Source organism: Gopherus evgoodei, chromosome 3, assembly GCF_007399415.2.
Source record: "Gopherus evgoodei ecotype Sinaloan lineage chromosome 3, rGopEvg1_v1.p, whole genome shotgun sequence".
In the NCBI taxonomy this organism is placed as follows: domain Eukaryota; kingdom Metazoa; phylum Chordata; order Testudines; family Testudinidae; genus Gopherus; species Gopherus evgoodei.
Window position 1 is genome coordinate 96,458,918 of NC_044324.1, and position 288,358 is coordinate 96,747,275.

Here is a 288,358-nt window from a genome sequence, read left to right on the forward strand (position 1 = left end):
ATGGTGTTGCAAGCACTGGTGGGTCCTTGGGGGCACTTTACCAACGTCGGGGTGGGATGATCAGGAAGGTGCATGAGGCTTGAATCTTTAAGAACACAGATCTGTTCAGAAAGCTGCAAGCAGGGACTTTTTTCCAGAATACAAAATAACCATTGGCAATGCTGAAATGCCAATAGTGATCCTGGGAGACCCGGGCTACCCCTTCTTCCCATGACTCATGAAGCTGTACACTGGACACCAGGACAGCAGCAAGGAATAGTTCAACAGTATGCTCAGCAAGTTTAGAATGGTAGTTAAATGGCCTTTGGTTGTTTAAAGTGTTGCTGGTGCAATTTGCTCACTAGTTTAGACCTCAATGAAAGCAATATCCCCACTGTTATCACTGCCTGCTGTGTGATCCATGATGTCTGTGAGGGAAAGAGTGAGATGTTTCCAAAGGGAGGAGCACGGAGGTGGATAGTCTACAGTAACTCCTCGCTTAACATTGTAGTTATATTCCTGAAAAATGTGACTTTAAGAGAAACCATGTTAAGTGAATCCAATTTCCCCTTAAGAATTAATGTAAATGGGGGGGTTAGGTTTCAGGGAAATTCTTTTGTACGCAACAATGATGCTTGTGAAGCTTGGCTGAGGTGGTGAAGTCAGAGGGTAGAAGAGGGTGGGATATTTCCCAGGGAATGCCTTATTGCTAAATGATAAACTAGCACTGGGCTGAGACCTTAAGGGTTAACACATTGTTAATGTCGCCTCACACTCTACAAGGCAGTGCGAATGGAGGGAGGGGAGACAGCATGGCAGACAGAGACACACACCCTGTGTGTGGGAGAGAGAGCTGCGCATTGCCTCTTTAAGTACACTGACCCCACTCTCAGTATATTGCCTTTAAAAAAATCAGGAAGTTGAGACAGCAGTTGTGGCGAGCAAGCTCTCTACGTTCTGAGCCCTGTCCTGTCCCCACCCTGCTTTCTATGGAGAAGGGGTAATTGGGAGGCAGGAGTAGGGGGAGGAAGACACCCTGACATTAGCCTTCCTCTTCCTACCTTCCCTGCACAGCAAGCAGGAGGTTCCCAGGATCAGCTCCAAGGCAAAGGGCAGGACCAGCACGTGGTAGTGATGCGGCGGGGGACAGCTGAACTGCCGACAATTGATAGCCTGCTGGGCGGCTGCTGCACAGGGAACTTAGGGGAGTAGGGAGCTGATGGGAGGCTGCTGATCCACCCTGGTTCCAAGCCCCAACCAGCTACCTGCAACAGGCTGCTCTTCCTGCAAGCAGTGGACAAAACAGGCAGCTGCCAAATGATGTTAGAAGGGAGCATTGCACAACTTTTAACGAGCGTGTTCCCTAATTGATAAGCAATGTGACAATGAAACAACGTTAACCGGGGCAACTTTAAGTGAGAAGTTACTGTATCTGCTAATTTTGAGAAGCCAAATACAAGCGCTATTAGAAGAGCTCAGCATGGAGCACTGTGTCTCAGAGAGGCTTTGAAAACCCAATTTAGTAATGACCCACAGTAATGTGCGCTGCTTCCTGATTTGTGCCTCCCCATACTCTGAACCTTACTGTACCTGCTGGGTTTCTGTCTCCAACCAATCACCTCACTTTCCCTGTTACTCTCCTTCCCACTCCTTTCCCCGTGGTGTGAAATAATAAAGATTATTTCATTCTCAGGACATGGATTTTTATTGCACAAACATATTGGAAGTGAAAGATCAGGAAAATAATGTAACCTTGGACAGTCATTAGAATAAAATCTGGAGGGAAAAACACAGCGATCTTGTCTTTTAAATATAGTGGCCTTGCGTGTCAAAGATCATCGTATGTGCACCTTTTGTTGTTAGTATCTTCCCCTGGGGTTGAGTGGAAGGGATATAGCTCCTCCCCTGCCTCCTACAACATATGGGTGAAGGGGAAGGAGAATACAGTGATGTTGGAATGCCATTCTGCAGGGGCTACAGAGGGAGTCAAGCCTCAAGTTGTTTCTTCTGAAAGTCAGCCAGATGCCTCAATATATCTGTTTGTTCCTTCAGAATCCCCAGCGTCTCCTGTTTCCTGCCACACTCATGCTCCTGGGCTGCTCTTCTGCTCACAATGTCCATATCCAGTTTTTCGCAGAGAATCCTCCATGCTCTCTGCTCGATGTCTATTGCCCCAGAGGCATTCATAATCTCATTAAACTTGTCATGACATGTTCTCTTTCACCTTCTTCTAATCTGGGACTGCATCTCTGCTGGTGTGGAGGATAAGCTGTAAGACATGGAAAGCACAAAGCAATCCTTGCCATTGCATACCAAGGATCTAGTGCACAGTTGATATATAAAAATCACTCCCCTCTTTCCACTGAAGTACAAGGCAGAACGTTTTCATTTACACAAGGTATTAATTAAACTACTTTGCTGTACCAGGTATGGTGAATATGGCCCAGGGACATAGGCACTGGACTGTCTGCAGCATTGGGTGGGCAACTCATGGTGGGAGCACAGGTGGACAGGGGGCCAGTGACACTTGCCCTTGTAACAAGGACATCATGTGGTGATCAAGGGCCACTGTTGACCCTTCAAAACTGTAAGCCTTTGCAGAGGTGGCACAGGGGTGGCTTGTGGCGGCAAGAATTTACAACCAAATTTCCCTTCCCCCAACCCATCCTTCCCCCATTCCATTGCTGCTAGCCATAGCCCAAGGCTTGCAGCTTCTAAGCCCAATGCTGATTCCTGCCATCCAAACCACCGGCATGTCTAGGAAACTGTGAAGGAGCGGTAAAGCACAATGAGGGTAGGATCACATGCACTATTGTTTGCAGTCTGAGCAATCGAAATGAAAACTGCCACCATCTCCTCTAGGTGTCCCTAACTGATATCACTCTCCTGAGGGTAACGAGGAGGCCAGGGAACAGATACTGCAAGTGTCTGGATACAGACTAGGTCCTGATGCTGCTGTGCTCTGTGCTGTGATGATGCCAGAAGAATTAACACAGGAGTGGCTTGGGAAGGTGGCTTGCTGGAAGAAATAAGGTAGCCCTCCCCAGAAACCTTTTGCAATGGATTGCAGATTACCTCCAGGGAAGTTTCCTGGAGATCTCTATGGAGAATTCCTTGTACATCCCTCTGTACATAAACACAAACTGTACATAAACATCCCTCTTCCAGGCTGGTGCGGCCACTGGGAAGCAGCCACTGTACCTCATCCTTTAAAAAAAAATTAAACTTGGAGTGTAAAAACATGTGACTCCAAACTATTAATTGGAATTGCATGCTCACCAGAGGTGCCTTCTTTGGCATCATGCTTGGCCCCAATGCTGTTCTGCAACTGGCTGGACTGCTCTGGGGTCTCAAACAGCTCCTGGCTCTCTGGGAGAATGGATCTCCCACTCGCCTGTCTCCCATTCTCATCTTCCTCATCCTCATGCAAGACCTAGTCCTCAGTGTTGCCCAAGGTAGCCTGGGACTCTGACTCCTCATAGCTATCCACGGTGCTCTTGGAGGTTGTTGTGGGGTCGCTGCTGAGAATTGCCTTTAGCTCATTATAGAAGTGGCGTGTCTGTGGTACAGAACCAGAATGACTGTTCACTTCCCTTGTCTTCTGATATGCCTGTCAAAACTCTTTTGTTTTCACGCAGCGCTAGGGCATGTCCTTGGTGTAGCCCTGGTCCCGTATGTCCCATGTGATTTTTTCGTAAATGTCTATGTTTCTATGGCTGCACCGACTCTTGTCCCCACAGACCAATGAGATTGACCACTTCCTGCGTACTCCAAGCTGGAATGCATTTGTGATGTTGAGTTGCCTTGATCAGCTGTGCTGGCAAGCTCTCCATGCTGAACAAACAGGAAATGGGAATTCAAAAGCTCCCAGTGCTTTAACAGTGGAGGGGCTGTTTCCCGTGTATCTTGCTGCTGAGCAGTGGAGTTGAAAATGTTCACAAGAGTGGTCACAGCAGAGCATTGTGGGACACCTCCTGGAGACCAGTAAAGTCAATATAAGCAATGTACTGTCTACACTGCCTGTTCGTTGACCTAACAACATCGATTTAACTGCTGTGCCTCTTGAGGAGGAGTAATTAAGCTGACATGGTAGGAGAGAAACTCTAGTGGGCTGGACATGGTAGTGTAGACACAGACATTATTAAGTTGACATAAGATATCTTATATCAACCTAACTGTGTGAGACCAAGCCTCAGGCACACAGGAAATTTTAACAATGAAAATGTAGGCACTGAGTGAGTTTAAGCTCCTACAGGGTTAGGCAGCAAGCTGATAGTTTTGTGAATCACAATGGAGTCTAAAAATAGGATGTAGGCACCTAAGACTGAGTAACTTTGTGGATCTGGGCCAGTATGATTAATTTTTCCCTCTTTTCTGACCCTTGGCAGGGCTATCCTTACATGAAGGTTCTTAAAATTTCCCTCCTTCAAACACGCTTTTTCAGGGAAGCCTTCAGTGATGATGGATAGAATTTTCAAAAGCATCTAAATGATTTAGGAGCTGAAGTCTCAGTGACTTTCAATGAGACTTACGTGCTTTTGAAAATCACACCTTATGTGATTTAGGTACCTAGGTTCCATTGAAAGTCAGAGACGTAGACTCCTAAATCATCTAGAAGCTTTTGAAAATTGAAAATCAGTGAGAATAAGCTGCCTGCCTAACTCACTTAAGAATTTCAGAAAATTCTGTCCTTAGACTCTTAAAATGCATAGGTGCTTTAAAAAAAAAGTTACCCAGTCTCTACTAGCATTATCATACAGTGTATTGTGTATTGTTTGCATCCAAATTAGACTATGAGTTCTTTCAGGCAGGGACCTTGCCTTGTTAAATACATGTACCATACCAAGCAAGTTGTCAGTACTGAACAAATAAGTGGTAAAAATTATTAGTAACAGCGAAAGAGGGATGAAACCTAAGTGTCCAAAATACAGGTGATCTGCATTCTACTCCCAGGGCCTCTTCTAATGTGGGAGATTGTGTATCATTTCTGTTCTCACAACTGTTCTTCTCAGACATCCATATCTTGCTTCTTTTAATTTGTAGTGGATGGCTCAGTAGCTAATACACTAAATGCAAGGCTGAATATAGATCACTTCCACCTACAGCAGCCACCCCTTTGAATAGAAATCCTCTTTCTCATTATATCCCAAAACATGGCCCTAGCAAGCTTTTGAAATTTTAGCCCCTTATGTGACTGCTAAAACCTTTGAAAATGAAGCATGTTTTTCCAAATATGCATTGCACATAAACCATCATTAATAAAAGTGCTGTAATAGGCCATATTAGAAAACTTACCTGCAACTTACAGTGCTTCAGATCTACTCCTTATTAACTACTCATTTTATTTTGATAGGCACATCAAAAGTGTGTGTGTGTGTGTGTGTGTGTGTGTGTGTGTGTGTGTGTGTGTGTGTGTGTGATGTTCGTGTGTTGCATTGTATTTTATATTCTGTGTACACACATGTATTTAATGCATTTCAAGGAAAGCTTTGTACATACACAAAATACTGGCATGTGTGTTGATATATATGTATAGATACCCACATACAAGCACATATATGTGATGTATGTATAGATGAGTGTGTATATAAATATGTATAATATATATGTATTATAAATAGGCAATACATATATACACATGCTATTTAGAGAAAGATTTTCACATATGTCTGACTATTTTTAACTAGCTCTTTGTCATGGGTTACATCACAAACAAATGTGAACACACTTATTCAGCAAAAAACCCTCTGTGTTTTCTCTAAAAGCTGCCATCTTTTTTTCTCTTCAGACCTTCTGATCTCCCTTGGGAAGGCTTTATGCATGTTCAGTATGCTCGCACAACTATTCCTACCAGTGCTGTTACCATAGAAACCAACTGATTTTCCCTCCCTTCCCCTGGCAGGGTTTGGACCTGCCAGATTGCTTTCCTGCAAGTAGTAATAGTCTTTCAATATTTAGACAGATCTTTTTAAAAAGGCTTTAACCCCGCTGTTTACATTTTCAAGATACAGTATTTTATTATAGGCTACTATTTTTTCAGGTACTAATGACAACCAATTGATTCACGCACTTAAAGGAGCCAAACAATTCTTCTTTGTGCAGCATTTAGTCTGCGACATTTAACAGGGGCTATGCCAGTACTTGTTAATCATAGGCTTCAAATAATATTGTGAATTAAGGTGTTAGGTTTAATGGGCTGTGGCTCTGCATTTTTATTTCTTTAATATTCCTTTTTAAAACATTGCCTTGATATTCATAGAAATGGGTTTGATTGTGGATAATTACAAACAGAAAAATGTAATTAATTGCTATATAATTTGCAAGTTACTGATTAAAATCATTTGTAGTGCTCAGATTAACAACTTCCACCCATAAATGTTTCAGTATTTTGACTCTACTACATAGTATATTGATTTTTTAAATGAATCCACACACATTTATTTTTATAAATGTATTTGTTAAATTCTATCTGAGGTGAGTAATTTATTTCAGTTAACAGGATGTGGAGAATATAATTTATCACTAAACCATCTAATATATTTTTAATATCCTGGGACCAAAACAAAGTACTCAAATACCTCTAGGACATGTGTACAGTACAATAAAGATATAGCATATCACATTCTTCTTGGTCACTGATTGCACTTTTTGTTCATTCATAAATGTAGGGGGTGTATTCATATTCATGTGCTCTCCATTTTCCCTTCACTTCTAAAACAACCTATCTCTTTTGGCTGCAAATATCTCATATATAGATATATACAATACATGGAATAGAAAGGATTAATGTGATTCAAATGTGCATTTTCATCTTACTGAAGAGTCAACACTTGCCTTGCAATCCCTTACACGAAAAAAATCATATGTAAAATAATTGTGAGGCACTGCCCTGTTGTGCTGATGTTACTGTTATCACTGCTTTAGCCATTCAGATAAACAAATTATAATAATCATACAAAATGAAAAATGAACCACAAGTGCATTTCAAATGCATATTTTCTTAGGAAACAGAAGAGGGAGCAGTTCTTCATTCTCATTGTGGCAGTCAGAATGTTTTTCATTTTCCCACTTTCTATGCCACTCTTTCCAAATTCAAACCTCCTTTATCATAATCCAGTCACTGCTGAGTTTTTTGATTGGGAGCACTGAAGGGAGCCAGGGACCACCCACTTGGTACTGGTGGAACAAAGGTGAAATTCTTTCTGTGTTGCCACTTTCCCTAAGGATATAGTTAAATATCAGGACCTTTTGTTCTCTACTGTATATTTTTATTTGTAACAATGGGGTTTTTTTTAACTCGCTTCATCACTTTACAAAGAAGCAGCAGCATTGTGTAGTCAACTGGAGTGAATGTGTACACTCGCCAGGCCTTGTTTTGTGAGATTTTGCCCCACTGTTGTTCCCACTCAGAGCTGAGCAGAAACCACTCACATCTGAATAACTGGGCCCTTTCTGCCTGTTGTAATCCTGGATTGTTACAGTCTAGAGGCCAGCCATGCTGTCACCATCACAAATTGATTTAACCATCAATTGCAGCTGTCATTAAAGCTGCTAGAAGTCCCAGCCAAGCTGCTGAATTGCTGCTGAATGTGAAATGAGTCTCTAAGTCCGTTTCCCACCATCTCATATCAAAGCCTATTGTGTGCCTCCAAAGTAAGGGGTCGGAGGTTCGCCTGGAGTTCAACAATAGGCTCAGTCAAAAGATAGAGCCCCATTTGCTCTGGCATTCCCAATTACAGTTTTCTTTCCATACCTTATTGTGCAGTATTTGCATCCAACTAATACACTGAATTATTGACATACCCCAATGTCAGTGGTGCTACTGAAAGATTTATCCCCCAAATATATGCAATCCTAAGCATTATGGCTCCCTGTAATGGCAACAGAATGATTCCCTAGTTTTCCTCTATTGGTAGTGCTATAGATGTGAATCTGTTTCTGGAAGTCCTTGTCCTTCAAATGCATTGTTCCCTGCACTTGCCTTGTTACACAATTATGTACAGCATTTGCATCTACTAGTCTGTTGTTTGGTCTCTATAAATACAGAAAACACACTTGTGCTTTTCCCCTCACTGCATCTGCACAGTGATATTTCCTACCTTCATTTTCTGTTAACAAGATGTGTACACTATGCTCTGCAGGATGAAACTGCATCCTTTCCATTAGTGGGAGGCATTTATATGCTGAGCACACACAAGCTGTTTTCATTTACACCTGCTGCTCTCTCACAAGGTGCAAGAGGCACCGAGACACCGATAACAAAAAAAGAAATTGAGGTAAAATATTGTAGTGGTGGTTTTATGCACACAAAATACAGGAGGAATCATGCAGAGCAAACACACACACAAAGCCTGTAAAAAAAAAAAGAAGGGAAAAAAAGATTCAGTGGATAGGTCATAGGTCCAGATCATTCAGATGTATTAATAATGAAGTGGTAGACAGTTCCAGGTCTGTGTTTCCCTAGACTACATTTACTAGAGACTGAGTGTCTCCATTAGATCTATATGGAAATGCTGTTAGGGAAAAGGACTAACTGTTACAGTTGGCCTATGGTTCCCAGTGACCCCAAAGGAGCTCATCAGATTCTTGGTTCTGAAAGATCTATTGTTCTACAAACAAAAATATGTGAAAGTTCCTTTAGCTAAAGGTCTGACCCTGCATTGCTTATGTATTGTGCTTTAGTTGAACTTCTGCATCCCTCTGACCTCTTGACATTTTTTCATTACCACTGTAAATTTAATGGTGATCTTTTTCCACATGAAAAATAATTCTTCTGCTGGTTTAACTTTTTGGCATGCATGTTCCAAATGCAGCATATGAAAAGTCCATCAACACACACTAACACTTATTCAGATTCAGGAAGAGTTGAACGGAATGTGAAGCTCAATTAAATATAGTCTATTAGCCTGTTGGATGGCACTGGAATGAATGTGTAAAAATATATAAAAAAGATGACTCAGTGCCCCAATATCCCAGCTGGAGGAATTATTGCCATTATTCTTAATTCTTATACTAAGATGTTTTACAGGCCAATATAAAGACATCGGTGAAGTTACCCCATGTTTACAGCAGTGTAAGTGAGAGCAGAATTTTGTCCAAGGTCCTTGCCTTGAAGTGCTCATCTTCTTCACATGGCAGAAGCTGTTGGCAGAGAGACAGAGCTGAGACATGGGGAAGGTGGGCCTCAGAATGAAATGGTGCGCCAAGCATCTTTCAGTTTTTGCTTTGCAAAATCATCTGGGCAAAACCAGGCAGTAGAGTGAACAAGTTAGGGCAGCTGAAATTTTCATGAAAATCCTACAATAATGAGAAAAACTTTCCTTGAGAGGAAACCACATTTAAATAAATAAAACATTAAAGACACTTTAAGGAATGTCCTTTATAATTCACCTCCAATCTCCACTACTCTGCCCCGTAAATAGTTACCCTTCGAATTGCAGGATCATGTACTACTCTCCCTACTTTCCATATACATCTATAAAAGCAGCAAAGAGTCCTGTGGCACCTCATAGACTAACAGACGTATTGGAACATGAGCTTTCGTGGGTGAATACTCACTTCATCAGATGCATGTAATGGAAATTTCCAGAGGCAGGTATAAATATGCAAGCAAGAATCAGGCTAGAGATAAAGAAGTTAGTTCAATCAGGGAGGATGAGGCCCTCTTCTAGCAGCTGAGGTGTGAACACCAAGGGAGGAGAAACTGCTTTTGTAGTTGGCTAGCCATTCACAGTCTTTGTTTAATCCTGAGCTGATGGTGTCAAATTTGCAGATGAACTGAAGCTCAGCAGTTTCTCTTTGAAGTCTGGTCTTGAAGTTTTTTTTGCTGCAGAACGGCTACCTTTAAATCTGCTATTGTGTGTCCAGGGAGATTGAAGTGTTCTCCTACAGGTTTTTGTATATTGCCATTCCTAATATCTGATTTGTGTTCATTTATCCTTTTCCGTAGGAACTATCCAGTTTTGCCGATGTACATAGCAGAGGGGCATTGCCGGCATATGATGGTGTATATTACTTTGGTGAATGTGCAGGTGAATGGACCAGTGATGGTGTGACTGATCTGGTTAGGTCCTGTGATGGTGTCACTGGTGTAGATATGCGGGCAGAGTTGGCATCGAGGTTTGTTGCATGGATTGGTTCCTGAGTGAGAGTTACTATGGTGCAGTATGTAGTTACTGGTGAGAATATGCTTCAGGTTGGTGGGTTGTCTGTGGGTGAAGACTGGCCTGCCACTCAAGGCCTATGAAAGTGAGGGATCATTGTCCAGGATGGGTTTTAGATCCCTGATGATGGTCACGTTAACACCACCCTATACTGAAAACCCACCGACCGCTATGCCTACCTTCATGCCTCCAGCTTCCATTCTGTACACACCACATGATCCATTGTTGGCAGCCAAGCACTGAGGTACAACCACATCTGCTCCAACCCCTCAGACAGAGACCAACACCTACAAAATCTTCACCAAGCATTCTCAAAACTACAATACCCAAACGATTAAATAAGGAAACAGACCAACAGAGCCAGATATGTATCCATCTTACTGTAAAACAAGCCCAAGAAACCAACAGAACTCCACTGGCCATCACATACAGTCCCCAGCTAAAACCTCTCCAACGCATCATCAGGGATCTACAACCCATCCTGGACAATGATCCCACACTTTCACAGGCCTTGGGTGGCGGGCCAGTCCTCACCCACAGACAACTCGCCAGCCTGAAGCATATTCTCACCAGTCCCTACGACTCTTTGCTGCTTTTTAACAGCATATTAATAAATAATCTGGAAAAAGGGGTAAACAGTGAGGTTGCAAAATTTGCAGATGATACAAAACTACTCAAGATAGTTAAGTCCCTAGCAGACGGCAAAGAACTACAAAAAGATCTCATAAAACTGGGTGACTGGATAACAAAATGGCAGATGAAATTTAATCTTGATAAATGCAAAGTAATGCACATTGGACAACATAATCCCAAGTATACATATAAAGTGATTGGGTCTAAATTAGCTGTTGCCACTCAAGAACGATCTTGGAGTCATTATTGATAGTTCTTTGAAAACATCCACTCAATATGCAGTGGCAGTCAAAAAAGTGAACAGAATGTTGAGAATCATTAAGAAAGGGATAGATAATAAGATAATATATTGCCTCTATATAAATCCAAGGTACACCCACATGTTAAATACTGCCTGCAGATGTGGTCATCCCATCTCAAAAAAGATATATTAGAATTGGAAAAGGTTCAGAAAATGTTCAGAAAAGGGCAACAAAAATGATTAGGGATATGGAATGGCTGCCAAATGAGGAGAGATTAATAAGACTGGGACTTTTCAGCTTGGAAAAGAGACAACTATGGATGGAAGATATGATAGAGGTTTATAAAATCATGACTGTTGTTGAGAAAGTAAAAAAAGAAGTGTAGAGGGGTGGTCACCTACCTGTGCCCTGAAAGGGCTTGAAGCCAGCCCTCTGAGCTAAAGGATCGCTGATTGGTGAAGCAGCCGCAGCTGGGCCGTGCCCCATTCAGACTGCAGCTGGCCCTATAAAAGCCAGTGAAGCCAGGAGCTGAGAGGAATCTCTCTCTAGCTTGCGGAGGGAGAAGGGCCTGGCTGCTGGGGAGCTGAACAGATTACCTAAAGTGGAGCAGGGCTGGGGGAAGGCTAGAGGAGGTGGGGGAGCTCCAGTCTGGAAGCCCCACAGGCTGCAGGCCTTGTTAAAGGCTGGAAAGGGTACTGGGTTGCAGAGGGGCAACCTAAGGGTAGGCAGAGGCAGCAGGTCCAAAACCTCTTGCCGGTGATGAGTGGCATTTACACTGCAGTCTGCCCCAGTGAATGGGGGCTAGATTGAGACTAGTAGTAGCCATAATCTGAGGTGAGGTGAAGATAGAGGGTGGGATTTCCTGGGGGAGGAGAGACTCAGATCTGTGAGGGTACTGCCAGGGGGCAGCCCCCCAGCTGAAAGGAGCACTGGGGTCCAGGAGGGACTTGGGCCCAACAGGACAGCAACCTGCAGAGGGCACTCCAGAGGCTGAAAACACTAATTCTCTGGATGACCAGCAAGAGGTACCACAGCATTGAGTACTGCCCTTTGACATGGTTACAGGAAGTGTTATTTACTCCTTCTCATAATACAAGAACTAGGGGTCAACAAATGAAATGAATAGGCAGCAGGTTTAAAGCAAACAAAAGGAAGTATTTTTTTCACACAATGCACAGTCAACCTGTGGAACTTCTTGCCAGAGGATGTTGTGAAGGCCAGGACTATAACAGGGTTCAGAAAAGAACTAGCTAAGTCCATGGAGGATAGGGCCATCAATGGCTGTTAGCCACGATGGGCAGGGATGGTGTCTCTAGCCTCTGTTTGCCAGAAACTGGGAATGGGTGACAGGAGATAGATCACTTGATGATTACCTGTTTTGTTCATTCCCTATGAGTCACCTGGCATTGGCCATGGTCGGAAGACAGGATACCGGGCTAGATGGACCTTTGGTCTGACCCAGTATGGCCTTTCTTATATTCTTATGGGTTATCCTATGAGGTGCTGAACATTTTTGCCTCCCATTGAAGAAAATGACCTTGATCCTGCAAAGATTTACACACAAAATTAATGTTTGCAGGATCTAGGCAATGGGAGGTAAAGGCAGTCAGGTCCAGATCTTCAAAGAGATTTAACAATGGATGTTAGCTGTCTAAATCTGGGCCTCAGTGCTTGCAGGACTGGGTCTTATAGGAGCTTTGTGTTAGCAATGCAAACTTTGTTTGCACAATTATAGTATTGCAGGTAAGTATAAACCAAAATTAAGATGCACAAAAAAGGAAAGCTTCCTTCACAAAAATGGTAACAAAATGTTATTTGAATACAAAGGGAACCAAGAAGATGTATTTATAATTAATTAAAGGTAGAAACATTGAATTGTCAGTATTCTATAACAGAAAATTTCTGTATGGTGATTTTTATTATGAGACACAAAACAGGTAATTCAAATGTGCAGTACAGTGTTCTCTTCAGTTGAGATTTGGATTAGTTATATTTTTGTACTAAACTGCTTGTGACCAGCACCCACATTAAAGTCTAGGGCTCCCAGTTAATTGCATTAAAGTATATATCGGTACTATTTCTGTAATACCCAAATATAATGCAAACAATTTAATAATACACTCCTGTTAAACAGCAGATATATTTTAATAATCTATATTACAGTAGAGAAGGATGTGTGAGCTAGATGGAATAAGAATAAGAACTGATCCAACCCTTTTTTGAGGTTTGAAAAATATTGATTAGCTTTAGCTGCCATTTTCACATGATTATGATTTTGAAATACTGCAGGAAAGCTAGCCTTAAGGTATTTCTAAGGCAGCACTTAAGCAAAAAGCATGGCACCAGAAATGTCACAAGAAAACCTGATCTTGTGAGATTTCTTGATTTTAAGAGGTTAAAATAAGCATTGAAACTTTTTGAAATTAATTCTAAATGAAGCAAATCTCTCAGCCATTTGAGATTCATGCCGGCAAATAAGGCACTACAAATGGCAATTACAGCCCCAGATTTTCATGGGCCGCCATGTGGTTCTGAACTTGAGTGTTAACTAGAGCTGCATAAAATATTTGTGGTAATTTTTTTGTTGTTTTAGCTTGCCTGTTTGAGTTTCCTGATGAAATTGGAGACATTTTGATAGTATTCCGTATATTTTATGCAATTGCTATTGTTGTGGCTAAAAGGGTTGAAAAACTTGATTAGAAAATGTTCATGTTATTTTTTTCTCATTTTGGGTTTGGCTGTCAGTGGTCACATAAAATGTATGTTCTTTCTTATTGATCCTTGGTTGGCTGAACATAATCCCTGTGGCTGGAGTAGTGTGGGGGCAGGATTGCGGAAGCTATTTTGACTCATTTTCTCTGTGGGAGTGGCTGTATAGTGTGTGCTTTCTCCCAGACAATCAGAAAAGATACAAACCCACTTCAGCTGAGTGCCCTGGAATTTCCTAGCAGCTGGGCCTTTGCACATGGAATTATGGGACACGTGTTTGCTCCATGACCTTGTCAGTTAATGGCAACAGAAAGAAATGTCTCTGTGCTGCCCATGCTGCACTGAATCTCTGGGAGACCTGCTTGTGCCACCACAGCTACACTTAAAAGATCATCCAGGAGCAGAATTCTCCCTCAACTATGACTGGATATATGTAATTGCCATTGAAGTCAGGGGTTTTGAGAGGATAGTTGCCCTGCTGGGGCACAATCTTTCAAGGTTCACCCATACCTATATTTATGTGCAGTTCTCTTTTGGTGATGCTGACTTATGATGTGCTTTTTCAGCTAGTTTTGCTATTATTCAAAGAGAAAAGGAGATGATTATTCCAGTTTTCAATTAAAAAATGAATTAAGAAATTTTTTTGCCACTACAAACATAAGTGGCTGTTTGGGGTATTCCAGCTGCCCACTGCCTTTGCATATGCTAATACATTGCATTCAGTGCAGTAGATCGCTGTCCATGACTATAGGCCAGGTTTAGTAAGGCTTTGGCTACACATTTACTATGTTAAGAAAGCATCTTAGCTGTGGACCAGGCTGCAGCATTTGTCTAACTCTGCTGCTACTATCTGTGCCTGACCTAATTATTTTGTTACCCATCCCTTCCTTCTCACTATTCGTGTAAAGTGTACAGGTTATATGATTCAGTAATGTCTATGACAGCCTCACAGGAAACATGTTGGATTATCTGCTGTCTTACCAAAATATATTTATAAATAAGAATAATCACAACAGCTGAGCTGCATACTTACTTCCTTTACTCTGATAAGCAGAATTCCCTGGGTATAGCTTCAAATGCTCTTCCTCACGTGGCTCTCCAAGCCCTGAGAAAGCAGAAGAGGGAATCATGTGCTCCCCCTTACTTTTATTGAAAGTTAGGGACTCAAAACAACCTCCTGGTTTCAGTTTGCAACATATTTTGTGCAGAGAGTGCTTGAACTACAGACAGCAAATCTTGTACTTGTTAATGCTTTTTTGTGTAAAGGTTTTTCTTATAAGAGATCTTATACAAAGCTCACTGAAAGTAATAATGTGATTTTCTGTATCTTAGGGGAACACTCTGAACCCCCATGTTCATCCCTATAATATGATTGTGTGGTATCCAATGCAAAGTTTGTCATGTCAGGTGTCTTAAGAAGGCTCATGATGCACTGAGCATTATTGTTATAGTAATGTGTTAGGTTGTAATTTCATGTATATAATTATGAGGCTGAAAATGTGTCCTCATGATATGAAACAAGCCCAGGCAAAACTCTCCAAGAGCAGAGGGCCAGTTCACACCTCATCAGAGCTTGTATGGGACAAACCCACTCTGACCTCACAGGAACAAAGAACACTGACCTAGACAGCAACAAAGGATCTGTTAGACTCTTGAGTAAGTCACCCCCCTTCCTTTGGACAGTTTGGGACTGCAATGAGGTAATGCTCACCTGACTCTGAAGGGAGGGGTAAAGCCAAGATGTTATACCAATATAATAAAAACCAGCAGGATCTTATTAAGAGGGATAAGACAAAGATGCCACATTTATTGTAAATATAATAATAAAGCAAAAGATAAAAGCAAACAATGTTGTTTTACTACTTATTCCTATCACTACTTATTATATATATATATTCATTCACACAATCATTCGTTCAGGTTCTGTATAGGTGTTATAGTTACCAGCCTAGATGTTGCTCATGCCAAGTTACTGGCCAGGTATCTTGGTCATGAGGATGGAGCCGAGTCTGTGTCAGATGCACTTGAAGCTCCTGGAGGTTGGCAGCAGAACCAGAGACTCAAAGTCCTCAGTTTTTAGAGTCCATTTTTATAGGAATTAATTCCTATGTTAGTCTATGGGAACGGTTTCATCCTGCTGTTGTTGGCTCAATTAGCAGATGGCACATTTCTGGTGGCACATTCCTTCCAGGTGTTTGGGGTGGATCCCTTGAGCTCATCAGGCAGGCAGGACTAACTGTTAAGGCCAAAAAGTGTCAAATAGGCCAAAACAGAGTGACTTACCTGGGACACCAGGTGGGTCGAGGAACCATAAACCCCCTACAGGCCAAAGTGGATGCTATCCAAAAGTGGCCTGTCCCAAAGTCCAAGAAACAGGTCCAATCCTTCTTAGGCTTGGCTGGGTATTACAGGCGATTTGTACCACACTACAGCCAAATCGCTGCCCTACTGACCGATCTGACCAAAAAGACCCGGCCGAATGCAGTTAACTGGACTAATGAATGTCAAAAGGCCTTTATCCAACTTAAGGCAACGCTCATGTCTGAGCCTGTGCTAAGGGCCCCGGACTTTGACAAACTATTCCCAGTAACCACCGATGCATCTGAGAGTGGTATAGGAGCAGTGCTCATGCAGGAAGGACCGGATCACAACTTCCATCCTGTCGTGTTTCTCAGCAAAAAACTGTCTGAGAGGGAAAGGCACTGGTCAGTCAGTGAAAAGGAATGCTACACCATTGTGTACGCCCTGGAAAAGCTACTCCCATACGTTTGGGGACGGCGGTTCCAGCTACAAACCGATCATGCTGCTCTAAAGTGGCTTCATAGTGCCAAAGGAAACAACAAAAAACTGCTTCGATGGAGTTTAGCTTTCCAAGATTTTGATTTTGAAATTCAACATATTTCAGGAGCTTCTAACAAAGTAGCTGATGCACTCTCTTGTGAAAGTTTCCCAGAATCCACTAGTTAAAATTTGTCCTTGAAATGTAGAAAGTCTTGTAGTTTACATACTTAGTAGTATATGTAAAGGTGCATGTGTTGTATTAATCTGTTTATTCTAAAGTTCTAGGAAGAAATCACCTCCAATGAGGTCCCCCACTGTCTGCGATTTGGGGGGCGTCATAAACAGATAGTTAAGGGTTAATGTCTCTTTTACCTGTAAAGGTTTAACAAACAGGGGACCAAACACCTGACCAGAGGACCGATCAGGAGACAAGATACTTTCAAATCTCGGTGGAGGGAAGCCTTTGTTTGTGTTTTTTGGGTTTGGCTTTGTTCTCTCTGGGTTCTGAGAGTAACCACACGTACCTACAGGCTCTCTAATCTTCTGTTCAAATTTAGTAAGTACAAAAGGTAGAAAGGCAGTTTAGTCTTTTTGATTGTTTTTCCTTTATTTGCAAATGTGTATCTGGCTGGTAGAGTTTTATTGTGTATTTGGCTGGAAGTATTTTAAATTGTATTTTGCTGGGGGGGGGGAAAGATTTTTTCTCCAGTTTCTATAAGCTGACAGACCCTGTAATATTCCATCTTGAATTTACAGTGATTTTCTTTATTCTTTTTTTCTTTTATTAAAAGTTTTGCTTTTAAGACCTGTCTGATTTTTCCCCTTGTTGAGGCTCAAGGGAATTGAGTCTGTACTTAACAGGGAAGGAGAACGGAGGGGGAGAGAAAGAGGGGGGGAACCCACCTGATTTCTCTGTGTTGTGATTCAAGAAATTTGAATCACGGTGATCTCCTAGTGTACCCAGGGCGGGAAAGATCTGGGAGGAAGAAAGGAGAAGGGGAAATCCCTTTGTTTAGATTCACGGAGCTTGAATCTGTATATCTCTCCAGGAGCCCAGGGAGGGAACACCTGGAGGGGAGGAGAAGAGGAGGGAAATGGTTTATTCCTCTTTGTTGTAAGACTCAAGGAATTTGGGTCTTGGGGTCCCCAGGGAAGGTTTTGGGGGGATCAGAGTGTATCAGGCACTGGAATTCCTGATTGATGGCAGCTTATCAGATCTAAGCAGGTAATTAAGCTTAGAGGAATTCATGCTAGTACCCCAACTTTTGGACTCTAAGGTTCAGATTGGGAAAGATACTATGACAATCCCAGTTTACCCTCCGGGGGTTGTCTGGTGGTCCACTTGACACATTTTTCAGCCGATGGATCCTTTCCAGCCTGGCACCTCCCTAACATCAAACATTCATCAACATACATTCTATATCTTAACCATATTTTAATTTACTGTCTCCACCACTTTTAGGGTATGTGTGTGTTAATTCCTATGAGATTCCTGGCCCTGTAATCACAGAGGGTGGGAGTCTGTTTGTTTACATTGTATCAATTACAGGTTAACGCTAGCATAGTGTTTACTTCAAGAACAAAGTTAATTAACTTGTTTGTAAGTTTTACATAGTAATAGAGTATCTTTCACAGGACAGATACAATCAGTGTTTTCTGCAGACAGGAGCTTACAAGTTTTAACATAAGAACTTAAAAGATTTTTGTACTTGGTGAACTTGGGGGGTCACTGTCGCTTGGGGGAATCACTGTTAGTACCTTCTTTAATATCCCTACAAAGAGGGAAGAAAGAACATGCTAAAAGAGAGATACATTTGCCATGCTCTTCCTCACTCTTCCTCCACCTTGTAGTGAGGCAGCCTGGCTCCCAGCAGCCCTGGAGAGGGATGAGCCCCTCTGGATGCCAAAGTGGGTGGAGCCACTGGAGCCTGCACCTGCCCCCCAGAGGTCAAAGCGCAGGACAGGAAGTACAAAAGCCCAACCCCAGGGCTCAGAAGCTCGCTGGCTGACAGAGAGGCCAGATGCTCATGGCCTAGCTCCAGCTGGGGAGACTCCTGCAGCCTGTGACTGACCTGAGGACTGGCCATACCAGTCAAGGCCAGATGCCGACCAGACGCCAGAGAAGTGGTAAGCCTACCTGTGAGAAGCGACCCAGAGGAGTTGCCAGGCCTACTGCTCACTAAGTACTCTGAGGAGCCCATGGTGCTTGATGCCATGGAAGATGCCAGCCAGATGCAGGTACTGCTAGAGGGGGAGGTAGGAAGTAGCCCGGGGGCAGCTGACCCAAGCCTGGCTGCAGCACACCCAGAACTGATGTCACTGTGTTGCGGCCAGGATCCCCACTGACACAGCAACAGGACGCCGGGTGCTGTTTGGGCCCTGGGATGGGATGTAGAGGAGTGGGTGGGCCTGCATCCTCCCTGCCACCCCACTCGGGTGGCAGTCTCCTTCTTGCTCCAGATGCTCAGGACTAGGAGCCTGGGTTTTATTCCTGAACTATTTTCTCAGCCCTTGCCTGAGGGCCTGAGCCCTTGGCTGTTTCCTCCCCCACCAGGCTAATTCCCCAATGCACCGGACCTAAATAGTGAGGTGGCCTGGCTCCCAGCTGCCCGGAGAGGAGCAAACCCCAACTGAATCCCTCTACATACCTTCATCTACAGACATCATCACCAAGCGACTGAAATGCTGATCAAAGGGGAGAGCATGGCTGAAGGGCAACCAGCCAGCCTGTGGTGAGAAGCATCTAAGTTTGTAAGGGCACTGAAAGTGTTAAGATAAGCTTAAAATGTGTTTTGCTTTTATTTCGCTTGACCAAATCTGACTTCTTGTGCTTTGACTTATAATCACATAAAATCTATCTTTTGTAGTTAATAACTTTGTTCTACCTGAAGCAATGTGTTTCGTTTGAAGCGTGTCAGACTCTCCTTGGGATAGCAAGCCTGGTGCATATTGATTTCTTACTTAAATTGACGAACTCATATAAGCTTGCAGTGTCTAGCGGGCATAACTGGATACTGCAAGAGGGAGGTTCCCAGAGTTGTGCCTGGGACTGGAGATATTGGCTAGTATCATCTGGTTGTACAATTCAAGCAGCTTACATGCCAGAGGCTGTGTGTGAAGAGCCCAGACATGGGGGTTCTCACAGCAGACAAGGGTAAGGCTGGTTCCCAGAGTCAAGGATTTGAGTGACCTAGCAGAGCACCAGTCCAGATAACACCAGGGGAATGTCACAATGGTGCAGTGAGCATTGATATCAATTGCCTTTGGATCAGGGCCTATGTAATTTATAATATATCAGCCACCACTAGTGCTCAGATTCAGTAAGGAGCACTATATGTTGTCAAGGAAATACTGGAGTCATGTAATACTTTTTTATTATTCTTTTTATTAAAAAGCATAAAACAAGTGAAATGGTGTAACTAGGGCACGGGAAACACATTGCATGGTTGGCTGTAAAAGTAGGTTGCCCAGGGACAGCAAATGAGATTATTTGTGTTCACTTTTGCTCTGCTACCACCTTCCTGTGCCCGTTTGCAGAAAACATTAGGCTTTAATAACTGAATATCGTCTTGAATTAAAATATCAGACTCACCTTGTTGCTGGATATGCGACTTGACTATGGATAGCTCAAACACTGCTGTGATCCCCATCAGTCTGTGCTACCTGTTAACTGAGACTCAGTGCTTGAGTTCAACATTTAACTAGTGGAGGAGGTGCCATCTATTTCAATTTGAAAAGCCATTTATTCACTTTCAATGGAACTTGTGCTCCTAAGTCACTTGGGTGCTTCTGGAAAAATGAATCACACCCTGTGTCTTCACCTATGTTTGGAAAGCATCTAGCTCTGTATGGAACACATGTAATAATAAAATACGATTGTAGTAATAAAAATAGTCCAGGTAGAATAAACTAGAGTGATGGGCATGAATTCAAGTGTGAATTACTTTCCTGACATCAGTGGATTTAGACATGAGATGAGTTTAGCCCAGGGTGTTTGTTTACATTACCAAAACAGGAGAGGAAAATGGAAATGTTATGTGCACACAATGAACTACTGAAAGATTAATCAAAATGTAAAAACAAAGTTCGACCTGGTAACATTGAACATAAACTGAAATATACCATAGCTGTACTGAGCTGCACTAGAACACCCAGATCTAAATGGGAAGACCAATATTCTTCATGGCTGTTCCGGATCCAGTCTACAATTCAGAAAGCTAAGATCCTATTAATGAAGATTCCAAGACATCATCTCAGTTCCTAGCATGCCAAAGCAAGGGTATAAGAATCAGAATTTTCAGGCTCCTGCTGTTGTTAGACTTTACATCTATGGTTCAACTGTCTTCTTACTCTAGATCTGACCCAAATGTATCTTCCTGCTGGAGCTGCATTTCTTAGACTTCATGTCGTGAGGGGAAACAGAGGTAAGCAGGAATGAAGCCCTAAAATGACCACTACCAAACTGTCTCAGTCCTAGATGGAATCTTCTCTATCTCAGATAATTTTCCCTTGATTGTTTGTTCTGTCCCTATCTTCCCTGAAGCTTCCCAAGGATTAATTTGGACTGTAAATAATTACAAGAGCATACCTGGAAGTAGCCAGGTATGCGGCTGTGCAATATTACAATAAGGCAAAATCTTCCCTGGATACTTAAGGGAAGAGGTAGCTCAAGACCATCATGTTCCCAGAGCTCTAATCTAAGGGCCTTAAAACCAGAACCATTGAACACATCATGGGATTGCTATACACTATCAGCATTTTTCTCTAAGAGTTCTTGCTTTATCCCAGCAACAGGTTACATGAGCCAATATAACATTATATTGCCCATAACTCTATATTTTCATAATATACAATCAATTGTCATCTTGTAATCATACAAGTAAATAAAAATCGTGTTGTATAATTTTACAATTGGATTCACTCTGTTCCCCCTGCCCGCCGGAGGAGGTGCTACAGTAAAAATATTCCAGAAAACACAATAGATAATTAAGAATCCTAATTTCGTTTCATTTTGGGCCTAGGCCTGGAGTCTTCATTTAGGAAAAATTCATGTTGATATCAATGAGGGCTGCAAGATCAGACTGATATTTTTGTAGGCGTTATTTATTTATTTTGTAGTTGTTATATGCCTGTTTAGCATATAAGTAAAGTGTTACCTCTGTTCCCCTAAAAACCAGCCCAGAGTCACACTTGTATTAGTTTTATTACAATGTTCCTGTTAGGTCAGATAGAAAAGAGATGGAGCTTATTCATACACGCACACATTCACTGCATTCATACCCTCATGCATCCACACACTAACATAGGCGGAGAGTTACCGGAGACAGCATGGAGGCCGAGAAGCTGAAGTGTGGTAGATCTGGTATGTCTGCCTGCGGTCGTGAATACAGGCTGCTGAGTAGGTCAAGAAGCAGAGGTTTGTGTGCATGTCTTCTTCCTCTTATTTTGGAACTGGGCAGGTCCTGTCACGTACACTGAGTTTCTTTTCTGTGTCTGTCACCAAGAAGCATTCCCAGACCAGTTCCTTTCATGCATACCAGGTTCTTCTTTTCTTTTCAGCACTTCATGACTACCTTCTCAGGGCAGATTATATCAGACACACCTGTCTCCTGTCTCCGGGTTCCTCTCTCCTTGCAGTTCCTCTCCGCCCAGTCCCACATACACTTCCATGTTCACACTCCCTCATTCACGCTCTCTCTGCGGGATGGGATATTACAAGGCTTGGAAGTTCATACAAGTGATAACTTGAAAAGGTTACAGAGCTTGCAAAGGTTACAAAACTTTAAAGGCTATGCTAACAATCACTGAATTTACAAAGTCTGCAAAAAGGTTGCAGAACTTGATACAAGTTACAGATCTTACAATCGCATTTGAGCGGACGCTTTACATAACATAAAGTACAAATGGGCCAGAGCCACAAAATCTGAATCCAGCTCCAAATCAAACCAAAATTCAGGTTGCTTGGATTTAATGTTAGGTTAATTTTGTATGAAAAGAGAAAATAATGCAGCCTAAGAAGAATGTAGTATTTCAGAGGTACTCAACACACACACAACTTCTTTATGTAGAATTGTGGGTACTCGGCACTTCTGAAAAATCTATTTTATATTCTAAGTTGCCCCCCCCCCCAAAAAAACCTAAAACAAAAAAACAAACCAGTGCCCATTTTTGAAAATGTGTGGAACCACAAGCTACATTTAAGGTAATTTCATTTTTAGACAACACTGTCCTTAATTTTATCTTGGAAACACCACTGGCTTGTGCTTTATAATCTATAACAGGCTGAAAAACTACTCAGCCAGCTCTAGTGAAAATGATAAAAGTGACCATTTCAATATGGCTGATAGCGTTTTCTGGCTACTGTGATTTAAGTTGTTTACACTGGCATTGTGGTTTCCAAACAGGTGCAGAACTCATCAGGGAGGAGGTTTTTCTTTTTCTTCTCCCTCTTCCCCACAGCCCCAAGATTGGGTAGATAGAATTCAAGGGCACTTCTATGAGTACCGGAGGTACAAGTGTTTCCAAGAGGTGATTGAGGCATATGATAAAAGTTTGTATTCATTTCCCATTCATAAAAATTGTATGCTATGATTTCATAAATTCTTCTGTTGGCTGACAAAAGATGACTAATCATAATGATGAAGGCTGGTGAGACATTTGTTCCAGATAAGTGTTTCACATATTTAATGGGCCTGATCTTGCAAGGTCCTGAGTACCACTAAATTCTGTGGGAGCTGATGACCTGCTCCCCCCTTGCTGAATCAGGCAACGTTGTCTCATTGTCATCTTTTGTTACTTATGGCCCAATCCTACAAAGACTCCTGTATGGGCTTAACTTGACTACAAGTGCGTAAATCTTGGCAGGATTTGAGCCTTAGATTGTAAACTCTTCAGGGCACGCATCACACTCCCAGGGAGCTACGGCTTCTACTGCTGAAATACAAATAATAAAAAACAAGAAAAATACAGCAATTTCCACAGTTCTTCCCATTAGCGTATATGATGAAGAGGTTGCAGGTTCTGTTTAATATCTGCAGAAGTGAAGGAAGGCATAATGATGGTGTTACTCGCCTTTCTAAGTTTTGCTGAAGGACAGTTTTCTTTCAGGCTCTGCCAGCATATAGTACAACAAACATAATTCACTTCCTTGTGGAATAAGAGAAGTGTGCTATACCTCCATGGGCAGTTTTTAACTAATGTCTTCTGTAAAGTTTTTTTTTTTTAATTGGGGAATAGCTTAATGTCCATCTACTTTAGGTGTTTTAAAATTTTGTAGAAGAAATAGCATGTTGGGTTATAACTGAAGAGGAAGAAGACTCCCTTAGTGTACTTTCTTTACTAATGTTATATGCAAAGAAATGGTTGATTGGCAGCACTGTCAAGTGGTCAGGCCACTGGATTAAGAGTTTATCCTGGTTCCACTGATGACCTTGTCACTTCACTACTCATTGTGCCTCTGTTTTCCCTCCCGTCCTTTGCTTGATTTGTGTATTTAGACCCAGTTCTCTAGGGCAGGAACTATCTATTACTCTAGGGGCTGGAAGGATGACCTAGTGTATAGAGTACTGCCCTGAGACTCAAGACTAGTTTCAGTTTCTGGCTCAGCCACAGACCTGGGCAAATCACTTAATCCAACTTTTTTCTCTGTTCTCCAGCTGTAAAATAAGAATAATTGTTCTCTCTCTTACAAGGTTATTGGGAAGATAAAATCCATTCATGATTTGAGAAGTGCTAGCTAGCATGAATAATCTGTGTTTGTCAACTCTGCTTCAAGGAAACCGTCAAACACCAGGGGAACTCCAGGGGGTAGAGCATTCCACTCACTCCATGGCCGTATATGGAGATAATCCTTCACTTACCTATCTACACTTTTCTTTATAGAAGAGGACAGCCCCATCCATGACACTGACCTTACTGCCCTTCACACCTACACAATTGTCCAGTGGGATTCTTGAAACCACAGTTGGAGGAATGTTACTGCTGGAGCAGGGGGATATCTTGCACCATACCCACCAGCAAAAAAACCTGAATACCTTTTATTAAGTTGTATTTATAAATGCCTTAGGCTGCAATAAATATGCAGAGTTCTCGCTATGCTAAGAACCCCTTTTTTAAAGTGAGTTAGTAGGACAATTGTGAGCCTGGGAAACACTTTTATTTCTTTGCATCTCATAAGAATGTAGATTCTGGGGAGGTGAACTTTTAGAAATATATACTTGTATGTTCGTTTTGCATAGAATTAGAGGAACACACTGAAAAAAATTAAATTATCTTTGATTCCTAACACTCTTATTAATCTAATTTCTTGGGTCAAGGTTCCATTGATTGAAATCTATTAATTGTACAGCAGAATCCTTGTACAAATAGCCGTCAAACTGGGAATATCACCCTACATGATACACAGTACACAGTCATCAGGATTCATTCATTTCAGCCCCGTCATTCATGCTGATACAATATTTAATTGATTGCTAGATAGAAACCTGTACATGAACACAAAAGGCTTGCCGGGGTTGAGAATAAAGCCATGCTTATTTTCTAAGGCCATGGCTACACTTGCAGATGAAGAGTGCATTGACTTAAATCAGCCTTTGTAGAGCACAGTAGGGAAAGCGCTGCAGTCTGCCCACATTGACAGCTGCAAGTGCACTGGTGTGGCCACATTTGCAGCACTTGCAGCAGCATTGGGAGCAGTGCATTATGGGCAGCTAACCCACAGAGCACCTCTTCCCATTCTGACGCTGTGGCTTGTGGGTCCTGTCCCAGTGCCCTGTGATGCATCAGTTCGCATCCCAGCAATCCCTCTGCTTCTGTCCACATTTGGCGCCAACGTTTTTTGTGCTGTGTGCTATGTCTTCCCTTTCAGTCTGCAGGAATGGAGCCTGAACTGCTGAGGAATATGCTGATGACTCTGGTCAGCACATCACATTTGGCAGTCGACTTACTCCTTAAGATCCAAACTGACAGTGAGGACTCGAGTAATGCATACAACATGAGATTGCTTGTGGCATTCACAGACATGCTTACTACTGTGTAACACCGTTTTTGGATTTAGGAAACTAACACTGAGTGGTGGGATCACATCGTCCTGCAAATCTGGGATGATGATCAGTGGCTGCAGAACTTTCGGATGAGAAAAGCCACTTTCATGGGACTGTGTGATGAGCTTGCCCCCACCCAGGGCAGTCCTTAGGATTTATGGGGCCCTACACAGTATTATTAAACTGGTGCCCCTATGCCGGATGGCAGCCCAAGCTCATAGCCTGATGGGGGAGGGGGAGGAGGGACTTGACAGCAAAGGATAATGAGATGCCCGGCCTGCCTCATGGTGGCGGAGAGTCACAGTTCCCCGCAGAGACTTCCATGCCCTCTCCCTCATGCAGAATGGACATGAAGAAAGTACCTAATTAAAAGCACTAAAATTTGGGAATAAAAAATGTCAGTCACAGGTTTTTTGATATGCCCTGAAGTTTGTCAGAGATTTATTTGCAAAAACTTCATAGTAAGGGTGAGTCAGCTGTCCTGCTGAATACAACATTACATATAATGGAATACATGATGCAGCTCTTCTCTGTTTTACATTTTCTTAATCAGTATTTCTAAACTGAATTTATATTTTAAATGTACTCAAATCTTAAGCCAGCATTCCAGATTACTACATATTTAACTCACTGAAACAAAGACATTCTTTTAAATTAATCAGAGAGGTTTAGTGTGTTCAGAACAATGTTCATTGCTTTTAGAAAAAGGGAACAGTAATTTACTTTGTGTGATCTCCATAACAAGAGACATGGTTATGAAATTTCACCAACTTTAAAAAAATATGTTTCCAAAGATTTTAGGTATAACAAGGATTTTGTCTTACTAAGGTACTGATTTTGCTGGAGGGTTCTTTTAAAACTAGTTCGTCGGATAGTCAGAAGTAAAGAAAGGGAAACTCTTTGTCCAGCTATCTGGAAGGGAAGGACTGTTGTCCCTTTAAGGGCTCTCTTCAGTAGGGAGTGGGGGAAGAGGTGGTGAAGGGATGGACAGAAAGGACACAGGAAGACTTGGAAGCACTTTTTTTTAAACTATAGTAATTAAAATGTGTATTTTAGATAAGGGAGGTCTTTTGAAGGATTTATTTAAAAAACTGTATGTCTGAAGATCCACACATTTAAGGCTAAAGATGATTGTGCATCTAAAACGCTATGCAAGCATTTTTTAGAAATGTGATTTTATAATCTTCACCAGCTCACTAATGAAATATTTTTAAAGCAAATTTTAAACTAAGGTCCTGTAGACTGACATGTTCTGTGTAAATATTACATTAATGCACAATTGTTTTTGTCAGTAAAATCAGAAACTGACAGTATAAAAATTTATTTGGGCATAAGCTTTCATGGACATCTGATGAAATGGGTTCTAGTCCACAAAAGCTTATGCCCAAATAATTTGTTAGTCTTTGAGGTGACACAAGGACTCGTCCTTGTTTTTGCTGATTGAGGGTATGGCTACATTTAGAATTTCAAAGCGCTGCCCCGGCAGCGCTTTGAAGTGTGAATGTAGTCAGAGCGGCAGTGCTGGGAGAGAGCTCTCCCAGCGCTGCATGTAAACCACATCACTTACGGGTGTAGTGTGCAGCGCTGGGAGCCGTGCTCCCAGCGCTGCTGCCCTGATTACACTGATGCTTTACAGCGCTGTATCTTGCAGCACTCAGGGGTGTGTTTTTTCACACCCCAGTTGCAGCGCTGTAAAGTGTGAGTGTAGCCAAGGTCACAGACTAACAGGACTACCACTCTGAAACCTGTCAGTATATACCCTGAGGTTGGCAAATGCCTGTTAAATGGCTTTATTACCCCTTGAATGTCTCTTTATCAGTTTCAATGTTGTGCTAATAGGTCTGGCAGCTGGAGGTTTTTTCACTTTTAACTACTAGATTCCCTCCCAAGGAAGACTCACCAGGCTAGAGCAGCCATCTGTGGGAGCCTGCAGGAAGGGTCAGAACAGGGATAGGAAAACTAGAGGGTGGACACTAAGACCCAGTGGTGCCCCAAATTTTCAGGTGCCCTACGCAGCTGCCTATGTTGCCTATGCCTAAGGACGGCCCTGCCCCCACCCTGCGGTGCCAGGAAACAAGATTGAGAGCTGCCCTGATGGTGGAGAAGCAGGTGGCTATTGCAATCTGGAAGCTGGCAACTCCAGAGAGCTACCGATTGGTTGCTAATCAGTTTGGAGTGGGAAAGTCTACCGTTGGACTCGTGTTGATGCAAATTTGCAGGGCCATTAATCGCATCCTGCTCAGAAGAGCTGTGACTCTGGATAATGTGCATTACATTGTGGCTGGCTTTGCACAAATGGGTTTCCCTAACTGTGGAGGGGAGATAGATGGGATGCATATTCCAATTCTGGTACCAGCCCACCTAGCCTCCGAGTACTTTAATCAGAAGAGGTATTTCTCTATGGTTCTCCAGGCACTTGTGGATCACCAGGGGCATTTCATTGACATTAATGCAGGCTGGCCAGGAAAGGTGCATGACATACGCATCTTTCGGAACACTGGCCTGTTCAGGAAGCTGCAAGCCGGGACTCTTTTCCCTGGACCAGAAGATCACCATAGGTGAAGTCAAAATGCCCATCGTGATCTGTGGAGACCCTGCTTACCCTTTAATACCGTGGCTCATGAAACCCTACAGAGGGAGCCTTGACAGCAGCAAGGAGCAGTTCAACAACAGGTTGACCGGGGCAGAATGACTGTTGAGTGTGCTTTTGGCCATTTATAGGGCTGCTGGCGTTCTCTGTATGGGAAGCTGGACCTGGCCTATGACAGCATCCCCATGGTTATATCTGCTTGCTGTACCCTCCATAACATTTGTGAAGGGAAGGTAAAAGCTTCATTCAGGCATAGACCTTGGAGGTTCAACACCTGGAGGCTGAATTTGCACAGTCAGAGAGCAGGGCTATTAGAGGGGCCCAGCATGGGGATGCAAGGATTAGTGATGCCTTGAGGGAGTAATTTGAGGCTGAAAGCCACCGGTAATGTCTGGTGCCCTGCACGGGAGTCAGTGGTTCCAAAGTTAGTAGGAATCTGTGGTTGCTACGCTGACTTGCAGTGCCTGTTGCTTTCCTGGGCTAAGGTATCTTTTACTTTTTGCAATAAGAAAGCGTGTTTTTAAAGCCAAAAATCCATGTATTTAAAAGAAAATTCATTTATTGAAAAGATACACAACTGGTTGGGAAACAGAAAGGTCAAGGGAGTGGGGTGGTGATGTGTACAATCACAGATTTGTGTTTGTCCGGTTATCACACTCAGCCTTCCGGTCTGGAGTGCTGTGCAATGAGTGCTGCACTTCAGGCTAGCTGTACTGCATGGTGATGGGGGCTGAGTGCAGTGGGTAAGGGTTGTAGTTTTCAGGGCTGGGTGGCGAAGCTACAGGTGTTGGAGGCAACTGGTGGCGGTAAGAACCCAGATGTTGGGGAAAGTGGGGTGGAGGTGACATGGCGGCACAAGGGAAAGAGTTTTGGGACATGGGATGCGGGTGGGGAGGGGCTGCTGTGAGGTGAATTTGTGCTCCACCTGCATGACTATGAGACCCTGGATCAAGTTCACTTGGTGTTCCATGATGCTTATCAGCCGATCCATACATTGCTGCCGGAGCACCATTCTTTTGTGCCAGCGATCTGCATTCTGCTGGTGGATCTTCCTTTCACTGTCCCTCCACTCCTGCACTTTTAGATTCTCGTTAAGTTACTGCTGCATTACTTCATGCAGCATGTCCTCTTTGCTTCTACATGGCCTCTTCCTGATTCTTTGCAGTCTCTCAGCTGGTGATAACATGGATGGCTGAGATCTCAAGGCTGCATCTGTAAAGGCAAAATGCAACACTTAACAGAGGCAGCATTGTTCACACCAGACAGAGCAATGATTCCCCCCATGCTTAAGGAGGGCAAGCACAGTGTACACAATAGTATAATTTGCCCATCCCAAAGCGAGGGCACATAACCCATGGGAGCCCCAAAATGGTGAGTAAGCACAGGGGCAAAGGGGACTGATTGTTTCTGTGCCTTGGGGACAGCCAACAGCTGCAGGGGACCCCTATATTGAACATTGTCCCCACATTTTCCACAGGAGTTCATCCTGGAAGATATCTCACTGCTGGGAAGCAATGGAGGGTCTTCTCCCACAATGCGGCTTCTGTCCTGGCCCATTTGCAGCTTGCTTGTGTGCAGCAATGGTCCCCCCGCCCCTCATGGCACAGTGGCACGAACATGTTATCCTGACTGGGACAAGGACCACAGTGGCTCTCCCAAGAAACCTGCACAAGTGCATTGCCCAAGTTCTGGCTGAGACCTTTGAAGAGATCACTGAGGCCGACTACCGCTATGTGAGAGAGCACATCAACACCCTATTCCGCATCTAGGCATGCATGCAGTCCTAACCCTCCTGGCCCCAAGAGCCCGCACTGAATAACTTCCTTCCCAAAATAAAAGCCACTTCCTGGGAGCCTCCTCTGGTGTTTATCCTTCCTCAACTACTGGCCACTGCAATTGGCTACCTTCCTCCTGGCTTGAGAACAGCTCCTGGCTGCATGCATCTTAGGATTCCGGGGGTCTCCCTCCTCCTCAGCATCCTCGCTCCTGCTTTGCTCGTGCCTTGTTGAACTGGGCTTTGAAGTGTCCATGGTGATACTCAGAGTGGAGGTGGGGTGGCCCCCAAGTATTGCGTTCAGCTCTTTGTAGAAACGGCAGGTTGCGGGGGGCAGCACCGGAGCGGAGCGGCTGTTTGCCTCGCGGACTTTGTTGTAGGCATTCCGCAGATCCTTCACTTTAACCCTGCACTACAGTGCATCCCAGTCATGGCCCCTGTCCATCATGTCCCTTGATATCTGCCCAAAGGTATCGTAATTCCTATGGCAGGAGCGCAGCTGGGACTGGACAGCTTCCTCCCCCGCAAACACTGATGAGGTCCAGCACATCACCATTGCTCCATACTGGGGTTTGCCTGGTGTGTGGAGGCATGGTCACCTGGAAAGATGTGCTGAGAGTGCTCCACGCCTGGCTGAGCAAGCAGGAAGGGGATTTTCAAAATTCTCAGAGAATTTAAAGGGAGGGTTGGTCACCTGAGGGCAGGGCAATAGATTTCAAACTGGTGCCCAGAGTGGCTAGAACAGGCCTTGTGGGACATTTCTGGAGGCCGATCACATTAACAGACCAGGGTGCCGCGGCACTCCAGTGGGAGCACATCAAATGTTATTCTGCTCGCCGAGACGGAGTACCAGGAGCGCTCTAGCTGAAGAGTCAGAGCCCTCTATGTGCCTTGCCAGTTTGGATGTGTCATGAGTTAGAGCATACTGGGCTGCTTTAATACGCTCTAACTCGCAAGTGTAGCCATGCCCTAAGATAGTAAACTGGGCTCTCTGAAGTGTAAGTAATCAAATTACAGAAGCCAGTACCATACATGTACAATTATGCATTTTTAATGCCATCTCTGAAGAAAGTAAGTGTGTGTGTGTTAATCCAGCTTCTGCAAACCACCTGCAATGGCAACTTCTTCTGCAGGCTGAATGGCACTGAGGTTACTATGGCAACTGAAAAAAGGAATAAACCAAATGAAGAAGCTGAATGTTTAAACTCTGCTAGTATCAGGGACTAGAAAAGAGCCCTCATTTATATGCTGGTGAATAAGCCAACTAAGTGATGTTTCCTGAAAAATTTCTGACTCCTTCAGACTGCAAATTCATTTGGAGGTTTTTTTATGAGCACAAAACTCAAATGTCCCATACCTGGTTTTCTATATAAGTTTGAGGTGGAAAAGATAAGAGAGAGGGGAACTACCGCAATGTACAATTAATTGAATCATATGTTCCAAAGAGAAAAATAGATTTTGATTGGTTTGCTAAAGCATGAGAGACTAGGTTGGAAAGTTTTCTTGCATTTGTGACTCAAAATACATTGAGACAAGGGAACATCTGCCACACTGAGTGGCACATTCCTAAATAAAGAGTTTAAGACAGAAATCTAACTAAAAAGGAAGCTAGTGTTATAATCCCACTGATTTTACAATAAAATGCAATATAGAGGACTATTTTAGCAAACACATATGGCATATAGGTTTGTAAGATCTTAGGGGGTGGGAATTGACTTTTCATTACATTCATTATGTACAATGATGTACTATGATCCTGAAAGGGCCTTCTAAGTGCTACTGTGATTAGGGTTGCCAACCCTCCAGGATGGACCTAGAGTTTCCCGGAATTGGCATTGATCTCCTGGTGACTATTGAAAGCAATTCGGGAGATTTTAATAGGATATTTTAAGAAAATGACATTACATCATGTTGGGAAAAAAATCTCCTGGAATAGCTTCGGTCAGAGTTGACAGCCCTAATCTGTGACAGAAATAACTAATATGTAAAATACACTGAAATGAACACATATTGCAAAAGACTCTTTAGAGATCCTGAAGACCTCTTTCTGCAGTGAACTTGAGATTTATCTTCTTGTTATAAGGAAAATATCCTAATTCTAGTGGTTATTAAGTGATTTCTGAAAAACCGCCTCTCTTCCCATGTGATACTGCAGTGATGAGGATCAGCTGATGTGCTCAAACTTACAGTTCCCTCGTTTAACAGTGCTGCTTAAGGGCTTTTCTCAGTGACAGGTCCTTGGCTCTGAAACAGACTTCTTCCCTTAGTGTGACAGAGTCAGGCTATATTTATTCCATTAGCATGTGCTTCAAGGCCTGGCTCATGTGATGTTAACTCAGTTTTATCACGTCTCATGATATTTGGTATTTTTCTTTAAGTCCTCGCTCCTGGAATCATGAGATTGTGTGAGCAGCTCAGCTTTCATTTTCAAGAAGAGTAATTTTATAACATTCATAGTTCAAAAATATCATAGAATCTCAGGCTTGGAAGGGACCTCAGGTCATCCAGTCCAATCTGCTGCTCAAAGCAGGACCAATCCCCAGCTATTTTTTTTACACTAGCTTCCTAAATAGCCTTCCCAAGGATTGGGCTCACAATGCTGGCCTTAAGCAGGCCAATGCTCAAACCACAGAGCTATCCCTCCCCCTGCTAATGTTAAAGGCTGAAAACCCAAAAGCCCAATGGCAAGAAGCCAACATTTTGAAATTGCATGATTTTGGGCCCGATTATGATCATTTTGAATACTTGAGACTGGCAATCCTGCAGCAGTTTTACCATGCTTGGATGAAATTAATACTTAGGAGAGTGTATATGCAAAGAACATTGTAAATTGGTCGAGCCAGTATAGCTTTTCCAGATTTTTTTTTTGCAGAAGTTCGGGGGATTGTAAAGTATTTCTGGTTTTGTTTCTTTTTAAACAAATCTATAGAGTCCTTTGAACAGATGCATTTTACAGATCAAGATAACTAACTATTATATTGTGGAATTTGAACTGTAGTGGTTTATTTGCAAATCTACATCCTCTTCCAGAAACATAAATGCTCTCATAGATGTCAGCAAAAAGCAAATGGCATCTCAAAAGGCATTTAAAAAACTCCCTCTTGCCAGAACCATTTCATACTCTCACTTCCCTGACTGCAGAGGGGCTGCAGGCAGGGATAGATCTTCCAGTGCACATCCTGCAAATTTTTACATACATGCTAAACTCTGCATACTATGAGTAGTCCCACTGGCACTACAATTCACAGTGCATAAAATTAAGCATGTGCATAAATCTTTGCAGGATTGAGCTTGTAGTCACTATATTTTTCCTTCTAAAAACAATAAAAAAAATTGAACTGTGAGTAACAGCTAAAAATGTCAGCCATCCATAGCAGCAAGAAATTGCCAAAAAAGTTCTAGCCTTATCAGTTAATTATGTCTTTGAGTTTGTAACAATTGTGTTGCCAACAAAATATTTTTCCTCCTACCTCCTTCCTTCCACCCTATGACTGGGGAGGGGGTGCTAATGGGCCACTTCACCTTGACTGGAGCTTTGAAATACTTGAGAGACAAGGTGGGGGAAGTAATATTAATATTGTTGGTGAGAGAGACAAGCTTTCGAGCTAAGCAGAGCTCTTCTTCAGGTCTAGGAAAGGTACTAAGAATACCACAGTTAAGTTCAACATTGGACAGATCCTTTAGCCTAAGCAGTTAGCACATATTCTAAGTGACCATTCAAGGTGAAGTAGCCTATAAACGCAGCTATAGTCATAGGAAAAGATTTGGGGGAGGGGGATGTTACTGGGTTACAGATTGTTGTAACAAGCTATAAATCCGGTATCTTTAGGCTAAACAATCTGTCCCACCTTGTATTTAGCTGTGTGACACAGGGTGCTCTACTCACTGATGGAATGCCTCCTTCTGGCTGCATCTGGGATTATGCCCCTTCCTGCTGTGTCACTCTGTCACTTTCAGTCTTGCTCTCAGGACTCAGCACCTCTGGCTATGTGGCTTGACCCTCTGGCCAGGTCACTGTAGTTCCCCCTTCTGGGGGATCACGAGCATTAAAGTCTCTCTGGATCCACTGTTACAGGCTGTTTCTCTTTCACTGCCCCCTTAATGGTGCCACGGGTTAGTGGCTAGAAGGGCAACCCAGATCCAGCATCTACACTGCGTTCCAGCCTAGGGACCCTACAACAAGCAGTCGAGATCTGCACAGTCCTAAATCTTACTGCTATATTGCCCATGCTTCTTCCTACCTTGCTTTTTCTCACCCCAACAGTGACTGCCGTTTCTCTCTCTGCAGCCCCCTTCTACTCAGTTACTGGGCTTTCTACATACCCCTCCTGTTCCTGTCCAGCTGAGGGCCATCTCTAGTTAGTCCTTGCTCCCTGGCTCCTCCTTCTCCAAGTGCAGCCTAGGTGGTTAACTGGGCCACCTAGCCACTTTACCCCTTCAGGCCTTGTGTGGAATGGACACCCCATCACTCAGTGACACTTTGAATATGTTTCCCAGGCCTGAAGAAGAACTCTGTGTAGGCTCAAAAGCTGGTCTCTGTCAGCAGCAGAAGTTGGTCTAAGAAAAGATATTACCTCACCCACCTTCTCTCTCTAATATACAAAAAAGAGCAGGTGACTGTTTATATTGGCCTTTACATATTATGCTTAGTTTCTCTTTTGTGAAGTACTTGAGGTACATGCAGCCATATCACCAAGCCTTTCCTTTCAGGGGGGGGCTATTTTTAAATTCACTTATATGAGCAAAGTTTTAGGTTTAGGTGAGTATGTATTAGAATCATAGAATATCAGGTTGGAAGGGACTTCGGAAGGTCATCTAGTCCAACCCCCTTCTCAAAGCAGGACCAATTCCCAACTAAATCATCCCAGCCAGGGTTTTGTCAGGCCTGATTTTAAAAATCTCTAAGGAAGGAGATTCCACCACCTCCCTAGGTAACCCATTCCAGTGCTTCACCACCCTCCTAGTGAAAAAGTTTTTCCTAATATCTTACCTAAACCTCCCCCATTGCAACTTGAGACCATTGCTCCTTGTTCTGTCATTTGGTACCACCAAGAACAGTCTAGATCCATCCTCTTTGGAACCCCCTTTCAGATAGTTGAAAGCAATTCTCAAATCCCCCCTCATTCTTCTCTTCTACAGACTAAATAATCCCAGTTCCCTCAGCCTCTCCTCATAAGTCATGTGCTACAGCCCCCTAATCATTTTTTTTGCCCTCCACTGACTCTTTCCAATTTTTCCACATCCTTCTTGTAGTATGGGGTGCAAAACTAGACACAGTACTCCAGATGAGTCCTCACCAATGCTGAATAGAGGGGAATGATCACATCCCTCGATCTGCTGGCAATGCTCCTACTTATACAACTCAAAATGCTGTTAGCCTTCTTGGCAACAAGGGCACATTGACTCATATCCAGCTTCCTGTCCACCGTAACTCCTAGGTCATTTTCTGAAGAACTGTTGCCTAGCCACTCAGTCCCTAGTCTGTAGCAGTGCATGGGATTCTTCCATTCTAAGTGCAGGACTCTGCATTTGTCCTAGTTGAACCTCATCACAGGTATTCTGCATGCATTGTCTGTGTATCAGAAATGGTTAAATGTTATTAATCAAATAATATATTTGACAAATAACTGTAACAACAATCAATCATGGTATTATTTGACCAGCTCTTCTCTCCATCTGTCTGAGAATATTATGCAAATATTGATTGATTCAGTGGGTGATATCAGTAAAATATTTTCCCAAGAGAAAAGCTAGTCCCTGAGATTGTGGTACCCAAAACAATCACAGAAAGAAAGCCTTCCTCTCCAATTGCATTCCCGGACAATACAATTTCCTACTATAGCTATTAAAGCTGATTTGTAGGGTTAGCTTCATTTTTCCAAATATCTCTAATCCTATTTTTAATAATTGAAATTTCTTTTAAAATGTAATCAGCATTTTAGAATGTTGGAGTTTATATTCTCTGTCCTGCTTCTCCATGCTATTGCCTCCAAAATGTGGTGTTATAAGCTTATTCTGCTGGGACTAGTAATGTGTCAAACCTCTGAGCAGTTTCAAACAGCTACTTATTTTTTTTTAAACAGGTCCGAAATATTTTCTTCTTTTCCCATATGTATGTGATTTTTCCCTCCCAAAGCTGCACTGGCCTGAGGACTAGAAGAGGAATACACATGCTAGGTTTTAGGTTTGCTATCTTATGAGGCAAAAGTGCAGGAAATGGGAGATTTATACTATCAAAATGGGAGGTAACTTCTAAAGCGATACACAACTCATACTTCTAGATCTAGGAGAAGGGTTCGTCCTGAGATATCAGACATTAAAACCACAGGACAATTAAGTACAGAAAAGAGGGCTGAGCAAATAGTGGATTTTTGGATTTACTGGCAATTCCACTAAAATTCAAATAATAAAAAAAAAATGTCCAGACAATTCAGCAAAATCAACACAAGTTTGGAAATTTTTCAGAATAACCAGATCTGCATTATCATCTGCTTATAACTGGACCAGATTATGGTGGTTTTTCACATGGATGACAAAGGTCACTCCTTTGCCAAATTTCAAGTCCCTGCTCCAAAGCATGGAACTTCTCCGTGCTAGAACTTCTCACTGAAAAGGTTGCACTTTTTTTTTAAATGTGTAAAACAATTTATTTTCCCTTAAACTCCTTCTCAGAAGTCACTGAACCATTTTTATTGAAATTTTCCAAATAAAGTCAGCTTGTGGCAGACAACCAGCTTGGAAAATTTTAGCCTAAATGGTTGAAGTTTGGCAAGTCACAAGCAACTGAAACCAGTGTCTTATAATGGAAAGCATCAGGCAACCTTTACCATAGGCAGAGCCTTCAATTAATACAGATACACTGTGTACAGTACCAACATAATCCCTTTGACACAGTATTTATATTATCTGAATAAAAACAGGAAAATATGAATGTGACATAAAAGTAAAAATGGCAAAGGAACAGGAGCAACGCGTCCCACAACCACACTCTGATATGTGGAAATACAGTTCTCAGGGAATAATTGTATTATGGATTCTTGAAATACTTAAGCCAACCTAACTGCCAGAGTTTCCACCCTTTCTCTTGCATTAGTATTTGCTGAATGAGACTATAGGAGCAGGGATCAGTTTCTAGGAGTCTAAGTAGGTATGGCTAACTTCATGAACAGGGAGCAGATTAGCCAAGAAAATAAAATGTCTAGAAGTACAATTAGACATACTCCTTGTCCAGTGTTTTGTATCACTAGCAGAGTATTTCAGCAATATTAGTGTGCTTTTCTAGCCAGCAAACTGCTAAAAATATCAAGATCACCATGTGAAATTGGATTTCACACATCTGTCCCATTTCTCTTTTTGGTGTGTGGAGGATACTGTCACCTAGTTGTTAAAATTACAAATACAATATGCATCTCTAATAATATTCAAAGGCCTTATTCATCCCTGGTATAACTTCACTCAAGTCGTGGAACTTACATCAAGGATGAATTTGACCCTATATAGTCAATTAATTTCAGTCCTAAGTATTCCTCACGTTGCTTTAACAAAGTCTGACTTGCACTTGTTAAACCCATTGCAAATCCAATAGCATATCTGAAATTGCAAGTATTTTTAAAAATATGTAATGGAATCATGTTTTTATACCCTGATTTCATAGTGTGATGACTGAGCATTAAAATATATTCCTGCTTAAGTTAAAGATGAGTTTCTGAGATGGAGCACTTCTGTTTGTCGTAAGAAGGTGATAGAAGTTTTCCAACCACATATAATCCTGTTATGGAGTTAGCCCACAAATACCTGCAAAGAGTTTTGTGTTTTACTGTGCTGGGTGTGCTCTTTACATGTAAATACCAAGAATGGTTTTCCAGGTCACAGTCATATCAGAGCAGGTGATACAGCTCTGGGAACAAACTGAAAAGCTTGAGAATACAAATGGGTGCAATGAGACACTTTTAATATCCTCTGCAAGACAGAATAGTAGCAGGCTTTTCACACTTTTGGGCCTCCAGTACTCATGTTAGGTGAAGACTATACTTAATGGTGAATATATATTCTCCTTGGAATACTAGCTTCTAAAGATCTCAAACTGCCAGACAACAAGTATGGAAGTGGCTGTTAAAATGCTGATAGTCATTCTGCTAGTATCTGATACAGAGTTAGATTAGCTTCCATCTTTTTCTATTTTGCCAGTTTAGATATTCTCTTACTGTGTGTTTGTAAAGCACCTAATGGGGCCCTGATATTAACTGTGTCCACGAACTATAAACACAATTAAATAATAATCTAGGCTTACCACTACTCTATGGCTTTGTATACATTTGCTATTATTATATATACTGTCACTCTTACTTAGTTTCAAATTTGTTATTGAAATAAATAACTATGTACTTAATGTAATATTTTCAATAAATTGATGATAAAGATGTAAAAATGAATGCTGTATATATAAACATATATATACACACACATATCTATATAAACACACACAGTATATGAGAAAATAAGCTATTTTTAAAAATATGTGCGCATTTTGCCCTGTATTGGGCTACACTCGGGAGAACTTCACTACATCTAGCAAGTGTTTGTCCTTTGGAAACCTGAAATAAGCGAAACTCTTTCTTTAGAAGTGGGTAATTAAGTACCTCAGAACCTGTCACCACCTTCTATTGGGTGTCAGATATTTTCATCTGATTTCATTTGAAGCAGCATTTCCTGTTGTGTAAAAAACTGTTCTTTGCCGCTCTTTATACCGACTAGATTATACAGCTGCCTCCTCCCTATCTTGTAATTAATGATGAGACAATCAATACAATCACCTATTAATTCCTTTATGTATAAGCTTCATGTGTTACTGCAGAGAACTGCTAAAATAAAATGTCTGGGAATTAGTTTTAAAGTAACTACACTGGGAAGGAGCTGCCTTGAAAATCAATAGTACTACAGATACGCTGATTTTAAAAAATGTCTCAGGAGTGAGATACAAAGCTAATTTGTCCTAATGAACTACAAAAAGTCATTAGGCAACTGCATATCTCTTACTGGCTTCAAATATATGAGCAGTGGAACTCCCCGATTTTGCTGCCAGTTCTCTTGAACCACAAAAAATTAAAAGGAGTGGAGAAAAATGTGTTGTTATAACAATGTTCCTAGTAGATATACTATCAACAGGATGCAGTGCCAACAATTTAGAAGTGTAATCTTCTACCCTTTCTGCCCCTGTGCGGCAAGAATGCTGGTCTCTCCCAGACTCTTTCCAGATACTCATTACAACACAAGGAGCACTCTATAAGAATTCATTGTACTTTAATGAGCATCACAACCCTCCTGCAGAGAAAATGTATCCGATGTGGCTGTGGGAAGACTACGGATGTCACTGTGTCCTTGACTTTGTGCTGGGTGCACAGAATGGCGTTGGAACTCTGTTACAGTGTAAACGGATAGCTGTTTAATAGTGGTTATGACATGGGTTCCTGAACATCCAAAATATATGCTGTTTTGTAAGATTAGTGAAAGAATCATATCTGAGAATTTCTTTAGATGCTTGTTCTACAGAGTATCGTTTTAGCAACTAATGGGGCAGAAGGAACAAATGAATTCTCCATGTGAAGATATTGGGTCAGATTTTCAGCTGTGCTGCATTTACACCCAATGCATTAGGGTATGTCTACACTTGCAGAGTTTTTGCACTGTAAGTTTTACCAGTGACAGGGAACCAGTGAAAGTAAAGCACTGGTTTGTGTACTCAATTCCTCAGGCATTAGAGAGTGCTTACATTAGTAGCACTTCCATCCCTCATGAGAGCAGTGCTCTCGGGCAGCTATTCTACAGTGCAGCTCTCTCCAGTTTGATGATGAGTCTTGTGGGATGAGGGGGGAGGGTAATTAGTGGGGCATCCTGGGTCCTTGCACAGCCTCCTCTCCCCAAATACTGATAAGGTCCAGGAGCTCAGCATTCTTCCAAGCAGGGGATTGTTTGGTCTGTGGAACAGGCATTGTCACCTGCCCAGATGATAAGTGAGCACTTACCAAGAAAACAGGAAGGGGAGTTTCAAAGGTTCAGGGCTTTGCAGGGGGAGGGGTGAATGTCTGTTTACTTGGCATCAGAGCTGCAGAGCTGATTGCCAGAGTGGTCACCTAGGCACCGTGGGATATCCTCTGGAGGCTAAAAGCTGTGTAAACAGGAAGAATGTGTCTTCATCTGTACATCACCGCAAAAAGCATCACCAGTAAGAGCTGTACCCTCTTATGGAGGTGGTTTTCTTTTTGCGGTGAAACTTTTGAGTTTCATTTCAAAAAGTCATTGGCAAGTGTAGACACTCCCATGTTTTTTTGTGCAAAAAAGGGACTTTTCCCGCTTTATATGGCAAGTGTAGACATGCCCTTAGAGTACAGTGTGCGTGGATAAGGGGTGGGGCAGAGGACGATGATAGGAAGGTGGCTGTAAGCCTCCCTTCCACTGCCCTGATTCTGGGCCTCTTGGGGCAAAAATAGACCCCAAAATAAATTAGAGCAGTGTAATGACTGCTCTAAATTATGCAATCCCATATGGACTGCTGCACTGGCCAACAACTCACACATTCCTTTTCTCAGGTGAAGTCAAGTCTTACCCAGGAAAACAAAACAAAAAGCCAGTATTCACTTTCTCATAACTTTTGTTCTTTGAGATATGTTGCATATCTCCATTTTACTGTAGGTGCGTGCATTCCATGCAGAAGTGCTGGACAGTTTTCCCAAGTGCCCTATAAGCAACCTGAGTTCCTTGTGCTCCGAGCTGAGGGTATAAAAGGTGGAGCCACCCAGATCTTTCTTCAGTTTCTTCAAGCTGCAATCCAGATGATAGACAGTGATACTTTGGAAAGGTCATGTAATTTGTAATGGACATGTGCAACTCATCTCAAAAAACAGTTACAAGAAGATGGGTAAGTGCTTTCTTCCAGTGATTGCATGTATCCATCACATTGTAGATGGCTGTTTACAATGGAGATAGGACTAGGAGTCTCAAAGGAAGAAAGACTGCAGGACTGCTTTCCCCACATTCACATCTTCCCTTGAAGCAGTAGTGATTGCATAATGTCTGGACAACATATGGACCAAGGACCATGTTGCTGTCTTGCACATGTCCACAATAGGGACATTTCGCACAAGTGCCAGGGAGGCCGAATGTGGTCTAGTTGAATGCACTGACAGCTTCTCAAGAAGCATGTTACATGCTCTGCTGCCAAGGGTAACAGCGCAGCTGGTAATCCATTTAGAGATGGTGTGCTGTAAGAGAATGACCTCTCACTGGTTCTGCAGTTTAAAATATATGTCTTATTTCCCATCTAGGTTCACCTTCCAGTGACTGGATCATGTTATTCCTTTCTCTGCTGACAGAAGAGCCCGTTATTTTGGTCATTGTCTAACCTGCTCTTAAAAATCTCCAAACACTTGTCAGGGATGGTCTAGATAATACTTAGTCCTGCCATGAGTGCAGGGGACTGGACTAGAGGACCTCTCAAAGTCCCTTCCAGTCCTATGATTCTGTGATTCTGTCTGCTGTCATAACTGATGAGGTAGTCATTCTCAAAGGTGTCAGTGTGGACACCAGAGTCAAGGGCAGGGAGAGCCACTGTGAGCTGATACAGTGGCATGGCAAACCAATTGGCACACTCTCCCCTTGATACCAGAGTGGCCTTCATCTTTGGTCAGATTCTTAGGCTTTGGATGACAAGAGTTGTCTGATCTCTTAAGCTTCCTAGAGGATGGCCCCAGTGATGGGGATCTTCCTTGGTCTCTCTGTCTGGCAAGGCTGTGGGAGCACTTGTAGTGGTTGATGAGCTTCCATGAGCTGACCAAGTTGATTCTGAGAGTACATCTAAAGTGCTTTTCTCTTTGTTTCCTCATTCTGGATTTGAAGCCCTGACAGACTGGACATCTGTCTCTAACGTGACTCTCACCAAAGCACTTCAAACCGCAATAGTGTGGGTCACTAACAGGCATTGGCGTAAGCCAGAGGACATTGTCATAGGTTCCCTTGGTACTAGGTGAAGGCTAGACAGGCCTGCTAGATCTGAAAGAAAATAAAATATGATAAAAAATTAAATCAATAAAGAGAACGGAAAAACAACCAAAGGACGTAATGACAAGTACCATTAGTTAAATTAACTATCAACTCTTTTGTTCACAGAAGAACATTGCTTTAAAGTGCAGAAGCACTGACCACAGATGGTAAGAAGGAAATAAAGGATGGACTGGGTGGCTCCACTCTTTATATACTTGACTTGGAGCACAAGGAGTCAGGGCACATGTATGGCCAACCTTATTGGTACCACTAAAAATTCTGGCTCTGCTGCATGGGATGTGCACACACCTACAGTATAATGGACATATGAAATCGCTCCAAGTTCTTGCTCTGACAGCCTTCTTTCTCACTGCTTTCCTTTGTCACCTATTGGCTTAAATAGCCTTTAATAGGGTCTGCTGGCCTGCAACCAGGCAATCAAAGCAAAGCTTCCAAATCCATATTTAGACTAATACATTCTAGAGCCAGAATCGTAGCTGTGGGTGCCCAACACCTGCGGAAGTGAGACCACTCCTATTTAGAAGCTTTAGCTGGATGCCTAAATTATTTTGATGCCAGGTAGCTGTGTCCCTTCAATACAAAGGTTACTGGAGCTCAAACGTAGTGAATGCATATACATTGTTAAAATGATTTGGGAATAAATATGTATTATGGCTATAAAATATTAGCTAAATCTACTTGAGATACAGTGAATCAGGGGGCTACTTGATTTGGACTGTGGAACTTCCAGCTGTGGTGGTTGTTACCAAGATACTAACTTCCCTTTGAGAGGCTAAGTCTGAACTTCCCCAATAGTTACATTTAGGCAAAAAACCAAATCTAAACTAAAACCTTATAACAAACAACGTAGTGCAGCTTCAATGGTAATAGGGTTGTAAGGCCAGCTTGTCAGGTCTATTTATTGTCCAGGAACTCTGAGCACTCGGAGAGGGTTCTGAACAGCTGTCAGAGATACCATTAGCTCCCTAGATCTAAGCCCTAACATTGTGCCCCCCCCAGCCAGCCCTCACCCTTCTGAAAGAAAAGCCTTTATAATGGTAACATTCTGCCTCCTGGTGCCTGCATTTAGCCCTTTCCTTACTGCTTGGGTGCATAGGTATCCATACACCACAACAGGTGTATGTATAGACCTTTAACTTAATCTGAGGAAGTAATAGTTGATGTTTTTTAGGGATATTGATCTCAGATCTTCTACTCACAGTTCCATCATCTGACCACTAGTCAGCATGGGATGAGTACATTGTTAAATTTGATTTAATCTAGAATAATTGGTGGATTTGTTTATCAGTGTATTTTAAAAAGAGCATTCAATGGGTATTACCAGACAGTAAGAAAAATCCAAGTACATCTGAAAAAAGGATTTTAGGACTTCACCCCACAGCAGGAAAAAAAAAATATATCCTATTTCCCTCCTCCACCCATGCACAGAGTAACACACAACCCAACTCCAGTCACACTCAAAGCACTAACCTGTAGTGAAAATATGGTGATGAAGAAATCTAACTGCATGAAATAGAATGTTCCACCTTGTTGAAGCACATAATAAGTAAAGTTTCAATGACAGCTAGAATAATGGGAAGATTTGTGAGAGTATGAGACAGACAGACAAGAGAAGCTTATGCTGTTCTGGCCTGCACTCTTTGAACTATGGCAGTATGTCTATATCCCCTTCTGTACTCCTCAGATGTGCTAGGAAAATATCTTCAGGTGGATAGTAAATAATCACAGTAACAAAAAATTGTGAATATTCATTCAAATTCAAGTATATTTCAATTTGTCAACACTTCCATTGCATTACCAACTAATAATCATGCTTGCAAGTTTTACTAGTCTGAATACTTGTGAAAACCAGTCTGAGTATTTGCTGAAAACAAATATCAAATTGTGTCTTCACAGCATGTGCTTTGTTTAGTTATGAAAGTCATGTGACAGTGTAGTCTAGACAGGGAATCAGGCAACCTGGATTCTGCCACTGACCTGCTGAGTGACCTCAGGCAAGTCATTTCATTTCCCTAAACCTGTTTCCCCACACAGCCTTTGCCTGATTTATCTATGTCAATTGTAAACTCTGAGGTAGGGACTGCCTCACACTATATGTCTGTATAGTAAGGCCCCAGTCTCAGTGGTATTGGAATACACATATTAAATAAGTAATAGAAGAATCATCCAGTCAGGGAAGAGAAGCACTATTCTATGATTTACAGAATTAACTAGCAGGATAAAAATTGACTGAGTAAACAATTCCCACTCCAATCTAAAAAGAGGGGTATTGTTGAAATAGCCCTAACAAGAGATGTGACTGCAGCATTAAGTGAAATATTTGACAAAGCACAATTTGTTAGGGCAACATTATATTATTCTCCATTTTAAAGACCTGTATAAACCATCAAAGGCAGATAACACTTGTACCTAATAGAATTTGTATAATAAAATGTCTACTGTAGTGCTTATATTCAGACAGTAATTAAGAAGTAAAATGTAAAGTTTCAAAATGCATGCAGAGAAAATCTGTTATCTGTATTACTACGTAACAGTAACAATGACCACTATTGAGTGTTTGTTTATCAGTAGCTGAGACACCATGGAAAACAATTTAAATCCCAGTATTAAACTACGACAATCAAGATGGAAAGTAATGAGATGAAATAATTGAAGAAAAATAGCCACTGCTGGGAAGTTGTCTCACTTAGCAAAATAGTCTGACATTTTCAAATGAGTACTTAAAGCCAGGCATCTACATCCATTTTTAGGTATTTAAATAAAAGTTGAGCACTTACAGCTTTTATTGCTTATCATAATAAAAATTGTAACTGGTCTTTTAGCAATCCTCTATAACCTACATTCAAATTTCAGGCTTCTCCTAGGCTGAATTCCCAAACTGAATAATTCCTGAGAAAAGCCTGGGCCTTATAGCTCCTGATCTCCACTCCTAATAGGTTTTTGCCAATCCACCCCTTCCACCTGACTCACAAGATTTAAACCAACTAATCTATTTAACCCTTTCACATATGAGCTTTTTGAGCCCCCACACTCTGTGATAGACCATGACATCACACTGATTTTTATTTATAAAATAATAACATTAAGAAGATTTGGAGGGATTGCATGAACTTGTGTAATACCAACCTCATTTTCCTTCTCCTTCCACTCCTTTTGTTTCTCTCACATATTTGTGAATTTTCGCCAGTTACATTGTATGGAAGAGGGCGTGTCTCTTGTGTTTGTATAGCCCCTAAACAATGGGCCCTTTAGGAGCTACAGAAGTATAGTTTAACAATGGTAAAATAATAATTTGTACTCTGATTTTTGATACTGATTTCAGAGAAATCCTTTGGCATTTGTACTCATCCAAGTCCATGATGTGATATGTGGTAGTTTCACATCCTTCATCCTTGCTTGAAGGGTCATTATATTTGCATATATATTTTTCACAGCAGTTATTGTTTTGAACTCTATCATTTTGCCAGAAAGAAAGAGAACAAGCAGGTACACTAATTACTTTCATGTTCTTCAGGGACAATTGCATCATTTTGTTGTCAGAGCAATTGCTTATGTGAAAATTAATTTCACCAAATCAAACATCATCTATAGCATCCAATGTTTTCTACAACCTTTTCACCTGCACATGTACAAATGCTTTAGTTACTCCTTCCTTCAGTAACTAACTTTGTCTTTATATAGTTTTGGTATATATTACAGTAGTTGGTGGCCAATTATACCTAACTACATATATATATAAAATGCACTACATTTTCAAGAAGGTAGCAGTCCTAGGAAAATTGGTACGACGGCCAGCAAGAATACAAATATATATTCATTACAGAAATGTCTTAATACATCAATGTATTAGTATGAGTATCAATAAGCCACATTACTGGAAGTGAATGTTGTCACTGTAGAATGCTGAACAGAAGACAAGAGCAGCTAGAAAGTAAGTTTTTAACTGCTCATTAAAGGTTGAGTGTGCATCTGTTTTGCTTTATAAAGTCTTTGTAAGGAGAACTGAAAAGGACCAGCATATGAACATTATAAAGCAGAAGGAGGGTTGGGAATAATTTTATCTGGCCCAGTTACCTAATTAGCCATTTTACCCACTAACAACTCATCAAAGTCTCAGCTGTTAAGAAAGTACTTAATGTGAATGTGTCAGTTGCTACTGCTACTGTCATTGCTAATTCATACAACAGGGCTTATACTCTGCATGAAAGTGTTCTGGCTACAGCCCCTGTTCTTACGCTATTCCCAAGTGCTAGGGTTTGACATTAGTTGAAATAGCTCATCTAAACCTATTCTTACTATCCATTTTAGCTTTTAGAAAATTTCAGTCATGTTCCTTCTTGATTATATTTTCTCCAGTGAATGAAATCTTTAGTTTTCTGGCCATTATAATCTATTATACAACTATTAGAATTCTCATTCCTCTTGGTCAGCCCCATTTTATTGATTTTGTTTCTTTTGCATTGTCTGGTATCCAAAACATGATAGTCCAGTGATAGCCTCAACTTCCTACTAATTCTAACAAACAATATTTGAATAATTTCTTCAGCATTGTGTTCAGCTACCCAAGTGTCACATCTTTCTCCAGGATGCCCATGGAGGGCATGTTCCTATCATTTTAGTAGGTTCCATTGATATTGTAATTAAGGGGTGTCTGTGACTTTTGCAATCAAGTTTGGAGACAGAGTTTTGTTCCCTTAGACCAGACATGAAGAAAGATAAGTACTGCCAGTGTAGTCTAGCACTGAGCTTTCACCGTGGGGGTGGTATGATCAATGCACTATATAATGGGCTCTCTGCAGGAGTGAGAAGAGTTTTTAACACCCTAACCAGGATGAGCAACTGATTGGTGAGTAAACCAAGGGGGAGGGTTCAAATATCATGTGTGAGAAGGTGTTGTTTTAGTTTCTTAGGGCCTCCCTTGAAATTATCCTGGTTGACTGCACTGAAGAGCATTTGCTTCTCTTTCACCTTAGGTGTCATTTGTGAAATGCCAGCTCTGTGACTCTACTAGGATTCATATGCTCCATGGTTCTTTCAAGGAACATGTCCCACATGAACGCCTAGGCATGGGTGGATGAAACTGCTGGTCTGTTCTGAACCAGCTTGTTCTAGTTCTGATCTGAATGTTCTACTAGTCCAGAGTAGCAGATGTTTGAGGGAGTTGCATTGTAAGACAAAGCCATTTTGAGAGGATTATACATGTTTGACCATTTGGAAAATTTATGCAGGAATTCTTCAGGCTGCCGATAGTGCTGATATTAGTCAAAGGAGTTTGTTTGGGTTGTCTTTAACCTCTGCATTTCTATCATTTCTGATGAAATAACCAAAGGTCCCAGAGAGATTGCACAGTGATGAAAACACCTTTACCTTATCTTCAAGCTGAGCTGGAAAGTAAAAAGGGTTGTGAAAGTGAGATTGATTTATTTTATTTCTATAGATTTATAAAAGAGGGCCACAGTTCAAGAAATGTCCATCCTATGCTCTGGACACCATTACAATAGTTCAAATTACTAGTCAGTACCTGAGCAATGAGCTGCTCATCCTGACATCAAGTTCACGCTCTTCCTCCCCCCCTCCAATCTCATGTGGAAAATGGATTTGAATTTGTGTCTCCCACTTTGTAGGAGAGTGACCTAGCCACTGGGATATGTGCCATGTATGTCTCCTCCCACCCCGTTGAAGCAGCTCCACTGTGTAAAAACAAAGAATTATTAGATCAAGGACTTGAACTTTAGTCTCTCACATCCCAGGTGAGTACCTAGACAACTTTTCTCACATGCTTTTCCTGTCTTAATGTCTACTAATGGGCATCATGAATGACACATTTCAAAATCATGGAATTTGCTGCAGAATTGAAATCCTGGTTCCTTCACAGCTCTACAGCTTGATCTGATTTGTTATTGTCGTAGCAGATCCTGTTGATGCAATGGTCAAATCCAAGTTGTCTGTAGCTGTCTTTTGCTAGCATAGAATCATATCAATCTCAGATAAGGATGTCATCACATATTTGGGATTTCAATGTCCTGCAACTTACCCAGCTGTTTTATTTCAGGAAGCACAATGTGCCCATGGATTCCCAGCGCATGTGAGATTTGAATAGCTCTCAGTGTTGCTGAGCATGACTGCCAGATTATAACTCATTTCTGAAATGGTTCTGACTTGTCCTATATGAAAATTGAGAAGTGTTCTCTGTCGACTTTACATACATGGCCCCTGTTACCCATATCCTTTCTTGCCTATCTAAAACCAAACAGTACCACTCACTAGTGATCTTTCTTTACTAAAGTTCCTCTTTTAATCATGGCTTCATGATTAACCTCTGCATTGATATCATTTCCTAATAGCAGGTGCAGTCATACTAGCCCTCATTCCTCAAAATAACCAATGAACCAACCTTTTGCCCAGTACCTTCTTTTCTAGACTTTGTGTGCTGAGATTAGTCAGGAAACCATAGCAAAATGCCTGATACTATTGTATGTTTAGATAAGAGAGGGACAGATTTTGTCCCCAAAATCCATATGTGGTTTAGACCACAGTTGTGGAAAGTAGATCAGCCACCTTTGCAGCAGCATTACCTCCATCCCAGAACCGTACAGAAAACTCTATATAGGTTGGGATTGGGCAGACAATGGATGAGTAGACATTTTCTGAAGGCCCAGATTCACAAAAGGATTTAGGCATGGCGATGCCCAGTCCCCCAGTGCAATCTACAAACCCTGCATTAGGCATGAAGGCTCCCTGCACAATATATGGGGAGAGCTAGGTGCCTGAGAATGGGACCCACAAAAGTCAGCATGCTAACTGTGATGTAGCCTACACTAACCTCTAGCACAGTGGCTCCCAAACTGGGGTTTGTGAACCCTTGGGGGTTCACGAAATGGTGCAGGGGGTCCTCAGGGAAAAATTCCCTAATGGCAGACAGAGTTGTCCCTAGGTACCCCGGGCAGCATGGGGCAAGCAACCCGGAGCCTCTGGACTTCCAAGAGGTAAGCAGATCAAAGCTAGTGTATCTATCACGCTGAAGAGATTTAAACTTCTCTGCTTGATGATGAGAAGGGATTGGAACATGGGTTTCCTGTCTCTCATTGCATCTTCCTGATGCAGTAACGTAGGGGATACTCTGAAAGACAATCCTCAGAATTTTCCTGCCCCTCAAGCCCCTCTTGTGAGTTTTACTATAAGGAGGGGACGACGCTGTCCAGACATAATATTCTTGATACATATTGAATATTTGGTCATTATTCAACATCAACAAAAAGAGCCTGTGGCTGTTTGATTGAGGTCACTGCAGCTCAGCTCTATAATGAGGAAATCTATAGAAAACTGGAAACAGTACCCCAGAATTAGCTTGCAACTAATATCATCTGTGATCTTCATATTACAGCTTAATTATGAATGTCATTAACAAATACAAAGTTGCTAGCCACAAAGCACACATTATCTATATGTGTTTTAAGTCAATCCGCTGCTCGAAGTCATTTCCTCTGGGCATCAGACAGATATTTGGCCTCTAGAGAGATCCCTAGGTTCTGATTTCTGTATCCTCAAATGTCAAACTTTACAATATGGATTCAAGTCCTATTTATTCTCTTTGGTAGCAGTTATTTTGTTATTTTGTCAACTCATTTCTGGGACCTGGTTCACCTGTTCACGTAAGGCTGAATATAATGCTCTAAGGGATTCCATACAGCCTTAAAGTTGGCTCAGCTATCCACTGGAGGACACCCCAGCACAGGGGATCCTTAGGTGACATGGAGCTGCTCCTGAGGAATATCTGTGCTCCAGCAATTCCCGACTGTTGTAACAGTCACAGGGGTGGGTCGCATAGCGAGCTGGCACAAATTAGAGCAACACTTAGACTGTTCTAGTTTGCCTTGAGGACTTAACTGGCACCCAGGTTCAGGAGAGTGCAAAGGTGGCTTTGAATCCTTCATCCTGAGTAGTGCTGAACACTCCTTGGAGGCATCTCATTGCTTTGTTTGGGTTGCTTGTTTGAAGCCAAAGAAACAAAAGGAAAAATAATATGTCTTATCTTGACCTGTATAGATAATGTACACATTGCATCCGACAAAGTGGGTGTTCACCAACGAAAGCTCATGCTCCAAAACTTCTGTTAGTCTATAAGGTGCCACAGGACTCCTTGCTGCCCTTATTGAGATATTTGTTAGTTAACAAGATTATTGTAGAATACTGCATGTTATTAGAGAAACATCTATTTGTCTGCACACCTAGTTGTACTTTAATACTTGAAGAGCCACTTCATTATCAAACAGTGGCTTACAAAGTCATAAACAATTACGCATAGTTAGAAGGAGTATTTCTTAGCAATTTACGGACTACATTCATCATAACTACTAAAGGTTACATTCTGAGCACTATTATTTAATGCTCAATGAAAGAGCTGATATTTTCCATCTATCATCAGTTTTCATGGGTCGAGTTACATCAATAACACTGCTTCTCCAATGTGCCTGTGTGTGTAAAATCAGGGTACGTCCAGACTACCCGCTGTATTGGCGGGTAGCGATCGATTTATCGGGGATCGATATATCGCGTCTCAGCTAGATGTGATATATCGATCCCTGAACGCCCTCCCCATCAACTCCGGAACTCCACCGGAACGAGCGGCAGTAGCGGAGCCGGCAGGGGTGCCACGGCCATCGATCCCACACTGTGAGGACGGGAGGTAAGTAGGAATAAGATACTTCAACTTCAGCTACGGTATTCCCGTAGCTGAAGTTGCATATCTTACATTGACACTCCCTCACCCCCAGTGTAGACCAGGCCTTAGTGTCATTCAGAACTCTGCATTTCTTATGCTGCCACAACTGCTGATGTTGCAGTGTCTCCTACTCTAAATACAGATAGGTATTGCAATTTGCTATAGGTATATGGGATGGTGGATTTCATTAATGGTGCCCACTAGATATATGTCTCTGTAGCCTATATCTTTGTCATTATATTAAATTACTTTCTCCCTTCTACATGGCAATTGTTATCTGGCTGTTGTGCAGTGTCTTAGTCAAACCTGAGAAGGGAGGCACATATGAAGACTCACATGTCACCTGAGTCTCAAGGCAAGTATCATTATTATACACACTGATTTTTGTTTATTTAGGTCTGTGATGGTCCTTGGTTGGTAAGGTAGTCTTAGGCCCAGGAATTACAGGAAGCTTGTTGATAGGGCCACCAGGCTCTGACCCAGGCCCCTTCAAGGGCTACCAGTTACACTGGTCTACAATTTTTGAGAAGTCGTCTGCTTCAGAGATAAAATGTGATATTTATTATGTATTTTGATGTATTTTGATGTGCTGAATTCAAATATGACAATTAAAACAACTGATTGGCTACTGTTTCTAAGATATTTAAGTTTTTACATTTTATGTCTATGTATATTGTGTAGATAATAGAGTTTTAATCATAAATTGTAAACCTAGGTCTTTTCATGTGTTTGTGGTTGCTTTACAAGATATTTCACCTGTCCTGTGTATGTAACACTTTAAAAATCAGCAAAAGGGTTATATAAATAAAATTTATTATGAAACAAAAGGCAAAAATCTATTATGTACATAATTTAGTCCTATTCAGTTTCTACTCGGCGCTTCTTGGCTTGTCTCTTGTATTCATTAAATGGAGCATCTCTTGTCACTGTCCATAGACTTTAGTGTCAGAAGGGACCAATGTGATCATCTAGTCTAACCTCCTGCACAAAGCAGGCCACAGAACCCTACCCATCCACTTCTATAACAAACCCCTAACTTATGTCTGAGTTATTGAAGTCTTCAAATTGTGGTTTGAAGACCTCAAGCTGCAGAGAATCCACCAGCAAGTGACCCATGCCCCACGCTGCAGAGGAAGGCGAAAAACCTCCAGGGCCTCTGCCAATCTGCCCTGGAGGAAAATTCCTTCCCGACCCCAAATAATAGTCTGCAAGCATTGATGGGCTCCATTTGCCCTGATAGCCTGCCAGGAGATTCCACTGCTGTAGTCTGGAGCCCAACAGCTCTGCCTTACTCTTGGGTAGTTCCAAATCCCTGACAAGGTCATTCAGTTCACCTTGTGTTATGAGGTGTGGTTTAGAGGAGAAGGATGGGAGAAAATGTGGGTCCTGTGACATTGATGGTTCAGGACCAGAAATTTCATCCTATTCCTCTTCCTCGTCTGACTCAAGTACTGGGCGTATAGCTGCTGGAATATGTGGATAATGCACAGTCCACTTTTTCTTCTTTGACACACCTTTCCCAACTGGAGGCACTATGCAGAAGTAACAATTGCTGTTATAATCTGTTGGCTCTCTTCAAATCATTGGCACTGCAAAAGGCATAGATTTCCTTTTCCTGTTCAACCACTGGCGAAGATTTGTTGCACAAGTGTTGCAGCATATGTGTGGGGCCCACCTCTTGTCCTGATCTCCAATTTTGCAGCCAAAAGAAAGGTGATAGGCTTTCTTAACCATAGTGGTTATACTGCGCTTTTGTGATGCAAAAGTCACTTCACCACAAACATAGCAGAAGTTATCTGCACTCTTCACACAAGTATGAGGCATCTCTGCTCACTTTGGCTAAACAGAAATGTGTCCCTTTGCAAAATCAAACACTGACAAATAAGAGAGCACGACACTGTATGATTTCTAGAGCTGATATAGGGCAATTTGTTCAGCAGAGTGATGTAAGCTTCGTTATGATTGCATCATCCATGACTTCTAGGAATAACATGATGCAATTCATATTATGTATGACACAATACCAACTTCAGATTGCATCATTCATTGTTTTGCCTAAAAAGCAAGTACTCTCCAAAACCAGTCATAGATTTATTCATAGATCCAGTCAAAGATGTATTTTAGTCATTTCTGATTTAAATTGAGATCCCTTCCCTTTATAACTCACTTATCCTCCGCCATTCCCAAGTCAAGGGTCATATATACTGACCCAATAGCATATCTTGAAAACTAGAGCCAATCAACAATTTTAAGCATCATTTTCATTCTCAGTGACCCAGAATTAGTAAAATTGGACTACAATTATTTCAGAAGCATTTTGGCTGTAGAGCAGTGTTATCAGACAGTCAGGGGCTGCTTAACACTGCCCTTCCTGGGTCACTGCCTATCACTCCCTAAGATTGTCCCAAGCTTGCTATCTGGTCTAGGCAGTGTGAAGGGTGTCTGCAGATCACAAGGCACCTGGTGGCTGTGTGTAGCATGGTAGTGCTCTTCCTCCCTTGGGTGGCAATTACCGCCTTCTGTGGTATAGGCCACCCTCCTAGGGCTTTCCCCTGATGGGGTAGTCCAATCAAAGAAAAGGGGAATTAACAAAACTTGGAGTTCATAGGAGAGGGAGAGGGGAATGCTTCCCTCTCAGACTGTTTCTGTGGCAGGTCCTCCTTTCCCTCAGGGAAGGACCAATGGGCAGTTGTTGTGGGGAGAGATTCTGCCTTTTTTCAGCTCTCTTTTGCTGGAGCTGCAGGTCTGCTCTTTCCCCTGCTCTGCCACCAGGTATGCTGCTCCCCTGCCTTTTAACTCTTCCTCCAGATGGAACATTTCCTATAGGTGTAGCAGGGCGGGGCTGGCTGAACCCAGAGCAGTTCCTTAATCCATGGTTGTTCAGTGCAGGGTGTGCATATAGTTTCAGAAGGCTACATAATACTTCAGGGTCAGATTCTGCAAAGTCTTTGTGTATGGTCTACTCTTAGAGCTGGGAGAGCAATTCCCAGACCCAGGCAATATTCTAGCATGCTACAAACCGAATGTACCTATGGCAACATGAGCTATTCTGTAGACTAGCCAACCCAAGTATGTATCTCAGAGATCTTATGCATGTGCTGGTGGCGACTATCCCATCCTGCACCTTGTGCTGCCGCAGCTATGGTCTGTTTTTAGGGCACTGGTTCAATGAGAACTAATGTGAGTATGTTTCCCCAAGATGGGAAAAGTTTGAAATTTCTCCCGTGAGAGGAACTACTACACTTGAATGACTATGGATTACAACCATCAACATGGCTTGATAGGATCTGACCTTGGGTTTTAGATAAGGTATTTTTTGAATTATAGGAGTGCATCAAAAACCATCCTATAAGAAGCACAGACTCATGCACTAAATCATTTTTTCTTTATGCAAATTAAATACTAAACATGAAAAAGGTCTATCGTGCGATGGCATGCAACCCCGTATCTGTGTTGTAGCTGTGATTTGTCACTTCTTGTTATAAATATTGCTATCTGTTTAATATACGAAAGGCCACTAGAAATCTGCAGGAAATCTCACCAAATGCTTCCTCTTCCACCCTGATTTCTGCAGAAATGTTTGGAAAATTTGTAGAATTTTTAAAAGTTCACTCAAACACATATTAAGGCACTAATAAGTTGGAGCCAAATCCTGAGCGACTTACTCACTTTTTACTTAGCTAAACTTTCAGTATCTGCACAGTTTCAGTTCCAATGATAGTAGCATCAGTGAAGGCTAGGGCTTAGGTAGCTCTGACTCTCTATTATCCCTATGTTTTCTGCATAACAATATTTAAAATCTGCTGCCTTATGTCTGTGATATTTTCTCCTATGTGAAACAAACTCTTTAATTCAACCATATTAGAACAATATTTCTGCTACAATAAGCAGTAAAACAATTAACAACATCAACCTTAAACTGTCATCATGTGGCTTCAGAATTAAATACGCACTTAAGATGAATGGAGAAGTTCAGTCCTCAGAGAGCTATTGTTTCTATCTGCTGTCAGACTCAGAAATGCAAAAGATGCTGGAGAAGAGTGGACTCACCGCTGGCTGGGTGTGGCATAGCAGTTCTTTCCTCTCTAGCTCTTCCTTCTGACAGTAGCTCCAGTCCTGCTGTGGTCTGCCTATTGTCACAATGTGGCCCTCAACCCAGATTACATATTAGCTCCACCCTTCTGGGGTAACAGAAATAATAATAATAGTCCCAATCCTTACCTCTGGTCTTTGGCCTAACCTCGCAACCCCATGGTCCTCACATCCTTCTCTCAGGGTTTTAAATCATCCATATATCTTAATGTCAGGGGGCTTCACACTGGTAGGACAACCTAGGACCAGCCTCTACACTGGGATCCAATCCACAGACCCTAGCATGAGCAGCTTTTGAGGCTGCCTCCCTGGACTTGTATCATTAGCCTTTCTTCAGGCCTTTTCCCCAGCCCCTTCCTATGCCCTTTTTAAATGATCAGTGCCTTCTAGGATTTCTCCCCATTCCCAGATGTCCAGATCCTGTCTTTGTGTCAGGGTCAGTCACCTGACCTTATGCCCATACCGTGTCTTCCAGGTATTCTCTCCCTGTGGACTTCCTCCTCACACTACAGGAATCTTCCTGTTCCTCACAGGTATCTCCACTTTTTACTACCAAGAGAACACCTCTAGAGTTCTTCCCTCTATCCCTGCAGCACCTCAAACTTCAGTCCAAGCACCCCTTAAGGTTTACCATCACTATCTTTTGGGCTTTGCTTCCTCCTGGCTCAGGACTCTCTGGTACTGTCTTCTGGCCTCCACGGCATCTCTTCTCCTTTAGCCCATGAGAAGAAAATTCTAGCTATTGAGGAGAAAAATGTCTTCTATGTCTCCTCCCTGGCTTATTTTTACCACTGCCCTGTGCTTATTTCTTTATGAAGTCCCAGCTCCTTGCCATCTGGGTTTGATTACCAGTTATGACTAACATGCTTTCAGGGGTCACCCAGTGGCCTAACTGGCTTTGGCTCCTATTAACCCATCGTTAACCAATGTGGGGCTTATATATCTCATCAACAAATGCCAAAATGGATGGTTCTGCAAAGAAAAGTCATATCAACATTTTAGAATGTTTGAGTTAGGGTTCGGTTCAAATTTTGGGCTGAGGCTCAGTTTGGTTCTTAAATGATTTAAAACGGTTCACCCGTCTCTACTAAGAAGGCAACTGAGGGATCACAATTACATTATCACAATATTGTGAAAAAAAATTATTAGTCAGATCCCAAAAATCATGAGATTGGGTTCAAAATCATGAGGTTTTAAAAACAATAAATTTGGAGGTCTTTGTATTTGCCTTCTGGTTTTTGAAACTTTGAGAGTTTTTGATCTAAAACTTTTATTTGAAAACAAGAGGGCTAGAAACTCATCAAAAAAAGAGAAAGAAAGAAAGCAGACATTCTCATGTAATCACGTTTCCAGGAACCGAGGGTTTAAAAAAGTACCAAATATCACAATAGTCATGACAATATTGCAAGAGTTAGTAATGCTGTGATAAAAACAAAGCAGTTAAAACTCTCTCTCTGTCTTCTTTGAGGGCCTGCATTAGGTTTTGTAGAACTTCTTCTATTTCCCTACTCAAAGATGACTGGGTATTCCATGTCCTGTAGTTGCACCACCAGTGTTCTTATTGACTGAAAGATTTAGTATATGTGTAGAGGGACCCTGAATGTACCTGGTAACTGCACTGGTAGTCTAGATCTAATACCTTTATTGTCTTGCCTTAAAAAGTAAAGTAACAAAGGAAATTAATGTGCCAGAGAATGTAATTTCCAAAAGTAATCAAATACTTTAAACATTGAGATTAATCATGTAAATAAGGGCAGCAGTGTTGAAAGGAAAAGAAGGACAAACATTATGACACATGCTAATGGTAAAATTGAAGCCAGTTGAGGTGACACCAGAGGTTTAGTAAGAAAAAAAATTGTTCAATGCCAGCCAATGAATCTTCTTTATTATTACAATAATTGGTGTCCACACATCTGAGAGAACAGAAACACGCACAGTAAAAAGCATCTCATAAACACTGAGCGTTCCCAGATGTTACCCTTTGAAGTTTGCTTCCAAAGTTCTGTGCAAAGTAGCCAAATATGTTGCAGCTAATTACGTCAATGTTCTCTTCTCATAGGGGATGACTTGCAACATCACTGCACGCAGGCGATAGTTTTAAAAAACAGTTTGTGACAGAATGGCATTTCTGTATTGAATATGTGCACAAGACAAATGGTAAATAAATGCAGTTTGTGTTCGGGTTTTGTGGCTTTCATATCACAAGACAGGACCACTGAATGGGCAAGAGGGGTGGAGGGTGAACTTCACCCCTTTGTTGAAAACAAGTGAAATTATATAATTTAAAATGCATGTGGCAATTAAGGGTCTAGAATGGATAAGATCATGCCCATAGTAAGGGATGGTGCACTGGTGTACACTACACCCCCAAGAGCATCTCAGAAAAAAAATGTCCCTATTCCTCTCCTTAGTCCAAGAGGTAATAATTCTCTACTGTCTTGTAACAGCAGCACATTATTAGTACCCTTTGTAATGGCTCAGCTGCTATAGGTGACACACTGAGAGCAGAGCCACGGTCCTGCCCATTTTCTGCCACTAACTATCCATCTGCTCTGATGGCCATGACAGCGTCCACTTACCCCTTTATTCCTCTGCAAAGTTATTTGGTCAAAGTCACAACTAAGCCCTGTATGGAAAATGAACAGATTAACGACATGTTTAGTCATGATTTATCACAAAGAATTATTAAACACAAAAGTATCTGTCTAGAGACAAAACTATAGGTTGGTAGGGATATGGGAACTATGCAAATAGTCTCTGTGTGAAGAGTAACTGAAATATATGGGAAGAAACAGGAGGGTTCCAATTCAGCAACACATTTAAGTCCATCCCTAATCAGCAATGTATTTAAGCACATGCTTAACTTTACTCTAAGTCCCATTGAAATCAACATATTACTTAAATTAAGCATGTGCATAAATGCTTTGCCGATTTTGGATGGACTTCAAAATTGGGGGTCTGGATGAATGCAGCTCTATTGTCCTTAATGATGATATAATGAGGTGTGTTTGCGTCTCTCTTCTTCTCCTTCTCTTGACCTTTCAGCTCATTCATTGCAAGGAAGCATTAATTTGGATGGCTTTCTTTGCTTCTGGAGTTATGTTGAAGAAGTCCACTCAGTAAAAGTACAGACTGCTGTGTAACAAAGTGACCTCTGACAGGACACAACTGAGAGTATCAATTCAGGACAAATTACTTAGAGCAGGGCAGTCACAGCCCAAGGCTAAGGGTCCTTTACATTTAAGGCACTCCAAACCAGCCAAACAGAGAGGACTTCGGTTTTACCCCACTGGCTAACCAGGAGTCATACAAGCAATTCCCTCAGATACTCCAGTTCCCTTGTATCACCACCAGCGCCACTCCTTATGGGGATGAATGGTTATGAAAACCAATATCCCAGTAAAAGAAAAAAGTTCTCTTGATCCCAAAGGACCAAGCCCCAGACCCAGGTCAACATACCAGTTAGTTCTTACCCAGAAATCACGCTGTGCCAATCTTTTAGAATCTAAAATCTAAAGGTTTATTTATAAAAAGAAAGAAATATAGATGAGAGTTAAAATTGGTTAAATTGAATCAATTACAAACAGTAATGGCAAAGTTCTTGGTTCAGGCTTGTAGCAGTGATGGAATAAACTGCAGGTTCAAATCAAGTCTCTGAAGTACATCCACAGCTTGGATGGATCATTCAGTCCTTTGTTCAGAGCTTCAGTTTGTAGCAACTTTCCTCCAGAAGTAAGAAGCAGGACTGAAGACAAAATGGACAGGTTTCCAGGACTTTTTATATTCTCTGCCATGTGGAAGGACCCTTTGTTCTTACTGTGGACAATCACAGCAACAAGGTGGAGTTCGGAGTCACATGGGCAAGTCACATGCCCATGCATGACTCAGTTCTTTACAGATAGAGCAGCCATTGCTTACATGCTACCTTGAACATCCCCATGGAGGCTCTTCATATATGGATTGGAGTCTCCCAAGGTCCATTGTCAGTTAAATTTTTCTTGATTGGGCACTTAATCTGAAGAGTCCCTTCTCAATAAGCTGGCCAAATGCTTCACTGGTGCTACTTGGAATCAAACACATTGAGATACAAGTACACAGTCAATATTCATAACAAATACAAAAATGATACACACATACAGACAACATAATCATAACCAGCTAATTACAATCTTTTCATAGACACCTTCTTGACCTCCTTTGTACAAGATTTGGTGCCACTATGGGACTTTGGTTGCAACAATGATCTATACGGTCACAGTTCATGTCAATAACGTCACATGCTGCTTACCCAGGTTCGAGGCTTGAACGAAGGGCCAAATTTAGGTGCCTAAATATGCAGGTCAGTTCCTAGTGGAGTTTTCAATAGAAATTAGATTGAAATCAAAAGAAATTAGGTGCCTAGGCGCTTTTGAACATCTCTCTGGGGGCCTAAATACCTTTTAAAATTTGGCCTGAAGCACCATCTTACATGACATTAGAGAGATTCATTGGATGAGATTGTTAACTATGTTTGAGAGATCATCAAAGTAAGAGGCAGATGTATTCCAGAATCTAAAACTGAGTTAAAACTAAAAGAATGTATCCTGGGGAAGAACCTAGAGAGTAATGAGAGACGAAAGGAAGAAAATGCCTTTGCTAAAGTTAATCTTAAACACCAAATGTTGACAGTGCTCTGGAATACACACACACACAGAGAATTATGAATGCTGGTGCCTATTAAATAATATTTACCAAAAAAGTAGAGCTGTCTGAACTACTCATTGCAAATAAATTATCCGAGGATATTTCTTTCCGTTGGTGCAGCATTCACATACCAAGCCTCATTCTTATAAATATATTTCTTATTTCCAAGTGCTCATCAAATAATTTTTATGAAAATATTTCAGCCTAGTGGTTTTCATGATCTCTTCACTTTTGGCTGTTTTGCTATTTATTAATCACGTTGTATGATTTGTCATGTAAATCACATGGTACTATTTCTGCGTACTACTGATGGGGTGGTGGAAAAATCATAGTAAAAAACACAGAGGGAAATTCATTCCTGGGTAGAAAACTGCACATGAGCTCAGCTATGCATTACAAGTCCAAGTCTAAAGTGGGAAAATGGAAAAAAGGGAACATTATTAAGTAGTGCTTAAGTGATAGATAAGTCATATGCAGGCTCTCTGCACAGGAGTGAATGTAACCATTCCCCAGACATTTGTGTGAACAAAAATCCATTTATGTGAATGATCAGAAATAGGCCTTACCTCTGAAATTTAGATTCAGAGCCAGATCTCGATGCAGATTTGAGCTTCCCTAAAGTATGATGCAGTTCAGATTTGACATTCTGGGTCAGGCCATCTCTGTTGTTGGTTGTTCTAGAGATATAAATGCAGCATTGTCAACTTTTGTGATTTGTCTGTGAGTTTTGTAATATTTGTTGTTTTTCTTAAAGCCCTGGCTCCTGAAGTGTTGTGATTACGTGAACATCTCAGCTTTCGGGTTTCCTGTGTTTTAAAAAAAGTAAGATTCTAGCCCTCATCATTGTGAAGAAAAGCTTCAGAATGTAAACCCTAAAGGCTCCAAGAGCAGAGAGCAAATAATGAGAGCTCAGAATGTGCTATTTTTGTATAATCTCCTGGTTTTTTGGTGACTTGCCTCATGATTTTTGAATACTTGGGGTTGGCAATATTGGCAGAGCTCTTGAGACCTTGAAGACGATGAGCACCTCTTGGGAGTGCTGACCATCATCATCTGCCACTGAAGTCTGTAGAACTTGTGGGTATTTGGCGCCTTAGGAGATGCACTAAGCATCTTACAGGATCAGATTCAGAGAATCTAGTACAGCACTATACTCATATTCTGAACCTCATTTATCTCAGACTTTATCTAGAACAGGCTCATGTCTTGTGGCTTCATTACGCTGAATATCTGAAACCTCAGTCATTCAAACCCATCCAGTTCTTTGATGATCACTATGGAAATCAATGGCCCCATTTTTTCCTAAACCATGAGAAAAGTATGAGTTTAAAATGCGTGTGGGGGTGGGAAGGGTTATGGTTGGTGCAGGGAGGTAGGGGGTAGAAGACTATATTAACTTTAGATCATGCACAATACAATGTAGCCTCTTTTATTTGGCATACCAGGAAAGCATAATTTTTTTGGAGTGGAAGAGGGTAATTGTACTCAGACTGAGTAGTACCTTAACCCCCTTCACCTTGATCAAGCATTCAGCTATGTACTAATAGCCACAGACCTGCACTGGGAGTGCAAACAGAATCTATTGTATAATCCATATTACATAAATCCATACATAATCCCTCAGGTGTAATATATGTGCATTCACCAAGGAAAACCACATACAAAAATGGTATTGAAATGAGATGGGGTAAATTAAAACTGCCTGTGGAATAGCATCAGATTATATCCCAGCAAAGCAGTCTTATTTTATCCTGAGTCAGATGGTTAAAAAAAGGAGCAGTTATCCCAGTATGCTGGGAGGGACATCACATGGAACATATGCTGATTCTAACTTCTGAGATGCATACATGTTGTAAAAGGTGACTTTTGCATAAGTGAGGCCTAAGACTAGAAATACAAGGATATTTCAGGACAGCCTTCAAATTCAATTGCAGTGCTGTTTGGGAACACTTATACAGTGGTTTGTCTATAGGAAAATCAGGCTCTCTCCATTGTTTCTATTCCCTCGCTTTCATGAGCAGCATGATGATCTAAATTCATTCAATTCTTAGGAGAAGGAGAAGGACTGTGTCTTTATTTGCTGTCTTAACTCCAAGACCCAAGCTCAATCCAGTAGATTACTAATAAAATACTTTTCTATATTGTTATTTGTTAAGGCTCAGTACTTAGTACAGCTCTCTAGCAGTACAGCCATCCCGAGTTTTGAAATAAACTAATGTTATGGCTAAGGAGTGGTGTCACACTTTGTAATCACATTGCTAGTCTCCAGTGGTGTGAATGCGTGCAGACATTCTTGGACAGTGGAGGGAGGCATCCTATCAGCTGATCAAAGGCACAGTTGCAGCCAGCACTCCTGGAGTTCTCACACAAACAGATAACTCTTTGTGAGCATAGACAGGGGGTGCTTTACAGAGCTCTGTGAGCCCCTGGGATCATGAAGTGCCACTCCTTTGTAGTCAAGTCCATTTGCTCCTGGGACAGCCCTGTCTCCAAGCTGGGGCAGAAAGGGTGATTGCACCATACTGTGTGTGGTGAGTGGAAAATCAATTCTGGGCTTGTTTACATGGCGCAACAAAGTGTTGTACAGGGGTGTGATTTGTAAAGTGCTCTAACTTGCTGCACTCTAACTGCCCTTTGTAGACCTTGCTGGCGCATTCTAAAGATACCTGTTTCACATTAATATAGTCCACTATGTTAACACAAACTAGTTATCTTTTAGAGTGGGATGCAAACTAGGTATCTTTCCGTTCATACTAGCAGGTCTACACAGGATAGTTAAAGCCCAACACATTAGAGTGCTCTACAAATCACCTCTCTAGAGCATTTTGCTGAACCCTATAGACAATCCTTTATTATGCCTAAACAGCAGTGAAATGGTTAACATGTGTGTGAAAGATTCTTTCCCTGTATTGGCTGTCTGTGCAGCTACTTCCCCATCTCCTGAGGGCTCTCCTAATAAATGGCAGCAACTGTTACATAGCTGATTATTTAAATCTTTCAGCATCTCATTACCCACCTTTTCATTTTAACTGCAGAACTTATTTCCAATAACGTAATTCTTCTATTAATGAAATCTACCATTATCACACTATAAAAACTGAACACATACAATTATGTCTCTTTCACTGCAACAGATGCAGTCATTTGACAAAAAAATTACAGGGAATGATGTGAGTTTCAATTATAAAAGCATTTCCCTAAAAATAGAATTTGTGGCTAAATGCAGCTCAGTTAGTGATATGAAATGAACTGGATTTAGAAAAAAAAATCCTTTCTTTGACACATTATTTTTCTGACATTCAAATCTGGCTCCAGACAGTGTCTCATGCAATATGTGTAAGTCCTCTGTTTCATATACGTCTTCATTCTTTTGATCACTAGAATAGATACATTCACTGTACATGGTGTACCCATATACAGCATTCACCAGCCTTCTTTTTTAACCTGCTCTGCTATTACCTTTCTCTAAACAATGTGCACAGAAAACTGAAATAAAACCATAAAAAGTTAATTAAAATAGATCTGTAAATCTACATGTATTTTCAGTATAAATATTGATTTTAAGATATTGCTAGCATTTATTAAGTAATCCAATGTGCCTTATACTCTTGAGTTTACATGGGGCTGGGATAGACCCTCACTCTTCCACCAGTGTCTTAATAAGGTCCCTGAATACCTCCTGGAGCTGCCAGGAACACAGGGGAATTTCTCAGCCTTTGAGGGAGTGCAGCATATGCTCCTCTCATTGCTGGCTGACCAGCTCTTCTGGCTAGTGCAGGGGTAAGTATGGTCCTACCGTCTGCCTACTCCTCTTGGGGTTATGGCATTCTATGATCTTTCAGTGCCTGAGGTGCTTAGAAGATGCTACTTTATTCTGTGTCTGCTTCCAAAAGTCAATAACAGCTTCACAGCCTCTGCCCACACTCTGTCTGGGAAGCTCAGCCCTTAAAGGCACAGTCTCCAATACCACAGGAGTGGCTAGCACAGCTAGCCAGGTGCAGACCTGGCACTCAAGGGATTATAAACATTGTAACAGTAGCTAGTCCCCCGCAAGGCTCACAAAGCCTGCACTCTTTGTGCCTTGCTACCCATATGTGCTTGTGGAGGGTTCAGCTGCAGTCTGGCCCTCAGCCTCAACTGTGTGTATCAGACTTCAACCCCTACAATGAAGCTAATAGGGATTTCTATTCAATCCAACATAAAACTTCTGCTTAATTTCATGTTGTTTGTCCTACTTATATCCCCTTCCATCACCCTTTACAATTCCTTCTCCCGTCACAATACTTAGGAACATACTCTGTTCTCGGTTTCAATCTGTACAAAGTTCTATCTGCCATCAGTTCTTCTCATGGAACTCCACTGAAAAATGCAACGAAGAGCAGACTTTGGCCCTAAGTACCAATTGTGAATAAACACAGAAATCAGCCTGTCAAAACTCCAGAGTTTATCCATATTCCATGAAATCATCTCACTTTGACCATGAAGGAATGAGAAAAGAAAATGTAAATGCAAAGATCTGCCTCCCCTGAAAAGAACAGTTGGTTATTTCTGGTAATAACAACAAGAACAACAACAATAATCTAAAACCACTGTTTGAATATTATTATAGTTCATAGACTAATTTCGGATTCTCTATTTTAGTAAACTAAAAAGAAGAGTTACAATAGGATGGGACCAATGTGTCTAAAGGTTATTTTGAAACATTGGACCAATTAGGAAGAATCTCACAACCTTTTCTCACTTGATTTTTGGCTTTGTGAGAATGAAAGTTCTCATTGTTTAATTCTTGAACTAGTTTACATTCAATGAAAAGTTAATAGACAAAAAAGATATATCTTGAAAAAAGCAACTTAACTTTTTAGTTTCCATTTCTTATAAATGATTGTCTCACCTCCTGAGTATTATTGAATAAATTATCTCATATATTTACTACTCCACATTCTACTTGCAAAGAATCCAAATACTCAGGGTCTATGTGACCAGATTGAATTTCACACTGACATTTTTTTCTTTGTTATTTATGCTGTGTGATTTGGCACTTAAGTCACATGGAATTGTTTCTGCTTCCTGATTGGATGACTGACACGTTTTAAAAAGGTTACAAGATGATGAGTAGCAAACAGTAAACAAAACAAACAAACAACAAAATAATGAATAGCCTTCTTCATTTGTGAGTATGGACAAATGTAAAAAGAGCACTCATTCCACAACATTTGTGTGAAGAAAACTATATTCACATTATTATTGCAAACAGCAAAGAGAAAAGGGACAGTATCGTGGAATGTTCATTAAAACTTTCCCCCCTAGTCTCATTGGGCCAAATTTTGCTCTCAGTAGCTCCAGAGGGCACAATTTGGCAATTGTTCTTGAATTTAAAAATAGAGGATAAATCTAAAAGCCAGGACAAATATGTCCCTGCTTGCAGGTATATGGGATCTTGGGGAGCAATTACCACACAGGTGGGGTGCCAATTAATTTCTTTATTAAAGGGAAAAGGAAGTGGTGGGAATTTAACAATGAAATGCGATGGGGTGGGGTGTATAAGGTGTTTACAATAGATAATGATGGGGGGGTTCTTCTTTTTGAACAGTGTAGGGAGTTTTAACAGTGAGGTACAGTAAGTGGGGTTCAGCACAATGGGATACAGTACAGACAATAAGCAACTTAACTTTATATAGGAACAACTCTAGATCCAGTGTAGAATGCAAAACGTACCCAAAAGAAAATGCAAAATAAAATGGTAGCTTCTATATAAAAATGGTATACAAAGTATATTAGAGAAATGGAGGCAACTAATGGGGTGTTATAACCAAAAGTAAAATGTGAGTCACAGTGCAATAATACAATATGGGTGATAAGTGAAATTATGCAATGTAGAAAATTACTGACTTAATTTGTGAGGCTGTGATAGCAGGAGTGTACCTAAAAGCTGGGTCAAGAAACAGGAGGAGGGAGGGGAGTGAGTGATTAGTGGTTTCTGACAAGCGGAGAGTGCAGCTGCAAGCAGTGAGAGACTCTGAAGCCCAGAGCAGCAGTCTTCAGGAGCCTGCGGGCTGGAGGTATGGAAGACAGGAGCAGCTGGAGTGCACTTAAGAGGAGTCTGGGAGCAGCAAGAGGGGAGGGCGCTGAACGTGTAAGCGATGGGAAGGCACGTGGAGAATAGGGGAGACAGCTGAGGGAAGAAACAGGCTGCAACAGCGGAGAGCACTTCAGGGAAGTTGCAGAGCAGCGGGGTGAAGACAAACGGAGCAGTGTGATGGTGATCTTTGGTAGGGGAGGGGCAGCGGAGGAGCAGGGGCACGAACACAGGGGATACAGGAAGAGGCAGCAGAGAGGCGTAAAGAAGGGCTAGAGGGACACCCCCCCAAAAAAAGGAAAGAAGCAGCAAAGGGTTTGGGAATTTACACAAGGGGGGGAAGCAGCAAGGGGTTACAACAGGGAGACACTGAGAAGTACACAGAGGGGGAGATTGGAGTGGGGGAAAAACAGACACGGGAAAGTTCAGGGAGAGATTAGGACAGCGGGAAGATGAATTCAAGCAGTAAAAACCTTATCTATCCTCAAACTTATATAAATTACAAGCAGCTTATACAAAGTAATAAAACAGGTACAGAATACAACCAGGCAATGGCTTTTTTAAATCTATCTTAATCAACGACTAGGCAAAACAACAAATATCACAATTCTAAGCAAACTATAACAAGCAACTATACAGAGCAACAAAACAGCAAACTATAACAAGGCAGGTGAAACTTATAAGCTCTACAATCTTAGCAAACTATGATTTATTAAACTAAAAAGCAAAACCTACGGTGCACCTTATGCTATGGGGAAGTTACAGAGGGCAGAGTGGTATGTGCCCAGGATACAGCTCCCAAGGCAGCCCCCAAGGAAGCCAAGGGATGGTGGCTGCAGCAGTGGATACAGCTGAAAGCAGGGGGCAGAGCTTAGCAGCCGGCACAAGCTTATTTTTAGCAGCAAAGCACCGCCGAGTTTGAGAGGTTTTAAGACACAGACCAAGGTTTAGCTTGAGTCTGTGTGCTGGGGAAACAGAGCCAGCAGCTAAAGTAATAAAATAAAAGTATGGAAAGATTCACAGAGGGATTCTTACCAGTCCCCAAGGCAGCAGCAAAGGCAGAAGCAGCAGCAACATCAGAAGAAGCAAGGAGGGCTCGGTAGGGTCTCGATAATCAGGAGATCTCTCAGGCAGCAATTCGTTCTTCATGGTTTTTTTTTTTAAAAACTGGGAGTACACTCAAAAATAAAACGAGAGCGGAGAAAGGACCCCCCAAAACCCGTGGCTGATCAGACCAGGCAGCAGTGCAGGAACCTTTCTGATGTTTGTTTCAAAAATGTCTGTTTTTAAAGGCAAATTTAGGCAGTTTCCCGCCAGTAATCCTGATAGGCTCCCTCTGTCACAGGGGAGGAGGCACAGGGAAAAACCTGCAAGTGAGCACAGAGACATGCCTGGGCAGAGTCCTGTGCAATAGGTGACTCAAAAGCACATGAGGCCTATGACTCATGCCCAGGATCTTAAAAACACAATAGGTCTTGCAGCTCTGGACATTGCCTGCCCTACACCAAGCCCAGGTTCAACAAGGTGATAACAGGACTAACCCTTTGAACAGGGCAGTGGTCCCACTTAGCACGCAGCACAAGTGGCCATCCCTTTGAGAAGGGCAATGGCTCTTGGTAAACAACTTAAGGGGCCCTCCCTTTGAGAAGGGCAGTGGCCCTGGTAAACAACTTAACAGCCAGGGAGGGGTGGCCACAGAAGGAGAACAAAAACAAAATGGAGTATGAGGACAGCTGTAAGAAACAAAATGGAGTAGGGGGATAGCTGTAACAGACAAAATAAAGTAAAAAGAGAAAACAGAATTGTGGTCAGACACTATGGTAATGGGTACGACAGCTAGCTAGCTAGCTATATCAGAGCAAGGTAGCAGCACTGGTGTATTTCCCCAATAACTTAATTGAAAAAAATAAAAAGACTCGTTGCAATGTTCCCCAATTTCTAGCACTTACAGCCTCTGAAAATACTTCTTTAGCTATCATCAAAGTTGTTCTTTCCATACTTCCAGCTTACTGGACATCAGGAAGTTTTAGAAAACTTACACAAAATCTTGGTCTCACTAAGGTTAGAATAACTTCAGATAAACATCCAGACTTCTGGATGCTTGTTCAAATCACTGAACCTTTTGAAGTTCTCACATTGCTAATTACCAATGATGTCATAGCTCTTCCAATGGCAGAATAAATCCAAATAGTCTCCAGAAACAATAGCAGAAACCTTATTTCAGCTGCAATCCTGAAGGAAAGGGAACTCTCCTAAAGAATAGTGAAAGCTAGGAATATTCCCTTGTGATCCAGTCTTATACATGGATTTTAAACAATTTTAAATGCTATGCTTGGTCGACAATTGCCAATGAAACCATATTTAAATCTTGTTTAAAAATGGATCCATTAACACAGGTTTATCATCAGTGGAGAAAGGTACATCTGCAGGACAGTGAAAGAAATGTTTTAAGGATCTGCCAAAATCTTAGTCTGATGCTAGACTACATGAAAGAAATAAACTTAAGAAAAAAGACTGATGTTAACGGTAAACAAATTAGCATTGCAATTTGCAAGGAAAAACCTGAATTTCTTCCAGTCCCACATACTTTTGATCTGTGTGGATGTGAGCACAATTGGTTTGATTCCCCTCTAACTTACAAGTAGATTGGTGACTATTTAAGCTAATGGAGTTGTGTCAGTAGAAAACCAGTGCAAATGAAACGAGAATCAGTCTTTCTGGGGGCATAAGTACCAGAAGGGAATCACTTTCATCCTGCTGAAATTCAGTTATAATGTAATTGGTCCAGATTCTGGGATCTTGTAAATATTGGTGTAAGTTACCTGGAAGGCCAACATCTGATCTCAGTTACACTCATGTAACTCCATTGATATGAGTGTTAAATTTACCCCACTGTTATATGAACTATAATGAAAGTTTCAGATTGTGTCACTGAAGTGCACTGGACCAACTGGTGAGGGTGAATCTATACTTGCAATGCAGTTCTTTTGTGAAAAAAACATTCATTCTAAGAGCTCTGGGCCAGATTCTCTTCTGGTAGAAATGATAATAGCAAAAACTGATTTACAGTAGAATCTCAGAATTATGAACACCTCAGAAATGGAGGTTGTTCATAACTCTGAAATGTTCTTAACTCTGAACAAAATGTTATGTTTGTTTTTTTCAAAAATTTACGACTGAACATTCACTTAATACATCTTTGAAACTTTATTATGGAGAAGAAAAATGCTGCTTTTAACCATCTTAAATAAAACAAGCACAGAACGTTTCCTTAACCTGTCAAATCTTTTTTATAAGTATCCCCTTTATTTTGTAGTAGTTTATGTTTAACACAGTACTGTAGTATATTTGCTTTTTTTGTCTTTAATTTTGCCTGATTGGTAAGTTCCAGTTCCAAATTAGGTGTATGGGTGAGCGGTCAGTTCCTAACTTTGGTGTTCATAACTCTGAAGTTCTACTGTACATCAGCAGCCAATTTTCACCCATCATGAACTCTGTAAAACCAGTGTAAATTAGGAGTAACTTCAATGACTTCTGTGCCATTACTCCAGATTTACTTCAGCATAATTGTAAACAGCTTTGGTTCATAATGCTGACTGTTCTTAGAGAAATCTTCTTTTGTTATTTGCACAACTGCCTACTAGATATATATTGTTTCAAGTATAATGTGCTGGGTAATAGTGTGATAAGACTATATTTCTGGAACTAACCCCGCTCTTTATTAAGAATAGGTGCTGTTCTACCTTTGGGCAAATTAGGCAGCTGCCTAGGGCAGCAGGGGTGGCTGGGCCAAATCTGAGTGGTACTGTAACACTGTACAGCATGTTGCAATGCCACTCATTCAAATTTGGCCTGACCATCGCTTCATCTTGATGGAGGACAGATGGTCCAATCCTGAATGAATGGCTCTCTGACTTGTTGCTTGCTCCCCCTTTCTACCATAACCACCGAGCTATCAGAAAGCACATGGTGTGCCCTGCCCCACCACCCAAAAGTCCAGTGTTCTCCCCTCCCCTGGTTAAGAAACTCTTTTCTGGGTGTGGAAGGGGGCCACTGAAGTTTAGCCTAGGGCAGCATATTGTCTTGAGCATCCTCTGATTAAAAGAACTGTTTACAGAAGTGCTGCAAATACAGCTACCACTCTAGCCATGACCATATAGATTTACTTCCTGGTGTCTCCTCCAAACCCTTCACTCCTTCAACTGTGCTCCTTCCTCCAAATTCCTGGCCAGTTGCTACATGCCTTTTGTCTGTTCAGCAATGCTAAAGGAGTTCAGCAAAGAAATACCAGTAGTTAAAGCAGGGAAAAGATGCGAAAATAATTTTACATTTTGCATTCATTTTAGAAAATGAAAACATTCTTGCAGTATCCAAAACTTTCAATATTTACATATTAGTTTCCATAAAATTATAAAGGGGAGTCAAAGAAGCCATTGTTAATGTCTAAAGGCTGATTTTTGAAAAAGTCTCATTTTTTATAGGTTCCATTGATAGTTTAGTTGACAAATTCTCCTCTCTAGGCAGGACATGATTTCTCTGTGGTTTGAATTGGATAATCCACCATGCATGGATCTACCCACACGTGTTTGTAACATGGGGGGTGGTCACAGAATCTTAGGGTTGGAAGGAACCTCAAGAGGTCATCTAGTCCAACCCCTTGCTCAAAGCAGGACTAATCCCCAGACATATTTTTGCCCCAGATCCCTAAATGGCCCCCTCAAGGATTTAACTTACAGCTCTGTATTTAGCAGGCCAATGCTCAAACCACCGAGCTAGCCTGAGGTCCATTATCCAGCCAGGAGGAGTGATGGCTGCTGAAATGCACATTGCTCTGATCAACTCTATTTCTAGAGAATACTAAGAAAAAAGACTAGAGCTAGAGCCTATACTAACTACTGCATAAACTTGCCTTTTATGGTGGCCAACTCCCCTTCTTTCCTTTTTTTCTTTTACAGTGTGTTTCTAATAGTGCACACTTTGTGTTCCTAAAAACTGTATGGGTGACTATGATACGATAAAGTTGTTGTAACGATTGTTTACGGGCAAGTTCTGCTCCCTGTACTAAATCCAAGCAGTGCTTAAAATTCCTCACAGTAACCTCCACACAGGCTGAGGAGCGGCAACAGTAGGGCTCTGCAGTTGCTGCTACAGCCTAAGGACATATTAGTGTCTGCTCACTTGCACTCCTCCTACATTATGATGAGGAATGGCAAGTGGATCAGCATAGTCATGGATCCACTGGCTCCAAACCCAACCGACCCTTCCACCACAGCGGTGCATAGGAGTCCCTGGCAACCTTTCAGAAGAGGTGTGCCGAGTCTTCATTTATTCACTCTAATTTAAGGTTTCACGTGCCAGTAATACATTTTAACGTTTTTAGAAGGGGTCTTTCTATAAGTCTATAATATATACCTAACCTATTTTTGTATGTAAAGTAAATAAGGTTTTTAAAGTGTTTATGAAGCTTCATTTAAAATTAAATTAAAATGCAGAGCCCCCCAGACTGACCAGTGTGAGTGCAACTGAAAATCAGCTCGCATGCCACCTTTGGCATGTGTGACATAGGTTGCCTACCCCTGCCTTAGAGCATTGCACATGAGGAGGTGGCAGCATTTACTCCTATGTTCATAGCAGGCAAACATGAGGCTGTTGTGGTTGGGCATACCCCAAGCTGCCCAAGTACTTTCTGAACCACTAGAAGAGTTTGGCACATGCCTAGTGAAGGGATATGGTCACAGAGAAGAGGACTCCAAAATAGAATTAATCATCTGCCACTGGTGAGAGCCAGAAAGTGTGTTATCCTTCCACCCTCTATTGTGTTTTAACTGGGTTTGAGGTTTTCTTTCTATTGTTTTAGATAAATAGAAAAACAGGCTGGTAAAGTAACTAGCAACTCCAATTAGTTCCTTGCATTATAATTGCCGCTAATATCATGAAAAAATAAATGGTTTGATGGTTCACATGTATTGTAATTAAATTGGGTATGTGGGCGACATCAGGTTGTGAAGAAGTCTCCAGCAGTTACCATAGAAACAGAATCTCCGTGCGTAGCCCTGTGGAGTGGTGTGATGTTGAGTAGGGAGTTCTAACATTTAATTTTTAAATTTAACTGCAAAGATAACCTGGAGGAAACAGCAAAACTATCAGTTCAGTGTTAAATCCATCCTGGGCTTTGGCTTTTCTGTACAGATTATCACACTAGCTTCTCTTCTGCCTTGGAAATTTGATACATGAGCTGGCAGCTGGCATACAACATCTTGTGAGCACTCAGCCTTCCATGTTCTAAGGCTTATAGTAAAAAATAATTTTATAGTTGAGAAATATAATTATAAACCACTTCATAGATGCTAGAGATAAAGCAGTGAGATTCCCTTGCAATAATAATTTTGCTTTGCACATTTTGACATGGGCTTGTTACCACATAAAACAAATGCTTAATATGTTAGTAACCCTGAGTCTCTATTAATTAGCAATAAAATACAATATAGCCATTGGTATAAAACAGTTCTGAAAAGCAATGTTAAGAAATATGTAATGTGAATGACAATGACTCTCTGAGCAACTGGGAGCTACTTTTTTTCATTGCCAGGGTAGCATCATTAAAATAAATACTCAATCGGAACAATTGGTTTTCTAAAATTCTTATGTACAACCCAGTTTGCAAAATCATGAAAAAATCATGATCTTTCTGAACAGGCAAGTAAATTAGTAATAATTTGCAACCCTCCCTGCCAGCAGTGAATTTTTATTATATCACAAAGGGAACTGAAAAATTATCCCAGTAATCCTTACCTGAACTCAAAAATCCCCAGTAAGCACAAAATAAACATCATCACGATGACTTTTTTCTCCTGAGTTCTGCTAGCAAGCCTATGTTCCATTAGTCACATTAATATTGGATTGGGTTAACGGTAGGTCAGATCATGAGAGAATTATAGCATATGGCATTCACATGTTCAACAATTTCCAAATCAATTTTTTAAAAAAAAAATTATATCCTGTGTTCGTCAAAAACCCATGCCAGGAACCTGCAGCTCTTACTCATTTGAGTAAAGGCTACTGGAGTCATCAATATTTGACTGTGGCTAGAACTTGAATGTAATTCTGCAGTGTATTCTGGGTAAAGGGCAGCATGCAGTTGTGCTAACCCAAAAACAAAGCAAGGACTTAATTTTGATTGTTACCACAGACTGTGATTGCAGCTCATCTAGACATACCCTAGATAGCTTTAATCTATCTAGTTAAGGTACCACACGGTGAATTGGTGGCAACCTGGGCTTCTGCATGCTGTAATTACCCTGGGTTCTCAATGGGCTTCTATAGCTTGTGCTGAAGCCCATGCTGCCATGGCTTCATTGCTTTCAATACCCGAACTAGCTAGGTTCAGCTAGCTGGGGTACATCTACCTGAGCTGTAATCAGACCCCATGATTACATTGTAGACATAACTCTGAGGGAGAGTCCTGATTTCCCCCTTGCTCCATGTGGGAAGTAAGCAGTCCCAACCTTTGCTGGCACCCCTTCACTTGTCCACACAAGAACTCCAAGGGGACTTGGAGTTCAGCATACTGTAATATGAAATTTTATCAATAGTGGGGCTATCAGTGTGAACGTACCATAGGGTTCTAAGTGCATAAAGTTGATTGTGGCAGCCAAACTCCTTATGGAAAATAAAGCTGGTGTGTCATAGTACAACAGGAACTATTCATACAATCATAGAATCATAAGATTGGAAGGGACCTCGAGCGGTCATCTAGTCCAGTCACCTGCACTCATGACAGCACTAAGTATTATCCAGACCAACCCTGACAGGCATTTATCAAAACTTATCTTAAAAATCTCCAGTGATGGAGATTCCATAACATCCCTAGGCAATTAGTTCCAGTGCTTAACCACTCTGACAGTTAGGAAGTTTTTCCTAATGTCCAGCCTAAACCACCCTGCTGCAATTTAAGCACATTGCTTCTTGTCCTATCCTCAGAGGTTAAGAACAACATTTTTTTCTCCCTCCTCCTTGTAACACCCTTTTATGTACTTGAAAACTGTTATGTCCCCTCTCAGTCTTCTCTTCTCCAGACTAAACAAACCATTTTTTTCAATCTTCCCTCATAGGTCATGTTTTCTAGACCTTTAATCATTTTTATTGCTCTTCTCTGGATTTTCTCAATTTTTCCACATCTTTCCTGAAATGTGGCACCCAAAACTGGACACAGTACTCCAGTTGAGGCCTAATCAGCGTGAAGTAGAGCAGAATTACTTCTTGTGTCTTGTTTACAACACTCCTGCTAATACATCCCAGAATGATGTTTGCTTTTTTTTGCAACAGTGTTACACTGTTGGTTAAGGTCTCAAGAAACAGAGATGCCTGCCTGCAAATCTTAACTCACAGAGGTAGTGCTTCCATTCGTAGTGCCAGTGGAGTGAACAGGACTATGCATATGAGTAAAGATTTGCAAAACTGGTCCATTAGTAATTGAATGACTCCCACCTCTCAGAGTCACATGTATTTTTTTAGTGAAAAGTTCCATAAGTTCCATAACAGAACAAATCATGTCAAACCAATCTGATAGCTTTCTTTGATAGGATATCGAGTCTTGTGGATAAGGGAGAAATGGTGGAAGTGGTATATGTAGACTTTAGTAAGGCATTTGACACAGTCTCGCATGATATTCTTATCAATAAACTAGGCAAATACAACTTATATGGGGCTACTATTAGGTGGGTGCATAACTGGCTGGATAACCATACTCAGAGAGTAGTTATTAATGGTTCCCAATCCTGCTAGAAAGCTATAACAAGGGGTTCCACAGGGGTCTGTTTTGGGACTGGCTCTGATCAATATCTTCATCAATGACTTAAAAAGTACGCTTATTAAGTTTGCAGATGATACCAAACTGGGAGGGATTGCAACTGCTTTGGAGGATAGGGTCATAATTCATATGATCTGGACAAATTGGAGAAATGGTCTGAGGTAAACAGGATGAAGTTTAATAAAGACAAATGCAAAGTGCTCCACTTAGGATCAATCAGTTTCACACATACAGAATGGGAAGATTCTGTCTCGGAATGAGTATGGCAGAAAGGGATCTAGGGGTTATAGTGGACCACAAGCTAAATATGAGTCAACAGTGTGATGCTGTTGCAAAAAAAGCAAACATGATTCTGGGATGCATTAACAGGTGTGTTGTGAGCAAGACACGAGAAGTCATTCTTCTGCTCTACTCTGCGCTGGTTAGGCCTCATCTGGAATATTGTGTCCAGTTCTGGGCACCGCATTTCAAGAAAGATGTGGAGAAACTGGAGAGGGTCCAGAGAAGAGCAACAAGAATGATTAAAGGTCTTGAGAACATGACCTACGAAGGAAGGCTGAAAGAACTGGGTTTGTTTAGTTTGGAAAAGAGAAGACTGAGAAGGGACATGATAGCAATTTTCAGGTATCTAAAAGGGTGTCATAAGGAGGAGGGAGAAAACTTGTTCATCTTAGCCTCTAAGGATAGAACAAGAAGCAATGGGCTTAAACTGCAGCAAGGGAGGTTTAAGTTGGACATTAGGAAAAACGTTCTTAACTGTCAGGGTGGTTAAACACTGGAATAAGCTGCCTAGGGAGGTTGTGGAATCTCCATTTCTGGAGCTATTTAAGAGTAGGTGTAGAGGAGCAGACTCACCCCTGCGACGCCTCCTCTTGGTGACTCCTGGGAATTAGCTCTTTTTCCAGCCAGGAGCACCCTCTGCAGACCGGTGATCCGCCTGTCCTCTGGCCCCCTGTCCCTCCCTGGACCCCGGTGCCTCTTTTAACTGGGGTGCTGCCCCCTGGCAGTAGCCCACCAAACTGGGTCTCCCCTCCCTGGGACACTTCCCAACCTACTATCCCCACTTTGCCTCAGTTTTGGCTACTGCCCAGTCTCCATCTAAACCCCCCCCCTTCAATGGGGCAGACTGCAGTATCAGCCACTCATCACAGGCAAACGGGTTTGGACCTGCTGCCTTTGCCTACCCCTTAGGCTGCCCTCTGCAACCCCTAGTACCCCTTGGTCTTCTGCTAGGCCGCAGCCTGGGGCTTTCCAGGCTGGAGGTTCCCAGCTCCTCTGCCTTTCCCCAGCCTTGCCCCACTTAAGTACTCTGTCTCTAGCTCCCTCATCCAGGCCCTTCTCCCTCTACAGGCAGAGGGAGACTGAGATTTCTGAGCTCCTGGCTCACAGCCTCTTTATACAGGCCAGCTGAGTCTGTTTGAGGCATGGCCACAGCTGCAGCTGTTTCCCCGCTCAGCCTAGGCTTTCCTTCCCAGGCTCAGACCTCTCCCAGAACTGGCTTGAACCCCTTCAGAGCAGGATCAGGGTAATCACCCTGCTACAGTAGGTTAGATAAATGTCTATCAGGGATGGTCTAGACAGTATTTGGTCCTGCCATGAGGGCAGGGGACTGGACTCGATGACCTCTTGAGATTCCTTCCAGCCCTAGAATCTATGAATCTATAAATGCCAATAGTTATTCCTGAAATCCCATCTGTAGTAGGCATATAACATTTTTGTCCAGGCCTCTATTTGATTTTTCAACAATTGCCTATTCAACTTTAAGACATATGCCCACCAACAATCCATGTAGAAATCAAACCACTCGTGTTGACTTGCACACCTCAGCTCATACATAATCATTCCCTCCCTTAGAAATCACAGAGGGTATGTCTACACTACGGGATTATTACGATTTTACAGAAACCGTTTTTTAAAAACAGTTTGTATAAAGTCAAGTGCACGTGGCCACACTAAGCACATTCATTCAGCAGTGTGCGTCCATGTACTGACGCTAGTGTTGATTTCCGGAGCGTTGCACTGTGGGTAGCTATCCCATAGCTCCCGCAGTCTACCCCTCCCCTTGGAATTCTGGGTTGAGATCCCAGTGCCTGATGGGGCAAAAAACATTGTCGCAGGTGGTTCTGGGTACAGCCTCACCCCTCCCTCTGTGAAAGCAGCAGACAATCGTTTCGTGCCTTTTTCCTGGGTGAACTGTGCAGACGCCATAGCACAGCAAGCATGGACCCTGCTCAGATCAAGACCGCAATCGTGGACTTTGTAAACACCTCGTGCATTCTCGTGCAGTCTATGCTGAACCATGACCTGCAAAACCAGGTGAGGAGGAGGCAGCTACGGCAGCACAGTGACAAGAGTGATGAGGACCTGGACACAGAATTCTTTCAAACCGTGGGCCCCTGCGCTTTGGAGATCTTGCTGGTAATGGGGCAGGTTGTAGCCTTGAATGCCGATTTTGGGCCCGGGAAACAAGCACAGACTGGTGGGACCACATAGTTTTGCAGGTTTGGGATGATTCCCAGTGACTGCTAAATTTTCGCATGCGTAAGGGCACTTTCATGGAACTTTGTGACTTGCTTTCCCCTGCCCTGAAAAGCCAGAATACCAAGATGAGAGCAGCCTTCACAATTGAGAAGCGAGTGGCAATAGCCCTCTGGAAGCTTGCAATGCCAGTCGGGAATCAATTTGGAGTGGGAAAATCTACTGTGGGGGCTGCTGTGATGCAAGTAGCCAAAGCAATCATTAAGCTGCTGCTACGAAAGGTAGTGACTCTGGGAAATGTGCAGGTCATAGTGGATGGCTTTGCTGCAATGGGATTCCCTAACTGTGGTGGGGTGATAAATGGAACCCATATCCCTATCTTGGCACTGGAGCTCCAGGGCACCCAGTACATAAACAGCAAGGGATACTTTTCAATGATGCTGCAAGCACTGATGGATCACAAGAGACGTTTCACCAACATCCACATGGAATGGCCGGGATGGGTTCATGACGCTCGCATCTTCAGGAACACTACTCTGTTTAAATGGCTCCAGTAAGGGAATTACTTCCCAGACCAGAAAATAACAGTTGGGGATGTTGAAATGCCTGTAGTTATCCTGGGTGACCCAGCCTACCCCTTGATGCCATGGCTCATGAAGCCATACACAGGCAGCCTGGACAGTAGCCAGGAATTGTTCAACTACAGGCTGAGGAAGTGCAGAATGGTGGTAGAATGTGCATTTGGCTGTTTAAAGGTGTGCTGGTGCACATTACTGACTCGCTCAGACCTCAGTCAAACCAATGTCCCCTTTGTTATTGCTGCTTGCTTTGTGCTCCACAATCTCTGTGAGAGTAAGGGGGAGACCTTTATGGCAGGGTGGGAGGCTGAGGCAAATTATGCGCAGCCAGACACCAGGGTGATTAGAAGAGCACACCAGGAAGCGGTGCACATCAGAAAAGCTTTGAAAATGAGTTTCATGACGGGCCAGAGTACTGTCTGACTGCTTTGTTTGTTTCCCCTTGATGAACCCCCACCCTTGATTGACTTATTCCCTGTAAGCAACCCACTTTCCCGCTTTGATTACAGCTTGCTTAAGGAAATAAAGTCACTATCGTTTAAAAATCATGTATTCTTTATTAATTCATTATAAAAAGAGGGAGAGAACTGACAAGGTAACCCAGGTCTGGTTTGGGAGGAGGATAGGAGGGAAGGAAAAGGCCACTAAAAAAATTTCAAAGTAATGACAGCCTTTTGATTGGGCTGTCCACAGGGGTGGAGTGGGCGGGTGCAGGGAGTCTTCCCCCATGCATTCTTACACGTCTGGGTGAGGAGGGTATGGAACATGGTGAGGGGTGAGGGTGGTTACACAGAGGCTGCAGCAGCACTCTGTGATCCTGCTGCTGTTCCTGAAGCTCCACCAGACGCCGGAGCATGTCAGTTTGATCACGTAGCAGCCCCAGCGTTGCATCCCACCACCGCTGATCTTCCTGCTTACACCTCTGATCTTCCTGCAGCTACCTCTCATCTCGAGCGTCCCTCCTGTCTGCACGTTGGTCCCTCCTGTCCTCATGTTCACTGGCATCTTCCCTGTAATTTGATACCACGTCCTTCCACTCATTCAGATAAGCTCTTTCATTGCTGGTCACTTCCATGATTTCCGAGAACATTTCATCTCGAGTCTTTTTTTTCCCGTCGCCTTATCTGAGATAGCCTTCGGGATGGAATAGGGAGGCTTGAAAAATTTGCAGCTGCATGAGGGAGGGAAAAAAGGGAGAGAAGTATTTAAAAAGATACATTTTACAGAACAATGCTTATACTCTTTCACAGTGAACAACACTATTCACCTTACATAGCACATGTGATTTCACTACAAGGTCGCATTTTGCATCTTAATATTGAGTGCCTGCGGCTCTGCTGTTAGAGATCTCACAGATGCAGGTCCGGGCAGCAGAATTCAGCTTGCATGCGTCCATGGTAAGCCATTGTCTTTCGGCTTCTGCAGCCTTCATATATCCAGCGCCCTCCTTTCCCAAATACCAAGCAAATCCCATTCAGTGCTGCTTCTTTCCTGTTAACATGCAGCAGCAGAAACCACCCCACCATCCAATTCTCTGGGATGATCGCTTTACCCCTCCCCCCACTGCGTGGCTGGTATCATAGAAGATCACTGCTAGCCAAACGTGAAATAGCTCAGTACCAATCACCCCCCCACTCCTCCTGCTTGGCTATCAGCAAGGAAGATTTCTTTTAAGCAACAGGCAAACAGCCTAGTAGGAATGGCCATCTCTGTCCCCTTAATTAAATTCCTGAATTTCAACTAGGTTACCATGAATGATATCACTCTTCTGAGGATAAAACAGCGAGATAAAGAACGGATGTTGGTTGAATGCCAGCAATCACCGGGACCATACACAGGCTTTGTCATGCAATGATATCAGATTACTTGCTACATGCATGGCGTGGTCAAGTGTCGTACCATGGAGGACGGAATAAGGCTGCTCTGCCCAGAAGCCTTCTGCAAAGACTTTTGGAGTACCTCCAAGAAAGCTTCATGGAGATGTCCCTGGAGGATTTCCGCTCCATCCCCAGACATGTTAACAGACTTTTCCAATAACTGTACTGGTCATGAATGCATCCCAAGTCTTCAGGGCAAATTAATCATTAAAAAACGCTTGCTTTTAAACCATGTTTTATATTTATAAAGGTACACTCACCAGAGGTCACTTCCATGGCTTCATTGTCTGGGATAGTGGCTTGGAAGGGCTGGGAGGGTAATTCAGTCAGGGTGAGAAAAAGCTCCTGGCTGGGAGAACGGAGTGTTGTGTGCTCTCTGCAAGCTTGTCCTCCTCTTCCTCCTCCTCAAATTCCCTGTTCACAGAATCCTCAGCCATGGCTGAGATTACCACCCCCACCTCGGAATCCATGGACAGGGGTGGGGTACTGGTGGCGTACCCCCCTAGAATTGCATGCAGCTCAGCATAGAAGCGGCATGTTTTTGGCCCTGCCCCGGACCTTCTGCTTGCTTCTTTGGTTTTCTGGTAGGCTTGTCTGAGCTCCTTAACTTTCACACGGCACTGCACTGAGTCCCTAGTGTGGCCTCTCTGTATCATGGCCTTGGAAATTTTTTCAAATGTTTTTTCATTTCGTCTTTTGGAATGGAGTTCTGTTAGCACGGAATCCTCTCCCTATATAGTGATCAGATCCAGTACCTCCCGAGCGGTCCATGCTGGAGCTCTTTTTCAATTCTCAGGAGACTGCATTATTACCTGTGTTGATGAGCTTTGCGTGGTCACCTGTGCTGGTGAGCTCTCCAAGCTGGCCAAACAGGAAATGAAATTCAAAAGTTCGCGGGGCTTTTCCTGTCTACCTGGCCAGTGCATCCGAGTTCAGATGGCTTTCCAGAGCAGTCACAATGGTGCACTATGGGATACCGCCCGGAGTCCAATACCGTTGATTTGCGGCCACACTAACCCTAATCCGACATGGCAACACTGATTTCAGTGCTACTCCTCTCGTCAGGGAGTACAGAAACCGGTTTAAAGAGCCCTTTATATCGATATTAAGGGCCTCGTTGTGTGGATGGGTGCAGGGTTAAATCGGTTTAACGCTGCTAAATTTGGTTTAAATGCGTAGTGTAGACCAGGCCAGAGAAAACAGCAACCTGCCACACTCACTGCAGTCATTTAGCAGCAACCTGGTTTTATGCATGTATCACTATCCAAGTTTCCATTTTTCCCTAGAGAATAGGATAAATATAATATTTAGCATGGAAACGTTTCATTTTCAAAGCACTTTACAAACATTAACTCATTAATTATTTCTTAGAACCTCAAAAACCTGAATTAAAACGCTCCTGGATTTTGGTATGGTAGATATTATTATCTTCAGCTTTTTAATTAAGTAAAACCAAAACAGAGGTAATCATGATAAGTGGCTTCCCTTGGGCCAAAGGAACTGATCCTGAGAAATACTGAGCACCCACAGGTTCCACTAACTTCAGAAGGAATGGGGGTGCTCAGGAACTGTGAGGATCTCTGAAGATCAGACCCATGGAGAGAATTAGAGTCAGGGCTCAGGAATTCCTGGTGCCCAGTTTGGCATATGCAGCATTAGTTCATACAGTTAGATATTAAAGAGAGAGGTTTGATTAAAATTTCTAGAAAGCAAGCAAGTGCTTATATAAGAAAGTTATTATATTTTCACAGTTCCCTCCATCTCCCAATTATTAGACCAGCTTTTGGATTGGTCATGATTTTGGCAAATAAACATTCCACAATCTCATTCATTCCCTCCCCCCGCCACCCTCATTTTTCAACTATATCTAATATTAAATAAAATTGGTGTTGTAAGAAAGTGGAGTTTGATTCACTCTGGTATAGACATCAGAAGCATCCACAAAGCTCAGGTTTGGATTCCAAACCAAACCAAAATACAGGAGTGTTTTAATTAAGGTTTTTTATTTGAGCCACCTCTAATTTTGCTGAATTATAATTGCATCCTTGTGTCTTTTTTTCAAGCTGAGAATAAAATTTATGGTTTGTATTTTTTGAAATAATACTGCTTTGTCAGAGTCTTTCATTGCAACCAACCAGCCTACTTCTCTCACAGGTATCACATTGGGTTATTTGCCCTATAATTTAATTAGCAGTGGTCAAAAGAAATTACTCTAGCTCTGACAGAATACCAATTGCACATCATTTAAAATGCTCATTTTCCAAAGCTCTCTTCCCTGTAAAATGTATAACTTTCATTCCAATTAGGATTGGGTGAACCAGGTCAGAAGAAATGAGATCTAGCATGAACCTTTTGAAACTGGCGATATTTTGCACACTCCATTACAGGTTTCAGTTGATCTCCCACTTCTTTCTCCCAGATATGGAAACAGCAGCTGGCCTATCCTTTACAAATTAGGGCCAATCCAGCTCCCATTAAACTCCTTGAAAGTCTTTTAGCTGACTTTTATGGGAACTGGATCAGGCTTCCAGTGCAGCCAGAAGTTTGAAATGTATACTGGAGTGCTTCAGGCCAGGGCAGCCTCTCCAGGGTACAAGTTTAATGAATCAGCTGGTCCAGCAGAGTCTGTTGGGGCCATGGAGGCCCACACAGTAGATTTGCCAAGAGTAGCAAGTCAGGGGAGGAGAGAAGAGTACCATATGGGAAAATATTTATTGCCAGATTCATATGATGGTGGCAGGACAGTAGAGCCAAGAATAATTTAGGAGAGCAAAAGGCTGCACTGAGGCAGGGGAAAGATCAAGTTGGCTTGGCTGGAAAAATAAGAAGAAAATTACCGAAATGGCCTGATCCAAACCCCTTTGAAAATCAGTGGACAGACTCCAAGTGGGCCTTGGATCAGGCCCACTATACAAAACGTGGGAAGGAGAACTAAGAACTTTCGTAAGTATTCTTGTAGCCGTGTTGGTCCCAGGATATTAGAGAGACAAGTTGGTCCAATAAAAGATATTACCTCACTCACTTTGTCTCTCTAAAATCTCAGCTTTTGTCAGTTTAGTCAAAGTAATTCTCCTGGGCTTCACCCATCAGGGATTTCTTTGAATAACAGTGAACATTTAAGATACAGAGGTTATGTAGAATTGTAAAGTGGCATAATACAGTGTAACAAATTTTAGGAGGTGAATATGTCATTAATTTAATTTTCCTAAGTCTTTCCAAAGGTTGTAAGAAAATTTTTCATTTGAAGAAAATTTAATTGTGCTACCTATTGCTGCTAGAATTGTATTTAATAGCAGATAGAAATGTTGAATCTTCTTTGGAGACTCTGGAAGAACTAATGGGGCCTCCCAATCAAGTCTGCAATAATACAATTATATCCAATTTATAAGCAATCCAAGGGAAAAAAATCCTAAATCTCAGTTCTTGGGCAAAGAACAAAGAACCTTGTCTTTGTAATGTATCAGTAATCCCTATTATGTGCTACAGTAATTTGAAATGTCATCGTTGTATGAATGACTTCATTTACATCCAAGAGCTCATCTATATTTATCATTCAAAACAAGTGAAAAACAAATTTTGTACACTTTAGATGGCTCTGTATTTCATCACCCTCTGCTGTATCTGATTCTACAGTCTTTAATCAAAAGCTTGAATCTGTATGTACAGTCACTTTCATATGTTTCAATCTACAGTGTTCCTTCTTTAAAGCCACCTTACTGTACATAAAGGCATGCCTGCTTCTGATCCCTGTCCCATTAGAATGATGGACATTGTTTTCTATGTACTATATGAATTGAAAATGTGTCCTTGAAGAACCCATGCTCAAGCTGTGTATCATCCTTTTTTTCATTCTTCCTGTTAAATTTCACTTGATGAGAACAGAAATAGTACGTTTTCAATATTACTTGGCTCAAACATATTTGAATTAAGACAGGTACCCCAAAGGTAGATATATTTTCAATCATCTTCACCACAGAACATCATTAAATACTTTATGACTAGTTTAATTTGCTTCTATCTAATAGATTAAAACATCTGCTGGAATTTATTATTACTGTAAAAATATATCTAAGTCTTACTGAGTTGACTGACCCTCACTGTCAGATGCTTAAAGACATTGTTTCACTCCAGTGAGCTTTTGCAAAGCTCATGTGAATTCAATTAAGGTAGTTTAGTATTTATTAGTCCAGTTATTCACATAAATAATGGTATCATAGCAATAACAGAGTAGTGAATAGGAGAGTTATGATAACCATGGAACTTCCATCATAATCTCCTGTTTTCAGAAATGCATAGCTATAATTGAGGAAACCTACAAAATGTGTTCTGCTATTATTCGTTCTGATTTTTAAATGAACTCACTTTGACTCTGCTCACAATCTATTTGTGTTTTCTTTCCAATAATGTTCTAGCAAATGCGTTCACTTGCAGAAACATTAATTGAAATGGTGATTTTAAAGTAAATATTAAAGAACATTCATGGAAAGAAAATTTTGAATTCCAAACTCAAATATTCAGACCAGATGTGATTTTAAGAGTTAAGATCGACAGGAAACAAGCATACAACGTGGCCTATGTACCCTTCCAACAGGTTTTAATACAACATTTGATACAAAATTTAAAATAGTTACAATTAATTGCTTACAAAGAAGCTACAGGCAAAGAATTATTTGCAAAATCTATTCAGCAAAAGATTAAGAAAAATAAGTATGTTTAAGAAAATCATGATTGCTTCGTGGACAATTCACAGATGAAAGAAGATGTGAAGTCACTGATGAATGTTTGATTAGGAATTTCTCACAGATTAGGCTTGACATTTTTCTGCTTGGTCTCCGCCCACAGGTAAATTTTTTGGAAAATCAGAGCAAGACCCAGGAAAAGTAAAAAAAAAAAATTATAGACCCCCATTCTTTCTTAAACAGCAATCTGCAAATTTCTAGGAACACTATTTTTCAAAACCTTTCATGAAAATTTGGTATGCATTTTCTCAGTGCATAAAAGACACAATGGCCCATGCAAAACAATAAGGATAAAGTACAGCGATTCAAAGGAAAGAAGAAACATGGAAATAAGCAATAATGCCTAAAGGGACCATGCGTAGATAGTAGACTACTAACTAGATATGAGTTTGAAATACAACATGACAGCAAAAAGACAATTCAGTTTTGTATCATATCAGAGTATTCATGTCATGAATATCATATGATTGCAGAAATAACACTTGTAATATTATTGGTTCCATGCATGTCATTACTAAATTAAAAAATATTAAGAAAATAGAAGGAGTCCATGGAAAAATGACAAAAAGGATTAGGAGAAATGAAAGAGTGAATTGGGACTAAAAATATAAAATACTCGAAGAAAAGCTATATAAGCTATATTAAGCACACACAAATCCCAATGAAGATGTGGTTTCTCAACACTTTTGAAGTCAGGTCACTTTTATTTAGAAACATAGGTGTAGATTTAGGATGCAGCTATTTTTGGATAGCCAGGCTTGAAAATTTGGTCTATGGTACTTTGAGAATTTGCTAGTTGTATAATGAGTTTGGCCACTTAAATCATATGTTGTTGATCTGCTCTCAAATGGGATGACTTCTAAAGCCACTAAGAGCTATCAAGATGGCCATGCAAATACTTCCTTTGCAAATACTCATGTAAGTATTTATTTGCACAAGTATTTCAAACACTTTGTTTTAGGCCCAAGTATTCTTGTGAACACTAACTCTTGGACTTGAAAAACGGAAGAATAGAATATGGCTTAATTTGTGCCAATTGGTTATCAACTCTGGAAGGAGTCTGGATCTATAGTAGTCAACCCCTTTGATCCAATTCCCAATGAATTATATTAGCCCCAAGGTCTGACTGACATTTCTAACTACCTAAAATAAACTACTACATTTATGACAGACTGTATATCTTGAGTGTAGATAAAAAATCTTGCACATGTTCTCATTTTGTGCCTATATACATCTACAACTTGAAAGGCACTGTAAAACCATTAACTATGGTAGGGCAGTGTTCTATAATCCTAGTTAATAACAGTCACTTGTTTAGTTTTAAGGCTATTTTGCAACAATCTTGATTGAAACCTGTTACAAACCCAAGACACATACACTAACTCTGACAATCTTTAAAACACATACACAAGCATGTCCACTTCCTTGCTAATTAGGTCCCTAGTTTCAGCAAGTGGTCAATTGATTGATTTGGGGCATCACCCAAGAGAAAATCTCTGTGTTACTTATCACCAGATCTTTGCTCAGCTGTCAACTTTCAGGCCTGTTATTGTTGACAGCAGGAGCTGATGCTGCAAACACAGGTGGCACAAAGGATGATCATGACTATAATTTTTTCCCCTAGTGGGCTAGCAGGCAACCCAAATTGCTGCACAATAGAAAGAAACAGTGAAAGGTGCCTTCTGAGGTAGGTACTTAATGTCACTGGTAGGACTCCAGATGGCTGGCTCAGGACATCAGTCTTCAGTCCTCTGGGTGTCTTCAGCTTTGATGAAGTGATGTATTGAAGGAAATAGGACATTTTATCCCTTTTCTGCTAGGTGGTCAAACTTTTGCTTCTTTTTTGAGGTACTGGTACGGCCCAATCAGATGGTCACCCATACTTCTTCTGAAAAGTCAAAAAGTTCAACCAAAAGAAGAGTCATCCTCTCTCACCATCCAATCAGGGAATGAGACATCAGCTTTTGAGTTCTTGAATCTGGGACTAGAATTTTCCATTGTGCAACACATCTTGTCATACCAACTTGTGTAAGACAAGTTAGAACATAGCTGTTGGTACAACCATCTTGAGGCATACCTTGGACAATGGTTGGTTTGCTCTGGTTAGCAACTTACTGTCACAAGTTGCTTTCCGTGGGTCCCTTTGCAGTGCACTTCTTAGCTATCTTTGCAGTTATGCTTGTTCATATTTCAGTTTCTCCATCAATGCTCTGCTAGCTGCTGAAATGTCTAGTTGAAAGTTCATATAATTTATATAAAGGGCCTCCATATTCCTTGATGCTCTTTAAACTAATTTTAACAGTCCACTATACATTGCAAAGTCACTTCAAGAACTATTGTTCTCTAGCAAGTTGAAACAGCCGCATAAATCTACCATTTCTGTTCTCCTTGTTTTAACAACAATGTCAGGACCTTGGTATGTATGGCTGAGCTGAGTCTGTGCATTATTAATCAAACAGTTACATTGCTGATTATTCCACACTGTGGTTGAGTGGCCTTATAAACACACGATGAGATTTCAATTTGTTTTATCTGCTGCCTCTTTCAGCACAGGTGTATTTCATTAACTTGATAGCATAAACATTCTTGATTCCAAACATTAGTCTTACTTTATCACTGAACTAAAAGAAATCAATAGAAATTCAATCCCTTTCTTTCCTAACAGGATTGCCTATGAGGTAAGCCTTGTCATTAAAGTTTAAACTATTTTGACCAAAGCTGTATCACTTAAAGTTGACTTCCCTTTTATATACACTTTAATTATAATATTAGGTTCCTTAAGTCCCCCATTTTACTGCTGTATCTGGCACATCATATAATATCAATATTTGATATTAATTTAATATTAATTTTAATTCATTTACTTATTCACAGGGGAAAAAAGCTGCACCTGCAGGAACTCTGAGCATCTGCAGATTATAGAAGAAATATAGCTGTTAGATCATAGGTTTTGTATTTCTTAGGCCTCTGTTCTATCTTTTGTAAAAGGTTGAACAATTCTTAAACAGTAAAAACTCATAACTTGGGTCCTTATTTACTACAACTCCCTCCCAAGGAGCACACACTCCATTTTGATCTTTTCAGAATGCTCCAGGAAAGAGTCTTTATTCACAACTTCACCTTCAAGGCCCTCTGTTATGATAAATTAAACACTTCAGAGAACAGATCTTCTCTAGCTTTTCCCCCCTGAGATTTGACAGCCTCCATGTGGCGATAACTCCCCACTTTGCACAGTTACAGGTTCTAAGGGAAATCAGAAAAAACACAAGTACTTGTTATTCCACTCCTCCCAGTCTCCATGCCAACAATGATAAAATGTATCTTCTCCCACAATTGTGGAGTGTCATTCTCATCTCTTCCCACTCTGAAGGTAACACATCCCTTCAACATGGTAACACATTTTATAACTTAATTTTCCATACTATAGGGCCTCTGTAGCTTTATGTATGCTTGACATTTTTGTAAATGTAGTTTGGGAGCTGTAGGTTGAGAGGTTCAAGTCTCTTTTCTTTTCAGGGTGGCTGGCTGGGATGGAGTGGGAAGAGGTGGGGACAGGTTAATAATTGTGTGTGTACTTCTGCAAGCTGTCCTAGAATTGAAGGATAAAATCTTAGGCGAATCACTAGAAGACAGAGAAAGTTCCTGTTCAAAAAGGCAATTGGCAAACTGGGGAGATACACATGCCATTACCCCAGCTGGTGAACAAGTGAAAGGCAAACACTTGTTATATGGAGAGCATTGAGAGAGCTGCTTTGCCATTCAATCTTTGTGTCTAAATTGAGCAGTATCTTTGCTTTCAGTTCTACAGGTCAGCATAAAGTATACTGCAGCATTAATAGGATTCTGTATCCAAATACATTATAGGTATTTTGAAATGTCTCTGTTGCCTGAGTTGGGTTATTTACCTCATGAACACTAAACTCCTGTAAAAGCTGAGTGTGCTAATGAAACTGTGAGCCAAGTACCATTTCCAATGATTTTGTAATCTTTCTGTTTCAGCGACTACAACAAAGGTGACTTACATGTGATCCATTTCATTTTTACGGGACATCCTGACATCCCAGTGCTGACAGCCTGAGCAAAGAGTGTGGAGGGTGGGGAAATTTCATTGTAGTTCATAGTGGGAGAGAGAGCAAGCAGGAAGCAGCTCGATATGGAGGGGTGCTCAGATGCAGAAAGAGTAGCAGGTGGTTGTGGGATTTAATACTGCAGAGATATAAAAATATAATGCTGAAAGTCTCTGGTCCAGATGCCACATGCAGCATGCCGCATGGGAGGCACAGTTAAATGCTGAGCAGGTGGAGAGAGATTGCTAGGCTCCACATGTCACTGGACAACCTGTTTTAGGGGGGGAAAGTAGTTTAAATCACCCTATGCAGTTGTATTGTAATATGGAACATAATACTTACAGGCAACGATCCCCTTCGAAGCAGTTTCAGCCAGGGTGCTGGGTGTGCTCTCTTCCACAGTGTTTTCTGTATAGCTGTTTGGACAGGGTTCTTCTGTGTCTCATTAAACAGTTCTTGGCTGCCCTGGTAAATCTCCTCCTGGTTGGACCCCATGGCATGCATGGAGTCAGGGGAGCAATCAGTGAGTAGTTTCCTGGGTGTTTGCCATACTCTCTGCAGCCCTGTCCACTACAGCAACTTTGGAGTCAATGGTGGCATCACTTGCTCAAATGTGGTCCAGTTCCACATAAATAAATATTTGCTGCACCAGGAAGCTAGAGATTGACTCTATAGAACAATGTGGGAGACCCAAATTAAAGTCCCTGCTCCACTGACTAAATAGGTTATACAAAGTGGAACAGCTTCAACAGGAGAGACAGAGAGCCCCACACAGACTTTCCCATAAGCCAGAGGTTAGGGAATTCCTGTGGGAGACCTAAGTTACTATTCCACATCTGACAAAAGAGGGATTTGAATCTGGGTCTCCCACATGTTGGATGAGTGCCCTAACGTCTGGGCTGTTGGATATAAGGAGGCCACCACCTCCTCAGTTTTTCAGGGAAAAACACTGACCTGACTTTGATGCCCATCTCCAGATGCACTCAGCTAAGAATCCTGCCCAGAGTTAGCACCTAATTCCCTTTGTGGGACAGGGCTTAGGCTACACCCCTCTCCTCAGCATTTCCTTATGGCTAGATTAGGTGGCTCCTTGCTCAGTGTGCTGGCATCTTTGGATCCCTCTTTTAGGAGCCTATTTTTTCCTGACATGGAGTCATGAATTCCCCTTGATGGCAAGGCACCTAGAAGTTAGGCACAGCAGCACTCAGCCTAAGTCCCGCTTGTAAATCTAAGCAGAAGTAACTGTAGTTACTGAGGAAACACCTCTAAAACCACCTCAGACATAAGGGCTGTAAGGCTGAATATTAGCTTTCCATCCTCCCTCTTTAATGTACACAGTAGAGTGCTCAGAAAGCTAGTGAGGCAGTGATGGTGCTTAGCTCTACCTTGCCATCTCCTCAAATTGTTGACATTTTTGTGGGGGTTTTGACCAGCTATACAACTGGTCAAAATATTTTGACAATAAAAAATTAGGATGAATTTTCAGATTGGAAATAACAGTAGAAAAGGTTTTAAAAAAATCTCCTAGAACATTTTTTAATCATCTTTAGTTGTTGTTATTACTGTTTGGATTGTGGCAACTTCTCAAACCCCTCAACAACCATTGTGCTAAAGATGGTACAAACCTACAATAGAAGGGTAGTCCCTTCCCCAAAGAGCCTACAGTCTGGATATACAAGGAGAGACCATATGTTGGTGGCTACAACTAACAGCGATGAAAGCTTCAGGTAACAGTCAAATGATTAGGATTCATGAGATAACTAGCAGTCAGAGCACATCACCTGTCTCACCATTGTTGAGGGGTTAGTAGCTATGACAAGTTATGGGGCTGAGATTTTGTAGTTTATTTGTTGCCTAAATAGTTCTTGAGGCTACTTCTCCAGCATGGACACAACTGAATGTAAAATAGTAAATGGAACAGAGCTAATATGCCTCATCATAAATGTTGCTGACACGAGCATTTAATATGCAACAAAAGTGTGTGGTAATGACATTATAATGAGTAACAGGAGAAATCGGTTCATGCTGTCAAAGGTGTTCTAGATGCCAGTTGACTGTAGCAGCTTAGTCATTGCTTCCAGTTGATCTCTTTAGAGCAGGCATTTTGCATCGCTACATGTAACCCTTCAGAAATGTTCAACGTCAGTGATTTTTCTGGTTGGTAACTGAATGGGTTATCGCTGCTGTTCACTATCTTACTATGACTTCATATGAGCTGGAAACAAAATCAGCGAAGAAAACCAGGATAATGATGATAACAGATGGCACAGAGAGAACAATAGCTCTGCGCTGTAGCTAGCACAACACTCAGAACACTTACCCTACTCATTTTTTTGTCATAATAGGTAAATTGGAAGAGTAGCTAAAATTAATCGTTGGTTAAAATACATAAATAAAAGAATCACAGTGTGTCACCATTGTGAAATTTAACATTGTGACATCAACGAGCAGTTACAGGTAGTATGACTGCAGAAGTATTTGGGTAAAATAATATAGTCCAGTGATATATTGCATTGTTTTCTCAGCTGGGGTGATATGGCATATGATTTTGCTTATATGGCAATTTGACCAGATGTGACCACATTACTAAGCACAGATGTGGTTATGTTATCTCACAATAACAATGAAGATAACATGTTATTCATCATCTTTTTTATATAACCCATATAGATATGTCTGCATAGTGCATTTATGATATATGTCCTTATGTAGTTTTTATGTGACAAAACACAGTCTGGACCTACATAATTTTCGGCAGTATAATCACCAGTCAGCATTCCAAAATGAATGCCAGAAGGCCATCAAATAACTCAGCCAAGCTTGCCATCCATCTGCCCACTCACAGTCAGCAGAGTAGGCAGATTTTATCTTTATTCATTACAATGTTCTGTAAAAATAAAAGTCTTGTGTTTTAGTTTTTGTAAGTAATGCTAGTGCAGATTTTTTGTGTTGATTTCTTCCTATAGTAACATTATGTCCGATTCCAACCAGTAAAAATAAAAACAACAATAAAAATAATTTTTTATAAATATATTTTTGCATTAAATTTTCCTCTAAATAATGGCAACAGTGTACCCAGTGGTAATATATAAAATGTAGCATTTTTTCATCAAGTGTTACAAAAAATCTTGGCTCAAATGCTTTGTTGATAGCATTGTTTTGCCAGCATTAAAAATAGTAAAGCTGTAGAAGAATCATTTTCCGATACGAAGAATTTTCAGTTTGTTAGCAGTCCAGTACAACTAACCACCAACTGATGATTCAAGGATTGGCACTTGTAAGAAAAGGAAATTGGAAATGCTGGACTTCCTCTACTTTTAAAAAAATGTGTGTCTATATAACAATATTAAAAATAGAAATACATTTAAAAACATGTCAGCACTTTGTTCAGTATACTTTGTCTATGAAAATACACTAAGAACTGTATTCAGCCACACAAATACAGCATGCAAATACTGAGTGGGTGTTTCAAACATTTCTAATCACTTGGAGTGAAATCCTAGCCCCTTTGAACTGAAGTCAATGGAAATTTTGATATTGACTTGAATGGGGCCAGGATTTCACTTTTGGACCATCAGTGCGAGTTCAACTTTAGCACCCAGTAGTGGGTAGTGGAAAGCAGAAAGTGGGCAGATACAGTGAATGCACTGGACAGAGGCAGTCATAGTGTCTCTGGTACTCCAGACTATATTTCTGTTTCGTTCTTTGAAAGGGTGTATCATCCTCTCCGTACCAGTTGGGTTCCAGTCCTTCCCTTACAGCTTTGAGAAAGCTATCACCACTATAGTCATTAGCCTGGACAAGTCCTGGCTCTCCCTGAGAGTAAGAACTGATATTGTGCCTGGCACATGCAGGATATCAAGGTCCTTTCCTCCCATCTTCTCCCCCAACCCTTGGAACAACTTGACCCTTGGTCTCTCCTTTTTCTTTCTCTGAAACCTTTCTTCCTTGTTTTATTCCACTAATTCTGGCCCTGTCCTGAGGACTGACCCTTGTTCTTCTGTGCACAAAGTAGACTCTGGATTTATTCCCCAAGCCATGTAATACATTGCTAGTATACTGTAAGCTCTTTGGGGCAGGGAATGGCTTTTTGTTAGGTGTTTATACAGTGCCCAGTTCAGTGGGGTCCTGATCCACAACTAGGGTTTACAGGCAGTACTCCAATGCAAATAAATTAATAACTATACATCAATAATGTTATTACTATTTATCGTCTTTCTAAATAAAACTACAGTCCACCCAAAAGAATCATAGTCATAGAAACAAAACATCACCATAGATAGGTTTGGAAGCCTTAGATTTTGATCAGTAAATGTCAGCAAAGTTGATTTCACTGTACACACACAAACTGATGAAAAAATATTTCCATCAATAACAAGAGACATTTACAGATAGGTATAGTAAGAAAAATGCTGTTTGAAAACTTGTTAGCGTTTGATCTGAGGATATTTACTTCATATATTTTGACATTCACTGTTTACAATTTGTGTGTTAAAGGTTATGAAGCTTTAACTTTTTGAATCTAGGTGTCTACTGTCATTCAATAATTACTGTCTGCCTTCCCCCCACCCATGTGTGATCCCTATAATTTCCCACAATTGAAAACAAATAAAGAAATCGAAAAAAATGTTTGAAACCCATAATTTTGTGCAGTGTAGCAGTTTAAATAGATTAAAATTGAAAAAAAATCCTTAAAAAGAAACATCAATATAATTCATCAAACTTATATATAAAAAAAATTACATTTTCTTCTCGCTTCTTTATTATACCTATATTTAGTTCAGATTGTGCTGCTTTTGGAGATGTATTAGGATGCGAAACTGACTCCCTGCATCTCTTCAGAGGTAGGTGTATTAGAGTAACCTGCTGTGTGGCATTTAAAAACAACACACACTTAGGACTGCATTCCTACAGGATTTATACAGGAACAACTTTCACTGAAGTCTATATGAAATACTGATATTCTGAGAGGTTCTGATGACTGCATCGATCACCGACCTCTTTGAGATTGGGTGTGAATGTGGCCTTCAATTAACATAACTGTCAGGATGTTATTCGGAAGCCTCCCTCCACCCCCTTTGACCTAAGACAAAAGGGAGTTATGAATGAGGTCAGGGAGTTTGGGCTGAGTCACTGAAGGGGGTTGGTTGATTATTGTTTCTATTTTATTTGTGCATATATATGTGTGGTGGAGTGGGGAAGGCAGAACATACAGAAACTGAGAATAGACAAGAATGGAGAAAGAGAGGCAAAAAAAGGAAGAAAACTAAGCAGTAGCCAGTGAGCACAGTTAAAAAAGCTAGAACAAGACCTTTTGGGGCTGTTGGCTAAATTGGTTTGGAACTGTAAGCTAAGAAACTGCTCCTTTTGTTTTTGGCTTCTCTTGTGTTCAGAGAAGCAGGACTTTATAGATTCCCAGTAAATAAACAAGATTGAATCAAAGAAAAGACCAGACTCCACCAGTGTCTGCTCCCAGCTGGAACATCCTTAGACTGCTGAACTTTGTCTAGCTGCTTGGGTCAAAAAGGGACAACAATAGAGTTAGAAAAGAGGTGATGGAACGCTGTGCAATTGGCATGATGGATGGAAAATATATGTTCATGATTTCAGTTTCTCTCAATAAAGGATAAATTATTTATTCAACAGTTGCTTTATTTTCTTACAATACTGTGAAAAGAAAAGGGAAATCTTTTTGTGGGGGAGGTGGAGGGCAGTGCTAGGTGTAGGAGCTTTTTGCTGTTGTCAGCAGAAAAGAATTCTTATGGGTTGTATGCCGACTGTCACATCTCAGCTGAATTTGAGATATAATGTGACATATGTGACTAAGATTTGGTTGATAGTCCTGATATGAAAGTATTGATCCTCAGGTTCAGAACAGCATTGCTGCAAGCTCTCTGAATTTACAGCCAGTTCTAAGTGCACGGAGTCAGCTTGTCCTCACAGACTCGCAATGACAGCCCACTTTAATTTTTCATTAAATATTTTATGACGACTGATGCACTAATTCAGGCTTTATGTTGAATAGAGGCACATTACTCATGAATCATGCATTGCAGATTAAATAAATCAACAAAGCAAGCAGTGGCTTGGCTTACATTCAATGAGGTACGCTTTTCTGGGATTTAAAGATTCTTTGTCTTGCTGAGCATTTCTCCAAGACAAATCGCTTACTGAATTAAATTACTTAAAAGAAGTGAACCATTTCCCATGCTGATCACATTTTAACTAATGAACTTAATGGTTGGGCAAAACAACCAACTTTATGAAAAGGTACAATGAGATCAAATCCTACAATTTGAGTATCAGAAAAGAAGCTGAGTGATTCCTGTCTACTTACATTACACAACATTTGTCATATCTGAAAAATAAGTTATATGTTCACTATTTTTTCCTTTCCAAGAGATCTCAGTTATCAATTCCTATTAACTAACTTAACTGAATGCATCCTTAAAAAAGGACATAATGTAATTAACTAGCAATTAATTAGTAGTGAAAAGTTTATCGTTTTTTAGGGGTGAATTTTCAATTTCAGCTTTGAACAACTGGGCACACACATGTGCACATGGATAAGTTATTCACATTTTTAATAAAACCCTGGAATGAGGTTGTATGGAGCCATGGACTTCCCACTATGTCTTAAGCAGACAGACCTGTGGGACAAAGGAAACCACTACTGAGGAAGAGGGAAAATGGCAGCCCGTGGTTTTGGAGAGAACCCTCTGCCAATTGGCTAGGGCCCAGGTCTGGAGCCTTGATATGTGGGCCAGTCAAAGCTCCCCTTCTCTCTTAGCCAGAAGAAAATAGAATGTTCAGCAACAGGATTGCTGTGTTTCCTAGGCCTCCATTGACCTCAGAATATGCTGTGTAGGTGGGTAGAATATAAGCAGCTCTCTCCCCCTAACAAGAGAAACTGTGGAGTGAGCTGTAGCTACTGGTAGCCTCTCCTAGGCAAAGGGAAACTTCACCTTGTTTGTTTTGAACTTTGGCAGGCAAATGTCTGGGGAGTGTCTGGATGCCCAGCAGGAACATCAGGGGAGAAGAAACCTGCTGTGTACTTTAACACAAGGCTTTCCCTTTCTTTGTCTTAGGCTTTGTCACCAGATCCAGGGAAGTGAGGGCGGGCATTTTGATTTAAAAACAGCTACACGGGTGTTGTCTTTTGTAAACATAAATTTGTGCCTCCACCCTTAACTCCCCTCACGTGTGTGTAAATTAACTGTTTACAAATAAATGTGTAACCCTTCTGTCCCTCTGAGTTGGCAGCAACAAGGGCCGGGTTCAGTATCCAGGGGTTTCATTTCAATAACACAATGCCAAACCAGCTCGAGCCCCCACCCAGTGACCCGGGAAAATCTTACACACACCCCTAGGTGCCTGAAAGAGGCAATACTTCCCCTCTCGCAAGCACAGAGTCTCGGTGTAGTAGAAAATGTTTAATTACATGAGATAAACAACCAGCATTAAATTGGGAAAACACCTTAACTAGAGTTCATAGACCAAACCGTGAGCAAAGATCCACCCCAGGAAATTGGGCTGTGTCCTTTTCCCTGGGCTCTTGAGTCCAGCAACCCCCAAATCACCCACAGTCCCAAAAGACCCACAATCCAAAAGTCTCTGTCCTGGGTCAGTGCAGCCCCAAAGTTCGAGAGTCTATCTGCAGACGTCCCTCCCCCTAGCCTGGGTAGAAAGGGGCACCTTATGTGGTCCATGGCCAACTGCCCTGCCTCTCCGTGGGGTTCTGCTTCTGCCTTTTCCACGAACTGTTCCGCTTTACCAGCCACTCCACTCTGCTCCTCCAGCCGTCCACACAAACTGCTCTGCTCCGCTCAGCCAGCCACTCTGCTCCACCAACTGTCCCATGAGCTGCTCCAGCTGTCCCCGCAAACTGCTCGGCTCCGCTCGCTCCGTGGGTTGCTCCAGCCGTCCCCACAAACTGCTCCACGCCACTCTGCCAGCTGCTCTGTTCCGCAGTATAGCTTCAGGCTCCCCCACTAGTTAGCACAGTACTCAGTGCTCTCAGCTCAGTAATTCTAGCTCTTTAGTGATTTCAACTCTTAGTGATCTCAGCTCATAGTAGGGGAGCCCCAGTGCTAGTGCACCATTAGCCCAAAGTGAGTTCAGTTCAGTAATCTGTATCTAGATTCTTAAGGGAATAAAAAATCAACTCTGACATTCCACAGTGGAGAGAGGAGTGAGGGGAACTGGTGCTTCTGGCTCCACAAGGAGACTGCACCACCAGGCACAGATACCTATCCCCAGCCTCTCTCAATTCACTGGGTTTTGGAACCCATGTCCCTTGTCTAGCAAGTACCACCCAACTGAGATTGAGTCATTTCTGTCACAAAGCAGTCCCATAGCTCGGCAGCCTGGGATGGGGTAGGTGTGCCTATGCAAATACACTCTCTGAAATTCTTTTCCCCAAATGTCAGGGTAGAGCTCATCCTGACTCTGCTTACATCTGTATGAAATTGCAGGCAGCTTCTTTGAAAATCTCTTAGTGTCTCACCTGCATGCATATACCCATACATATACTTTATATATAGAACAATATCTTTGCACCATACTGATTCTGGGCTGCTGTATGGCCCAGTGAGATTCCTGGCATAACTCAGACATCAAAGTTACAGCAGCCAGTCCCAGATTCCTGATGGTAGCAGCACTACCTAGAATCTCCACAGTGCTATGCTTTGCAGCCTTATTCTCTTTTACCTCTGACAGGACCCTCCCACCACCACCTCCGGACTCACCTTGAAAGGCCCCCAAAATTGAGATTGTAGCAGGGACCTAGTAGTGCAGCATGAACTGCCTTGCACAAAGCCTGCACCAGCCACTGGCCAGCTTTGGGCTTTATTGGTCATTTTATGACACCACAGCATAACAAAGGGGCCATCTGAGGGGTGAATCTTCCCCCACTCCAACATATTACATGCTGTGGACTAGGGAGGAAATGCACACTGACAAACACTAAGCACAGACATCCTTAAAGAAGTCTGTCAAGTGTTCTTGAACTATGTTCTTTCATTTTTTCTTTGCATTGAAGCCTGATGTGGCTCTTACTTGAATAATCTCATCACACAGAAAGACAAAGGAATTTTTAAGAACTACCGAGGGCTGATTTTTATTGCTGATCGGCACTTATGTAGTATAGGACATTCTGTAATTGTGATGAATTCATTGACAAATCCATGACTTTCAAGTACATATGTCTTCAGATGTGGTGGAGTAATTTTGTATTTGTTTAAGAAATAACAAAGGTGGAAAACTGTTGAACTCACGCTATTTTCCTTGCTAAAGGTGTTTTTCTTTTGAGCAATATGTTGACTAATTTATTTGATTGATTAATTCGTTTGGCCTTACAAACAGTACTGTATCAAAACGAGCACTATACAGTGCAAACATGCCACAGAGACATAAAAAGATTGGTAACCATTATGTCCTACACTTACAATAAGGTTTACTAATTTAGACTAATTTCATTTTTGTTAAACATCTTAGATATATCCTTCAAACTGTCATTTTTTTTCCTAGCATAATGCATGCTTCTATGCCAGAGATGGTTGGGATGTGTGTTCCAGATACACTTTCAGGCTGCATGATTCATTTTCTCGTGTCTTTTGAGCCCCATGCCCATCTCATTGTTTAGAAGATATATTGTTACCACCCAGAACCTGTGATATTATCTGTGATAATACATCAGAATTTCTACACCCCTTTACATTTTCACATGATAATAATACACTCCTAGACCCTTTTAATTTTATACTCCACAGTTCATTACTGTGGGTCCTGTTTAAACTAATCCAGTTAAATTAATAAGGGGACTAATTATTAGGCTACATGAGATGGCAACATTTTCATGAAAAAGAATCCAAAGACTAAGTATTGCAGGAGAAACATTAATTAGAGCTAAACTCTGACCAGAACCCGGCTCTTGGTTTGCATTTAGTGGGCAACTGTAATGCCGACAGACCCTGTCATCAGCAGGCAGGATTGAACTGGGGACCTCAGTGCATGAGCCTCTACTGCATGAGCCAAAAGCCAACTGGCTGTTAGCTAAGTCTATAGAGCAGACTCATTTAACTCTTTATCTTTAAGTGGTCTCGGTGCTACTAGATGGGACAGAACACCACACCCAGGAAGTGTGTGGGTTACACAACTCATCTCTCTATATATAATTCATCGGGCTGAATATGAACAACCAAAACTTTAATGTTTGCATTCAGATTTTGCACTGCTGTATTCAGAAGTGTTCAGAAAGGTGATTTGGGTTTGTGCATTTTAGAGATAAACAGGGTTTTAATTTGGTCCCATCTCTCACATGAAAGCACTGGGAGTTTTAAACTCTCTATCTCCTGTATAATTAGTAGATTTTAGGTTAATGTTAGGATGAATGACAAAATCCCAGTTCATACCGGGGTTGTTTTGGATCCCAGATTGTTCTGAACACTTGTTTATGCTATAAACAGCCAGTATGTCACCCACTGCTCACCTCTACTTTTGATTCGTTCAAGAATATACAAAGGAATAAATAATCTGCAGAGTCATAACAGGGAAAGACTTTAAATAAAAGGCAAAATCAATGACTGTTAAAAAACCTGCAGAATCTACTGTCATAGAGTCTAAGGTCAGAATGGACCACCAGATCATCTAGTCTGACCTGTGTTACACAGGCCACCTACACCACCCACACACTAAACCCAATAACTGAAATTAGACCAAAGAATTACAGCTCACAGAAGACTCAACTATTGTGTGCCACAGGCAGAAAATAGGAGAGACCAAGGGGCACCAGTGCCTGAGGCCACTGCAATGGCAGACAAATGAATAAGTGAGATACTCCCTAGATATTCCTGGCAAGTGACCTGCACCCACATGCTGCAGAGGAAGGTAAAACCTCCCCAAGATCACTGCATTCTGACCTGGGGGGAAATTCCTTCCCAACCCCACGTACGGTGATCAGTTAGACCCTGAGCAAGAACTAGCCAGCCAAGAACCTGAGAGAATGCTTTGAGCCACCTCGGAGCCCTGCCCTCCCCCATCATCTAATGTCCCATCTACAGCCAAGGCCATCCTGGATGCTTCAAAGAAAGGAGGAAAAAAACCTCATCAAACAAACAAACAAACAAACAAACAAACAAAAACCCCTGAATACATTGGGGAAAGGCCTCTTCAGGGGACTGGCTGAAATCCTGAAGTATGAATATAAGACACTGGTTGTAAGCCTGAAGGTTGCTGAACCCTGCTCCCTACCATCCCAAGCATCCCCATCATATAATCACACATAAATATGTTCCTTTCTCTCTTAGAACTAATTAAGTTGCTTGCCCCTCACAATTCCTATTGGGAGTTGCAGACTATCCTAGTACAATCTTAATACTAGTAAGAGTTTCCCTTCATAAGAATTAGTTCTATTTCCATATCATATATACAAAAAAATTCTTACCAGTAGATTCTGCTCTCTCTGTGTGTGTGTGTGTGTGTGTGTGTTCTTTAAATCAACATCCCATATTCTTTCTCTAAGAAACTGTATTGTGTGAGTTTCTTATATTGTGCAAAGAATGCACTTTAGACTACATTATAACATTGTCTCATTAGTAACTGAAATACTGTAGCTAAACAGGAGATTACTAGCTGATTCTGATTAACACAACTACAATGTTTCATCTATGATGATGTCAGAAGTTACGTTTACTCCAAAATAGCTTATTTTAGATTACAAAAGGTCCTAGTTAATGGAGAAATTTAATTTTCCAAATGTGCCAGTTTCAGCCGATTGCTTGTGATAATGTATCTCGGTACTCAGAATAAATGCAGCTGCGAATACCAACATGTCTGTAATCTTGTGAAGAGAGCACTAAATGATCAGGCTGTGTGACCTCCATCCAGGCATGGAGAGAACCTTCTCTACATACTGCTCTCCCTAGTGGTAAAAAAGGAAGTGGGGTAGGTAAACATATCTAAACTTAACTCTATATTCCCCAAATGAGAAGTGGGCAAACTCCATTTACCCATGTTTGCCCTCAACTACACAGCTGGATCTTCCCTTTCTGTGTGGAGGGGAGCTCAGCTGCCTCTGTAGCATTGTCTTCATGGGCCCTCTGAAGGCCAGTCCATGTAGTCTGGTGTGACAAAGTTCCTCCTCTACCTTGGTGGGTCCTGTTCTTATTGGTGGATTTGCTCATCTCAGTGATCTTCCCCTCTGGTGGAACCCACAGTCTGGGTCAACTCCTCCTGTGTCTGATCAGGAGTTGTGAGGTTTGGGGGGAACCCTGGCCCACCTTCTACTCCAGGTTCCAGCCCAGGCCCTGTGGATTGCAGCTGTCTATAGTGCCTCCTGTAACAGCTGCATGACAGCTACAACTCACTGGGCTACTTCCCCATGGTCTCCTCCAAACACCTTCTTTATCCTCACCACAGGACCTTCCTCCTGGTGTCTGATAATGCTTGTACTCCTTAGTCCTCCAGCAGCACACCCTCTCACTCTCAGATCCTTGTGCCTCTTGCTCCCAGCTCCTCACACGCACTTCCTCTCCCCTGGCTCCCCCTTCCCTGACTGGAGAGAACTCCTTTATAAACCCAGGTGCCCTGATTAGCCCGCCTTGATTGGCTGCAGGTGTTCTAATCAATGTAGCTATCTCCACTGCCTTCTAAAAAGATCTTAATTGGCCCCAGGTGCCTTGATTAACCTGGAGCAACTGCCATTTGGTTACCACGGTACTAGGATTTGTTTAGCCTGGGGCTAACATACCTGTTCCTCAGTACTTCACTGTAGCCATCTGGCCTTGCCCCATCACACTGGACTCTGGGATAAGACAGAAGGTGGGAAAAGGGCAAGCCAGGGTGAAGAGTAGGAAAGACATGTACTGGAGGCATGCACATGGTCTCTCTTCTGGCATCATGGAAGTGAGACAATGAAACATCTGCTATGCTGTCATACTTATCCAGTACTAACCAACCAAATCCACTGTCTGGACTAATTATGCCCAACAGACCACCCCTCCAGTGCTTGTCCTACTCACAATGTGTGTCCTTCAGAATAATCTTCAGATGTTCCAGTGATTTTCATAGACAACAGCAGCACAGGTACTAAAGCTCGGGACTGAGTGCAGCAGATATTCCTGGTGCTGGCTCAAAATTACTTAAAGCTCTTGGTCCACTTTCTATGCAACCATTTCCCAGGTCAAAGGATCTCAATTTGACATGAGTCAGAGATATTCCCACTTTTAATATGTTGCTAACGTCTATTTCAGATTTCAAAAAGCCCAGCATTTTCTCATTTTTGACTACAGCAGGTGAAAAATATTAACTAATAAACCAGGCTGTGTATCACATTGTCAGACTCCCCACCTGCTCCATGAAAGGTCTTTGCACAAGTGTGGAAGGTCACAATAGGGGTGGAATAGAAATGCCACAGAGGTGAGTTGGTCACACCAAGCCGTTTGTTTGGACTGACTGTCCCTGAAGTTAATCTGAACCATACTCGGGTCTTTTAACTCTTTTCTGTACCTTTGTACATATTAAGTTACTGGCTTTGCCTCTTCAAAAAAATCTCTCCTCATTTTCTCTGACTAGGGATCCCCATTGGACATATTCCCTTATGCACTCTAGAGTGGGGCTTCCCTTTGTTCATCTGCAAAATGCTGGCAGCTGACAAATGGGACAGCTTCTTCAGTAACATGGGTTAATTCCTTCCCCTTTAGTTCTAAAGGCATGCTTCTTTCCTTTAACATACAAGAGCTGGTCTTGGCCTGCACCTGGAAACACACTGATTTCTTCTGCTGTAGTGGAGCGGGAGCAACCTTCCCCTACCCCATAGCAGTTTCTGGGTCTTTACCATTTCCCTCTGGAATCCCAGCACAATATTTCTTTTTACTACAGGTTAAAACATTAACAACAGTACTCATATGCAAAATATCATTCCCCATGAGCATTTCTACAGGGATACTATTCAGCATTTGCACTGTTAAGTCACTCTCTCAACCCTCCTATTCCAAATGAACCTTAGCCAAAGACCCAAGAATTTTGTGTTCCCCTGGTGCCAGAAGCTCTACCTCCTGGCCAGGCAACATGTCAGTCTTCTGGGCTGTGCCTTCCCTGACCAGTGAGATTTGGGCACCAGTGTCTTCTACTTTTTGCATTCTTTGCCATTCACCTTGGTGACTTTAATAAATTCCTCATAAAATTAATCAGATATGCTGCAGGTACCTCTTGGGGCTCTATGTTAAGGAGAGCTGCATTAATCAGGGATTGATGGGCTGTAGGCTTAATTTCTTTTAGATTAGGGAACCGATTTCTCAGTGGAGTACATTCTTGGACCATTTTCCTGCACAGGAGGTCTGTGATGGGGATTTCTAGGAGGGAAATGATTCTGGGGAGGTGAGTGCCTGGGCTCCCAACCGCCCTCCTCATTCCTGGGGATAAAATAGAGTCCCCACTTTCCACTAAGTTTGTGCCCCTCATTAGACATTCAGGCTTGCACAAAAGAATCAGCCAATTTCTTGTACAGAGTTTAAAGATTTATCTCATATTGTGTCTCTGACTTCCTCAGAACAGATGCTTAGGAAATGTTCTTGAGCAAAGAGATCAAACAATTGGTTATACTTTTCAGCCCCTTCCCCTTTACCCATTTTCTCAGTAGCTCACACATTTTATAGGCACTATGAATCACTATGACTCTTGCTGGCACTTTCCCTGAGATTTCTACATTTCAACCTGTGCACTTCAGGGATAATTTTAAGCCTTTGTATGACAGTTTTTAAAAATTCAGGATAGTTCAAAGCCTCATCAGTCGGCAATTCCAAAAATACATGCAAAGCTTTACCAGAGATTTTTGCAATCAGTTTGGGGACTTGTCCTCTAGAACCTTCTGAATCACACTCAGCATTTCAAAAGTGGGAGCATATTCTTCAGAACAGTTTGTTTCCTTGTATGCAGGGCACAACTTATCCCAGCTGTTTCTTGTTTGAAGGGAGTGACTGTGGACTGTGGGAACTGTTCATGTTTTGTCATCATGTCCTAATTATATTGTCTCTCCTCCTTTTCTCGGGCATCTTTGTCTTTCAGTTCCATGGCCCACTGGTGTGCAAGTTCTTGCTGCTGCCCTTCTGCCTCTGTCTCCTTGGTTCTCATGTCTGCTTGCCTTTGGCATTCATGTTTTGTCTGTCTGTTCTTTCTCCAGCATGGCCAGCTCCAGTTTCATAGATGCTTCACTGGTGCGCATACCTATGTCTTGCTATTTCCATTTCCCTTGCCTCAAATAAACAAACATAAAACAACAAAGTGTAACCTTTCTTTGACTGTTCCCAGCCACCGCACTTGAGGCTCACTTAAAACTGTTACATCAGTGTTTAAAGTGTAAATCTCAGTTAAAATAGCAAGCTATGTATAAATCTTGTTTTGACTATGCCATTATCACATTCCAGGGTGCAATCCAGACCAGTCAGGAGTTGTGTCACTGTGACATCCTGGCACCCCCTTATTCACCACTATCATATAATTATGGTATGTTTTGTACAAAGTATGATGAAGTGGGAATGTTCTTAATGTTTTCTCTGAATACCGTGTGGGTTCTTCAGTTTCCCCTATGCATTTCTTTAGTATCTACGTAGTAGGATAAGGGTGTGTGATTGTTGCAGAGCCTTAGAGGGCCAGTGTGATGCTGTCTGCACAGAAAATGGTCGACACCCTGTCTCCTGGCAATTGATGGCCTGGGCAAAGATGCCAAATGAAGGTGTTGGAGAACAAAGAGATCAGGTGGCCTCCAGGCCAGGGAAAGAGACAAAGGCCAGAGGAAAGGCTGAAGAGTTTCAGTTTGAAGCTGATTGGGGAAACGGAGGGAGCCCCAGGGCTGGGGTCTAAGCTCCCTGCCCCCTAAGATGGACTTGACTGAGGGGTCGAGTTGTCTGTACCTACAAGGTCTGTTTTGGATTTTGTTTCTGTCATCTAATAAGCCTTCTGTTTTACTGGCTGGCTGAGAATCACGGTGAATCGCAGGAAGTAGGTGATGCAGGGCCCTGACTCCCCCACACTCTGTGACACAAAGTATGCCTTGTATCATTCTAAAAGTCTTGATCTGCTAAACATTAATATCTTATTGGATTGTATGTGCTGTCATTGCATGTGAAGTTATAAAGTTTTGCTATGTGTATGTTACTGAAAGATGTTGTGAAGCTGGAAACATGCACAACTAACCTTTCAGATACAATGAAGAAGCAAATCAGTGCTAATGGCCCATCAACAAAGACAATGGACCATGGAAGAGTTTATCCTCACCTATGGATGCTTCAGACTGCCAAAGGGCAATGGCTGCCATGACTCATCAAGAACATGCAAGGGCATGTGATCAAACTACATACTACAAAACTCCATTTTGGTACCTGTATTTTTCCACAAACTGGGTTGGGAACCTGGCTTAAAATAAAGGGGTTTCCACCATGTGGAGAAACTATATAAGATGGGAAGTGACATCATCTATTGGACTCACTCCCCACACAATACACCTGGAAACACCTGAGGAACAAAGACTGAACTGGGGGAAGTGCTGGTCCCAGGTTAAAGGGATTTCTAGCCTATGTATGGAGGCTTGGTGGACTGCTTGTATCATACAAGAACTAGGGATCACCAAATGAAATTAATAGGCAGCAGATTTAAAACAAATACAAGGAAGGTCTTCACGCAGCACACAGTCAACTTGTGGAACTCCTTACCTGAGGAGGTTGTGAAGGCTAGGACTATAACACCATTAAAAGAGAACTAGATAAACTCATGGTGGTGAAGTCCATTAATGGCTATTAGCCAGGATGGGTAAGGAATGGTGTCCTTAGCCTCTGTTTGTCAGAGGATTCAGATAGATGGCAGGAGAGAGATCACTTGATCATTGCCTGTTAGGTCCGCTCCCTCTGGGGCACCTGTCATTGGCCACTGTCGGTAGACAGGATACTGGGCTAGATGGACCTTGGCTCTAACCTGGTATGGCGGTTCTTATGTTCTTATCAGTCAGACTGAGATATTGCTGATTCAAATCCTCTCTAGTATATTAGGCTTAGATTGCATTTTTATTTATTTGCTAGTTAATCTGCTTTGATGTTTGCTATCACTTAAAATCTATCTTTTGTAGTTAATAAACTCATTTTATGTTTTATCTTAACCAGTGTGGTTTTGAGTGAAGTGTTTGGAAAATCTCAGCTCAGTTAATAAAGGCTTGTACATATCCCTGCCAGCACTGAGGTAGCAGCAGACTATTTAATAAGCTTGCACTGTACAGACTCCTGTGCAGTGCAAGACGGTTTAATTATGGGTTTATACTCCAGTAGGGGTGCAAGGCTGAGGAGCTGGGAAATTGGCTGGTGCCTTTATTGGTGGTCTATGAGTGGCTTAGGTACAGCAGTCAGGTGACTCTGTTGGGTGTGTGGCACCATTTGCTGTCATGTTGGGTGATAGGGCCCAGAGAGGTTGGTTGTGAGTCATCAGCAGAGCAGTGTAGGTAGGGTGACTATATTTCCCTATGCTGAATATGGGACACCTGGTAAAATTACTCACATTCAAGCAAGTTCAACGACAATCAATCAGAACTATGCAGTACAAGCGTTCAGATTAACATCACGTTGACTGAGCCCCTGTTAAAAAGAAACACTGCATAGCTGGATTCTTTTTATTTACCTCCTTATCTTTAAGACTTTAGGGTTCACAAGGGGAGAGATGACACACACCCCTAGCTCTCCCCAATCACATGTGGGGAGAGGTGACATACATTCCTGTACACCTCTCTCAAACCAGGGTGTGTATGTGACCGACCAACTGACCCAACTCTCTCTGCCTCGTGCACTCCGCCCTCCATGCCTGACTGGTCCCCCAAGACGAACCTGCCTCTCCTAGTAGCTGGTGCCGCATCTGCCCGAGGCAACAAGTGGGGGGGCATGCAGGATCACATGCCTCCACCCCTGATTTCTGCCACGGCTCACACCAGAATGTGGCCAGCAGCAGCCTTTCGGTATGGTGCATGAGGGAAGGAATGGGAGCTGCTCCCAGCTGCAGGGGAGGAGAAGTGGGGGCAGGGATGACCTGGCCTTTGTCTTTACAGAGCTCGTTTCTTCTCCTCGCATCCCATTCTGTGTGGCTGGAAGCAGCTTGTCCCTTCCTGTCTGCACAGTGTTGAAAGGCAGCTAACACTTCCAGGCTGCTGCTGGCCACTGACATAACCCAGACACCTCCTGTCCCCTGGCTATAGCGTGGGCAGGAAGGGGTTAATCTCTAAGGAAACACTGTGCACCAGGGCCCAGGGAACCTGATTGCAGGGGCTTCAGCAAACCTGACCAGAGAGGTGGCTCAGTAGGGGAGGGTGCCTAGGGGACAGAGCAGCCATGTGCTCCCTGGGGGAAGGACCCAGGGTGGAGTGGGGGGTGAAGATGGTGCTAAGCCCCTTCCCAGGGGGCTGCTGTGGAGTCTGTAGGTTTGTGCATGAACAGGCTGGAAATAATTTTCCCCCTCGTCTCCTACCACTCCAGAGCTTAGCTGAGAGGCGAAGAAGCTTCCCTGTGGCAGTGCTGTGCAGAGCTTTGGCACATGCAGGGCTTGGCTCCTCCTGGCCAGTGCTCTTGGCCAGAGGGTCTTGGACTTTCCCGGGTGCTGGCCCAGCCAGAGGCAATGGGGGAAGGAAGGAGCCTGCTGGCCAGGCTGTTGGTGAGCTGAGTGCTCCAACCAGGGATAATTCGCCTCACAGCGCTGGGCATGGGACACGCCCTGCCAGGGGGGATATGGAGGAGCAGTGGCGCTCAGGGGGAAGGCACAAAGCAGGGAGAGGACAGAGGGGGAGCATGTAAAGGGCCAATGGGTGGGCAGCAGAGGCGACACGTAACAGCCACTGCCTGGGGCCTGCCCGCACTCACCAGCCCCCATAGCTTGCAGCACGCAGGCAGCGCTGGCCAGAAACAGGACTGGGGGCAGGGCCCAGCTGGCCAAAAGCTGGCATGCAGTGGGGGCTGCACTGACAGACCACCCAGAGGAACAGCTGACCCTGCATGCTGCACCTTCGCCCCACCACCAGCCTTACACACCCACCCCATTATTGGCCACTGGACTCCACCATTCACCGCTGCTCGGCGGGCATCTGATGAGCAGGGATCCATCCAGTAGCAGGACTGCCAGTACTGATGGGGGAGAGAGTCAGAAAATATGGGATAATTTGCCCATTTTAAAGAAAAAGTTGGGACACTTGCAGGAAGGATTAAGTATGGAACTATTCCTTTAAAAACAGGACATCAGGTCATGCTTAGTGTGGGAGGCCAACCTAGCTGAATAGCCAGAGGGCACAGTGGCTCCAACAGCTTCCAGGCTTCACCCCAAGGGTGACAACCCTTCACAGTCACTACCTGCCAGGCAATCATGTGTGCCTCACGATACTTCGCTGGTGTAGGTCCCAACCTGGGCCACTCACGGACAGCAGGCAGGTCACACCTTGGCTGTTTGTGTATAGCTTCAGCCTGCCAGGTGTACACCAGCCACATGCTGGCTTCCAGCAGCCTTGATCCTGCTTCCCAACACACTCCCAGTCCCAAATTTTCTCTAAACCTGTGTTCTGTGCCATCCAGCCCTCTGCTGGACAGTTCGGATATTAGAGGTCCTGTGCCCACCTAAGGGGTCAGTGTACAACAGTATGCTATTTTAATTGGAGTTACCAATCAATTCAGTTTAAACACAACATTGCATTACTTTTAATTAAAGAATAAAACAAGCTTATTTAACAACAAAGAGAAAGATTTTAAGTGAGTACAAGTATAAAGCCCTGAAGTCAGAAATGACTAGAAGAGAAATAAAGATACAACACTTTCTAGTAACTAAACCTTAACAAACTAAACTTGGATCAAGGTAAAATCCTTACCACATGTTCCCAGTAATATAGCTGACCAAACTCTCAAGTCAGGGTCTGCACTCAGGTTCAAAGGCTGGCTTCTTGTCTTCCTTGATAATTATTGACCAGTGAGTTATTAGTTTTTAAATGATGCCTCACAAGGCCTGTTTTGTACAAAGCTTATTAGAATGGTGTATAGGGTGTAAATTCAGGGAGGGCATTCAATCACAGGTGGGAGACCAGCATTCAAATCCTTTCTTCCCCTCTGGCAGTGGAGAGAATGGGAACCTCTGGGCTTCAAGTTTCAGATTAGCCATAGTAAATTAAATTTAACATTTCATTTTTTAAAAAAAGAAAACAAATGTAAATTGTTCTGCAGTACTGTTGCCAACAGAGAAAACGCTTTAATAGTAGCTGGTTCAGAAATATGAACAAATTAATTATGTCAGACTAACCCTATTCAGTTGTTGCTGTCATTTTGAGAATATAGTTTACTAGATTTGAGATTTGTTTAATGTAATAAATTGCATTCACTAGGGTGGCTATCCTGACTCAGCTGAGAATAATACAATCCCAAAACAAAAATTTGAGAAAATACATGTAAGGTGACTGGGAAATGTAACTTCTTTACAGAAGACCTTTCAGTTTGAAGACAGTAGTCAAGAGAGGCGGAGAAAGGCCTGGTCTACACTAGGGGATGAGGTCGATGTAAGATACGCAACTTCAGCTACATGAATAGCGTAGCTGAAGTTGAAGTATCTTATTTCTACTTACCTCCCGTCCCCATGACGCAGGATCAACGGCCACGGCTCCCCCTGTCGACTCTGCTACCACTGCTCGCTCTGGTGGAGTTCCAGAGTTGACAGGAGTGCGTTCGGGATAGATATATTGCGTCTATATGAGATGCGATATATCGATCCCCGATAAACCGATTGCTACCTGCTGATCCGGCGGGTAGTGTAGACATACCCAAAGATATTAATATCTCCTTTAAACAGCAAAAGAATTGAGAAATATCTTGACCAAACAATATATGTATATACTATTACTGTGTTGCCCCAGGCCTTTTTCTTCATGTGCTTTAGCCCTCACAAGAGTTCTTCTCTCTCCTCTTCTGCCTGTCTCTGTGCCTTCTACCAGGTGTCTTCAAGGACACTCTTCCCTTCCATTTCATTGCACTACCTAACTGCCCATGTTTACCCAGATCAGGTTTTACTGTGTCCTTTGTCTCTTCCAAACAGATGAAAGCACTTGCATTCTATAGTTCTGCAATCATCAGATCTCAGTCACAACATGTTCCCTGCATTATATCAACCATCTATCTCTCTAGACTACATCTCCCAGAATACCTTTGTTCTGTGCTGCATTGAGTTTGGAGTCACGCTTGGCATGTAGATACCTTTAAGGGGCCAACATACACCCAGTTACACACACCAAAATACATTTTTCTATGCATTGAAGTTATTATAGGATCCCATTAGGGTGATGAACCAAAGATCAATGGATAGCTTTATCTGCCTTATCTTGGTAACAGTCCAAATGTTTTTTGAAGTATATCCAAATATTGATATAAAATTAATATACTGAGGAATTAAAAAAATGCTTTGCTCATATATTTTCCAGTAGCCATATCTGCTGAAACAGTAGTACTAATGCATTGCTAATTAGCACTAATGCCTCAGGCATTCACTGCACATTACTGAATTTTGCAAATTAGTAAGAAAACAAACAATTGAAAAAGCAAGGATAATATGTCACAAAATATACTTGGTTCATTTGTTTTGACTGGAATAGTTTATTAGAACACTGCAAAGCATACCAGTAAATGTAAAATACACCAATTTGTAGAAGCAATGATGCCTCAGTACAGAACTCTGCTTGTAAATCTTTACTGAGAAGGAACGAGACTAACATTTTGTTGTGTCCAAAATGCATGTGAATTAGTGAACTGCAGTTTAGCTAGGTTTTACCCTCTATGGATTTAAAAGGATTCTGGAATATCTCTTCTCCCCCTCCCCCCAGGTATTAGATTGAAGAAAGTTGTATATTTTTATAGAGTTCAGACAAGGCATTTTCTGACTTGAAAAGATCTTGAAACAGATAACTATGTGACATACTTTTGGAACAATTCAACATGTCTGGGTATTTTGCTGTATGTACGCTTATATCACTAAATTACAGAATACTTCTGGACAGTTTCCAATATATTGGCAAAAAATGTATATGCTTACCATAAAGGTATCTATTGACTATATTCCATATTTACTGGCTATCCTAAATCATCCAATTCTTATGTGTATTATCCTTTTAAAGGGAATGCAATGAATTCAACAGAGCCTTATGTGCAGTTGATTTGACAACTGCTTTCCAGGTTCTTAAGTTTATACAGACCAGTTGCAGACACTGGAGCTAACATGCCAATTGGTGGCTCTGAAGTTTTGATTTGGAAGAAATGTTCCATCCTATTAAACAGAATAGACTCAGTTTTAGCTTTAGACTTCAGTTTTTCGTGGGAAAGAAGGGCCATAAAGTTTTATATCAGTGTGATCATTTCCATTTCCTACAGCTGATCAGTCTTTACTCAGAGAAAGCGGCACTTCTAGGAACCTCTGTGTGATCATACAGTAAGTCCAAATGTGCCAAAGAAACCACATTACCATGAGCAGACAGCACATGACAACATTTGGCTTTAATGTGCCTGTGCATGTTGATCAAGGGATTAAAGACAGTATCGGAAGAAATTGAATTTGTATAAGAGTAGCACTTTGAGGCTTCAGCCAAGATCAGAGCCTATAGTGCTAGGCACTGTATGGAAACATGGTGAATAAACAGTCCCTGCCCAAAGAATTTACAATCTACATAGACAAAACAAACAAAGAGTGAGAGGAGAAACAAGGGCTAAGGGGTTGACTAATGTCAACAGCTGTTGAGTGAAAAAACTGGAATTCGAACACAGGTCTTCTGACTCTTACTCCAGTGCCTTGCCACTTGACCAGTTTGAAATGGAAATGGCCTGTTTCATTGTATCAAGTTTATATAATAAGAAAATGCGATTTTCTTCAGCACTTCCCAGTTTTTTCTTCCAATAAATAAAATATTGAATTCATTTTTAAAAGGATGCGGATCCTTTAGAATTTATTCCCAGTGTTTTAGAGATTATAATTACCTGAGTCTTAGCTTGTTTCATTTTGTGAATAGTTATCTTCAAAGTTCCTTTTAGTTACCCTGATTACTGAAATAAAAATAAATGTAGGCTGAAGGATAGTCTGACTAGATGGAAAGGATCATTCAGAGCAAAACCTCCTTTGTATAAACATGGAATATTTTCATTAGTTTGAAATAGACTTGATTCATGAAAGCCAAAAAGCTGGCCAATCCAGGCATATGCCTCCCAAGTGTAAAAGCTTCTAGTTGCAGTGCTCAGTGTTAGCCATGGAGACAAACTCACTTATCTTGTGTGTTGGTCAGCTAGTGTTCCATGAAGGATTACAGCTGTTTGCCATTACTATTTTAACTATTTTAAAGCCCAAGCCAACAAAACACTCAGCATATGTGTAGCTCTGAGCATCTGTTTAACGCCAGCTAGATTCAGCAAAGCACTTAAGCAATTACTTTAGGCACCTGAACAGTCCCATTGATATCAGTGGGACTTAATCTTATACTTGAAGTTAAGCATGTACTTAAGTACTTTGCTGAACTGGGACCAAAGGCTCTTGGTTTCTTAGGGCTAATCTACACTAGAATCGCTACAGCAGCGCAGCTGTACTGATGTAGCTGTGCCTCCGTAGTGCTGCTAGTGCAGACACTCTGTGCTGAGGGGAGAGAGCTCCACCATTGGCGTGATTACTCCACCTCCCCCAGTGGTGGTAGCTATGTCAGTGGGGGAGTTTTTCCCACTAACACAGCACTGTTCACACTGGTGCTTAGGTTGGTAGAACTTACATCACTTGGCCGGGGGGGGGGAGCTTTTCCACACCCCTGAATGACTTGAGTTATGCCAAAGTAAGTGCTAGTGTGTACAAGCCCCTAGACAGGTGGAGGTGCTAAGGAAGAAGATGACATCCTTCTTTGCATCCCTCATGCAATGACCAAGCACCTGCAAGTTTAAGCCATCCGAAAAGAGATAGAGAGGAGCTAGGGCCATAGTTCCAACCCACCTTTGAACCAGTCAATCCTGCATGGGGAAGAAGCATGCAGCACCATCCTAAGCAGGGGCGGCTCTAGGCATTTTGCCGCCCCAAGCATGGCAGGCAGGCTGCCTGCTGTCCTCGTGGTGACCGGCAGAGCACCCCCAGTGGCTTGCCGCCCCAAGCACGCACTTGGTGTGCTGGTGCCTAGAGCCTGGAGACGCCCCTGATCCTAAGACACTATCCCTTCTGGTGTGTTCCATGGGACAGCATGCACCAGTAATTAAAAGCCACAATGTAGCCTTTAATCTTCAATGAAATACTGTCATAAAGAAACGGTTTTATTGTGGAAAAAAATCAAACTGATGACAGAATATAACTGTATATCACTCAATAAGGCTTCTTATACATGTGGTAGGTAGAGATAAGTGTTGCAGTGGTAATCAAAAGAACTGAAAGTAATCCCAAATAAAACAGGGAATTAGTGAACAGACAATAAGGGGAAAAAAAATAAAAAACCCTTGACCTAACTGGACAGAAAAAAGAGATCATACTCTGCTCTGACTTATAGCCAAGTAATCTCACTGGAAGGTTCCATCTTGACTTCAGTAGGGTTGCATGAATTCTGTTCAGGATTGAGTTTAGCTTCTGTAGAACATACTCAATCTCTACCAAAATGGAAAATAGATTGATCTTGATACACACTTACATCAGAAGCTAACAGGACTCCATCTAATAATTGGCATTTATGGAAACCTCCTCTCCTACTTTTCTTGCAATATATTTATATAGAATTGAATGAAAATGTGGTTGTACACAACCTATACATCTATAAAAAGAACAGGAGTACTTGTGGCACTGTAAAGACTAACAAATTTATTTGAGCATAAGCTTTCATGGGCTACAGCCCACTTCTTTGGATGCACAGAGTGGAACATATATTGAGGAGAGCATCATATACTCTAACTCATACTGTAACCTGCATACTTTAAAGGAAGAAGACTTGCAAACATCTAACCTAAGTAGAGATTGCATGAAAGTGAAGGCAGAAGACAGGAAAGTGAACATAACCCTGAATATCTAATTCCTAGGAGTGTGCACTGGCTCTCTCCTGTAGATATTTATAAATAAATGATGGCTTACCTGAAGCCAGAGGCAGCAGCTGCTTTCCCAGCACAGAGGCAGAAAGGCTGTGGCAGTGGAGCAATCCATGTGAGGCTTCTGATTTATCAGGTTCAAACAAATTCCAAGGTGAACCAAATCTTTTTTAGACTGAAAAAAAATCATCCATTTACCTCTAAAAATAAAATACTTACCTTCCTGGTTGGTTTCTTCCTTGCAAGTGCTAATGTTCCACAACATAGAGGTTCTTACTGTAGTATTTTTGGCCCCACCAAAATCTGAAATCTTTGAAGTAAATCTGTTCTGGTGAGATTTCCAGATGTCCATTGACAACAAATTGATGCAGATAAGGTTGCATCCAAATGTTTTATGTTCACCAGGACCAAACTGAGACTTAGTTCCAAGTTTGTGTTATCTACAAAGGGTGCATGATTATGCCAGACACTGGAGCAATTCTTGGCCAGCTCTACCATTCAGATCTTTTCCCCACTCACCTGCTCAGTGCAGCTCAGGATCTGGACTATTATTAATCTCTGGTTACCCAGACTAAGCAAGGAACAGTGCTATAGGGATTTGGTGGTCATCTTCTCTGCCACTTATTTCATTTCAGAAGACCTGAAGAAGGGTTGCCATCAGCCCAAAAATAGGAAGCAAGGTGCAATGATGACATTCTCTTTCCTTGCCTTCGTATGTGGTGGGAGAGTGTTCTCTCATTTTAGGTCTCGACACAAGGTAGGTAGGTGAGACAGAAACTACAAAATACTCCAAAAAAGGTGTGGTCAGGCATGGACAAAAGTTCTGGCTGTTTTTTCAGAATCACTCCATGTGTTCTTGTATGGTGACAAAAAATATCAGATCATAAAATAATGGTTGTCATTCTCTGATAGCCTGAGGGCTTGATCGGAAGCCTCTTTAATCCCAGTGACTTCAATGGGCTTTTGCATCAGGCCCTTACAAGTCATGCTAAGCAGTTGCCACATTTTTTAAAATCTAAAATTGAACATCCCTCCTGCTGTTCCACTAAACTGAGAATTGTTGATTCAGTGTAATGAAGAAAAATATATTTCTGATTCTATTCTTCATAAATGTATTTAATGACAAAGGGAATCACAACTCAGGGGAGAATTATTATTTTAATTTACAGCCTGCTATATTTCAGATTGCTGTATATAAACAGTATATTTCTATTTGAATAACAGTGGTGTTTCCTAAATCTATTACTTGCTCAACATCTCCTGTACTTTCCTGATTTGCTACTCTGCTGCACATTGCCTTGGAAACCCAAGAGAGGCTTTCACATCACTATGGAAACAAATCAATATAAATATCTTTACATTTTACTTATAGACTAGGTTGTGCAAAAGGCAAAATGCAATTTTGCGATTTGATGCAACATGAAATATGATAGAGTTATCTTGGTAATTTTAATAAATAGAATTATTAGGTGGCACTGATATACACTGTCTTTTTTACACTGCTGCAGGAGATAAAGAAGCAATTGTCACTTCCTGTCATGGGTTACTTTAATTCAAAGATTTTGCATTCTGCCCTTTAAGGTTTATATCTATCCATTTGACATGGAACATAAGAGGTAACATTGACATTGACCAGGATCTCATGCTTTAACTGGAGATGTACCTTATCGAAATTATTTGCAAACTGCTCCTATACGTGGAGTAGCAGGCAAGTAATCCAACAACTACAATCTTACAACCTTCTTTTCTGTAGTAGATGTTGGAATATAAAACTCCCAGCTGGTTTTACTATGGGTGGCTGAGTCCATTTTGATTTAACCCTGCCTTTTCCCAGGCCTCCCAAAAGGTATAAATGTAGTGCTGAATCTGTTCTACATGAGGAAGTTCAATAAAGTGGGAACATTAAAATAAGGGGCCAGTCTTTACATTTCATGGTGCTGGGTATGTCATTCACCTTCAGTTTTCTATCTAAATCTTGAATAAATAAGACTTGACAATAGGCCAGTGCTACAATCGATGCAATTTTAAGGACTGGATATTTAGGGGGGATTGGTCATGAGCTACAGAGTCTTTTGAACTTTGGTCACTTGTTTTGACTCAGAAGCAGGTTATCAATAACTGAAAGTTGTGACTGTTCAATGGTTCTTCAGTGGCCTATGTGAAATGAATAGGTGGTCCATTAAATGTTCTTCCTATCAGTGGTATCATCACAACAGACAAAATTAATCAGATATTTATCGACAAGCTCAACACTGGAGGTTATGATTGAATGGACATGGAGAATGAACTAGTCTCTGCCTTCTGAGAAGTGATCTTTCCAGAAGAGGGGTATTATGTACTGGTACAGCAGCATGTCAAAGCTTCCACAGTTGCATCACATTCTGTTTCTATTTTGTGGAGGACTTTGTTATCCATGCTCTGAATTTAAGAACTTTCCCAGTTCAGAGATGGCCTTACAATTTTAAATTAATAAATTAGATCATGAAGGACCTTCAGGACCTCTCAACCTTTCTTAAGGCACAGACACATATACTCCTTTGATCTGTCACTTGTACACTACATTGTAAGAACTGCTACCAAAATGATTTATCTCATGGTCTGACACATAAGAGCAGTACAAAACCTTTTCTGAGCTTTTAAAGCCCTACACAAGACTACAAAGCTATAATGTGCAGTTAAACTGCACAGTAAAAGTAGTACATACATTTCTCAATCACAGTCTGTACTTATGAAATAAGACTGTAAGACTGAGAAAGAAAGTATATCATTGATAATACATCCTTTCCTCCACCTTAGTTTAGAAGTATACAGTTATGGTATCTGATTATAGTCACCAATCTATTGTACTATATAGTAACTATGAGCCTGATTGTAATTAACACTACAACCATTTTATGCTATTCTAGAGATGTAAAGTGGCCTTTAAGTGAGTGTGAATATAGCTTATGCCTATTTGATGGCTCTTACAGTACCAGAGTTGTGGAAAGTGGTGTTAATGTAAATAAGAATCATGCTCTATGGCTCCATTCTTGCAATCAGACGTGTGCCAGAGGACCCTTGCAACTGTGTGGAGCTCGATTGACTTGAATGGGTATGCTTGAAGTCAGGGCTCTGTCTCTGGGCACGGGTTTACCCATGGGAATATAATTGCAGATTCAGGATATTTGTTCTTTGGAGGGAAAAGAGGGCTCTGTAAAATGAAATCCTTCATATTTTGAAATAATATGATTTGATATTTGACTTTACCTTAGGTTGGCAGCCATTTTGGGAGGGGATGACCTTTTAACATATAGAACCCTAGCATGGTAACAGCTGAAGGGTAGTATGCTCCAGTAATTTGTTTGCTTGATGAACCAGAAGAATATGAAGTTCCAGTCAGAGTGGGACCCACAGGTATTGCTATGGTCATTGACTTTCTCTTCAACAAATTTCTCTCTCTCATATTGTTTGAGATGGAGACCAAGATTTGTGACTAGTAGTTTATGGTCAAAGATTAAATACCACAGATATATGCTGCAGAACAAAATAAAACAAACATTAAATAGAGGCCAAATCAATGAAAATAATATGGTTGTGTAGGGTTGTTACTGAAGTCATATGATTTCTTCTTTATCTTTTACTTTGTAAATATGCAGCTTTGCTATCAATGAGGCTGGTGAGGTTATGGGAGGAAAATGTAAATGATTGCATCTGTTTCCAATGTATTTCTTTCAAAACAGCAATGATAGCATAACGGACGTATTTCATGTTCTTTCTTTGTGGGATGTGAGCAGCAATTTGTGAATGATGTATGAAATAAAAAATCCATACCCACTACCCAGTGATTGTACAAACTGTACTTTATGATTGCTGCTCTGCTCTTATGCATCCTCCCATTCCACACACACAACGATGAACTACAGCCATAACCAGAAAAACCTCAATCAAGTCCAGAAGTCTCAAAAAAAAGATAGAGGAGTTTGGAGAGAAAATCTAGTAAATTATAAAATGAAATATGTTCAATACTTTAATTTTTTAAATTTGTTTTTCCTTCTTTCTAGACAGAAAGCCTGCCTCACTATAGTCAGACTTTCTCCATGCACAGTTGGTGCACTAAAAAAGTTAATTATGATTCTAGAAATATTACTTGTGCTAGCAGTGTTTTCCAGGTTAAGTACAGGAATACTTCTGAAATCTTTACTACATTTAAAACCATAATTAACTTTTTAAATGCACCCACTGTAGAACCTTACTTTCCCCTCTCAGTAAAACCTTATTTTAAAAAAATCTGGTTCTTTAATATTTTAAACAGTGTATTGCTACCTTCCCTAAAGTCTGATATAGCTATAAGATTTCCTTCCAAAATTGTTTCAATGGGAACAATTTTGCTTATCTCATAGATAACAAGATACCAGTGGCATTAGGATACAGAAAGTTTATGAGACAGTAATCAGTGGATTTCTTGCCCAGGCAGTGTATAACACAGTGGGACTCTAGGCTGTGATCAACAGTACTTCCAGATATGAATGGTTTTCAGTTAGGTGTTCCTCAACTTCTTAATTCTCTGAATTACTGTGTAAGAAAGTATCCTCTCTTTGACCACCTTCCCTGTCAATGCCACAAAACTGTTAGCTGTTTCATTATAAGAACCACCAAAAAAACTATGCAGTCCATGGAGCACAGTTCAAGAACCTTATTTACTTAAAAAGGATGATTTCAGAGCTACTTTTGGACAACATGGTGCTAAATTAAGAAACTTTATGGGGACCTCTTAAAAAACACCTGAGTGGCATGAGGACGCAGCAGCTAAAGCACCATAGCAATATTTGACCTAAAGTATCTTCAGGTTAACAGAGTAGAGGATACCCACACTACATGGAAGCAGAAGAACTTTCTGGAAATGGTTCCACCTATTCATAACAATGCCATTATGTGCCAGCAATGCCCCTCTGCTATGTACATCGGCCAAACTGGACAGTCTCTACATAAAAGGATAAATGGACACAAGTCAGATATTAGGAATGGCAATATGCAAAAACCTATAGGAGAACACTTCAATCTCCCTGTACACACAATAGCAGATTTAAAGGTAGCCATCTTGCAGCAAAAAAACTGAAGGACCAGATTCCAAAGAGAAACTGCTGAGCTTCAGTTCATTTGCAAATTTGACACCATCAGCTCAGGATGAAACAAAGACTGTGAATGGCTAGCCAACTACAAAAGCAGTTTCTCCTCCCTTGGTGTTCACACCTCAACTGCTAGAAGAGGGCCTCATCCTCCCTGATTGAACTAACCTCATTATCTCCAGACTGATTCTTGCCTGCATATTTATATCTGCCTCTGGAAATTTCCACCACATGCGTCTGGCGAAGTGGATATTCACCCATGAAAGTTTATGCTTCAACACATCTGTTAGTCTATAAGGTTCAAAGATCATTTAAAATCCCGAGCTTTTTTTAAAAAAAACCCCACAAATTCAGCAATTACAATAATCTCAGTCTTTACAATTAGCCTCCACAATGTTTTGCTGCTTTCATGGGGTAGTATTAGTGTCTGATTTAGAAGATTTGGGCTTTGGTTTGTTTCTCGCATTCCCATTCTTTACTGTCATGTGAATAGGAACGTGATTGTCAAAATATCCTCCCACAAGCATTTTTGCTATGATATGGCATGTGTCAGTCAGAAGCTGATAGGCAGTACTTTGTTCCCAGTGACCATTAAAGATTTCATAAATTACTGTGCAACACTTTTAGAAATCTAAAACACATCTACCTGAATACTAAAGGGGTTCCACTAACCAGTGATGTTAAAATCGGTGATCGCAGGATGCCTAATATCATTGGCCATTATTAGATAGGCAAAGAGGGAATGAAAAGAAGCCAATAATATTTTCATGTTTTGTCTGTTTTCTTATTACTTGATGGCATTTACTTTGGGTTGATTTGCAACCTCTCAGGTTAATGTATGACCATTTGGTCTGTTTAGAGTAGTTAATTTGTCTTGCTGTGCTTTTCTTTTTTCTCAGTAGACTTAGTTTATTTCAAGGTCTATTCTGCATTCCTCATCTCATCTAGTTGCCTTGAAAAGAATGATTTGACATTTTGGTTACAAGGTCTTTGATGGCCTGGATTTGTTAATTTTTAACTGCTATTTCTTGCCATCCAAGAATTGAGACAAAAAATGTAATCTGCTGCTTATAGTGTGCCATTTTCATAACAAACAAGATTTCCTGGAAGCATTAGTTGCCCTCATTTAAATATGCAGATATAATGAAACTTGATCTATCCGATAGCACGTAGAAGAGGCAGGTAGAAGGGTGTGATCCAGAATCAAACTTCCCTGATATGTGTGGATTTGGGCTGGACTCTAGTATAAACAAGTATGAAAAGCTAATTGATGGATCATTCACATGCATCTTCAGATTAATAAAAATGACCTGTATGATAAAACCTTTAAGATTTCAATTGTTTGTGCCAGGTTAGAATATTAATGTTTCTCATTAGTAGGTTTCCTGCAGGGGAGTATATTATGCTAATACAAAGTTCCATCTGAAAGCCTGTGGCACTAGTTGCTTCTGTCTTTATCATCACTTCATATTAATGCTAGCCTAATGCCAAATTATTGGGCAAAACTGTGCAGTCCTTTAATTTGGTAGTTATCAAATAGGCAGTTGGAAAAGGTGCTTTGATACAGATCCACAGAAATAATCTTCCCTAAGCATATCACGTGGAAATCGGCAATGCAGTCAAAACTATTATACTTTAGTTTCTTTATCGTGGAAACAGAATTGGATCCATCAAATACTTCCACCTTTTGACCTTTCTTGAGATGAAAGAAAAGCCAAATCTGAGGATAAAGCTGAGTGTGAAATTTTGGTTTTCTTCTATCTTGTTAACAGAACACCTGAAATACACTCTTATGAGGAAGCAGAGGGAACAGAAGGAAGTACCTAGACTTTTTGGAAATCAAGAACTATATTGTTGCCATGGCATTTTGTGTGTGGAAAAATGTAGTGGCTATGGCTGGAAGGGAGAGAAGGCTGGGTTGCAAGTTCTTTAAAAAAAAGTTATAGTGATACTGTCAACCTGAAGTGCCTTGAAACAAACAACTTTTTTTTTTTTAAATCAGTTTTCTGTAAGACCATCCTGCAAGCAGTGTGTGTTAATCTCTTTTGTTTGCTTGGCATTTTTTGTTCCCATAAGGGGCTTTTGTGGCTATGATAGCAACCAAACCAAACAGGAACAGGCCCAATCCTCCCCTCTTCTTTTGCATCCTCCGGCCTTCTACCTTTTCAGTTTCAATTTCTCCTTTGCTGCTGTGTCTGACAGACATCCTCCCTCTTGAAAAGCTTCAGAAAGGCTGGGTACAAACAACACAATGGCAAAACTAATGCGGCACAAAGCATTAGCAAATGCAAAAAGTAAACACAGGGAAACATAATAGAAATATAGTTTCCTTAAATAGTTCCGTTATAATAACCCTAAGAGTTACCTTTAAGAATAGCAGATATAAAATTTTAAGAAGGAAATTTGAAGGTGTCCCATTAAATAAAACTGCTTTAAAAATCATTTTCCGATCCCTCAGTGTTTTACAATGTGAAACAGTCTCACACTGAGTTCTCGCATTAGACCTATATTGCTTCAGATCACACACTGTATCATCATAACTGATGTGGAATGACACAATAGGGTTCATTTTCAGCACAGCTTGCAGGGGAATTAAGGAACTTAAATAATTATTAATGGGAGTTCTGCTCCTATATCCATCCGTATATGATGAAAGTTTACCTCAGTGTCAGGACACATTTGAACAACTGGATAAAGGCTTACATAAAGGAACAACCTTTAGTGTCCCCTCACCTTGTATATATAAAGGATACATGGTTGCTTTGTGTTTTTTTACCTAAAGTGTTCTAGACAATTAAGTGGGGCAACCCTCACAAGGTTTCAATGTGTTATTACATTGTTTTCTAGTTGTAGCTGAGCCTAACCATTTCCTCTTGATGGGCAATAGGGATTTTGTGCTTGGAGTGAGGAGAGTGTATAGCACTTTTTTATAACTTGCACAGTGGCCTCAGTGAAACATTCACTACAAACTCAAAATTGAGTGATAACATAGCCACCAATTTCCATTTGCTGCCCATCCATATGGAAATTAATTAGCAGTAAGAAGCATCTTCACTGTATCAAAGTAGGATGTGGACTTTAAGCATTTAGGGAAAAATGAAACATAAATAAGCAATTAATCATTCAAAAATACCATACAGGGACATACAAGTGGGAAGGTATGCACACCTAGGCCTGGTAACTAAATCAACTGGAGGTCCGTGGACAGAAAAACATAGGAGAAGTTTTGGAAGAAATGTACTTGTGCGATAGTGAGCAATAGCATCCACACGAACAATTGAATAGTCTAGGGTCAAGACCTGGGTAAAGAGTAAACTAATGCATTGTGCCTTAGAGAGCTCATCCAAAGAGATTCTGACATCCTCTGAGAATAGTGTGAGTGTATTTTTCATTAAATTGAGGCTAAATGATATTTACCATTATAGTCACCTCTGTCCAATATCTATTAAATAAGAACCGATGAGCACGATGGAGTGACAGCCTCATATATCTGCTCCCTATTTATACTTTCCCTGCACAAAATTAGAGAGAGCGAGTAAAGATTTGTCATCTTTAGGTCCTTTTTCTTTCCTGCTTCTGTTGTGGCTTGGATGATTTATCCTGTCTTCTCCAGTTCATCCTCTGAGCTTGAGAGGGGAAAATAAGAGAGTGTATCCCTCATCAAGCTGTTTGCTCTCAGCACTGATCATACATGGCTGCTTTGATCATTTCTGCTCCAGTTCCCTGCCAGGACCAGGTGTTGGTATGTGCTCAAGTGGAGGCACTAGATCAAAGAACACACAGAGATAAAAAAGTTTATCAGTGGAAGGGAACGTTCATACATTATCCCCCCGAGAGCAGACTTCATTTGTCAGACTGCTGCATGGAAATGTGTTGTTTCAGTGCATGATGTGGAGAGGGCCTAACAACACCAAAACATGCCTGTAATAGAATTATCAAAGGAATTAGTGGTGAATGGTGGCCATTATTTTGAAGATTAACATATGAGAATCTGATGCCAGCATTAGGCCCATAATCTTCATATCCTCCTGAATCACTGACAAATTTTTTGGATCAGAGACAAATTCCTTTTTTTAATAACTGAAGTATAATTTAATTCCAGTCTCTATCACAAAGATCAGATTAGTTGTAGTAAGTTAACTGTTGGGAAACACAAGCCATGCCTCCTACCAAAGTGGAAGTTTAAGTAGCTATGCAACCTCTGATGTTTTTTGGCCATACTGTAGTGTTTCCTTCTGACCATTACCCTAACACAACTCCCAGCAAGCAAGAAATGTGAGCCCTACTACCTTTCCCTGCTGATTTTATTGTTACAATTCACCACATGTGAATTTACTCGGTTCTAGGATTCATTTCCAGTCCTGCCATGAACTTCAGTTAGCCTCCAACATCCACACAGCATAGAAAATCTCTGCTGGCAAAAACACACCCAGGTTTAAACCAATAAGGCTGTTTAAGGCTGTCATAATTCCCATTTTGTCAGACAAACAAATGTTGTGGGTGGACATCTGCTGATGTCTTTAGTAGCTTGAAAGTTTAATCATAAACGACTAAGTTAAAGACTCTAACTTAAAACCACATAAAATAGCCTTTAAGTTGTTATGCTAGTTATTGCAGTACAAGTGCATTCACTGTTCTGGGAATTTGCACCTTCCCTCTTCTGCAAATTCTAGCTTTGGGAGCCTAGACAATGAAATGACATCAGGTCCAACCATGAAGCCTTCCTGCTGCTCTTGTTCTCTCCCATGTTCTCTGCCACAGTCCCTGAATTTCCTGGGATTTTGCTCTATTTGACTCTCTTAGCCAAAATAACACCTCATCCTCAAAGTATCTTACTCAGCTATCTGGCTGTCTTTTTTATACCTCTGCATAGGCTTTCCAGACCCCCAACCAAAAGATACCCAGAGCATCTACTAGTTTCTTTGACTCTCAAGCTCCAAGAGGTCTTGCTTCTATTCTAGCCTTTCTTGCACTGAACAAAATGGAGATCATCTATCCCTGCCCCCTTTCGCTGTAAACATTGCTGCAAGACCTACTTCTTCCAGTAGCCCATGAGACCTCAACTCTCAGAATTCATCCTTGGCAGAAACCAGCAAAAGGACTGTCTTACGGGCCAAAACCACCTGTTACACAACATTAACTCTTAAGCCATGCTAAGAAAATTATAATTGGTTTGCTTGTTTTCTCAGTTGTCCTACAGCCATATTAGAAAGCATTACTGTGTATACATAGCAGGCTTGATTTTGCTGTCAGTTGAACTCATGCAACCTGATTGGCTTCTGTGGGGTTGCACAGGTATAATTTGTTTGCCTAATGCTGCTATTGTTGTCTGGTGCAAGCTGCTGCTGACAGCATGTGCATTAGCCAGCAGGAGTCCTACACATGCCCCTAAACCCCCCGTTCCAAACTCCCATTCCAAACAAACTCCAGATACAAATATGCCCCCCTGATGGAAGTAATGCAGACTCCACAATCCAAACACACCCACAGGTGAGGGGTTAAAATTCCCATCTGAATCTGAACTTTTCCAAAGTTGGTGGTATTATAAACACAGGTACAAGTGCAAACACAGAGTCCAGTTTTGCATCACAGGTTTTGTTTCAGACTGATAACTAGACCTCGAGGAAATGTTTTGCAGGCTGCCAAATGTCATAATAAGAGACCCCATCTCCTAGGGCTCTTTTGAGCACAGGTTAGACATTCTGCCTTCCCTCTCCATTTTCTTGTGGTGGAAGAAAGTTGTTCCCTGCTCCATCTTCTCCACCCTGGCCCTACTTGTACTCCAGTGATTTTACCATTAGCACAAATTGCACAATAATAAGGATAATACATGCTTAATATTGAATAAAACACTTATGAAAGCCAGAAACTTTCCAGGTCCGCACGTTTGATCCATTTTATTTATTTAAAAACAACAACAAGAAGAAGTCATGTGGTATCTTTAAGGTGCCACTAGACTCCTTGTTTTTGTGGATACAGACTAACATTGCTACCCCCGATACTTTATTTATTTTGGAACAAAAGATTTAAATAGCCCCAAAGTCAAAGGGTTTCTTTTGGCAAAAGCTATAACAGGAGGAATACGAAGAGCTGATACAGAAACTGTTTTAAACTGAGAGGAGCAACTCTTCAAAGCTGGGATAGAGGCTACATGGGAGCATTACACAGTGTCTGTATTTTTAAGTGTTGTCTGTATGTACAATTTGTATTATATTCTTAAAACTAATTGTAATATTTGAACCAAAAGAATGTAGTCAGTGCTTGGCCCAAAGTCCAGCGCAGTCAATGGGAATAATAATATTGTCTACAATAGGCATTTGAGCATGCCCCAGACATACCTAAAAGCCTGTAGTCCTGAAATGTATTTATTTCTATAAGTTTCTACAATAACAAAAACACTACTTTCTAGAACTATAGACATAAATTACAAAAAGAAAATTAATTATGTTTACCCACCTACAGAACTGACTCTCTTACAAAACAGAAAACACAAAATATTTCTTTTTCATTCAGCTATAGCCTCATCAAACCTCTACCACTGCATCATTGTGTAGCATTATGCTGCAGCATCGCACCGTGTATAAGTTAAAACATTGCTGTGCAGAAGCACTGAATGCTAGCTAATGACAGGCTTTGTTCTGTATCTGTACAGCATCTAGCACAGTGAGGTCCAGGGCCATGACTAGTGCTCCTGTGTGCTAGGGCAATACAAATAGTAATAAATAGTAATTAAGGGGGAAGAGACTACCTGTTCAGGTCATGTTGGCTGTTGTGTCTTAATTAAACCCAACTGTCCGTTACAGCTATTCCCCTATTCCATTTTGTTTCCCCAGACTCCATTTTGTTTTCTGTTCTCCTGTGGCCGCCCTTCCCTGGCTGTTAAGTTGTTTACCAGGGCCACTGCCCTTCTCAAAGGGAGGGCCCCTTAAGTTGTTTAACAAGAGCCATTGCCCTTCTCAAAGGGATGGCCACTTGTGCTGCATGCTAAGTGGGACCACTGCCCTTTTCAAAGGGTTAGTCCTGTTATCACCTCGTTGAACCTGGGCTTGGTGTAGGGTAGGCAATGTCCAGAGCTGCAAGGCCTATTGTGGTTTTAAGATCCTGGGCATGAGTCATAGTCTCATGTGCTCTTGAGTCACCTATTGCACAGGACTATGTCCAGGCATGTCTCTGGGCTTACCTTCAGTTTTTCCCCTGTGCCCCCTCCCCTGTGACAGAGGGAGCCTATCAGGATTACTGGTGGGAAACTGCCCAAGTTTGCCTTTAAAACCAGACATTTTTGAAACACACCTCAGAAAGGTTCCTGCATTGCTGCCTGGTCTGATCAGCCAGGGGTTCTGGGGGGTCCTTTCTCCGCTCTCGTTTTATTTTTGCGCGTACCCCCGTTTTTGAACCCCCCCCCCACGAAAAACGAATTGCTACCTGAGAGATCTCCTGATTATTGAGACTGTACCGAACCCTCCTTGCCTCTTCTGATGTTGCTGCTGCTTCTGCCTTTGCTGCTGCCTTGGGGACTGGTAAGAATCCCTCTGTAAAACTTTCTATACTTTTATTTTATTATTTTAGCTGCTGGCTCTGTTTCCCCAGCACACAGACTCAAGCTAAACCTTGGTCTGTGTCTTAAAACCTCTCTTAAACTACAGAGCTCTTTGCCACTGCTAAGCTCTGCTCCTGTGGGCTTTGCCTTGGGGCTCTCTGCTTTCAGCTGTATCCACCGCTGTAGCTACCATCCCTTGGCTTCCTTTGGAGCTGGGTCCTGGATACATACCACTCTGCCCTCTGTAACCTCCCCATAGCATAAGGTGCACCATAGGTCTTGTTTTTTTTTTAATAAGTCATAGTTTGTTAAGATTGTAGAGCTTGTAAGTTTCTGTGATATTTGTTGTGTTGCCTAATTGTTGGTTAAGATAAGTTTAGAAAATCATTGCCTGGTTGTATTCTGTAGCTGCTTGTCATTTTATATAAGTTCGATTAAGTTAGGGGATAGATAAGGTTTTTACTATTTGAATTTGTCTTCCCACTGCCCCAATTTCCCCCCCCCCAAGCTCCCCAGTCACTTATTGCAGTCTCTCTGCTGTTTAAACTTGCAGCCTGTCTGCTCTCTGTGTCTCCCTGAGTTTAAATCTCCCTCTGTAGCGCCTCTATCTTTGGTTTCTGCTCCACCACGTGCTCCTCTTCCCCCATCCCCTAACCTCATTCCTCTACCACTGCCTCTCTCTCTTTCTCTCTCTTTTATTCCCTTCCCCCACGTGTTCACCCCGCTCCTACTGCTGCCAAACCTCAATTGTATTACTGAAGTCTAGCATAAAACCCCATTGGTTACCCTTTTTCTCTCTCACACACCTCACATTTATATTTACACCACTGTGACACATTTTTACCTAAAGTTGTTGGTTATTTAACACATTTTACCCATAACTGTTTAGTTGGTTATATGCTGCTGTAACACACCCTTTACCTAGAAATTGTTAGCTACCTGTTACATTTATACTTTGTACCCCACTGTATTGTACCCCACTATTGAAACCCCCTATACTATACTAAAAGAACTCCCTCCCCAATTGCCTACCTTAACAAACCCCATACCCCTCACTATTAAATTTTCCCTGTTTTTGCATTTTCTTAATAAAGTTTATTTTGCACCCCACCTGTGTGGTAATTGCTCCCCAAGATCCCATATACCTGCAGGCAGGGACATGGCGTCACGAACAGGATCTTGGGGTAACAATTACTGCCCTCCCTGTCCCTGGAAAGAGGCCAAGACCTCTGGGACAGAGGAAGATCAGACCAACCACCTACAATACCACTTGCTGCAAAGTAAACAGCAGCCTAAGGCCCTAGAATGGGTCTGTACTATTGGCAAAAGCCAGAGCTCCAGGGTGTATACCACCCACCTGGGGCTCACTGATGTGGGGTGCCTCTTAACCTGCCACCCCACATTCAGGGCCAGCCCTGCTGATTCCAGCCTCCGGCCAGTCTGCACTAAGGCAGGAGAGCCAGCCGCAGATTCAGATCCCACCCGCCTCTGGAGAGAGGTGGGAAGGGTTGTGAAAGCCTGCGGGGGGGCTCCATCTAAGCTTGCCCCTGAACCTCGAATTTTGCAGGGGTCCCCCACCCACCAGATATTAACAGAACTGGTGCAGAAGCTGGATGAAATTCGAAAGCCCAAGAAACTGTGGCATGACATATATAAGCCCCAAAAGGTAGCCACAGTTACCTATGAGATCCTGGCTCAGGCCCTTGATAAACTAACTGTTTTCCATGGGGCCCTAATGACCTCAGCCAAGGAGGCCACTAGCCAGGCTAGCCAGGAGGGACCACCGCTGACCTCTAGCCTGCCCAGTCCCAATAAATCCCCTGAAAAACCACCCCCATATACCCACCCAGAGACCTCATCTCCCCTCAAGAAAACCCCACTATACCCAGCCCTACCTTCAGCCCCTCTAGAGGCCCAAGCCCATGAACCTGCACCCACTGTCACCTCCGGTGAAGCCCTGCCGGTATCCATCAGTCGTATAAAGATTGATAACCAGGGCAATACCACACAGGTGACAGAACTCCGACCTCGCTCCAAAGCAGAGATGAAGGAGTTCATCTCGGACACCGCTAGGGGGGCCAATGAGCCACCACTACTGTGGCTAGGCCGCCTGGCTCTGGAAAACGGACAAGAGTTAGTGGATAGAGAAGAGGGCATAGTATTAGCCAGGACCAGTAGCTGGTCCAGGGGTCTCTCAGGGAGCCTGGTAATATCTAACACTGCATGGCCCCTGACCGCCCCAGCACTGGCCTTCCTCCATTTACAACACTCCCTTCAAGGGATCCAAGTCCCCAGAGGAAGCGTCAAGGACATCTCTTCCCTCAGATGTGCCATCGCAGGGGGGTCCATCATGCTGTGGTCCCCTACCCAACACCCTCTGGGGCTCACTCAGGCTCAGATTAACCAGGTCAATGCCTTCAGACACGTTATTGACCCCACCGAGATACCCATAGACGAAGCTGCCATTGACTTAGCCATGGATAGCAGTACCACCCCTGACACTGGGGCAGTTCTGTGGCTAAGGGGGTATGCTAGGCGCCCCATTGGGCGACTCTATGAAGCCCTCGAGAAAATAAGATGGCCCTCAGCCCAAGCTCTACCCATCAGTCCACCCCCACCACACATCAGTCCACCCCCACCACATGCCAGTCCACACCCCCCACATGCCAGTTCACAACCCAGGCCCCAGTACTCACAGCATTCATTTACAGAACGCAAGATTTTTGGGTTCTTATTGTACAAGGGCCTCACTAAGGAGGTTATACGTAAGCTCAATAGTGAGCAGCAAAGAACCTTGGCCATAGCTCTGGGATGGGAAGAGCGCTCAGAACCTTCCCAGCCAAAAAACGGGTAATGGCCGGGTGCTTGGCGGCGGCCAGCACCCGGCAAGGGGACCCCCGCCCCTATTATCCGCTAGTTTTTGACAAGGGTCTTGTCATCCCCTTTTTGCTGGACACGGGGGCACAGGTGTCCATTGTTCCTCCTCACGTCCCTCACACCCCCACAGGACACACCATTTATGTGCAAGGCCTCAACAGCACAGAACCCCGTGCAGAAGTAAAGGTACACGCATCCATAGGCCACACACCAGTAACATTTCGGGCCCTAGTGGGACCCATGCCACTCCTTGGGGTTCGGGAGCTACGGCGTTTTAAACTGGCCGAAGCCGTGCTTGATGCACTACCCGTCACCCTATCGGGTGCCAGTGCCCCCCATGAACCTGAACTTCTCAACCCCACACCCTGGAAATACAGACCCATACCCACAGCCCCAGAAGGTCAACCACACATTGCCCAGCTCATTGAAACATTGCTTAATGATAACAAGATTCGGCGTGTGTCAGCGAGCAAATACTTGTCCAGTGCATGGGGAATCCCAAAACCACACAAAACCAATGAGTACAGGATGGTTATAGATTATCGCGCCGCTAACAAACACATACGATCAGTAGCATTCGCCGCCAAATGGGATATCTCCACTATAGAACGCATCCTACTGGACGACACTAACCAATGGGCCTGTACAATAGACCTAAAAGATATGTTTTATCAGATCCCCCTCTATGACCCCAAGGGATTGTTAAACTTCGCTTACCAGGGAGCCCAGTACCAATGGCAAGCGTGTCCCCAAGGGTACAAAAACTCACCTGCCTGTGCCAGCGAGGCCCTAACCCGCACATTAGAGAAGGTACCATCCCTCCCCAACATTCATGTTGTCTATTACGTGGACGACATTCTTATAACTGGCACCATACCAACTGAAGTACAAAAGGTCACTGAACAGGTTCAGGCCGCTTTATCCACCGATGGGTGGAACCTCAGTTTGCCTAAAAGTGTCCTCACTGCTACTTCTACCTTTCAGTTTTTAGGTTTTACTGTAGAAAAGGGACAGCTACGCCACTTAACTTACCACCCACTCACGAATTCTTTCCCCTTGGGGGTAGCTCCCCCCAGACGTGAAGTGCAGCATGTGTTAGGTGTAATTAACTATCACAGACAGTTTCTCCCTGCTGCTTTGTTGCCACAACTATCTGTTTTGCAGCAATACGCCAGGAACATTAAAACCCCTTGGACACCAGAGGCCGAGCAGGCGGTGTCTTCCCTGGCTGCCTGGTTGGGCTCTGGGCCCACCTTGGCTCGATGGAATCCCACCAACCCTATTGAAATTACCCTCACTGTGTCCTCAGACCATGTGGCCGTAACTGTGTCCCAAGAGGACCTCCCTGTCCACAATCAGGCCCGGAAGTTGTCAGGACCCGAATATCGTTATGGGCCTGTGGGCATTGCCATGCTTGCTGTCCAGTGTGCTCTCCCATGGGGTAAATCTGCCACAGGCACCCTAAAGGGGCCTCATGTGGAGCTTCTCCCATACCTCACCTTCACCCCGGCCCCCCAGTTCCAGGGAGCCCCTGCTACATGGGAGCGACTCGTTTACCAGGCCCAGGAGGTATTTGGACATTGGGCCCTCAAGTCCTCCTCCACTGCAGCTCCCACTGAGCCAGGGGCTATTGCCCAACTGAGTGCCTATGCCCCTTGGATTGTATCTGATGGGGGCACATCGCCTTCTCCCCGAGCAGGAATGCTGTGTGCTACCTGTAACACCCTCAAAGTTAAACCCTTAGATTTTTCCAGCTCAGCTCAGAAGGCCGAAGCAGAAGGTGTCCTACTGGCAGCCTCTCACATTGTGGCAGCCCACCCGAAAACACGCGTGGTCCTGGGAGTGGACTCAAGCTACTGCGTGTCCATCCTGATGGGAGAAGGACGGCCCACCGCTCATGAAGAAATATGGGCACAGATTACTCAACTGGCAGCACAGTCCAAGCTGCCATGGTTTGTTACTCATTGTCCTTCACACAGGTCTGACAGTAACCCTCTTCATTCCAGCCTGGATCTACAACTCCGAGAATATAAGTGTAACATATCCCAGGTTAACATTATCTCTTGCAGTGATCCCTTCATCACCTGGCTTCATAAAGAGTGGGGGCACCTGCCTGCCCGTGCCCTACATCAGCTGTTGACTGACCGAGGGAGACGAACATCGAGCGTGTCTAGGCAGCAGTGCACCCAAGCTGTTCAAGGGTGTCTGAGCTGCCAACAGGCACGAGTCACTAACAAGCCTGTCTATGCTCATGGTGCTTATAGCCCTGAGCACTTTAGCCCAGGTAAAACCTGGCAGATGGACCTCATTGGGCCCCTCCCGGGGGCCAAACAGTATCCAAAGGGGCTTGTAATAGTTGACCTAGGGTCTCGTCAGTTAATGTGTTCTCCCCTCAGGCGATCTACTGCACCAGCTGTTTCTGTAGCCCTTCTCCAGGTAATTGCTGCCTGGGGGGCACCCGAAGAGATCCAGACCGATGGAGGGCCACCGTTCACCAGTAAAGCTATAGACCAGATGGTGTCCCAGTGGGGGGTGCGTCTTCACACCCACCTGCCATATCACCCCCAAAGCAACGGAGTCGTGGAGAGACGGATCGGAATGCTGAAGACCCAGATTCGGGCCATACTTGGCACCCCTGATTACAAGGGGTGGGACCGGGTCCTGCCTCAAGCCCTCATTTCCCTTAATACAGCATACAGCCGATGGCCAGAAATTGCTCCTAAACCACGGGAACCTTGGAAACCTGCCTATAGTATTTCTCAGCCAGTGTGGGTCTCTATTCCCAATGCCCAGGGAACCTGCACTCCACTAGCAGCCACCATCATCACACCTGGCCGGTTCCCTAACACCTATCATATTCAAATAGATGGACGGGGCAAGCCTGACCTGGTCCACCACAACTGGCTTAGTGTTCAGTCATAACAGGCCCTAAGAGGGGCCACTTTTCTTTTATGTCTCCATAGGAATCAGTCACCATGATTGCCGCCCCGCCTCGAGAAAACCCCCTGGTTGCCTGGTTGAGAGCCTACGCCCTACAGGAGGTCCTCATCGGGAACCTGTCAGATGTCCCCCCATCACACGATTGTGTTGCCTGTACAAGACCAAAGGCCTCAGAGGGAGGGTCCCCCTTCCTCTGGGAGTTCCTCCCCCTCACGAACCTGACTCCACAGCATCCAGCTTCAGCCTGCAACAACACAGACTGGGTTCATCGGCCTCTGTTCACGTGCAACACCACCAGCGACGACCGAAGACCCAACTCATTCGCCCCTGTTGCGGTGACAGGACCACTCCCAGCAGCCCCCTGCATCGTGTTCTTTGGCTTCTCCAATCCCACTCCGTTGGGGCAGTATCCCAATTGCACCCAATGGTTCATAGGACCTCGGCCTAACTCAAACCCCAAGAAAGGAAGCTCAAGATACCGCACTGAGTTCACCAGGTTTATTAATCATCTTTCAACAAGTACAGTGTTTAACCCCACCCAATACTTATCCACAGCTCAGACCCATGTAGAACTGAGACAGGTCAGAGCCGCCCACCTACTATGGATGGAGGTCGATATACCACCTGGCCAGAAATCCCCCCAGCAAAGCTCCATCCATGACCAGTTTTTACCCTCTTCCCCAGGACAAGTGTGGCTCTGTGGGAACAACATTGCCCGGACTGCTCTACCCGCATTCCCAAAGGGGATATGTGCCATCGGGCAACTCGTCATAAAGGGAGGAGGGCTCTTTCACCACCGTCACCCCTTCTTCTCCTCACCACGCAAACGACGAACAGCCACCGCATGGGAGCGACTCAAGTCAGCCACCGAGATGGTCATAGGAGGATACATACAGTTTAACCCCCTCTCATACAGTTTAACTTTACAGCAAATCCGTGGACTGTCGCTTGGTCTGGAAGCCCTCACCAACATCACAGCAGAAGGACTTCGTCGAACCAGCGACGCCCTCACTATCCTAGCCAACTACGCCGAGCAGAACCGTCTTCTGATCCAGACCATCCTACAGAAGGACTTTTGTGTCGCCTTGGAGGACCTCGATCCTCGCTTTAAAGGACAATGTTGCCTGCGCCTTCAGCCTGGGTGGAACAATGTCTCAGCCGTGGCTGACCAACTATCCTCCCTCGCCGTCCAGATTCGTAAAGAGCGTAAGCAGTGGGATTGGTGGCAAGCTCAGTGGTCCAGCTGGGGGTTGGGGACCTGGGCTCAGTCCATCAAGCAGTGGCTTATCACTGTGGCTATTGTTCTTGTGGCCTTTCTGTTGGGGATAGCAGTGGTCAAGCAGCTAATTCATAAGGTTGTGACAGCCCTGCCTTTGCAGGTGAGGTATTCCTCCATCCCCTTGGACAGCAGCAAACCACCACCTCCATACTACGAAGACGATGACTTGTAAAACCTTTTTTTTCCTCTTTTTTTTTTCCTTTTTTTGGTCTTTGCATGGGACATCCCCCTCACAGCCCGTTCAGGTCGGCCAGGGGGGCATGTCCGTTACAGCTATTCCCCTATTCCATTTTGTTTCCCCAGACTCCATTTTGTTTTCTGTTCTCCTGTGGCCGCCCTTCCCTGGCTGTTAAGTTGTTTACCAGGGCCACTGCCCTTCTCAAAGGGAGGGCCCCTTAAGTTGTTTAACAAGAGCCATTGCCCTTCTCAAAGGGATGGCCACTTGTGCTGCATGCTAAGTGGGACCACTGCCCTTTTCAAAGGGTTAGTCCTGTTATCACCTCGTTGAACCTGGGCTTGGTGTAGGGTAGGCAATGTCCAGAGCTGCAAGGCCTATTGTGGTTTTAAGATCCTGGGCATGAGTCATAGTCTCATGTGCTCTTGAGTCACCTATTGCACAGGACTATGTCCAGGCATGTCTCTGGGCTTACCTTCAGTTTTTCCCCTGTGCCCCCTCCCCTGTGACAGAGGGAGCCTATCAGGATTACTGGTGGGAAACTGCCCAAGTTTGCCTTTAAAACCAGACATTTTTGAAACACACCTCAGAAAGGTTCCTGCATTGCTGCCTGGTCTGATCAGCCAGGGGTTCTGGGGGGTCCTTTCTCCGCTCTCGTTTTATTTTTGAGCGTACCCCCGTTTTTGAACCCCCCCCCCACGAAAAACGAATTGCTACCTGAGAGATCTCCTGATTATTGAGACTGTACCGAACCCTCCTTGCCTCTTCTGATGTTGCTGCTGCTTCTGCCTTTGCTGCTGCCTTGGGGACTGGTAAGAATCCCTCTGTAAAACTTTCTATACTTTTATTTTATTATTTTAGCTGCTGGCTCTGTTTCCCCAGCACACAGACTCAAGCTAAACCTTGGTCTGTGTCTTAAAACCTCTCTTAAACTACAGAGCTCTTTGCCACTGCTAAGCTCTGCTCCTGTGGGCTTTGCCTTGGGGCTCTCTGCTTTCAGCTGTATCCACCGCTGTAGCTACCATCCCTTGGCTTCCTTTGGAGCTGGGTCCTGGATACATACCACTCTGCCCTCTGTAACCTCCCCATAGCATAAGGTGCACCATAGGTCTTGTTTTTTTTTTAATAAGTCATAGTTTGTTAAGATTGTAGAGCTTGTAAGTTTCTGTGATATTTGTTGTGTTGCCTAATTGTTGGTTAAGATAAGTTTAGAAAATCATTGCCTGGTTGTATTCTGTAGCTGCTTGTCATTTTATATAAGTTCGATTAAGTTAGGGGATAGATAAGGTTTTTACTATTTGAATTTGTCTTCCCACTGCCCCAATTTCCCCCCCCCCAAGCTCCCCAGTCACTTATTGCAGTCTCTCTGCTGTTTAAACTTGCAGCCTGTCTGCTCTCTGTGTCTCCCTGAGTTTAAATCTCCCTCTGTAGCGCCTCTATCTTTGGTTTCTGCTCCACCACGTGCTCCTCTTCCCCCATCCCCTAACCTCATTCCTCTACCACTGCCTCTCTCTCTTTCTCTCTCTTTTATTCCCTTCCCCCACGTGTTCACCCCGCTCCTACTGCTGCCAAACCTCAATTGTATTACTGAAGTCTAGCATAAAACCCCATTGGTTACCCTTTTTCTCTCTCACACACCTCACATTTATATTTACACCACTGTGACACATTTTTACCTAAAGTTGTTGGTTATTTAACACATTTTACCCATAACTGTTTAGTTGGTTATATGCTGCTGTAACACACCCTTTACCTAGAAATTGTTAGCTACCTGTTACATTTATACTTCAGTGTTAGTTGGTTACCAACTGTATTGTACCCCACTGTATTGTACCCCACTATTGAAACCCCCTATACTATACTAAAAGAACTCCCTCCCCAATTGCCTACCTTAACAAACCCCATACCCCTCACTATTAAATTTTCCCTGTTTTTGCATTTTCTTAATAAAGTTTATTTTGCACCCCACCTGTGTGGTAATTGCTCCCCAAGATCCCATATACCTGCAGGCAGGGACACCAACAATATCAGTAAATTAAATAGATGTTTGGCTAACTTCCCGGTTGGAGTAAATCCTACACCAAATCTAAATTTCATCTATTAATTCTAAAAGTAAATCAATCTCCTTAAGAACAAATCACACAGTGTATTTAATCATATAAAATGGAGGACTTTTCTTAATGAATGTAAAAACAGCTGAACTCAGAAAACTTTTTCTGCCATCATCCAACCCAAAACTGACAAGACTGATTTATTTCAAAATGTGTTAAGGTTTGCTTTTTAGCCTGAGAAATGTTGGCTTCCCTCTTGTCAGCATAAAAGCTGTTCATAGAATTGACAGAAATTGATCTACTTGCACTATAAGCTTCTGCAAAGAACCCTACAGTATATAGTCCAGACTCATTTTGTTTTAAATCCAACAGCCCCTATTTATGGCGGTTATGATCACCACTTAGCATTGGTGTTGTAGTTATCAACAGCCAGGGTAATAATCACTGCTAAATATCTTATTGAAATAATAGGTGTGAAATTTATACAGACAAAATTACTTGTAATTGTGAACAAAATGCAAAATATCTCTAATAGAGATAATAATACCTGATAAATTCTTTATGACATTTTACATTAAAATATCATAATTTAATTCAGTCAAACTAAAATAGAACTGAAAGGTTTTTTTGAGCTTATCTGTGTGTCACTAAATACTGAACATATTATCATCACAGCTTGGAGTTGCCTTTATGAACAGCAATAATATAGTTCTTGTTATGTTAATGACATAGTTGTCTGGATTCCTGCAAAGGAGATGGTAATTATGATCCCTTCCTTTATTTTTTCCCTAAAGTTTGATGAGTTCAGCACAATATTACTGTAGTAATGGGAGAATCACTAACGGTTAAGATCTCAGGTGAAATGTTCAAACTTATCCAAATTATGCAGTAGCAATAGAACCACTAGCTATGGTATCCTATTTGCCCATGTTTGGGATATGGGAGTGTTGACTACGTATAGTCACTATAAGACTGTTCTATTGGCTCATAGACTGATAGATTTTTAAGGCCAGACGGGACCATTAGATTATCTAGTATGACCTTCTGTATATGACAGACCATAGAATTTCACCCAGTTACCTCTTTTGAGCCCGATAACTTGTGTTTCGCTATAGCTCATGGTTAATAGTTTGAACTTAAATTATAATTCTACTTTGTCTGGCTTCAAGCCATTCGTTCTTGTTATACCTTTTCCCATTAAAATAAGAGCACTTTAGCAGCTGGTATTTGCTTCTCATGCAAATGCTTATACACCCTAATTAAGTCACCGCTTGATCTTCTTTTTGATAAACTGATCAAATCAAACTCCATTAGTATATCACTGTAAAACATTTCCATTTCCATAATCATTTTTGTGGCTCTTCTGTGTACCTCTTAAGTTTTTCAACATCTTTTTTAAAATGGGCACAAGAGAACTGGATGAAGCTTTCCAGTATCATGGTATGGGGTGCTGGAAAGGTTTACACTGTAGCAAGACACTAGATTTTTTCAAGATAAAAACCTTTGTAGTTAAAATGTTGTTTGATACCAACAGAAACAAAATACTGTCTTAATGGGAAACAAAGTGACATTTAGACTATTTATAAGAAACAACATCTGCTTAATCTGGAAGTGAATTCTAAACAATTGTGTTTGCAGGACCGGGTAGAGTGTCTGGAATATGGATTAAATCTATTCCAATTTTTTGTCAATTTTGAGTTTAGTTTTAAAATTGAATTTTCCTGTTAGATAGTCTGACAATATCTCAGTGAAACCCAGGCTTATGCCAGGTTCATCAAAATAATTTCACCTGAAGATCTTTGCTACTTAAATGAAACAAGATGGGATTATTTTTAAGTTATATTTATTATTTTAACATCTCGTGCAACTGTGTATATTAGAAAAGGATGAATAATAGTTATTTAATCACAAAAATCTGGGCCAGCAGCCTCTACCATTTGGGCAACCACTGGCATTTGAACTGTAATGTACAACTAGCTTTAGCCTGGGATTTATTAGTTCCCTTTTTGTTGCTGATACATACATATAGGTTCAATTGGCACTGATCAGGCCCTATTATATGGCTGAACAGATTGCTGCCTTTCCAAACTGTTAAATAAAATGTGTTGTTTTTAGTATTAATCCATTTGATTTTAACCTGCTAATTAGGTTAATTTGATATTAACATATCTTATCTTTGTTTAATTTGCATCATTAATTTAGGAGTAATTTTTGTAGTGACATTTTTTTTAATTGTTCTTTGAGAATTAATTTATTAAAATATATAAAATTGGAAAAAACATGTCAGATCAGTATTTTTGCTCTAGGAATGTGACAGGCTAAAAATCACAAGAGAGCATTTGGGGTTCACAGGCACTATTTATTTCAAAATTAGTATATAGGCCCATCACTGAACCTGTCTTCCCATCACTGAATCCGTAGCCATATCAACACAAAATAAGACTTTTCATTGTTGTGGCTGGAGTCCATTGGAACACAACACCATAGTACCCAGGATGTGCAGAATCCCCTGTATCCTGACCTCTTTCCTTCCCCTAGCAGAACTTGATTGCTTTTTCTCTCTCTGTCTACCTCACCCATGGTTGATTTCCCCATCCTTGCCAAAACCCTTCCCTTTTCATGGTGGCTGTCTTGGAGTCCTGTGTCCTAAGTAGGAGCGCTGGAATTAATTTAAGCAAAAAAAACCCAAAACCAAAACAATCAGGATAAACTTTCTAAGGGACACAGTTTAATAGAGGATTGACAGGCAAGCGCAAGCTGTGTTCCTGAGGAAGGAGTGCAGGGAAGCAGTGCTCTATCTCAGAAGAGAGATTAGAGAAACTCTGAAGGGACAGGGAACTGAACCTGGAGACTGGGCTGAAGAGGGGGCCAAGTGGGTGGAAAAAAATCTTGTTTGTTTGGGACCTTTATTATCCTGGAAGAGGACTGCACTGTGAGAATGGTGGGGGCACCATTGTCCTTTTCATTTATATCTTGTCCATTTCACTTTTCCTCCCTTTTTTGGTCATATCCACCTATTGTCTCTCCCTTCATATGCTTCAGCTGTAAACTCTTGGAGACAGGGATAGTCTATTATTACATGTGTGTACCACATCTAATATATTGGGACCTTGATCTCTTATTGGGGCCTTTAGAAACCACTGAAATAAAAATAATAAATAATAATACTCATTGGTTGTGTCATTTACCAGTGGACTGATCAGTATGGACAGAGCACTAGTGAATGTGTGGTATTACACATAACAGCATCTATTGTGATAGGTAGATACACTAAATGATCACCTATAATTTTTTTCCATCTTTAACCAAATGGGAACAGTATCTAGAAAGTTCCTGGAACTCAATGGTGCCAGCACATGGGTCCAAAAAGTATAAATATGCAGAGACTTCCTTGAATAACAATAATATGAAAGCAGTATATGAGCCTCATGGCTATCATTTGGCTTTAGAAGATGTGCCATAAGCTACACCCATCTAACAGAGACTTAAACCGTTACATATCTTATTACTCCAGTAGGGAAAATAACAAACAACTAAACAAGTCTTGACCCACTCAACACTTTTCAGCAGAACTCAGGTATGCTCATGTTTAGCTATGAAATAGCAGAACTGGGCCCCTAATGTGTGCACTTCACATTATGAATCATTATTATTGTTTCTTGTTTAAATAAAGCACTTGTGAGTTAGGGAAGTAATATCCCCATTTTACCAATGGGGAGTGGAGGCACAGATAAATTAAGTAACCTGCTCAAAGTCACATAAGAAGGCTAGAGCAGAGCTTGGAACCTGGCACCCAGATCTCCTGAGTCACAATCTGGTGTTTTAACTACAAGCCCATCCTTTCTCCAAAATGGAGTGATGACATTGAAGTCAATGGAATTACACAAGTGTAACTGAGAGAAGAATCAGGCCCTTGGTGTTTCTGGATGAAATCTGAGTATGTTCACATTAACCCCCATAAAACACCCCTCACATGTGGACCTTCATATATTTATTAGTCAGAATGTTTTCTACTCAGTTGTCAGATCTCAGAAAAACATTTTTCATTTTCTCTTTGCTGGTGGAAATGGGGAATGTTCCCATCACTTCAACTGAGCTCTGCTTGAGGGACAAATGTTTTATATGTATAATTATTCTGTCAATATACTTCAGTCATGGTATTAACTGAACCTAATGTAATAAAGTCTGTTTTTCTTTCTGAATAATACTATGCCCATACCTTTACAAAGTTTGTTGATGAAAAAACAGAATGTACCATTATCCTAATGTATAAATCTTCAAGTAAGTTTTAAAGATTATCTAACTTTGCATAACTGAATGTAATGTTATATTTAATTTTTAAACATTGAACTTCTGAAGTTTAGCATATATTTAATTGTGAATAGTATACACTCCATCCACTCTGAAACTTTAAATAGCCTTATTAGTTTGAACCTGTGTGTGTTTCTACCAGCAGAGATTTTCTATGTTGTGTGGATGCTGGAGGCTAATTGAAGTTTATGGCAGGACTGGAAATGAATACTAGAACCGAGTAAATTCACATGTGGTGAATTGTAATAATAAAATCAGCAGGGAAGGGTAATAGGGCTCACATTTCCTGCTTGGTGGTGGTTGTGTTAGAGTAATGGGTAGGAGGTGGCACTGCACCACGTCCAAAAAATTTCAAGAGGTTGCATGTCTACTTTAACTGCCACACTGGTAGGAGGCATGGCTTGTGTTTTGTTGTCTGGAACCTATTAAAAGAAATAAAAGCAGATATGAAGCCTTTCTTCAACATATGGAAGCATTTTTCTGTCAGCCACATTCCAGGGTAGAAGCTGTCAATTCACAAAGCATTTGTGCATCTTTTCTTATCACAGGCATATCTGTCTCTTACCCACAGAGAGTATTAAATGATCCATTCCTGTTAGTGAAAGGTTAAGGATCAGCTTTAGTTGTCTAAATATCAGGAAATTCAGAGTTAAGACCTTATTGTAAACTTCTGTTATAAAAGTTCTTTCATTATAGCCCCAGTTCATTAAGGTATTTAAGCATTAGCCTAACTTTTAAGGTTAAAGTTAGGCACATCCTTAAGTCCTTTGCTGAATTGGGAACTATATGATCAGTCTGGATGATAACACTTTGTGTGACATATTTACATATATATCTCACAGGTTTGATAAAATAGACTTTAACAGTGCACCTCTATGGACTGCAGATATTGAAGATCTGTTGAATATCTCGATATAATACTGAACCGGTGAGATAGGTAAATTACAATCACTTCCTAAAGGCTAAAATATTCCTCAATAGCAGTTAGAAGCAGGCATATGGGAGAGCCACCACATAGAAAGCCACCACATATAGTTTGATTATGTAAGTAAGTGTACCAGCTGAAAGATTTGTGGGTAAAAGGGGAAAAAGCCTGACTGCTGACATCTAACAAGCTACTTAAGTCAAAGACAATTAATCTTGAATTATACACAAAATACAGCAGGACACTGGAACAGAAGAAATACTACAACTATATTATGATTGCTAAAAGAAGAGAATGTTAGATTCCAAACAGAAAAATGGCCAGCAATGCCCTGATAGCATCTATACCATCCTCACCAAACTATTAAAAAAAATACAAAGTGTTTCTCATAGACACAACATCTCTCTCTCTCTTTAACATTGTACATATTTTTGATTAATTTTTTTTTCATTTTATCTTAATGGCAAAAAACCCCAACCACTTGTACATTTTCCCCCTTTTACCAACAGGAAGAGGGTAGAAAAAGTAAAAAAATACGTTGTCCCTTTGGCCTGAGCCGTTAGCCGAAGTTTAGGGCCTTGCCAGGTTGTTTCCATTAGGAGGAGAAATTATTTCTTCGGTGCAAATATTTCTTTGACCTATTTATTTACAAAGCATGTACACAAAGTCCTGCTTTCCTAAAAACAGTAGCAATAAACAATTGTTGACAGTTTCTTTATCCAGAAATCCTAGTCTGTCTTTCCTAGTCCTGTGCCCCAAAGAACCTCTGACTCTCAGCTTCCTCCCAGCTCCCCACTGATTCTGTGGCTTTCCTCTGGCTTTTCTTCCTTTCTGTTCTCTTTCTGCCTTTAACACTGCCCCCACCACAGTCAAATCCCTAGCCCGTACTTTTGAAACCAACTCCAGGGAAACACCTCGGACTATATGGCTTAGCTTCTGATTGGCCTTGTATGTGGCTTAGAGCTATGGGTGTGGCATCCATTGTCTCAAGCTATTTTATTACATAAAGGAATTTAATTGCTTCTTCTATTTAGCCTGAATGAAGAGTAGTTAGAACACAAATTTTATCCAGGTCTGTGATTGATCTAAGGATCAAAGACATGCTAGATGACTATCATGGTATAACCCCCACTCTGAACCTTAGCATCCAAAAGATGGGGTACCAGCATGAATCCCCCTAAGCTTAATTACCAGCTTAGATCTTGTAGTGCTGCCACCAACCAGGACTTGCAGTGCCTAGTATACTCTGGTCCCCCCAAAACCTTCCCAGAGGACCCCAAGACCCAGACCCCCTGGATCTTACACAAGGAAAGTAAACCCTTTCCCCCACCGTTGCCTCTCCCAGGCTTTCCCTCCCTGGATTACGCTGGAAGATCACTGTGATTCAAACTCCTTGAATCTTAAAACAGAGAGGAATGCACCTTCCCCTCTCCTCTTTTCCCCTCCCCAAGAGGTAATACAGATTCAAGCTCTGTGAAGCTAAAACAGAGGAATTTCACCTTCCTCCCTCCCTTCTCTCTCCCTTTCTCCCACCAATTCCCTGGTGAGTACAGACTCAATTCCCTTGAGCCTCAACGAGGGGAAAAAATCAGTCAGGTCTTAAAAAAGAAAAGCTTTTAATAAAAGAAAGAAAAAAGTAGAAGCTCTCTCTGTAATCAAGATGGTAAATGTTACAGGGTCTTTCAGCTTATAGACACTAGAGAGAAGCCTTCCCCCCAGCACAAATACAAATTAAAATCCTTCCAGCAAAATACACATTTGCAAATAAAGAAAATAATCAAAAAGACTAAACCGCCTTTCTACTTGTACTTACTACTTGAACAGAAAATTAGAGAGCCTGTAGGTATATCTGGTCACTCTCAGAACCCAGAGAGAACAACAGACAAACAAACAACACAAAACAAAGACTTCCCTCCACCGAGATTTGAAAGTATCTTGTCTTCTGATTGGTCCTCTGGTCAGGTGTTCCAGGTTCACTGCTTGTAACCCTTTACAGGTAAAAGAGACATTAACCCTTAACTATCTGTTTATGACAATGACAATCATTGAAACTTTTCAAAATCAACTTTTCTCCACTTTGTCTCACTTTTTAATGCTTCTCCTTATGAGTAGTGAAAAAATGTAAAAAACAGAGAGAATGTGTTTTCCCACCTATTTTCAAAACAATAGAATTCAAAATATGTAAAATAGTTTTTCTTTTTGGTCAATATTTATTTGAGATTTTTCAAAACCTAAACAAACAATTGACAAATATTTTTTCCTCCTCATGAAAAAAAATATTTTAAGGAACATTTCATTTTTAATAAAAAAATCATTCCCCCTCCCAACTTCAATCACAACCACCTGAGCTATTCCTACAAGAGGAATGTAAAATTTCTAAAAAAAAAAACAAGGAAGACACTGGGTCTCTGTTTCTTGCGGGGATTCAGAGTGCTACTGGATTGTTGGAAAAGCATGTTATAAGAAAGAACACATCTATCCAGTCAATGAAAAACTTCAGAAGCACCACACACGGTCGGCCACCCTGACTTTCATCCTAGATGCCTCCATCTGTGAGGAATTAATATAAATTGCTGTATTTGGTTGGTATTATGTTTCCATTGGATATGATTCCAAAAGGGGATTAATAGGCTATTAATCTTTTGTAACTGTAAAGCTGCCTTCAGTGACTCAAGAGCATGAGTACCAACTTCAGGGCACAAACCCCAGATTGGTTGTGAGTTCTATATTTTCATTTCCCAACCAGTTATTAAGTGTAAACTCTTCCGGCACTGTAACAGTCTAAACAAGGAGTCACAGACATTCCCTTCGGGTGCTCAGATTTATCTCACCACTCAGGTGACCATACCTTTGTGATGGACGGTTCCTTCCTCCAAAGATCATTGCAATAGTCAGGTTACTCCCAGTCCCAAAACGATCAGTCACTGAACCTAGGTCATTTGCACCTTAAATCTTATACCACAGACAATGCTTGTAGCCAATCCTATAATAAACTATCTAAAATTTTATTAAGTAAGAAACAAGAATTATTTACAAGGTTAAAGCAGATAAAAGTATATATACATAAAAGAGTTAAGATCTTAAGTTTAAAAAAATAGAAGCTTCTATAATAAGCAAGTTCTATATGTTGTTTAGGGCTAACCCCTGCCAACCACTGAGGATCTTTTGCTTATGCCTAGTAAACCTTGCTCCCCAAAGTCCAAGCAGCATAGATACATAATTCTTTCTTGTTAGAGGTTTTTTATCCCCTTCCTCCCTTGTGCTCTGAGCTGTAAGCTCAACTGATGGAAGGAATCCACTTGCGTGGAGATATTTGGGGGGATGGCAAAACAACAAACATCTTTTGTCATCTTTATTGTCCCACAATAGTCCATCTGGTATCAATGGACCTTTCTTGTTGGACAGGATGTAACACCTTCTGTTGAAAATCATCCCTTCACACTAGTTAACATGTCTTTCCTGTCTAGTGATTGGTTGTATTGTAATCCTCTGTGACTATGTCACTCAAATATTACCTAACAAAGTGGGATATGGATGTTGTAAGTAAGATTAATACATGCAGCTGCTCACAATCATTCAATAAAGTCTAAACACTAAACATAGTCTTATAACACTGATTCCAGTTCTATATTTGTCAGGGTTCACTGAGACATGAGGATCTTGGCATGAGTTGGCACTTGGTTTGCCAGCGGCAAAGTAATCCTGATCCATACCAGGTGACTCAGGCCTAAAAGTTAAGATGAGTTTCCTAGCAGAGCCTCTTCATATTACAGCTTTTCTACACATAACATCCTGCGGTGCTGATTGTAAAATATTTAGTTTCATTACTAAAGTAAATGAAAGTTTCACTTTTACAAATAATTCATTAGATTGTGTGGGGGAAAGCTGAACTTCTAAGAAGCACTGCTGCTCATAGAACTCAGTGGGTGGATGAATTGAATGCCAGTGGCAATTTTATTTGATCTATGTATTTTCCCAACCTGTGACTAGCACCAGATTCTTTGCAACTATTTGTCTGTGTGCATGTGTGAAGGCTGCTTAAGGACAGGGCAGATACAGTTTTCTAAGGAGAGACTCAGCAGGTATGTGACTCTTCAGTTTGCTGGCAAATAAATGTGCCTATTTGAGGAGTTATTTCATTTTATGTGTATTCTTCTCACCATGTAATTAGCTGCTTTCTCTAAAGAAAGAAGAGACTAGTTTCAGTATGTCTTCACTACACACTCCTTTCGACAGCATGCAGAGTACATATGTTACATATCCTCCTACCAGGGGTATAAATATTCATGTAGACTGTGAGACACTTCTTTGATGAGTAAAGACACATCAGAACCCTGTGCATATATGCCACGCATAGCTCTCTATTCATCCAAGCAGTGCCTCCTCTGTCTACACTGCTATTTTTAGGTGCGTAGTGTCTCCCTACCTTCCTGCTGCTGGAGTCTTTCCCCACTGCTGGGACAGACTCTAGCAGTGGGGAAAGGCTCTGGCAGCAGAGAATCAGCGGGGAAAGCCTCCGGCAGTTCCATGGTACTGGAGACTTTTCCCACTGCCTCCCCTTGACAGAGCCTTTCACTGACATGTAGCTACACACTGGCTGGGTGGAGACACTTTTCACTGCTGCATGTAGCTACACAAAACCCCACATGCTGCCACAAGTGATATGCAGTGTAGACTTGGCCTATAACGGCAGGTTGCAACAAGGAAGGCTAGAAAAAACAAATTTGGGCAAGCCTGAGACTTGTGTGAAGACTTCAGTGTGAATTGAAGCTAACAGAATCAGACACCTGTGCTGAAGGGGTCCCTGGAATGACAAGATGCTGTGTAAGTTTCATTATAGGAAAAAGAATACCTCCCTAGGGATGTGTGTACATGTGAAGACACAGAGACACCTCAAAGAATAATATGGAGGATGCCCACTCCAAGAAACAGATATGAATGAAGATACTCTTCAAAGCATTTAAGAATACCAATACCAGTCTTTGACCTTTCTAGCTTGTTAGCTGAACTTTGATAGTACAAGCTTCTCATGGATGAATCCACATAAGAATCAAAGTCAATGACTTCTTTTGTTAATGATTTCCTTCAGTTCCCTGAAAACATGCGCTCAATGTGCAGAGGCAATAAAAAAAACAAACAAAACAAACAAACAAACAAACAAACAAAAAACCCCTAACAGACTATTAGGAACTATTAGAAAAGGATAAATATTAAGACAGAAAATATCACAATGCCACTATATACATCCATGGTATGCCCACACCTTGAATCCTCTAAAAAGAGAGATGTTAGAAATAGAAAAGGTGCAGAGAAGAATAACAAAAATTATTAGTGGCATGGAACTGCTGCCATATAAGGAGAAATTTAAAAGACTGGGACTGTTCAGCTTGGAAAAGAGATGACACAGGAGGTATATGCTAGAGGTGTATAAAATCATGAATGGGGTGGAGAAAGTGAATAGGGAGGTGTTATTGACCCCTTCATAAAACATAAGAACAAGGGATCGTGCAATGAAATTAATAGACAGCAGGTTTAAAAAAAACAAAAGGAGGTATTTCTTCACACAATGCACAGTCAACCAGTGGTACTTGTTGCCATGGGATGTTGTGAAGGCCAAAAATAAAACCGATTTCAAAAGAAAATTAGATAAATTTGTGATGGCTAGGTACATCAATGGCTATTAGTTAAGACGGTCAGGGATGCAAACCCATGTTCTGGGTGCCCCTAACCCTCCAACTGCCAGAACCTGGTACTGGATAACAGGATGGATCATTAAATAATTGCCCTGTTATTATTCCTTCCCTCTGAAGCATTTGGCACTGGCCACTATCAGAGACAGGGTATTGGGCTAGATGGACCATTGGTCTGACCCTGCATTGCAATTCTTATGTTTGTTTATATCCATTTTTTCTCAAGTTAAAAAAATAAAATACAAGACCATTGGGAGTGAAAGGTGAATAGGGAGAGAGATGCCCTGGGCTCCACAGCCAACAATGGCCCAGTGATGACCTGTTTATCTCATTCTCCACTGATGGAAACCACCAACACTGAGATATCAAAATAGAATGTGAGATCAGCTCCTGGATGAAGAGCAGATGGCTCAAACTCACTGCTGTCAAACAAAAGAACTAGACTGCCATACTTCTCCTTCCACTGAAGGCATATCGCCCCAAATTGTCAAAATGGTGTGACAAATCTGGGTCCAGGCTGATTCATCAGTGAACTTGAATGACCAATACATACTGACCCTGTTACTCTGTGGCCCTTCCTCTTAGATGAGGACCTGACCATAGTCATCTATGAAGTCGTCAGCTCCAGACTGAATTACTGTAATTCATCTTATCTGAAGATGATTGTGAAAACCATGCAAAGGCTCCACATGATGCAACGTGTGACTACCTATCTCCTCCATAGTGTAGGCTGCTGTGAGTACATCTTCCTGTGCTCCTGTTCCTTCATCCTTCCATTGGCTCCCATTCATCTTGAATTGCCTGTTTAAGGCCTTGGTCCTAATCTTCAAAGCATTTACTGGATCAGGTCCCATTAGAGCCCATATTTTCATCTATGAAACAGCTAGAAAGTCACAGTCCTCCAAGACATACAACCCAGTAGAAAGTGTTTGAGAATTGCAGACAACACATTCTACAGGTGGATCACATAAGTTAAGAATGAATCTCCAATGAAAATAGATGAAGCTAGAGTCTGACTATCTTTAGAAAATGTTGCAAAACCTTGCAAGTTGAAAAAGTTTTCCCCATCATATCACCACACAGCCCACTCCTCCCTCCTTCCCACACAAAACAAACCCCACAACTCTACCTCACACAGAATTTGAGTAACTTGAAAAGGAAAAGAATTAGAGATCCATGAAGTCCAGCTGGGAACTTTGTTAATTTACCTGGAATGCACTCAAAGTACAGCACCAAACCCAAAGATAGGTAATTTAAATGCGACTGTTGAGTATGGTTCCTAAGCATTGTAAACAAACACCTACATAGAACAGAGGGCTAAGGAATTCATCCTGGACTTGAAGTCAAGTTATTGGTAACTGCAAAGGGAAGGTGTACTGAGCCTGAAAGATCTCAGAGTGTCTCTCAACCCAATGGACATGTTATCTAGAGAATATTCTGGGTGTGATAAAACATTGATTGAAATAAATGCCCATCCCTTTCACAGTCTCTAAAACAAAACATAGCCTTGATTAATAATTTGGGAGAAAAAAAGATAGGTTTGCAGATTACTGATCTGTCTGAGCTAATAGTTTTAAACACTCAAACTTCTGTTTGCCTTCTTGTTAATATTAGCCTTTGACACTGAGCCCGAGATATCAGTCAAGATAAACAGAGCCTATCTGATTATGACTAAATTCTAGAACTCATCTTAATAAAGTGGAGGGCAGTAGGTTTCACCTAGATCTAATAAGATGTGGAATTTGCCAGTCATGATTATTTTTAGTAACTTTTAGTAACCTTATTGCAAAAGGGAATCTGGATATCTGAAAACTGAAGAAGATTAGAAAGGGGCTTTCCAAAGGATAAGGTTTTTTACTTCCAGATGTTCCAAAATCTATTCTGTTACATTGCTGCAGATTCAGGCAGCTGAAGAAAGACTTTTTCTTTCCTGCTCCATTGGATGTTCACATGGTTAATTTTTTTTTTACTATGATAAGACAGGCAATTGTTTGATGTGAATGCCACAAGGAATACCCCTCATCTGGAACAGAGGACTTTCTTCTCACCTTGATATGCAGCAAAGTGTATCAAATCCACTGGAAATTTTGCAAACTGCTTAGCAGAACAACACATTTGTAACCAGCCTGCATAATTGTTGCTCCCAGAATTCCAGGATATCTCAACAAGTGCATTCAGTTTAGATTAGCATGTATATGAGAATGAACTGATCTGTTTCAGGTGAGGGAATACGTGGTAAAACTGAGGTAAGTGTTTTTCTTTTTTCATCACCCTCAATGCATGTTTTATATGAATATCAATGCTTTTTTTTTTTATAACAGCTTTGGCTATAAAAGATATTATGTTCCATTATACCTCTTACTTTGGACTAACCAGCAGGATCTCTTTAAAAGGACACTGCTTCAATTTTATGAACACATGTTTCAGTGTTGCCAATTCAGTGTAGCAGTAAGGCCTTAACTTGGGCAGCATCCAATTTTAATAATAAAGTGATTCCAAGTGCCCCAATGTCCCTCAGTCTTGAAGTGACCTAAAATACAAATAGAAAATGTTGTACTGAAAGTTTGGACTTGTTCTACTGCTTAGGCATAAAGACAATAATCCACAACAGCTTTTCTACAAGGTTAGATCATTTTCCCTTTCTCATTGACAACTATGATCATGCTACATTTTGCCTTTGAACCAGAATCAGCCACCTCACAAGTGTCTTTTCATGGCCAGGATGGCTCTGGAGCACCCTGTGTCTGTTTCTGCTTAAGACCAGACAATCTCTCTCTCTCTCTCACACACATGCCTAACATTACCCCTGCTTGGTGCTGGTTTAACAACAAACAGTTCAAAAACAATCCTCAAGGTCCCAAAGTCAAGTCCCTATCACAACACAAATGTTCATAGCCAGCACTGTCATCTTCTACCACTGCTGGTGCTCTTCTTCTATCTCAATCTGCTCTTCACAGAACCTCTTGCTCCCTGCCCGCAGTGCTTCCTAGCTAGACCTCAGCCTTCTGGCTCTGGCTTCCAGGCCTTAACCCTTCATGGCCTCCCACAGGAGCCTTCTGCTCACTGCAACTCTTCTCCATAACATTTATCTCCCTGTTGTGATGCTGTATGGAATATGGGGGACACTTTAGGATAGTGGTCTCTAATCTTTTTAAGCACAAGATCACTTTTTGAGTTTAAGTCAATCCAGGATCTATCTCAAAGAAAACGTAGAAATAATAGTAATCACACACACCAAAACACTCTTGCCCCTGCCCTACCCCTCCCCTGAGGCCATGCCCCTTCCCCACCTCATTGGCCACAGGTCCCCATTCCCAGCCAATGGGAGCTGCAGGGGTGGTGCCTGCAGGTGAGGCAGATGCCTGAAGTGACTGAGACTGAGACTGATTCTCAGAGGCTGCATGATTATGGTCCATCCATGTACACAGTCTACCGGTTGGTGACCACTGCTTTAGGATATTATGAATACCAATATTATTAAATTGCAATGAGTTGTGCCAGATATGCTATACAAGGTATCTGCAAAAATGTTATATTTTGCCATGTATAATCTTGTTTATATGTGTATATCAGATTGGATTATAAATTATAGATATGTATGGTATATCTGTATTTCTAAACTTGTGCTGCGCATCTGGGTGACGCCCCAGACAGAGTGGCCCCAGCACTGCCTAGGCTACTGCATGGGTCATCAAAGGACATCAACTGTACAGTGAAACCACTGAAAGGGTGAGGAGCTACATCTTATGACTCAGCAAGGCATGCAGAGGCTTGCCTATGAACAGAACTCAAAGGTTTCCATGCCGCGTGCTGGGCAGGTTGTGTTTGGAACAAAGGAAATACAAGCTGCATGGCACAAGACTATAAAAGGCACAGGCAGCTGCATCTTTTCCATTTTGTCTTCAGTCCCACTTCCTCTCTTCTTTCCTGCTTGTTACCTATAGAGGACCTTTGTTACAAACTGAAGCTCTGAACAAAGGACTGAATGACCCATGCAAGCTATGGATGTATTCCAGAGGGACTTTCAAACCAGAAAACTCACCAATACTGCAAAGAATTTGATATATGGACTTTGAAGTCTCTGTATCCAATTGCTTTACCGTTTAACAACTCTCTTCTTGTTCTTTCTTTTATAATAAACTGTTTGTTTTAGGCACTAAAGGTTTGGCCCGCAGCAATGTATTTTGGGTAAGATCCAAACTTATACTGGCCTGTAAAGTGGCTGTACCTTTGGGGTTGAAAGAACATTTTGTATATGTGAGCAGAGTTTTACAATAACTTCTCACTGTACTGGACCTAGGAGCTCATTGGGAGCCAGAGAATTGGAATGCAATAAAGGGTGCTGTGTGATTTCTTTTTTTGCTTCTTGATAATCAGTATTCAGTATGGGGATCAGAAGCACAGTTTGTGACTGGTTGGGGAGTTTAACTTCAGTGTTACTCACCAGTCTTGGGAGTATCCTTCTCCTTTTTGCAGCCTACCCTGACCTTGGCATTTCCAGTGAGTGCTACCCCAGGTCACACTTGTTTCCAGTTCCCCTCTGGCTCTTTATAGGGAAGATCGCAATTCTATCAGCTCCAATCAAGGCTGTTGATGAGGCACAGGTGGACTGGAGCAGGTCCCTCCTAATGAGATCAGTCCACTCTGTGATATTCCTTATCATTTTTGAATAATGCTGGCTCAGTTTTTCACTGAGTACATGGAAAAACTAAAATTCTCTGCCCCCCATACTCACACTTTCAAAAGTGGATTAACCCAGTTGATCAAACTGTTGGGCTGAGAGAGGCAGAGCAATGAAAAATGCATTCTGGGGCCAGGGTTCCATTCCCAGTTCCATCACCAACTTGCTGTGTAACCTTGAGCATATCTGTCACTTTACTCCTCTGTTTCCCTTTCACCCTGCCTGCCTTGTCTATTCAAATTGTAAACTCTTTGGGACAGGGACTGACCTTATTCTGTGTTTGTAAATTACCTAGCAGAACCTGATATCAGTTCATGCCTCTAGGTGCTATCAGAATAGAAATTAGAATTAGAATTTCAAGATACAATTATTTTTCGAGGAAACAGCACTAGTGTTTCCATGAACTAAATGTACATATGTGTATATGTTTAGGAAGGAGAGAGAATTATAAATATTTACGTTTAGGTAAATACAGGTAATCTTGACATATTATATTATCTACTTTTGATGAGACATTAGGAAAAGAATAACAGAGAGGAAGGATATATTGCAAAGATTTTTCAGATCAGGGTTTTTAAATAAAGTAAGAAAACTGGTGCTATGTATGGCATAAACAGAATCCAGCCACCTAGTTCTATAGTTTAGAATATAACTTGCAGCCATTTTTTCCCCAAAATGTTTTAGGTGAACATTACTTTAATAATTATTGTTTTAAGGTAGACAGTTTGTAATATGCCAAGTAATATATTGACTTTTATATTTATTTAAAAATCAATATGATAAGTTTGGATGTTCTATCACAGATGTTTCACGTGTTTTGAAAAGAGATTGGCCTAAAATCTGGTGCTGAATTTTTTTGCTTAAAATACATCTTTAATTTTGAAGCTATTGTTAAATTACATTCTGTAGTGTATGGTTCTTATAGCTTAAAGTTGTCCATTTTGCCTTCGGTTTGGGGCTCTCTAACACTAAATCGTAATTATGGGCTCCTTTCTCTGGTGTATTTAGAGGAAAAACTGGATCCTTGATGCTGTGCCAATAAAATTGCAATTATGTATAAAGGGATGAGTTTCAGAAGAAACCTCAAATTATGTGACTGTACATTTGCACCCATACATGAAGTTTTGCAGGCACAAATATCTGCTGGTGCATTTTACAGCACATAGACATTCATCTAAGTGATTTGCAGGTGCAAACAGATACTTAGACTTCTATTGCTATAAAGTGTGCCAGCAGTTAGGTGTGGGGTACAAAGTGCAAAGTCCTCTTCAGGGCCTTTGAAAAATCAGGGTCAAAGACTTCAGATCTTAAATGCAATAACTTTTTCTGCTTCTTAGGCAGCTGTCCAGCTCATCACATCCTTAGGCTAATCCTGCCTTTAGTAGCTGACATATGAAGTGACTGGAGAGCTCCATAAGGCATCACAGTTGTGCACAGCTATAGCCCAAAAATGTTTTTCAGTGCTCTGAAAAGTCTGAACACTGAAGCAAATTCTGCCATATGGGAGAAGGATTTTAGTATACAACTAGCTTTAAGGGCCAACATAAAATAAGGATATGTGTCTGTTTTGGTCAGTCTCCTTCGTTAATATATAATTTTGCTACAATTTCTTTACATTTATTATGATGTAAACAAACTGTGTCTATCAGCATTTCATGTACTCATGTGTTGTCATATGTTGAGGAAACCATTCTCTTTCTACAGCTCATATGCAGTCACCATTCCAAGAGTCTCAATTCAATGAAGCTTTGATGCTTGCCTTTGAGAGTCTGTTCTGAAGCCCCCAAAACATCTGCTTTAATTTAGCTGGCTATTTCTAACTGGAAAACATGATTGAAATGCTTCATTTTCTACAAACTGTGAGCATTAAATAATGGATTCTTGGGAGTGAATTCCTAGGCAGTACTTTAGTCTTTAAAATCTCATGCAGTCATTCATAGTGGCCCAATTGCTAAAGTAAAAGTGCAGCTTTTTAGTCAATCAGGAAATAATATATTATTTCTAACACAACTGTGATGAGAGCCTTCGCCTGGTGACTTACTTGTCTGAGAACTGTTACCAGTGAGAAAAGTCTGCCATCGGTTGACCTCTAACAGAGGAAGACATTTATATTTTGTTCGTTTTCCTGTTTAGAATTCTTTGCTTGACTTTGACCTTGGATTGTAAGGAGCAGTCCCTTATGTGCAAAGATATAAGTCTCACAGTTCGTGAGTTTAGACCTCTCCTATCGCCTAAGGGTGGAGTGCTTCTAACTATAACAATGCAAGGGTGCCTGTGCTCTAAGGGGCCATGTTGCCTTTGCATACACATTATTAGTGTGGTTTCCAAATACAGCAATGGCTTTCCTGACTGAAAAAATGTGGCTTTGTTTTACATCACTGGCAGAATATTGTTTAATTCAAATAAAATTGTCTAGGGTTTTGTTTTTTTTTAAAGCTTCAGACAGACTACCAAATATTGTCAAGGAAATGTAATTGAATAGCAACAGGACAGAAGTGAAAAGACCATGTACTAGCAATAGTCACCTCAAAAGCTTCAGAGATCAGAAACAATGAAAGGCTGGGGGCTTCTCTGACACTTCATTTATGCACAGTTTTTGTACCCATAATAGAAAGCACAAAAGAACAGTTTCTCTTGTAAGATTTCTGGTACTTCCTGTGGCCAATACAGCCAAAGAAGCCTCTTGTATGATTCCAGACACAACTTGGAGATAAAAGAAGAGACAAATATGATTTTTAAGTGGATATTCTATACTTTAAAAAAAGGCTTGCCTTGAGATTTTGGTCAGAAGGATGTCTCTCTGTTATCTGAACTTATTTCCCCATCTTTGTTGTGTTTGTAATAGATGTATACTGGAGAAGTTCACAGATCTCTTCGATTAGATAATTTCAAGAGAAGAAGACGTAATGCAACAATGTTCTTGCAATCCCCTGCCAAAGAGCCTCATGTGTCAGCATTTCATTTTGTAATCAGTTGGCTAGTGTGTGTACATGGTGAACCCTGCACTTACCGACTGGAAACAGGGCTCATCTGCTCAGCTGGGTATCATAGGCAGTTTACTGTTGAGAGCTACCTGCTCCGTGAGAGGAGCTTGTGCTTCGGGGGAGGATCCCAGTTCTAGTCTTGCTATCACTGAAGTTCCTAGTGGCAATGTAAAGAATATAAGAATCGGGATGTCTTCTATCCAGACAGATTTGTAACAATACTATGACGCAGTCTTTAATATTAGCTTAAACACCACTACTGGGTAATGCCAGAATGGGACAGAAGTCTGAGATTAATTGACCACCTTTAAATTTGATCATCACTGAATATGGTACCCTTGTGTTTTCATTAGTTAAACTAATATATCTTTATGAACAGTGCGGGAGGCTTTAACAGCATATGTTGCATCACTGCTTAATGTAGAGGCAGCAGCTGATACATCCTGAGAGTCATTGCTCAGATGAACATGTTCCAAAGTAACCTTGGAAAAGCAAGTTTGAGCAGTAATTATTTACTTAATTCAAATGATGTACAGACACAGAGGCTTAAAAATGCCTTCAGTATTCTTACTCAAAATAAAATGGCCAGCAGCCCTGATTTTGCCAGGAAAGTCTTAAACTGGCCTTTCAGCCTCATGGAATGAATTCCCATTGTTTGGGCTGCTGCATTAATGGCTGGTAAAGAGAAGATATGCCTGATTGCATCACCAGTGCTAAGATTGATGCTGCAGTAGTGCCAGTTTGTAAATCTTTCCTGTGAGTAAATAAGTTTTCATTGCTCAACCAGTCACTTTGCAATGCAAGTGTGCTTAGAATAATGAGCAAATTATTTTGGCATGTTTCACTTTCAGTTAAGCAGTGCCCTAGCAAGATCAGAAAATAGACACTTTCTCACCTCCACAAAACAGAGAGAAATCAGGCACATTCTATTGTTCCCCAATTTTCAGCTCATTAGCTGGCTGCCCTGATCACTTAATCCTAAAACCAGCCATTTCTTTGGTAGCTAACAAATGAAAAGGTTCCATAAAATTTCAGGTAAATGGGTCAATGAATTACCTTGTTCCCATGCTGATTCAGAAAGGGGAAAAAGATGGTTGCCCAAACGGAATACTCTGTGTAAACCCCAATGATCTCATCTCAATTTTTTTTTTTAAATATCCAAGCCAGAATGGGTATTGAAGCCACTGCTTATGGCTGGGGGTAGGAGAATTGGGAGAGTTGCAGATTGTGGCAGTAACATGGAGGATGCCCCCCACCCCGTCTCCTCCTCCTGCTATCATTTCCATGCTTTTCCCACCAATGGCAAAAGGACCCTACCCCTTAGATACCCCTTAGTACCACAAGCAAGAGTTTCACTTGGTACTTGCCTTTTGCCCCATACTCCAGAGTACAAAATGTGTCCCCTGGTGGGTGGGAAAATTAAGAGTAGGACTCCCGGACTAAGAGGCTGGAGGGTACAGGCTTTCTTATAGGAATGGGGAGAAGGAGTCAGGTGAATGCAGGGGTCATTACCTCTGGCTTAGTGAAGGCTGAGCATATTTACCTGACCTTCACAAATGTAATGTGAGTGGGAAGACATAAAACCTCTTCTCCCCTGCTATTCAGGAGCCCAAGACTTTCCAACTCTGACCTGTGGGAATTTGGGCACCACTTGTGGAAGGGAATGGAGTTCTCTTAAGATCAGTGTTGCAGTTAGTGTGCAGGCTTGACTAAATTCTCTAGCCTCCTAGTCATGTCTATGCAGATCCCTGCTAGCCACACCCACTTCTTTAGTTTTGCAGCAGTCCATGAGGATTTCTACTTAAACACTAGGTTCTGCTTCTGAAAAATCAAGCAGCAACCCACTACAGGCACTGAGTACTGCCTGTTCTGGCTTCCCCATGCCAGCCATGCTAGGAATCTACTGAAATAGCAAACAGTGTTTTCCAGTAGTTTGTAAAACATTTTGGCATCTTTGGGTAGGAATGGTGCTATTTCATATAATTTTCCATGTCAACATTTATAGGACTATCTTTGTACCATTAACTCAAAACGACTCGATAACGTGATAGAAAATGACATGGTTTGTGAGCACATTTGGCTTAAACTAAAAGTATCTGCTGGAGAGTATGCAGAATAAAGCACCGAGAAGCACTTTTCCACCTGATTCAATTAGTGGAATCCCATCAAATATTTTATTGCAACACTGTCAAGGAAATCCAGTATTAGAATTCTATTCGTATTTTTTTTTTAGCCTAGATTTGAAGTGATCATCTAGCTCAGAGTAAGCATAGCCTTCTATTGCACTGCCCAGGAGCAGCCTGGGAAGGAAACTGTCATCCCAGGACTCAAAATCACAGTCTCTCTCTCAAGCTCTCCTCTGCTTCAGGTAAGCAAAATACAGTGACAAGTCTACAGCTAGTGCAGTAGATGTTGCTCAGTTCACTGGTGTAGCTCTATTGCTAAGTGCATGTTGAGGGTGGGAGGGAAGCAGTGCTCCGCCCCCTTCTGGCCCCATGGGAGGTAGAAGCTCTGCAGATCCCTGGTTCTGCATAGCAGCACAAAGAAGCAGGGGGTGCCTTAGGCGTGATGTCCATCTGCATACCTGAGATTCCTTAGTCCTCTAATTACAGGGTGTCATTTTCTGACATTCCTTATCAGGTCTGAAAGGAATTTCCTGGAAATGCTACTAAGCAAATATTTTTAACACTGAAGAGCAGATAACAGTAGTATTTTAAAACAGTAAAAGTTTGCAGGCATCCAGCCCAATAGTTTAATGACAGCCATAGACACATTGCTTTGAGAAAATGATGAATGCTATGTATTGTTTCTTAGAAATGCTATGTGGTCTGAGTGGTAGAATGGTTTTCTAATCCAGGAACGGAATATGGTCAGGGAGGGAAGTTAGAGAAAACACAGTGAAGGAAACAGGAAAAAACCCAAACCCACACTAATTTTTGCATTTTATTGAAAAATATATGCAAAATATAGTGTCTTAACCATTTAAATTCTAACTTCCTAGACCCAAATTATAACTTTATAAACTCCCCTCTGATTCCTGCTTAGTATATGCCACTTCCTGCTTCCACAGATTTGATTAAAACCCTCTGCATCATAGGGCAGGCTACCTCCCATATAACCCCTCATGGCCTCCAGGAAGCCCCCACAAAAAGCTCCTGCCTCACTTTCCCTGTTAAGGGACTTCTTCAATAACTCATAAACTCATTCAATCCCCTTCTCAGGTTGTGCTTTATTAAACTAATCTTTCAAAATAAAGTTCTTAAATCCATCCATTTACCTCCTTTTCAGGTCACTCCCAGGCCTTTCCTGCCTGTAGTCTCATGTCAAAGTTTCTCTGCTGGAGCTTACTCACGTCCAACAGTCTCTATACTGTCTTCTTGTCAGCTCAAGCATCCCCCTGCCCCCTTTCTGCAGCTTCCTTCTGTCATTGATAGTGGAACCAGGTGATCCCCACTCAGGGGCATCTTATTATTAACTTGGGGTCACTGGGGTCCAGGGCTCTGGCCCTTAAAAGGACAAGCCCTCCTGTTACGTTTTGAAGGGACTTTCTACATTTCACAGGGTTTGCAAAAGAATGGGGCTCTCTTCCAGCAGGGTTTTAAAAAACCTTCAGGGCGGATGCAAAAGTATTACATTGAAGTAGTGCTCAATTACAAGAAACAAGTTTTAGTTAATGTTTTTGTAAAGTTTTATCAAACACTTAGTTGATAATAGGTTTCAGAGGGGTAGCCGTGTTAGTCTGTATCAGCAAAAACAACAAGGAGTCCTTGTGGCACCTTAGAGACTAACCAGTTTATTTGGGCATAAGCTTTCATGGGCTAAAACCCACTTCATCAGATGCATGGAGTGGAAAATACAGTAGGAAGATATATATAGCAGTACATGAAAAGATGGGAGTTGCCCTACCGAGTCAGAGGGGAGAGACAATTCAATTAAAGTGGGCTAATATCAGCCTCCCTGGACACTCAATAACAGACTTAAAAGTGGCACTTCTTCAACATAAAAATTTCAAAAACAGACTCCGATGAGAAACTGCAGAACTGGAATTATTTTGCAAACTGGACATCAAAGTAGGCCTGGATAAAGACTGGGAGTGGATGGGTTATACAAGAACTAAAAAAAACTAATTTGCCCCTAGTGTTACTCACACCTTCTTGTTAACTGTTTGAAACAAGTCACCCTGATTCCCACTATAAAAATGATTTTTCATCCTGTTAATAATAGCCCACTTTAACTGAATTGTCTCGACCCCCCGCTTGGTAAGGCATCTCCCATCTTTTCATGTACTGCTATATATGTACTGCTATATATATATGTAGATGAAAAAAATCACAATAATCATTTAAATAAAGCTTGTGAAAACTGAGTTTTCAATAAATGAAAAAATTGCAATAACCATTCTGATAATGTTTTGATAAACATGTGTTAAAAATACTGATAAAACAAAAATAGGTTACTTACAGACCTAGTGAAATGAAAACAACTTTGAAATTTCAAATTTGCCCACAAACTTCATTTTCATTTTTCAACCAACCTTCCATTCACTTTTAAACATCGGGGGACTTTTTTCACCATACACTCCTATTGCAGGTGGGGAAACTTGGGTTTGAATACAAGATCGGGTGAATTTTTTACCTAGACAGCAGGGTTTGGAAATGCTGCAAAGAGAAAACAAACTGCTTAGCCTCTGGTGGAAGGGATTGCCTATCACTCAGTCAGCAAGCGCCCCAGCTAATTAAGCACCGACAAGCTCCTAAAAGCTTTCTTTAGCCAAATGGATGATGGCCTTGACTCTGGTTCCTGGAGAGTCAGGGGTTAAAGTATGGAAAAATGAGATCATCCTTAGGGATGTGGAAAGCATGCTGGAATAAAGAAAATAAAATGAGCTGAGACTGTGGGACTTTTCTACATGTTCCTTTCCCTTTTGATAGAGCATTTACTGCATGAAAGATTCCATGTGTGTGTGTTAATTTCACTGATTAGGAGAGGGTAAATTCCTCATTTCATGTGCACCTCTGGAGCAAAACACCAAGAATGGCAAATTACTTACAGGAGAGAGAAAAGATTTCTCAGAGCACTTACTGGAATATAACAGTTAGCACTTGTCTGGTTCACTAATCACGTATCTTGTACAAAGGAATATTGTATGAAGGAAGCTTCAGAAATAATGTTAGAGGAAAACATTATCTCATTTTTAGAGTGGACATAGCAGGAAATGTCATTTCAGGCCTCTAGTTTATCTTGATTTTTCACACACTGGTTTGAGCATTATTTATGTACTTAGTAACATATGGGATTGTTACTGATTGAGGCAGATGGGTCATACTCCTGTGGGACAGTGTGCATGCAAAGAGTGCACTCTTTCAGATGATTTTAAACTGCAACAGAAAAATGCCTACATTTGAAAAGGTTTATCATGTCTAGTGAGTTTTGCCTAGCTGGTTTTGTATACAAGAGTAGATCTTCATGCTGGCTTGTTCTTATTCTACATTTGGGATAGACAACAATTGATAAATGACATGCATATATATCTTAAATAGGCCACATCCTCAGCTGTGCTAAGCTGGAGAACTATGCTGATTTATACCAGCTGAGGATGTAACTTTCTGTATCTTTATTTCTGTAAACATCTTTACTGGAAATGCTGTGTTTCAAGTCTTTCAGTATGTCTACACTACAACATAAGCTGAGGGTAAATAGAACTCAAGTTAGCAGACCCTGGGTTTGTTAACAGGGGCTGGAGTATCTATACCCATCCATAACCCCAGATTAGGAATTGTTGAACCCAGGGTCCCAGCCTGGGTCTCCAGCATTCTGATCATGCAGGCCTGATCCCAACCACTCTATCTCAGACTTCCTAGAACCCTCCCAAAATGTGGCTCCTTTAGCCCTTTGTGGTGCAGTGTGGGAAACTTGACTGTCCACCTAACATACTGTCCAGAGCATAAAGAAACTCAGCCCATGGGTTTGTGAGATACTTCTGACAGACTCCCAGAGCGTGAATCTAGCAGGGCTGCATCTACTCTGCAAAGCAATAGGGCTTGAACCCTGGATTTTGACTTGCCTCAGGTTTGGATCCTCCACTCCACTTCTGGGGTCCTGAGACACTGGTCTGAGCCTTGGGTTAGTGCAATTTGTGTATAGATGGAAGGGGTGTTTGGCTTGAGCCTGAGCTTACGTTGCAGTATAGACATGTTCTTCAGTAAATGTTGTTTTTAAACTAATGGGGAAATTGAGACAAAGAGGGTGCATCTGCTACAGGAAAATTAGTTTGTGCAGAAAGGGTTTGGGTGTTTTTCCAGCTATGCCATGAAAATCTGTTTAGAGCTATATAAGAGATTATTTATAACAACAACAATGATTACCTATATTGCACCTCTTACCTAGCTAAAAAGAAACTGTAGGAATTATGTCATACACCATGAAAATCCAAGCACCTTTAGGGTGAACGCAAGAGCTGCTTAAGAGCACACAAGCAATACTTCACATTGTCTATGGGTGGAGAAGAAATTTAGAAGAATGTTGCATCTGATTGAAATTGCTGGAGCAATTCATGTTGGCAAAATATAATTTCCTAAATTGTAATTGGCTAGGACAGGGGAATTAACAGCTCTAGTCCTTCAAAAAGTGTTAAACTTCTAGGGATCTTTATTGACTAATTAGTTAGTACCTTACATTTACATCTTGATCAAAAGATAACATCTACTGCAGCACAATGCCCCAGATCTACGTTAGTGCACTTCATAGATTTATATTCACAGATTCCAAGGCTACAAATGATCACTGTGATCATTTAGTCTGATCTCCTGTCTAACTCAGGCCATAGAACATATCCAAAATTATTGCTAAGGCAGATCTTTCATAAAAACACCCAATTTTGATGTTTGATTCTGTATGGGTGGACTACTGCATCAGCACAATGTCAGGTTTTTTTGTTCAATTCTGATTAAGAAGAAAAAAATCTTATCTTCCTAATCAGCAGTACTTTGGTACAATACCTAACTGCCACTTAGATATCTCTGATGCAGGTATTATCCAGGTGAGCTTATGTTTCTTTGATAAGTTCACAGCACTTGTTATAATAAAATAGTAAGGACACAGATATTTAAAAGTGGATTCCTAATGTTGGATATCTACACCGATATTCAGACACCTAAATAAGCAGCCTGATTTCCAAAAATGATGACAACTCAGCAGCTCCCATAAAAACCAATGAACACTTCTGGGTACTCAGAACTTCAGGAAAATGAGTATTTAATGGTGAATTTAGGAGCCTAACTTTAGGCATTCACTTTTGAAAATATTGGTCCTTACTATTTGATCATAACAAGTGCTGGGACCCTATCAAAGAGACAAACTCACAGACCACTGTTCAAATCCTGCTAGCTGCTTACTCCACAATCGTTCTGACAGAATCTCTGTGGAAATTATTTTGAATGAAAGAGTGGCTCTTACTATTCAAAAGCTCATGTTTTCTGAGAACCAAGCTACTGTTGGCCTGTTCCACCAATTTCTTTTCTACATAAATTTTATATTTTGCAATTGCAAAAGAAAGTGAAAATGATAAGATCATTCTAAAGTTACAATAAAAAGAAAACAATAAAAGCATCAGTAATAAGATATTTTTTCTACCATGGACCAAATCTTGGCAGTGGCATGGATTGCTGTTTTCCTCATTTAAAAAAAAACACATTATTTTAAAAAAGAATACTGTAATGTCAACTGATCAGTCTGTGATGTTGCAGTCTATATGATTTTATAAAAATATGCTAATGAGCGAATATAATGTAACTGGAATAGGCTTCATGAAAAAGGTCTCTTGTAAAGTATCATTACAAAGCTTATAATCTACAGAGTGTGATCATCCTATTTGTATAAATGTAACACTCTTGTATCTGAAACTAGAAATATGATATATAACTCTGAGGGCCTATTTTAATTATGAAGAGTGGAGGCCATTAATGGTGCTTTGGAATCTTAATGACTCCCTTTAACCAGGACAATTGATTGTGAATGGCTCTGTTTGCAGGCAGCCTTCCTGTGAGTGAGGCTAGGGGGAATGAAGGCTTGAAGTCTTAAAGTGACATGTGATCATGTCACCTGAACTAGACTCCATCTTTAACGTGATGTTTTTCCATTGAGAAGGAGGAGGTGGGAACACAGAGGGACAAAGGATTCCCGCCTTATGCAAAAAGTATATAAATGGATGGAACAGAACAAAAAGAAAGAGCCATCAAAAGGAATCCCCTAGCTACTACCTGAGCTGGAACAAGAGCTGTACCAGGGGGAAGAATTGTGCCCAGATGAGGAAGGTGCCCAGTCTAAAAAAATAAATTTATTGAAACATCTCTACGGGTGAGATTTTTACATGTATTCAGTTGCATTACTGTATTAGGTTTAGATTTGTGTGTTTTATTTTGTTTCACTTGGTAATTCACTTTGTTCTGTCAGTTACTACTTGAAACCATTTAAATCCTACTTTCTGTATTTAATAAAAACACTTTTTACTTATTAACTGACCCAGAGTATGTATTAATACCTGGGGGAGCAAACAGCTGTGCATATCTCTCTATCAGTGTTATAGAGGGCAAACAACTTATGAGTTTACCCTGTATAAGCTTTATACAGGGTAAAACAGATTTATTTGGGTTTAGACCCCATTGGGAGTTGGCATCTGAGTGTTAAAAACAAGAACATTTCTGTAAGCTGCTTTCAGTTAAGTCTGCAGCTTTTGGGTACTTGGTTCAGACCCTGGGTCTGTGTTCGTGCAGACGGGCATGTCTGGCTCAGCAAAACAGCGTGCTGGATTCCAAGGCTGGCAGAGGGAAAGCAGGGGCAGAAGTAGTCTTGGCACATCAGGTGGTAGTTCCCAAGGTGGGTTTCTGTGATCAAACCCATCACACAGTCATCTTCAGCTCTTGGGCTTTCTTAGAGGTTATGGCTCACTCTGTGGGTCCACCCATGCTGAATCAGTTGCTGGATCATGTCCTTTAGTTAAACACTCATGACTTACAGTACCGGAAGATTTATGTAAATCTTTGCAAAGTTATTTTCTTTTTATTCAAAAAAGAAATTATAAATGTATACAGTGTTGACATATTTTTAATCTTAAGGAAAGCAGAGTTGTGTGTCTACCCTGTCCTCCAGTACTTTGAACAGTTTCACATGAATTCTGCATGTAGGAGCTCTCATAAAATATGTATTAATGTAATATTTGAACTGTGACAGTCACAGCTTTTGAATTTATTTGGATAAAATTGTATTAAAATTCTAAGAACTGGTGTTTCATGACTATATCTTTTTTTGGGAATAGATTGCCTTAGTGTGTATATAATAAAATCAACACACTGTGACTTTTATCACTGATCACCTAGCACAAAATGACTAGCATCACACACTAGATGATCAGTTTAAAAGGTTCCATAGTATTTGTTTGTAGCGCTATATTTTATTTCATTATATAATTTTACAATCAAGTTTTATCCCCATTTAATACAAAAATCAATAGAAAAATCTTTACTGATTCTAGTGCATTTTAAACGTATTTATTTTGTAATGGAAGTCTTGTTCCTGTCAATGTTAGAATCATTGATCTGTGATATTCCTTTATTATCTAAAATTGTGAGGAGAGACTGTTATCTAATGGCAGGGCCCCATAGTTTTATCCCTCCTATTACACAGTGCTTGCATGAGGAAATGAAGCACTGATGAGTGAACTGGTTCAATTAAAATAAGAACTGAACTGAACTCCACTTGACGCTCATCTATACTGAACCATGATGATTTTAGAGGTAAGAAAAATTCAATTAGCTTACACATTTTTTAAACTGAATTTAGTACTCAAGACAGTGGTTGGATTGACATCCCCGAAGGAGAAAGTTTTCAACTTATAAAAGGGGGGAAAAAGACATAGCATGGAAAGCTGCAATGGTTCCATCTTCATGCCCATCCAATCCATGCATCTACTGAGAAAATCAGCCAATTTGGTCAGTGATTTTCATTGTATGTCCACTGAGATATGGACAGAGCCCATTTAGTCATTAGCTGCCAAATAGCCATCAAATTATCTATATTAGGTCTTGGCTGGATGCTTAATTAGTGATAAAGGGAGTGTTTTTCCTTTTAATTTCTCATATTACTGCACTTTCTGGTTTCATCTAGGACCAGAACTGGAAATATAAACCATCAAAGATAGAGAGCTCTTACAACTTTTCTCACTCTCACAAATACACATAGAATTGAAAGCATTGAGAGGATCTGTCTTCTGCTGTTCCAAACAGCATCCAAAGACCAGGTGCCAGCTCTTGGCAAATCTGCTGGCATTAGCTAAGGACTGACAAACTCACAGCTGAAGACCAGACCTGTTCACTTACGTCTTAGTGTTGCTCAAAATAGGTATTAATCTTATAAGAATGTATTTAGTGTTTAAACTGTATAGAACAGTGGTGGGCAACCTACGTGGCCCATTAAGGTAACCCACTGGTGGGCTGCCAGCCAGTTTGTTTACATTGACTGTCCTCAGGCACGGCTGCCTTGGAAATGCTATGCACAAGGAAGTTTCTCCTATGGAGTTGGAGGCTGAATGAATGAAATAAAACAAAGACACAGGAAAGTTTTCCATCTCTTTGCTGTTTGAACTCTCGTAGAGCCAGACACATCAAGCTGAAGCCAGAGATCCCCAGGTGTTACCTCCTAGCTCTGCCCTAAAAGACATTTTGAATTCATAGATCACTACAACTCTATCACTCTTAGGATTTAGATTGCAATTCATTTGTGTATATGTATTTGCTTTCTTTAAGCTTTAAATAACTGTCAATTATTTTTCCTAGTTAATAAACCTTTAAATAGTTTATCAGGATTGGCTACAGGCATTGTCTTTGCTGAGGATCTAAGGAATCAACTGATTTGGGGTAAGTGACTGGTCTCTTGGGACTGAAAGCAATCTGAATATTATGTGATTTTTGGTGTAAGGGACCATATATAGCTAAGTCCAGCTTGCTTGGGTGTCAAAATAGACTGGAGAGTCTAAGGCAGTGGTGGGCAACCTGAGGCCCATCAGGGTAATCCGCTGGCAGGCTGCGAGACAGTTTGTTTACACTGATCCTCCCATTGACCCTCCAGCCAATGGGAGTTGTGGGAAGTGGTGGCCAGTATGTCCCTGTGGGCCCCAGGTTCCCCACCACTGGTCTAAGGGGACTGTCTATGACTTCTTGATGAAACTGTTATAGTGAACCAGTGTCATAAACAGATAGCTAAGGGTTAATGTCTCTTTCACCTGAAGCACCTGACCAGAGGACCAATCAGGAAACCGGATTTTTTCAACTTTGGGTGGAGGGAATTTTGTGTCCGAGGTCTTTTTTTTCTGTCTGCCTGCTTCCTCTGAGCTTTGGAGAAGTAGTTCTGTTTTCTAATCTTCTGTTTCTAAGTGTAAGGACAAAGAGATCAGATAGTAAGTTATATGGTTTCTTTTCTTTGGTATTTGCATGAATATAAGTGCTGGAGTGCTTTGATTTGTATTCTTTTTGAATAAGGCTGTTTATTCAATATTCTTTTAAGAAATTGCCCTGTATTGTGTCACCTTAATACAGAGAGACTATTTGTATGTATTTTTCTTTCTTTTTTTATATAAAGCTTTCTTTTAAGACCTGTTGGAGTTTTTCTTTTCTTCAGGGAAATTGAATCTGTACTCACCAGGGAATTGGTGGGAGGAAGAAATCAGGGGAGATCTGTGTGTGGGTTGGATTTGCTAGCCTGATTTTGCATTCCCTCTGGGGGAATAGGAAAGTTCTTTTTGTTTCCAGGATTGGGAACAGGGAGGGGGAGTCACTCTGTGTAGTTTCACAGAGCTTGTGTCTGTGTATCTCTCCAGGAGCACCTGGAGGGGGGGAGGGAAAAAGGATTATTTCCCTTTGTTGTGAGACTCAAGGGATTTGGGTCTTGGGGTCCCCAGGGAAGGTTTTTCAGGGGGACCAGAGTGCCCCAAAACACTCTAATTTTTTGGGTGGTGGCAGCAAGTACCAGGTCCAAGCTGGTAGCTAAGCTTGGAGGTTTTCATGCTAACCCCCATATTTTGGACGCTAAGGTCCAAATCTGGGACTAAGGTTATAACAACCAGGAATTCACATTTGTCACTAGCTTGGTAAAATCTAATTCTAGAACTTACCATCAGTTTTGGGTGTCTGCCCTGTTTTTGAGAGTCTGCCTTGAGGTAGGCATTCACAGGTGTGAGCCACTCCAGAAATCCACATAGAATTCAAAGCTTTGAGAGGATTTGTCTTCGAGTATTTCAAACATTGTCTAAAGGTTTTGGTTAAACTTTTGATAAGAATTTTGAGGCTTCTCCACAAAGCAGTCAAAATTAGAACTGGTTGTAAAATTTTATATTGCAATTTCTTTTATTAGAAACCCCAGTTTTCCATCAAAATGATTTTTTTTTATTTTTTGCAAGAGGTATATACTTTCTGTGGAAATTTTGGATTTTTTTTTTGTCAAAAAACAAAACAAAAACCACCCAAACACCAAATGATTTTGTGTTTTTGTTTGAAAGCTGAAATATATTGGTAAAAAAATTAAATACTCCAAGTCAGATATACCACCAAGGTGCCTTGTGAGAGTTGTCCTTTCGCCTCAGATTTCGCAAATACAAAATGTAGGTACAGATCTCACAGACTCAATTTATATCTGCTGAAAGGAGGTACAAATACTTGGATATGTACCTGCAATCCATTTTGGTGCATACAGATATTGTGAGGGCAGTGTGAAGTCATAAGAAGGGGAGATAGCACTCAGCTTTTTGAAAGTTTGCCCTTTTTGAAAATCTGACACCAACTACTAGGGCTATAAAAAACCAACTCTGTTGATTATCCAATAGAGTATTTAGTGCAAGCACCTATCCAACTGTTAGCTTGCTGGTTGTGTGGAATAAAAATCAATGTGTCTCTAGACAGCAGTGCAGTTGCTCAGTTTAGAGGAACCTATGTATTTGGTGAAGGATAAATCTGATATGGCCTTTATGTATAGAACTGGTATTGCTTATCTGTGAGTGAGAGAATGCCTGATGATAGAATGAGTTTTGATGTAAGTTGCATATGTTAACTATATTTTCTGATGACAGAACATTTGTGAGTCAAACTTTTAAATATCCATTTATCAATATTGTTTGGAGCTTGTGGTCAGTATATTAACTATGTTTATTGCATATTTGACAGTTCTGAGCAAATCAGAGACACACATTTTGTGGTGTTTGTTGAGTCCTTAGGGTAGATTTTCAATGAATACCTACAAGACTTCAATGACCCATATAAGTGAGGGTCATATGGTGAGGTTTTATATGTAGCATTTTCAAAATGAACTTCCAATTGGTTTAACTTTAAAATATTATACTAAAAGTATATGTAATGAGGGATGTTTAATGTTGTTTTTTAAATCAGAATTAAAGGCTCAATTTAAGGAGAATTTAAAGATGTTTGATTGCAGATGTCTGCCACAAATCTTCACAACAACCATTAACTACCTCAATCAAACGTCTCTCTCTTTCTCTTCTTCCCCCCGCCTAGGTTCCAAGTTCTAATGGTTTTATCCTGAATGTCACACTATGTGATGCTTTTGTTAGAATACCAGTTTCTTGTAACGTGATTAGATGAGGACCTCAGCTTTTATTTAAAAAAAGAAAATAAGTTTCTAGCCCAGTCATGGTTGCCAACTAAAGCTTTAAAAGACTATCCAAATGTACCCTGAGATCTCGAAACAGAAGGCAAATAAAAATTAGTACCTGCTTTAAAAATCTTATGATTTTAGGGGGACATGACTCCTGTTTTTTGAGTGCTTAGGGTTCACAATACTGTGCTCCTTATGAATTGTAAAATCTCCTTGAGAAAATCCACCAAGTCACTACCATTATCCTTCTGCAGATTCCTCCTTAACACTCATGATGCCTACCATGATGCCTACGAAGCATACAAAGCAGCTGGTGACAATGGTTAGACAGATAGCAAGCTGAGACCCCTGCTTTTAATACAGCAATTTGCTTGCCTTACTTACTGTCACTTATCTTTCCTCTCCCCCTCAGTTGTCACATCCACCTATTGTATTTTGTCATAACCTAAACTGTAAGATCTTTGGATCAGGTACTGTCTTTTTACAGCATGTCTATACAGTACCTAACACTTTGATTGGTATCCCTAGCGGCGAATGTAATACAAACAAGCAGTAATAAATGTGAGATTTGCTTGATAGAATATTTACATGAGGAGAGCTCATCCATTAGTACCAGTGGATCACAGTTTTTAGAAGGCTGCAAACTCATCTGCTTATGCTCCATAGCTGTACTCCAGCTGCTTTAGGTCTATCAACAAATTCAGTAATGTGCATTTTCAGGGGGGACTCTTTGAAAATGGCATGTTTCCCACTTTGACTTTGCTCATTGCTTTACATTATGTTTGGCAGCAGCTTTCCTTTTGTTTTCCCCCATAACTCTCATTAGTCAGGGATTGTGGGCCTGATTCTCAATTACACTAAGGCCCCTTTACATGGATCTGGGGGAACAGAGGGGACTTAAAGTGAGTGTCAAAGTAATTTACTCCCAACTTAACTAAAGTCTCCTTTACATTGCCAAAATGATGTAAACGGGTCTTTGGAGATAATGATACTAACTTCCCTTGTAAAGCACTTTGAGACAGAAAAACTAAGTATTATTAATTACTGAAATGCGAATCAAGCTGGTCTCTCTTTGGGAGGTATATGTATTCACAGAGTTTAAGGCCAAAAGGCACCATTAGATCATCTACCCTGACCTCCCATCACAGGCCATTAAATGTCACTCTGTAGTGCGCCAAATAACTTGGGTTACTAAGGTTATGTCTACACAGTCCATGGTACTGAGGCACTAAGCCCAGGTTGCTCATACTACCTGAATAAAAATAGCTGCATAGACAGTGTAGCTCAGGCTGGAGCTCAGGCTTTGAAGCTCACACTCTCCCTAGGCTCCAGAGCTGGAGCTCCAGCCTGAGACACAACATCTACATGGCTACTTTTAGCACAGCACTGTGTAGACATACCCTGTACTATTTCAGTCCTCAGAAGATTAAACTGTTGTGTACCACAGGCAGAGAACAGGCAAGACTGAGCTGCTGCTAATGCCCATATTGTATTTGGTAAAGTTTTTTCCCTTTAGTTTTTTAGATCCCACAGCACCTTGTATAATAATTTGCAAGAGTAAAAAACTGGCTGTAAAATGTTAATTTGTGGTGTAAATTACTTCACAAGATACAGGGGTAACTGGGAAATCAAACCTAAATGTTACAGTCCTGACTTTAGATGCCTTGTGATAAGAACCATGTAAATAATACTTAATTATAAGGCCTACTGTATATTTCATTAAAGTTTGCCTTATGGTAACAGATACAATCAGACAGCAGGCACTGATCACAGCAGTTCACTTAATACTCCTAATCTCTAATGATCACAGATAAATCTCAGATTGGAATTTTGTGCCTTCCTCAAAGATTCTGGTTACATTTGAATTTTGGAAGTAATTTTTGACTTGGTTTCAGTGGTTTCCCTAGGAATTGAAATTAGGGTGTGTGTGTGTTTGAATTTACAGGGTGTGTGTGTGTCAGGGCCAATGAGGGGTGAGTCTGTAAGGGTGAAGATGGGCTGTATGGCACCATAGTAAAAACTGAAAAATGTTTCATGACCATTTTATTAGATTTAACTCATGTTTTAAAAGCATCACACAAATTAAAGTTGGCTACTCAAGCCTTCTATGAAGCACAATGTCTACCTCCTTCTTGGTTTCTTGTTATAATTGTGCACAGCTCTGTTAATGAACTTCTTGAATGCAATGTGTTCATCTTTGGTGGCTTCTCATGTGTCCAGTACTTCCATTTCTTCAACTGATATGCTCATTATTTCATTCATATGATCAGGCAGAAGGCAACTTCTTTCAGAACACACAATTCTTTTCAATGATGAAAAAGAACATTCAGCTGTAGCTGTTGTGACTGGGAGTAGCAAGAGATGAAGTCCTACATCTTTCATCCCATGACACAGAGCACAAAGATCGGATCGAGCCACCAATGATGATAAAAAAGAAGTTGAAGTCAAATCTTCATTCATTCCTTGTATGGTATTCCGCTCTGCGTTCAAATTCTCTGTTCTGTCCTGATCACATGGCAGCCCCATTGCTGGTAGTGCCTCACTCCACTCAACTGTTTGTGTTTTATAGGACAGGCATCTGTAAAAGCTACGTAGAGGTTGAATAAAATCTAGAAGTCGCTGTTGTAGATTTTTAAGAATCAAGTCTGTTTACTTTTTCAGTTGTCTTAACAAACACTTCTTGTCTTCTTCACTTAAGGATTCAGTATAAATGCCTTCATTAGTCAACTTCTGGACTGAAGTCTTTGCTTCTTCCAGTACTTTTTCAATGGATAGCTCTCTGATTGATCCAAATGTAGCTTCTATTGCTGGACAAAGATCTACTACTGTTGTAGCAGATGCCTGGATTGCATTGTTTAATGACCCAAGTGGTTTCAACAGTAGACTTATGAGAGAGAGAATGGCAATAGTCTTCTCTGAACGTAGTACAAAAGTAATCCACCTGCCTCAGTACTTATCATCCCATCTTGGTAGATACTTTCCAAAGCCAGTAATAACAACTGAAGTAATTTTAAGACAACAGCCAAGGATCGCTCATGAGAAAACCAGTGGATTTTCGCAGGTTGGACTAATTTGAACTTCAGTCCCAGTGTATCTTCTATATTTTCAAAGATATTCAGTTTTTTTGGACTCTTGCTGAAAAAAAGAATATAATGAAGACATTAAATGTATAGCTTTTTTAATGTCTTTTGAAGATTCTGCAGCTTGTACTAGTACTAGTTGGAGTAGATGGCTTCTGGTGTGTGTATAGGAGAGATTAGGGTTACACTCTTCTCCGAGCAAAGCTTGTACTCCACCATGTCTTCCAGAGGAGTTTGCAGTTCCATCAAATGCACAAGCAGCCATCTGTTTGGGGTCCAATTGACAAGCACTTAACTCTTCTAATATGTGGGTTGTCACAGTTGCAGCCACTGTGTTTTCTATAACTTGAACATCTAGAAATGCATCTACTGGCCTACCCTGACATCAAGATAATGTACACAATGACTTAATACTTGATTCCCATTTGCATCAATGCATTCATTAGCCATGAATGCAGATTTTTTGAATGTGGTGAGAGAGTTCTTCACTTTTTCAACCGTTGAGTCACTGTTGCATCGCATGCTTCTAGCCAGTCAGTAGAGTTTCCTGCAGAAAGATAGTGAGCATTTGCTGGTCTTGTTCAGAACCAGCTTCCAACTTCAGGATGAACAAGTGACAATGGACTTAACATTGGCCTCCAGTTTGTAGTGTGTGGTATCTCTTGCTTAAATAGAAAGTAGGATGCCACAGCCACGTTTGTTTGCATGAACAGTGTTGTGTCTCCAGCATTCTTAACAGCCTCATTAAGTACTTCCAAAATTGGCTTTGAAAGTGAGCTTATAAGGCTTTCTGCATGTTGATGCACTCCAGAGGCCTGGTATTTTGCAGCCTTTTCACGTAGTTTGTCAGCATTGGCTTTGCTGATCAGTTTGACAAATCAAGCTCCTCCACTTTTACCAATTATAGCATTGGGAAGCTTTCCTTCTTTGTAAGCTTTTTTGCAAGAGGTGCACTAGTAACCATCTTTTGTAACTTCAATAAATGGGAACACTCTGACTGACAAACATAGGGAAGTGCCTTTAGGTTTTGGAGACATTGTTTCTTCAGTAGGTAGCTATATTTGTGCTTTGGGCTGGTCGGAAGTAGATATACCACTTGAACCTTCAGATTACACGTTGATATAGTCTTTGTTCTTCATGTGTTCTTCGCCTTAGTCAGTTTTTGAGTCCTCCGAGTGGAAAAATTGTTGTATTGTTTTTTGTCTTTTCATTTTCACTTTGACCTGCAATGAATAAAGTAAATATTTTGTTAGGATAATGCAAATTTAACATAAGGATAATGCAAGTTACACCAAAACATGTAACAGGTTTCGATTTCTAAAAATATATAATTTTTTTTTAAATGTATTTAATTTAAATTGACTTTTGAAAAGTTAGCCATCATGGGATAAGAAGGAAGTCCTCTCATAGATCAGTAACTGGTTAAAAGATGGGAAGCAAAGGGTAGGAATAAATTATCAGTTTTAGAATGGAGAGAGATAAATAGTGATGTCCCTGATGGGTCGGTACTGGGACCATCTTCAACATTTTCATAAATGATCTGGAAAAATGGGTAAACAGTGAGGTGGCAAAACTTGCAGATGATACAAAACAATTCAAGATAGTTAAGTCCCAGGCAGACTGTGAAGAGTTACAAAGGGATCTCACAAAACTAGGTGACTGGGCAACAAAATGGCAGATGAAATTCAATGTTGATAAATGCAAAGTAATGCACATTGGAAAACAATCTCAACTATACATACAAAATGATGGAGTCTGAATCAGCTGTTAACACTCGAGAAAGAGATCTTGGAGTCATTGTGGATAATTCTCTGAAAACCTCCACTCAATGTGCAGCGTCAGTCAAAAAAGCAAACAGAATATTGAGAATAATTAGGAATGGGATAGATAATAAGACAGAAAATATCATATTGCCTCTATACAAATCCATGGTACATGCACACCTTGAATACTGTGTGCAGATCTGGTCACTCCATCCCCCCAAAAATATATTGGAATTGGAAAAGGTATAGAGATGGGCAACTAAAATGACTAGGGGTATGAAACAGGAGGAGAGATTAAAATGACTGGGAATTTTCAGCTTAGAAAAGAGATGACTAAGGGGGGATATGATAGAGGTCTATAAAATCTTGACTAGCATGAAGAAAGTGAATATGGAAATGTTATTGAATCCTTCACATAACACAAAAAATAGCAGTCACCCAATGAAATTAATAGGCAGCAGGTTTTTTTTTTTAAAAAAAGGAAGTATAAAGTATAAAGTCAACACAGCATAAAGTCAATCTGTGGACCTCTTTGCCAGAGGATGCTGTGAAGACAAACTATAACAGGATTTAAAAAAGAACTAGATAAATTCCTGGAGAATAGGTCCACCAATGGCTATTAGCCAGGATGGGGAGGGATGCAACACCATGCTTTGAGTGTCCCTAGCCTGTTTGCCAGAAGCTGGGAATGGGCAACAGGGAATGGATCACTTGATGATTACCTGTTCTGTTCATTCCCTCTGAAGCACCTGGCCTTGACAACTGTCACAAGACAGGATACTGGGCTATATGGACCATTGGTCTGACCCAGTTTGACCATTCTTATGTAAAAATTAATTGTAATAATAAAAACGTTTAGTACAGAAACTCCCCAACATCATAACCTTTCAAGATAGCAATGATGTGGGATAACAACCTTGGCAAATAATGCATTTTAAAAATCTTGGAGTACTAGGAAACATATTTATATAAGTTTCCATTCCCAGTCACAAATCTAGCATTCTGGAGCAAAGTCACTAAAATATAGTCCAACAAACAAATGTTTGTTTAACGTGCCCCTCATTTTTCCCTCCACCGCTCTCCACTCACCGGTGTTGTCCTTGGTTAGTGGAGACTCAGAGTTCAGAGGTGCTTTCATGTAAGTATACCTCCCAGGTGGGAGGCAAGAAGGAACCTTGCTCGTTCCTCCAGCTTTTCACTGTTTGCTCTGGCCACTGTTGTTCATTGTGCCACTGTTCACTCCACCACTCTATTGCCAATGCCCCTGTGCAGTTACTTTCTGCTGCCCCCTGCCACTGTGACCTCTGTGAGTTGGTCTCTTGAGGTTCCACCAGCTCTCAGTGATTTCAGCTGAGCTCTCAGTGGGGGAACCTCACTGCTAGTGCAGTCTATGCGGTCTCTGCCACAGAAACACTGTCCCCACAGCAGGACTAAACACTTAGACCTGATTATCAGTGATTTCAGCTGCAGTGGTCACTTAACAGAACAAAAGACTATCTATGGAGCCTACTCAGCTCTGTCTTTAAACAGTGGAGAGGGACAGGTACCCATCCTCTCTCTTGATGCCCTCAATCAGCATGGGCTTAGTACAGTTCTACTGCCCTTTACTCACACAATAAGAACAACAACATTTCATTCCTCCCACCCCCCTGCATTCAAGTGGTTTGTAACCCAACCCCAGCCAAAATGGGCAACACAGCTTTGTTTGCTGGATACCTAGGTAGATTAGGTGTGAATGTAAATACAATCTGGTCTTCAAGCCTTTCCCCTCAGCTCATCACTAGCTATCAGGGAGCGCTCATTTAGACTTTGCTTATAAATCATCATTTGAAATTATTAGGTTGGCCAACATCACTGAAATGAATGCACTGACATTGTCATAAAAAACAACAGCTGTATAAGGAAGCTAGTTTCAAATCTATTATACTTTTTCAGATACACATATTTTATCATACACTGTATATGCTTTTAAAGTGTATATTAATGTTTTAACTTCAATTCAAATTTCCAAACAGTCACTAAATTGGCATGTAACTAGTTCACAACATTGGGGGGGGGTAGTTGGGGAAATTCAGGGAGGGGGTGTAGGGAAATCATTGCTTGGTTTCGTTCCAGCTTTTTGTTCTGTAATCAGGAGCATTGCTAGAATCTGTTCCAAAAAAGGAACAATATTCTTCATTTCCTGTCCCAAAATATGATCGTGTGTTTCAGGTAGCATGGAGAAAACTGGTAATCTGAGTCAGGATTAAGGGAGTGGGGAAGGCTCCCTGTTTTAGTGCCACACTTTCCTCCCCGCTAAGACACCCAGGAATTTTGAGAGAAATGGGCCTAATAATTTCTTATGGTAATTGTCTCTTGTTTAGACTCGCCCCAAGTAAGAAAGGGTTAAAATGCAATATCTTGACAAAGATTAAAAACTCTATTTTTCTTTTTAAATATAAAACTCATATATAATATATACATTTCTGTAATGGAAAGGCTGGGAAGACAAAATTATATGGCACCATCATTCTGCAGAGGACTTCATATGTCTCTCTCTCACACACACACATGCGCTACTGTAGCTACAGCCAAATGAACTGGAGCTAATTTAGCTCTGTGATACTGACATGACAAGCCAGAAGAAAATGGCAGCAGCTTTAAATAAGTACACAGTGATTTAGTTGGCCAGGCAGTATTATTATGCTAGAAAGTCATATTATTTTGTTGTATTACAGGTGGAGAAGCACATGTGCAGAACTGAAGGTGAAGTCAATAGATAGAGGAATTGGAGCACAGAGAAAGAGAGATGTGGCTTAGAAACAAATGGTAAAAATGATGCATTTCCTGAAGGCACTAGTCAGATTTGTGGTCCTCAGTACATGGAGGACTTTGACAGTGTATCAGCATGACTGTTCAGAGTGCTATGTCTTGTCTTTTGGGACGTGACAGTAGCTAGGCTATTAGCAGAGCCGCAAAGTGACTGAGGCATTGTGGTAATAGATACAGATCTCAGCTGTACTCAGGATCAAATGGGAGATAAATGAGCTTCTGTTATGCTTAACCCATTTTCCAGGAAGCACGCTCCGCTCAAGTTTGACCTGCTCTCTTTGATGAAAAGGCGGCTGTGTTTCTTCATCATAATACGCCTGTACGCACCATATGTCTGCTTCAGACTCCCAAGGAGAAGAAAACATTTAATACAATTCTGCCAGGCAGCCTAGACCCAGTGTTCCCAAAGGGGATTTACAATGTATTAGCTTTGCACTTTCTGAAGGGCTGACAGCAGAGTAGTGTCTTCTATAAATATGCTTTATGCGGGCAAGTATAAACAGCCAACAGTGATGTTAACATTTAATAGCTTGTAAAAGAAATCCATTATTTCTTAGGACCAAAGCTAAGTTGTGGATTTTATAATAAGGATGAGCAAATGGTTTCAAGTTGATTCTGTCCTGAGCATCAGCAGGATTTTAGTGAATAATATGAATAAAAGATGTTCCAATAAAAGGAGAACTTTTCTTCCCTTGTGGTGTTTATCTACCATTTTTACAACCAAGTGCCATATTTAACATTAGTTCCTTGAAATGTTTGGATTATTCCCGGGAATCAGAACATTAATAAGATCACAGGTGCCTAATGGGAGATATCTCTTTAAGAGAGCTATGGGGGTGGGATGGGTAGGAATGAGTTGTGTTGTTGCCAGGCACATGCACAAAGAGCACTCCACATCCAGAAGTTTCTGGAACTGGGTCTGGTGGTTTGGGGTATACTCAGTAGGTTCCCTGTTGCCGGACTCAGACTCCATGAGGGCAAGGAGGCAGGACAGCTGCTTTTCAGAAGGCCACATGCACTGTGTGGATTGGGAGAAGCTGAGCCCAGGGAGCAGAAAGCAGGCTGTTGTCCCTAACTCTGATGTATTTTGCAGCAGGTTAGGGACATTGTTAACTTTTCAACAGGGAACCCCCAGCAGTGCTAATTATAGAAAAAGGGAACTTGTGAGGGAAAACTGATTTATTTTAGTTGTATACTTTGGATGTTTAATTTTAGCAGAACTGTTTTAGTTAAATTGTCTCAACCAGTTTGATTAACCAACTTTTTTTCTTATTTAAATGTGATGATGGGGAAAGTCATTTATTTTGCTATTCTCAGTTTTGTATTTTTCTTTTAACAGGGATTTTTTTTAAATCTGCATACTTAAGGGAGTGGTTTGTTAATTGGTTAGCTGACTAGCTAACTGAGTGATGTCAGCAGAGGAGGAGGAAAACTCTGCATGCAGTCCAGCTGAAATTTTCTACAAGGAAGCAGAAGAAAGATGTTATTTTTGACTCAGCACAGCAGACTGGATAGATCTGGTGGCCAAAGACTAAGTGAGACTCAGGTGAGCTCACTCTATACTTTTGGGACTCTGAGTTCCTTCTCACTGTGTTTGTGTAGGAACTGACCTATTTGTTTTCTTTATTTATGTCCAACTGTGAAGAGAATGTATGTGGCTCATAAAGTAGCCAATGCTTATTATGTCTCTTTATCATAAGATTTTATGAAGTTGATACTTGAGAATTAAATTTATTCCTTTTGTTCTTTTAGACTTGACTGCGGGGAGGCTGACCCTGTGGAATTCTTGCTGAAAATCATGTTTGACTGAATTCTGAGTCTCCAGATGCTTTGCTATGGGAGTTGGATTTTTAGGCACTGCAGGAGAGCAATGATGTAAATTAGCCCATCCAAAAGTTACACTGTACCCTAAGAATTCAAACTCTATGAATTGTATGGAGGATGTTACATCAAACCAATACTATAAAATGAAAGCACACAGAGAGAAACTGTCCAAGACCATTCAGCAATGTAGGTCTCCTTTGCTCAGGCCAGGACTTGAAAGAACAAATTAAATGTTTTCAGAAATATTTCAGAATTTCCTTCTGTCCATAGCACAAAATGAATTCCCAAAGGCTACTAAAAGTGAGACATACATGCTGGGCAGACAGAAAGTTCAGCTCATAAAACTATTATGCATAATTTACATGGATGTTCTGCAGAGCTTACTTGGGAATAGCACAGAAGAAAAATTAATTACACACTTTTAATATTCATTAAACCTTTCTTCCCTTGAGTGCAAGTTGTGACTTCAGTATCACATTCCTAAAGATTATATGAACAACAACAACAACACAAGAATTATCTGTCAATAGAACAGGAAAATAAAGCATCCCTGTCCAAAAACCTGCCCAACTGCAGGCTTTGGGGCTATGCATGGCAGGAGATGAGTGCCTCATGTCCTACCTACTCAGCCAAGCAGATTCACCACAGTAACTGGGGTGAGTACTGGAGGGTCCCTTTGCTCACACCTTTACCTGTCTGGAGAGAAGAAGGTATACGAGCAGTTCCCCGGGGGAGGGGCTGTATGCCATTGTCCCTGCCTCTCTGGAAAGGGAGATGAACCCATGTCACTGCCATTCCAAGAATGGGATAGCACAACAGAGGTCCCATGTTGCAGTGCGTCTAAGGCCCTGGATTGCTTTAATCCAGTTCTGAGTCAGCCAAATAGAAGAACTCTCTCTTTTCTATTTATCTTTGTAGAAAGGTAGGTAAGTATTGTTGTGAATAAAGAACATTACCAACCATTATATGGAGTAAAATCTGATCTAGGGTAATTTGTAAAGATACCACTTACATGAGAATATCTAGTCATCGCTATCTGAATAACAAAGGAAACACCTACTTTTGTATCCCTATGTCAAATGGTTCACTGGAGATTTAGGCACTGATCCTGCAAACAGTCACATATTTGCATGCCTTTATTCACATCAGTAGTCTTCTTGAATTCTTGAAAATTCTAAATCAAGTGTTGTACTTGGTGGGAAAAAAATCTTTAACAAGACTTTACAAAGGAAAGCTACAAGGAAGGACTTACCATTTAGGAGATTGGAAGGATGCTCTTGTTTTCAGGACGCACCATATGTCCGCAGCCACTGGGAGCTGCGAGCGGTTATATTTGAGGACGCTCAGGTAAGCAAAGCATCTCTCGGCCTGCTAGGGGCTTACCCTGAACAAGCCACTAACCAAGTTTGGGAACACCTGCTCTAGATGTTCGTGCAATACACATGAATAATAATAAATTTAATTTTTTTACCTATGTTATTGACCAAAATAATAATTAAGTTAATGCTAAAAAAATTCAGAGGATTTTTCATGGCTCCCCAGTTACAGACTTACAGAGCTGGATTCCTTAAATTATTCCTAAAGTACTATAGCTGATCAGTTTAGTTAAAAAACAAATTGCTGGGACCTTCTGTGAACCACAACTTTCCAGGCAGAAATTGAAAACTGAAGCAATTTACCCTGTTAAGAATTCATCAGAAGTAATTCACCCAGTGAATTCTCCAGTAGATGTGAAGCAATTGCTTTCCTGTAGTTTAAAGGGTAAGATGTCTTCTGTTCTTTATCTCTTCTAGCAGGGAATAGAAGTGACCTTCATGCCCAATTAAGAATAAATATCATAGCAAATGCAAATGACTAAGGCTCACCCAGAAGCATGGATATGTAGTTAACACTTATCTGAAGTGACCCAGGCATTCAGAGACCCATATAATCCACACCCTACAATCCTTCAGATCTACCAAAAGCTAACTGTGGCATGCTCAAATCAATAGACTACATCACCTGAATTCAAAAGCAAAAGCAGAAAAAAAAAGTTATTCAGAAGGTAAAATACTGGTAGAAAAAGGTTTGATTGTAATAGGCACCCTAAAATGTAGATATTGTATTTATCCAAACCTCTCTGCATGAAAAAATAACATGGAAGTCTCACACCATTACTAATATTTGCTGCTCCCGTTCAGGCCAGAAATAGATTCATAGACTCTAGGACTGGAAGGGACCTCAAGAGGTCATCGAGTCCAATCCTCTGCCCTCATGGCAGGACCATATACTGTCTAGACTATCCCTGATAGTCATCTGACCTATCTAACCCTGACATTTATCTAACCTATTCTTAAATATCTCCAGAGATGGAGATTCCACAACCTCCCTAGGCAATTTATTCCAGTGTTTAACCACCCTGACAGTTAGGAACTTTTTCCTAATGTCCAACCTAAATCTCCCTTGCTGCAGTTTAAGCCCATTGCTTCTTGTTCTATCCTTAGAGGCTAAGGTGAACAAGTTTTCTTCCTCCTCCTTATGATATCCTTTTAGATACCTGAAAACTGCTATCATGTCCCCTCTCAGTCTTCTCTTTTCCAAACTAAACAAACCCAATTCTTTCAGCCTTCCTTCATAGGTCATGTTCTCAAGACTTTAATCATTCTTGTTGCTCTTCTCTGGAACCTCTCCAATTTCTCCACATCTTTCTTGAAATGCGGTGTTGAGAACTGGACGCAATACTCCAGTTGAGGCCTAACCAGCGCAGAGTAGAGCGGAAGAATAACTTCTCATGTCTTGATCACAACATACCTGTTAATGCATCCCAGAATCACGTTTGCTTTTTTTGCAACAGCATCACACTGTTGACTCATATTTAACTTGTGGTCCACTATAACCCCTAGATTCCTTTCTGTCATACTCCTTCCTATACAATTTCTTCCAATTTTGTATGTGTGAAATGGATTTTTCCTTCCTAAGTGGAGCACTTTGCATTTGTCTTTGTTAAACTTCATCCTGTTTCCCTCAGACCATTTCTCCAATTTGTCCAGATCATTTTGAATTATGACCCTATCCTCCAAAGCAGTTGTAATTCCTCTTAGTTTGGTATCATCTGCAAACTTAATAAGCATACTTTCTATGCCAATATCTAAGTCGTTGATGAAGATATTGAACAGAGCCGGTCCCAAAACAGAACCCTGCGGAACCCCACTTGTTATACCTTTCCATCAGAATTGGGAACCATTAATAACTACTCTCTGAGTATGGTTATCCAGCCAGTTATGCACACACCTTATAGTAACCCCATCTAAGTTGTATTTGCCTAGTTTATCGATAAGGATATCATGTGAGACCATATCAAATGCCTTACTAAAGTCTAAGTATACCACATCCACCGCTTCTCCCTTATCCACAAGACTCGTTATCCTATCAAAGAAAGCTATCAGATTGGTTTGACACAATTTGTTCTTTACAAATCCATGCTGGCTATTCCCTATCACCTTACCACCTTCCAAGTGTTTGCAGATGATTTCCTTAATTACTTGCTCCATTATCTTCCCCGGCACAGAAGTTAAACTAACTGGTCTGTAGTTTCCTGGGTTGTTGTTATTTCCCTTTTTATAGATGGGCACTATATTTGCCCTTTTCCAGTCTTCTGGAATCTCTCCCATCACCCATGATTTTCCAAAGATAATAGCTAGAGGCTCAGATACCTCCTCTATTAGCTCCTTGAGTATTCTAGGATGCATTTCATCAGGCCCTGGTGTCTTGTAGGCATCTAACTTTTCTAAGTGATTTTTAACTTGCTTTTTAAAAATTTTATCTTCTAAACCTGCCCTCTTCCCATTAGCATTCACTATGTTAGGCATTCCTTCAGACTTCTTGATGAAGACCGAAACAAAGAAGTCATTAAGCATCTCTGCCATTTCCAAGTTTCCTGTTACTGTTTCTCCCTCCTCACTGAGCAGTGGGCCTACCCTCTCCTTGGTCTTCCTCTTGCTTCTAAAGTATTGATAAAAATCAATACTTTAGAATACTTGTTTCCCTTTATTCCCATAGCTAATTTGAGTTCATTCTGTTTGTTTGCCTTTCTAATCTTGCCCCTGCATTCCTGTGTTGTTTGTCTATATTCATCTTTTGTAATCTGTCTTAGTTTCCATTTTTTATATGACTCCTTTTTATTTTTTAGATCATGCAAGATCTCATGTTTAAGCCAAGGTAGACTTTTGCCACATTTTCTATCTTTCCTACCCAGCGGAATAGCTTGCTTTTGGGCCCTTAATAGTGTTCTTTTGAAAAACTGCCAACTCTCCTCAGTTGTTTTTCCCCTCAGTCTTGATTCCCATGAGACCTTACCTATCAGCTCTCTGAGCTTACCAAAATCCGCCTTCCTGAATTCCATTGTCTCTATTTTGCAGTACTCCCTTCTACCCTTTCTTAGAATTGCAAACTTTATGATTTCATGATCACTTTCACCCAAGCTTCCTTCTACTTTCAAATTCTCAGTGAGTTCCTCCCTATTTGTTAAAATCAAATCTAGAACAGCTTCCCCCCAGTAGCTTTTCAACCTTCTGAAATAAAAAGTTGTCTGCAGTGCAGTCCAAGAACTTATTGTAATAAAAATACAGTATTTTCAGAACTGCTTTCCTACATTCCTATAGATAAGCACTTCTAGGCCTGACAAGAACCCAAGAAAAAATAATGATGTAACAGAACTTTTTTTGAACCAGAAAAGTGCTGGACTAGATTGTAATTTTATTCACAGATCTGAGCATGGCTTTGTGTTAAGCTACACTACCCCACAAGTAGCTCTAAGAGGCTGCAGACATATCTCTGACTCCTGATTCTACCTTGATCCTAGAGAAATAATTTATTTCTGGCATATATGAGCCTAACCCCTGTAAATGGTTGCCGAGTTCAAGTTGTAATTTATCCCTATAATGGGATGTTCACCCCCACATAAACTCTGAATGGGTTAACTTGGGCCACAAGGGGCCAATTAACCTCATATGCTGCCTCTGAAGGGGAGCCAGGTATAGACAACACCTAATTCCAGACAAAATCCAGATGGGGGAGGAATTGAGATAGGATTATAAAGACAGGAAGTGCAAGTAGCAGAGGCTACAGCAATGGGGTCTACAGTTACTTTAGAGAGGAGATGGTCAGGAATGAAGGGAAAGTCCAGGTAAGCAAGTAAGATATGGTATCCTGCTCTGCATTAGGAAGTCTGGCAAGAAACTAGGAGAGATAAAGTAGCCATGGGGACCAGAGAAGGCTCCCATGATAAACACCTGGATAGATCAGGAGATAAGGATATCAGGTTAGAAGTAGTCCAGGGAAACACCTACTGAGACTAAGTAAATCTGGATTGCTTCCTTGGTTGGATCCCAAAGTGTCTGCTCCAGTTTAAGGAGGCAGAAAAATAACCAAAGGGGATCCAGGCACTACATTTGCAGGCTCTGGAGAGCAAACAGAGACAATAGGAAGAACATTTGTATCCTCAGGAATATTTGATTAAGCTGGCTGAACAGCAGCAGTATTTATGTAGGATCCTGCAGAAAGAAGTTAGCAGAGGGGGCAGAGATTAGGGCAGAAGAGATTCTGGAGCCAGGAAGCCAGAGGGTGTGTTATGTCAACTGGCAGAGGGAGCACCTGACAAGAGTACCTCTATTTCTATGGTGATAAAAAAGACTTGCCTGTAGGGAGGAACACAGGAAAGCACAAAGGTATCCGACCTGTTATGAAAGTAAGAGTGGAAGGTGCTTGTTTTTCCTTTGGGGAATTGGGACATAAGGAAGCATTGTCCTCACAAAGAGATGAACAGTAGCCAGGAAAAGGGCAGGGTTCCAAGTAAAGAATTAGAGGTAGCATTTATGGCACTCATCATGAGCACAGTATGAGTAGGTTGACAGGGCTGTAATGATGGAAAGTGGGCAGGAACTGGAAGGGAGAGAGGTTCCTGCAAAGATAAACCTGAAAGATGCAGAGCTAAATGCTGAGACTAACCAGTCTATTATTGGAACTTAGACCTTGAAGGAAAGGGTGCATGGGGGATTCCATGGAATGACTAAAGGGGCTATGGGGAGAAGTTAGTAGCTGTAGAGCAGGCCTTGCAAGTAGCTGTACAGTACCATGAATTTCAGTAGCAACAGCATTGGGATGTCACAGAAACGAAGGCCAGACTTTTTCTCTCAGTTGGTGACCAGGAGAAGGGTGAGATGACCTGTGGGACCAACTTCAGGGCAGAAGTCATAAGCCCTGAGCAGGTTAATGAGGGCCAGAAGGAGACCATTACCCTTACAAGCTGCACCTGGAGGGGAGCCAGATATGGGTAAGGCCTAACTGCAAACAAAAGCCAGCTGGGGGAGGAGCTGAGATAGGATTATAAAACCAGTGCAATCTGCAGGGGGCTGCAGGAAAGGGACCTGCAGTCCCTCTGGAGAGGGGAAGGGAATTCCTCCTGAACAAGGAGGAAGTCCAGGGTGAGGGAAAAACCTGAGATCTTGCCCTGTACTAGGGAGGCTTGCAAGAAACAGAGGGGTGGATAGCCAGAGGAAGCTCCAGCAGCAAACCCACAGAGAGACCAGAAAATGGAGAGGTGGAGTAGAAGGGACCAATATTGTAAAGGCTCCCTTGCTTCAGGTGTACCTTCTTGTGGATGGGTCTGGGAATCTGCTTTTACCCCATATGGTGCCCCCTATCGTTGGTTGCTTGCATTGTGGTTCCTTCCTCTCTCTTTATGCATTAAAGTGCTCCCTCTGGATAGGTCACCATACATCTCCCTCCTTCTGGGATATCTGAATCCAACCAGATAAAGAATCCAGATGCCACTTGAGATGGTAAGTAAAGTGTTTCACCTTTAGGTCTTGTGCAATGTCCAGTGGCTGGGAGGGACACCTGGGCCTGTCTGCAACTGTGTATTCCAGCCCAGGGACCCTATGACTAGCAATCCAGGTTTGCTCAATCTCTGGTCCTGTTTCTCTGATAAAAGGGGACAGTATCCTTCACATCCCACCACTGGAGCTTCTCTTGTTCCCCATGGCTTCTTTACTCCTCTTGGTCTCTTGCCAGACTCCCTAGTCTTGCGCAGTATCCCAGGGCTTACTCTCCACCTGGATATACTCCTCGTCTCTGACCGTCTCCCTTTTCCTTTCCAGAATGACTGCAGAACCCTTCCCTTCAGCCCACTCCTGCTCTTACATGCCTATTCCAGCTCTTCTCACAGCTGGGTTTTGTCTGTAATTAGGCCTTGCCTAGCCCTGGCTCCCCTCCAGGTATGACACAGAAGGTTAATCAGCCCCTTCTGGCCCACATTAACCTGTTCAGGGCTTGTGTGGTGTGGACACCCCATTGTAATTCCTTTTAGCTTTTGGCAATTATATGGGTCTGGGGATTTTATCCAAACAGTTTTGTCCTTCTCTATTAAGTAACAATCATTTCTCAAATCTCAAAAGCTAAATTTTTCTTACTAGCCTTTCTCACAGTACCTAGAAGGAGGTCTAGCACTGCTGCTATATAGCATAGTACAGTGATGTTACAAGCCCAAAAGAAAGGTTTATGGAAGAGCAATATTTAGAGTCTGCAGAGGAGCTATGATTTGGTTTGTTTTTGTTATGTAGTTGAAATTAAAAAAAACCACTTTAATTGTATTTAAATATAAATTGTCAACATACAATTACAACCAGAAATACAGGAAGAATGAGACATTCAATACATACACTGAATCTATACAAGTCATTGAGAGTGAAAAAGAAAAAATGATTCTCCTAGCAAACCATCTGATCTGAAAGAAACCGCTAAACAGTCCGTTCTATTCACTCGCTTCCAGATGGGTAAGTCAATGGAGCTATTGCCAATTTATTCCAGATGAAGAACTGGCCCTCTAGCTCTGGAGTGAGATCATTATGGACAGAACAGAGAAGGAACACAGTTTAGAAAGAAGAATCACATGAAGAAAAACTGTCAAAGGACTTCACAGAAACTACATTTGACTTTTTTTCCTAAGGTATTTGTTTCAGGTTTTGAAAATGCTTTATGTAGAAAACAAAAACATCATGGCCCAAAGGGCTTTAGTGACTTGTGCTATGTAAAACGAGGATAGCTTCAAGTGCAGCTGGAATGCATGCAAGAAATACGTCTGGACGGGGGAGCTGCCTGTGCTTTCATTTAAGGCTTTTGTATAGATAGATCAAATTAAAGGCTTATTCAGCCTGATTCTGAAATTGATACCGGAAAAGTATAAACCTCCCAAGCTAGGTGAGCAATGTATAACAGCATTTAGTGAGTAAGGTATCCAAGACTGCATCTCAGCAGCTTAGTAAATTTGGCAATTCCATGTGGCCCGCAGAACCTGCCAAAAGGACTCATGTTGCTTGAGAAGAAAATATTTTGTTGTGGCACTTGGGTTTTGTGAGCGCCAGACAAACAAAGAGCGACAGAAGGCAGTGCTGTAAGAAATGTGAGGTGAAATCACCACTTGAGTGCACTTTTTCCAAAGATACAGGGACAAGATATTTTTAAATGGTATCTAGTTAGCCTCCTAAGTCCCTAATTAGGTGCCTAAATAAATGGCTTAATTTTCTAAAGGATTGAGCTCCCAGCCGCTCAGTTGGGTACAAACACATATATCAAGCACAATGAGGTCACAATCCTGGCTGAGGCTTTTAGGTGATGCAATGAAAAAAATATATTTTGCCCACTCAGGCAACACTGCTAATCTTGCCTATTTTTCCTGTTTTTGGAGCACACCTTTAGTGGAGCTGCTGTCACTGCTGTTGCATAGCGTTAAACTCTTTTCTCTATCTTTTAATGAAGAATGTATATATTGTCTGATTCTGTACCTTCCCCCTCCAATTTGTACCACAAAGGATGATGATGATATGGTGACATTTTTTCATGCCAAAATCCATCTGCTTCTGGATAGTTGGCAATTTCTGTGCAAAAATATGTGCTGCTGGTGATCTATCTGCAAGATATTTCGTATGGGAAATGTCACAATTATTTGATATAGTAATATGCATAGGAAATGAAGATGGAAAGAACCAGTGATCAAAGGAGTCATGAACTGGGGGATATCCATTAGAGTAAATCAGCCAAAGGAAGGGAGTGAGGATAATTCTGAACTCACTGATGCAAAATACTAGCTATGTAGAAATGACAGAGGTTATCAGTCCTCATGCTTCAGGGTGAAAACTGAGAAATTGATGATATTAGAAAGGAACTTCCCCTACCTAACTCAGGTAATTCATAGTTGATTATGTGTATTACTATACTTTTCTGCCTTCCTGCAAACCAGTCTTTGGATACTAAACTGTGTGATCCATTGGTCTATTTTTTGTGACAGCTTTTATATTCCAGTTGGAAAATTTTTATTCTGCTATCCTCATATTTCTGATTTTTCTCTCCTCCATGCTATGACGGCAGCACTGAAGATACAGGCCAATTTCTCCAGTACAATTCAGCCCTTTATGCCATCTGAATGGTAAAGTGGAACTAGTACCTGATTATAAATGGATAGAATTTCCCCTTGTGAAGGGGAACACTCTACTGGTATAAATATGCTGAAGGCAGCTTCTATGCTAGTACCCCACCTCACCCCAGGTTAAGAGGCCGGGCTGGCATAGGCATAGGCATAGGCGTAGGCTGAAGAAGAGATCTGCTCTACAGAACTTCCATTGACATAAGGTCTTTTAGGGACTGTAAACTAGTTATGTAAACTAGAGCATTCCTTACTCTGATTAACTCCTGTTGGAGCATGGCAGATGCAGAGTGAGCCTGGTGTAACTGACTCCGTGATGACCCCACTTCCCCTCCCCATGCTAATTTGGATTTAGGTGGTGTCCATAGTTACTATTAGTAAATCAAGTATTTCAGTAACTATCCATCTTTAATTTCACTCTTGTATGTGAAAAAGAAAAAGACAGACATATTCTTTTCCTAATTACTGCCCACAGTGTGAATAAAATATTTTGTTCATTATTCAGACCTCAAGAACTTCAGTTCACCTTGGACCTCTAAGAGTATGTCTATATGGCAATGTAAGCCTGGATGCAGGCTCAAGCCCAGCCCCCACTTCTGTCTACACACAATTCTTTCTGACTCAGGCCAGCAAGACCTCCTGATCTGGGCCCCAGAATCCCACAGGGGGTGAGTTCAAGCCTGAGTATGGTGGGGGCTTGGGTCCAAACTCTACTGTTTTGCAGTGTGGATGCAGCTCAGGCCTAGGTCCCCCAGACTCTGGCCTAAGAGTCTGCTAATGCTATCCCACAATCTCATTGGACATCATTCCTTGTCCTTTCTACCCCAAGACAGGCCAATTGACTTGAAGGAAATGAAAACAGTCCCCCTCATTCACATACAGCTACTCAGCATTTTTATTTTGACTGCTGAGCTGCAGCAGAGTAAACCTTCTCCTGTGTTTGCAATGGCCACCAACAAGTAGTTCTTTGCCATGTCTGCTGCTACCTAGTCACGTAACCACAGTCAGATTTTAATTAATCTATGGTGTGAGATGAGCAAAACTTTCAACTTTAGCAAGAATACCAGGAAATAACTAAAAAGCTGGCATCATTAGGAATTCACTAGACAGATGACCCTTGCAAGGAGCAGATTAAGCAGGTCAAGACAGACTAGCAGAAAGCCAGTCAAGAGAACCACACCTCTGGGAACTTCCTGTCATCTTGCCTCTTTCACAAGGAGTATGACCAGTTGCTGGTTATTCCTCTGAACCCTGAACCACTTCATGACAACCTGGTCACCTGGGTTGGTGACCTTCTGACCCCAGGATCCAGTATAGGACCAGAGGGCAGTCAGCAGGTCCCATATCAGGCTTCCAAAGTGACTCCAGTGCTCACCCTGGTCCCCAGTAAGGCTTTGCCACTGGAGCAGCTGCAGCATGTCTTGGATCCATACTAGGAGGAGCTGTTTGAAGACCCCCGAAAAGCAGCCTGCCATGGAATGGTGGCAGAATTAGCACAGAGACTGCTACATTTCTGGCTTCATGTTATTTGTTGTTAACACAGGGATGGGAGGGATTTCCCATGTATGACCCAATGCAAAATGTATTACAAGAGTGAACAGCAGCAGGTATCTGCTAATGGCAGCTTGCATGCCAGTACCATGGTATCAATCCTGCCCCCTTCGCCCCCACCACTGTGTGCAATTCAAAATGGCGACTGGGAAGCACAGACAGTGAAGCAAAAAAAAAAAGCAAACATTTCAAATTACATTTTTATTAGGAACTTACACATTCTTACAACGATGTGACAGAGTGTAACTAACAGTTAGATTGCCTTCACTTTTAGTATGCCCTGTTGTAAAATTGGCCACACCACATTGTAACGAGCCATCTGTAAACAGCAAACTGTACTGGGTGATGGAGGTTAAATGTGGTCCATGGATAACTAAATTCATGTCTTAAGTACAGCTGGAGGGTTGTGTATAGTCCAGAAATGTACCAGGGGAGGAAAGGTGATGGCTATGTAAGTCTTTGTGAATCTGTCTTGCTGCATGTGTCTGCCTGTAGTCCAGAGTAGATGCATTCAGAACAGGCTTCATCAGAAGCCACAGGGAGGCAATAATCCATGGGGATGCTAAAGCAGCATCCTGTTGATTCCCCCATTAATTTTGCCCTAATCCCGGATGCTGATAGCTGCATATTTTTCCTGCAGCAGATAGTCAAATTTCAGGGGAGAGCATATTTTCCAGGACCACCTCTGTAAGTCACCAGCCCACGCCACTTGTACATATGCTGCACAGTCACCAGAAGTTTGAGAACTTCTGTGGCACACATGACTGGCTACCAGCTGGCAGCTTGGAGTAAAATGTCACTTTGCCATTCAGGAATCTCCAGAATTATGTCCTCCAGCACATGGAAGGCCTGAAAGGATAGAAAAGGCTTAGGTAGTAACCCATGCTGACCCTCACTACCCTCAAAATCCAAGCTGATCTGCAATTTTTAAACAAAAAGCAATTCTGAATTTTAACTTACCATTGTTTGGGCACTCTTTTCACTGCGATTATCTTGGTTGTGTCCATGGAGATTCTAGGAATAAGATGTTCCCCTCACAATATACTGAAGCTCAGTTTTACATAGTACCACTTTCTAGCCTCCAGGGGTGTGAAGTGTATACTAAACATCTAAGAAAGGGACATTAGAAGGGGGACCAAGGAACACACAACATTAGGGGATTTTTTTGTTGGTACTGTTTGATTTATACACTTTTATTAATGGGTTGGGTGTTTGGTATTCTCTAAATCAATTTGTAAATCCACTATTCTTGCCCATGTGTGTGTATGTATGCATTAGCGTGACTGAGACCTGGGTCCAATGACTGTAAACTGTAAGACCAGGTATACAATACAGTGTAGATGCTAAAGCATGGGGTTGGAAGCACCAAATCCAGAAGCCCAGATCCCACAGACGTGGGTTTACAATGCAGTGTAGATGTACTCTAAATGTTGAACAGTGAGCCTTTCGTATGTGACGTTTAGTCTATTTAAAAAATGTTTTATCTGTCCTTACATTATTGTAAATAATAGCTTGGGGCTTTCAATCCAAAGTACTGGCTTAGTAATACACACATTTTAATACTTAAACACTCCGGCAGAAGCTTTAATGTAGTCACAACCTTAATCTGGGATTATAACTTTACAGTTCAGGCAGATGGATAGAAGTTTTGTCTCAGGTAATTGGCATGTGCCTTTTCCCCATGTAATTAAATGAACACAGGGTACACCGGCCAGTGGCTTCACCAGAATGTTATTCCCTTGATTATGGTTTTATGGATTCTCACTTTTATCTGAGTGAGATTTGTGAAAAATTCAAAGATCTCTGTATGCTCCCAGGAATATTAATTTGTGCAAATGGAGCGTATCCAATTAAAATGAATGGCATGAGCTGTCAGCAAGCTATTTCCAGTACTGAATCATCCTTGATGCAGCAAAATGCAGCCTGGGACATGGGACAACAGCATTCCAGTTAGGCAATCTGTTGTCCAAGAAAATTAAAATCTCTACAGATTAAGGGCACATGGCCAAAGAGTTTGTATCAAATTGTGTCTTTTTATAGGGGAGCTCCTTTTGTCTGCAGATAATTCAACTATCAGTTGATGTTTTAAACATGATTATTTTACATACATCAGACAGTGACTTGTACCACAGAAATATTGTAGTGATGTGGTAATACTGAATTCTGAACATTTTATTTAAATTAAAATCCGTACCCAACAAAAGTAAATGAAAATGAGTAGCCCAACTTCTAATAAAACATTAATTGAATGTGATTGTGATAAATCCATGTGTTACGGTATCAATATTGATATTGAAATCATATTTGGGTCCAAATATTCCTAATGATTAGTATTATTGCACACTGGACATTTAAGAAATGGTTAATATTTACTCCCATGGTAGTTATATTTACCACAGAAAATGCAGTAATGCAGTATTTCCTGTTCTAATTATAGGGAATATAGCAAATTTTGTACTGAAGTCAAAGACACTATTCATTTTTCATATCACTCACTGTGATAACTAGGTAGGATATTATACTACAGAGGATAAAGTTTTTTGCTATATTTTGCCAATGAACACCCTCTTAACCATTAAGCCAGTGGTTCCCAAAGTAGAGACCCCGGAACTCTGGGGATCTGCAATGGGTTATGCAGGGGTTCACCACTTGAACCAGAGCTGGAACACACTGAGACTGTGTTCCAGTACTTTTGCTACCTGGAGGACACCATTTTGTTATCAAAATGGCATCCTCTGCCCAAGGTGACCTCACATGCACCATGCGTGAAAGGTTATGCTGGTGGGGACATTTTCATGCTGGCAGAGGTGTGCAAGTTAGTACTGGAAATGAAAGGGGTCTGGAAGCTTAGTAAGATACCAAAGGGGTCCTTGGGGAAAAAAGTTTGGGAGCCACTGTAATAAGCTGTTGTGAATGAGAGTTAGGTGTTTAACTGTCGTTTCAGTCCAGTTTCTCATGCACAGGTGTCCACATCATAAAAGCGAACAATAGGATTGGTACTTTTGTGGCGGTCTCAGGCAAAAGGGTCAAGGGCTATGTGGACATTCAGAGTAAATCTGCCTCTCACCTGTAAATATAGGCCTCCAGTTTAGTGCTGAGATACATTAAGGAGGAATAGGGTAATTTGGTGAAATTTACACTGTTACTACTGTAGTTGAAGTACCAGGTACTGACTACTGCTGGAGGCAAGATACTGGGCTAGATACGCCTCTGGTTAGACCTGTCTGGAAATTCCTGTATTCTGTGCTATAGGAATTTCGTTCTTCACTCCTTCAGGCTAGCACCTTTCAACAGAACTTCATTCACTAGGGGGGAAAAATGTCTAAAAAAAAATAGGCATAATGGTCTGGTTTCAGGCATTGTTGCTGCTAATTAAGCGTCACCTTTTTGTATTGTCATTAGGACAATTTTAGCCTGGGTTTAACTGAGTGAGGCTATGTCTACATTAGAGAGCTTACAGCAGCACAGCTGTACCAATGTAGCTGCGTGAGTGTAAGCTCTCCCATGTAGCTGCTCTAAGCTGAACAAAGCTCTCCTAGCGACATAATTAAACCACTATCAGTGAGCAGCGGTAGCTGCACTGGCAGAGAGCGTCTCCTGCTGACATAGCGCTGTCCACACTGACACTGCTGTCAGTGTAACTTGTGCCACTCAGGAGTGTGTGGTTTATTTTTCATATCACGGAGTGATATAAATTATACTAAAAAATGCTAATGTAGACATAGCCTTAAAGTTCAATGAAGGTACAAACTGTTCTATTTTAAAGACTACAGGTATTCCTAAAGTTTCTGTATCTCCAAGATATGTCTTCATAAACAATTAAAATATAATTTATAATAATACTTATGACAGCATATTAATGAATATAGAAAGGCATAACATCACAGATCAAGAAGAAACTAGCCCATTTTCCTCCAATCCCTTTTCCCCTGATTCAATTTAATCCTATTACTTCTATTTATTATTCCTTCCTAAACCATGCTTCCCCTCTACTTTAATCTAGAACTCATCAAATAAAACCCTTAGTCATCTTTTAGACAAGCTATAAGTTCCTAGGATCTGATCATCCATTTTGATACACCAGGTTTATATTTTATTACTCCATTGAAACCAATGGAGTTTTATCTGGTATAAAAACTGGTGCAAAGGAGTGGAGAATATGATCTTTAATTTTTATAACCATTCCTCATGGGTCAGCTGTTCAAAAAGCTTATAAAAAGCTGTAGGTCCAACAAGGAATTCACAGAATAGTAAACAATGATACCATCACCTTTGAATGGCAAATGGAGGATTTGCACATTCAGACCAGGAAAAGAACATGCAGATTGTGGAGGCGAGGGGAAGGCATGGACTCAAATGAGATTCTTTTGATTGGGATCCCAGTTAACTTGGCCATGGGAAAGAAGATCGACCTCTAATAATTAAAAAATGTTCTAATTCCCACCAAATTCCACTCATCCCAGTTTATGAATCCTTGCTGTATGTTTCCCTTTTATAGATATTATAAACCAGACTCTGTTGTCAGTTACATGGGTATAAATAGGGAATAATTCCATTACTATCAATACAGCCTCTCTCCCTCTGCCTCTTTCTCTCTCTCTGTCTCTCTCTTTAATTGAAATCAGATCCTGTCGCAAAGACTGCATTCTGAAAGGTGCCAGATACAAATTTGACACTAGCAGTGAGAGGCAATAAAATGTTTTTTTTTTCTGATGTCAGCCAAGTCACACAGACAGTCAGGCAGAGTTGGCAGACATGAAGCCCTGGAAGTTGTGGGAAACACAGCAGCAGCAAGCTTTATTTCTTTTTGGGACACATCTTCCAAGATCAAACTGCTTTAAAAACTGTAACAACAAAGAGTCAGGCTTCAAACACCTGCCTATGACACCATTTTTGTATAACAGCTTTTCTTTGATCTCAACATCAATGGATTTAGCTGCAGATATCCTAGGTTGTAAGACTCCAAGATGTTTAATTAGCACTGATATCTCATTAACTAAATAGTTTAGGTTACTGGTCCAAGTTTATTGGTTTATAGTAAATGACTTTGCTTTAGTTCTTGAGGATTTAGAGGATTTCTTCCTACTATTAAATTTCTCCTTGCAAGAATGTTTCCTGTATACTATTGCAATGGAATACAATGGCTCTGTGGTATAAGTGCTTTTACTAATGCCTTAACTTTCTTTAGATCTCAGTCTATTTTAGATTGTTGTCTGTTCATGTGCATTAGCTATGTTTCCCTTTGCATGACATTGGTAAAGGGTAGCTTCCTTTTCTCTATGTGCAGAGGCCAGGTTAACTAGCAATTGTTAAATCTCTAGGATAGTCTGCAGAGATTAGCAAACTTTGTCTTTGTTTTATTGCATAAAAGACTTTCATGTTTGTTTTTCTGTTTTTATTGCCCTGTTGCATGTACAGAAATGTATCTGTTTAAGCATATTGACCCTTTCTAGTTTTCCTTAAATAGCATAACATTGTGACAGCTGCCATCTTAACCAACACTGCAGACTGAACCAGGGACCTACAGAACTAAAACCATCAAGGGCTAGGGTTTGAGAGCAAAATGCTACACACAGATTTGTAACTGACACATATCTTCTTTGGAATAAGCATACACAGTGCAGGCCATGATAATCTGATCATTGTTATTCAACATTTACATCAGTGTAACTCTTTACATCAGCTCAGAGGTGAATCAGGCCCTTTGTTTGCTGGAGAATGAAACAGTAAAAAGGACATTTTTTTAAAAAAAGGCAATGAGACAATAAAATTATGCTGATTTTCACTAGCTGAGGATCTGTCCCAGTATTGCTATTTGTCATCCAATTTATAGTCAGGAAAATAAAATGTGACTATGTGAAACAGAATCTGCATGGAGTGTTACTGTTATAGAAACAGCTCTGGAGCTGTAAATGCACACTCCTAAGTGTTTTGAATTTTAATTTCTGGTATGTGTTAAGCAGTGAAATATTTATAGACTGTGCTAATAGGTATTTTTTTAATAGGCAGGGATTTTATTTTATTGCATCCTTTGTAGTTAGTAATGGATACCTCAATAACAATGTATTCTGGGTAAAATAGAATATTCTTTCATGGTATCAGTCCAGTCTAAAATAAAATCTCATTCCAAATAAAACTTTTTTTCACTGCAAAAGAAATTTGAAGTTTTTTCCATATATATTGATTTGTCTTAATATGCCCATTTTACAAGCTCATCTCCCTTTTCATTCTCATATTCTTCCATTTTTTAAAATGCACAAATCCTATTTCACTCTACTAAACAGTCTGTTGTAAGCAATTTTTATCACAATAATACCCTCTGCTCAACTGCAGGAGGCACTGACAATGGCAATGTCTATTGGAGAGGTCAAAGCTGATTAACTGAAAAAAAGACAGCTGTTGTTTCAATTAACTGACTCCATATTTCAAGAGATGTTTTTTCTCATTAAGGAAAACAAGAAGTAGAGAGATGGATCTTCTTTAACTGAATTGCTCCTTCCTTCTCCCTCCAGGGAGAAAAAGTCAATCTAGTAAACAAAGAACAATCATTAGTGGACATCTGTGGCTAATAACCAGGGTACAGTAGAAACTAGTAGAAAATAACGCATTATAGCTTTCACTTGCATGGACCAATGAAATGTATTCTATAATCTACAGAAAACTCTTCTTTTCTCTGGTTGCAGCAGAAATTGCTAGATTTCCACACTGCAAGTGAAGATGCTAAGAAGTAGTATGTGAATTTTAGAGATGCTCTGGATAAATATCAATTACCAGTATTTTAGAATCTAAAACCTTTTTCTCTGCATATGGTTTTAATTTATATAACATACAAGTTCAGATTCTGAACTGCCTTTGTGTGAGCGCACAGAAAGGGAAGGTCAAATGAGTCTTTCTCCTTTGCACTCTCCTTGCATGAGCCACTGAACAATTGCAGCCCCTGCGCTCAGATAAATGCAGCGACTTCTCTACTCTTGTGTCTCCTGGGAGTGCTAAGCATCTATAAGGCAGAAACAAAGCCTAAATATTTCCTTCTGCAGTTAGCAGAGTTGAACAAGTGTGCAGGGGGAAGCAGGCTGCATCATCTCAAAGGCTAGCACAGAGGTGTAACTCCTGTACACTTTGGATTGTGTCTTCTATAACCATAATCCCTTCCAGTCCTTTCCATGAGTTAATGTGGGGCCGTGCTGCTACTTACTTGGGGCTGAAGCTAAAAGCCACAGCTGAACCCCCAATATATTATCACTAAGCTTCTTCTTCGAGTATTGTCCTCATGGGTGCTCCACTGTAGGTGTTTCTGTGGCCCTGACCTGCTGATTGGAGAATTTTTGCAGCCATGTCCATTCGGCTTGCACATGCTCTGCCGCTCCCCCTCCCTCTCCCTCTCCCTCGCCCCGCCAGCCCATGGTCTGCCACGAGGCTAACCAGCATTGCTCTGGTGAACCTTCTTCAATTGCCCCTGGCTAAAGATGAGCTTTAGCTGTCCATTAGCAGATCATTCTTTCTATAGATTGCTAATTGTTTCTCTAATCTTTTAGAGACTAGACTTCATCTTGACTCCATCCAAGCAAGAGCAACACTCCCATGATACAGGTTCCTCAGTCTCACCATGCTTATAGAGAGAGCGCAATCCAGCCCTCAAAAATTGGCCAGATATTGCCTCCAAACATGGTTCAGTTAGTTTTACAGACTGAACAAAGACAACATAGGAGTCGGTCTATCGCTGCCTACCCAAAACAATCCTTGAACTGCTGGACCCAGCAAATGCCTGCTCAAGAACGCTGTTTGCTCAGCCTTTCCCATCACTACTTCTCACCACTGATGCATCTCTCATAGGATGGGGTGCACATCTCAATGATCACACAGTGCAGGGCAAATGGTCTCCATTCAAGATGTGCCTTTGCATAAATCTTTTCGAACTCAGAGCAGTCAGGAATGCATGTGCTCATTTCCTGCCACTGATCAGAGGCTCACGCACAAAGGTCATGATGAACAATAGGGTTCATGCATTACATAAACCGTCAAGGAGATGCCAGGTTACCCTCCCTTTGTATGGAAGTACTACAACTATGGAACTGATTCACTTCACAGAATGTTACAATATCAGCAGCTTACTTAGCAGGAGTACACAACACGACAGCGGACAGTCCCATCCACAAATTCCCACACAATCACAAGTGGGGGAGAGACTTAGTGGTACTCCACAACATATTCTGACACTAAGGGGCACTGATAATAGACTTGTCAAGAAACAAGATATGTCCATGGTACTGCTCAGGAGTGGACATGGGCCAGCATTGCCTTGGGGATGCTTTCCTCCTTTCATGGGACAAAGGCCTCCTATATGCCTTGCCCCCAATTCCCTCTATTGCTGAATGTCCTGTTAAAAATAAAAAGAGAAAAAAGCAAACATCATACTTATCCCTCCCTCCTGGCCCAGACAGACATGGTACCCTTACCTGTCACAACTGATGCTGTATCCATCTTTGATTCTTCCAGCCACACTTCCCTCCTCTTGCAGAACAAGAGACACACTCTCCATCCCAACCTATGGATATTATGGCTCAAAGCCTGGGTCCTTTGTGGTTCCAGCCCATAGAAACATCATGCTCTGAAGAGGTAAAGGAAGTGTTACTACATGGCAGAAAAGTAGTTACCTATCGTACTTCCCTACAGAAGTGGACTAGACTCTGGATCTGGTTCCAGTTGAAAAGAGTCACCCTGAATATGGCCACTCTACCTGTAGCCCTAGACTATTTGTTGAATCTGAAGAAATCAGGACCCCCTATTATCTCCCTGGAAGTATACTAAGCAGCAATAATGCCCTTCCACCAGCAGTAGGTACTCAACTTGTTTCCCACCGAGCTGCAAAGAGGTTTCTCATGGGCATAGCGAACCTCTTTCCCTACCTAGGCTTCTTACCCCACAATGGGATCTCAATCTAGTATTAAAGAGATTGAATAGTTTCCCTTTAAACTCATGGCCACATGTTCTTTAACTCACCTTTCCATCACTATTACCTTGACAAGAAGGATTGAGAGATAGTGGCCTTGATGGCATATCCCCCTTTACAATGTTTTCCCCTGACCAAGTCACACTTAGACCACATCCAAAGTTCATCACCAAAGTGACTTTTTCATTTCACATGAACCAACTCATTCACCTTCCAACTTTTTATTCCAAGCCTCACTAGGATAATAGGGAAGCCATCGTTCATACACTCAACGTAAGGGGAGCCTTGGCCTTTTATTTGGACAGGACAAGAGTTTTTAGAAAATCTTCGAGACTCTTTCTGTCTAAAGACAGTGATTTCAGCTCAAAGGCTCTCTAAATGGGTCTTGAACTGTATCAAACTGTTATCAGCTGTGCAATTTAGCACCCCATCTACAGTTCACACACACACATGCTATGAGATCAGTTTCTTCATCTTTCGCCTTCTTCCAAGGTATCTCTAACAAAGAAATCTGCAGAGCAGCTACCTGGGCATCTGCACATGCATTTTCAGAACACTATGCCAACCTGGCTGCAGATGCCAAATTCAGTGCCATAGTACTATCATCCATCACAGACTCCACTCTGAAGACCTAGCCTCTAGTAGGGGATAATGGTCGGGAGTCACCTACAGTGGAGCACCCATATGGACACTATTCAATAAAGAAGATGAAGAAGAAATCACTCACTTTGTGCAGTAACAATGGCTCTTCGAGATGTGTGTCCCTCTGGGTACTTCATGACCCACCCGCCTCCCATCTACTTCTGAATTCTCATCATACACTCTGCAGTAGAGAAGGAACTGAGAAGAGTCTGCTCACACAACCCTGGTTAGCCTTATGGCAGACCATGGGAGGGGAGGGAGCACATGCGCAGGCTGAACGGACACTGCTACAAATATTATCCAATCAGCCACTATTCAAACCCAGTTTAGACTCCAACAAGAAACTGCTGAGCTTGAATTAATATGCAAATTAGATACCATTAACTTGGATTTGAATGGAGACTGGGAGTGGCTGGGTCATTACACATATTGAATCTATTTCCCCGTGTTAACTATCCTCACAGCTTCTTGTCAACTGTCTAAAATGGGCCATCTTGATTATCACTACAAAAGTTTTTTCCCTCCTGCTGATAATACCTCATCTTAATTAATTAGCCTCTTACAGTTGGTATGGCAACTTCTACCTTTTCATGTTCTCTGTATGTATATATATTTCTTATTCTATGTTCTATTCTATGCATCCGATGAAGTGGGCTGTAGCCAACGAAAGCTTATGCTCAAATAAATGTGTTAGTCTCTAAGTGGCCACAAGTACTTCTGCTATTTTTGTCATTGTAACATTTATTTCATACCGGCCCTTTCTCATTTCAGTATAGAATAATACATTTGGAGCCTGAGGCATATAAAAGACCAGAATTTCAGTCCTTGTCCCTTAAATATGTTGGTGAAGGATTTCTCACGTGGGAGTTCTTTCATGAATCAGTAGAATTAATTTATTTCACACACCCCCTCCCATTTCATTTAATAGTAAGTCTCCTGAAGTTTCCAAAAGAGGTTATGTTTTGCTAGCTCACTATATTACATCTGTTTCATGTCTGGATTTATCCCTCTCATTTTTATTTGCCTAATTATTATAAACAATCATGGGGAGTATCACACTTTGCTGAATTTTAACGTAGAAATATGTTCGATCACATCTGTGTGGAAAAGAAATACAGAAATAAGTGACTTCTATGAACACAAGACATACATGGCATCGTGTTCCATACAAAGGCAACTCAAAACTGGTATGGGATCTTAAACGCTTCTGATCTGACAAAGAAAGATTACAGCTTTCTATATTCATATTTTTATGTTTTTAGTGACTCCAGTCTAACCTCAAGGAGAGACTGGAATATTGGCTTGTCTGCATTTCAGAGCTGACATTGGAATATATAATCAGGAAAGCTTGCCATCTGATTAAATCTCCACTGACACAACGCCTGCCTTGTGAAATTTGAAGCTCCTCTTCCCTATTTCTCTTCCATCCTGCTCTGCTTTTTAATGATGGATGACCCCACTGTTTCAGCTTAGTGGTGTCTCTTGGAGACATGACAGAGATGCGCTGGCAGCAGCACACACTGCCTCTAAGCACAGGCTGTACTTCTAACCAGCTGATCATCAGGGACCCACAGATCAGTATCGCCATCAGAGGCAGCTGCCTTTCATTTCCTCCAGTCCCTGAGGTTTTAATATTATGTACAATGAAAGCGCCTTTTAGTACCTCATTGACCACATTCACTAACGTTGACTCTTTAAGCCATTTGAACTTGGGGGAGAAAACACCATGTTTTCACTGAGGTTATCATCACAGTACTGCTTTGAAAAGAAAGTTAAACAAATCTTAGGGAAAACTGCAAGATCCTGACTCCAGTGAAATTCTGTGCTGTTACAAGGTTGAAGGAAAGTAGCAGTACTCATGGGCCATTTCCCTACAGTTTTAGTGTATGTGTATGTAACTCTAGCACCCTCGTGGCCAAGATGGAGTCGGCTCTGTAGGCAGCTCTGGCCAAGAAAAGGCTCGGTCAGGAATGCAGCAGGGAAGTTCCCGTCCACCCCAGGGACACCTGTTCCACACCCCCTGTAGTCAACACACACACGCTGGAATGGTACAATGAATATGGGCAAGGGAAATATTTATTTACAGAGGGATGAATAGATAAAAATTACAGAGGGCAAGATGGGGGAGTGGGTCTGGTTTGTCCTTCTCAGATTCCTTCCTAGCACAGTGCTCCTCCTGGCTCCTGTCTTGGGGTGTCCCCAATCAGTTGCTTTGTCCCTCTCAGGCTTCGGGCCAGTTCTCAGCTGCTTCACTATGTGAGGGCCTGCTCTCTGTAGGTCCCTTTGTTTGGAGCTACAGCCACACACCCTGATGCTCTCCCTCTCTACACTCCCCTAGAGCAACCAGCATCAGCCCTTCCTGTGCCTCAGGACAAGGTTTTCAAGGGGTCATTCTGGGGGTGCCAACCCTCCAGGATTGTCCTGCAGTCTCCAGGAATTAAAGATTAATCTTTAATTAAAGATTATGTCAAGATAAATCTTCCAGGAATACATCCAACCAAAATTGGCAACCATAGGCCATGCTCTCTAAACCTCTGTAGTGGGGTGGTTACCCTCTCCTGCTTGAGGGGTTTAAAAACAGCAAATTAGAGGGCTATGACTGGGGCAAGAAGCCTGGGCTGATTGGGGAAAATAGGCTCAACTGTGGCCATGCCCCAATCAGGCCCAGCTGGCCCCTATAAGACGCACTGAGCCAGGACCCACTCAGTTTCCCTCTTTCTGTAGACGGAGAAGGGCCTGACTGCAAGGTGCCAAAAAGGGAACCTAGATGGAGCAAGGCTGGTGAAATGCCAAGGGAGCCAGGGAGCTCCGGCCTAGAAAAGCCCCATGCTGAAGGCCTGATAAGGCCTATTAGGTACTGGGTTACAGTGGCAGCCCATGGGTAGGCAGAGGCATCAGGTCTGAACCCCTTTGCCAACGGTGAGTGGCTTACACTGAAGTCTGCCCCAGTGAGCAGAGGCTAGATGGAGACTGGCAGTAGCCTAACACTGAGGTGAAGTGGGGATAGTGGGTGGGTGTTCCCCTGGGAGGACGAGACCCTGAGTCTCTGAGGGGTTACTGCCAGAGGGGCAGCACCCCAGGTGAAAAGGGCACCGGGGAGGGACATGAACCAGCAGTAAGGCAGATCACCGGCCTGCAGAGGGCACTCCTGGCTGGAAAAAGAATTAATTCCCAGGAACAACCAGCAGGAGGAGCCGTAGGGGTGAGTCCACTCCTTTACAACCCCAGGGGGTTATATATATATTCTGTCCTGAAGATCCGAGTTAACGGCTTACACTCAATGTACATGAGATGCACATGCATAGTGTTAATCTTATTTATCATTGGATATTGTTCAAGTATGTGCTAGGAACCTCACAAAACAGACCTCTTAGTTGATGTGCTTTCAAGATAATGCCAGGCAAGATGCAATAAAGGTAGGGTGGGGTTACAGTGGGTAGTAACACTACAGTACAGAGTAGGGAAGATGGGGAAAACATATATGGGAAACTTTTAAAATAATGTAATCAAATAATTAAAATAGTTGGTTAATTAGTTTAAGGCATCATGGAATAAGTGGGTCTTTAGACAGGTTTGAAAGAGGAGTTTGAAGCTTTGCAAACAAGCTTGAGTACAGAGTTCCCTGGACAGGGGGCAGTGTAACCCCACCAATGTAAACAAAAAAGGGGGCTGTCTGATTAAGTCACTAGAAAAGGACTCAGGAGCTCTGGGGTCAACTCTCTGCTCTGCTACAGGCTTCTTGTGTGAGTTTGAGTAAGTAGTTTAATCTCTTTATCTCAATTCCCCATCTGTAAAATGAGCATAATAATTATTCCTTTGTTTTTTGGATTCTAATCCCTTCAGAACAGGGACTGTCTTGTACTAAATGTATAGCACCTAGCAAAACAGGACCTGATCTCAGTTGCAATCTCTGTCGTAATATAAAAGCAGCAAGGAGTCCTGTAGACTACATGCATCCGATGAAGTGGGTATTCACCCACGAAAGCTCATGCTCCAATTTGTCTGTTAGTCTATAAGGTGCCACAGGACTCTCTGCTGCTTTTACAGATCCAGACTATCATGGCTACCCCTCTGATACTTGATATCATAATATAAATAATAATATACCGATTACATTAGAGAAATTAGATATTTATTATCTGCTGAAATTGCCAAATGATCCACTGGGATGACACAGTTATGCACGCTGTAAAATAATTTTTATTGTTGCCATGCTAGATAGTCAGTACCTTTTAGTGTCCAAAACCAGTGACAGGCTTGTGATAAGCAGGGCTGCTCTGCAGTGCCCCTTTCAGGGCCAGAGGTGGCACTGAAGCCACTCCCCACCTTAGTCTGCAATGATTGGCTAACTGCTTGGGTACAATAATCTGTGCTGTAAATTTGGTGCCAATCTCTAAACAATTAAGTAACAAAGGAGGAACTCAGGATTCAGCTATGTGTATGTTGAAACAAAGACAGGGAAAACCCCTTCAAAGGGTTGCGGTGCTGAAGGCAAAGCCCTGGAGTTGGGCCTGCATTCTGAGTTAGCCGTGGGGCACGCTTTTGCTGGTCCACTATCACCAAGCTGTATCCCTGAGAAAAACCAGGCAAGCCTTCTTAATTAGCTTGTTGGTTCTTAATTGGTCAGTATTTCCCTTTGGCCTTTCTCTGCTTCTGGAAGACTATCTTGTTGATTTTCCTTGAGTGATGAGTGTCAAGGTGCTCATGTCTCCAGCGGGGGGCAGAGAAGGTCTGACAGACCCTGGCACCAGCTATATTGGTTGATAAAGGCTTAAGATAGGAGAGACCCCCAGTGGAGCGTAGTACTGAAGTGACAAAAAGTTTAGAACAAAGAGATTTTGACAATGAGACATCTATTGTTGTTCTACACTCCCTGCAAAATACGACACATTCCTATACTCTTCTGCCATTGTCAGGTTTTCTGTTACAAACCATAAGAATCATATTGAAAAAATGAAGTAGAAACCAAGGGACAAACTGTCCCCTGTGTGTGACCTCCACTACTCTATATTGCAGGATCTTGGCTTGATTTTTCCTTCAGGGTTGGGCTTGCAACCACTGCCCTCCCCAGAACTAGCAGACAGTCTGTCTGGGTGATCAACTGCAGCCTGTGTTCCTCTATGCATCTCTTGGCTGTCATGGCAGTACACCTCTCATGCTGTCCGCAACAATGTCCCTTCAAGTCTTTGTTTGGGGATGGGTGGGCTTCAGTGGATGGTGAATGAAGAAGAGTAAGATAATAGTCAATTCAGAAAGGGTCATTGTTATTATAGTTGATATCCCAGTGGTGAAGGACCCATGCCATCGACACCTACTGTCTCCCTCAGTCAAAGGCACACAATGGTTCACTGGGAGATGGGGAGGAAGGTTGAGCATGGGGCTTTCTCGTAACTCTATATGTCCCAGGAAAGTGACAAACATGGGGAAGTTTGAATAATCTACCTTCTTCCATGATGAAGAGAAAGTCACAGGGCACAAAGCAAAAGGAGAAATCCTATACCATTCCTGACCCCTAAAAAAAGGAAAATGGAGCTGCTACCTAATGATATCTGCTGTAGAAGTAGAGACAGACCTTCTGTCACCCCTGAAATACACGATTCTTACTCCCGAGAGAAGACAAATAGTGATAGAGAACAACCTGTTGCTGAGAAAAGGGTATTTTTATTCCCTTATTTCGGGACAGAGGATAATTGGAGCCTGTCAGAACTGAAGGGCTCCATAGTCTCAGAGAAGTTTCCAAATCTTGTGAATCACTATATAGTCTGAGTATAGTAATCTATAATTCCCAAGAATGGGTGACAATTCTTCCATCGCTGTGCATGGCTGCCCCTCCTCCCCCAACTCATTTTGAGAGCTGTCCTTAGAATGTTTTTGGAATGTTCTCAGCTATGAGGAACTCTGCGGCAGACCTGGGCATGAACCCTAATCTCCTGAGTCTCAGTCTAGACCCTTTGATGTTTTGGTTCTTTACTTTTGTTTGTGGATTGACATTAAAGCAGGCCTGTCTGAAAACTAGTACAGGAATCATTTTCAGGTTAGTCATACCTATTAGCAAATTAACAAAATGAGGCAAATACTGCTCTGTAATGCTGGTGTAAATCCAGAGTAATTCCAGTTAAGATAACCAAGTCACTCCCAGTTTACACTGGTATAAATAAAGCCAGAATTTGCCTTGTAGCTCAACTGTTCTGTTCTGTGACACTGGACATTAATCTGAACATACAGTGGTAAAGGAATGGCAGATATAGAAGAGAAAAGTATGTGCTATTTGGAACATGTATCTAAATCCAGTTTGCATTATGGTTGGAAAGTAATAAAACATAAATCTTTCTACATTTCTAAACCACAACACATTTATCACCACTGGTTGCAAAGTGCAGTAAGATTGCTCCATATAATGTATCTTTGTCCTTGCCTTAGATGACCTCATGTTTGATCAATATGGAGACACATGAGTTTTCTTATGCTCTTCCACCTGGCCCACATATCTTATATTACCTGTTTTTCTTCATTATTTTGAATGAATATACAGTACTAGGACTTATCTGTGGGTAGGATGACTGTGGACTCACTTGATCTCAGTAGCAGATGGGTTACAAGTTAAATTAATTTGTGTGAGATGGTTGAGGAGTAGACTTAGTGCCACTTTGCCAGAAATGAGTATTTTGGAAAAGAAATTATGTAGACTGAGATAAGATACGTTCATAAGAGTAATTGCACTTCCCCAGTTCTTATAGAGGACACTTAAGCTACTTATTGTGGTATTAAATGCGTGACTGCAGAACAATAGAGCAAATGCATGACCAAAGATGAAAACAAGAGTCTGAGACAATATGACACAGATGGCAATGCATACTTGCCCTTAGTAAAAGTTGTGAGTAGTGAATATAAATTGATAATCAACTCCAGAAAGATGCCCATCCAAACAGCCTTAATGTTTCATTTTATCATGTGCTAATCAAAAATGATTTCTTCTATTTCAAGCAGAAATCTAGGCAATCTTACTTTTTTGTTACATTCAGACAAATTACAACTTTGGCTTGGTGTTATTGGGATTGCTATACTCATTCTAGAACATTCATTCACATTGCAAATATATTTTGGAAATCACTGTAATTATATCAAGAGATCATCTGATCGGCCAGACACTCAACTTCATATTGCGGTTTCCAAATCCTCTCTTCTTTCCAATAATATTATGTATTTTGAAAAAAATATAAAATTTCCCATGTTTATCCTTTTGTCCTAGCCATTTGCTACTCAATTCTTGCTGTTGCAATACACATTTACCTGTCTTATGATCTCTTGTATGAAAAACAAGTCTTATGACTCTTTTTTCCAGTTATACTGTATAGGCAGCTACTTTCTCACCAGTAATACGTTGTACTAACACATTAAGTAAGACCAGGTCTTAGACCTTTTCTTCACTACAGAATAGACCCATTGCTGACTATGGTGATAACAATGGTTACAGGTGAAGCGGTGCTGAACAACGTACATCTGTAAAGTGTAGATGTCATTTTCCTTTTGTATGAATTGTTTGTTTACACTTAAACATCATATAGTATAAAGCATGTAACTATGTGTGCAGATATAGAGTAATGCAATTCACAGTACACATAAACCAGAACTAACACAATCTATAAGTGCTATTATTAGCCATCTCTCTAGTTTTCAGGGAGCAGCAGTAATTCTCTATAAAAAATGTAACAAAAATAATTAGGACTTAGTGAGCCTACTGACAGATAAACAACCTATTCATCTACGAAAATGTTTCCGTGATATGTATTTTCGATGTATTTTAACAACAGTTTTCCCCCCAAAATGTATTAGATTAGAGTCTCTAATAGAGGTAAGAAACTGATTAAAACTCCTGGAGAACATTTGGGGTTATGTGGTTTGTTTCATAAAAATGTTATCACTCAGCCCATGCTCTGTCTCTTTGTCTTTGCCTGTCGGCAACATTGATTATAAATGAACCACCCACAAAAGCTAGAATTGGCCTGAAGTGAAAATCTGAATTGGGTTCCTCACAGAGATGTTAAGAAAACACCAGATAAGGCAGTTCATTTTGACTACCCAGCTCATGTCTTAACTGATAGATGCATACAATTCCTTATAAGTGATCTGTATATCATTCCAGGAAGTATTGTGCTGCTTCTGACAGCAACAATTATAGGAGTGAGAGCCACAGACAGTACTAGAAACCTGGGCTGATTAGAGTAAAAATCTCCTCTCGTGACAGGACAACTCGGGGGAGATTTTCAAATGCACAAAGGGCAGTTGGTCACCAAATTTCTATTGAAAGTCAATGGCAATTGGCTGCCTAATTCCTATTTATGAAATTGAAAATCTCCCCTAGATGGACTTCTGGAATATACCCTAATATAATCAAGTTAATTAGGGCAACAGGGCTGTGGGAGCCTGGAGGTTGGAAGGAAGTGATTTGTCTGTTGTAAGTTTGATAAAATATTTCCCACTTCTAATAGAAGTGAAGTTCATGGGCCGAATTCACGTGTGACCTAAGTTTTATCTTTTAGTTTCTCAGACGCTTCTTTAGGGGGAAATACCCACCTAAATATTACTTTAGTTGCCTTACATTTCTCTTAGTGAAATAATTAAAAAAAATGTTGAATGAAATGCATTTTTTTCATTTTGTTTTGAATGTTTAGCAGAAACCATGTAGCATTTTCAACCATCTCCAGTGCTGAAGGAAGGGTGGAGAGGAGCCAAAGCACCACCTCCAAGATTTTTCTCCTGCAGATGAACTGCCTCACTTGGGAAGAGTGAAAGCTGTAGTGGCTTTGGAAAATTGTGAAATCCCCCCCAATCATGATGCAAATGTTATGCCTTGATGGTCTAAAGACAAATTTAGGCTGAATGGCTGGCAAGTTTTCCTAACTCTGGCATGTGAAATAATTCTCCAAGACAAGTGATGAAAGCTGTATCCACTGGGACGTTTAAAAACAGGCTGCAAGAAACACTAGAAAATATAGTGTTAGCCATTACAGTCCTGCACTTGCAGAGGTGAGTAAGCCAGATGATCTAATTAAGCAATAAGACATGAGAGGGTGCGCAATATTGTCTCTTCATAACATGTCTTGGTGGCTGTTCAGTGTGAGACTGAATGCACAGAGCTGTTAAACACTGAGGAGTGTCATCATCAGACCTAACAACCCTCTTGCACCCTCTGATTTTGATCATAAAATATTAATTTATAAAGGGACCCCCTCAAATATTAATAAATATAGAGATAATTTCTTTAATTGGGTGTACGGTCACATTAGGGGAAACAGTCTAGGATTATTGTTTGTTCTTAATGATTGAATGCTGCTGCTAATGGATTCACATTGTTAATCTAAACATTTCAAAAATACAATCAATCAACTTTTAAAGTTGATCGTAGAATTAAAGTGAGAGGAGGGGTGAGCTGATGGTTGGACCCTGTTCATTCCTGTCTCTGACAGCATCCCATTACACTGATGTAAGGAATTGGGAAAGTATTGTAAAGAAGATTGTTTCCTTTATAAACTGAAAAATTAATTTCTTCTTAACACCCACTATTGTCTAAATGACTTTCAGCAGCGCCAGGTTAGGTCTGTTAGCTGTTCTAAACAGGCAGAAGCAGAAAGCACAGTGGTGTATCCGAGGAGCACTACAATATAAAAATAAAAAGTCTTGCGTAGTGATAGAAGTAGTAATTCCTAATACCGCTGCCATAGTGTTTTACATTTTCAAAGTAGTATGCAAACATTCATTATAATTGGCCCCAGTCCTAGTCCCACAGAAACCGAGAGCAAAACTTCCATTGACTTCCATGGACACAGGAAATGCTCATTATTACTAGGTTTTCCTCTCAGAAATGACAAATTCATGTCAATAAGAAAGGCAAAATAAAATATTTGTGTTTAACTAAAAGTTCTATTTCACAGAAGTAAACAAAACAGTTACAATTGTATTAGGGTTGATGGCCATTCCTCTGTTTTCATTGGAATGTAAATGTGCCAAGTAAATTATGTAGATGGAAGTTTCCAGCTCACATGTAAGGACTTATTTGCATAGAATTGAGGAGCCTTTAATTTTCACACAAAATTAAAATTAAACCAGGAAAATTGAGATCCTAGAGATCTCTGCAGCTATTAAATGGCTTGTCTCTGCTTTTTGCAGAACTTGTTGCTCAAGAAGATCCAAAGTTTACAACCATCTTCTCTGACACTATGAAGTCTGGACTTGATATATAATATACAAAGAAACAGGGCCAAAGAGAAACGCCTTCTTAGGTCTTGATCCAAAGTTACTAGAAAGACTCCCATTAACTGCAGTCACTGTGCCAGGCAGCAGGTTGGATTATAAATTCTCTACATAATCAGTCCCATGTGGTATCTTGCGCGTGCTTGTATACACTTATTCATAATACTTCTTATGAACTGATAGAATGTAAGATGGATTTGAAATCCATTTTGCTGGATGTGACATGTAACTAAAACAACACATAGGATTTTATACTGGAATCTCTACAGAGCAGTGACTGTCTTCCTATGTGTTAATGGTATTGAACTCTTGGTAGCAAAAATGAGCACGGATGTGTGTCACACACATCACAAATCTACCATGCTCTTTATAAGTTTAACAGTCTCTTCTCAGGAGAGGCCCAAGACTGGAATAGCAGGGGTATCATAGGTGAAGATAAATCCTAGTATTGCTTCAGGACTTTGGCCAAAGTAAAGGAACAAAGAGAATGAGAACCAGGCCCTTCTTGCAGTCTTTTGTTTCAAGTTCTGCTGACACAGAAAAACTTTTCATGGTCAGACATGGGGGTATGTCTACACTGCAGTAAAACACCTGTGACAGGTCTGTGGCAGCTGACTTGGGCTCACAAGGCTTGGGCTGAAGGGCCATAAAATTGCAGTGTAGACCTTGGGGTTCAGACTGGAGCCTGGGTTTTGAGATCCTATGAGATTCTGAGATCCCATGTCTGAGCTCGAACATCTACACTGCAATTTTATTGCCCTGCAGCCCAAGCCCTACAAGCCTGAGTTAGCTAATATGACCCTGCCAGGAGTAGTTTTGCGTTTTCTTCAGTATAGACATACCCTAAGAGCTATATCCTTAGGTGGTGTAAATGGGTGTATCTTCATTTAAGTTAAGGCTATGCTTATTTATACCAGCTGAGGATCTGGCACCAAAGTCCCAAGCCTACAAACATGTATGCACATGGATAACTGCATGTGATTAGTCCTGTTGAAGTCAGTACAGCTCCCTAAGCCCATGAGTGGAGTTAAGCGTATGTGTGTGTGTATTTGCAGAATTGAGGCCTAATTCTCCAATGTGTTTTCATTTTTCAGTATATTTAATGGCCTAGAGGCCAATATGAAAAAAGTCTGCAGACCTCAAGGTCTTTTGTTTGGGGTAAAAGCTACCACAAGTGTCTACATAGCAAACATAAATCTGTTAGCCTCAATGGCTATGTCTAACTCATTTTGAAGGTAACAGACAATTGAGATGGACAACAGCCAAAGATTTTAATAAATCAAAACTGAAACTGAAATCCCTTTCTTAAAAGACAGGGTGACAAAAGAGGCCAAGAGGAAGTGTTTACCAGACTCAAATGTGCTCTTGGCCAAGGTGGTCTATTTAGTTTAGACTGTAAATCTAGATGAGAATCTTATGTTCATTAGCAGTGATTTTACCAACCATCATGGATAATTCAAGATTTGTGTTAGCCTGCTGAAGCTCAAGCAGGTTGCCAATTAACACAACAAGCCATGTTTCCTTTAAGGGAGAATTACCTGAAGATGACTGACAACTTTTATCTGTTCCAAGATAGTCTTTATTATTAGCCTGTTTAACCTTCTGCTGGTTTTCATTACAGCTTGTACACTTTCCCAGAAACTAAGCAAGCCATGTACAATGTCTAATAAAACAGAAGCCTGTGAACAATCATTCTGAAGGAGGAGAAATTGCAAACTTGTTTGTTTCAGATTTTGAAGGTGGACAGCCAGAAAATATAAATCACAGCTCTTTTCTTGGGCAAATGCAATAAGCTCTGGAGCTTTTGTGAGGGGGTATGTTAAAATAATAAAACCAACTCGCTTATAGACAGAGAGAAATTGGTATTGTTATTTCTATTTTTAAACACGTGAGAAGTATTGAGATACTGCACTGATGGTGTCCATATAAATACTTAGATAGATGGAGATGGAAAGGAAAGGTCCTGCAGTCTTTCACTAAAGCAGTATGTTCTGTATTGGCTTTGAGGACACCCATAAATAATGTAAATCAAGACGACCATTGGTCATGCAAAAATGTTTTTGTTTGGTTTATTTTTTAAAGATTTTTTCTCTGGTAACTGTGTATAGAATATACATTATTATGGGCTAGATTGTGTAAGAGCTGGTACGTACCTGTGATGTTACAGGTACAGACCAGACAACCAAATGTGACTTGGAGAATCGCAATTCCCATCTGGTAGGGAGTAAATTAGTTCATCCTTTTTCACAAGGAACAATCTATTCTCCCCAAAGCTGGCTACTCGGGCTAGTGAATGGCAGAGGCGAAGAGCCAGGGCTCCTCTCCCTCCCTGCCTCTCTCTTTCCTTCCTTTTCCTCTAGGGTTGAGAAGCCCCTGTTCTCCCTCACCTGCTCCTAGGGCTGCAGTCTGAGCAGCCTTTACTTGTATGAGAAGGATATAAAGGAGGTAGGAGAATTTACTTCTCATTAGCCTGCACAGCTGAGTAAATCTGTGATATTGTAGTCGTCTGTGATTGTTTATGTTGCATGAATAAATAGATTCACACCCTTTTATCTCCATCTAGGAACTTTTAGACTTGGATTCCCAGATTTAACTGTCAATGTAGAATTTGAATCCTCTGTTACCCGAACTGAGGCTAATTCTGTTATGTCCAAAATCCAGCCTGAATTTGGAACTCCAAAAATCACTAATGTGAGATTCCCATCCAAATTTGGAACTATAGTGAAGTTACTTACCAGATCGGAAAAACAGACTCCTATAACTCTTCTCTCTCTCTCTCTCTCTCTCTCTCTCTCTCTCTCTCTCTCTCTCTCTCTCTCTCTCTCTCTCTCAAATAATAACACAAAAGGTGATTGGAATCTGCTTTGAGCACTGGTTAGTAATAATAGTTTTACAGAGATCAAACCTGAAGAGCTATTTAAAAGACACAAGGGAAAAGATAATCTAACCTCACAAGAACATCATTTCTGGCTATTCTTCTCACCTGTTCTATATAAAAATTCTCTATTCCTGCAATAGGCAAGGGCAGCCAAGATGGTTATAGAGGATAAACTTTAACTCTGATGAATGTTCAGATAAAAGAGAAACTTGGAACTCAAAAAATAAAAAAAAAAAATTAAAGAAGTAATAAAAATCTGATCCCCCAAAATGGAAAGTGGTATATTAAAGCTTGGCCACCAAATTTTTACCTCTGTACTCAACCATTATCCAAATATCCATCCAGCTTATGGAAACATATCTACTATGACTGAATTTAGAGCCATATTCCCACCCTGTCTAATTGCAAAGGGGATGGGAGAATGCAAAACGCTATCTCCCTTTCACCACACCATAGGGCTGTGGTTCTTGAACTCCACTAAGAGCAAGGAATGATTCATGCTAGCATAGGTAGCAGCATAGCCCTCCCTAAGAGCTGTAGAGACATGTTGGCTGTGCTGGGGAGCAAACAACCTCTATGCTGCACTCCCTTAGGGGTGTAACAACATATATAACAATTACCTAAGCCACAGTGCCTTGTCGAGTTCAAGATGAGGCAATGGGGCTTTGAGGAGTCCCTAATATGGACAGGAATTTACAAGTCATAATTGAGTCTTCAATGATTGCTTGTTTGGTGGTGTAAGTTGCAGACTAGCCCACATTCTGCTTTGTTTCCTTTATATTTTCACTGGTGTAACATCACTGAAGTGTGTGGGCTTACTTTGGATTACACTGATGTACATGAAAGTAGAATTTAGCCCATAGGTCTTAGAAAAGCGCCACTAGAATGTAAATGTGTAAACGGTTACAGATACAAAGTCAACTAGCAACTTGTGAATTTTCATGAAATGAGAATAAAATAAATATTTTAACCTTGATGTGAAAGTTTTGCAATAAGTATAAGCTAGTCTTTATTTTTTTGCAAAAATCATAACTGCAAAAAAAGTTTGACCAAAATCAGCACACTGTCTCATTACAATTTTTTAAAAAAATAATTAATTACATAGGTGGGGGGAGTTGCAATTAAATGGTTTCCTGTACGCACAGGTAAAAGTGAAGAAATGTAGAGATATGGCTTCCACATCAGCCTGCTTGCAACATCTATGGCATTTTAATTATTGTAAGTGGTGATATTACTTGTTAGCCTCATATGTGTATATAAAATTGACTGGCAGTGAGCAAGCATGCTTATTATGCTATTTTCTCTAGTTTACAATTTTATTTCTCAACCATTTTTTTAAAGGGAGCAAAATGTACATATGCCAAGCTGGAATTTGTTAACCAACTGCACATTTGAGTTATTCAAGCATTAAAAAGGGCCTGACGAATATATTCAGATGTGAAACACCTTCAGCCCACAGTGTAATTTCTCAGGAAGGTTTATAAGTACCTGCATATACACAGGGCTAAAGGGATAATACCTTGCTAATCATAAGTTTAGTGACACAGTGGAAACATTATATGAATAAAAGGAAACTTTCAATTGATTTAGCTTTCTCTTTTTCAATCTCCATGACCTATCGTGAGTAACTTCTGCCTCTGGAACTGACCTAATGCGGTAATACTCCTTTGCCTGTTTTAAAATTGTCTGCCAAAGACAGAATATGAACAACAGTGTCAGAACCATCTTCAATAAGATGTTATGGGCCCTGTGTGCCATTTACCCATCATTTTACTCTGTTTTTCCTTTCTGCTAAGGATACCAAAAAGACATCTACTTATGTATGTTATTGCTGAGCTTATAATAAGGCAGTTAAGCAGAGAAAGATTAAAAAAACCTATGCATTTAGAAAGCCCATTAGAATTTTAATTTTCTCCATACTAGCCTAATTTTACATTTTTTTCACAGCTCTGTGTTAGTGATCCTACTCCCATGTGGCTTTTGCTGCTACTCAATATTCTGAAAGTGCTTCTCTATTTTATCTTCTAAAGACCTACTAGCAATGAAAACTGCTCCATAACAGGCCAGCCTCCAGTGAACCTGAGAACCTCTCCCAGAACAGGCTGGTAATTCTGCCTCTCCATGCTGCTGACAAAAGAATTAGATGCTTGCATGAAGAGTGTGAAAAGTAATACTGTATCTGTATAGCAATAATGTTAGAGAGAAGGCATTCAAATCCTGAGGGAAGTGGGTGAAATCCCAAGAACACTGGATCATTTAAAATATACTGGACTGTGTACTAAAGCAGAGACCTTAAGGAACACTTCTACAAGCCTGTGCTGGCACAGGGATGAACTACATGGCTTGACATAAAAAGTCTTTTAACCCCTGGTGTTTAAATCATTATATTGCAACAAGCTTGATAGTTTGTAGAATGCCCTGTCCTATATGATATCAGAACTGGTCAACTGTGTGTCACCATCATTCATAAATATTTTCTTTCAACTAAAGTGGGAAGAACCTGTAATTTTGTAACAAGAATATGACTATGGCTTTGTTATACTATGATTCTAGGAAGGTGCAGCTTTTTCTGTTGTGGAAGATTTTAGAAAATGATATATGTGCGGTGCAGTTCCAACAGTGTTTATGTCATGAATGAGTGAACCTAGATGAGACAAACACAAGCTAGAGACTAAGGCTATGTTGACACTGCGCACCTTACAATGGTGCGGCTGTGCTGTTGTCGCCATGCCATTGTAGGGTGTGCTGTGTGGCTGCTTTTTGTCACCAGGAGAGAGATCCCAGCGACAAAATAAAACCACCTCCAACAAGGGACAGTAGCTTTGTCGCCAGGTGTGTGGCTCCTGCTGACAAAGGGCTGTCCACACCGGTGCTTTTCGTCGCTAAACCTTTTGTCATTCAGGGGCAACAAACCTCTGAGTAACAAAAGTTTTAGTGATGAAAGTGCAAGTGTAGACAAAGCCTAAATTCCATTCACAGCTACTCTGGTACAAATATGGAGTAATTCCAGTGAAGCCCAAATAGGGTAGCTGTTTTACACAGTTATTGGGTTTAGGGGACATAGCTCTTTAGATTCAGGCACAATATATGAGCATGCAATGGGAAACCAGGTTAAGAAGGTGCTGTCATCTTCTGAAGGTCCTTAGTTTTCAACCAGTCCTAAAACTTGATGGAAGAGCAGCCTATTAGGAGTCTGGCCCACTTAGCAGTCAGCTCCATGCTCACTACTGTTTAGCAACACTTCCTACTTCACCGTGACACTTTCTACTTCCATCTCACTACTTGGAACTCAAGGAGAAACACAGGTTTTCCCCTCTTAAAAAGACAGCTTGCTACAAGCTACATGATTAAAAAGCCTGCCTTCACTTAAAAAAAGGAGGTGGTTTGGGTGAATAGCTGTGCTTTCTAGAGCTGTGCAAAATTCATCAACAGTTTTCTTACACAATGTTCTATGAATAGCTCAGTGGTTTGAGCACTGGCCTGCTAAACCCACCATTGTGAGTTCAATACTTGAGGGGGCCATTGAGGGAACTGGGGTAAAAATTTGTCTGGGGATTGGTCCTGTTTTGAGCAGGGTGTTGGACAAGGTGACCTCCTGAGGTCCTTTCTAACCCTGATATTCTGTGGTTTAGTGCATCTTAAATGTTGATTTTCTACAAATAAATGAAAATGTTTTACAAAAATGAAAATTTATGAACATTTGAACTGCACATGTGCAAAGGGCTGAATTTCAAATTTTAGTTTCAAAATCCCCTTTCACTCAGGATAGTCCAAATCATGTTCCCTGGAAAAAGATTAATTGCTAACCAGAAACATCACAAAATGTTATACACTATTTTTTTCTTAATTGCCTAGTTTTTTAGCATATGAAATTAAAAAAAAGCTCATATTATAATTATTTTTGTCTTCCCTAGTGACTATTTCCTCCTCTTCTAATGTTATGGAAACTGCTGTGCAAATCTTCCATGAAAGGTAATAATAAAGGCATAATGGTAGAAATGCCCCCATACTGTTTTATGCTCATGACATTAAAATGGAGGTTTCCGTTAATCCACCTGCAGGTGAGAGGTGATCAGTTGCTTGCTAGATCCTTCACCTCTCCTGAGATTGATACAGATCTCATGAGTCAAATTAATCTCCAGTGTTACCCCACTGAAATCAATGGAGTTATACCAGAGATGCAGTTGATGCTATAAGATGTTTATACTGGTTAGCACAGCCCCTCTTCCTTTACTTGAGGGTATATCTGGGATTCATTAACCTTTTGGACCAACTTTTATACAAAACATTTTGTTCATCTTAAAGGCCGATTTAATTTAATATTCTCTACAACAAACAAAGCAATACTTTAAGTTAGAGGAAATCTCAGGTCAGTTCAGAGCTAATCAGTTACAGGTGGTTAACTAACAAATGGCAAAGGAGAAAAAATGGAGCTAAACCAAGATATCTGAAAATGCCTTTGAATGTTAAGGAAAGGGACAGATTAATGAAGCTAGTCAAAGTGATAAAGATGAAAGCATTTGCCTGATTTGCCACTGTGTTACCTCAGTTTTACACCAATGTGACTCCAATGACTTGGATGGAGTCACACTGGAAGACAGCAGGTGTGTGTCAGGTTAGAGAATCAGATGCAATGTTTCCCTTGGTGGAAGAACCATAATGATATTCTATAGTCTGCACAACAGTCAGTATGACCCAGACCCTCAAATGTATTTAGATGCTTAATTCCCACTGAAATCAGTGGGAGATAGGCACCTAAGTATCTTTGTGGATCTGGACCTCATTGTTAAATGGAACCTATTTTTCACCATGATTTTAAGTGACATTCAAAAATGTATTTGTTTTTTCTGAGAAAGGCACTTATGAAATATGAACAACTTTGAATGTTTCCTTCTCTGCATAAACCTAATACAAACAAAGCTCCTTGATTTTTGGTTATGAATAAGCTGAGCTCTCTCCAAGAATAGAACAATTTAACAACAAAGAGTCTGGGATAATAGCTGAGCTCTCTGTAAGTTGTAATGCCACAAAATTGGTTTTATATAATTTTAACGTATTTGTTTGGTAGCTATATTGTATATATTTATAGATTAAAAACAACGTTCAGCTGATGTTAAGGTTGAATGCATGTTAGGAGATGAAGGATAAAAACACTACGGTGATGTTGTAATTATCCCACAAAACAAGTATTACAAAACTAGGAAATTCAGAGTTGGGGTTCAATTTAAAAGAAATCTCAACATGTTAATGTATTAAAATACACATTTAAAACACACAGACAATTTTAATTCTGTCATACATTAATCACACATTCATGATTAGGGTATAATAGCATTTGTAGACCAGGATTCAATTAAATTGATTTTTAAAGACTCAGAGTCACCTCTATGCCTCCCCCCCACAAGGTATCATTACAAAATTGAGTACACTAAGATCTTCATTATGTAGATCTAGTTCACCTAAGAAGGGCTTATGCCTAGAATCACAAAGGTATTTAGTTGTCTAAGCCCCATATCTATGTCAGAGTTTGTCTAAATCCCAGTTTTAGGATCCACTGTGATTCAAAAACTCCTGCTGAATCCTGTAGGCACCTAAACTCCCTTGGCACCTAAGTTTTGCAGTAAAAAGTTCCCTATGTGCCTAAGTTTCTGCCTCTGAGTATGTGCACTGAAGCCTCACTCTAGGCAGCTGGATTCCTGTCTCCTGCCTAGGCCCCAGAGAGCTTTACAAAATGGGGGAAGGCAGGCAATTGGCAACCTAAAATTCGCAAGGGACCCAATCCAATAGTGCTCTCAGACATTGCCTTCTGGATCGGGCACTTCAGGTGAGTTCACACAAAACAGCTACAACCTTCCTAGTAACTTTTACCTCAGTAGTTAGGAACTTACCTGGATAGTGGGAGACCCCCAGCTTAAGTGGCCTCTCTACCTGAGGGGAAGAAGTGATTTGAATGGGGTTCTGCCACCACTGAGCTACGGGATATTACTATGTGGGGCTCCCTCAGTCTCTCCTGTTGAGGCTGTTCCATTGTGGCTAAATAATTAGAGAGTTATTTGGACCAGAGGGAGTGAGAGAGGGAGCATAAGCACAAGAGTCACTCTATAACCTCTTGGTTAGAGCACCTATCCAAGATGTGGGAGACGCAGAATCCCCTCCCCCTACTCCAATGGCTATTTAAAATTATTGATTCACAGTGGGACAGAAGAGATTGACTTGCATCAAACTATCCTGTAGGCCAATGGTAGAAGTACTCACTTCAGAGGTGGCAGATCCCAGTTGAAATCTCTTCTTCCTGGAGGAAGTGGAGAGATTTGATCTGGGAATCTCCCATATCTCAGGTGAGTACCCTGACCACTGGGTTAAGAGTTATGAGGAGGCTCCCTCTCTGGCCCAGCGTCTTGCAAAAATGTCATTGGTGCCCAACATCAAAGAGGGTTTTCAGCTGATAATCGCTAGCAAAGATAGGCACCTCCCTGCAGCCCAGACTTAGGTGCCTAACTCTAAGACAGGAATGGGGCTTAGCACACAACTCTCTAGTCAGTGTCTTCCATTGGCTAGCTTATGTGGCTTCCTGCCTCTCATGCTGGCTTTAGTGAATTACAGTCTAAGTTGCTCATCTCTCCCTGGCAATCCCCCCACCCCTGGCTTCACTATATAGGGAGTCTATGCATCTAACTCGGAGTTCGTGAATCATGTTGTATTCCTGTGATTTTCTAGGCACCTAAAAGTTAGACACTGTGATGCTCAGCCTCACAACAGCTAAGAACCCAGGCCTTAGAAACTAGAAGATAAAGACAACTGCACCTATATTTCCCCCCTTCATGGTTCAGCAATGGCACCTACTCTAGGCTCCCAGCTTCTCGGCTGTCTCCACTCTTGAATGGAGACGTGTCTCTCTACTTCCTGAGCAGGGTTTTTCTAGGCTTTACAGTTCCCTGCCCACACTGTGTGTTCTCCAGTAAGTCAGACTTCCTAACACAGCCTGCTGTGTTAATTTAGATGGACTATATGGGCTAAAGGTGATATCACTATCCAACAGTGTTAAACAAGGTTTGGGGTTTGGTTCAAGACCTCAGCTTGCTTAGTACTGTGAAAAACACACCATTAAAACTCCTTTTAACTTTTTATTAAAGATACAGAAAAGAAGGAAAAAGAGTTAAAGCATTTGAGTTAACACAAAACAGTGATGTATTAAAGTATTAAATAAGGCTTTAATTTTAACAGTATTACTTGTTCCCTTCCCCTTTAGCTGGAGAGAGTTTTAAAAGGACCCTCCCCGCCTTGTTTGACAGTCTTCTAGATGGTATTAAAGCTGGTAATAACTGTCCTTTTAGAGAAAAGGGAAGAAAGTAGTCGAGATGGGCTGGAGCTGTTGTTACTGCTAAAGATTGATCACATCCAATCTCAGGTGGTGTTTGGGATTCAGCTGGAGCTGGGAGGGGTGGCAGTGTCCTCTGAATCCCTTCTCTGGTCCAGTCTGGTCAGGACATCTTTCAGGATTTGGAGGAAGAAGCTCCAGTTTCCCAGGAGACAATGGGGGTGGCAGCCATAACGGTGATGGTTGCTCCTTTCACCTCAGTCTGTTCTTTTAAGGTTTTTCCCCAAAGTCTTTTTCTTTAAGGACTTAAAAAGGGAGTGATTGGTTGCATAGCCCATCTCTTCATTATTTTGTCTATCACTTAGGCCCAGTCTCAACACCCCAGTTTTGGATCACAGATTTTTGGACCTTCATTTTCAGGCTTACCAAGCCTGATCTTAACACTGTCCTTGAGTTATATTAGTAGGCCTTTTTGTTTAGACTAATTTAGTTTTTCTGTTTTCCTTTCATACTTCTTCACCATAAACATTTGTTATTATAGGTTATTGTGACATCTTATGAACTTTCACATACTTTTTACAGTTGAGCCTACAATTACAATAAATGTGTAGGCCCTATTATCACAACTGGCCTGCTTTGCTTTCTTCTCAGAGGCTATAAACAGCATTATTGCACACAAATATAAGTTACCACACAGCCCTGTCTAAGCAAGCACATTTATTCTTAAGGTGAAAGCATAAAAAACAAAATAATAAAAGAAACTACATGTATGCTAATAAGCCCCAACAAGCGCTCTGGCAGATGATCAGTCCTTCAAACTCCCATCAAGAGGTTTTTCTTTGGTTACCAGTTCATAATAGCTGTTAGCTCAGAACAAGCACTCCCTTGAATGAACATGAGCGTCATTCCTTTGTATAGTTTGGGTCTTTAATCTTGGGACCCTAGGAACAAGTAATCTGCAGAAAATCACCCTCTTCTCAGGACATAGCTTCATAAGTGTGGGTTTCTGCAAAAGGCACTGGGAAAGGAAGGATTTGCATTCATTTCCCCCTAGACATTTCTGAGGAAATCCACTTCACACATATCATCCCAGAAATTCATTCTTGCCTGCCACATTGTTCAGTATAATCCAGGCCCACAATAATACATAACCTTTGCATTGTACAATGGACTCTGAATATACTTACACTTAAGTCAATAAGATCTCCCAATGATATTGCAGGAATTTGAGGTATCTGTCACAGTATCGACCACGCAAATGAATGGGGAGCTATTATCCTGCTTTCCCCAGTATATCCAGCTAGTTTTGTAGACATGTATGTGAAGTGTGGTACAGGGAGGCCCGGCCTCACCTCTTCCAATTCTCTTAGGGCCTTTAGGTGTGCTAGGGGAGAGCAGAACTTCTGTTCTTCTGATTGCAGGAATCACTTTTGTGTGGCATTCCAAGGCAAAGACACTCCTTGAAATATCCTTTCCCCTATGAACTCATGTAACAACCTGTCACAAACAGACCCTTAGAGTACATTTTGTTAAATGATTGTGAATACCTGCAAATGCAAGGTACTTTAGGATGGGTTTTCACCTTCACAGCCATGTGAGAAAGAACCCAATACAATGTAAACTAGCAAAAATCAAACAACAGCATCTGCCAAAAATAACACTATGTGAATAATTTTCAATCACCACGGTAGTTTTCATGTTGAATATATGCCCGGGGATAATTGATATGTTTAATAACCAATGCAGTACGTACAAGATTTTATTCCATTGATGATACTTATAAACCCTCAGTAAATATCTTTTTTCAGGTGATCATTTGATATATAATTAACAATCTATGTAAAATATATTTTAATATAGAAAGAGAGAAATCCATTTGCAAGGTACTTTTTAAGCTAAATATTAATTGACTATTAAACGTTCAGTCATTACTAAATTGTTGCTACCTACTTGATTGCTAAACTTCAATAAATATATTTTCATGATCAGCTAGTTCTTAAACAGCAAGCAGATCCTGTTTGATTAAACCCAAACCCAAATCAAATCCGTGCTTGAGACACCAAATTTAAATTCAGCCCTGTTTATACTCCAAAGGATTCTAGCAAGGATTTTTCAAAATAAATTCTGCCTCTCTCTTTCTCTCTCTCCACTGATGGGGATTCAAACACAGCCATTGATTTCAGAATGCATCAACTGCTTCTAGCAAGATCCAAAATACTAGAATAATAAGGGTTTTGTTTTCCTTTTCTCAGCTGTTACACTGGAGGTCCATATAATACACTATGGGGAATTTTGCAATGAGAAAAACATTTTCCAGTAATCAACTAGTGATTTCATGTAAGAATTAGTATTCATATGGAATCTAGGCACAGAGACTTGAGCTGTTCCTGGATGCTAAATAAGAAATACATTTTTCATTTGGTTTTAGCTGCACTGACAGAGAGAGGTAATGCAGTAAGTGTGTGTATTCTACTATACCAGCTGTGACCTCAGTGGAAAGAGAGAAAATGGGTTTTTGCTGTCAGTTTCTTGTCCTGTTACAGATTTGAGTTTTACTCTGGAATTACTTCCGGCCTAATTGCATTTGACTCAGCACTCTTGCTGTGCTAGTGTCAGTCAACGTAACTGGAGGCCCATTTACAGTTAGTATTTACAGAATAAATATAATTGCTTGCTAAGCCCTAAAAGCTTCAGCCTTATGTGCTTCCTAGTTTTGATTAAAATATAGGTTTCTTTCAACTTGCCAACAGAGGCAAAACAGGCCTGGGTGTTTATGTGCCCTCTGTGTAAGCCACCTGCAGTGAGAAATACTGCTAGAAAAGTAAATGAGTTCTGCTTTATTTAACACAATTTTAAATGAAAAACAGCAATTTCTGGTTAGGTATAAACACCAGCACTTACATTTAACAGAAGAACACTAATACATGACTAATACCATTATGGTTACACCCTGAAATTGCAATGCTCTTTATATGTTTGCAAAGCTTAGAGAATGATCCCCTTTTAATTCCCTCTACCTTTGATGGAGCTAAGTGGAATGGTCCAAATATAAAGCAAAGTATTAGTGTCATTGTTAGCCAAGATATATGGATCTAGTTGTTTGCAGTTGCACACTGAGATTTGCCAAAGGTCTGCTTTGATTCGAGAAAGAACCTGAACTGTATAAGTGAAACCAGGACAAAGCAGTTGAGCTTTACTGGTCTGGGGTGAACACCAAGAAAATTCATGGAGTCCTACCTGAAACCATATATAGGCGCAAATTAACAGAAAGTTCAGTTTTGTAATGAAGTAGATTTGAGAAGGAATTTATTATTCACATGTCAGTTGCTTAAAAGCCCAATATAAACTGAATATGTGATTTCCATATTCCTATTCTGATGTCTTCAGCAAATTCAAATGCTACTAATTATAGGCCCAATCCTACAAGATGCTGACTGCCCTCAAAGGGATGTTCAACAGCCTCAGTTTGCATTGGAATTGCAACAGGAATTTGCAATTGTGGATCAGTGGATCAGACCTGCCTTCTGCCTATCCACTACCCTCCCAAAAATGAAGAAAGGTTGTGTGGTTAAAGTACAGGAGTGTGAGCAAGTTGACCTGGGTTCTCTGTTATCAGGTTTTTCTTTTAGGATGGGCCAAGCCAAAGATGGCTTCAGTTTTGCAAAATGTTTTATTTTTACTAAGGAAAGCACATAAACAGCAAAACATCAGTTGTTCAGATTTGAGTCCCATTTTTTTTCAAATATCTCAGAGGATTCGGATAAAAGTTTTGATTCACCTCTTCTTCAAATAAAGTTGAGTCAAAAAGGGAGGTGGTTTGGTTTTGTAAAACTTTGCCATTCACTATTTTATTTTGCTAAGTCTGGTGTGGTTCAGACCCGGGTCCCATTTTTTTGAACTTCCATCACTGCATAAAGGCATAGAGAAGAATATGGATAAATGAGTAATGGCTTACTTCTAATACAGTCCGCTCCTTTTTTAGACAAGGTAAACTCTGGCTGTGCAAAAGATATGCATCCCTACTCATATGCTGAGACAGAAGTTTTTGTGGACCTACTGGCCATTGTGCTCCATATGTAAGCAGAGTCAGGATAAGCTCTACCCTGACATCTGGTGGAAAGAATTTCAGAGAGTATATTTGCATAGGCACGCCTACCCTATCCCGGACGAGCCCCCAAAAATGTAACCCTTCTGCCCCTCTGAGTTGGCAGCAACAAGGGCCGGGTTCAATATCCAGGGGTTCCATTTCAGTAACACAATGCATAACCAGCTCGAGCCCCCACCCAGTGACTCAGCTGGGCCTCGCCCCTCTCTTTTGGCAAGTAGTGTATCACGAATGTCAATATATTGCTTTGGACCAATCTCCCTTGCCCATGCTCAATACGGCTGACTGGCAAGAGGCCCAGCTGCAAGATATTGACATTTGTGATATACTACTTGCCAAAAGAGAGGGGCGAGGCCCAGCTGAGGTTGTCCCACCTACCCCAGAGGGCAAACTACTATTGAGAGAATGGACCAAACTAAAACTGATTCAGGGAGTGCTACACCGTACGACCACAGACCCTCTACAAAAGCAACGGAATCAACTAGTGCTGCCAAAAGATTACAGAGCCCTGGCCATGAGGGCCCTGCATGATGACTTTGGACATTTAGGGATGGAGAGGACCATGGAACTTATCCGCAGTAGATTCTATTGGCCACGGATGGCTGAAGATGTTCACAGGAAATTTGACACCTGCGCTCGATGTGTTCAAAGGAAAACTCTGCCCACGAGGGCTGCATATCTGAAGAACATCACCAGCAACAAACCTCTGGAGCTGGTTTGCATTGTTTTCTTGTCTTTAGAAGTGGACAAGAGGAATATTGGGAACATCCTAGTAGTGACCGACCATTACACGCGATATGCACAGGCATATCCCACACGTGATCAGAGGGCCACCACTGTCGCTCGAGTACTGTGGGAAAAATATTTCTCAGTTTATGGATTCCCAGCCTGGATACACTCGGATCAGGGACGAGATTTTGAGAGTCACATTCTGAAGGAGGTGCTGAGGATAGCAGGTATTAAAAAGTCGAGGACAACGCCTTACCACCCACAAGGTGACCCTGAGCCAGAGAGGTTCAACCGAACCCTATTGGATATGTTAGGGACTTTGCGGCCAGAGCAGAAGGCAACCTGGAGCCAACATGTTGCATTTCTGGTGCACGCCTACAATGCCACAAAGAACGATGCTAGGGGGGTCACCCCATATCTCTTGATGTTTGGGCGAGAACCAAGACTACCCATAGATTTGTGCTTTGGTGTATCAGAGGATGGCGATAGCTATGAAACCCATCAGCAATATGTATCCCGACTACGAGAAAAGCTACGGGATGCTTATCACTTAGCTACATCTGCAGCTCGGAAGAACGCAGACCGCAACAAACAGCGATATGATGCTAGGGTGCGTCTGCAAGAGCTCCAGCCAGGGGACAGAGTCCTGCTGCGAAATTTGGGTATTGCTGGCAAACACAAGATAGCTGACAGATGGAAGGCAATACCTTACTTAGTGATGGAAAAGCTAGGAGACCTGCCGGTCTACAAGATCAAACCTGAAGAGGGTCCAGGGCAGACCAAAACCGTGCATAAAAACCTTTTGCTCCCTGTAGGAGAATTGGTAGGCAGCCCTTATGAGATGGGCCACAACAGGGCAACTGGGCAGAATGAAGGTGCTGTACCAAAGCCGCCTTCCAACGTGGACAGCTGGCCTCCTGCAGCTAACCTACCCCTACTCAGCACATCTGACAGTGAGTCTGAGGAGGAAGACACAACCATGGGATAAGACAAGATTTCAGTCTCGATCCACTGAATCAGAAGAGAGCACATCCTCCTCCGCCCTAAACCCTATGGTAGAAGTATTTCGGCCCATTCCTGACATCCCTGAGCCACTGGTGGGACCCCCATGTAATGACTTACACAGGCTATTGGACAGTGGTGATATACAGATGGAGGATGTCCAGAGCACCTGCGACCCTCCACTGTTAGGACTAGAAATGCAGGAGCCTATGCCAGTATCTGAGGGGAACTCACAGGAAAACTCCCCATCCGTCACTCAAGAGGATGTCCCCCATACCATAGCAACAGAGATTCTCAATAGGCGAGACAGGGTAATAAGACCAGTGAAACGGTTAATTTACGATGCACCTGGGGTGATTAGTGAGGAGCCTATACATTTAGCACACAGGTTTGTGAAAGCTAAAGTAGGCTATCTAATGCCTTTTGGAGGGGACCAATAAGTTGGTATAGTAGGGAATGTTATTTGTCGGGACGACAAATTCTTGGCTGAGGGGAGGATGTAAGCAGAGTCAGGATAAGCTCTACCCTGACATCTGGTGGAAAGAATTTCAGAGAGTGTATTTGCATAGGCACGCCTACCCTATCCCAGACTGCTGCGCTGTGGGACTGCTTGGTGACAAATGGCTCACCCTCAGTTGGGTGGTACTTGCTAGACAAGGGACATGGGTTCCAAAACCCAGTGAATTGAGAGAGGCTGGGGATGGGTATCTGTGCCTGGTGGTGCAGGCTCCTTGTGGAGCCAGAAACACCAGTTCCACCCCCTCCTCTCTCCACTGTGGAATGTCAGAGTTGATTTTTTTTTATTCCCTCAAGAATCTAAATACTGGTTACTGACCTGATCTCACTTTGGGCTAATGGTGCACTAGCACTGGGGCTCCCCTACTAAGAGCTGAGATCACTAAGAGTTGAAATCACTAAAGAGCTGAAATAACTGAGCTGAGAGCACTGAGTACTGTGCTAACTAGTGGGGGAGCCTGAAGCTATACTGTGGAACAGAGCAGCTGGTGGAGTGGAGCAGTTGAGGGGCGGCTGGAGCGGATCACGAGACAGCTGGTGGCAGCAGAGCGGCTGGCAGAGCGGAGTAGCTGTGGGACGGGTGGAGCGGCCCACAGAGCGAGCGGAGCCGAGCAGTTTGCAGAGCAGCTCATGGAGCAGAGCAGCTGGTGGAGCGGAGCAGTTTCTGAGGACGGCTGGAGGAGCAGAGTGGAGCAGCTGGTAAAGCGGAGCAGTTCGTGGAGAAGGCAGAAGCAGAACCCACAGAGAGGCAGGGCAGTTGGCCCTGGACCATGTAAGGTGCCCCTTTCTACCCAGGCTGGGGGGAGGGACCTCTACAGATAAACTCTCGAACTCTGGGGTGGCATTGACCAGAGACTTTTGGGTTGTTGGACTTTGGGGTGATTGGACTTAAAACCCTAAGGGGAAAAAGGACAGTGCCAAACGTACTTGGATGTGGGGTTTTGTTTATGGTTTGTGTTATAACCCTTTTTGTGGTGTTTCTCCAATGGGATGCCGCATTGATTCCTTCCTTTATTAAAAAGATTTTGCTACACTCAGACTCCATGCTTGTGAGAGGGGAAGTATTGCCTCCTAGAGGCGCCCAGGGGGGTGTGGTTTGTGAGTGTCCCAGGTCACTGGGTGGGAGCTCGAGCCGGTTATGCAGTGTGTTACTGAAACGGAACCCCTGGATACTGAACCCGGCCCTTGTTGCTGCCAACTCAGAGGGGCAGAAGGGTTACACATAGAGCAGGGCCATGTCTGCCCATGCTACTGCAATAGAATCCATCCACTACAGTACAATTCTGCAGCATTGAGATGGAAGATTCCTTTTCCTCAACCCCAGAGTCTTGTGCTTAGTGCACAGAAGAGAGGCAGATTTACTCCGTAGCTTATGAACACCATTTTCCCTCTGTATAGCAGGGTGGGAACAACACAATGGTGGCTGAATGTCAGTATTTTGTACACCATTTTAGCCCAGCTATGAATCATGAATGTTATGAAAGCCTGTAGTTCTACATTTTTAATGTGCATCACATCTGTATATCTCTAAGTTCTCTATCTATATGAACAACAGCTGAAATGCCTCATTCTGTACTGCTGCCAGTGGCCTCTTACGCACATTGCATTAGTCAACACAGAAGGAACCAATTATTTTTATAAGGAAAATGTCACCAAATCCTTTTTTCAAATACTTAAGATATTTTTGGCTAATCATATTTTCCTAATCCTAATACAGCTGTTTCATACTGAGGCAAAACATGATAACATACGATGAACGTCCCAGAATCTCCCCTATGACTTTATTAGCTCCTTTGCACAGACAGCTGATGCCTAGCAAAAGTAGACTGTTGCAAATATAAATCCAGTTTTTGGTCTGTAGCGAGGGCACTTTGCATCATATTGCTAGCATAAGCAGCCCTAAAACTTGTATAGCCACCCAGGGGAGGGTCACCACAGTGAATGGCATAGCAACTCACACATCACCACTGTGATGGAACTGGCAGACCAGGGGTCAGCTCATGCCAAAGCCAGTGGGTTTCACTGAACACTGACAAATGCATAGCTGTAAACCACTCTGGCTCACTTGTGTGTTTAAATAGATATTAGTGTTATCAGGATGTGTTTGGTGTTTAGACTGTATGAAATGCTTCTAGGATGCTCTGTATATTAACCTTACTTATAATGTCTGTATCCTATGTCATGAGAGAATATTTAAGTGTTTGCTCTGTAACTATAAAAAATGTTTACTACAGCTATGCCTACATTACAGCATATGCCGGCATAATTTATGTCAGTTAGGGGTGTGAATAAACCACCCCCCCTGTATGACATAGGTTATGCTGGCATAAACACGCCCACCAACATAGTTTCTGCCGTTCACGGAGGTGGCTTTATTATGGCCACAGGAAAGCTCTCTCCTGTCAGCAGAGACTGCCTTCACTACATGTGCTGCAGCGGCATAGCTGCACTTCTGTGGAGCTGTATGTGTAGACATGGCCTCAGATAGTAAACCTCCACAGTCAGGGGATAAGCATTACCAAGTGTGAAATACTAGTTTGCCACAATAGGTGTTATCTCCTTCCAACTAAAGAAGGCCTGTAGACACCAAAGAGGCCATTGTGGAACACCAGTGGACAAAAGACTTTGTTGATTGTTTGCCCTCCGCACCCGTGAATAAGATATGCGCACAAGCTCTGATCCCATCACAGCTTGAACTCTAGGGGAAGGGAATAAAAATCCCTCTTAAGGAAAAATTGTTATCCTCATGCTACTTGAACAGTGAGGAGTGAAGATTTCTAAGGGGTTGTCTACACTACCAATTATTTTGGTATAATTTATGTCATTCAGGAGTGTGAATAATCCACACTCCTGAGTGACAAGCAACACCAACCTAACCGCCCGTGTGGATAGTACTATGTTGGTGGGAGAAGCCAGGAATAGTGGGACATAGGTACTGCCTCTTGTGGAGGTGGAGTAATTAAGTCACTGGAAGAGCTCTCTCCTGTCAGCTTAGAGTGTCTTCACCTGACACACTACAGTGGCACAGTTGCATCAGTGCAGCTGTAGCACTTCTAGTGTAGACTAAGACTAAGCATAAGCAAGGGGTTGCCAGCTCAGGTTAGCCCTAAAGGGCATATAAAACTTGCATATTATAGCAGCTACTATCATCTTCTGGGACCTAAGACCATATCATAGAATATTTCGGGGTTGGAAGGGACCTCAGGAGGTCATCTAGTCCAACCCCCTGCTCAAAGCAGGACCAATCCTCAAACAGATTTTTGCTCCAGATTCCTAAATCCTCAAGGATTAAACTCACAATGCTGGGTTTAGCAGGCCAGTGCTCAAACCACTGAGCTATCCCTTCCCTCCCTAAATATGTGGAGATATACCTATCTCCTAGAACTGGAAGGGACCTTGAAAGGTCATCAAGTCCAGTCCCCTGCCTTCACTAGCAGGGTCAAGTCCTGTCCCTCATATCTCATTTGTGTGTGTATGTTTACTTGCTTTAACCTTGTAAATAACTGTTATTTCTTTTTCTTAGTTAATGAATCTTTAGTTAGTTTATTACAGGATTGGCTACAAGCATTGTCTTTGGTGAGAGCTCTGGGATAAAATTAACCTGGGGTAACCAACTAGTCTTTTGGGACTAGCAATAATCTGAATATTGTTGCATTTTTTGGTGTAAGAGACCATCTATCACAAAGGAAAGCTTACATGGGTGGCAAGATAGAGCAAAGTGCCCAAGGAGACTGTCTGTGACACTATGTGAAGGCTCCTATAGTACTTGTGGAGTTCACACTTGATACTTGGAGGGTAAAATCTAAGTATAGAACACACAACCAGTTTGGCGTTTGTGCTCAGTTTCTTGACAGTCTGCCCTGATGCTGACACTCACGGTTGTGGGTAATCCAGACAGTTTGATAACCCTTTTAATTGCAGAAGGTGTAAATTAGAGCAACCTTTGGCCTGCTCTAAATTATGACTGTGGATTGGCTCAGTGCACTGTCAGCCCAGGATTGAGGAAGAAAAAGGTAGCTTAAAGCTACCTTTGCAGATGCACTTTTTGAGTTGTGTTCTGCACTGCTAGGCCCAAGGCGATGATCTGGACCACAGTGTGTGTCTAAACACTAACATAGCCCTATTCTAGAAAATATCCGGATGACTCAATCTATAATGTTTGTGTAGCTAAAAATTAGAGATGGTCAAAACTCAAAAGGCCTTATTCTGGTATACAGAAAGGCCTTTTCACACCTCTCCTGCAGCGTCAAGGGGACCTTAGAGATAAAGTGATGTAAAGGGACATGAGTGTAGATGAGACTCATACCCAAAGGTTCTGAGGCTTTGTAAACCACATCATGATCTATGCTGTCAGTTCATTTATTGTTTCCTCCATGTAATTTAGACCCATGGTTTTTTTCCCTATGGTGATTCAATTTTAAAGATATTTTTATTCCAAAAGTGAAACCTTTGCTATTAGAAAGAGATAAATGAACATTGCTACCCTTTTCACCCTCTCCCCCAAAAGTGAGGCATACACCATAGATTGCTTGAGTACAGGGTATATATTTAACTACTGTAGCCATTTTTCATTTGAATTTTTCTCTTCTCATTTTTGTTCCTTTTATTACATCCTGGGTCAAATTCTGTTCTCAGTTATACCCACTTTAAACACAGAGTTACTACACTGTAATCAGTGGAGTTACACCAGCTTTACACTAGTGTGATGACAGAACCTAGCCCTCGCTTGACTTACTGATCCTTTTTCACTCTATTTTTTCCCTCTCTCTCCATTTCTTACTCCTTTATTCTCAGTCTGCCCTAGCTGCCTAATAATATCCAAGTTCAAGCAGGAACTAGCTTTGACTCCTTGGCAAGGTTAAATATGCCAGTTGCCCTATCTACTGGATTAACTATTCTCCACACCTGAATATTTGTTCTTTTGCCCCTGTTCCCCGATGAAACCCCTCCTGTTAAAAAAATGTATGTTAATGAATGTTACATACAGAGCACAGACTCATGTATCATTTTGTTGATTGTGACTTTTGCCCAGATTTTTGAATTGGTAGCTGTTAAGGTATATCTGTACATTGAAACAGATGTATTTATCATGTGAATACATGAAACACTGCCTTTCACTTTCTGGGGCCTTCCAGGTGGGTAGCTCCAGAGCCTGGCAACTGAGATACACAATTTTTAATGTTTCATTTAAACAACAATTTCATAGTGATTCTGAATAATAGTTGCCTTTAATACAGGAAATAAAATACAGTACCACCTCTGTTTTATAAATTATACTGAAAAACTCTTCATTTAAAAAAAATTATTCACTCCAGCCAGATTTTTCATTAAAAGGGTTACTGTTAAACAACATGCTTTTTGTGCCTATGCCTTAACTGAGCTGTGAATTTTAATCAGCTTAAGGGACCCAGTAAATAGGATGTGTGCTTCAATTTGGAAAAGAAGTTTGTAGAGTGTTCAACAAAATAATCAAGTTGATAGTTTGGGACATAACATATATGTGATGGGGTATAGAACCCCACACTGAGCAACCAGAGGTTAAGAAACTGCTCTGGGCTCAGCAAGCCATTCCCCACCACACCTGTAGGAAATGCACCAACTGGAGGAGGGGAGCAGCGCACTTGGTGGCAGATCAGGGAAGAGAGCAGACCTGCAACCTGCAGCTCCAGCAAAGAAGAACTGAGGGAAAAGTAGAATCTCTCCCTAAGACAACTGTCCAAATGTCCCACCCTGAGGGAAGGGAGGACCTGCCATAGAGACAGCCTGAGAGGGAAGAATTCCCCTCTCCCTCTCATTCGAACTCTGGACTTTGTTAATTCCCTTTATTTTGTTTGCACTACCTCAGCAGGGGACAGTCCTAGGACTGATCTGGCCCAGGAGGGTAGGCCATACTGCAGGAGGAGATAGTTGCCCCCTGAGAGAGATTGAGAGACAGAGCTACCATGCTATACACAGCTGCCAGAAGATGCCTTGTGATGAGTGGACATCCTTCACGCCGCCTTAACCCAGATGGCAACTTTGGGACAATTGCAGGGGAAGGGGTGAGAGGAAGTGGCCCAGGGAGAGCAGCCTTAAGCATCCCCTGGCAGTCAAATCACTGAAAGCCCTTCAGAAGGCCCTGAGTCAGAGCCCAATGGAGTAGAAGAGCCTGGGATCTCCCACCAACAACCCTCCTGCAAGTCACAAACTTAAGCTCTGAACACTAGGTGATGCTATCCTATGAACCAACCCTGAGCAATGACCATCACAATATATAAATATCAGACCCAAATATTAATATTAAAGGAACATCAAGGTGGCAAAGTCAATCACTTAAAAGTTAGGAAATGACAGAATTAAGGTTGCCTGTGCAACCTGAATTTGTTTTTCTTGAGAGTCTGCATTGTGATATAGTCTTTTATTACATGATCACATATGATTTTTCCACAGAACCCCTTCTGGGAATTTTTCAAAAGCTTATAATGTGTCTGCATTTTCACCAGGCAGCAAAAGGCATAATCCAACACACATTTCAAGGCCTTGCTCCTAAGCACTGGAGTGCTAGAACGTCTCAAAAGTCACCAGACAGGGTTGCCAGAATTTTTTAACACGGGCAAAACAAGATATTTTTCTCTGACTTTGTTCTTGGAAATAGCCAAACCATATAGGCTGAATTAAAAAAAAAAAAAGAAAAGAAAAAAGAAAATCAGCCAGTGGCAGACAGCCACCTTGGGAAATTTCTGCCTATATCATTATAATTTAGAGAAGTTATAAACAACTGAAAGCAGGGCCTTATAATGGGAAATTTCAGGCAACCTTAATAATGCAATAGGCATAGTTACCAGTCCCATCTATAATAAGAATAAAATAATAATAGCAGCGGCCTGGCACTTTATATATTCAGACTAATCAGAGCGGTCCTGTGAGGTAAGTGAGTAAGTATTGTATGAACCAGGGGGCTCATTATTGGACACTCCAGTTTAGCATCCAGCCCCTAGAGGGCTTCATCATCCCCAGAGTACAGGAATGTGAAATGCAACTTGAAATTGGAGGGGAACAGGCTAGGGAGAAGCCAAAGGCTGCTAGGGAGCAGGAGCAACAGGATAATAGCAGCTGCTTAAAAGCAGCCTGGGAGCTGGGTCAGGAAGGTGGAGAGCTGGGCTGACACACAGTTGATGGCAGGGAGCCAGAAGTAATCACAGCTGCAGGATACAGCACAGTGGGCTCCAGGCAGAAGGTACTTGTTTATTACCCCTGGAGTTTGTTGGGAACTGTTGCATGAATTATTTTGTTGTAACTATTAAAACAACTGTGGCCAAGGTGTTTGCACCTTTTAATTTCTGGTATCCCTAGTAAAGCAATAGTGTGTTTCTCCAAGTGAATGAATGTAGAGAGCCTGGTTCTTTGGGCACCTATACCACCTGCCTCCAAGCTCATGGTCCCAGAATCAGAAGGGACAGCCACTTCCTGCAGAGAGGCTGGGCATACTCCATCCATCCCCCTTTCCTAGGTGGTGATACTGAGGCAGAGAATTAAGTCCCAGTCATACAATCCCATAGGAAATCCCATGGGAAGGAGCTCTGGGGATGGAAATCTCTGTGAGGATCTCCTTGAAGAGCTCCCCCTATACTGTTCTGTCACAGGCATGATTCACCTCTCTCAGCACAATATACTGTGGGGCTCACCTTCAGAACCAAGCAAACCATGTGGAAGCCATTGTGCCTCAATATTGGCTTTGGCCTTAGCGAGGACTAATATAAACATATTACCAGTTTAGGCTGTTTTATCTTTTCAGCTTAATCACCATCAGTGAGAGGCAGATGAAATGTATACCTCTTCCCTGACCTCTGAAATACTCTCTCTCCCATTGTATGGACCCCAGACTAGAAGAGAGGCTCTGTATGGTATAGAGCAGTGGTTCTCAAAGCCGGTCTGCCGCTTGTTCAGGGAAAGCCCTGTGGCAGGCCAAGCTGGTCTGTTTACCTGCCTCATCCACAAGTTCGGCCGATCACGGCTCCCACTGGCTGAGGTTCGCTGCTCCAGGCCAATGGGGGCTGCGAGAAGTGGCACGGGCTGAGGGATGTGCTGGCTGCCCTTCCCACAGCCCCCATTGGCCTGGAGCAGTGAACTGAGGCCAGTGGGAACCGTGATCGGCTGAACCTGCGGATGTGACAGGTAAACAAACCAGCCCACTAGGGCTTTCCCTGAACAAGTGGCGGACTGGCTTTGAGAACCACTGGTATAGAGGAAGGGGGGGTGGTGAAGCCCCTTTTCTGCATGGGGGTAGAAAGATCCACTCACTATGAAATTGCTGTTTAAATGACAAGTATTTTTCTTTCTCTCAAAGGGACTGTTTTCACCAAGGACTCAGCACACAAAGAATCATCTCTTAAGTATATAATAGTTAGTACTGAACATTCCACCCAGGTTATTTTTTTTTCTTTCTGATTTCAGGAAGTTCTAAATAAAATGATAACGTTTAGAGAGACAAGGTGGGTGAGGTGATGCCTTTTACTGGATGAACTTTAATTGGACCAACTAAAATCATCACCCACCTTGTCTCTCAATATCCTTGGACCAACACAGCTGCAATAACACTGCAAACATTATAGAGACTATTCCTTTTCTTCTTATTGTCCATGGGCTGGCCCAAGCCTGCTCTGGGAAAAGGATGGAGATTCCAGGACAGCCCTGCCTCTTCATTTGATTGTCACAACTGTAGTCTGAACCGATCAGGCCATTCAAGTATCTATTCTGCTTCAGAAAACTGAGACTTCTGTAAAAATTCCCCAGACTTCAGTGTGAACAGAGCTAGTGCAGTGCTATCTATGGTACACAGGTCCGGCTTTAAGCCAATTCACCTGATTCCCTGGAATCAGGCCCCTCTCCGAAGAGGACCCTGCACCCAAACCTAAGGGGGCCCCACTCCAGGGGTCTTTGGCAGCATTTTCGCAGCAGGGGGTCCTTCGGTGCTGTGGAAAACCTGGAGCGGACGCTCTGCAGCCAAGTATTCTAATCAGGACCCGCGGGTCATATAGCCGGCCCTGATGGTACATATACAGCCTCCATTACCATAGTTTCTGAGCACCTCAGAATCTTTTAGAACATTTAGTTTCACAACACTCCTGTAAAGTAAGGGAATGCTATTATTCCCATTTTATAGACAGGAAATTGAGTCACTGGCGATTAAGAGCTACACAGCCATTGCAGAGAAGTTCAGCTATGTTTCCTCAGTCCCGATCTTGCATCCCTAATGTCTAGACCATCCTTCCTGTACAAACACTAAGTGCTTTGGAAAAACTCATCTTTAATATCTCATTAATTATAATCAAATAATGATAAATTAAACTATTTATAATGCTACAAAACCATACATTTGTATCATTTTACCAAGATGTGGCTGAGCACCACTTTGAATCTCTAATATGACATTGTGTATCTCTTAGAATATCAGGGTTGGAAGGGACCTCAGGAGAATGTTGACTCTAACCCTCTGCTCAAAGCAGGACCAATTCCCAGACAGATTTTTACCCCAGTTCCATAAATGGTGCCCTTAAGAACTGAATACACAACCCTGGATTGAGCAGCCCTATGCTCAAACCACTGAGCTATCCCTCTTCACCCTACCCTTTGTCTGTTTTCAGATTGCAAGTTTCCTGGAGGAAAACACTGTTTGGCCAGTACTAACATATTATTGGCTTTACCTAATAAATATAATAATAATAATAATAATAATAATAATAAATAATTAATAATTCTCTGCTCTTGTTAAATGTACAGTTGAAGTGGGGCTGGCCAGAAATCAAAAATTCTATTTCACAAAAAAATGAGGTTTTGACCTTTGCTTTCACTGCACATCAGAACAAAACCAAACCACTTGCAATTTTTAAAGAGCAAGCCACCACCGTATCACCAATAGCCCAGTGGCTAGGGCCTTCACCTTGGATATGCAGCATCTATGCTTAACTCCCTGCTGTGAATCAGGCATAGGAGGGACTTGAGCATAGTTATCTCACATCCCAGGTGAGTACACTAACCAGCAGGCTATTGGCTATTCTAGGATGGGCCTGTCTTTCTCTCTGGTTTTGACCAGAAATTCTTTCCTGGGGCTAAGAACATTTCATCAAAACTGATATGTTTTTGCAAAACACTGGTTTCAATGAATCAACATTTTCCATTGAAAAATTCCAATCAGCTGTAAAATGAAGCTTATCTCAGAAATTAAATGTGCAGGGTCCTAATGTTTATTTATTTTCATTCTAAAACATACAGTTGTATTGCCACACGGTACTCTTTTTGATATGGAACTTACAAAATATTGATATAAATCAGAGTTCCAACAATCAGGCTGTTGTGTAATATGCCGCTGCCTTCCTCCCACTCACTACTTGCCAGTCTCACTGCAGGAGTTCATCTCATACTGGAGCTGTATTGAAAAATGCACTTAGGATTCCAATGAATTCTGAAATGTATAATGAAATATATTCAAATTTTCTTATATTTAAGGAAAAAAATATTTCATTGCTGTGCATAGTCTCCAACAAGCTGTGATGTCAGATGAGTATGAATATTGATGTTAACATGATTATTAGAGCTGCATTTTCAGAATCCTACAAATGAGGGGCCAAATCGTGCAACTGCCAAATAGGAGGGTGGAGTAGAAAGAGGATGCAAAGAAACAGTCTCTTCCCTTGATAAGGGGAGCAGCACAGTGTGTGTAGGGAACACTGACAGCCTTTCCATAGGACAGGAAAAAGAAGGTAATACAGGGGCTATGGGCCATCAGACTGGCCAATGGAGCTGGCCACATATGGAGGAAAGCACATACTGCACCTTCCAAAAAGACAATGGACTTCCTGTTGCAGCATGCACTTCCCTGGAGGCCCGGAATGAATTCTGTCTGTCAGCCAGAATTCCTCCTAGGACTCTGACTGCCACTTAACTCTTCACACACACTTTTCCTTACTGCAGGGATGTCTCTTAATAAAGTAATCTAGCTCTAGAGATTGAATAGACCTATTTGGCCATCTAATCCATCTCCTTGCCAATGCAGGAATGTTCCCTCCAATATATATTTTTCAGTGTGTTGGCCAGTCCTGTTTGAAATGACTCATGCTTCTACTTTCTTTGGGACACTATTCCCCAATAGATGTCACTGTTTAGTAAATGTCACAACTAAGAAATAGTTTAATAGATGTCACTGTTAAAAAAGAAATTTTATATTGCAGTATCCTATATTCTGAATTGGAGGAGGGTGAATGGAGAGATAAATTCCCCTTAGGGATATGAAGGAATTTTCTATGAACCATATATATATGCAATACGTATTTATAATGTGTTCCTGGGCCTTAGAAAATAGATTTTTGGATCCAGTTCTGAATCTCTGAGTTGATCAATCCCCCTGCAAATTAATCTGATAATTTACAGCATTAGTTCAGTAGAGAATGTGCTTATTTCAGAATCAATTATGCATAGTCTAACAATCCTGATACACATGTGCAGATGGAAGACACTGTGCCCATTTGGGGTCATTAATAAAATTTATTCCACATTTCACAAAAAAGTCTTTGCCAACATTTCACCTCTAATCCTAGTTTCTGTGTCTAGCATGAAATGTATTAATACTCTACTCAGCCCTTCTCAGAGAAATGTTGCAGCTTCAAGATGACATTGCCCCAGGTTTATCTTATGTCTTGTGTTTTTGAAGTTGAGAACAAGCTCAGCAACTGAAGAATTGTAGTTATAAATATGTTTTGGCTGACATGGGACTGAGTTGCAAAATTTAGATCTAGATTGCAGACATTCCAAAGTTTTGGGGCTTGATGGGGGATTGGATCTGGGTGTTTTTTCAAAACATTAAAATGACAGGAATTACTTATGAAATTTAGATCCAGATGTTTGTTTGTATTTCTGAGATCACCTAGATTCAAGGGTGTTTGTATTTGGGGTTTTGGTTTGGGCCCATCTCCAGTTTTAACTTTTCCTGCTTTGTTTCTTTTTAAAGGACAGAAGTCAGTGCACATAGGGGCAAATCCCGCCCTTTCCTGGGCTGCGCTGTAGGGTTGCCTCTTACAGCAGAACTAGTGTTTTCTTCAGTTTGTGGTGGTGATAGTGGTAAAAGGGGAAGGATTTAGGGAACATGCATGTTGGTGCGCTACATCCGTTCACTGCAGGGTCCATCTCCACAGGGACTCCCTGTGTGTAGACGTGCAGCCCTGAGTTAGGAACAGTGCCAGCAGATTTGAAACTATGTGGATTCACTGGACGCCCCCACTCTGAATATGAGAGCACAACCAGTCCTTCCACCTTCCCCACTGAACCCTGGAGGAACACTTCAGCACACAGCTTGGTTGGCTAAGCTATTTCATGGAGACAGGACTTGGGGCCAAATCTATTTCCTTAGTGCTGTAGATGTTTTTAGATATACTCTGAGCATAGCCCATCATACATGCAGTGTGTGAGGGATACAGTTGTCTGGAATGGGGGAAGGAGTTGACATCTACCAGTATAACATTCCATTTATTCCATGGAGGGTTTGATCATTACAGTTTATCTTGAATAGTATTCATTTTTGTTGTCTGCAATGGATAGAGAGGAACCCTGGGGGAGTTAATAAAGTACATATTGAGAAGCTTTAGCCTAGAGTGAGGCATAAGGCATAAGGAATAAATTAATTTTTAATACATTTTTAAGGAGCACTTTTTTGGCTCAAAACTGTCATGCCTAGTATTTTTATAAAAGCACACGTAGCCTGCTCTAGTTAAGAGTCTGTCAGTGTTTCCACTGTAAACCCTTATTTTCGGGGATTTATATTATAATTCCAACATAAAAATGCAAGCCAGGCAAAAAACTTGGCATAAATCTTGGCCTGAGAGAGACATTTTCTTTAATGACTTTTTAAAAATGTGACATTACTCAAATTGAGATATAATAGTAGTTAATAAGTATACTTTTATCTGTAAAATAAGGTACACAAAGTACAAATTAACTTTCTGTCCATGTTTTGCTCTTGCATAACTTAAAAATGTTTTTAAAGCTTAAATTTGCAAACCACTAATCCATGTTATGTAATAGGCCTTCCCAGTATTTCAGAACAAATATTTTCCAAAACTTTAATTTTAAAGACTGGCTGCTGCTCAGACTTACCAACTATCCCCACAGCACTCTTACTAGGCCTTTTGCATTTCAGACCTATACTGATACTAAGCATCCATAATAGTGTGCTATATGTTCGGAATGCTGTGAAATTAATTGCACAAAATTTGATTCGCCAGCATAAAGTCTGGTTATTTGGTTTACTGGGGTGAGAGACCATTATATGTATGAAAAAAGTACTCTCTCCATCTCTCTTTAAAACAAACAGACAACAAACCTCCACGTAAATTAAATGGGCTTAAAATACTTTCCCAATTTGTAATGCTTAATATTGGTTTTAAACCAAATACAGGTTCATTAACTAAAGTTAATGTTCAACATCTACACCAAAAGCTGAAAAATTCAGCATTAAGGCTGAAACATCATCATTAGCCTATTGACTTTTTTCACCCATAGGCTTTGTAAAAGTCACCAAGCACTGGGTAATGTTACGTACCATATGTGCTGCCTGCAATACCTCCGCACAACAGGGCACATTAAGGACAGAGTTTCCGCCTCCCCTTTGAAGATTTATATCAGACCTTTTAACCTTATGCGAAAACAGTTTGGGGATTTAATTCTTTTTATGATACTCCACAGCTTTTAAACTTCCACAAACACTGGGTAGCCCTTGTGCTGTGAACAGTTGTACATTCAACGAGATTACTCCAACATTAGAACAAGGGAGAAGTGAAAGTAATGGAGTTCAAGGTTTTGTAAATCTTTCCAACTACTTTTTGGATTCATACAATTTGTTTGTGTTCATAAACTTATCCCCCTCTCTAATTTAAGACCAGATTTGTTTCCAATTGAAACAAACAAATTAATATGTTTTTTTTCTTGCTAAATGGAAACTTATTCTCTGTATTATGAATAACATGAGGGGAAAAGGAGTCCAGGATGGCTGGCTGTATTTTAAAGAATATTTATTTAGGTTGCAGGAAAAAAACATCCCGATGTGTAGGAAGAATTATAAATATGGCAGGCGACCAGCTTAGTTTAACAGTATAATCCTTGCTGATCTTAAACACAAAAAGAAGCTTACAAGAAGTGGAAGCTTGGACAAATGACCAGGGGGAAGTATAAAAATATTGCTCAGGCATGCAGGACTGAAATCAGGAAAGTCAAATCACACTTGGAGTAGCAGCTATCAAGAGATGTTAAGAGTAACAAGAAGGGTTTCTTCAGGTATGTTAGCAACAAGAAGAAAGTCAAGAAAAGTGTGGGCCCCTTACTGAATGAGGTAGGCAACCTAGTGACAGAGGATATGGAAAAAGCTAATGTACTCAATGCTTTTTTTGCCTCTGTATTCACAAACAAGGTCAGCTCTCAGACTGCTGCACTGGGCAGCACAGTATGGGGAAAAGGTGACCAGCCCTCTGTGGAGAAAGAAGTGGTTTGGGACTATTTAGAAAAACTGGACTAGCACAAGTCCATGGGGCCGGATGCACTGCATCTGAGGGTGCTAAAGGAGTTGGTGGATGTGATTGCAAAGCCATTGGCCATTATCTTTGAAAACTCACGGCGAATGGGGGAGGTCTCAGATGACTGGAAAAAGGCTACTGTAGTGCCCATCTTTAAAAAAGGGAAGAAGGAGGATCTGGGGAACTACAGGCCAGTCAGCCTCCCCTCAGTCCCTAGCAAAATCATGGAGCAGGTCCTCAAGGAATCAATTCTGAAGCACTTAGAGCAGAGGAAAGTGATCAGGAACAGTCAGCATGGATTCACCAGGGGCAAGTCATGCCTGACTAATCTAATTGCCTTCTATGAGGAGATAACTGGCTCTGTGGATGAGGGGAAAGCAGTTGTTATTCCTTGACTTTAGCAAAGCTTTTGACATGGTCTCCCACAGTATTCTTGCCAGCAAGTTAAAGAAGTATGGACTGGATGATTGGACTATAAGTTGGATAGAAAACTGGCTAGATTGTCGGGCTCAATGGGTAGTATGTCTAGTTGGCAGCTGGTTTCAAGTGGAGTGTCCCAAGGGTCGGTCCTGGGGCCGGTTTTGTTCAATATCTTCATTAATGATCTGGAGAATGGCGTGGACTGAACTCTCAGCAAGTTTGCAGATGACACTAAACTTGGAGGAGTGGTAGATATGCTGGAGGGTAGGGATAGGATACACAGGGACCTAGACAAATTAGAGGACTGGGCCAAAAGAAACCTGATGAGGTTCAACAAGGACAAGTGCAGAGTCCTGCACTTAGGATGGAAGAATCCCATTCACTGTTACAGACTAGGGACCGAATGGCTAGGAAGCAGTTCTGCAGAAAAGGACCTAGAGGTTACAGTGGATGAGAAGCTGGATATGAGTCAACAGCGTGCCCTTGTTGCCAAGAAGGCTAATGGCATTTTGGGCTGTATAAGTAGGGACATTGCCAGCGGATCAAGGGATGTGAACATTCCCCTCTATTTGACATTGGTGAGGCCTCATCTGGAGTACTGTGTCCAGTTTTGGGCCCCACACTACAAGAAGGATGTGGAAAAATTGGAAAGAGTCCAACAGAGGGCAACAAAAATGATTAGGGGGCTAGAGCACATGACTTATGAGGAGAAGTTGATGGAACTGGGATTGTTTAGTCTGAAGAAGAGAAGGATGAGGGGGGATGATAGCTGCTTTCAACTACCTGAAAGGGGGTTCCAAAGAGGCTGTATCTAGACTGTTCTCAGTGGTACCTGATAACAGAAAAAGGAGTAATGGTCTCAAGTTGTAGAAGGGGCAGTTTAGGTTGGATATTAGGAAAAACTTTTTCACTCAGAGAGTGGTGAAGCACTGGAATGGGTTACCTAGGGAGGTGGTGGAATCTCCTTCCTTAGAGGTTTTTAAGGTCAGGCTTGACAAAGCCCTGGCTGGGATGATTCAGTTGGGAATTGGTCTTGCTTTGAGCAAGGGGTTGGACTAGATGACCTCCTGAGGTCTCTTTCAACCCTGATATTCTATGATTTTATGATTCTAATGGAAGATCATGCCACAAAAGCTAAGCTGGCACACCTGGATACCATATATATTGTAAACTATCTGTGGTCCATCAGAACTTCAAAGTTGTCATTGTGCTGTACATTATGGCCATTCATAGCAACAGTGGTAATTAGGGCTGTCGATTAATCACAGTTAACTCACACGATTAACTCAACAAAATTAATTGTGATTAATCGCAGCTTTAATTGCACTGTTAAACAATACAATACCATTGAAATTTATTAAATATTTTGGATTTTTTTCTACATTTTCATATACATTGTATTCTGTGTTGTAATTGAAGTCAAAGTCTATATTATTTTTTATTTACAAATACTTTCACTGTAAAAATTATAAACAATTCACCTCATACAAGTACTGTAGTGCAATCTCTTGGTCATGAAAGTGCAACTTACAAATGTAGATTTTTTTTGTTATGTAACTGCACTCAAAAACAAAACAATGTAAAACTTGAGAGCCTACAAGTCCACTCAGTCCCACTTCCTGTTCAACTAATCGCTAAGACAAACAAGTTTGTTTACATTTACAGGAGATAATGCTGCCCTCTTCTTATTTACAATGTCACCAGAAAGTGAGAACAGATATTTGAATGGCACTTTTGTAGCCAGCATTGCAAGGTATTTACGTGCCAGACAATCATAAACAATCATATAGCCCTTCATGCTTCAGCCACTATTCCAGAGGACATGCTTCCATGCTGATAACACTCGTTAAAAAAATAATGCATTAATTAAATTTGTGACTGAACTCTGTGGGGGAGAATTCTATGTCCTCTGTTCAGTTTAACCTGCATTCTGCCATATATTTCGTGTTATAGCAGTTTCAGATGATGACCCAGCACATTTTCATTTTAAGAACACTTTCAAAGCAGATTTGACAAAACTCAAGGAAGGTACCAGTGTGAGATTTCTGACTCCAGGTTTAAGAATCTGAAGTGCCTTCCAAAATCTGAGGGGGACAAAGTGTGGCACAGGCTTTCAGAGGTCTTAAAAGAGCAACACTCTGATGCGGAAACTACAGAACCCAAACCACCAAAAAAGAAAATGAACCTTTTGCTTGTGGGATCTGACTCAGATAGGGAAAATGAACATGCATTGGTCTGCACTGCTTTGGATTGTTATTGAGTAGAACCCATCATCAGCATGGATGCATGTCCACTGGAATGGTGGCTAAAGCATGAAGGGACATATGAATCTTTAGCACATCTGGCACATAAATATCTTGTTACGCCAGCTAAAACAGTGCCATGTGAACACCTGTTTTCACTTTCAGGTGACATTGTAAACAAGAAGTAGGCATCATTATCTCCTGCAAATGTAAACAAACTTGTTTTCTTAGCGATTGCCCAAACAAGAAGTGGGACTGAGTGGACTTGCAGGCTCTAAAATTTTACATTGTTTTATTTTTGAATGCAGTTTTTTTGTACATAATTCTACATTTGTAAGTTCAACTTTCATTATAAAGAGATTGCACTATAGTACTTGCATTAGGTGAATTGAAAAATACTATTTCTTTTTTTTTTTACAGTGCAAATAGTTGTAATCCAAAATAAATATAAAATGAGCACTGTACACTTTTTATTCAAATCAATATATTTGAAAATGTAGAAAACATCCAAAAATATTTAAATAACTGGTATTCTATTATTGTTTAACAGTGCGATTAATTGCAATTAATTTTTTTAATCACATGATTAATCGTGATTAATTTTTTAATCGCTTGACGGCCCTAATGGTAATAGAATTCAGACCCTCCTGCTTCAATCATGCCAGCAGGGTCTACATGGGGCAGTTATAGAGAAACACTGTAGAGTGCCTCTATAAATCACAGCTCTGCAATCTGGACTGAAATGCCACGTAGACGAACCATAACTACTTCTCTGGCCCTTTATTGTTGTAACCTCTGTGTGCCTCCCAAATACCAATGTATTGCAATGTGCCCCATTGTGAGGTATTACCTGCATTTTACAGATGGTGAACAGAGGCTCAGAATCACACAGGAAATCAATGGCACAGCCAGGAACTAAACCCAGGTTTCCTGAGTCCCAGATTAGTGTTTTAATTATTACTGTGACTATTTGGTATTACAGTAGTGCCTAAAGATTCTAGGCCTGCATTGTGTATGCATGTGTGAATATAAATATACTAAGAGAAAGTCCACCCCTAAACAGTTTCAATTTAAGAAGAGAAGATGGAAAATATTGGGAGTAAGGAATTACTATCTCCATTTTACACATGGGAAGCTGAACCACAGAGTTATCAATATGACTTGCTCAAAATCACACAGGAAATCTGTGGTATAGCCAGGAATTTAAACCAGATCTGAGTCCCACTTCAGTGCCTGAAGCACACAATGATCCTCCCTAGCCATTCATTTGTAATATGATATTTACCCTATATTGAATTCTTTCTTTCTTTCTTTCCACTCTAAAATAACATAAACCTAGTAACATTTGAATGGAACTTTAGAGCCTTTGATGTTTTAATGGGTTCTACATGAAGCAAAATGAGTTTCCCTGTTAATAATTAGCATCATACTGCCTGTATATTTTAGCAGCCTCCACATGGTTAACTTCAAACTGTTGTGTTAATCCAAAAATCAGCTCCTATAAAATGTGTTAAGCCTTTTAACTGTACAAAATGGGGAGCTAGGCAGCACCTTTCAAAAATATGAACAAGGACAGCTACAGACATCTGTGTGCACACTTCCCCCTGGCTGGATTGAAGGTCATTATTCTGAACTAATAGCTGACCTCTTTGGCCTCTGGAAGACCATTATGCTTAATGGCCTGAGTTAATTTGCTATACTGCAGGGCTGGATGATCTTTATTCTAATCTGCTGCACCTTCTCCTCCTCCTTGTGGTGAAAGCAACTGCTCTGAAATAATCCAGTTGGCACAACATTGCCTAGGGGAGTGAACAGCATGCTGCTATGAGACAGGACCGCACAGTAGTTCACTGAGTCTTGACTTTCCAGGAAGGAAAGAAAAAAGTCAAAGACACAAACAGACAGAGAGAGAGAGAGAGAATAGGAGGGGAAGTTGGGTGGCAGAGGAGGGGTGTGAGGAAGAGGAGGAAAGTGAAATAAGAAAAACAGACAGTCCCCTAAGGAAAAGCCTTGTTTTCCTTCTTTTAAACCATGTTGAAAGAACAGTGTTCAAACAATTTACTGCAGGGAAGCCAAACTAGTTTTGATATTCTCTCTCTTTAGAAAACCAAATAAATATTTGAAAGTTGAAATTTGTTTGCCAGCCAGGAGGGCCTGTGTCTCTTCCAGCATTACTGAAGAGGCCGGGCTGAATGACAGTTTTAAACATTAGTTAACAAACAAACCAAAAAAGCATATATATAGAGAGAGCCACATTCTCACCAATCTTGTGGCTGAAGCAGGGTCTGCCAGCTTTTGTAAGCTGTGTCCGAGCAGCCAACAGGCAGACGTCTTTCCCTTCCCCTAAATCCTCCTCTCAGATACCAGCATGGGCTACAGGGAAGAGTAAGGATAAGATGAGGTGGGAGGGAGCCCTGAAAAGCTGCTTGAGAAAAGAGGGGGAAAGTCTGTAATGCCTTTAGCAGCCTAGCTTCTGCTCCATCTGGCAGCAGCTTACAAAGGCTTGTATTTCCATCTTTGGCTTCTCTGCCCAATGTCAGCTCTTTATGGTCTGTCTTACTGTTTTTCCACTCCCTGTATTTGTCCTTCTTCCAAGAACAGGGGTGGTAAGGTGAAGAGAGCATGAAGCCACTGGGCAGAGAAGCCAGTTCTACTAAGCCGAAGCTGCCACAGATCAGTGAGAGCTGGAGAGCCAGGCTGCTAAGATTTGCCTTACATATACATATGTGTGCTTGTATGTGTGACATACCAGGGTATAGGCCAAACCCAGTAGAGGGCTTTGTCACCCCTGCCCTGCAATCTTGGGTGCTCTACAATGCCTTGCTAAAGTAGCTCCCATCTAAGGTTACCACCTTTGAAATGCAAAAAAATCCCAGTACCCCCCCCCACCGCCTCCATGCAACCCCAACTCCCAATCACAAGGTAACTCTCCCGCTTCAATAGCCACTTTTAGTCTCTAGAGAGAACACATGTAGATAAGATTGATAATACCATTTTCTTACTTAAACTGCAGAAGTGGGAACACTGCAGCATCTTTAGCTGCCCACAGAAACTTTTAACAGTAACTTATCTCAGTGCATTGTGATGGTGAGGCAAATCTTTATATCCACTTAAAAAAACCCAGCAGACTTAATTATTTTTCTGGCAACTGGCAAATGCATTAAAAAAACCAGCCAGGCCAATCAAATACTGTCCAGGTAGTAACCCTACTCTCATCTGGGCAGTTCACAAACAGCCTTCTAGCATGCAAGACACACCTTGAATGTCATAGTATGTATACAGTTAGGCATTCAGGGAAAGCTTCCAGAAATGTGCCTGGCATAGCCAAGTGTTGTAAACTTGTGTGACGGGGATCCCAGTGGGGGTCATCTGAGGTCACTCAATTAGGATGAACTGCAAAGAATGGGGCAGATAATCCCCAAAGCTGGTAGATATTTCAGTACTTAGCCCTGGTCTACAGTATGAGTTTAGGTCAAATTTAGCAGCATTAGATCGATTTAACCCTGCACTTGTCCACAAGATGAAGCCATTTTTGTCGACTTAAAGGGCTCTTAAAATCGATTTCTGTACTCCTCCCCGATGAGGGGATTAGTGCTGAAATCGACATTGCTGGGTTGAATTTGGGGTAGTGTGGGCACAATTCAACGGTATTGGCCTCCAGAAGCTATCCCAGAGTTCTCCATTGTGACAACTCTGGACAGCACTTTGAACTCAGATGCACTATCCAGGTACACAGGAAAAGCCCTGAGAACTTCTGAATTTCATTTCCTGTTTGGCCAGAGTGGCAAACTCAGCAGCACTCAGCGGCACAGGTGACCATGCAGTCCCCCCAGAATGTTTCTACGCTCCCCCTATCATCTCCATCCCTGAGGTTATCACAGATTAGAAGGTGGAAAAAACACACTCATGATGACATATTTTCTGAGCTCATGCAGTCCTCCCACACTGATAGGGCACAGCTGAATGCATGAAGGCATTCAGTGGCAGAGGCCAGGAAAGAATTGCTGTGTTTGCTTAATGGCAAAAGTATCATGCCTCACTAGCAATCCTGCCCGAGCCAGGTCCCTATGTTACATGTACTTGGCACTGTGTCAGCCTTGGGTAGGGGCATGACCTCTTTGTGAGCAGAAAGGCCATAGATATAGACATTGCATTAGGTAGCTTCTGTAGCTACAGAAAACATTCCTATGCATTTAGAAAAGTCTGTGGCAAAAAAAGAGAAGCTCCATAGTGTAGTGGTTATCACGTTCCCCTAACATGCAAAAGCCCCTTAGTGTAGTAGTGATCATGTTCACCTAACATGTGAAACGTCCGCAGTTTCCAACCAGGCGGAAACAGGTCACTGTTCCTTTTTCTGACTCCCCTCCTGCATTTTTAGTCTTAGAACAGACCACACTGTGAAATTTTACTTTGAATTATAGCAATTATGAATTAAATAATATGGAAGCGCTCTCTCAGTTATAGTCCCGGGTTCCTTATCCTTTAAGCTGTTCTGATAAATTAACATTTTTATTAGGGGTGGGGGAAATTTTTTATGAAGCCTTTTATAGGGACTAAATACTATCTAGGACTCTGAAATAATCTTAACGTTGTCCATAGAGTGCAATCCTTCGTTCTGGATTTGTCATTCTACTGTCCAGGCTTCATGAGCCATGGAAGCAAGGGGCAGGCTGGGGTAGGTGTGACCGTGTGGTGCTGCCGGCTGAGCGAGAAGCCTGAGGCAGAAGCCTCAGCTCGCATGATATTCAAGGCAGGACTGAATCTGTGATTCTGTGATTCTGTGAATCTCCATGAGATGAAACTTAAAGAAGAGAATGACCTGGAGTCACTCCCATTCGGTGCTCTAAGAGGAGGATAGCCATGTCTGTCCAGGCATCCCTGATCGACCTCACCGAGGTCTGCCAGCTGAGTGGGACTGAGCAGGACCCTGGCTGGCAGGAGCCGGTGGATGGAGCCCCAGATTGGCAGCAGGCTGAGCCGCTCAGCCCGCTGCTGGTCTGGGGCTCCGTCCGCCGACCCGCTCAGCCCATTGCCTATCTGGGGTTCCTATCATCCAGGCAGGTAGCAGGCTGAGCATGTCCAGTGGATAGGACCCCGGAAAAAAGGCCTGAAACGATTATCTGCCATTGCTTTCATGAAAGGAGGGAGGGAAGGGGTCCTGATGACACGTACCCAGAACCACCCCCGACAAAGTTTTTGTCCCATCAGACATTCGGAGCTTAGCCCAGAATTTCAATGGGCAGCAGAGACTGCGGGAACTGTGGGATAGCTACCCACAGTGCACCTCTCTGTAAGTCGATGCTAGCCATGGTAGTGAGGACACACTCTGCCGATGTAATGCGCTTAGTGTGGAGATACGCAATAGACTGTATAAAATCAAATTCTAAAAAACTGACTTCTATAAAATTGACCTAATTTTGTAGTGCTGACATTAGATTTACCAAGCCAGAATAAAACAATTTCTTTATTAACTCACTGGTTGCCCAGAAACCAACAACATAGTTCCCTTAAAGTAACCCAGCCTCAGGCCTCCATCCAGGTACCCAAGTCAAATATAAAAGAAAAGGTTCTACCAATCCCAAAGGATTGGACACATTACCTCTCAGGTTATTGAATATTCCAGTTCTTATCCAAATACACACTACAGCCAATTCTTATTAACTAAACTAAAATTTATTTAAAAAAAAACAAAAGAGAGAGAGTATGGTTAAAAGATCAATATAAATACAGACATGAGTTTAATTCTTGAAGTTCAGATTCATAGCAGAGACGGTGAGATTTGTAGTTGCAAAGAGTTCTTTCAGAAATAGTTCATAGGTTGTAGTCCAAAGTTTATATTTCAGAGTGATCCAGTCAGAACTCGGATCTCAGCCTTGTGTCTTAGGCTTCCCCTGCATGAAACCTCAAGCAGATCTGAGATAAAAAGGATCAGGACCCAATGGTCTTTTGTATTGTTTTCTAGCCTTCACTTGACCATACAATCCTGGATAAACAATAGGCTTTTGATGTAACCTTCTGTTTCCTGAACACCACCATTAATTAGTTACAGAAATTAACATAGGACAATTTATCCATTAGGCTGTTTATCACAATCTTTAAAGAGACATATAGACAATGACATTATTTCACCGATGATTCATCTAAATGTTAATATTCCCTTTTGATCTCTGAATCATTAGCTATAGGCCTTGGCTACACTGGCGCTTTACAGTGCTGCAACTTTCTTGCTCAGGGGTGTGAAAAAACACCCCCCTGAGCGCAGCAAGTTACAGCGCTGTAAAGCGCCAGTGTAAACAATGCCCCAGTGCTGGGAGCGCGGCTCCCAGCGCTGTAAGCTAATCCCCACAGGGAGGTGGAGTACCTGCAGGGCTGGGAGAGCTCTTTCCCAGCGCCGGTGCTGCAACCACACTCACACTTCAAAGCACTGCTGTGGGAGCGCTCCCGCAGCAGCGCTGTACACTTGCAAGTGTAGCCATACCCATAATAACAAACAGAAACTGTCTGTTTACATGGCTAACAATATAGGTTTGTATTTCAAAGTTCTAGCCTAACTATTGAATGGCCTTAATTACCATTCACAGACCTTTCTAACATGACTTTAAAGGTTGGTTTTGGGTCATTCAGCCTGCAAGCTGTTTAAGCCTTTCTGGCCATGTATTATACTTTGCATAAGATTCATTGCAATTATATAACAGTGGTAGCAATAATGATTTGTATAATTATATTTTAATCAGACAACATCACAACTTGCATGACCTCTTTTTTGTACCCTTTATTCTCACTTCTCCAACTCATTCACTGTTGTTGTCTTGTTTAAAATGTAGTGTGTAGGCCTTCCAGGCCGGGATTATGTCTTCTTATTTTTTCCACACACTTTTGGAAGCAGCATACATTTGCAGAAGTAAACAGAATTTGGAGCCATATGTCAGTGGTTCCCTCCACACCGCTCCAGAGCTGTTAGCAATGACTTCTGCTCGCAGTCTCAGTCCCCTGCTAATTCTCTCACTCCTCCGCCCTTTCCCCCTTCATCTTCTCCTCTCATACCCAATGCTGGAGACTTGGAGAATGGAGATGGAAGTTGGACAGACCTCTTCCATGAGGTCTGTGTCCTAACAGAGAGTGAGGGCCTGACTCAGACTCCATTAAAGTCAATGGAAACACTTCATTGGACTCCAGGAGATGAATCAGGCCCTGGGATGCTATCTGTTAACTACTTCATTGCTGCTCTGAATCCTGTCTAAATTATTATTATTAGAAGTAATTATATTATGGCAATGCCTAGATATCCTAGTCAACATCTGGGCCCATTGTGCTAGGCACTGTACAAACACCTAGCAACTATCTAAATATTATCAGAGTAGCAAACAAGAGGAACCCTACAAATGACCAGGAAGTTGAGACAGGATCTTATATTATTATTTAATCAGAAATAGTATTTTGTTTTGTTGTTTTTTAGTGTGGTCATGTACACAGAAATGCCAAACCTTATACTTGCTAAGACATCTCTAAATATTTTTCCCATTTTTAATTTCTTGATATAGAAATTTGCAGTATTCTCCTTCTTCTAATCAGTAGCATTAAAGATGATATATCCAGTGGCGGCTCCAGGCACCAGCGCTACAAGCACATGCCTGGGGCGGCAAGCCACGGGGGGCGCCCTGTCAGTTCCTGCAAGGGCGGCAGTCAGGCAGCCTTTGGCGGCTTGCCTGTGGGAGGTCCGCTGATCCCGCAGATTCGGCTGCAATTCGGTGGCAGGTACGCAGGACCGGTGAACCTCCTGCAGGCATGCTGTCAAAGGCAGCCTGCCTGCCGTGCTTGGGGTGGCAAAAAAGCTAGAGCTGCCCCTGGATATATCCCACCAAAATTGCTTTCCTATGTAAAGCTGATCAGAAGAAAATATGTAATTAATAATCAAGAGTCTCGGAACAAACTGCCTTTCTGCAACACCACTGATTTTGCATTTTTTGACACAGTGTTCTGCATTGTTTAAAGTCACTCTCTATATTTTAATTTTGTCACTTTTTATATTCCCTGCTTGTCTCTAATGCACAGCATTATAATGTCTCTCCAAAGGCTTGCCTGGGGCACCATATAGTTGTATCCTAACAAACCAAAAGGTGTTGCTATGCTGCAAGTATTTCTAATTAAAAGAGTGACCAAGTGCCTCCATTATGGCTTTTCTTCACATTTATTAATATCCTTCAAACAACTGGAAAGTTATACAAGAGACTAACTTGTTATAAGCAGCAGAGGTCTAACTAACTTCAGAAGAAGATATCGGTTTAAGCATCTTGGTGGAAACCTTAATTTAAATCACTGCCTCAATACTGCAGCTGCACTTGCTCACCAGGGCTTATATTTAGTTACATGTTAAATATCATTTTCATTTCCCTTTACCCACCATGAAAAATATGGGCCTTATTTTTAATGCCTCTGCGCCTTGTGCCATCACATGAGTGCAAAATGGGGGTAAAATTCCACCCTTCCAACTGGGCAGCATTAAATACCCACATTGCACTTCTGTGAATGACCACACAAGGTGCAAGGCAATAATGAATCAGGCTTTTTATTCTTTTATGCACTTTGGGGAGGCCTGGTAGTTTATGAAATTGTGATTAATATGGATTTCATTTTTGTCAGCATTGTGATATTTTGTTCCTATTCCATTAAAAATCTGCACTTTTCAATTTAGTATCGTGGAGTGCTCTGGAGATTTATACTATGGTTTAATCTTTTTGAAGCTAACAATACACTTTCCTGCTACTGAATGCCCTAGCTCCCCGAAAATCAACTTGCTAGCTAGTAACAAAAATTAACCAATAGAAATGGTCAACATATTTTATTTGAAATATTTTTTTTCTGATGTAAAAAGGGCTATTTACAGTAATTTTTAAAATTTTATTTTTTTCTTCCCCCTCCTTCTTTTCTCTCCCTTTCCTCCTCCTCATCCCTTTCTCCCCTCTTATTTCCCCCTCTCCATTTTGCCATTGATAAAGAGGCAAGAAAAAGGAGAAAGGAGAGAAAGGGAGAGAGAATACCAAAACTTAAACTGACACAAACTGAAAATTTGTCAATTTTGGTTTCAATAAACAAACAAACAAAAAACAGATTTGAAACTTATTTTTTTTTCATTCTTTTAGTTTTCATGTTTATATGTTCTGTTGAAAAAAATGGGAAATTTCTCATCAAAAAACTTGAGAAATTTTTAAAATTTGAGATGTGGCTACTGACCACACTTGACTTCGCTTCAGTCTCCTGCTTCCATTTGATTTCACATTCTGCCTCTCTAAGAAGTACTGTGAGTGAAATATCACAGACAGACAGCAGGGAGGGATACTGTTCTAGAAGATAGAGGCTTTTTTTCTTTCTCTCTTTTTTTGTTTTGTGTGTCTGTCAGTGTGTTGTTTTCTCCATCGTTATTTGTATTAAAGTCATGTAGCCTTCTGTACCTCTCCACCATAACTTCATTGTTTTCCAATGTACCTAGTGCGAGCAAAGCTAGCAAGCTCTCGAAAGCAATAGTTTTTAATAATGAGACTGAGAAAGTCTGATAGGGGCTGAACTGCAGAGATTTTGTGGGGTAATCACCAGTTTTTCATACTGTATAAGTTTGCATATACTCCAATTGTTTAATGCTTTATTATAATTAGCATTTTATACTTTGTCAGTAGCTGAAAAACCAATTGTATGGCACAATGGTGACTTTTACAATTATAATTTTTAAAATACACAAAAGTGTCCACATTGGAAAACAAACATGTCTTCCTGGAAGTTCATGAGATTAAATGAGCAGGGGAGACTTTATTGGACGGTCTCTGAAAAGATCCTGCACTTCAGGTAAAATTCATAATCATTGCAGAAATAAGTGAATGGAAAAATGTAATATCTGTGTGTGCATGTAAATATCTTCCCATGGGCACAATGTATTACACTAGAGGGTTAAACCAATAGTAGTAGATTTCTGGGAACAATGTACAAATGTGGTGGCTCAAGAAAGCTCTACTGGCCATGGGGTTTGGGTAAAATGCTAAGTATTTGGTGCTTATTTGTATTCATACATAATTTATGCATGTTATTCATAGGCTTTTTAAATACATCTGCAGGAAAAAAACCATAGTCTATGGGGATAACACTTCTGATTGACTGACTCCCTTATTCTCCTGTCTCTTGAGGGAAGATAGCCAACCAGAGATGCTGAATATGCTGAGTGATTGTCTGATCTCCCAGTACAGGTAGCAAGGCAGAGTTCTGCCCCTCTTTTCCCTGTCCTAAGGGTCTGGGAGCATGCCTGTGAATTGAGAGCTTACTTGCAGAGCAGAGTCATCACCACAACCAGCAGTGCAAAAGGACGGTCCGGTCTGGTATGCCGTACCAACAAGATATTTATAGCTGGTATGGCGTACCAGAAAGACACAAGAGGAGCAGAAGGTGGGGCCTCTGGGCTGCCCCACACCCGCACCTCCTCCGGAGCAGCTGTACCACCCCCTAGCCCTTTCATGCAAGGTCTCCTCCAGTCTGTACAGCAGCCAGCCCCATTGGAGGATAGGGTTGGGGGCGGTACAGTGGCGCTGGAGGAGCTGCCAGCATGGGGCCACCTGGTGGCCCATGTTCTACTCCTTTCCCTGCTGCGGTTCCTTGGAGAGTCCTACTGTAGCGGAGAAAGGAGCAGAATGTGGGGCCACCAGGCAGCCCCATGCTGGCAGCTCCTCTGGCACGGCTGTTGTACCACCCCCAGTTCTGTCCTCCAGCCAGGGCCAGCTCTAGGTTTTTTGCCGCCCCAAGCAAAAAAATTTTTGGCAGCCCCCCATACGAGCCCTGGGCTCTCCCCCCCACCACCAGTGCCCTCGCCCACCCGCACCCCCTGCCACCCCAGCCCTGGGCTCCCCACCACCAGTGCTGATTCTGCCAGCTCCCCCCCTCACCTCCAGCCACTCCAGCGCTGGCAGGCTCGGGGTAAGCAGTGACGCTCCCAGGCCGCACCTTAGCTCAGTGTCCCTCCAGCCAGGGCTCCTGCCTCCAGGACTGGCCAGGACCTGGGAGGGCAGAGCTGGGAGACCACTCGGGCAGGGGGCTGAGGAGCCGCGGCAGGGTAGCCCCAGAGGGAGTGGAGCCTCGAAGAGTGGGATGCGGGCCCCGCATGGCAGCGCCCCACTTTCTATGACCCTGCTGCAGCTGATGCTTCTGGCTGCCCTGACACAGTCCCTGGGTGGCTCAGGCCACTTCGCCCAGCCCTGACTGCGGCACTGGTGGGTGACTGCCTTGTGACACCTGCAGGCTGCTCCGTGTGTCCCGCTCGGCAGCCCCCAGCCTGAGTATCCCCCCTTGGAGCCTGCTCGGCCCAGCCACAAGGTGAAGGTGCTGCTCCCCCACGATGCAAACCGCAGCAGCCCCAGGGCACCACCCGTGCATGAAGCACTGCTGCTGCCAAAAGGGAAAAAAAAAAAAGATGGCCAGAATGCCGCCCCTGAAAATGTGCCACCCCAAGCACATGCTTGGTTTGCTGGCTCCTAAAGCCGTCCCTGACTCTGGTGGGGCTGGCTGCAGTACAGATTAATGATACCCTGTGTGGAAGGGCTGGGGCAATACAGCAGCCTTGCTGGGAGGAGGACAGACAGAGCCCCCCCATGTCTCCAGGTAAGGGGGGGAGATCATGGGAAGGGGATGGGGTTAGCATGGGGGCCCCGGGCTGGGGATGGGATGGGGAGGAGTCACGTGGAGAGTCACAGGATGAGGTCATGTGCCCCCTGTGGTGGGGGGGAGGTGTACTGGTAAGAAATGGATTTCACTTGCACCACTGACCACAACAACTCTGTATAGTGGGGGAGGGTGTTCAGAGCATGGTTGGAGCAAATGAGATGTGGCCCAAGTGCCACTGTGGCCTGATAGCAACCTAAGGGATTAGCCACTTGGGTAGTTGTAATCGGGCACAATAGTGAGCTACCACAAGGCTAGTCTAAGTTATGCTTGGGGCCAAACCAGGGGGCTTCAGAATGAAGCCTAGGGGCTGTAAAGATAGTGGACATCACCTTTGTGCCCCACCTTCCTTGGTTCCTGCACCAAGAATAACACCAACACAAGTAAGAATTTATTCCATAGTCTTTCTGGATGAGTTGTTACCAGGTATCGGGAGCAATTTTAAGTGTTTTCCTGGATGACAGCAACTTTCTTGGTCAGAGTCTCCTGTACTTCACAGGCTGAAAACTTTTCTCCATCATTGATTCACCCATATTTTCTCCTCTGCCTTACTCCATTCTCACTCACTCGACACTAGGTTAAGAGGGTATATTTTTTTCTTTGCTCTACCTGCTATATGGCAAGCTCATTTGTGGTCTACCTTTTTCTTTCCAGTGTTATATTTCAACTTCAGAGCTATAAAATGAACTGGGAGCTAGGTAGGCTTTGCTTACCACTGAAGACAGAATATTCCACTCTGGACTTATTGGGCTCTATACTCCTCTGTTTCGTCTTGTGTTGCCATACAGGGGACACAAAAGGAGGAGTTGGGCATCTAGCTTCCATTTAGGCCTTTGAAATTCTCCCCCTCAGACTTATGCAAAATTCAGGCAAAGTAGGGGTAAAATACAATCATTCCTATTTGATAGCATTTTGCATCCACTCTATACAAGGGTAAATAACTTCACAAACTGCAAGTCAATGGAGAATCAGACCTATACGTTTGTAATAGTGTGGTAATTAATAATTACTTCAGCAGTGAGCTACCTGAAACTTTAAAGGGGTATAGTTCATTTTCATAAAACACAGGCAAACTCTGCTCACATTATAATCATGCAGTTTTGAAATTTTCAGTGGGGTTTTACAATCCTCAGAACTAAATTGGGTCCGAGCCTGCAAATACTCCCTATCATGCAAAAATTTTAGCATTATGGATAGCCCCATTTACTTCAGTGAGTCTATTTGCATGAGCTAAAAATTTCAGCTTCAGGCACTTATTCTAGACACCTGTTTTTTATTAATACACTTCCTGTGGTATTTTCATACATTTCTGAATAAGCATCTTTCTTTAAACAAAGAAACAAGAAACCTATTTAAAAACTCTACACAGTTGCACCTTGTAACACAAGCAACTGAATAAAAAAGAATTCCCGTTGTGTAACTAATAAACTAGAAGCTTTTGGGGAAAACTTCCAGCACTGAAAATACTGCATTTATCATATCCTCTCAATGAAAACAAAGGTGGCATATGTGAGATACGGAGTCTGTATTACACAGTACTAAAGCTGGTACACATAGGAGGCAGAATCCCAGAGTTCTTAACTCAGCCAAAATTCTTATGGAAATTTATGGAAGTTTTGTCAAAATAAGTTGGAGAAAAACACTGAGTAAATAAGGTATTCTCAGCCATAGAACTGAGGGTTTCATAATAGCCAAATATTTAAAAATCTCTCCCGGATCATGAGACTGGCTTAAAAAAATCATATTTTCAAAAATAATAAATGCAGTTGGATGTTTTCTATTTGCATTCTGGGTTTTTTGTTTTTGTTTTTAATTTTTTTGGTTTTTTTTTTGAGCTTTCATGGTTCATGTTTTCAAGCTTTCCTCTGCAACCATGAGGCCTAGAAACCAAAAAAGTAAGCAGAGATTTGCATATAATCATATGACTCTGGGAGTTAGAATTTTAAGAAAAATACATACTGTTGCAATCAAATCACAAGACGTGGCAACACTGCACCTCTCTCCCTTTCTTTCTGACAAGACGGGAGCATTTTTTGCTCTGTTGTAAGAACAAACATAGATTTGTCAAGAACAAATCATGCCAGACCAACCTAATTTCCTTCTTTGACAGGGTTACTAGCCTAGTAGATGGGGGCAAGCAATAGACATGATATACTATGGTTTTAGTAAGGCTTTTGGCACAGTGCAACATGACATTCTCATAAGCAAAGTGCGAAATTGTGGCCTACACAATATTACTGTAACGTGGGTGCAAAACGGGTTGAAGAATCATACTCAAAGAATAATTGTCAATGGTTTGTTATCAAACTAGAAGAACGTATCTAGTGGGGCCCTGCCATAGGGACTGCCTCTGTGAGTGCTCTGGTGCTGGAGCACCCACAGGGTAAAAATGATGAGTGCTAAGCACCCACTGGCAGCCCCCCATCACCTTTCCCCCATCTCCTCCAGTGCTTGACGCCTGCTGGCAGGCCCTGCGGATCAGCGCCTCCCCCTCTGTCCCCATGCTTCCTGCCTGTCTCAATCAGCTGTTTCATGGAGTGCAGGAGGCTGGGAGGGAGAGGGAGGAGTAAGGATGTGGCATGCTCTGAGGGGAAGCGGAACTGGGTGGGAGGTGGTGGTTGAAGCGGTGGGGGAGGGTCTTGGAGGAAGAGGTGGCACGGGGGCAGAAAGAGGCAAGGTGGGGGTGGGCCCTTAGGGGAATTGGTGGAGTGGGGGTGGGGCCGGGGGCAGAGCCAGGAGTCAAGCATCCCCCGTCACTTTGGAAATACAGCACCTGCAGAGGTCAGTCTTGGGTACTGTACTCTTCAGTATTTTCAGTAATGACTTGGAGAAAGGAGTGGAGAATATGCTTATGAAATTTATGGATGACACCAAGCTAGGAGAGGGTTTCAAGCACTTTGGAGGACAGGATTAGATTTCAAAATGACCTTGACAGATTGAAGAATTGGCAACAAGATGAAATTCAACAAGATGAAATTCAATAAAAATAAGTGCAAAATACTTCACTTAGGAAGGAAAAAATCAAATGCGCAAATACAAATGGGGAATAACTGGCTAGGCAGTAGTACTCCTGAAGAGGATGCAGTTATAAAAAAGGCTATTATTCTAGGATATATATTAGCAGGAGTATCAAAAGTGAGACATGGAGGTAACTGTTGCACTCTACTCAGCCCTGGTGTGGCCTCAGGTGGCGTATTGTGTCCAGTTCTGGGTGCCACACTTTAAGAATGATATGGACAAATTGGAGGGAGGTGAGAGGAGAGCAATAAAAATGATAAAAGATTTAGAAAACATGACCTAGGAGGAAAGGTTAAAAAAACCTGGGCTTTGTTTACCTTTGAGAAAAGAAGACTGGGGGGACATGATAAAAGTCTTGAAATATGTTAAGGCCTTTTATAAAGAAAATGGTAATCAATTGTTGTCCATGTCCACTGAAGGTAGGACAATAAGAAATAGGTTTAATCTGCAGTAAAAGAGATTTAGGTTAGATATTAGGGGGAAAACCCTTTCTAACTAAAAAGGAAAGTTAAGTTCTGGAATTGGTTTCCAAGGGAAGTTGTGGAATCGCCATTATTGGAGGCTTTTAGGAACAGGTTGGACAAACACCTGTTAGGGATGGTCCTACCTCAGCATGGGGGGGATGGACTGGTGACTTCTCAAGTGTTCTCCCAACCCTATATTTTTATGATTCTATGAATTCACAGTATGGAAAATGTTGAGAACCACTGAAGTAAATATATTATAATTTTACTCAGTATATGAAGGAATATAATAAATTCTAGCTTGTATTTTATATTGTACTATTTGATAAATATACATACATTATATTAATATCAAATGTTATTTATAATTATTATTTACAAGTATATTCCTCAAATGTACATAGAGAGATAATATTCTAAGGCATATGCATATGATCAGATTTAAGGTGAAGACTAATTATTATTATTATTATTACTATTATTTATTGTTTGTATTATGGTAGTGCCTAGAGCCCTAGTCAATGAGAAGAACCCTACTATGCTAGGCACTGTGCAAACAAATTCAAAGATTATCCCTTCATCAGAGAGCTTGCAATCTAGGTTTATGATAAGATATTTAAAGAATTATTCTTTTAAAATTAAAGTTTTTAGCAACAATCTTCAGAATATTTGTGAACAAAAGTTATAGCAAACTAATCTCAGTTCCTTTGTTTGTGAAAGTATTCATAATTCAATTACTATTTAACCAAATAGAATATAAATTAAATATGTAATGCAATATATTTGGGGGATTTGGAATAGGCAATTAAATTATTTTTGCATTCAAAATATGTGTGCGTAATACAAATGGATATATATATTTGTCAGTGTCATGTCCATGTCATCACATAACTGTTGTGAAGGCTAATTAGATATTTTCTGTAAAGCACTTGAACAGATGATTACTATCATTTCTTTGTAGCAGAGTAGTATTGTCATGAAATACAATTTCTGCTTTCATGTTTCTTTGTATATTCAGATTGTGGAGAAAACTTTCTTCCCCTTAACCTGACAGATATGTGAATAAATTCAAATATGAGTAAATAACAGGAAATGCTCATGCAGCCTCCTTAGAGAACCTAGTCTGGGCTATTGTTACATTTCTAGAACTCAGTGTCTGTAACTCTCTTAAATGGAGAGCGATCATATTGAAATAACTGACAGTCACTTCAAACCATCAGAAAATAAGCTTATCCTCTAGATTTCCCTTGGACTTGTACTCTGTCAACATGAAAGTGAAGCAGCTAAGTTGGACAAGACATTTCTGTACTAGTAGTGCTACACTAAAGTAAGACGTGGAAGTATGTTTTAAGGTAATTATAACAGGCATAGTTCAGGAGGAATCAGAATCCATTTTTCCATTAGAATCTAAGAAAATTATCCTGTTCATATAAATCTTCCATACCTGGTTAATATAATATGCAAGAAAAACTATGGATCAAATCCTGAGGTCTTTACTCATGGCCAGATTGCCTCTTCCATGATACAATTCACAGAAGGAAGCTAAGGAAATGAGTTTTCAGTAAGGATCCTCTCATGGAGTTTCCCTCAGTTTGTTCCACTAAGGTCATGAAGTTTCTCTAATTGCACGTGTGGAATAAGATGCTGGGGCCATCCCTGGACATGGAGTCTGGGACCCCTAGTGGTCCTTGAACTCATGTCTTCCATAGCACTAGATAACCAAGAATTCCCCTGGCTCTGGCTAATCTGGGAATTTCTCTGAATGATGGATCCATATATAGAAAGGGCTTATAATACCAGTCTATAATACTTTTTCCAGGTGCAGGAAGGAGGACTATCAGCATCCCCCTGCCACCATGCTCACTGCCCACCCCTAGCCTGCACAGTTACTGTGGAGAGTATTCCAACGAGTGCCGTGAGGATTTTGAAGACACAATCCAACCTAGAGAATTTATTCAGTCCTTAGCTGGGGACACTCCCAGTCCTTCAGCTTTGACCTTTTGGTGGCAAATATATGGTGTCAGAAAAAGCAGAACAGTTCTTCTGGGAGCTGGAGATATGGAGAAGCAGGGAAGGACTTGATTTGGGGTCTGTAGGAATGATGGGAGACAACGTCAGAGAAGTCCAATTGCCAGTTGCTCTCAGCAGTAGTACAGAACTAATGTCTTGTCTTGTCCTCTGTGGAATAAAAAAATCAAAAAGTTTGCATTTTGTTCATTATTTTAGATCCACAATTAGAACTGACTAGAAAATCCAGGTTTAAAACAGTAAGAAAGTGTGTGAAAGTATATATCTTCAAAACCAACATATTTCACTGGAAAGCCACATTTTTGGATGGGAACATTTTTCAGGCTTAAAATTCTGACCAACTCTACTCACAGTGTTCAAAGGAGCTCATAGTTAGGCGAAACAGGTTTATGCATCCCAAAATTTAACAGTTTCAGTAACCTGGAATGGAGGGTAATTAGCACAGGAAGTAAATATTAAAGAGTGATGCCTCTCATCATGGAACAGTTCCCCTTACAGTATATAGAAGCCTTGTAGAGGCTGAAACAACAGTAGAATGCTGTGTACAATACTATATGCAGTGTTGTCTTGTGTACAATACTAGACACCTCAAAGACTAGAACAACACAGGTTAAAGGGAATTCAGAAAACAGAAACCCTAATTATTAAGTTGGAGGGAAAGACTCAGGAAAAGCTAAATATTTGTAGCTTGGCTAAACATTGCCTACCTGGAGGACACACCTAACTGGGGGTGTAAACAAATTCTGTGAGTCTAAAGGAATTGTTCAAAATGATCCATATTTCCTTCAGCTGGCCAAAGAGCAGAAAAAGTTGTTAGATGAATAATCTATTCTATGAAACACAGTGGAGAATTTCTTATTCACTCCATACTTTTCAGTCATTTATAATAAATGTAAATAGAGTAAAATGGGCTGCAAATTAAGATGAATATCAGAATATTTTTCTAACAGTCAGGACTATGGTATCGTCTCCTTAGGGATACGGTGAAAGACCAATCTCATCAGTCATTTCAAGGATAAGAAGATGAAGTACTTGAAAATATACAGTAGCAAAGAAAGTGATCGTACATTGGCACTGGCATGGAATATATAATCCAGAACGCACAGGTATTTTCATGTGTCTGTGATATACAGTTTGCATTTGATTTTCTGATTCTTTCAGAAACTTTCCTACTGCTGAGAAGGATCTTGGACAGGGAGTGGCAACCTTTGGCAGGTGTCCCACTAGGGTAAGCACCCTGGTGGGCCAGGCTGGTTTGCTTACCTACCGCATCCACAGGTTTGGCCAATCAGGCTCTCACGTTTCGCTGCTCCAGGCCAATGGGGGTGGCGGGAAGCAGTGCATGCCAAAGGTTGCTGATCCTCTATCTGGGAGTTGTGGTGGATCACATCCACATGAGTCAAAATGCAATGCTGTTACAAGAAAAGTGTAACCTCCAAGGAGAAAATCTAGATTCCCTGGGCTCCGTCTGCTGGCAGCTCAGGGAAAGGCACACTGTCCCTAGTAAGGAGGGGGAGCCAAGGCAGACTAACAGTCTGCCCAGAAACTAATAGGGAGTGAGATGCCCTTTCCAGGGAGCTCAGGAAAGAGGAGAAGCCATTTTTTGAGACAGTCTGGAGCCAGCCAGGGTAAGGGCAGGACTGGCTGTGTGTGGAGCTTGTGAGTCTCAGGCCTGCATGCAGAGTTCACCCTGAGAACTGGCCTTTAGGGACCTGAAAGCAAGATCCCTCCGCTGGGCTTTTCCTTCTCCCCTGATGACTCCCAGTCTGTAGAGTTTTGCTGGGAAACTTCCCCAGCCAGGCTGAGTCAGCCCTCTAGCTCCCTAGGTGAAACCAGTCACGTGAGGATCATTCATGGAGTTTTTGAGTGCATCATCTTTTAGCTAGTCAGGGAACTTGTTTTGAGGACCCCCTACTCTCTGAACTGTGTCCTCAAGCCAAGGAGTAAGGGTTTGGGGATTTTATAACCTGCTGCATATTAAACCTATGGAGGGATTTACCACCTCCCACTTGTGAGTCCTTTGGGCTGTACTGAGCCCAGTCAGCCACACTGCTAAGCCACTGAAGAGAAGATATCGTGGTCATAGGTCATCAAGGGCCCCAAGAAAGTATGCATACCGACGGGACACTAATCTTACATTTGCTACATCAGGTCATGTGACTGCGGAAAGTCATGAGTATTATCGTCATGGGCACATCTGACCCTAAAAATAGTGTTTTACCCTGTTATGTTATATTTGTCTCCTGTTTAATATAATTACTGTGTTGAATACATTGCGTGTATTTCTGTTATTTTTTGGGAGTCTCCAACTATCTGGCAAGTAAGTGGGGGTTACCCAGTGGTTAGAATTTTCCTCCCAAGCTGCCTTAGTGATCCTGCCAGGAAGGAGCAAGGGGGGTGGAGGCACAGCCAAATAAATTCTTAGGGAAAAATAAAGAAGATACACCCTGCTGAGTAAGTGGCAGGATCCAGAAGAACCTAGACCTGTCTATCAAAACCTGTAAGAAGATTGCATTAAAGAAGGTAACTGTCTGGAGAGGGGGCGCTACTAAAGCAAATGCAATTTTGGGTTGCATTAACAGAGGCATAGCTTGCAAATCACTGGAGGTGATAGTACCACTCTACTTGGCCTCAGCTGGTATACTGCATCCAGTTTTGGTCACAGTGTGTAGAACAGGTACAGAGAAACTAGAAAGAATCCAGAGGCAAGCAAGAAAGATGATCAAAGGAATGGAACACAAGCCATATGAGTAAAGACTGAAGGAACTGCGTATGTTTTGTTTGGAAAAGAGGAGATAATGGGGGAGACATGATAGCAGTCTTCAAATACTTGAAAAGCTGCTGCAAAAAGATGGAGAAAAATTGTTCTCTCTTGCCACAGAGGGTAGGACAAGAGGCAATGGGTTCAAACTACAGCACAGCAATTTTAGATTAAATTTCAGGAAAATCTTCCTAACTGTAAGAACAGTAGGACAATGGAACAAACTACCTAGGGAAACTGTGGAAGCTCCTTCACTGGAGGTTTTAGCACAACAAATCCTGCATCTTGGCAGGGGATTAGACTAAACAATCTTCTAACACTATGGTTCTATGATTGTCTATATGATCTTTCAGGATCATTACATCTGCAACTTGCATGTCGCTAACATGCTATCCCTACAAGATTCCTACAATGACTCTAGTCCCAAATTCAGACTTGCCACATAGAACCTCTTTTCTTCTGCAACTAAGCTATCAGGATCTGATCCAAAGGCCACTGAAGTCAATGTAAAGACTTCTGTTGACTTCAGTTGTCTCTGGATCAGGTCCTCAATGTAGTCCTGAAAGGAAGTTACAAATATATTATTAGTCATTTTCATGCACAAGTTTGACTGTAAATTTTATCTCACAAATTGGCATTTTATTAAATTTTGTATAAAAGTTATGATAACATATTAGTGGTCATACCTCTTTATAAGGAGAATAGATGCATATTATCACAAATGTATATTGTATAAAAACTTTATTGTTCTAACTTCAGCACAAATCATTGGACATGGTGCCTAACAAACATAAAGATTGCTCTAAGCAGAGTGAAATATACAACTGCATAGTCTTGAGGGGGAAAAAATATTTATTTGCATTGTTCATTTAGCCTTTTGCTCTTGTTCTTTCAGCATGTTAAATTGCCCTCTCCTAATTCACAAAGAAAATGTCTTTCTTGCCGTGATCTGAAGAAGATGTTTTTGGTATCTCAACTCTTTTGATCTAAGAATACAATATTTAGGCAGATAGCTTGGCTACTCTACTGTTTGCCAAGAAATGACTTTGGTTTGCAGTTTGAGAGATACAATATGTCAAATGGGTGACAGAGATGATGTGAATTTTACTCTTCATTTCACACAGAAAACATGGTACCTAAATAAACAATTCACCAGGGGATAAGGTAACTCTAGGACCTGTTGCCATTTGCCTCTAAAGTTGGTTGGGAAACTGTATTCCTGTCACATGAGAGTTTGAGATTTCAATTTTTTTTTCCATCCCAAATTGGGATGAACAGTTAAAATTTCATTTTTTTTTATTTTTTTGGATATTTCATTTTGATAATTTTTAAACTTTTTGTTTCAATTTCAACCTTTAAACTTTCTAAAACTTTAAAAATAGAAATTAACTAAAATTTCAAAACAAAAACTCCTTTTGAATGAGAAAACAAAACTTTGTTTAAAAAATGTTGCAATATTTTCTTCTTACAATTTTAAAACTTGTTTTCAATATTTTTTTTTTTATCTGGAGATTTTTCAGAACTGATTCTTCCCTGTTGCTGAAATAGTGTTGGTTTCAACAAATTGGCATTTTCTAATGAAAAAACATTTTGTAAAAAAATTCCTGACTGCCTCTATTTGCATCTTGAATATATGTGAGATTGGAAGCAGGAAAAATGCCACCATTTAAAAAAATGAAAATATACTAATGTATATGTCCATATGAACTAGATTAGAAATAACCTTTAGGAGGCAAAATCAAAGCAAGCCCTACCCAGTTAATCTGATTGTTGAAAGGAATGCTTTTGTAGTTTGTACTGTACCTGTAATTCTTTTCACATTCAGACCCAAAGTCATTGTTAAAATATCTTTCATTGAAGAAGCAGTCACACAGCAGTATAAGGAGAATAGATATATGTTACCATAAATGTGTACAGTATAGTCTTAACAATTAAGAATGGTAGTAATAAAATATCCCTATCAACAGTTGAAATTCTGGCGCACACAAGCTCAACTGTATTTTTTTAGAATAATTTTTCCAAAGTTCCTTTACAGTAGTGTATTATCATTGTTGATGGCTTCATAATTGTTGTGACCAAGGTCCCAGGAAAGCCACACCGAGGTTATTCACTTAGGGCAAACCGCAAAGAATGGTGGAGACAATTCCCAAATCTGGTGGATATTTCAATACTTAGATTTACCAAGCCAGTACAAAATAACTTCTACAATACCTTATTGGTTACACCAGGGATCGGCAATCTTTGGCATGCAGCCTGTCAGGGAAATCTGCTGGTAAGCCGGGACGGTTTGTTTACCTGCAGCATCTGCAGGTTTGGTTGATCACAGCTCCCACTGTCCACGGTTCACCGTTCCAGGCCAATTGGGGCAGCAGGAAGCGGTGGCCAGCACATCCCTTGGCCCATAACACTTCCCGCAGCCCCCATTGGCCTGGAGCGGCAAACTGCGGGCATTGGGAGCTGTGATTGACCAAATCTGCGGACACTGCAGGTAAACAAACTGTCCCAGCGCGCCAGCGGATTTCCCTGATGGGCTGCATGCCAAAGGTTGCCAATCCCTGGGTTACATAGAAGCCAATACACAGTTCCCTTATAGCAAACCAGCCTTGGGCTTCCACCCAAACACCCAAGTCAAATATGAAATTTCTACCAATCCCAAAGGATCGGACACATCACCTCTCAAGTTAATGTATCTTTCAGATCTTACCCAAATACACACTTACAGCAAATTGGTTAAAAGATCAGTATACATACAGACATGAGTACAGTTCTGAGATAATTTTTATAGTAGACAAGGTGAGCTTTGTAGTTGCAAAGAGTTCTTTCAGAATTAGTCCCTAGGTTATAGCCCAATGTTCATATTCAGGGTGACCCAAGTGGGACTGGAGATCTCAGTTTTATAAGAACGGCCATACTGACTCAGCCCAAAGGTCCATCCAGCCCAGCATCCCGTCCTCTGACAGAAACCAATGCAAGGTGCCCCAGAGGGAATGAACAGAACAGGCAATCATCAAGTGGCATCATTATGACTGAAGCTTCCCCTGCATAATGCATCAAGCAGATCTGAGATTAAAAGGATCAGGACCTTTATACAGTTCCAGACCTTCTCTTGACAGCACAGAGTCCATTTCCTAAGCATCACTGGTAATTAGTTACATGGATTAACATAAACCATTGCCTATTTTCCACCATTTGCTATATACTTCAAAGAAAATACAGTACAGTGATATCACTACATCACAGCTTATTTAAATCTCTGAATTAACACAATATGGCATAGATAGGAACTGTTTGATTACATTGTTAACCTCTAACACTATATATGTAAACACACAAACCCAGAAACATTATCTACCAATATGTCCCTAAAGGTTGAATTTGGGTCATTTATCCTGCTGGATGCTTAACCCTTTCCGGGTATGTGTCACAACTGTAGTGAAGATGTACAGAACCAGTGAATAATAATGTGGCTCAAAGGTCTGGATGTTGAGAAAGTGAATAACATCACATGCATACTGCAGATAAGGGGCAGTTTTTAAAAAATAGCAGCCTAAAGTTAGTCTCCCAGGTCCATATTTAGGCATCTACATAAGTAGCCTCATTTTCAAAAGTGCTGACTACTCATTGACATCATCAACAGCTGCTGAGGACTCAGTACTTCTGCAAATCAGGCCACTTATTGCGCAGTCTAAAAATGGATTTAGCCTAAAGTCAGACTCCTATTTTGAAAATCTTGGCTTATGTTTTGTTTTTCTTTTTTTTAATCATGTCATACCTTTGAAGGAGTCTCGTTAACAAATGATGGCTGAAATCTCTAGCATTAGCGTGTTTCTCTTTCTAACAGAAACTTTCTTGCTCCTTTAGTTGAAAGTGTTCTATTGTCTATGAAACTGATGATGTGTTTTAACAGATGTACTATGCCAAATACAGCACTGGTATACATCTGACATTTAAATGAATGAATGTATGCTGAATAATTCAGCAACGAACTTGTCCCACTGTTTCATCTTCCAAGCAATGCCCTTGATTAGAGAAAAGTAAGCTGAGCTTACTATTTCAAGCAAGGCAATTAAAAATCAAAATGCCTTTGTGGAGAAATTTTATCTGCTAGTTGTTCCATGTTTGCCTTCCACAGAAACTTGAATTTTTCTTTAGGATATCATGCGATTTCCCCCTCCTCCTCCCCCCCCCCGCCCTTTCTATCTTAGCAGTACCATATACTTGTATAGCTTTAAATTTTGCTCCAAAATTCATCTTATAATAACACACTTATGCATGAATTAGTTATCCAAATCTGCATAGTTTTTATAAGATTTAATCTGTTATGAGGTATATTGATCATCAGCCAAGAGAGTTATTAAGGATTTATCCAGCTAATTGTACTGCATGTCACTGCATGTCTTCAGTCTGGCCTCCAATCTTTCTTCTGGTCCATGAGGGATAGCTCATTATATGTATCTTAATTCCTTGTTTAAATTATAGAACAGATAACCATAACTTTGGTTTGAAATTGTGAGAAAGAAACTTTCTTTGTCTCTCCTAAGTTTTCCACTGAATTTAAAAGTGACCTGGAAAGGATTTTGATTAATCTGGTCTCCATTTCAGGTTTGTAACCAATAACACAACCACGCATGTTTAATTTGGCTTGAAGTTTCTTTTCACAGCTCTACTCATGATATGCTCTGTTCTTTAAGGAATGAATTGCTTGGTCATTGAAAAGCAATTTGTCCATCATGCCTTCCAGTGGTATGCACCAGGGTAATTTAACCATAAATCTATAAACAGGAATCATTACAATATATAATCTGCCAGTTACTTTACTAATTCTATATGTGTTGGATCTGGTATGAAAACATGTTTCATTTGTGCAAATTTGCATGGGTTATAACTTTATTTAGCCTATATAGATAGCTATAGGCTTAATTTGGGGGTCTGGAGCATCCCCCCCATTTTCTGCTGGTGGATATGTTTATTAATTTAGGTGGAATATATAGCTAAAAGTATTAACATAACTTACTTAGTATCTAACACTAAACAGTGTTAAACAAGCTTTGGAGTTCAGCATACAGAAACTTCTGCCTGCTTAGTTTCCAACACGCACATTTTGGTTCAGTGATAGTGGGTTTCATACTCTTCTTGTTTAGCAAGCATGGTTTTAACGCAGTCCTTGAGTTATATCAGTAGGCCTTTTTGTTTGGATTAATTCAGTTGTTCTGCCTCCCTTTCATACCTTTTCCCATCAACAGTTGCTGTTGCAGGTTATTGTGACATTTCACGAAGTTGCACTCTTTACAGTTGAACTCCTAATTAGGGTAATTTTGTAGGCCCAATTATTACAACATATAAAGTAGTATTTTTCCCTTTCACCTCAACTTCAGCCCAGCAGCAGTAGCACTCTCTGCACCCCCAAACTGAGAGTCACCTAACAGCTGCTAGGAAGGAATATTAACAGTGCCACTTGGTGCCAGTATTAGATGCCAGAGTGCAGAAGAGAGTTTCCTTGTGCCAATGAAATGCCACTCAATAAGACTTCACTATGTTGGATAATGGAGGGGAAGAGATGCTCCCCATACCAGCCATCCGAAGAATGAAAGGCAGAAAGGGCAGCTCTGTAAGGGAGAGCATTTGTCACTAGGGAGGATGGAGGGACAGAGATCCCTGGTACAGGGGTGTCTTGAGAAAGACACAGAGCTCCTGGTGTAATGAAATGCTAAACTGTATTATACTATTCTACTTGTAAGTGGCACTGTACATAAAATACCTTATTTAAAGCTAATCTGATCCATACCTGGCACAGCATTAAAGGATTTTAGGATGAACACATCTGCTGTGTATAAGAAAGCATTGTAGCCAGTCCCTGTCAGGTATGGACATAAGAATGGCCCTACTGGGTCAGACCAAAGATCCATTTAGCCCAGTATCCTGTCTTCCGACAGTGGCCAATGCCAGGTGCCCCATAGAGAATGAACAGAACAGGTAATCATCAAGTGGAAGAATACTGGAAGAACATGACAGCTGGTATGTGGGGAAAAACAGGGCGACACAGATGCAGGTGGGGGGAGAATGAAGAGGGGTTGACAGAACTCCTTGTATAGGGTGAGGAAAGAGTGACACAGTACTTCTGGCATGCAGCCGACACATATTTGATTATATGATTTCTTTTCTAAAACACATTATATTACAAATAGACACACTTTCAATGTATATAGCTCAGTGGATATAAGTTTCAGGTACTATATATGTTGCAGTGCCTCTGGTAGCCTAGTGAGAGGGAGAGGCTAAGCTTGTCTCTTGAGCCAGTTTCTTGCTGCTCCCGCAGCTCAATGTCTGGGTAAACAAATAAAATCTCTCTAGTGTTTTATCTCACACCACTACCTTCTTCAGGCCTTCTTCATGGCTTCCAGCTAGTGTGGAAAGAAACACGATAGCTGCTGCCTGAATAGAGTTACACTGATCATGCTACATGCAACCTGCATTCTCTACACTGGATCTTTATTATGTGGTGGATTGAATTTATGTTGGCCTGCTTGGTTTTTAAAGCTCTTAGCAGTACAGGATTGGGCTGTGGCGCCATCCGTTTTATCTTGTTTGATTGGCAAGTAACCAAGCTTGTCTATTATTGATCCCCAGGGTCTGGATCTTGTACCATCTGGGCACCTGTCTCAGTCTAACACTCCCTACTCTCCCCTAGTTTTTATCTTAATCATGGTCAGGTTACACAATTGAACTCCATATTTTAGTAAAATGTATTATAATTTGAATTAAGATCCTATATTTTGGTACCTTCATGTACTATATTCACACATAATAATGAAATATAATGCACTAATTGAATCATTCAGAGGTTATAAACTCAGAAGATATATTCTTTTAATCTGCATTTTTATATTACTCATCTGATCAAACACAGATCCTCATCTATGGGGTCCAAGTATACACTGCCAATTCTGTTTTCCCGCCACTCCCTTCCATGTACTCTATAATTTTATCTAATCCACTGCAAAAGTCATCCAATAATTTCTTAAAAGAATCATTTTTCCCCTGTTGGTTGATCCTCTGTTATGAAATTTAACCAGCTTGGGTGCATAGGGAGAAAATCTCAGTTTTCCAGACCAAAAGTATGCTCTTATGTGCCCAAGTCAACAGGAAAAGAATTACAGCATCCAGCTGACTTAGTTTCGTATTTCCCTGATGCCCGAACAACAGGAAAGCAGCAGAACCAAACTGTTTGCTTCAGAAATTTCTTCCTGGGTGGTACAGACACTGATGCAGGATGTTCAGATCTTTGGCTAGTCCCTAAAGGAATATCACAGTGCTGGAATATCTTTTGAACACTTCTTACACATATAAGGAATGCGTAAAACTAAATTGGACAATGCACTAGTGAATATACTATAAGGACCCATCCTGCACTGGAATGGAGCTGGACTAGATGTCCTAGAAGATCTCTTTTACCTTTTATCTGTATTTCATTAACTGAATCCAATTATTACGTAGGCCCACTGGCCCCAATGTTGGTAATTTGTTTTCGTCCTTCAGCATTCCCATTGTTCTAAAGGATGAACCAAGGTGCTCATTCTCTACTATTCTTTTCAGTGTGATAATGATAACTGTGACTCTAACAAAACCCATTCAGATTTCTGATGAGAGAGGGGTTGATGGCTAGAGGTGTGGAGCATCATCTGGCCCTATGACCAGATGACTTGTTCATCTTTGTCACAGTGCCAGAAATTTGAGTTCCACTTTTAAAGGAGATAATAGAGAAATACAGCATAGTTTCTTGGTTTAAGTTAAACGGTGTGTAGCATTTGTGCTCCCACAGAGTTTCTCTCTCCTTCCTCTTTGCAGATGGAAGCAGAGATAAATACCTGGTGAATACTCAGTGACTTAACTTGATTTCATATCCTAAACAGATCATTGTTCTTTATTATTAATAACTGTGTTGCACTACGGTCTAGAGGCACTAACCATGATAAGGTCCCATTGTAGTAGGCATTGTACAAATATATAATAAACACAGTCCCTGCCCAGAAACTCTTACAGTCTAATCAGACAAAGGATGGAGAGGAAACAAGTGAAGTGATTTGCTCAAAGTCACATAACAGGTCAGAGATAGATGCTGGAGTAGCATCCAAGCTTGACTCTCAGTTCAGTTCCCTATCTGATGGACCACATTGCTTTGCTCTGATTATTTTGTTCTGGAACATTTCTTTTAAATTGAAGAGACAGTGTTGCTTATCTTATTTTCCTGTTGGGCCATGCTGTATTCATCAAGGTGAACACATTCTCCAGTTTACACACTCTTTCTCACAAAAGTAGCCATTTATTTTTGAGGGCCACTTTCTTTCAGTACAAAAAATACTTACCTTGGCTTTGCCTGCAACAAAAACAACTTTGTTTTGAAATTCTCCAGCAACAATATCTTTGCGAGGAAGACTAAAGTTCCAAAATTTAAATGTTCTGGGCACTCTACTGAGGGTGTCTTTTGTGTACTGAACCAGTGTATCTACTGATTGCACTTGGGGATTGAGGGAGAATTTTCTAACTAGTCTCCTTACAACCATGTACTGTTACAAGCAGTACTATAACCCTACAGCCCCAAGCAATGTTTAGCTCTGTATTACTTTGGTCCCATTAAAAAGGCTGTCCTGAAGACAAGGCTACTTTTTATTTGTGGAAAATGAAGAAGCTGTACTGAAATAGGCCTTGTCCTCCAACTAGCTGTGTACGGAGAATTCTTATGTGTGACCCGACCCCCACTGAGAACTTTTGTGTCTATGTGCAACTGATTGAAGGATTGGTGCTGAAGTGGACACCACTGAACAATTCTTTTCTGTGTCCTTTGGACTAAATGAGATCAATAGTAGGGCTAAATTTTCCATCAATTTTTTTCCTTTTGTTGTTTTTGGAACTCCAGATTTCAATAAAAATGGATTTTGAGGAGCTTTCAATAGAAAATTAAAAATTGTCTTTAAAAAAAATTCAACCCCCCACATCAAAAACATTGTGGACAAAAATAGAAAAAGTATTTTTGTTTTGTTTTTGTAGAAAATTGAAATTTTCCACAGGAAAATTTTGACAAAATATTTCTTTAATTTTTTGTCAATGTTTTCCCATGGGGCAGGAGTAGTGGACACAGGGGACTTATTCCAACTTATTTGAATAAATAGTACACATCAGTGACATTGTAAACATAATTCCATACATACTGGTGGCAAACACTATACTCCAGAGTGGCTGGAAAGTTGTGTCAGATAAAAGCACTTTAAAAGGACAACTCAGGTGATAAAGATTAGGAACATGCCTAAATACCTTTCTAAAGCTGTACCTTATTCTAGCAGGGGATATTATTGAATGCACAATGCTATTTTCTTTTTATTATGACAATTATTTCCTCTCAATGGTCGCATTACCCTAAAGTAGCTTACTTTAAAGGGTTTGTAGACAGACTGTATTTGAGTTGCATTTTTAAACTTTAAGCTCATCCTCCTGAATCAGAGCTTCCATGCTTAGAATCATAGAATAGCAGGCTTGGAAGGGACCTCAGAAGGTCCCTTAAAGCTGAGCGAAGTCAACAAAATGAAGTCCTAAATATTCCAACCTTTAAATATCTTTATTTCCACTGTGTTTTTGCCCTTATGTTTGATTTCTGTGCTATTCTAGTGAATGAGTGTATGTACTGTGGTGCTTATGGAAACATTCAATTTTAGGAGATTTAGGAGAAAATGAATTGTGAATTTGCTAATGCTAGCTTTTATAATGGTATCTTGATTTTAAGAGCTGTCCTCATCCACTTAATGAACAAAAGAGAATACTGTGTGATCTGTGGCCAGTCAAAGCCGACACACTGCTCAGATTTCAAATACTTGCAATAAATTGATTGAGAATAATCTACACACCAAAAAATATTTGCAAAAATTACTTTGCACATTTTCAGTAACTAATAAATAAGAGTTTCTAATTGCTTGTTGACAACCGGCAAACAGAAATAGAAGAGACATTTGTTAGATATTATAATTAATAATCTACTTGCCCACCTCTGCAGCTTCACCTGTGAAGGGCAACTGTGGGTTGCAACTAGTCCTGCTGACAGACTCTGTCATTGTGCTGCAGTACTACAGTAAATTTGAAAGCTATCAGGTGGTTGAAACAAAAGTTGAATGATAATCTTCTGTTTATCCACTTCCTTCTAGAGTAAAATCAGGTACAAGCTTGGTTCAAAGAGCATGTGAAGTAAAGTAAATTATGTATAGGCAAATTATGCTGGTATGCTAAGGTTTTACCAGATTTTAGTGCAGAATAGCAATATTGAGTATTTGAGGAAGAGCTTTGTGCAACTGGAAAGAACTATGCTAAAGCACCTGTTGTTGTGGGAAAATTAATATGTAGAATTGCAGACCCCAAATCATCATGAAATTAACCACCTCCCTCTCGCCCTGGATTTTGGTGATGCATCTGATGAAGTGGGTATTCACCCACGAAAGCTCATGCTTCAAAACGTCTGTTAGTCTATAAGGTGCCACAGGATTCTTTGCTGCTTTTACAGATCCAGACTAACACGGCTACCCCTCTGATAATTGATTTCTACAGTACATTATGCAGTATTTCCAATCTAATTCATGAGCTAGCAAGAACTACTATAGACTGGAAGAGGTGAGTGAGAGTCCTTCATTTTGTTCAATAATACTTTTTTTTCAGGATAACAATTCAAACCCGAAGGGCCCTTCTAGAATTCTGAATGTGTTGATTCTCTGGACAAAGTGTTGCTGACATTGGACATAGTAACAGAAACCTACCCCTCTAGCTCAGGCATGAGAGAATCTGTGACAGTGAGACTTGTAGTGACTTGTAAGTATATTCAGGTGCACACGCTCACAGGTACCCTATTAATGCTTTTTTTCCTAGCAGAGCTTCTGCCAACTTTTCTACAGCATAAAAGCTCCCACACCAGACTAACTTCTGGCAGGGCAGAAATTCTCAATTTATTACAATACTGCCATAGTCTTCAAGGAACACATCACTAAAGGCTCCATGTAACGGTTGCTGCCATGAGTATTCTGCCTCTCCCCCACCCCCACTCCCACCAATCTGTGACTGACAGCACATGGCATCTGGCTAGAAAAGGAGGTTGACGGTGAAATACTTATATCAAAGTTATTACATGTGTTTGACAAAGTACAATGCAAAACTAGCGGCTTGGTATATCATGAAGTAAAATTCCTTATCCAGAAAATGTAATCTTTGTCCCTGTATGCTGTATAAATCAGATAGGCATCCTTGCTAAGCCCAGCCAGAAATATTCACTTCAGCTAGGTTTGTTACCACACACTTGCTTTCTACACAGAAATTCCCATCTAACAATCCTTGACACATGGAAGAGAAGCATTACAAGTCAGCAGTGTGTGCTGAATGGGGATAATCACTTGAACTGGTGTCGTAGCTTGAGAATAATTAAGGAAATGAAAAATCCCTTCAAGAGTTGGAACTTTATTATAAAGGCTTTTTGTTGAAAAAGAATGAATGAAGCTTTGCTGGTTTAGACTTTTACAATTGTGCTGCTGAACTTCTTTTGTCAAAGATTTATGAAGAATCAATAATTATTACTCACTGTGAATAAGAATTCAACTCCAGGAAATTGTATACCATAATAACATTTGTAACTATATACAGTACAGGCTGAATTCTGCCGCGCTTTCAGTGAGTAGTACCTGCATGTGCTCCATTGATTTCAACGAGGCTACACCTGGAATAAGGTATTATTTAACACAAATAAGGGTGGCAGAATCTATCCCTGGAACTGACAGAAGATCTGAGATGAAATCCTGGCTTCACTGAAGATAATGAGAGTATCACCACTGATTTAAATAGGACCAGAATTTCACCTCTGGGTCTCAGTCTGCATAGGGCTTATTAGACCATAATTCATAGCGAGTGTACAGCTTTCTTTTTCATATAATTAACTCCTCTTAACTCTTTAATAAATCTATTCAATATGCCACAATTCTGGATTATTTAGGTCCAGAACTGGATGGACGTGAAAAGACAAACCTCTTTGAATGCTTTCACATTTTAAAATGTGTAACCTCTGAAGAAAATCTCAAAAAAAAGTTGTTGTCTACAAAAGCATGGGAAGGATTTTAACAAATATACTGCTATGCACTCATTCATCTCTTTAATTTTCAGCAAAATTAACATAATCAGAATCAATTAAGTTGTTTCACAAATGTATCAGACACCGAGCCAGTTAGTGCAAAGGAATCTCATCCAACATTGTTAAAACATTATAAATATAAAACACGTACATTGGGAAATAAAGCTACATTGATTTTTAGCATTTGGCTAATTGTTAGAAGATGGGTGGAGAAGAGTTGGATACTTGTGAAAATTTTAATAAATCCTGAAAATATAATGATTTTTAGTACAGAATTCTTCTCAGAATAGGTGTCAAAAATGTACTATTCATTATTGTACTACTATAATTCTAGAGAGCAGGATTCTGGACTTGATGTACCCCATTGCCTAACCTGGTATTGTAGTTCCATGTCCCATAGTAAGCTTTTGACCAGATCCTGCTCCTTGGGCAAAAGAGCAGTGGTCTATTAAATAAGAGAATACAATTTAATTAACAGGATACTTTGACCATATTGAGTGGGGACATGCCAGAGATCGATCAGCCTGGCAGGTAGAGGATCTCCCCAACATTTTTCTTATAAAGTGACTAACAGAGTTCTTCACAGCATTGGAGTCCTAGCAACTTCCCCATTTCAAAACTGTTGCACATTTGAACCACTGAAGTTCAGACCTGCTTGACGGAGGTCCAGTTAAAGTAATAGCTAGTATCTGACCTGCAAGGTTCACAGTCAGAAGCTAATTGAAGGTTGAAGTTCTTGGGTTGGTTATGACTCAGACTATGTGAGCATCCAGTATCACCCTGATATTTTGGCCAGAATCTGATAATTTAATGTAACCCCTTTGGGGTTTAAAAAGCATGTCCCCTTTAAATCTTTTTCCTAGGGCGGAGGGGGAGAGTGAGAAAAAAGGAGGAAAACTTTAGGGAGTGGCTCTGGAGCTCGGAGGGAGAGAGAGGCAGCAGCATGCAGGCCCTCGCAAAGGAAGCAGCAGAGAACCTGCCCTAAGCCTGGGAAGGACAGGGTGCCGATCGGGGACACTCCACGACAGGAGCCAGGAGGAGTCCCGTGCCAGGGAGGAATCACCAGAGAAGGACAGGCCGGAGCTGGACCCAGTATCACGGCTGCCCAGAGCTGCATAGGGCTGTGAGTACTGGGGCTTGTGACTCTTTACTGGGAACAAGGAGGGAGGTTCCTAGCTAGTTAAGTGAGGAGGTGGTCGGTCTGTGTGGCTTTTCAGAGAGCGGCAGAAGAGGGCACTGGAGGGGTTTGTTGAGGGAAAGTTCACTGGTGCTGAAGATGACCAGGAGTACCCAAGACACACCACTGGACTGCAACTTTGCTCAGGACTCCTGAACTCTGAGTGCAGATGCATTGCTCAGTGTCTGCCCTTCCAGACTGTCAGGGGCAGCTCTAGGCATTCTGCCGCCCCAAGTATGGCAGGCAGGCTGCCTTCGGTGGCTTGCCTGAGGAGGGTCTGCTGGTCCCTGCGGGAGGTTCTCCTAAGCCGCGGGACCAGCGGACCCTCTGCAGGCACGCCTGCGGGAGGTCCTCCGAAGCCATGGGACCAGCGGACCCTCCGCAAGCAAGCCGCCAAGGGCAGCTTGCCTGCTGCCCTTGTGGCACCGGCTGAGTGCCCCCCCGCGGCTTGCCGCCCCAAGCACGCACTTGGCGTGCTGGGGCCTGGAGCCACCCCTGCAGACTGTGCTACCAGTGGGCCCGTGGGGCCTTGGTTTGAATGCAGCCCTGTTTTATTGCTCCCCTTATATTTCTCCTTGTTTTTCTCCTCTCATTTCTTTGTAAATAAATATTTCCCTTGGTATCCATGTTACTTTTTCTGTGGATGTGTGTGTTCACTTTGGGGGGTTTGGAAGAGGTGCCCCTGGGATGGAAGGGATTTCTCCTGTCACATTCCTGTGCGCAGCTTCTCTTGTCCAGAGCTGCCTGCAGAGCAGACTCCATCTTGGCCATGAGGGCGCTAAAGTTACATTGATTGAGGGAAAAATGTGCTACCTTTGCAGCGAAACCTAGCCTTTCACTGAAAATGTACCTAGTTGCCTTTTCACAGAAGAAAACTGTATTTCTTTGTCTGTTGGAACTACCTCCCATTTTCACAAAAAAGCAGCAGCAGCAACAAGCAAGTGTATGCGACTATTTAAAATGATTGGTTTGTTTTGCTGCAGAACTGAAAAAAAAACAAAGAAACAGCCTCAGCTTTTTCTGCAATTTTGCTACCATTATGAATTAAATCTCATGTTTGTAGCTGTATATTAAAGTTTAATTGCAATATTAACAGCTGTAACAATAAAATCAGGGATGCCAAAAATCTGTGTGTAAAACATTTGCTTCAAGGGTCTTCTGGAGGAAGGACTAGGAAGGAACATGGTGAAGTCATTTTGTAGCTGAAGCTCTGACTATACACAGCCTCTAACTACTGACTCTGCCACAGATTTGTTGTGTAATCTTGGACAAGTTATTCCATCCCTCTGAACATCAGCTTAGCCATATTATTTCATATTTATATTACAATAGCATCCAGAGTCTCCAGTCAGGATTGGGATTCCACTGTAGTAGGCCCTGTGCAATGTATTGAGAGGCAGGGTTGTTCAGTGATAAGGCACACTGGCTAATGAGTCTCGGAATCTGGATTCTATTTTCAGTTCTGCCACTGATGTGTGTTCTTAAGCAAATTACTTGACTTCTGTGCCACCTTCTCCTCCTCCCTGTCTGGTTTATTTAGACTGTAAGCCCTTAGAGGAAGAGGCTGCCTCTTCCTCAGTGTCTGTATAGCACTCAGCTATTGCTCTTATTCTAATACTACTTTTTGTTCTCTAATTCACATTACATATTGTCCAAATGCAGCGTCATTCTTTTAAAACATGGTCATAGTGCCTTGCAGGGAGGAAAGCTGCTTAACTCATTGGATAAGTTTTGTTTTCACCCTGAACACATGGATTAGTCATCTTTCCACTTTCCAGTCCCTGGCATTTTGAGCCCAGCTTTCAGGAAAGTAGCCAATGCAAACTAATATCTGGCAATGGGATGGATAATTTTTCTACAGCATGTAACAAAACTAGACTTATCAGTATTAACACTTTTGTCCAGTAGTTGCTAAAAGTTATATGATTTTGGAAACCAAATTCCAGATTTTCAGAAAATTGTGCATGTAGCTGCATGATGTTAATCATACATAAATTTCCAATTTGTGCATAAAATTACAGCAACTATGAATGCAGTCATAGTAACTGGATATACAATTTACTAGCTGGATATTTATCTGATAACTTTAATAAAAAATTGTACAGTTTTGTGAATATCAGGCCTTAATTTTTTTCTGAGGTCCTATTCTGTGTAGAATTGTGACTCACCAGTCAGCACAGTCCCTCATGGCTGGGCATGGCCTTGCCAGACCTTCCCCTCAGTCATCTTTGTCCAACAGTAAGTCAGGCCCTGTAGTGGTCTGGTTCTTCTAGTCACCCAGCCATCCAGTCAGGTTGCCTCTTTGGAAAGGACAAGACTGTATCAAAGTCCCAGATCAACAGTATCCAACACAATATTATTCATCACTACAATATAGGCTACCCCTCCCAGACTTCTCTTCAATCTCATTCTTCCATCAGAGTAGCAGGATCCCAGGCTTCTCTCTGAACTCCCCCAGCAGAACTCAAAAGACTCAAACAAAGCCAAATATAACTTATGCCACTTCTACCTACCCCAGGGTTGAGCTTGTAAATCTTCTAGGTTCTCTCCAGCTCTCTAATTCTCTTCTGCAACACCCCCATAGGAATGCCTTCCTGGAGCCATACCCACATTTCAGCAGAGGTCTAGCTCTGCTCCTGTAGGTACCCCATGGTTCTTTTCCAAGACAGCTATTATTCTAGGTTCTTCTCTTTTGGATATCTCCTCTCACTGTTTAGGTATAAAATCTAGCTCCTCCCGAGGTGGTCTGATAACAAATTTGAGTCTGGTACACTCTCCAGCTGTAACTAGGTGAGTTAATTGGGCCCTCAGGTTTCTGGTAACCTTCTATCGGTGTGGGATTTACACACCCTATCACAGGCTGATTTGAGCATTTGGTTATGGTTTCACTTAGAGATGGCTCCAGGATAGAAAATTCTGAACTTCACTAAAGTTTGAAGGTGTTCTGATCTAGGGCTTTGGTTTGGCTATCACATTAGCATCTCATTTACATATGGGGAAAATATGCTAAAATCTTCCCTGCCTTCTGTTTCTTAAGATTCTTTAAAGTAATTAAGTACTGTTATGATGGTGGTTGGGTGAAACCCCCTTGAAGCTGACGTGTGTAACAGCTTCCCTTTATTCAGGATAAATGTAAAGATCATTTAAACTCCTTTATGCCTTAGATAAATGAAACAATAGGAGCTACTGCCTAAAACAGGCCATACAAAGAATCTGAGCTATGTGGGTAGAAGTTTGACTGAGGTCTGACTGCAAATACAGGGGCTGAGTATGGTTTGAAGTAGCTTGTGTGTATGAGAGAGAAAAGGGGCAAAAAACCCCCAGAAACACACAGAGAAGGCAGTAAGGAAGCACTAGAGACAGCCAGAGAAGGACTTCTTGTGTGCCCTGAGAAAAAACTGAGAGAGAGGAGAAAGCATTTGAGTAGAACACTAGCTAGAAAGGATCTTGGAACTGTAGGTAAAGAAACTGTCCAACCACATGATTCCTACTGTGTTCATGGAAATATGACTTTGTGCACAGTCTTTGTAAATAAACAGGATTTTATCAAACACTTGACTCTGTCATCAATTTCTCTTCCTAACCTAAACAACCTACAAGACTCCAAATATTGGCTAACTGCTTGAGTGAAAGGGGGTGACAATATTACACCCTAAACTTTTTCCTCTGCCTTCTCAGGCAATACTGGAAAAGATTTTAAAGATTCTAGTAATTCCTCCTCAAGAACAGGACAAAGACTTGCAAAAAGCAGAGTCTGGAAGGCCGATATTTTTCATTCAAAATAGAATTGTGCCTACTTTACTTCCTCACAGTTCATTAGTCGGCATCAAATCAGAGTGGTGACATCAGCAAACCTAAAAGAGTTTTTAGGCAAATACAAATATTTTATTCTGTACTAAAGGAAAAAGGTGAATTATGTGGCCTTGATGGAAGTGCAGCATGCAGTGGCCTCCCTGAAAAAGGACATGATTATTCCAACAGCAGTCATATTTTTGCTCAGAGAGCTCACTGAAAGAAATGTTGACTCTTCTTTCAGGAGGAATTATAAAACCCCATGCAACTGTATTGCTTGGGTGTGCAAATGGAAGCCCAGAAGCTAGGATCAGATTCAAATCTGCCTCTTTATATGCTTTAAATACTAAAAAAAAAAAAAAAAAAAAAATTTGAAAAGTTGTGTGAGCAAGCCAACCCCCCAGTACCAACAGCCTGGAACATTGATGGGCTGAGATCTATATCCAAAGAAACAGGATTGGGAGGAGAGCTTCCAAGAGTGCTGTTTCTTGGATAGTCACATCTAATCCAATTGGCTTTCACAGGGCCATGTGATCTTGTGTTCTTTCAGTCAATGACTAGCCTCGTCAATAGTTCAGAAATATTTAAGATCACATAACCACTCTGTATCCAGCTGTTGTGCATTTGTCAAGCCAAGGTTTTGTGCACACAAGCATGTAGACAGACAGGAATCCATGGAAGATCCACTTTGTTCCGAACGGGTTGAATTAAATGATAATGGTTTACAGATTACACAGTAAGCACCAACATGTCCAAGCTCCTATCACACAGGTTGCAAGCCTGACCTTACTGATGGCCTTCCTCCTGGTGTTGATAATTGGTTTCATTCAAGGATCAGAAAGGGATTATGTCAAATGAATCCCACTTTCACAGATGTTGTCATAGGTTAGCTAGTGGTTAGCTGACAATTCATAATGTAAAAATGAAGTATCTTGGTTAATTTCTATAGCTTAATGCATGTCATAACAACATATCCTCAGTCCAGATTCTGCCTTCCTTACTCACGTCAAGGGGTGCCTTACTTCCTGAATAGTCCCCTTGAGAAAAGCTGGCAGAATCTGGCCCTAAAAGTTTACCTGAATGTGTTTGCTCTTACTTGATGTATTCTCACAGTCCAGACATGCTTTGTGTCTTTGTGATAATGTATATATACTGTATACATCAGTGGTAAATATGCAGTGGACCCTAATAAAATATATCACAGCATTTTACAGTAACCATTCCATTTCTGTAGTAGCATTATTGTAAACGGTAGTATTTCAGACTATTAATATAACATACTGTAGTATTTTGAGAAGAGTTAGGCACACAAATAAATTTGAAAAGGAGATTTAACTTTTTAAAAATATGAATACCAGCATGTAGTAAATCTGAATGAGCTATTACCAAAAAGTAGTCTTTAAATATAATTCTTTGGATTAAATTCTGATCTCAGTTCTACCAATATCAATGTGGAGTTACTTCATTTACAGTGGCATTATTTCATATTGTGTGAATGGGATCAGAATCTAGCCTTTTATATTTTGGACTTTTATTGATTTATAAAATGAGCCAATTGCAGTGTGTCCAGGGGCACTTAAAATCTTTACAGTAATACATAAGGAATATGTTACTAAAAAGGATTAAATGTAATTTTGTGAATGTTTTTTCTGAAGGTTACGGTTACATATATTTGTCTTTCAGTTCTGCCTATTAATAATCTTAATGAAGACTTATCACGCAATAATATTTGGCCACAGTCATCATTAAAAAACCTCCCATTCCATTGACCAAGCTAAAGGCCAGATTCTAGTACCTTTGCTCACATGACTTTGTATCCTGCTCCATGAATTGTCTCGCTGATTTCAATATGGGTAAAGTTATCAGAATCTGGCCCAGAATGTCTACTCCAAATTCATTCTTAAGTAAACAGAGGGCATCCACCCTCAATAATCAATAGCTAGACCTTTTTCAGACCAGTGTGGGAAGGAAATCAAAGAATCAAGGTCCCTCAGTGAAGAGCACCTGTAACCAGCCACAAATGGTTAACTCTTGGGAGCAAGAGTATACCATCTAACCTGGACTGTCATGACAACAAAGTTAGGAAAGGAAACCTCTCAGGTTGACAGGACTCAGGTCATACAGGATTTTATAAACCAATGTCAACACCTTTCATTGCCCTCAAAATCTATAGGAAGTCAATAACGTTTCTAGAGAAGATCAGTGTACTTCCTGGGGCTAACATTCCCAAACAAGCAAGTGTTCATTAGCCACTGGACTATGTTGGCTTTGTTAAATATGTCTTAACAAAGACAAGCAAAACCAATATTTTAAACAATCTGATGAACACTCCCTCGTGTTCAGCTTTGCCTTTTGTGATGTAATAATTTCACTAGTTCTCCAGTTGCTAAATAGTCTGGAGGGGGACACAAGACCTTAGTTTCTGCTGTAAGAAGACAGGCATTTTGTTGTTGTTTTATTAAACAAACACCTGTCAGGTCTTCTTTATACACTATAAATGCACAAAAAAGGGCAATTTTTTTTCCATTTGTAGGCCACTTTTGAGAGTGCTGCATTTTATATTACAATATGTAAAGGGGAACAGAACGAGCTTTCCATAATACTACCAAGTGCCTGGAGAGTCCAAGCAGATAATGTTAAGTATAGGTGCCAGCAAGCTTAACAGATTTGTAGCCAGATGTAATGGAATTGAAGTAACTATTGAAACCATTTCACATCATGCAACATTAGGATCAGGCCTGGAAGCATACTCATGGGTATTAAAAACTGGTGGAAGACGATAACACTATTTAGGATTTCTAATGCATTAGCTCCATTTTGGGGCATGCAGGACGCACCTAGTGGGTTCAGAGATGTGGCCTCCAACCCCATGCTCATGCCCAGAATGTCACAGATTCATAGTTCCTTTGGAAATCCCTGCAGAAAACTAGGCACTCTCTTCTGCTTCCCTGCTTACACTCCACCTGGCAGAATGGCTTATTTGCACGCACTGGTTCCATTGCCTGATTTGCATGCAAAACCTGGTGAAACACAGCAGTTTCAAGAGAGGCTGTCTTATATGTTCTGCTTTATTTGAGCTCGGAATTCAGACTGGAGGTCAAGAGCTGTGAACCCATACAGTTTAACCCAAATGGAAGTGTCCAAATTAACCAAATGCACTGATGATCTTCATATAACTTTGGGGTTGGAGGCAGGGCCAAGGTTAAACTGAAGTAGGAGAGATGCTATTTGAGCTCCACTCAGAACAACTGGATGTGTCTGTAAAACTGATCAACAGAGAAACAGTTAATAATATATGCATCTCCTGTGCCATTATTAGGCCTCAGGATTAACACATCACTGCCACGAATGGAGCAGTTCATACCACTCAGAGTTATTGTTCCTTTCTATAAGTAGACTCAATAAGATGGCGTGACATCATTTCTGATTTGGGAGGGTTTCTTTGCAAACATAAAGGACTAAAAAAATTAAGAGTGGGATTTTGACTGTAGTTGACTTCAGTGGTAGCACAGATAGGTTAGCCCTGAGCAATTTTGAAAATCCTTTAATTTTTGAAATAACAAAAGCTTGCATTCTGTGGACAGTGATGGATGGGCAGAGAAGTACTGCTCATCCTGCTATTGAAATCGTTCTTGAAATGGTTGTCCTATTAGTAATCTACTCATGTTAAAAAATGGCTAACTTTTTTGCCTTAGAGAATTTTACTGGAAGCCTTGGGGCTTAATAAATTAGTCTCTCCATATACAAATGCCTATCTTTTTATGAGTTTTGTTGTTGTTGTGCTGTTCCTAACTTTAGCTGAGAATTAGTTGAAAAGGAATAGCAGTTTTTGTATATATATGGCATACTCTTGAAAATTGCATTTTTTGTGTGTTTTATTATTTGTGGTTAAATATCATTATAAATACATTTTAAAAAATACAGTACAATTGTTCTCCTATTGTGTCTTCTATTGATCAATAGAACCGGTTGAATAATGTATTTCTTTTTTACCACGTATGTTCATTCACATTTTAAAATTCATTTTCTTTGCCCGTGTTTTTGTAACTTTTACGTTCTCATAGCATAAACAGTCCAATGACCCATTGCCCTGGCACAAATATTTGTAAAAAAGTGAATTCAAAGCAGGTTTCCATATTCACACTTGTAAGCTCATCCGCATAACATGGTAGAAATAATACCATGTTACTTACCTTATCCATTCCAGTTATGATATTAATACTTTATTAGCACTTTACAAAGGGGAATAAGTAGGAAGTTTATCTCCATTAAATTGATGGGGAAACAGAAGTACAGAGAGGTTAAGACTGAGATTTTCAAAGGTGTGTAGGAGAGTAAGGTATACATCTCCAACTGAAGTGCCAACCTAAGTGACTGACCAAAGACTTAGAGTGACAGTGGCAGAACAAGCAATAGAGACTATATCTTCCAACTTCAAGTCCTGTGCCCTAATCAGCAGATTCCTCTGTAAAATAAGAAAATCTGCTTGAATTTGAATATTTATGGGACCCTAATCTCTTTGCAGACAATAGCCAAACAGAATCACTTGAAGCTATGAGAATGATCATGATTAGGTGCTCTTTTCTGTAGTGAAAATGAACATGATAGATGTCATCATTATTAGTTTTGAATTCCCATAACTTTATTTTAAAAGAAAAACATTTCAAATATGTCCAAGCCTCAGTCCTCATTCAGAACTACCTACCCACATGTACAACATGGTTTTGTTGCTAAATCACAGGGCTGGGACTCAGGAGACCCAGTACTGAATTCTACTGACATTTTATAATGATTCTTGCTAGAGGACAAAAAGCAAATAAAATGATTTCTTTCCCTATTAAAAAGAATAAAGAATTACTTTGAAAATAACATTCAGAAGGAAATATCTCCCCCTCATTAAAACTGTTTTGGCTCCAAGTTTAAAATTCTAGCCTGTTTTGAATTTGGAAAGTTTCCCATGATAATCTTACTCTGCTTTGGAGTGCCCAGGGCTGTCTTATTTACTGCAGTCAGTCAGAAGGGCTAGCAAAAACCAGTTTAGCTTGCAGCTGGAGAAGAGTAACAGGAGACTAGCATAACTCCTGAACAAACCAGTGGGAGCTCAGCAAGAAACTCTTTTCGGATAAGCAAGAGAGCCGTCCTACAGAGAGTCTGTCTCTATTGTACATCTGGAGATACACTACTTTAATGAACATGCTTCAAGCTGCTGAAAGCACTTGAAGGAACAGCTTTGGTGTTTATGATTGCTGTAAATGTCTCTGTTCTTGAAAATAAGGGGAATTTGGTTTCCATTTGATTTTTGTTCAACCTTTTTGCCCTTGCCACGTGAATACATTGTATACTACAACATTTTTTGGTGTGTCTCCTAGGGATAAAAGAAGCTTTTAGAACAGAAGCCTTGTAGCAAATTTGGAGAAAACACTGTGCTAAGCTGAGTTAGAATGTAACTTTGACAGAGCATAGTTTACAACTTGCATTTTGAAAAGAAAAAAATAGACTCTCAGCCTTAGTTGGCTGGATGAGCCTGAAAGGGCTGCAATCTTTGGAGCTCCTCTTTAGCCTAGACTTTGCCATATCATTACTTTGAAGACATCTACTCGCTGTGCCCAGATACCCAAGTCAGTGTTTGCCTTCAGATTTCTACCTTTCACTTCCCCAGCCCCTCTTTCCATTTTCTGTTTCTTCAAAAGGGCCTCATCTCTGTTTCTTCCATGTCAAACATGTGCTCCCTTGTTGTCCCTTGTGCTAGACTCTGGGGATCTGTATGGGTAGTAACTAGCCTGAATGTTGTCCTCTCCTGCCTGTATCAAAAGCTGGTGTTCTCATGAACTTAGCTCTCTTCCTGAGTAGTAATTTAGCAGCCACATTGACCAATTAGATGCCATAAGATACTCAGACTCTTGTTTTTATATATTCTTCCTGAATGTGCACAGTACACATAGTGCTGTTTCAGATTTTGCAACATCAGCATCCTTACTAAGAGAGATGAACAGTTCCGATAGGGTAGTATTCCTGGTCCCATGCTGTTCTGGAAACATTGCAGAATTTGTTCAGGGTTAGATGTTTAATTTGCTAACATGTAGTAGAGCTACTGTTTGTTGTTCTGTAAGTGATCTATTCTGCTATCCCATGGTGTGAGCTATCAAGTTTAAAATGTACAAATATTGCAGAAAGCATCTGTACAGAAGGTTGGATAGCTAGTCCTTCCAGTGCCAATTCTCTGAATTTTTTGAGGTGGTGATGAGCTTGATGTATCAGTGTATTAGCTTAGACCCGCCAACAATGGCTGATTAACATATCCTTGTAATTACAGCAAAGGATGAGAAACAAGAAAGAAAAGAGCTGGGTTCATTTGTCCCAGCCATCTCAGGAGGGTGTTAGCTTCTGACTGCTTTCTACATGTATCATTTTGGGTGTTCACTGGGTACATGGATTTGTCTGCATTTCCTGGGATGAGAAAGATGGAGGACAATGTTCAGGTCCTTAGCTCTCTTCTCTGTCTCACACACAGAGCCAGACAAGTAGTAGTTTGAATTGCAAACTGAACTTCACAAAAACTAACTGAGGTTCACGTGATTTGTACTTTGGTTTCAAACCTGGATTCAGGCCCAGTTCATGCAAAAGTGTGCCAAGCTGTAAGTAATTCTGAGCTCAGTTTTAGAGCCAGTGAGCCAGAACTTGGCTTCAGACATTATCCCTTTGTGCTGTTTTGGGTATAGAAAAGGGGACATAAAATTGTCTTAATAGGATAACTGTGGTTTTCCTGGCATGAAGAGCACATTATGAGCATAGTGGGAATGTTTGCACTCCAGCAACCACCAGCCAGGCAGAATGGCTCCTTAGAGGTTGTTACAGAGCAGCCTTGAGGACTAGGAACTGACTGACTTAAATTGGTTACTGTTAGCAACTGATTGTAGGTCTTAGCGTATGTCTGTGGGAAATGAATTATTCTCTGTCAAGCTCTCACTAGACTAGTGAATCAGTGATAAACCATCACTACCACAATAGTTATACCCTTTGTTGCCGAATAATTACAGGGAGTTAGACCTTCTGATCCCTGGAAGAGTGGCCTTCCTGCTCAAGTTTGTAGGACAGTATAGCAAAAATGCATTAAACCTTTCTTTACTCTTCCTTTTGTGTGGCTAGAGAGGGCTTCATTCTCCAGAGCTGTCAATCCAGCATCTTCCTTGGGCACTACATTCCCTGTAGAAATGTTAAATAAAAAATCCCAAACTAGCTTTTTAAAAATTAGTGCCTACTGCAACATGTACAGAAAGCTACTGAGTGCAGAACAGAAAACCTGGGCACTCACCAGGATGATGGAAATGAACCTTAAAAAGGGATAGGGATATATAGATTTTAGCCCACTTAAACAATGGGGGTGGAGGGAAAGCTAGAGGGTTTGACCATGCTCTACATAGAAGAAAAACAGATGACACTTAAACTGAATAGAAATCAATGGTATCTACCACAAAGGCAAGCAGTGCACTATGGAAGCAGTGTCATTCCAAGGCCTAGCAACTGCATTACATTTGATCCAGGTCATAATATGCTATTACTATAAAAAGTCCTTTCAAGATTTCATGGAACTGGAATCAGCTATGAACTCAGCAAAACAGTTTGATTGAATACAATGACAGGTTTCAGAAGGGTAGCCGTGTTAGTCTGTATCAGCAAAAACAATGAGGAGTACTTGTGGCACCTTAGAGACTAACAAATTTATTTGGGCATAAGTTTTCGCTGGCAAAAACCCACTTCATCATATGCATGGAGTGGAAAATACAGTAGGAAGATATCTATCTATCTAGATAGATAGGTATAGATATACAGAGAACATGAAAAGATGGGGGTTGCCATACCAATCCTAACAAGACAAATCAATTAAGGTGGGCTATTATCAGCAGGAGAAAAAAAAACTTTTGTAGTGATAATCAGAATGGCCCATTTCAAACTGGATTTCTACATAAAGTGCTTCCTCTGACATGCATGGGCTGAAACTGTGGAAAAGCAGCATAACTTGCCCCATAACCTCAGCCATGCAGAACACAATGCCATCTACAGCCTTAGGAACAACTTTGACATCATAATAAAAAAGGCTGACAAAGGAGGTGCTGTCGTCATCATGAATAGGTTGGAATATGAACAAGAGGCTGCTAGGCAGATCCCTAACACCACATTCTACAGGCCATTACTCTCTGATCCCACTGAGGGTTACCAAAAGAAACTACACCATCTACTCAAGAAACTCCCTGAAAAAGCACAGGAACAATTCTGCACCAACACATCCCTAGAACTCCAACCAGGGGTATTCTGTCTGCTATCCAAGATCCATAAGCCTGGAAATCCTGGATGCCCCACCATCTCAGGCACTGGCACCCTGACAGCAGGATTGTCTGGCTATGTAGACTTTCTCCTCAGGCCCTGTGCAACCAGCACTCCCAGCTATCTTCGAGATGCCACTGACTTCCTGAGGAAACTACAATCCATTGGTGATCTTCCTGAAATCACCATCCTGGCCTTATGGATGTAGAAGCCCTCTGCACCAACATTCCACACAAAGATAGACTACAAGTCGTCAGGAACAGTATCCGTGATAACGTCATGGCAAACCTGGTGGCTGAACTTTGTGACTTTGTCCTCACGCACAGTTATTTCACATTTGAGGACAACGTATACCTTCAAGTCAGCGGCACTGCTGTGGATACCTGCCTGGCCCCACAGTATGATAACATTTTTATGGCTAACTCAGAACAATGCTTTCTCAGCTCTTGTCCCCTAACACCCCTACTCTACTTGCACTACATTGATGACATCTTCATCATCTAGACACATGGAAAAGAAGCCCTTGAGGAATTCCACTAGGATTTCAACAATTTCCATCCCACCATCAACTCAGCCTGGACCAGTCCACACAAGAAATCTACTTCATGGACACTACAGTGCGAATGGTCACATAAACACCACCCTATACCAGAAGCCTACTGACCACTATACTTACCTACATGACTCCAGCTTTCATCCAGACCACTTCACACGATCCACTGTCTACAGCCAACCTCTAAGATACAACTGCATTTGCTTCAATCCCTCAGACAGAGACAAACACCTACACGATCTCTATCAAGCATTCTTAAAACTACAATACGCACTTGCTGAAGTGAAGAAACAGATTGATAGGGCCAGAAGAGTACCCAGAAGTCACCTACTGCAGGACAGGCCCAACAAAGAAAGTAACAGAACACCACTAGCCGTCACCTTCAGCCCCCAACTAAAACCTCTCCAGTGCATCATCAAGGATCTACAACCTATCCTGAAGGCACTCTCACAGACCTTGGGAGACAGGCCAGTCCTCACTTACAGACAGCCCCTGAACCTGAAGAAAATATACACCAGCAACCACACACCACACAACAAAAACACTAATGCAGGAACCAATCCTTGCAACAAAGCCTGTTGCCAACTCTGTCCACATATCTATTCAAGTGACACCATCATAGGACCTAACCACATAAGCCACACCATTAGGGGCTTATTCACCTGCACATCAACCAATGTGATATATGCCATCATGTGCCAGCAATGTCCCTCTGCCATGTACATTGACCAAACTGGACAGTCTCTATGCAAAAGAATAAATGGACACAAATCAGACGTCAAGAATTATAACATTCAAAAACCAGTCGGAGAACACTTCAACCTCTCTGGACACTCAATTACAGACCTAGGAGTCGCAATTCTTCAACAAAAAAAACTTCAAAAACAGACTCCAAAGAGAAACTGCAGAACTGGAATGAATTTGCAAACTGGACACCATTAAATTAGGCTTGA